General features: G+C 30.4%; 13 protein-coding genes and 1 long non-coding RNA gene across 18 annotated transcripts; 6 read left to right on the plus strand and 8 right to left on the minus strand.

Moving 5' to 3' along the window:
• Nucleotides 1–65,531: 65,531 nt before the first annotated feature.
• On the plus strand, nt 65,532–66,618 carry LOC118071232 (uncharacterized). Its single transcript, XR_004690865.1, has 4 exons — nt 65,532–65,623; nt 65,733–65,739; nt 66,066–66,107; nt 66,186–66,618. It is a non-coding gene; the product is annotated as an uncharacterized lncRNA (long non-coding RNA).
• A 10,002-nt stretch (nt 66,619–76,620) lies between these two features.
• LOC118071233 (uncharacterized) lies at nt 76,621–77,312 on the minus strand. The gene is made up of 4 exons (XM_035090280.1): nt 77,168–77,312; nt 76,955–77,066; nt 76,792–76,879; nt 76,621–76,719 (listed from the first exon to the last, which is right to left on the minus strand). The coding sequence occupies exons 1-4, from the start codon at nt 77,199–77,201 to the stop codon at nt 76,621–76,623; spliced, it is 333 nt and encodes a 110-aa protein (XP_034946171.1). The 5' UTR covers nt 77,202–77,312.
• Nucleotides 77,313–104,534: 27,222 nt separating this feature from the next.
• LOC118071215 (membralin) lies at nt 104,535–201,964 on the minus strand. 4 transcript variants are annotated; one of them, XM_035090259.1, is made up of 13 exons: nt 201,835–201,964; nt 200,376–200,931; nt 199,567–199,802; nt 199,217–199,427; nt 199,010–199,145; nt 198,480–198,723; nt 198,192–198,282; nt 193,233–193,290; nt 187,176–187,259; nt 175,812–175,944; nt 138,688–138,787; nt 134,608–134,956; nt 104,535–105,366 (listed from the first exon to the last, which is right to left on the minus strand). In XM_035090259.1, exons 2-13 carry the CDS (start codon nt 200,724–200,726, stop codon nt 105,335–105,337), a joined length of 2,025 nt encoding a protein of 674 aa, XP_034946150.1. In that variant the 5' UTR covers nt 200,727–200,931; nt 201,835–201,964; the 3' UTR covers nt 104,535–105,334. The 4 variants fall into 4 exon arrangements, with proteins under 4 accessions (XP_034946150.1, XP_034946149.1, XP_034946147.1 ...); XM_035090258.1 differs by lacking the exon at nt 104,535–105,366 and adding an exon at nt 132,816–133,528 and having other exon boundaries at nt 198,480–198,714; XM_035090256.1 differs by lacking the exon at nt 104,535–105,366 and adding an exon at nt 132,816–133,528.
• LOC118071216 (cytochrome P450 9e2-like) lies at nt 189,683–192,206 on the minus strand. Its single transcript, XM_035090260.1, has 2 exons — nt 192,080–192,206; nt 189,683–192,004 (listed from the first exon to the last, which is right to left on the minus strand). Exon 2 carries the CDS (start codon nt 191,981–191,983, stop codon nt 190,454–190,456), a length of 1,530 nt encoding a protein of 509 aa, XP_034946151.1. The 5' UTR covers nt 191,984–192,004; nt 192,080–192,206; the 3' UTR covers nt 189,683–190,453.
• A 1,183-nt stretch (nt 201,965–203,147) lies between the features above and the next one.
• On the minus strand, nt 203,148–204,543 carry RpL13 (ribosomal protein L13). The gene is made up of 4 exons (XM_035090404.1): nt 204,484–204,543; nt 204,003–204,152; nt 203,561–203,810; nt 203,148–203,483 (listed from the first exon to the last, which is right to left on the minus strand). Exons 2-4 carry the CDS (start codon nt 204,143–204,145, stop codon nt 203,211–203,213), a joined length of 666 nt encoding a protein of 221 aa, XP_034946295.1. The 5' UTR covers nt 204,146–204,152; nt 204,484–204,543; the 3' UTR covers nt 203,148–203,210.
• A 250-nt stretch (nt 204,544–204,793) lies between these two features.
• LeuRS-m (Leucyl-tRNA synthetase, mitochondrial) lies at nt 204,794–208,095 on the plus strand. The gene is made up of 4 exons (XM_035090400.1): nt 204,794–205,147; nt 205,217–207,062; nt 207,136–207,617; nt 207,682–208,095. Exons 1-4 carry the CDS (start codon nt 205,043–205,045, stop codon nt 207,910–207,912), a joined length of 2,664 nt encoding a protein of 887 aa, XP_034946291.1. The 5' UTR covers nt 204,794–205,042; the 3' UTR covers nt 207,913–208,095.
• Nucleotides 208,096–208,228: 133 nt separating this feature from the next.
• Nucleotides 208,229–211,413, minus strand: AspRS (aspartyl-tRNA synthetase). Its single transcript, XM_035090401.1, has 7 exons — nt 211,203–211,413; nt 210,748–210,785; nt 210,113–210,197; nt 209,758–210,044; nt 208,773–209,682; nt 208,593–208,704; nt 208,229–208,528 (listed from the first exon to the last, which is right to left on the minus strand). Exons 2-7 carry the CDS (start codon nt 210,783–210,785, stop codon nt 208,365–208,367), a joined length of 1,596 nt encoding a protein of 531 aa, XP_034946292.1. The 5' UTR covers nt 211,203–211,413; the 3' UTR covers nt 208,229–208,364.
• An 826-nt stretch (nt 211,414–212,239) lies between these two features.
• Nucleotides 212,240–214,045, minus strand: Phb2 (prohibitin 2). The gene is made up of 5 exons (XM_035090402.1): nt 213,663–214,045; nt 213,216–213,478; nt 212,833–213,150; nt 212,623–212,700; nt 212,240–212,550 (listed from the first exon to the last, which is right to left on the minus strand). Exons 1-5 carry the CDS (start codon nt 213,793–213,795, stop codon nt 212,443–212,445), a joined length of 900 nt encoding a protein of 299 aa, XP_034946293.1. The 5' UTR covers nt 213,796–214,045; the 3' UTR covers nt 212,240–212,442.
• Nucleotides 214,046–214,375: 330 nt separating this feature from the next.
• YME1L (ATP-dependent zinc metalloprotease YME1L) lies at nt 214,376–217,890 on the plus strand. Of its 2 annotated transcripts, none has more exons than XM_035090313.1 (6): nt 214,376–214,614; nt 214,911–215,039; nt 215,104–215,544; nt 215,762–216,002; nt 216,333–217,591; nt 217,666–217,890. In XM_035090313.1, the coding sequence occupies exons 1-6, from the start codon at nt 214,588–214,590 to the stop codon at nt 217,852–217,854; spliced, it is 2,286 nt and encodes a 761-aa protein (XP_034946204.1). In that variant the 5' UTR covers nt 214,376–214,587; the 3' UTR covers nt 217,855–217,890. The 2 variants fall into 2 exon arrangements, with proteins under 2 accessions (XP_034946204.1, XP_034946205.1); XM_035090314.1 differs by having other exon boundaries at nt 215,762–215,990.
• A 3,069-nt stretch (nt 217,891–220,959) lies between these two features.
• Nucleotides 220,960–226,352, minus strand: LOC118071256 (uncharacterized). The gene is made up of 5 exons (XM_035090308.1): nt 225,321–226,352; nt 224,973–225,227; nt 224,702–224,891; nt 224,369–224,582; nt 220,960–224,273 (listed from the first exon to the last, which is right to left on the minus strand). The coding sequence occupies exons 1-5, from the start codon at nt 225,665–225,667 to the stop codon at nt 221,674–221,676; spliced, it is 3,606 nt and encodes a 1,201-aa protein (XP_034946199.1). The 5' UTR covers nt 225,668–226,352; the 3' UTR covers nt 220,960–221,673.
• A 193-nt stretch (nt 226,353–226,545) lies between these two features.
• Nucleotides 226,546–230,358, plus strand: LOC118071222 (presequence protease, mitochondrial). Its single transcript, XM_035090268.1, has 2 exons — nt 226,546–226,692; nt 227,154–230,358. Exon 2 carries the CDS (start codon nt 227,179–227,181, stop codon nt 230,221–230,223), a length of 3,045 nt encoding a protein of 1,014 aa, XP_034946159.1. The 5' UTR covers nt 226,546–226,692; nt 227,154–227,178; the 3' UTR covers nt 230,224–230,358.
• Nucleotides 230,359–230,393: 35 nt separating this feature from the next.
• On the plus strand, nt 230,394–232,350 carry LOC118071223 (protein RRNAD1-like). The gene is made up of 4 exons (XM_035090270.1): nt 230,394–230,528; nt 230,710–231,154; nt 231,247–231,808; nt 231,886–232,350. Exons 2-4 carry the CDS (start codon nt 230,732–230,734, stop codon nt 232,242–232,244), a joined length of 1,344 nt encoding a protein of 447 aa, XP_034946161.1. The 5' UTR covers nt 230,394–230,528; nt 230,710–230,731; the 3' UTR covers nt 232,245–232,350.
• MED8 (mediator complex subunit 8) lies at nt 232,248–233,864 on the minus strand. The gene is made up of 5 exons (XM_035090271.1): nt 233,525–233,864; nt 233,199–233,444; nt 232,760–232,930; nt 232,594–232,690; nt 232,248–232,470 (listed from the first exon to the last, which is right to left on the minus strand). The coding sequence occupies exons 1-5, from the start codon at nt 233,687–233,689 to the stop codon at nt 232,391–232,393; spliced, it is 759 nt and encodes a 252-aa protein (XP_034946162.1). The 5' UTR covers nt 233,690–233,864; the 3' UTR covers nt 232,248–232,390.
• A 40,965-nt stretch (nt 233,865–274,829) lies between these two features.
• Nucleotides 274,830–275,801, plus strand: LOC118071234 (uncharacterized). Its single transcript, XM_035090281.1, has one exon. It carries the CDS (start codon nt 274,830–274,832, stop codon nt 275,799–275,801), a length of 972 nt encoding a protein of 323 aa, XP_034946172.1.
• Nucleotides 275,802–288,358: the final 12,557 nt, after the last annotated feature.

The following is a 288,358-nucleotide window of genomic DNA, read 5'->3' on the forward strand; positions in this document are numbered from 1 at the left end:
CTCAAAATACAACCAGAAAATATCCGTTTGAAGAACTGAACCACTGACTGAAGACCAAAAAAGCATCAATACATCATCGTATTTTATACGAACAAAATGTCGATACAACACCCGTTGTTCTGTATATTAAATAATACCCTGTAAACTATGACTTTCTCTTGAAGATGTATTATCGAAGATTTCACAAGTCTGACAAGTATCGAATACTCGAAAGATAATATAAATATACGTATATTACTCTAATGTAAAATATTTATCTCTAACTGTATTTGTGTAATAATCTTCATTAATGAAAGTTATGAACTAGGTTATAAATGATTTAATAATCCATAATTTTTACATTTGTTTTTGTATTTGGACATTTTTTCGTTGAATTCCGGCTGTTTCAGTTGATTCTGTAAATAGTAGTGTTTGGTATTTGTGTACTTTTTTTGGTTATTCAATATTTTGGTCATAATTATGTCAAATTCCTCCTTCCGCCCAACCCCGTCTACACAGTTCCGTACAGACACGCTTTTCGGGAAAAAAATGAATTTTTTCTTGTGACCAGGACTCGAATCTAGATTCCCCAATTTTGCGCGTTACGTTTTTTATCACTTAATCTATCGCAATACTTTAATTTCTATTTTCCTACACGTATTCATCGTAGTCCGACGAGAACTCCGCCGTCCCTCATACGACCTTAAATTCAAGTAAGTTTGATAAATCATAAACCACAAAAAAACGGTTTTATTACTTACATTCGTTCGATCCGTTTTTATGATTGCATTCTTCTTATATAAACACGGTTTTTGAAACGACAGTAAAAAGTTTTATACTCAACATTACATGAATTCAAGTAGTTGTCATTAACTTCCAACAGTTTTTGCTTAAAAAAATGACGTATAAATAATAAGAATGGAAGGTGAACTGAGAAGAAAAGTAATTCATTAAATAGTCTTTTACATCAAATGTATCAAAAAGAGTTCTTCTTTATCTTTCCTAAATGAGAAAGTATAGGAAATCCTCTCAAATAGTTATTGGTTTCCATAGCATACTTTGTGCACAGTCACTAAGACGATTGAAATGAAGAAAAAAAAAATAATAATAAGTAAAAAAATAAATTGAGAGCCTATGTTCTCGCTTTTTTAAGAAGTAAGTTTTTTTTCTTTGGGTATTTGACTCTTTGAAATTGCGTGAGAGTATGTTGAAAGTTACACAGAAATAGTAAAAATGTCCCGATGATTCAGAAAAGTAAGAAGATGCCAGAGGCGACACTAAAGTTTGTGAAAAAACCAAGACAAGGTTCAACGATTTTCTTACTTCTTTCTTTTTTTTACAATAAAAGTGAAGAAAATTTTTATCAGACAGATAAAACAAAACGAAAAAATTTCCCTGTTAAACTGACTGAGATGCTTTTACATTACATTTATTTTATTCCATTTATTAAAGTCTTTCGAAGCTTTACTAAGTCGGTCGGAAAGAATTTTGTAATTCTTTATACAGTTAAATTATATTGTTGTAAAGATACAGAAATTCTGCTTTAAAAGAGGTAGGTTAGAGGTTCAAAGGTGGTAAAGTTGAGATTGAAAAAAAGAATAAAGAAATAAAAGCGAGATAGCTGAAGGAAAAGTACAAGTATAAAATAATAAAGAGACGAAAAAATTGTCTTCTAGTACAGAAAAAGCTAATATTGCTATTACTCATTGATGCGGGTTTTACTTTAAGTATTTTTTTCTTTCAATTTTCTTCTCTAACAGAATGCTTTTCTCCTCTTTCTTCTTCACTTTTATTCTTGTTTTTTCTTATTTATATTCTCGAAGTCACATATATAAGTATAAAAAAATTGTTATGTTTTTTTCATTATGTGCAAATTTCTGGCTACTTCAATTATCTTTCGCATAGCTTAGTCTTTTTATTTTAAATATTAACTGATCATGACTCTTTCGCGAGAAAATTCCAAGACAAATAATGACAACTCAATTTAAAAAATACAGAAGCACCTTCTTAGATCTTAAATCTATATAAATAAAATGAGAGCGTCTGTCTGTGATTTTGAGGAAACTGCATCAAAGCTCAAAAAGTTATTCGTGTGTGGTTAAAGCGTTAATGACCATTTTTAGAATTTTTGTCTGTCTGTCTAAGGTAATTTCAGAAATAGCTGAACCGATTCCAATGAAACTTTTCAGCTATAAAAGAAGACGTCAGAAGTAATTTCGGCTACGTTTTGTTTATGTAAATTGTTTATAACAATTGAATTTTTTATAAACATTTAAAAACAGGATTAATGTAATACATACACTGCAAATTCTAGTTGTAGACACTTTTAACACACTAAGCCTCTCCAATATTAAATGCCATAAATAAACTATAGATTTCTCACACACTATGAAACGTATAAAAAGTGTTTACAAATCAGGTATACTTTGTGAATGGGCATTTGACATTAAGCACACTTTACGCGTGTTATTTTAACACGTGTGTAAAATCTTGAGATTCGCAGTGTACGAGTCCTACGAACACGATATTTTTTCTTTTACTGAAAGAAAGTTACTCACTATGTTATATAAATGAAAATTGACTTTTTTTGTTTATAACAATTGAAAACAGGATCTATGCTATGAATTCAAGTTCTTTTAATCGTTGTGAAGGAGAAAAAATCGAATCTTACGATAACATTCGAAGTTTTCTCGTCTATTATTAATACTTATGGATTTATTACTTTTCTTTTAATACCATCGCGAAGCAATACGTATACAGAATTGGCCCCTTCAGACTACACGGAGAAAAATGTAAAGGCCGAGTGACTGGAATTCTAGTAGTATAAAGAAAAAAAAGGCATTGTAACTTTTACGAGTACACCCGATTAAATTTTACAACATGATGTAACACGGTATCGTTTCGTTCATAAAACTGTAATAATTAAATCTTCAAAATATGCGACAATTATTCCAACGCGAGTTGATGAATGATTCAATATAAAAGAGTAAATAGTGCATAAAATGATGATAGTTTTACGATCCTAAAATTGCTCTCACTATCAATTATTCCATGGGTACAGTTTAATTTTTCAAGAAAACAGTAAAAACCATTACCATCATGTAATGTCATATTTGTAAATAATATGCATAATATCTACTCATATTTGATCAAACTTTTTCATGAATTCAATAGAATTCGTTTGGGGTTACGTAGCTGGAATCGTAATTGATAATTATAATTTTCTCATATTTATGTAAATGAATATATACAAATTTCAATGGTTATTAAATAATTATATTAATTCAATGCTATATAAAAATACATTTTATAGTTGTAACAAAAATTTTAGTTACATGTAATTTTAAAAACAGAAATATAAAAAAATTAAAACTAAACTTTAAAATAATGATTGATATTTAAACTTATATTTCGCAAATGAAAACTATAAATTTTTACGTGTAATCGCGTTATTGACACAATACTATCTACTTCCGAGAAATGAACACTACAATATTTTGATAAATAATCGTTTTCAATTACCTCATAAGCTCGATAATGATAACTGTAAAATGTTTTTTTCGTATGAAGAACATAAAAAGCACATTCCGCTTCTGTTGGGAATGTCTTGACTATTTTTTGAGCTTATTGAATATCCCGAGTAGAATTTATTTTAGGCATACTTGAATATCCATGGGGCCTTCATTGGGGATTGAATGGGTTAGCGTAAATTAGGCATTCCCAACTTATGCCTGATCAATCTGTTTTTAGGATATAATCGAATTTGCCCAATTTTGCGCTACTCAATAATTTCCCAATTGAAACCTTATGAACTTAACTAAAATGATGTATTACATCGTTACATTATCCTCATTAAAATGATTGAAGAACGAATCAAAAAGTTGTAAGGATGAATTCAAAATAAATTTTTTATCATGTAAAAGATTTACATGATATCAAATATTTTTTTTTAATCACAATAACGAAGTATTGCGATAACATAAATATTTTCCGATATCCTTTTTTTTAAATTAATAATTATTTGTTTTTATTAAACCTGAACTGGATTGTGTTGACTGAAAATATATTGTAGTTCAAAAACAATAAATAGTTTAAAGGTATAAAGATATTTAAACCATTAACATGATTTATTATTGAGATTTAAAGTAAATAATGATTCATATGAATTTTCTAAAAAATTATACATATGGATTCGTTCATATTAATATAATAGTAATAATTTTTTAATCGAATGAATAGCCGAGCGGGTGAAGGCACTGGTCTCAAATGCGAGCAAGCTAGCGGATCGTAGGTTCGAATCTCCCAAGAAACAAATTTCAGCCTATGTACTTTCGCGGAAATTTAATTTAAATACGTTTAATAATTAAGTATTTCAACAATATAAAATCATAAAAATTAGTTAATTAAACAAGTTAGTTTTTATATTCAACTTGCCGTAATTAGGCTCTCCTCACTTGGTCCCAGTAGGGACAAGCGTTACATTCCCAATGTGGGCCTAATGTAGTATCCCACTTGGTGTCTAACTTAAAATTAGAAAACTCGCATTAGGTGCGAACTCTTTCCCAAAAATGAATTCTAATCGGGACGCTTTCCACTATTATTCCATAGTCTCTCATAAAACAAGTCTGAAACTTTTGTACATTCTAACATCTGATAATTTAATATTAGTTTATGTTTCAGCGCAATTGTATGACAGATATTTAGACGGCTTGTCGTAGATCGTGAAATAATTTTGACCAACTTGATCGTCCTCAAAGAAGTTCAAGAAAATACTAAACTTAAATATACACCGACCTCAAGTGTATCCAAAGAGTGCATATTTTTAAGGCTGCACCTTAATTCCGGACGAGGCCCAAAAATAGTGCAATAAAACGTCTCAGTTGCGGACGGGGTCTTGACCATAGTAGTCTCAATTGCGGACGAGGTCAATTAGAAAATAGTCAGGTACCAAAACAGAGTAAGAAATTAGCCTCGCCTACAAAAAAATATGTCCCACCCTACAGATAAATATAACGCAAATTTGCATCCGAAAAAAAAAGATGGTTCTACAAAATTGTAGAAATTGGCAAGTTAATTCTGCTTTCAAACACTTTTTGGGGGGTATTACAGAAAGTGAGACGTTTCTACAAAATTGTAGAAATTTAGACATTTAAGAGAATGATCACAACCTGGATGGACCCTGTCCGCAACGGAGACGACGATAGTTAAGACCCTGTCCGCAACTGAGACGGTTTATTGCTTTTCGTCCGCAACTGTCAAAATTTTTCTCTTATTATGCTGCTGAATCTTATAAAATTCAGGAGGTTCAGTGGGATTTTTGAATTCAGAGGGCCCAGCAGAAAGTAGAGAAAAATCGGTGGTATTCCCAGCAGTCACCTATCCAAATCCTGACACAAGAAATGTTGCTTAACATCGTAGAATCGAGCCCGAGTCCATGCATCTACTACGCTGCATCGAATTTGTAATTTTTTTTTTTACCTATTTGAATCTACAAGAATTAATATGATAAATAAAATACTATCAATAGTAACTCAATCTAATGATGAAACATTAATTATAATATACAAAATAATAGAAAAATATTGAAAAGTTGCAATTAATAATCACTGATTATTACTAGTAACTTAATAATTTTTTTCAAATAAATATTAATTAAAAGGATTGAATTATATTGGAGATAATTTATAAAAACAATCTGCACTCAATAGTAATAAAATACCCATATTAAATATAATAATGTATCGTTTTAAACAATTAAATATTACACAAAACACTTCCTCGCCATTACTAACTATAAGACATTATTTTAAATTAATTAAGATAATTTTTAATCGTCAAATGTTGATAAAACTAATTAAAAATTAATATAAAATAATATAATCAATCGAATAATAATATTGATAATCCTTCAAAGACTATTACAATTCATAATATTTGAAGTAAAATCAACATTATCATTTTTACCCGCTAAGGACAGCGTTACGAGCCTTACTATTTTTCTCAGTGTATAGTCTTACTATTAAAAAATTTTCGATTAATCTATTGTTATGTAATGTAATTATGCACATTATGTGAACGAAGTCGCGGGAATCTGTTAGTATAGACATAAATCGACAAACTAGATTTATTAACATGATATATAATTTTTTATGGATATTAAATTTTTCATAATTGTCTCCAACGATGTTATGTTCATATGATCGTGGATTTGACACGTCATTTACAGACAAATATCTGTTTTGTATGAGATAGATCCATTACTGCACAACGGTTAGTGGCAATGCATTTGGAATGTAGTTTTCCTGAAGTCCATTCTATTCGAGCGTTTGAAATTCCAGAGAGAAATTGAGAGAAGACATTGAACTGGAAGACACGTAGGAATATTCTAAATCCTTCGGGAATAGGATGTGTAAAACGGTTAACCTAGAATGTCGCGTGTGAAATTGCTTGTACATGTACATTGTAATATCAATCAAATTATTTTCCACTTTTTCGATAAAAATTTTTTTTAATCATTTGTCTGATAAATTAATCATTAGACATCATTTACTTTGCTAGTAACTTTAAACATTTTCATGTAAAATTTCTATTGAATAATTATACTATTAGTATTTGCTAAATAGTTTAGTATGTTAACATTTGGAACATCATCCAAAGCGCACAGTAAACAATGAAGATATTGAGTATTCAGTGAATTCATTCAAATGGACATAATTATCACAATATTTTATACTAACAAGTCTGTTTTCGTTCACGCTACATATAATATCAAAGCAATTATTTCATTAAAATTAAACATCATGTAATCACTGAATAAATTTGTACTAAAGCAAAAATAGTGTACAGAAGTCATAGATCTACGTAAAGAACATTGGAACTTTAGTGAAAAGTTGACTACTTAGAAATAATTTTTAAAGTTAATGTCATTGCAAATTGAGGAATCTGAAAGCAAACAGTTTATTAAGTAAACTTTAAAGTTTATCATTCAATCAAAAAGAATCTATTCTTTCTCTTGAAATATTGAAAAAAAGCGGCGAATAATTAAGACATCTAAATGCTTTTTATAGACTAAAATTATCGTTATCTTGCAAATATAACTTTAATACCTTTCGAAAGTAATTTACTAATTGATTAACAATTTGATATTACGTTGTTAGAAAAGAATGAAAGTTTTTTTTATTGAACAAAAAAAAATCGTGTCTTGCATGAATACACAGAAAGAAGGAGAGTGAAAATTACCCTAATATTCAAAGTAACTCGGGCACCTCACACAGACAGAGTAAATGTCACTCTACAAATAAAAAAAAATTTTTCTTCTGTTTCAAAAAATTTTTGTTATATGACAAATATCACCATTTTGCATGATAATTTTTATCAAAGTAAAAATTTGATTAAACTCATTATTATTGGTAACTTGACCTGCTATTCCAGCACTGAGCCCTTGGAATCATTGTGAATCATAATATCATCCACTGTCGTCGTGAGTTAAACTTAATGCTGTGATGTCACTCTAGGCATTTATTATAAACTATCACATATTACATTGAACGTTTTCTAGCAAATTGTGAAATTAATTACTCTTGGGTGATAAAATTTAAGTGTCTTTGGATATGACAGAAGAAAAAATGGACTTGGAAATAATAAACACTGAGTTACTGCCAGAGTAGGTGGTTTCAAATATAATGCGTGAGAATTCGAATGAGGCTTTTATAAACGTTAATCATAAGAATAAGACAGGATATGTGTATTATATTAAAATTCTCAAATCTAGCTGAGACAAATATACGAATAGGAGAGAGGAAATACGAACGCTACAAAGAGTTCATGGAAGTCATGAGAAATGTCTATCACGATTTCAGAACGCATGTGATAACTCTTACCGCTTCTTGACAGATCTGTAAACAAAATCAGTCTGGCTGGAATTCTCAGCTCGTATGCAGAAAGCAGTCATTCTTGGGTCTTTCTGAATTCTAAGGCGGCTGACATGATTTCTTAACAGGAACAGCTCTGACGTATTCTCTAGTTCAAGGGATTCAAGTATCCCTAAGATAAAAAACCCTAAAATAATCAAGCTGGACACGTTGTAAGACACGACAAAAAAATCAAAAGAAGAAGAAAGGATCAGAATAATCTTGCTACAGAACTTAATGATATTCAATTCATTCTACTAACCAATATCCTGATGATAACTCTGGACCATGTCAGGTTAATATTAAGTCGACTGCCGATACAGCAGCTCGTTACATATCTATTTTTTATGTTCCCTCCTACTATTTTCTATTCAGAACTCATTATCGTGTCCTTATTCACGCTTCAGTCTTCTACAAGATCACTTGTCTTGCCAAGAGACTTCGTAAAATTGCTAATAGTTTCCTAGTAGGCTGATCCAGAAATTATGTATCTCAGAAGAATTTGATTTTTTTCATTACCTCTTGTGAAAAGTGTTCAATGGATAATAATAATTTATAATCGTTCACTTAAATTGTGCTCATAATTGCTAAACACTAAGTATTATACACTAGTTACTGTTTATTACTCGCCCTTGTTTATTATTCCAGATAATCTTGACACAATAATAGTATAGTGTCATAAGATGCGTACACTGAAACAGTTGATTCATGTTTCCCCTTGAGTGACATTACGAAACCGCAAAGACAGAAAGTACACTCCTCATCTTAAGCCTTTGAGCCAAAATCTTATTATTAAGGCATCAGGCGCATTGTCTGTATCAAACAGCACCATCTCGCCATCATCTGAATCAGCTGAATTACTCTCAGCATTGATTTTTTCCTTTGGTTGTTTGTTCATCGTTTTGTTAACTTCCTAGTAGGAAGTTATAGTAACGAATCCGATTTTATGAATCCCGAATTTGACATATCTTTACGTTTTAAGATTCCCCAAAATTGAATATAACAGTTTTCCAGTGGATGTCTGTGTGTGCATGTATGTATGTAGGGGAATACGGGGTAAGACGGCTTTTTCGATTTTTGGTAATTTAGTGAGCTAAAACGGATCCTCCGAAGCTAATAATACGAAAGTTAACATAGATTTGAACATATGCTTACCACTCAAATTACATTATTATATGTATAAGTCATTTTAAAATTCAAAAATTCGTCTTGTCCCGTATTTCCCTACATTCGTACATACGGGCGGTTTCCGTTTATAGCCGTCTAGTGACCTGAAGATTGGTAGATTTTCAAAAGAAGGGACAGGAGGTTGTAGTTACCAGGAAATTCACGGAGGGTTACAGCCTTCTGACCAAGAGTTGGTGCTTCTAGTTTTAGATATCAATCGAGAGTTGAAGCTCACGATTAAGTTCGTGAAGGAGTTGTAGCTCGTCGGCTAATAAAGCCAGGTTGTGGACTTCCCTCTGAGGGTTGTTAGCTCCTAGAGTACCCTGGGACGAGTTTCTAGCTTGTCCGAGTTAGGTAGGCCACTTAGTTTAAAGGGTGAAGAGTTGTAGCTCACACTGTACCCCTAGAAGAGTCGTAGCTCTTCATCGGCAAGTTGGAGCTCACCGATTTGCTAGGTAAGGTTGTAGCCTTCCCTCTGAGAGTTGTTAGATTGAGTATCCCAAGTTGAGTTGTAGCTCATCCATGTGGATCGTAGACTTGAGGGTACTAACTTTAGGTGGATTTTTATGATTATCAACTCTCTCTCGAATGCAGTAGTAGCATTATTGGGCTAATCAGTGTCTAAGAATAGATTATAGTATTACTACGATAATTTATGGTACCGTTTGATTGTAAAGTTAGACAATCGAAGATTTAAAATTAAATAAATATATGTTGTAAATAGTTCATATAATAGAGTTTGAATTGGATTTCAATTTGTGTTGAGAGAAATTACTTTGTGACACATCCGCCATAGGATCCTGGATCAAAAGCATTAGATTGTAAAGCTGGGTGGGAATTTTCTTGAGTATTTAGCTTTAAGAAAATTTGTTTGTTACAACTGTACGCATATTGATAATATCAAATTTTTCAAATAATACTTACTTGATACTTTTAATAATGGTACATCATATGACGTCATCTAATCGTTTTCATCAATCCATGGAAAATCACCAGTCCATCCAACTTTAATATATTCAGGTTTTAAAATTCTTTGGATATTAGACCACGCTACTACTGATATTTCATGAGTCTCGGGCCAATACACTAATAACCACGACTGTTCTTTTTCCTTTTAACAACGCTTCATTATTTAACATACATGCTAATAAAATATTGAAACTTCTGTGGTAAAATTATACAGTGCACAATTTAATCTTTCTATTGTCTTTCGGGCATTACTAGCAAAATCACTCAATGAATAAATAATTTTTGAGCACTTGGTATAAGCTTCGGACTGTTCGGCATCATTCGGGGTTACTCGGCTACAAAAAAAGTGCCCAGTAAATGTCATCCTTAGAGAATAACCGGACACCAATGAGCGTCGAAACAGGGTATTTCAATATCTTCGAGAAAGTAGTCATCAATTTACCAAAGTGATAAATACGAAATTACATACATAAATTAATGTAAATTAATATTATTCGCACAGTTTGGCAATCATAATTTAATGATACTATTTTGTGGAAGATGTCTTAGAATGTCCCGCCTTCCCCTGCACTTAGCCACAGGGCCTTTGTACAGGGTCTGTTTGCACAGTAAAGGCGGTCGTCTTATGTCTTAGGCCTGCAGGTTCCCTAGGTTCCCAAGTTGCCTTGGTTCCCTTCTGAGCCCCGAAACAGTCCCTGTCGATTTCCAATATATATATTATGGTGGTACGAAAGAACGTTATTTCTGCCTTTGGAGATTCCGCTAAGCCCCATGGGTCCCCCGGTTTCCTCAGCCTTAGGTAGGCAAGATCTATAGGCCTGGTGTCAACCTAAGAGGTCGTCCCAGTTCCACAAGAAATCGTCCTACCCTCGGAGATTCTACCGGTTACCTCAAGGGTCCTGGTTTCAGACTCAGCATCAGCAAGGCTGTACTACAATGGGGTGTCGCCTGGTTCCCCAAGGGCATCGTGGTGGCAATAGCACTTTTTGTACTATTCAGTCATCAGCACGATAGCTTACGCCCTTGACTGCCCTCTGAGAGGCCTCCCGCTCATCGTGGTCAGAGAAAAGACTATATTATAAATGGGTCTTGTCTCAGCCGGGAATCGAACCCGCTACCCATAGTGCGCTAGGCTGGCACCTTACCACTTAGGCCACGATGTCGGTTTAATGATACTGTTACTTTACATTATTATAAATCTTATATTATTTATCATTAACGTCAGGAAGAATAGACAATGATTCTGTCATAAAAGTAATAATGATGACAAAACTTTGTTTTTATTATACTTTATTCAACTAATAATGTTAATTATTAGAATACGTTGCACCATTGATCATATTCAGCATTATTACACGGCTTCTTGATGTATGCTTCATTTGCAACGTTCATTACGTAACACACATTCGCAATACATTTCATATTAACTAGTTTTACAGAATCATCTAAAGCTTCTACGTTATAAATGTATGGAATCGTCATTGACCATTCATAGTTATTGATGCTTGACAAATAGTTTCCGCTGTAACATTTAAAAAAAGTACATAATATTTTGGATTATTGGTCGAGTCCAGGATCCTCGTACTATTGTGAAGAGAAAACGGTTTCAACGATTAGAACAATGAAGATAATTTATAATTGCAAGGTTCTATTAGTAAACAAAAAGACAAAATTAGTTAGAATGAACAAGATAGACATAAACAAATTAAAGTAAATCTGAAAAATGGCGAAATCAGTCATCGGTTAACTAGTTTTTCTCATGACTTTAGTTAACAAGACTATTAGATGGACGGAGTATCCAAAGTGAGAGTCAGTAGCGACGGTATGTACGGTCGGCGGGGATTTTTGCGGGGTAACGGGTTTGGGGGACTTTTTTCTTTCCGGAGGTGCACGTCCTTTTTACTTTTATTCACACTAGAATGAGGTTATGATCCCAAATGACGCATGCAACGACAGTGTGAACAGGACGTGTGATTTTAGAGGGGAAGATACGACCTTTCTATTCAATACCCCAGGAGATCGGTCCCCAGTGTCGGCTGAGATAGTAAATGGCAACTGACCGGGTGAAAACCACAGTGACAGGGTGATGACTCCGTCTTGTTGAACCGGTACTGCGCTAAGTAATGATCTCGATGACGGGGTGATGATTACCGTCTTCTTGCCGCAACGCGAGTACTGAGTAACAACCTCGGTGGTGAGGTAAAACCACTTTCTCAGAAATACCGGTCAGCCTGGTGTTCTAACGGGCTGTTGGGTCACACCCCCAATTTCTCTACCTAGGGATACGCGCAGTACAAAGTCAGGTCACGTCCACAACGACGGAGATAAAGAAAACCTTGGGTTTTTAGAGAGTAAAGATCTTACTTTTCCTCGGCCAGGAGATACCTTAGCGTTTTTCGGGTAAAACTTCTTGGTGGGCAATGTTCCTCACTTGTAGTGCTCTGAGCGATGCTTCGGAACAGAGTGATTTTCCGACCTCATATCCCGGGCAATCCCTACTCAGCTACCGTCCCCACCATGCTGCTGGTGTCGCTTGGGAAAATTATTGGACGCACGGTAGTTCGGTACGGGAGCTTTTATTTTCACTTACCTCGGTTAATTTTTACAAAATATCTCTGCATAGTCAATTTCAGATCCATTTTGAGTATCTATTATCAAATTTAAATTTATTATTAATCAAACTCTTGATGCCATCAACCTAGCAAGTCAGGCAAGCAGTCAAGTGAGGGGCAAAAGTATTGTAAATTTGATAGTCAGTAATGGTAACGCACTGAGGTCAGTCGATTTTCGTCACACCTTGTTTGTACCTGAGCTAAGATCCAACTCGATGTCAGTTGCAAAAATCACTGACGAGGACCTTAAAGTCTTATTTCAAAAAATGTTAAATTGAAGGCTGAAAGACACGGCAATTTATACTATCCTTCTCAAAATCTCGATACATCGGGGGCAGCTGATTTTGTGGCAGAGACAATTAACATGGAGATCTTGAAGTGGCATTGTCACTTAGGTCACTTGCGAAATCATATCCTAGAGAATGGAAAAGATTCAGAGGTAGAGATGCCGACAGATTGAGATGTAAATGAGAAAAAAAGCGAACATTGACCCTGGGTCGAGTTCGATATAGGCACTGATGAAAGTGTAAAATCCACAGAAAAGACGCCAGGCGTGATGTGTTCGTGGGTGTAGTCGAGGTGACTCTACAAAAGGCAATGGCATCTCCAAAAAGCAGCGAGTGGAAGAAAGCCATTTTAACAGAGGTTATAAGTCTACTAAAAAATGATACCTGGGATGTTATTTCACGTCTCCCTGGTCAAAGCGTGGTTGGAAGTCGAATCGTTCGAACAAATAGGTATGGGCTTTGCGAATGCATTAAAAAAAGAAAGGCTATAGGCTATTGTTGCTCAAGGCTATAGTCAGAAATATGAAGTGGAATATAACCAGACATTTGCTCTCGTCGCTCGAATGGAGTCAGTGGAACTCTTGCTTGCTCTGTCGGCTGAATTTCACCTGCATGTTCGGCAGATTGACGTCGTCACCGCATATCTTATAATGTTAATGGAGGTACCCGACATGCTGCCACAGTCGCTGAAGACCATTTCATGCGATTCTCAAACTCCTGACGATATCAGAGCAAAAGCATTCGAAAGGTGCTTTCAAATTAGATCAAGTAAGCTGGGCGACAATGGCATGCAATATTATCATTCAAACTGAAAAGAATGGGTCTGATGCCTACCAAAGCAGAAAATTGCTTGTACCATGCTCGTAGAGGAGAGAAGTTACTGCTGTTATTGATCTATGTCAACGACTTGCTAGTGGCATTCTCAGATCTCAGTTGGGTGAAAGAAGTTAAAAATAAACTTTGAGTAAAAATTCGAAATTGAGAACTTAGGTCCGGCGAAACTGTGTTTAGGACTTGAAATCAATCAAACTGACCATTATATATCTATAAATCAGTCAAGATATGTCCTGAATCTACTCGACAAGTACAATATGAGAGGTTACGATTCTGTGGCTACGCTAGCCGAGCTTCCAAGTGAAATGACCCATGACCTTGAGCTCATCTATACAGAGCAGAACAAACCAACGCACGGGTACTGCAATGCTGATTGGGGAGGATGTATCAACAATAATAATAAACTTTTAAATATTTCAGAAAACATCTAACACTAACCATTTTCTTTCTTTCAGCTGTTGACAATATAACGGTGCTCCCCTCACACCATAAACAACTGGGGCCGCCGACCAAAGCGGATAAAACTGGTACTACGGGAGACTGAAATCCAAGCCCACATCCAGAGCTGCAAAGTCGAAAAACGATATGCAGGGAGCCGGGTGCTTTCGGTCAATTGAGGTTGCACTCGTAGTGGTATGTTGTAAGGCCTTGGGCTATCACGTCCCAAGTAACGCCGTCACTAGAAGTAGAATCGTCCCCAGAGTTATGCCCTATAAAGGGAGGTACTCAAACAAAATGTCCTTCTCAGGACAGGGAAACATGGTGGGGAGGATGTATCGGGCCCCCGTGTTTACATAGGTGTTTTTGTTCTTTAAGATATGTCGCATTACGCGGGGGCAGATTTTAGTTCGTTGCACCCCATTTCGTATTGCTCTATATAGTAGTCTGAATATGGACACTCCGAACACCCCGAGCGCAGGCATACGCGTTCCGAAAAACGCCATCGTGAAGAGAGTAGAGTTATAATTTGTCAGTGGTATGCCCTATTAGGCGAAGAACTTGATTTCCGTCCTTCGGACGCGGGAAGCATGGCTTGGGGAGGACGTATTAACGACAGACGTTCGTTCTCCGGATACATGTTCCTGCTAGCTGGGGCGGCAATCAGCTGGAAGTCGCAGAAACAACGCACCGCCGCTCTTTCTTGTACCGAAGTAGAATATGGGAGTCTGTCAGAGGCTGTGAAAGAAGCTATCTATTCAAGAGGGTTACTTCGAGAAATTGGAGTACAAGAATTCTCACAGCTGACATATAATTGATAATCGTGGAGCGGAACAGCTGGCAACAAATCCAGTGTTTCATTCATCATGTACCAACTGGAGAGATGATCGCAGGCATCCTAACTTAGGCTTTGCCTAAAGTGTTACATAATAAATATGTGGACGGACTGGAACTTACCAAGTGCAGTAAAAAGTGTATGTCTTGAGGGAGAGTGTTAAGACTGACAACACATACAGACAATATTAATAATTGTGTTTTCACACGTGATCTTTGCTTCGTCTAATTACCTATGAATTATTTCTGTTTAATGTTATTCATTCTAAGTTCACCTATTCGCCCATCAACTACTCACATATATATTACTGGGTCTTTCTAGCTGCTTGATTATTTACGAAAAACAATTAAAAATTCATCTTTTTCCGTAGATTCATATTTTTTCCAGAATTAATTAATTTTAGTTAGAACAAAATCGAAATTTTACTCGAAAACTTGTAGTTATTTACTATGATAAACATATGATGCTAATATTAATTTATAATTGAAAATATTCTCAATGTTGTATTAATTATTGGGAACACCACCGAATGGCTTGACTATTCAGTTAATACACAATGAAAAATTCCCGTATCTGTGTGAAAAAATGTAGTAGTTAAAATTTTTGTGTTCAATAAACAGCACAACCCTGTGTTGGTGTAATATTTATTGTTTGTGATAAATGAAAGTATCAACATAAATTTGAATTTAATAGAATAAAAATTTTAATAGGTTTTGAATAACACAAAAAGTAACACAATTTTTGTGTCACGGAAAATAAACGTACAAATTTTAACTTTATGATGCTTCAAAATCCTGTACTGAAAATGATGTAAAAATACTGTAAATCTCAGTTTTTCGAAATACATTATCTTAATACGGATAGGTGTGTTAAATATGACGTCACTGATTTGATTAACATTGTAGTCACTTTTAACGCATTTCTAAATGTGTAAAAACAAAAAATGATATCGACATGGGACCAATTGCATTCGACGCATAATGACGCAGCTTAGAACTGATCCGGTTTTCAGCAAAATCGGTCTAGCCATTTTTTATGCAGAATCAAAAAAAGCTAAATATTATCATGCTTTCCACGTGGAAGTTAATCGTGTGGACCTTTCAGGTCACACCCAGGCTACTGGTTTTATTTTTTAATCGAGAAGAATTTCACGATACTAATAAAAGTAATAACAATTACAATATGAGCGCACGTGATAGCCCTGGTAATTGACATCCGCGGAGAAATGAAGGAACCGTTTTCTGACAGAGCTGCGAATAGTACACGCAGAGTAATGTATAGCAAAACTACCTGAATTTTATGGTAATTTGTTGACACTTCAGTGTGAGGGTAAAAATTACTAAACTGCACAGTAATTTTTAGGGTGGAATTAGAGTGAAAATAACTATGCAGTTTAGTAAATTCAACAATGTGCACAGTAATTTTTACAATGTGTATAGTAATTTTTACCGTCACCCTGCAGTGTCACCAAATTACCATGAAATTTAGGGTAATTTTTACTATACATCTCTCTGCGTGTACCAGTCTGCCGAAGTCAGACTGCACGGAGGAAACACTCATGGCAATATTGCTATAATTTCAGAAAACTTTACTAGAAACTCTTTCACTTATATAGATGATCGTCGATACGATAAATTTTAGTAAAATTTATTTGACTTGAAAATAATTTTTACAAATATAGTAGCTAATTTAATCAAATTATTCAATAAAGTATTGAAAAAAATTAATAATTTGGTAAAATTAGCAATAATATACACTTCATTAAATCTACGTGTCATTCACAATAATTTCTAGGGAAAATTACATTCTTTAACTTTCCTACAGTAAAAATCGTAGCAGTTTGCGTAATAAAAACAAACTTTTAAAGCTTATTAAAAAAAAATAATTGAGAAAATTTTTTTTTTCATTCCATAAATGTTAAACACCAATTTTACGTGTACATATTTTTAAGACTGCGAAAAGTGCTGGTTGTGTGACCTAGTAATGAATATTTCTATCAGGAAGATTCGAACCTACGACTGCTTAACGCACGTAGGTAACTAAACTGACGCTTTAGCTCGCTTGACTATTATATATCCGAAACGACTGGTAACGATTCAAATATTTATGTATATAAAATTATCGCAGCTTGTTTATTTTACTACTGTTTATCGGAAATTATGAGAAACAGTGCCATATTACCAATACAATTTTACTTGAATTTTAGCAACGTTTTCTGGACTTGACCAGTCAAGTAATAAGGTTCTTATTGTTTTCGTCCATCCAATCATTTTTACTCGACAACATACGAAAGTGATTAAGAAATAAAGTAAAAAATCTTAAATGGACTCTGCTTGATTTTTCTAATACTATTTATCAGATAGCATGACGAACTGTTTCACACTGCAATTTTATAAGAATTCTAGTGACGATTTCTAGAATAAGTTCACTTGATTAGTCAAGTAATCAAGCTCTGATTATTTTTCTCCGTGTGAGATCCTCACGGCTTGTATGTAGAGAGCGGTCACCTTCGGGTCCTTCGGAATGCTGAGAGGACTGTAAAAATTGACCGAACTGCTGCAGCTCTAGCTCTGAGGGAGCTGGGTGTTTGCAGGATAATTCCGTCTCAACAGGTCCCAGGTGGGTTGAAACCCGAGCATCCATGACCAGAAATTTTTTGACGAATCGCAAGATGAAATAGTAATGACTATAATAAATAAATAAACAAAAAAATGATAAGATAAGAAAGTGTCAGATTTACCAATAAATATGTTAGTACGACAATTATTGAGTGTACACGTTTAACATACTTTACGAAGGTGAGTGGTTTTTTTAGTTCAAAAATTTAAATTACCATCCAATCTTTGCCGCGCACTTTGTGTGCTCAGTATATTATAATTTGTAAAATTAATTGATTTAGTATATTACATGGTATTACCAATAAAAATATGCCAACAAATTTATTGAATAAACTTCTACATTCTAAATTAGTCAACTGTAAATATTATTATGTTAAAAATGTGCACTAAATAATGATTATATTAACTGATAAAATTATAACTGATTGTGTCAAATTAACGCAAAATTTATGTCAATTTGATCCTCTTGTATATCGAATCGTTGACACAAATGTTACATAAAAATTTGACATATATATTTTATGTTAAAATGCATGAGAAATGTGTTAATTTTAACACAAATTTTTTGTCTGTTTTATTTCAGCTGACGGAATTGCGTTAAAATTAATTTTGTTATGTGTCGCTACAATTGATTATAAGCTGACAATAATCATCCTGACGTGGAGTGTAATAAAGATTATTATATCCAAATAATAATTGAGTATTAATAAATATTGTAAGATAAGAAGAAATAATAACTCAAAGAAGTATTATAAAAGAATTGAAACGTTTATTATATCAAATGGCTAGTCTCTTAACACAGGGAAAATGTCTGGTCAGCTCAAGTCTCAGTCAAAAACTGGAGATAAACAAACTCTCCCCTCGTTGCTATAAACTATAAATCCAATCGTCAAGCAAGCATCATAAATTAACAAAATGTCGTTAGTCAATTAAATCATAGATGAAGATATTCACATATTTTATAATATATTAATATTAGAGAGAAAAGTTAAACATTACAAAGTAAAGTATTATATAAGGAGGTAGGGTAAAGTGGAACACCAAGAAAAACCGTGAACTAACAAATAACCATTATATTAACAAAAATGTTAATAACCTTTAGTGCATTAATAAATTGAAAGATTGATCAACAAAAAGTGCAATAAACGTTTTCAAACTTATTTTAATAAATGAGTACATTTTCTCAAGCGTTTCACTTTGCCTCCGTGTTTCATTTTACCCTCCCTTCCCCTACTAAAACTTGAACAATACTGAAACTTTATTCAGTATATTAAAATTAGAAATAAAAATTTATAAACTAATCAAAAGAGAGTATTTTGAAACCTTGAGAATTTTCAATAGCCTAGAGGAAGTATATTAAATTGATAAAAGAAGAGACTTTATGGATTCTGGAAATACATAAATTAGCTAGTTTATTTTGGTTTTTCTTTTGTTGTATACGGATGTAGTGGTTTGTAATAATAATAGTTTAGTTCAAAAACGATAACCCATCATTCACAATATTACAACCCATTTGAAATTGCAGCTTCAAATTTCAGTCTGTACTCCAGTTACTTAACTATATAAAATATCTACATAAAATTTCTGCTAATATGAAAATGATGGGGAAAATATTTCAATGAAAAAATTCTTAGTTAAAAAAATTTTGAGCATAATAAACCAGAGTTTAAGTAACACAATATCAGTGATATTCGATTTGAAGAAATGTCTGTAACTGTAAACGAGCCAAAATGTTCTATGAGAAACTTTATGGCCTGTAGACAAAGTGCGGCGAACCAGAACGTCGTAATTTCAATCAGCAAACACAATTACTGGGCAATTATCGGTGAGTGCTGTCTATCCAATTAGACTAGAGCAACTGATTTTCCTGACAAACTACATTATATATTTTTATTTAAATTCAGTCATTATTCTCCCATCATATACTTTTTAATAATGTTAAGAACTTTTTACATTAATTGGAATTCTCATTACAGTTTGTAAATAAATAATATTTTTTCGTGAGTGGAATAAAATAATAAGTAAAATAAAAAAGTAGAATTATTAGAAGCATAAGAAATTGTTGAATCGGATACTTTTAAAAATTTTTGTAAAAAATATACATTCTAAAAGAATTCCAAGAAAGTCATGCACCCGGAATATTCCACTAATGAGATGAAACGAAATTACGAACACATTTTTAAGAGATTTTAAAAATACTTCCAAATAAGTTTTTCTATTTTTTTAGAATCTCAATAATATAATTGATTATTCTATCATGCCATTAAAGAATGAATTATTATAAAATATTATCTGATAATTTTGGAATTTAGTATCGATAAAACTATGTTTAATATCAACTTTTCATTTGAAAATTCTTTGAATGGATCGGAATTTTCGCATAAAAAAATTTAAAATTATCTCTATATTTTTAGGAATGTATAGAGGAATACGGAGAAAGACGGCTTTTTCAATTTTTGGTAACTTATTGTGGCAAAACAGATCCTCCAAAGCTGTTAATATGCAAGTTAACATTGATTTGAAAATATGTTTATCACTCAAATAATATTATTATGTGTATAAGTCATTTCAAAATTTAAGAAGCCGTCTTGCCTCATAGATCTGTCTTATCCCGTATTCCTCTACGTGTGTATGGAGCCGTTGATTTGTGAATAAAGAGCCAACAAGAAATGTAGTAGTAAAAATGCTTAAACAACGCATTTCGTATGGAATAAATTTTAAAAGAGAATACATTTTTTCCTCTTCTGAGCTAGCAACTTGGTCCGTCGATACCTTGAAATCAAAGACTGTTATGAGTATAACGGTAAAAATGTAAGCTGTGCGTGCTTCGTCCTCTTTTTACTTTATTATAACTAACTCTACTCATACTCTACCATCAATTTTTTTATCTTTATCAATTTACTCTTTCTATCTCTGCTTTCCCCTATATTTTTGCTGTGTCATATTTCAAATCAATAGATATTTGTATACTATTTCATCTTCTAGGCATAATTTATTCGTCTCTGTCTGATATCTGTTTTCTTTCTGATTTCAGTTTTTAGATCTGTGCAGTTCATTTTCTGGAAGTAAACTTGTACCTTTCTAATAATATATAAAGTTACATTATCCTTTGTTTCATTTTTTCCAGTGATGACCTTAATATTATTTTACATTGTAACTTTGAATAATCAAGCTCATGTGACAATCATTCTATCGTGATTTGAAAAAAAAAATATTCATTTTCTGACGATCAGGGATTCTTTCGATTCTTATACAATTTTTGTTATTTATTCCCCTACAAATTCGTCTCGATTATTTTTATAATAATTGTTTACTCGATTAATAATCTATAAAATATTATTTATACCATTTAAAGATACATAAATAAATATTTACTGTTTGGCTGTGGAGCTCAATAACTTGTACTAATTTATTTGTAGAAAATTATTATCTCATCCGTTGTCTCGTGATATAGTTTCAATTATGAAAAACAAAAAAAATTGTTTATCCTTTTTATGGATTTACATGAACATATGAAATTAGTCAATAATCAAAATATTTATTAAAAATTCAGTAACTTTTCTCTCATTAGTTGAAGAATTATCAACCAACCATCGGTGCACTTTGTGCGCTATATATACACGCAGAGAAATGTATAGTAAAAATTACCCTAAATTTCATGGTAATTTGGTGACACTGCAGGGTGACGGTAAAAATTACTATACACATTGTAAAAATTACTGTGCACATTGTTGAATTTACTAAACTGCACAGTAATTTTTAGGGTGGAATTAGAGTGAAAATAACTATGCAGTTTAGTAAATTCAACAATGTGCACAGTAATTTTTACAATGTGTATAGTAATTTTTACCGTCACCCTGCAGTGTCACCAAATTACCATAAAATTTAGGGTAATTTTTACTATACATTTCTCTGCGTGTATATATAGTTTTAATAACAATAAATTCTCTATTCATGATCAAATCCTTTTGATTTACTATTTTTATTTTATTAATGATACAAAAACTTTAATCAATACAATTGAATGATTTTATTTTTATTAGAAGCTATAGATAATAAAGGTCTGGATAAGTTCATTTAGCATAATTAAATTATCATGAATCAAATTAATACAAAATATTGAACATTATTGAGATATAGTTGGGACTGAAAGCTTTACACATTAATCCTAGAGCATAATTATAAACAATGTTTTTTAGCCAATACAGAGAAATATGCCATTTTTATACAATTGAGAGTTTGTGATAGTGTGTGTCACGTGTATTGTCATGCTCCCTTGTGGTAATAGGGAATTCACGCCCCGTAAATTTGCATTTCGGACCCACACTAATTGCTAGGATAATCGTCTAGTGCTCGCTTCATTTGACGGTCGCGAGCTCACTGTAAATTCGACGACTCGCGGCGCATAATTTATAACGGTACACCGCAGCTAGAGAGACAAATACCTATTTAATGAACACACCACGGAATTCAGAGTGTGCCGAATTGCAAGGACGACACGATACCAAAGAAAGGACGTGATGATAGCATATATCATTCCTCCATACAGTTCGTGATGCATTTCAATAGTGTTATTAACACTCGGACATATACGTAGAATCAACACTCTTCTTATTATAATTAATTAAATTTGCTTTGCACCAAACTCGCGTTGAATTAACAAATATTTAATGATTGGAATTCAGAACTCGCTTATGTTTATCAGATTGAATAGCAATACATTGAATAATTGGAATGAAAAGAGCACGAGAAAAAATGCTTTCAAACCAACAGAATTTACTTTGCTTAAAACAATTCAGAGGACATATTGGATTGACAGTGAATACACGTTCCAATTCTTGTATATGAAGTTTTTTGCTGCAATATGTACACACGTGTTATTTCATGAGAACTTTCATATTGAAAATAATATTTCTTTTTATCAACGGATCAATGAATTATTTTCATTACTATTCTTATAATTGACATTTTTACAATTCACACTGTTTTGCAGTTTTTTTCACTGATTCTTTTTTTGAATGTATTTTAGGTCTTTATTCAATAATTTATACAAAAAACAGTCATATCTTGAATCTGTTCAATTCAACCCTTTATTACTGGTGTACATTTAGTAATAAAGAATTGTTGAATAAATCAATAAAAGTTGTTGATGGTAGAAATGAAAAATAAAGATGAAAGCAAGCAGCACTTTATCCAAATCTGAGCTTACCCTATATTATGAACTCATTTTTATTTACTATTTTTCTGCGATTGTACTCAGAAAGGATTTTCTCACTAAATGCTTTGAAATTTATAAAAAAAATTTTCTGTTCAACAGTGAATTTTGGGTTGTCGTAAGTAATTTTTGAGTTATCTTAAGTAATTCTTTTACTATCACACCTTTTAAGTCTCAAGTTTACTCACAAGAACTCAAAATTTACTATTGAATAGAAATATTTTTACTTCTAAATTTGGAAGAGAATAAAATTTTCTTTGTGTATACTTACAGTAAATCTTCTTCAATAACTACATGCTAATATATGATGAATTTTTTTTCTATCCATAATAAGTTAAAGTAATCAAATATAATCCATATGAGTTAATTTTAATGAATACAAGTATCAACCGAGTCTATTAACATTAAGATGGCTCTACACAACAAAATGTTTTTGCTTAATATAATGAAAAAATATAGACAATTTTTTTACATTCACAAGTTTTTACATATAACTATTCATAACGGTTCTGTGCAATAATAATTATTATAAAGATTCTTAAACTTAAGCTATTTATGAAGATTTAATGTATCTCTTATTTCATCTGATTTAAAGGTACGTTCAGCTGTGGCGCTACCTGGAAAACGTTCGAACATCGTTCTAAGCTACCTAACCCCCTGGGTAAGCAGGTAGGCATATGCAGCAATAGTTTTCAGCTACCAGTAGTCATTTGTAACTTAAACGCCTGGGCTCTAAGGTTGACTTTATTGCTATAATAAAGATACCACCTTCATGCTGAAAACCCTTTCTGATATTAACTCAATCCTACAGATAAGATAGTTAGCAAAGTAGTTCTAGGTTTTGCTATCCCGTGGCCAACGATTTATGTAAATTAAAGAGTGGAAAAGACGATGTTGTAAAGAAAAAGTCGAGAAAAAAGTTATATATTTGTTCCATAGATAAACAGCTGAGAAATATTTTCATTTATTTCAGACATAAAAGTTAAGTTTTCTTTTCTTTCCAAGTTTTTGCAAACGCTAAATGAAAGATCGGTTAACAAATAGCAAACTATGGAAAAGTTGGTTAATTGATTGAAAAAATTAATGTATACTCTTTTAAATATGAGATCAGTTATAAATTAGTTATTGAAAAAAAAGTGTAATTGTTTCTTGTGATATCTATCTGTAGTTTAATGTACAGGAAAAGATTCCACATGGAGAAAAATAATAAGAGCTTTATTACTTGACTAATCAAGTAAACTTATTCTAGAAACCGTCACTAGAATTCTTGTAAAATTGCAGTGTGAAACAGTTTGTCATGCTATCTGATAAATAGTATTAGAAAAATCAAGCAGAGTCCATTTAAGATTTTTTACTTTATTTCTTAATCACTTTCTTATGTTGTCGAGTAAAAATGATTGGATGGACGAAAATAATGAGAGCCTTATTAGTTAGAGACTACTCGATTCAAGTCATTCTAAAAAATGTTGCTAAAATTCAAGTAAAATTGTATTGGTAATATGGCACTGTTTCTCATACTTTCTGATGAACAGTATTCGAAAAACGATGTTGCCACAATTTTATATAAATAAAAATTTTGATTCTTTCCAATAGTTTCGGATAGCCGAGCGGGCTAAAGAGTCGGTTTAGTTGCGTGCGTTATAAGCGATTGTAGTTTCGAATCTCCCCAATAGAATATTCCTTACTAGCTTAAAATCAGCGTTTTCCGCAATCTTTAAACTGTGAATACGTAAAATTGGTGTTCAGCATATACATATAACGTCTATCAAAAATAATTTTTTAATTATTTTTATTAATTGATTTTTCGCATTTTCTGCGTTAACCGCCACGATTTTTACGATAGAGAATTTAAAGAGTATAATATTTCTTAAGCATTATAGTAGATGATACGTTACATGATCGAAATATATTGTTGATAATTTTACCAAATAATTATTTTTTCAATATGTTGTTGAACAATTTGATTAAATTAGCTACAACATTTGTAAAAATTACTCTCTAGTCAAGTAAATTTATATGGATTCATCCATATAAGTGAAAGCGTTTCCAGTAAAGTTTTCTAGAATTCTAGAAACATGGTCATGACTATTTTTTCCGTGCAAACACTGGTGAATTTTTTTTGAAAAGTACCATAATGGCATCAGTGTAATAAGGAGAATTGTGTGCTATACCAAAACAAATATTATAGTAACAGAAACGATACCGTATCTCGTAGATTAATCATCTACACCGCAAATTCTATTATCAAACCCGTGTTGTTTTTATATATCTAAGTGTGATATAAATGACGTCACCCATTTGATTAACATTGTAGTCATTTCTAACACACTTAGAAACGTGAGAAAGATAACTACCATGTTGATCAAATTGCAGTGTACCCTTTAAATTATCATTTCCAAGATCTACTAGCTCAAGAAGGATGTTTTACTAGTTGAAGAAGTAGTAAAGTAAAAAATACTAAAAATGATTGACCATGGTTTAGGAGCATTGTTTACTAATATGTGGAGTAATATTTACTTGTCAAGTAGTAAATATTATTAAAAACGTCGACATACGAAGTACTAGAAAAATTTTACTTCCTTCGAAGAGTAAAAAGTATTCCTTCAGTCTTCTCCGTGTAGGATTTAAGGGCACAAATTTCCAACTATCAAGAAACATTGGTTGAAAAAATTTTCAGAAAGTGAACGTTGATTTTTCTAAGCAAATAATGCTTTATTTTATTTTTGCCTTTTTTTATACTACTTGTACTCTAGTGAGAGGTTAATATGAAAGATTATGAAAAAATTTATCTTCACTTTATACAACAATAAATTTCCTTTGTTGGATAAGAATCAATTCCTGTTTTTGGAAACGTACAAATAAAAAACAAATTGACATCATTAAATTCGTTTTATGTCGTTTATTTACTAACAGTTGAAGTATAAATACTAGTTCAATATTGCACGTAATAAAAATAATGTGCCATCTTGTCGAAATATCAACCGACAATGTGGCAAGATGTTTGATGACGTCGATCGATCACTCGGAACTGTCAGTATTCACTAGCCCCAACTGTTCGTTCGTTGCAGCCACGTCAAGCTTTATCGTTCGATACACCAACACCTCTGGGAACTTTTCAAGCATGGAGTTGGATTCTTTCTAATCGAGTGGAAACTAACGTATCGTATTCGACAAACAAAAAAGATCATTCATGTTGAACTTCAAGAAACTAATTTATATTAATCATCTTATCAACATGATCCACATAAAAATAGTATCAATTAAACTTATTAAATTTTTTAATACTACTTTATCGGTGAATTCGATAAATAAAAAAAATAATATTTTAATTTGATAAATAACAACAAGTGTAACAATCAAGTGATACGGTAGTGTCTCAAGCGCCAAGCATAAATCGCCGCCATTTAGCCCTTACGTCACGACGAGGCACTACCGTGTCTCTATACAAATTATAAGATGTTTTGTGAAGGTCATAATTTCTAAATTTACAATTTTTTTCTTATTATAACATAAACATAGGTTAAAATTAAGAATTTGCTCCGAAAGCGATCGTTGACTTTCGATTAAGCATACTATGAAGTATTATCATTGCTTCATTCATAATATACGAAATTGAAAAAATTTCGTTGCGCAAAAATTGAGTAAAATGAGAGTTTATTCATGGAGCAATCATACGTTTTTTTTATCAAGTTGGTGATCCGAGTTTTTAATTGCTATGAAGTTCTCTCACTAACAGATTATAAAGTTGGTAACAAGTTAATTTTGCTCGAGCGCGAATATACAAATAATTAAAATATTTACTGAACAGATTTATTGTTTTTTAATATTTCTTTTCAGTTGATATGTACAAAAAATGGTGAAATCTCATCAAAAACAGCCCCCTTCTTCTGGGCTGTACAAAAATGTGCGCCAAACATAAATAACGACAATGATGAAATTACAAAAAGTCTTAAAATCATTAAACGCCAATTATTTAAATCTACAAATCAACAATATTTAAAATGAATTATTTTCTTCGGGGTTTTTTTTTTTGAAAAAAAATTTAGTACGTTTAATGACACAATAAACATAACAACCAATAACTTGGCGTGACTGGTAAGATTTGATAAAAGCATGAAATTGTGAAAATATTGAAAATATTTAAGCCAATCAATAAATAACAGTCACGCCAAGTTATTGGTTGTTATGTTTATTGTGTCATTAAACGTACTAAATTTTTTTTCAAAAAAAAAAACCCGAAGAAAATAATTCATTTTAAATATTGTTGATTTGTAGATTTAAATAATTGGCGTTTAATGATTTTAAGACTTTTTGTAATTTCATCATTGTCGTTATTTATGTTTGGCGCACATTTTTGTACAGCCCAGAAGGAGGGGGCTGTTTTTGATGAGATATCTATTTAGAAGATGAAAAATAAAAACAAATGAAGGAGTGTTATCATCAGTCGCAGGTGTTCTAAAAGATTTCACTCCTCGAGTAAAGATCTTTAAGAGTCATGGTATATTTTTCACGAATAAAAGACTACATTATTTAAGCTCAAGTACTCCGTATGGCACTAGTAAAGTAAGCAATTCTGTCGCATAAAATTTAGCTATTTTTCAGTTTTGTTTATAAAGTTTACGATGTTTCAAAAACATATTTATATTTATTTCTTCGTAATAAATTTTTTTTATCATACTTTTTTATTTTTAATGATAAAAATAAAACATTTTAATATTTTTAATGTTAGCTTGCTACTCACAAAATATGAAGTAATGTAGTTATTTTGGACCTACTTCAAGGTGTGCTAAAATCGATCATTTGTCTATGACATTTAATATTGAACATATTTATGTAAATTTACTGTAACACATTTTAATTTGCAATCCTGAATCAAAAGATACTACCGATTTTCATCCTGTTTTTACACCAAGAATATCCTTTCTTAAGGTTTAACTTAAGATGAACAAATCCTAATTAAAGTCGGAATACACAACAAATCAGCGTTTCCGTGGAATCAAAATTTTTCAATTTTATCCTCAACTCATACTAATTTTATCCTATCTTCATCCTAATTCTATTTTTCTTTTACCTTAGCTTCATTCTACTTTTATTTCATACTCTTCCTAGTCTGAGAGTCAAGCAATTTATTTTAATAAAAACATTATTATTTATAATTATTTTAATTTTAATTGGGCTGTCCATCAGCATTGACAGTATGTATTACTAAAAACAGTATGACTGTAATTGGAGTTATTATAATATTGACCATGTTCATATTTGAAAGAACAGTTTTACTTAATTCATTATTAGGTTTTGACAAATAACTTAAAACAATTCAATTTTTGATAAATAAAATTTTTGGAAAATTAATCCATTATATGAGTCATGATTTTATTCCAATTACTTTCATAAGTACTACTAGACATAAGTAAATCAATTTATGAGGTTGAAATTGGACTTTATCACCTTAATTTTTGTTTACTCTAAAAATGAAAGAGAATAATATTAGGATAAAAAAATTGATTCTAGGATAAAAAGGATGAAAATAGTATAATAAGAATAAATTTGGGTGTTATATTTTAACTCAGGATGTAGTACTTATAATAACTAGCTGTGCTAAATATACTTAACTGTAATTATATATAACTGAATCATTATAACCATCCAGTTATTTGCAATAAATTTAGTTTTTAACTATTAAAAATAGTTATTCCACAATAATTCTAGCTATTAAATTTGATTTTTTTAGAGTAATAAATTTGTATGTAATAAATAATTCTAATTTCTAGTGCGCTTTACATATTTTTGTGTGTACTATCACAAATTTAAATATGGTAATAAGAGAAATTATCAATGTTTAGATAAAAAAAATCTATGATGCTCTTAAAATAAATATTTACATAGGTTATCGTAAAATTTGAATCTCTGTAACGTCTGCATCTTTGTATAGTGAAGATTCTCACCGAGTCACGCACCGTGGCATAAGTATGCATGAAGTTAGCTTGAGGCAGTCTGAAATATTAAACAGCAAGAAGTCATCGACTGCGGTCCTTCTGTAGAAATGTTTACATGAGAGGTTTTACCAGGTGCTGTTGGCTAGACTGTAAAGGCTGGTTGCTTGTATTTTCTTCAGTGTTATCATTCGTCTCAGCTTACCATCCGTTTGATAAATAATGCACGTAAATTTGCACGAGGTTTACTGAAACTTTTGAATCACACGTAAAATTATTTGCCGACTTGATTTACACATTCTCGAAAGCTTTGTACCTTCAATAAGATATATTAGAGTACGAAATTTTACTGCATTATAAACTGACAAGTTCAAGATCTGATACTACTAAATAAACATTTTTATTATTTTGTTCGTTTTTTTATTAGTTCATATGTTTTTTTTTATACTATTTTCAAACGATAGATATTTACTTTTTGTTACAATAAGAACGTGACAAAATGTTTTAGTTTTTTTAAGTTTCAGGGTGTTTGAATGACGATTCTATAAAACATAATTGCCTTCATAAAATCAAAGATTGGTCAGCTACTAACTTATCGAACGAAAAATAAATATTTTCAAAACGCATCAAGTTTGCCGAAAACATATCCACACATTATTTTTCTGTGAGGGTCATTTTAATTCAATATTGGATAAAAAATAAGTTCACTTTTTTCCAAACCGAGTATTAATATTGTTAAAATTATATTTTTATTGTAATACACATTAATTTTTAAGTAGAATTTCTTCTTGAGCAAAAGTTCCCATTCAATTCGGTTTTCCCAAATTGAAGTTTCGAAATTTAAAAATTGATAAACAAGAAATGTAATAAGTACTTTTGTGTTTATTTGATAAATTGGTGAATTTTATCTTACTTTTCTCAACATACATATTAACGGATACATTTGTACAATTTTTTTCAAAAGAGTGATATCGCTCATATATTCAATTAAAGTTTGAATAATAAATTATTTTAATGATTTAAATATTTTTATAAATTTTAATTACTTTTTTAAAATACGATATATTTTCAGCCAATATAATACGAAAAAGAAAATATCTAGAAATATTTTTGTTTTCGAACTGTAATTTTAGTAAGCCTGATTTGGGCTTCATAAATATTTACGGTAATTATTCAAAATTGTGGCTCCAGACCGAACACAAAATTTGACGATTTCATAACTTGTAAAGGACGACTTTTTCATACAAAATTCACTACTGGGACCGGAAATCAAACCCAGACCTTCCAGTTACGCGCTGGATGTTATATCAATTAAATTATCCCCAACTCGTGTAAATTCTATCAATCATGCCTGTACTCGTTTTTTCGTATCCCCTTCCCTCCGACTTCACCGTCTCTCTTACGACCTAATTTAAAGTATAGAATACTCGTATTCTTTCCCCCGAGTCATTTAGTCTGGAATACAAAATCTACACTTTTACCATATTTCCCTATCAATACCTATTTTTTATTGCATATAAAACATTCATTAGTTATAGGTTGGATATAACTAGTTGATGTTAATCTATCTTTCTAGACTTTAAAATGATTTTAAAATAAACCTGCGCATGAGCAAAAAAAATGACATTCGTTGTTTCTGTAAAATACATAGGTGATTTCGATTATTCCAGTTTATGATTTTATTCATTATATTATACTTGAACATAACGTATAATGGTGCATCATCATGAAAGAGTAACAAAACTTTTATCGCTTATATTTTTTTCAAACATTTCTTTCTATTCATTCTCAATTTGAACATAAATCTCAGAAGTCTTTCCAACTTTCAAGGTTTTGCCTGAAGGTTCGGGACGTGCATGTTAGACAAGATCATCTCTACTGAGTGAATCCACTAAAATATTAAAAGTACGCAGTTGCTTTGGTAGCCAGAGTAATTCTACGTCACAGTTGGAGATAGCAAAGTTTTACCATGGATTCCTTACAAAATCTGACTTATTTAACCCTTAGATTGCAAAGTGTGATGTCATAAGGGTAGGGTAGATGAGGTCAGGAGAAAATGGATTGCAGTAGAAAATGGAACGGCAAAATATGCTGAAAGGACGAAATGCTCTTTTGTTGGTCACCCCAACCTAACAGCAACTTCATTAATTGTACGTTTTGTTATGCAAATTACTAGAAAACCTATGCCAGCAACAGACCACCTTTAAAAGATCACCCTAAATTCATTGCTTGCAATTGCGAAACTTTAAAATACTTTATCTGGCTTTAAAGCTACTAAATAATGGTTATTATTTCAATTATTCTGCTTGAAATTATTGAATGAAAGATTGAAAAATAAATTATACTTTTTTAATATCTGATATTAACTTGTTTTTATTATTAATTTGTTACAAATATTGAAACGGACATGTTTTTTGATAATATAACTAAGATTTCATGATAAAAATATATTTTATTAATAAAATTATGTCAGATTTAATGATCTCCTAAACTGACATGAATTAAAACTTTCTTCCTATTAAATCCGAGATAATCAAGAATTTTACTAGAAGTAAGGTAAAAAGTTTTTTTCTCATTTTTCCAACTTTAAATATTCGATAAAAATTTTATCAATGAGAAATGTATTTTCGTGTACTGAACTATTATTATCACCAAAACTTGGAACAAAATTGACAAAAAGCCTAGAAATAATACTCGACTTATTCACTATTTTGTTTGAGATATACTACAATTACTGAAGAAAATGAATAAAAAATTTCCTCATTGCTTTCATTTATTTGTTGGCAATCAGCACAATAATCTACTACGAGCAGAGCTCATTTGTGAATCTGTACTTAAAAGTATATTAAGCTGTTTGATCTACTGAGATTTGAATAAACGACGGAAGTAATTGTAAAGCTAACGATAGGAACAATAGTTCGCATAACAAAACATAAAAATATTTCTAATACTGTAAATAGCACGATGAAACTTGTCTGAAAATTATTCAGTATTCCAATATTAATAAGACATCATCTAAAAGACAAAAAATATTGTGAAGATAATGAATGAAAACTAGTAGCAAATAGTGATGCTAATTTTAAAATTCAAAGGAACTATTTCTGAAGTTTAACTGTTTCTTAAGTTTTTTTTAAGTAAAACGTATTTTCTTCTTGTGAAAAAATTGATTTATCATTTATCATGATAATTGACCACAAAATTAGGTTTTTTATCATTCATTCAAAAATTAAATTGTTGTAGAAAAATTATAAAATGTGCATGTATGTGTAGTGAATACTTGGTCAGAGAAAAATCAAGTTTTGTTGTATTTTTGGTAAAAAAAAAAATAAATTATTACTAATAATTTTAACCTTAACTATCCTACAAAATGGACATTAACCTCTTTTTGAATATTTTTATATTTTTCGAAATAATTACAGACAAATTAAGTATTTAAAAAAAATTCATTTTATTTCACAAGGCCGTGGATCTTTTTTCGGTACCGCCCAGAGCGATGGAAATACCTTAAAGTAAGGATTTTTTTAAGAAAAGTAAATGGTAAAAAAAATATGCGCAAACATTTAGTGATGAATCGTTGTTTATAAAGGGCTCCTGGTCATTATAGTTATTCTGAATTATTTATTACTAATTAAGAGAAAATTTCTCTAGAAGCAAAATAATTTACAGAAAAATTTTCTCATAAAGTTAAATAAAAAGTTTGAGTATCATATTCGAAAATAAATATTAAATAATAAAAACCTATCGAAATCTTATTGAAAAAAATATGAGTAATACCTGATGCAATATAATTATGGTTATTTTTTTTTTATGTCCGTGATAAGTAAACGAAACATGGTAATATCATTAATGTTAAAAAAATTTGTCACGCAATGTAATTTTATGATGAAATCAAGATCAGATCTAATTACACAAAATAAGATATAATTCGACATAATAATAATATCTAGAACTTTCACAGAATATTACAGATATTATCATTTCATTTCATAATAATAAATTCACGAGAACATAATAAGTGTAGTAAGTATGCAAGTGTAATTCAATAAAAATGAAAAATTGAAACGAAAGGAAATACAAAAGTGAATCAAACTCACTAGCAGAGTCGTTCCACGTGAAAGAACCGCCCTCTAAAATGCAGTCCATTGTCAAGCTTTATCGAGTATCTGCCAATAGTCTCGAATTCAATTTGACTAGTGAACCATATACACGCCGTTTAATATACAGAGATCGTACTCCGTTTATACTCAATATAGGCAGACTCTACTTCCCCACGGACGCGCAAGACTGTACACATCTACCTCACCTAACTTTCTTTTCACTTTACCATCTCTTTTTTATCCATTTCTTCTATTTATTCATTCATGTTTTATTTCTTTTCTTTTACTTAAACTCCATCAATGTAATATAGAACATGAGTTGAACTTCTCAATACTATTTGAATCATGAATTATTTTTCAAAAGTTTATCATGTGTCTCTATTTATGGAAATTTCTAGTTTTTGCAGCATTCGTTTTATAGATTAAAGTAAAATATGCACAATTTCGCCATGACTAAACATGATTAGTGAAAATTAATTGAGTATCAAAAACAATTCACTGATAGCAGCGATCTAACTATACCACTAAAAATCAGTTAAATTTTATGATAACATTCAGCAGAATTCATTTTCACTGATGAAATACATAAAATTTTAACTGAATTGAACTAAATTTATTAGCATACCGCTATAGAAATATTTGCAGTTATTAGTTCTGAATGATAAGAAAAATAAAAGTAATTATATCTGCACGACTAAAAACACATTCATCATTTTCAAACAATGATTGCATTGTATTATGAACTCAAAGTTATTCGTATAGAATACAAAATGAGATTTAGTAGAGATGTATACAATAGAGAAAAAAATAATTGAGTGTGATGACTACGATATGAATCCTATTTTATTGATAAATCAGTACATGAAAGTAAGCATATGATTTATTCGGTAAAATTAAAATTTGGGAGAAGTAAATTACATTGAACTTTAATTGAAATGTTCTGAGAGAGTTGTTATTGAATATAACATGAGATGTATGTTATCCTATTGCTACAGAATGTACGTAAGTAATGTAATAATAATATTAGATCAACAAGTGAAAAAAATCCATGACTAATTTCGTTCGAGTGTGGAAACCAATGATGGTAATGTGTTCCATAGACCACGTGATTAAATGGAAATCAATAATCAGCCACAATGGCCGGGACTTGCACCCTGAGTATATAACAGCGTCGTTACCCGGAGACCACAGGATATTACAAACGATGGATTCAACAACACAGGAAACAATGCCGGAACACTGTTGATAAATTAGCGAACTCCAGGATAATGCCACTGCTGTTGTTCATCAAACAGATGAACAAGTGGATGGGATATTGTAATTATTTCTAATTCTCTCATAATCTATTTTAATTGACAAAAATATTTCATCAATATCGAATTAATTAATCCATTGTCATATTTTCCAAGTGAACACGGCAAAGCTTAGTGTGTTATTTCAGACATACGCGCATTTATTGGAAAATTTACCTTCATTAAGTTACATTATTTTTAATAGGCGTATTTATATATTAATATTATACGTATCATATTTAGAAATAATACACTCATGTGTGTTAAATATATAACACACTACTCAAACTCACACACATATAAAATGTAGTTTTTAGGGAAATGTGTTGAAGCAACACGTGTTATGATATTTAGCGCACTTACAACATTAAATGTTTTAGAAAATTATAAACTTTATAAAATAACACTTGTTAACTTTTGAAAATCATAATATCCTATACAAAGTAACGTTTATACACTGAAAATTTTAGTGTTTTATTTTAAAACATTAAAAGTTTTTTAATATGACGTGTGATAAAACACTAAAAAACGTTTTAAAATCGAGATAATATTAATCAAATGGATGACGTCATATTAAAACACTTTTAATGTTTTAAAATAAAACACTAAAATTTACAGTGTATTCATATAAAATAATTATTATATGCATGTAGTTATCATTTGATATATCAACGATTGATACAGGATATGTAATTATGAAATTTTAAAACTATGATCTTTTTTTTCATAAATTATGTAGTAACCGGTAATTATCTAGACTAGGTTATACCTCTCCGATTTTGTTAAAATTTTAGTATGTTATAGAAAAAATTACCATTCGTTCAGGTACATTTATGCGTTTGAAAAATCAAATAATTGTGATAATTTTTCAGTGATTATAATATTTGAATTAATTGTTGAAAGAAATAAAAGGGGAACAGAGTAAAATGTTGATCTAAAGTTTCAACCCCCCTCCCCTCGGCCACTTTCACTCCTCTCAACCATCAATGTTTGAGTAATCATTTAATCAAATTTAACGATTGTTGTCTATGGTTTCATAAAAATCGATTATTTGTACTAATTTTTTTACAAATTTTTTAATATATAATGTCATCATTAGGTAATAAAGACATGCGAAGCTAAACTATGATGTATAAAATATTTTCCGTTTTCTGAAACTTCAAAGTTGAAAAACTGTGTGAAGTTTTACTTTCCGCGCCCTATATATATATATATATATTAAATTTTTCAGCGTAATTTTCTCTACAACATTTTAAAATTTCAACAAAATCGGATGAGTATAGTCTAGATAATTACCAAAAACTTTTGACATATAATCTTGTTTAGATATAACTTAAGAGTTCCTAAACAAATAAACCAGGTTTTAAATTTACTTTGTAGAACTAAAGCTTCTCATGTTAGGTTTCTAAAATTTATTTTCCACATGATCTATTTACCCCTTTTCTATTCAAGTAATTAAGCGTAAAGATCAATCCGGAATGAAAATCAATAAATTATCTAGGATAATAAAACCAAAAGATATTTTTAATTATATTGAAATAAGTCTTAAAGTTTAACTTTCAACCAATCAGTAGAATTTCCAATTATGTACAGTACGTTACGTATGTCTTTAGATCTTACTTTCATATAATCTACCAGCGTGGAGGGATTCAAACCCGATGTCAAAGAGATTTTGTGTCTCATTCTAGCATTGAAGAGGATTGTCTTCATCAAACCGGAGAATGTCCATAATGTAGCAATCTAAAATAGCCTCTAAGCAATTCCCTTTTCTTCTCGTCTAATCTCTCTTCCTAATTAATTTATTCTTCTTTTTTTTTAGTATTTATCTTTTTTGGGGATCAGATTTTTTCGTAGGGAAAGGAAGGGTAAAATGAGACGCGGGGGCACACTGAAACGCTCGAGAAAGTTTACTAATTTATTGAAAAAACTTCAAAATACTTATTGCATTTTTTAATTAGTAGTTTATTAATGGGTCGAAAATCATTAAAATATGTGAATATATTGGTTAACTTCTGAATTTATACTTTTTCTTCATATTCCACCCCTCATTCCCCTACTCAAAAAATCTGCCAAACACTCTTCTCTTTATAAAGAGAATAGCTATAGTAACTCTTCATTGTTTGGTAACTTTGTATTGATAAAATATTTTTTTTTCGAAAATATAAAGAGAAAAAATTTCAATTCAGCATATCTTGATTCAAGTTCATAATCAATCCAAACATTTTATCGAACAATACAAAAAATAAAAAAGAATTCCGTTCTTTTAGTAAAATAGGAATTAATATTAGAACAAATGGATAAATAATAAAATAAAAATACATACCATTCAATAATTAAAAACAGTTAGAAAAAAAATCAATGTATCGAAAACCCGTAAATCCAAATGTAACAAGCATTGACATATGAGAAAGTATCCTGTTTCTAAGAGTGTTCTTTACTTATCCGCAACCTGAGTACGTAACACGTTCCGTTGGACCGAGAAAAATATCTGACAGACGACTCGATGAAACTATACCCCAAAGTAATTCACTCACTGATGTAGAACAGAAGGAAAAAATGCGTTCGTCGAAAAGATCTCAACGAAAGGACATCGAATATATGTAAACTTACCTATTTGGGACTTAATTATAATATTATAAAAACTTTTAATCTTCAAACAGCTTGATAAAAAAGTTTTTCAAAAGAAATGTAAGAAATATGATGTATTACTTATAATACTGGAGCCCCAAGTTGAAAAATTTTATCTTTTTTACGACTCTTTGATTAACACTAAATTTATCCTAAAAAAACTCCTGTTTTATTCTTGATACCATGTAAAATGTAATAAACTGATATGTATATGAATTTAATAAAAAAATTAATAAAATATTTCAAAAAATAAAACATCGTAAAAAATAGCAGTGCTTTTTCTTCCACTTACACTCATCAGAAAGACCATGTTCATGAACTCATGGAAAAGGATATGAAGAAAAGTAACACAAAGTTTTTTGTTTTATCCGGATTTGAACTTGCGATCCTTAGAATCTTCAGCCTAACACGTTCTTACTACGCTATTTAAATTTTAAGAATACTGAAGTTACATTTAACTTTTAGGTTATACATTCGATTATATATATCGATACATCGATATATATATATGATGAAAAGGAGAAAATGAGATCAAATTGAAACGAGCGGAGGAAAAAAAATGGAATTGAGGACAAAATCAGATGAATTAAAGTTTGCAGAAAAAAAACAGAAATAGCTCCATAATCAAGGAAAAAATCCGACTAATTTTGGAGTAAAACAAGTCAAATCATCAATTTTCGACATTGAGCAGACGAAATTTTTCGACTCGGGAACAGAATTTCATTAGTTTTAGGTGTGTGAAAGAATAATACGAAATTTTTGTCTTCATCGCTGTTAAACTTTTTACGGGTGTATTTATGTGTTCAGAACTTCATTTATTTTATAGTTGTTTTGTTATAATAAAATGGTTCGATCAGATTTGTTTAACCTTTCTTGTGGCACTATATTTTGAATAAAATTAATCTTAAGTCAATATCTTTATTCGTTCTGAAGATGTCAGAAACAGAAAGACATATATAGATCTAAATAGTGCATTAGCATGCTTCAAAATGTCTTAAGACGTAAAGATGTGTTTAGATAAGCAAATTTTAATGTAAAACATATTTAAAAGAGAAAAGAGAAACAAAATTAAGTGAATATGCACTAGAAGCTTTAGTGTTGGTGAAATTAGTTGACGTACTCTCGCGGTTGCTCATTAAAGCAGCATTCATGGGCTAATCATGATATGAGAGCGCTTGATTCGAAATGTTATATATAACTTGGTTTAATGATCTATCGAATGTGGATGCACGTGTTGAATACAACCACGTGAGAAAATGTCAACTGATGCATGCACATATACATAATATATAAAATACAGTAGTTCCATATTGAACCTATCCAATACATTACATCATGTGTTTTACTGTTTTAAAGTCAACAATAAGGTTCAACCAATGAAATGCTGAATTACATTTTTAAATTATTCAAATAGCAATATACGTTTTGTCGAATGAATAATTTTTTTTTAATTGACTGAAATTAATTATTGTTAAAAAAAATTTAATGCTTCTGATTAATTTTATTTTTCAGTTGCCAACTGAGAAAAAACTGTCAATTGAGAAAAAATAAAAAAATTATAAAGCGAATGAATAAAAAGCCCGTAATAAATTGATAAATTTAGAGTGTCATAGAAATAAAACATTAACGATGAAAGTGTATTGTCTTGAAACGCTGAGAAGCGAGAATGGCTTGTTTGTGCTGTACAACCAAGGGGTGGCTTTCCAACCTTCACCACCGTGATACCATTATTGGAAATGGAATCCCTCTCTCCATAGTGGTCTCACATCGCCGCTTATGCTTGGTTGTTCAATCATTTTATCTCTCTTACCCTCTCACTTTGTCTCCTTTTCTCTCTCATGTTCACTCTCTTCCTGCAAGTCCTAAAAGCAGTTCGTTAAATACGATTAAACCTCGCCTGCTACGTTACAAGCAAACACCACATGCGATTTCATCAGTTACGAACTCTAGACCACATTTTCTCGACCTATCAATGCATCTAAAACTAATGGGTTCAAAATAATTTTCAGTTTTGACAATCTTTTCAATAAATGAAATATTATTCGAAACATAATTTCGTTTAAAATTTAATAATTTACACAATAGAAGTGCAATAAGCATTGAATGTTATTAATATAATTAATAAATAAATACTAGTGCTAATCCGATCACTGAGTGAATTTGTAGTTGAATTTGCACTGGAAACCAGCTCGTAGTCACCGATTCACAGTGGTTTTCATTAATTCAGTTTAAAAAAGAACAATGGTACCGTGACTTATGCTGGTGAACTTTGACTAATTGTTTCTAACTAAGGTAGTACTTTCATTAAAGCTGCTTAAAAAATATTATCAAATGTAACAATGCTTATACTTACAATTAATAAATTTTTAATACTCAAAATTACTGACTCATTTGTTAAATCTGATTTCATTATTATTGAAAAATTATTGCATACGGACCATTTTTTTTCTTGATTAGTAGAACAATACCCGTAAAATAGAAAACGACCCTGCGGAATTTCAAAAGAGTTCTGCTCCGGAACGTTTTGCAAATAAATTTTGGTTAAGTGTTGTTTCCCAAAGTTGTATTGTTTAATTGGATACCAGTTGATAAGATTTGAAAAGATAATATTTGGCTTTTTATACTGTCATCAATTCTAATAGATATTATTATTATTAGAGACGAATTGCATAAAATAATTAAATTTTCAGTGAATCAAGTGCAATTCTTTTGTAAAAAGTATTCTTATAATTTATTGAAATGTTAACAGAAAAAAATTTTTGTGAGAATTTAGTAAACGAAAAATAATTATATTGTTATAGTTAAAAAGAGATGATGATTTTTTTTATTCAATTAAAAGTGATAAATAGTAAAAGAAAATAAACGATAAGGCACTCTTATTAATTTTTCATATTGTTTATTGAGTAACATTATGAATTATATTTATTTATAGTTTCTTATACCTTTCAAACAAAACTTTTTTACGGAAATTTTTGTGAAAAAAAATTCTTTATTAAATGATGGCAAAAAGAAATCATTAAAAATCATATTTTAATTTATGAAAGATTAAAGACAAATTAAAACAATTTTACATTTTATACAAAAAAAAAAAATTTCGGAAATTTTCATAGAATACATTTGGAATTTTTAGAAAAGTTTATGGGAATTCCTGCGGAATCCTGAAAATTTTGTTTCGTTTCATTTGCGGAACGTTTCAAAGCCGAACTCTTTTGGAATTCCGCAGATTGTTTTTTTCCATAGGTAAATTGTATTAATCAATATCTTTATAAAATTCTAATACAAAAATATGACATGTAAGTTCAGAAGAAACCGAAGTAAATTTGATGACGAAAAGTCTAAAGCAATAGATCAATTTATTCGTAACATTAATTCCATTTTAAGTGAAATATCTATAATCGTGGAATGATAATTGACTTTCAATCAACAAAAAGATATTAATTGTAAAACCATTTATTGTAATATAGTTTAAAGAGTTTTATTTACCGTGGAACCAAGGTAAATTGGACTTAAATCTGAGGTGAATCGAATTTGTGATACATCATTCGATATTTGCTTTTTAGAATGAGTAAATGTTTTCTGTAAGTTGATTCGCGATCATGATTGTAGAAAAACATAAAGCCAATTTCAATATACGGATTTCATGAGAGTTCTAAAAAAATTAAGAATTTAAAATATGAAAATTAAAGCTACACGGAGAAGAATGAGGAGTAAATTCTACTTCTAGCGTAAGTCAAGAATATTCTACTATTGGGGAGATTCGAACATATGACCGTTTAACACGCACGCAACTAAACCGACGCTTTAGCCCGATTAGCTATCCGAAACAATTGAATACGATAATTTTTATGTATATATAACAAGAACAAAGTTAGACAACCAGGTGGTGGAGTAAAAATTACTCCATCAAGAAGTGAAAATTATTATCTCCAAAATCTATTTGACTCAAGGAGTATATTTTACTACACGGAAAAAAAATTTTCAATAGAAAATATTGGAAACTCCAAGAAAAATTACCGTGCGGCACGGTAAACTGGACGCAAGATGTCACTCTTACATAATCTATCGGTCAGCTATAGAAATATTATTGTGCTGGCACGGTAAATTTTACTAACCTGATCTCTAATTTTTATTAAATTTGAATATAAAAATTTCTTTGCCAACAATAAATTTTATTAACATTATGTACAAATTTTCTTTTATATTTCAGCTGCAATTTTATAATAATAATAGTAATATTAATAATATTAAAAAAATAATAGTAAAGTATGACCACTTTTACGACGCACGTGTACAAACGTGGGCGAGCATGCGTTGAACCTTTGTCATCACAAAGCTGTATGATGATTTTAAAAAATTAAGTTTTCTGTAATTTATTTGTAAGTTAGCTGATGGTAAACTCAAAGTATTCGCAAGATAAGTGGATAGATCATGTAATGGACGAGACCATAATCCTTCTTTCTTTTTCATAAAATATAGTTCATAACAGTTCAATACGATTGGAGAGTATAACTATTTTTTTATTATTATGACTTGTTTATTCAAATATTTATTGGCAAAATTCGTAGAATTATTCGAAATCGTTGAGATGATATAAGCATTAAAACTAATTAAAGTTATTGAAGTTTATGATGTTTAGATATCCCGAGAGCCAAGTTGTGAAGTTTAGCAATAGTTAATTACATCAATTAATCTTACTAGAATAATCACAAAACACAGCAATACTTAGTGTAATTCTTTGAAATCGTGAATTTTCGAGTAATTACAAGTGCCTCAATTACTGACGCTTCTCGAACTGCTGGAAGCAGTTACTTTGTGTGATGAACGACTTGTAGGATTCATGCATCGTTGCGTCTTCGTGTATAGAAGAAGTAAGTTAGTTCTCAGTAGAAATGGTTGCAACGTGTCTCCTTAGAGACTTCTCAAGTTTACTACTACTTCGAAGGTTTCCGTTACACATTCTGTGAATTTTCAAAACTACTTACTCAGAAGATAGTTTGTAGCTTACTCAGTATTGAATTTTCCAAATCCATTTAAATTTCTCCAATGTTACGCCTTTTCGTTGAATCTGTTTTTGCTATGTGTCCAAGATACAAATAATCAATTATTACAAGCTACCCTGAAAAAGTTTTACTTTTGTTTCGTTTTTTATTTCAGTTCACTTAATAAAATATAAAGGAAAGAAGGATCTACTCCTCCTTTCTCTACCCTAATAGTGAATGTACATCAGTCAATAAATATTCAACAATAGTCGAAAAATGAATTCAAATTTGAATAAAAATGATTTTAAGATTACTTTCGAAAAAATTTATCTGAAATGCTCAAAATAAACTTAATAAACATTTAATAAAAATTAATGTGGAAACAGAAATGAATTTTTTTTAATAAGGAAAGAAATGAATTTTTAAATGTTTGTGATTGAATGACAAAAAAAAATGAAAAAAGTAAGAAGATAAAATAACTGAGTCGTGACATAAAGGAGAATAAGTTAGGATAAAATCAGACAGAGATATAGAAATAGGTCTCGTAAACTGAAGCAGTCAGACAGAGAGCTGAGACTGATAGACCCCAGCTGGAGTCTCCGCCCGACAAATGGATTAAGAGCAAATTGCTAAACTCTGTTTAATTTGACCAAATGAATTTTGTCCCATCACCCACGGCGTAGCGAGAGTAGCGTTAGCTTACAGGACCGTTGAAACTTTCAAATAAAATCTTGTTTTCTCTCGGATAGATCCCTGCGGCGATTCGTTTCTAGAGAACAACTTATAAGGATTCAGCAATGACTTTTGGCGTAGAAAAAAATCTTCACAGAATTTTTGACTAAGCGCACTGTAAATCTAAGAGTTTCAAAACTAATCACTTGAAGTGTTAATGGTGTTAAACATCATAAACAACCCGAATCAAAAAATAAGATCTAATTTCAACTTTAAAAAAAGGTCAAAAGCAGATCAAAACTAAAAGTTATATTGACCTGATTTAGAGCTATATACGCAATAATTAATATTTTTTTCGTGTTTTGTTGGCATATTCCGACATCAAAGAGATATAGTCCAAGTCAGGTCTCATTTTTTGATTCGGATAAACTATCGCAGTTTTTTAGACGAAATTCAAATTCTTTTTGCCGTTTACCAAAATTCTACAGTTTGTTTATGATATTCAACATTATAAACACTTAGGTGTTTTATTATTAAGTACTTTAAGCATTTTATTATTCGACACTTAAATTTTCTTAGATTTACAGCGCATCGGCGACCATTTTAAACATGAGAAGAATTTGATTATGTTTATTCTCTCTTCATAGTAACAATTTCTAGCGGAAAAATTACTATATTCATGTAAATAATTACTTATCAACACGTAGTTAAAGAAATAAATCAATAGTTTTCGTCATAACTATTACCACATTTAAGGTAACAGAAATAGTCTAATTGGTTGTAATAAAATTTGCCGACGAGCTATAGAAAAAATGAATACTTTAGTAGAAATTACAATATCATTTTATGAAAATAAAAAATTTTCAGACTTTTCATATTAAACTAAAAACCAACTTTACATTTTGGCTTGAGTAATATTTTACGAAAAAAATAACGTTATGATTATTTTATTTTTAAGTAATTAAATTGAATAGAAGTGAAAAAGTCACCCCGATAATACCAATATAGTTTAATCAAAAGATAAAGTCTTGTATTATTAGTTAATAGGCTATTTTAATTAACGATTAATTGATTTACGCAATAACAGAATAGGGAATAAGTGCAAATACGAAATCAATAGATTGTTTGTTAATTTTTTATTGTATGTAGGAAGCAGTAATGATTTTGGGTTAATAGCAAATTCCTAAAGCTCGTAAATCGAGGATCTCACGACATGGTGTGCATCAACGGCCATCGACACGTAAATCCCTGGTGTGAAGCATCCGACTAAGGTCACTCACTTATATCGCAGTAATGCAGTATCGTAATAAAAGTATTAAATCATGACATTATATGAAAATCATTTAAAATTATTTTCAAAGAAAGAACAATTGAATGAAATTCATTAAAATTTAACAAATACTTGATGTAGCTGTTTATTTAACTAAATTTGTGCTTAGTCAATAAATGGGTTGTTTGAACAGATCTTTTCAAAAGATGGAAAAATTTAACAACAATTCGATTACATCATGCTATTATCAACGTTTGTAATAAGGTAGATTGTTGCCAAACAATAATGCTTCCACTTCAAATCCAGAAAAATTTGAGTGTTTAGTAATAAAATTTTTAAAATGCTCAATAATTAAACGCTTAAGTGTTTACAATGATGAACCCCTAAAAAAACCATAGCATTTTGATAAACGGCGAAAAGTGTTTAAAAGCCGACTACAAAATTACCATAGTTCGTTTATGATCTTTAAAATTGCAAACACTTTAAGTGTTTAGTTTCTCTTATCAAACACTCAACTATGCATATGAGATCATTAATTTCATTATTAAGGAATTATTAGAAGTACCTAGTCAGCATTATTAAAAAGTGGTTAAGGTTAAAATTAAGTTTATTAATCACTTTTTCAGTAAATTAGTTTCAATTATTAATCAAAACTCGGAAACTCTCTAGTTTTGTTAAAGTAATTAAAATTTGTGTAGCGTAAAGTCAGGATATTAGTAATTATGATTACTACTTATTTATTTGGTTTTTAGTATTTTAACCAAAAACATTTTTCATATACTAATTTATGTTAAGGTTAACTTTAGTGGTTTAATTATATTCTAGTAAAATTAGATTCTATTAAACAATTGTAAGAAAAAATCCAAACAATAAGATCCTCAAAAATTTTTCCTTAAAGTAAATCTTCCCGTGTAAAAAAAATTTGTTCTGGAAGTATGTCGCCGGAGTTTCAAATTTCAATGTTATCGCTGAGACGAAGCGGTACAAAATTAAGAACTTTTTGGTAATATTTTTTTGTCATACTCTGAAACATAAAAATATTTTGTATAACAAACAATTGTAAAACAATTTATTATTAACACAACAATTTATTTGAAAAATATAAATTTTATTAATAATTTCCACAAAAAAATTTTCTTACAATATTTTTACAATATCAATTCTTATAAACTAGATGAAAAAATGAATGTATAAAATACAATAAAAGATTTTCAATCAATGATAATTTAAATTAGTTAACACTCGATCATTATGAACACACTTTTATTTTTTTTATGCTTTATTTTCACACATTATTAATTTTAAGTTGCACAAAATTGTTTTTTTTCTTTCACATCACTAGTTTCTTCAATCTAATGTTAATAAAAAAAATGCTTTCACGTCCAACTATACTTTACTCACCAAAAATTTTACCACGTTTTTTGAAAATTTTCTTTAGTTCAAATAATTCTTATTTTTTTCAATGACAGTTCAAAAGGCTAGATGAATGTTGTCCCTTTGAACTCAATCAAAGCGTAACCAAGGAAACAATACACAAGCGGCGAAATATTCTGCGTTTTAAATTTGAGAAAAATACTAATCATTTGAACCGAAGCAATTTTTCACAGATTTCTTTGCTCCTGAATTTATGCACAGATTTTTCCACAGAATTAGATGAAAAATATTGATAAACCCTTGACCTTATGTAATATTGTCCTAGACACTTTAACGAAAAAAAAAAAACAAAAAAGAAGGCTCCTCTAATTTCCGCAACTCGGAAGACATGATTTTCGAAATTGGAAATTGAGGGTCATAGTATCCCTGCACAGCATATATGCTAAGTAGCATATAGGGAATTAGAGGAGTTTGACCGTACACGGAGAGAATTTTTTCACTTAATGTAAGTGCAAAAAGTGACAAGTTCACGTTTCGAAGTTCAGAAGTAAAAATATATCTATTCGATAGTAAATTTTGAGTTATTGTCGCTTAACTTAATACTTAAAAGATGTCTTAGTGAAATAATTACTTGGAAAAACTCAAAAATTACTTACGATAACCCAAAATTCATTGTTGAATAAAATGATTTTTAACTTCCCAGTGGGAAGTTATAGTAATGGGTCCGATTTTGCGAATCCAGAATTTTGACATATCTCCACGTTTTAAGGTCCCCAGAGTCGAATACGATCGTTTTCCAGTGGACGTCTGTGTGTGTGTATGTACGTATGTGCGTTCGGAATTATTTTTTGCCTCGATTATCTCGAGAACAAAAAATGATATCGATGTGGGACCAATTGCATTCGACGCGTAATTATGTAACTTAGAACTGATCCAATTTTCAGTAAAATCAGTTCATCCATTTTTTTTGCAGAACCAAAAAACTAGCAAAAATGGAAAATGACCTGAATTTCTCAATTTATAAATTATACCATTTTTTAGACAAAATTTCAAAATCTTTTAAAAAATATGAATATCAAATGATTAGAATACTTGTATGAAAATATGACGACAATATTGCATCGAAAAAAAAAATTTTAAAAAACAAAATCAGCAATGAAAGAATTTTAAACTCGTGTCAGGATTGAGAAAACAGCATTAAAGACGCTATAATAGTCAATAATAATTGTCAATAATATGGAATTGTGTTCATAACAATTGAACATTGTTACTAACAAGTGATTATTGATCATAGTAATATTTAAATAATAAGTTTTAAATTGTTATAAACAATAAAAATAGGGACCCTTTCTATGTATATGAGTACCTTTAACGCATAATTTTTTTTTACCGTATTAGATAAATGAAGACATACTTTTTTCGTGTATTACAATGAAATTTGTTGTAAATAATGAAAAAAAGGATCTATAAGGTATATTCGAAGTCTTCTAACGTACAATTTTTTCTTTTACTGAAATGAAGTAACTAACGATATCAAAGGAATAAAAACACACTCATTTCGTTCATAACAATTCCATTTGTTATAAAGAATGGAAACGGGTTCTATTCGAATTGTTTTTTCGTTTTTTCCACTGGGAAGTTGGTCGTGTGGACCTTTCGGGTCGCACCCAGACCACTGCAGAGCACTGATATTTATTTCTAGACTTCAAAACGTGGACCTGTCACTTTTTACTTAAGTAATTACGGTTAGTACAAAAATTCTCTCCGTGTATGCGTAATTTATAGAATAGTGTTATTCCGATAGTTTTTGAACTAGTGTTTTCATAAAATGTATTGTTAAACTTATAATCAGACTATGTCGTAATATAATTAAAAAGAGCCTGCAGTTCTCTTACAAAAAAATTAATCAATATTATAACACCTTCAATGAATGTTGTTTTGCAAATGAGATGTGCTCCCAGAAATTTTAAATGATTGAAATTAATACATATATAATATTTTTGAATTACCACGGGAAACGAATTGTAACAGGGTCAACTTTTAAAATTCACAATTCTACTATATCTTAAGACATTATGAAGCATACAAAAGAATTTTTTGATGGATCTATGCATATATTGTGTATATATTGTAAAATAAATCCAAATAATAACTACGGAATGTCGTTAGTCTAATAGTCATTAGATGGCGACATACAAATATTTTACAATATTTACACACATACATAAATCCATCAAAAAATTCTTATATATATATATATATATATATGTCGGGTTTTCTCTTTTCTAGAATCTTCATAACGAATGAAGATATTGACTTCAGGCTGATGTCATTTAAAAGACAATACCACAAAAAAAGTCTGAAAAAACAAATCCAATGCAGTCATTTTATAATTATTTTGTTATGTTTTAACCTCGGTTAGACAATTTAGCCTGTTTTCAGTTTTATGCGAAAAAAACGATTTTGGTCGAAAATGAGCCTATTATAAATCTTCTCACCGAAAAAAACTCGGTTTGTTTTTGGTCACGAAATTCAACAATCAGACTAAAAAAAAAATTTTCCACTCATTCTTATCCTTAAAGCAGACAATACCAGACTCAATATTTTTATTTAGAAATAAAAAAACGAAAAAGTGACTAAAAGTGACAGAAAAAATTTAAAAAAATGAATTTTATTAATTCAAAATAATTCCGCAATGACTTTATCATGTTTTACGCTGTAATAAATTTTCTTTGTTCATCATTTGCTATTAAGATATTTTTATGTGTATGATCATCTATTTGTAAGTTCATATTTCATAAAACAATTTAATACATGTATCGAAAACAGTTGAGACTATCTTCAAATGACTAGGGACCATGGGATATTTTCTTTTTAATTAGATTAAACCATAAATCAATAATGGAATGTGTGTATCACGAAGAAGAAGAGTGTATTTTTTTTTGAATGATACTGACTTGGAAAATAATGAAAATCTAGAAGCATTGGAGATCATCGGTGTTTCTGAGGCCAGGTTGGCGACGCGTATTCTTGGGGAATTAACACATACTCGCGATGTTATTGCTTGAGAATACACGTATTTGCCTGGCCGATAACATCAATCTACTGGCTGCTATCATCTCAAATTTCATTGGGATTTTTCCGGAAGCAGTGAAATTGATCGTAAAATAAATCATTAACAATGTATTGTAACTAAATAATATATAATTTTTATCGTTTCCTTGTATAAAATAAGTATAAAATATTTTTGATTAATTCCATTATTTCGTCTTGATTTTTGTATTGTTTGACTTTTTAGCTTTTGGTTTATTTGATTATTTTTTCTTTTTAATAACTTTCCTTTTTTAGTTTCGATGTTTACATTTTGTGATTCCAAACTTTATTCTTGTATTTCTGGTATAATTATATTATTTTTTAGAGGTAGTGGTTGTGGTGATAATGGTGATGGTGAAGCTGATAGTAGTGGTTGTGATGATTATGGCGGTGGTGATAGTAACGGTAGTGGAGGTGGCGTATTCGTTTGTTTGCTGCTATTTTGTTTTTTTCAGTAACTTCTTTTCCTTTCTCTTCAATTAAATTTGTCGTAGACGTAGAAGCATGATCAGTGTTTCTTATTTATTGAAAAATATTTTCTTTATTTTTTCTAGAATGCTCAATATATCAATATATTATAGTAGTAAGAAAACGATTCTTAGTCCAAGAGCAGTGCGAAAAGCCCTGATGCTGATATGCATTGATTAAAAATTTTTTCATCCGTCTTAAAATTAATGCGAAGGTAATTCACACTGCTCTTGGACTATATGTTGTTACAATTTTATCTGAATTAGTATTTTTTTAGAAAAAAAATTTGACCTTCATTGCCAAATATATTGTAGAATATAAGATTGAAAGAACAAATATAAAGAAAGGAAAGTTTATTAAATTAATAGATTCAAATACAGAATCTTAATTAAGACGTCTAAAGTCAGGCAATGAATGACAATCTAATGCAGACGTGCATAAGTCTGACGAAAATTCTTGCAACAGGGCTGGCTACTAGGGTATCTACACTCATCGTTGTTTGACAGAATCGAAATGTAAAAAATCGCTATATTAACAAATGAGGCTGGGGAACATTTTTTAGATATTTACGAAAATTGATTATTAACATTTTGTTTATTTTTCGTATTGTCGAAATATTAACTATTAATAGTATATTTCGTATCAAGGGAGTAAAGTATAGTATTTCTTCCGCGAGAAAAATATTGCCCCGAGCCGGAGGCGAGGGATGAAATCTCGCGGATAGAAGTACTGTATGTTTATTCCTATGGAGTATCAGAAAAGAGTGGGAAGTGTGCCTTCTCCTCTTCTTTAAGAGAGGCAAAAATTAGAGAGGCTTCACTGTACTTAGTATCAACAAAACATACTATTCAATTGTTTGTCACGATTCTTACTCAACAAAACAAGAAGTTAAGTACAGTAATTTGGTCGCGATCAAATTTTAAAATAGCTCAGTTAATATTTACTTTTAGAAGTGATAATAATAAAACTCATACAGTCAGTGATGTTGTTATAACTGCAAATCAACCCGAGTAAAAATAAATAGGCCCAAAAGAAGCCCAAAACACGCTCAAAATGAAAAATAAGCCCAATACAGGCCCAATTGAAGTCTAATCTTGACTTAGAGAAATTTTCAGTGCCCAAAACAAGCCCATTACAGGCCTGAATTTTGAAGGAGCCCAATTGAAGCCCATTTTCTAAGATCATATTCGACAATGATGACAATAAATTATTACAAATTTAAATTTGTAGCACCGAAAGTTAATTTTATGATAAGTTTTTATGATAATTTTTTGTTCTTTTCTAGATTTTTAAAATATTGTTGGGCTTGGATTGGACGCGTTTTAGGTCTAGAAAATATTTTTAGGCTTGATTTGGGTGCGTTGTGGGCCTGAAAAATCATTTGGGCTCGAATTGGGTCTCCTTTAGGCGCGCCCAAAAACTGATTATTTTTACTCGAGAATGATCAATCAAAGAATATACACTGCTTTGCAGCGATGTTCACTGATTGATTTTTATAGAGTATTTATTATTTTCTCCGTAGAACTATTGTCACTCCACTTTCAACTTGATATGTTGCCTCAATGATACCTCAATTTCTGTAATTAAGCGTTTTGATGATAATCAGATCTGGTTTTTCATATAATATGTAGTAGAAAAAGAATCTCAGACTGTTGAAAGCTATTATGTACAATACATTAGATAATATTAGATATAGAGATCTAATGACCCTCGCTATTAGCGATCCAGCTTGAATCACATCAAGGAAGTATATGGCTTATAGCTAGATAGAGATTTATAGAAGCGCGCATGTGTTTGATCCACATGTTATGAGAGACCTTTGTACCTAAATCACCAAAGAGAAGTCTAATATATAGATTGTGCAACAGAAGGGTACTCACGATCTACTAAGTCGGATTCATATTGCAGGATGCTATTTGTGTTAATTTCACTACAAACTCAATAGGTAATATACTAAACTTACATATAATATACATGGACACTTAGATATTCATTATACATTGATCAAGTCAATGAGAAATATGTTCCTTTGTATGAAAGAAGTTTTAAAAACGAACTTAAAAGTTCCAATCTCCGAATGTTTCAAATTCAACTCGAGACGAAATTTTATTTTATTCGTCATCCTTAAACTTCTCAATAAGAACTTTGAGCCTTATAAACGATTTCAAACTAGGTGTAAACATCAAACTTACAACCAGATTTAGTCCTCATAGTTGAAATTACGTGCTGATGTGGGAACTTTGAGGGCCAAAAGTCCTGGACTAGAATTAATCCTTACGTGCTGCTTTCTTAATTCTTTTAAATCTTTTGTCAGAATCTACTCCGGTTCCGATTAAATTTTGATTCACAATAGTTTGCTTAGATTTACTGAATATAAATTCACTGATATGTAAGAGCATTGCTTTTTTGCTTAAACTATACAAGTCTCTGTAAACAAATGATTGATCTTTGATCTATAAAGTTGAACAGTGTGAAGACCCCTCCAATTAGGACACTTGATAAGTCGAGTCACTGAATGATGTCGAATTTGGTCAATTTACATAGGAATTTTCCTAATCTCTGCTGTCACCCGATAGCACCTAATCAATTTCAATTGAAGTTTGAGCATTTATAAAAGTGAAACGTAAGCTACACTACGCTACATACTATGTATAGTAAAATGCATATATATATTTTAGAATATTGAAATTTTGATCATCATTTGTTCAAGAGCTTTTAAAATCATCAATATAAATAAACATATGGAAATATTTTTAGTGTAACTCTCATGGGTAATTTGCTTTTACTAAACTATTATACCTATCTAGTGTCGTTACTTGGTAAATATGGGATACGTAGAAGGCGCCAGACGTTTAAGGGCAATGTGTCCCACGAGACCAAACCATACTGAAGGTTATAAATATTTATAGAGCGAGTCTGAGTACGTAAATATAAATAGTGTAAATTGGTTTATGCAAAATATTAAAAATATTAAGTTTTTAAATATTTCATAAGTTTTTTGAATTTAACCATTTTTAAACAGCTCCTATCTCCTTATTAACAGCCCAGTCAAGCTTACTCTTAAAGAGTTCGAACTAATTTCCAAAGTCATTTTTCCAATTCTATTTTGTAAAGAATTTTGAGGAAAAGGAACAGATCAAATTTGTGATTAAAAATAATTTATAGCTCAATTGTTCATTTAATAAACATTTCAACGTCAATTTTCAGACGGATAATAAATGTTTTATTAAAAACGATATACATATTTTTAAACCTCAGAGAAAAATGATTCGTATAGTACTATTTTGGAATATTTTACACTTTAAATATTTTTTATTCATTTGTTAATGTCAAATAATGTCGCTCAAGTCCCGCGCGTATTACAGACAGCAGAACTGCTCTGTTGACAACGCGACATTATTTCATAAATAAATTACAGTTCAAAATACCTTCTTAATTACTAACAACAATAGAAGATAAATGAATGAAGAATTCAAGTTACATAATATTCATAATTTTTTTAGAATTAAAATAAAAATTGTAGTTAGTACATTTACAAACTGTGATTGTACTTCCAACTTTTATTTGAGAAATAAAATTTTCTTTACATATTTGGTTCATATCCTGTCGAAGTTTTAACAATGTCATTACTGTAAGAATTAGAATTTCATCATTGGAGTAGTGTTAATATTTCTCTGAGTTTTTTCACATTTGTTATATGAATTATCATAATACTTAGATATCATGATCTAGACTCAGAGTTAGTAGTCATAAATGTTAAAAATTTATGCTACAAAATACCTTCCTGTAAAGTTACTCGAAAATTTTGTGTTTATTGGGGAGTTGTCTTTCTGTTGACTTGAAAGATTTATCAAATTTATCCTTGAATCTATTTGAAATTTTCAGGTGAATAAATTATTATTCATGTATAATTTCGTGTAAATTTTTCGATAAAAATTTTTTTTGTTACCAAATTTTAATAAACAAATAGTTTTTTAGGAAAAAAATTTGTAAATGCTATGGAAGTCAAAAAACAGCAAACAAATATACTCTCATAACATAAAGCATTCTATATCAATGAAATTAAATTTAGTAGTTACATTAGTATACTTTAATCTTAAAAAACGAAAAGATAATTCTATACTATATAAATAATAATTAGCGATTTAATAGACTATTAAAGCCTCAAAGCCTTCTACTGTCTACTGATCTCTATACACAATCATTAGATCTCGAACTATGTAGACTGTTCAGATCAAAGGACAGTTATGACTTTGACATCGATTAACTCATCATTATAGAGAAGAAAATGAAATAATCCAAAAGAAATAAAAAAAGCTTTGTCTACTCAATTTAAAGATAAAATACGATTTACTCTATTCAATGTATAGAATTTTGAATTTGATTTCTGAACAAATATCTACAAAAATTGCAGTTTTTGAGAAAGATAAGCTACAGACTAAAAAATTTCAGAATTTAAAGAATTTACCTCGTTAGCTCGTGAAGATACTTTGTCATAAAAGAAATATGTCAATACTTAAATTTCAAGTTTTAACATTTAAAATGAATTTATCTGTCTGCAAAGCATTAACACAACGATATAATGCTTTCAAATAATTTGTGGAACAGTGTATACGCTAATGAGATTTTGATTCATAATTATAATTTGTAAAATTACATACTAATGCTTCAACAATTTGTACTTGTTAGTCCATATGAACCGAAATCGACGGATTATCATAACGAGAATGAAGTTTATAATTTGAAATAGATTACAATCGTTGTTACAATAAAGAAATTAGCATTTAAATAAAACATTATCTATAATTACATATTAAAGAATAAAAAAAACTATGCGTTAGAAAAATTTAAAACATCTACAATTGTATAAGTATTTTATTACAGAATGACAATTATAATTAAACTGCCATTGTTGATGCTGACAAAAAATATAACATTTGAAAAAAAGTATTATATAATAGCGAATCAAATTATGATAAATTATTTCCATGCAAGCTGTTGAAAAATAACTGCCAGAGAAGAATAATTTCGAGGTTAATATTATTTTTAAGTAAATGAAGTGTTCACATTGCAAATTCAAAATCCCTTCACACATGTTTGAAATTCACACAGCTAATGTATAAAACCATGAATAAATTATAGTAATTTTGTAGACAATTTTTACACACATAATAGTGTGTGAAAAATTTACACACGTAGTATAATTTGTTAATGGCGTTTACATGTAACACACATCAAGTAAATGAATTTCACACATGTGTAAATCATCTCGGATTTGCAGTGCAAGCCTTGTATTCTGTACCTTCATGATAAATTTCACATTATAGAGTTCCTATCGAAATATGAGTTTCTTTCCAAGTCTTGAAAGTCCTCATTTCTTTGATGCAAGAATGAAAATTTTTATAATGATGAAGGGGGTTTTTGTTGGGTTTAATTAAAAAATTAGATTAAAAATTCTCAAAACAATTACAACTGAATAAATTAAATTTTAAAAAATTATTATAAGTATTTAATGACTATATAGGAGTTTCAATAATTACTTCAACTTAAATAGAAACCTTAAAATTCTAAATAAGGTTTCTGAAAGCAATATCTGAGAGTTGTACATAATTTGATCTATCAGAAGATACATGAATAACAATTGCTGCAAAAATTTTTTTCTTTCTTCATTTGTTAATTAATTTAATTTTTTTTAATTTATCCCTAAACATGATTTTTATTTTAATTTGTTGTTTCAGTCACACACAAAATATCAACTATGGTTTTTGCTAGTGCATCAATATTGTATTTTTCGTACGCAAAATAGAAAAAAAATAAAATTTTGAAACCCATTTACGAATTCTGTACTGTCAATAGTTACTATGAACAAGCTACTCGAACATAAAGTGTTAATATTGATTTTTTAATTTTTAATCATTAAAAAACCAGATAACCGTGAAAGTGTATGATTATCTCAGTTATAAGTACTATTTTTTCATCTCTGATTCTTATACTCAGAGGAACATATAATTTCATTGACTACTGTTGATTCGACAAGAACTCAATTATTTTCTGTCTAATGAAAAATTAACACAAATCATACATAAAAAGTATAAATGATATATGGAAAATTGTGTTTATCTGAATTCTATATAATCATTGCATGATTTCAATTGAATTAATTTCATTAATCTGCAACACTTTTTCAATATATTTCTGCGCTCATAAAAAAAAACACAAATTATAATGAAAATTTTATAACTTATACATAAATCATATCTGAAATTAGTTATATCATAGATGAATCTTGTATGTAGAATGGGAAAAAGTAGGGTTCAGCTTCAGAGAAATAATAATTTAATAAACTTTATTTAGCTACAATTGCGTAAATTACATTAGATTAAATTCGTCCTTAATATTTTTGACATTTAAATTGTAACTAATGTAATTGTAAACTCAACATCCATCTATTTATTTCCGAAAATTCCCGTATTTAATTCAATACCATCACTAATTAGTTTCTGAACATCGGTGTTGAATGAATTAATATCAGCACTTAATATAAAATCACATCAAATCTTAAAATTACATTCATAATGTTCAAATTTATTTTTATTAGTAGTTTATACCCGCGACTTTACGTAAAACTTGACCAAAAAATTTTGCATACTAATTACGATCCTTTGATAAAAATAATAATTTATTCATTAGTGTAGCCCACTCTCTAAAAATAAAAGAGACAAAAAAAAGGAATATACTGTAAAATCAGTGAATATTTGTTGATTTTGCAGTATAAATTGAACCACTGATTGAATCAGTTGTATTATGTAATATTTTTAGAAAGCACATCTATCTTACCCAAAATCAAAAATAATATTCTTAAAATTATTTAAAGTAAAATTTTCGATATGTTTGTAACGTGTTTCAGATTCCATCAAAAAATTAACTGTTGTAAACAATACATAATTTTTCAGATAAATGCATATTGGTTGATAATTATGTTCCGATAGTGTTGATTATATCCGATTTTATTTTTTTCATGCGATGCAAAAAGTTTTTTTTTTGTGTTTTAAGATAACAGTTGTCATAAACAATCAATAATTTAAAAAAAAACTATGCCACCCCTGATATTTTTTTTCTGATGTCTGCTAAGTTTTGTGAGGTACGATTAAGCCATTTGTAAAAGTAGCCCAGAAGGACAAAAAGGCAGACAAAAATGCTTGTAATTATTTCATTTATAACAAAAAAACAAATAATGAATAAATGAAAAAATAAAGTAATTATATATCTTCCAATTAACTAATGCGTATATCACATAGATTTGGATGTTTTTAACAGAATGATATCATTAAAGATAAGCTATGATTCTCAACAAGTACACATTGTTTATAACAATACGAATTTATTATAAAAAATTACTAATGGAAAGTTCTACAATTTTTTAAAATATATTTTGTTTCAAAAATACATTAAAATATAATTTTTTGCTAAATCTTGCATAATCGAATATAAAAAATTATGTAACTACTAGCAGATTTCCGTGACTTTGTTCACGTAGTGTGTATAATCACTTTGCATAATAGTGAATTGATCGAGAATTTTTTAAATAGTAATTTCATAGCATATATAAGCTTATTTTAATACCCATTACGGTATGATAGTATTAAAAAGAAAGCGAAAAATTCGTAGTCATTTGCTATAAAAAATGCAAACGCTTTCGTAAGATTAAATTTCTGCCCCTTATATTAACAACGACTAAGTTATTATAAACAGAAAAAGGTCACTTCTATTTATATTGTACGTGTAGTTAATTTTCTTTGGGTAGAAGAAAAAATTTCTCGTCGGAAGAACTGAAATATATTGAATATATCTCTTTTTTAATTATTTATAACAAATTCAATTGGTATAAACAATTTACATGCACAAAAAGTAGCCTATAATCTTTCTGACAAAACCCTCTATATGTGTGCAAAATTTGGTTGCAATCGGATAAGCCGTTTCAGAGATTAGCGTGGACAGACAGACACCAGAAATTTATATAGTAGTATAGATATAATTGACTACATAAATATGCTTAGTCGCGAGACTGGACGTTTTCCTGCATGTTTATAATTTCTAAAAACCCCGGGTCTACACTGACAGAATTCGAAACTATAATGTTCCAATTTAAAAACCAATGAAAATTCGGGGGGTCTAAGTACCTTCTTCTTTGTTGATAACGTCTTGACTTGAGACTCTTGTTACATACATACGCGTTTAAATTATCTAAGATTAGAATACATTTTATTTCTGAGGCCAACCGACAAAAGTGTGCAGAATGCAATTGAATTCGAAAGAGACAATTTTCTATGAATTAACAATAAATTAGCAACATTGACAATTTTAGTCTTAATTGTGATAGAATAATTTTTCTATGATGTTAATAAAATAAAGTAGTATATTTTAATTTCTGTGTGATTTTGTTTCTATCTTTTCTTGCCAAACTGGCATCCTGAGCTGTTCATTTTTTTATCGAGTCTTCACGTAACAAAATATATTTAATTATCTTTCTACATATTTAGTTACACAAAATTTGGTCGAAAATTATATTTTTACATCATTTAATATTTGTTTTAGCTAATGCTATCTGTTCGAGAGCATAATAACTCGCTTAAGTTCCAAGGTACATACGATTATTTGTATGCTACCAGTTAAATATAAGTGCTCCATATTATAGCCTTAAGGGGGAGCTTTAAAAGGCTGATGAGAGACACGGTCGAAAGAGCTTTTGACAGGTTTTTTTTGTTTATAATTTCATTTAAATTACAGTAATATCACCGGTCTATTGCCATGTTTCCCCGTCCTGAAAAAGACGTTTTCAGCGATTTCCTCGCCCTATAATGCACAACTCTGGGAATTTTTTTATTGTTTCTACTTTTGTAACGGCGTTAGTCGTAACGTAATATTCCCGCGCCTTAAAAAAACACGGGGACACAGGTAACTAGCCCGGCACCTGAACTATCACTACGAGTCCGATCTCAATTGGCCAATTGCATCTAGTACAGGGCTTGGAATTTGGCCTCCCATAGTATAGTACGAGTTGCTGCGAAAACGCAATTACAACGCGAGTTATCCAGTACCTTTTGTAACTTTCGTACAATAATTTGTTTGTTCTTTTCTAGATTTTTAAAATATTGTTGGGCTTGGATTGGACGCGTTTTAGGTCTAGAAAATATTTTTGGGCTTCAATTGGGCGTGTTTTAGGCCTGCAAAATATTTTTAGGCTTGATTTGGGCGCGTTGTGGGCCTGAAAAATCATTTGGGCTCGAATTGGGTCTCCTTTAGGCGCGCCTAAACACTGATCATTTTTACTCGGGAATCTATGCAAGATATTTGAGTTCTTCCAACAAGACATTTTTTTTTACTGAAAAAGAATTACTAACTATATAACATGCATATAAAACCACTTTTTTCGTTTATAACAATTAAATTTATTATAAACAATTGAAAACGAGATTTATGCAAAATATTCAAGTTTATTGAATGGGAATTTTTGTTTTTATCGAAGTGAAGGTACTTACTATGTGGCATAAATGAAAACGAACTTTTTTTATCATAATTTAATCGTTGTAAACGAGCCAAAATTAAAGCTCACGATTAAATTCATTTTTTCTTCCGTTCATGAATAATACTTATTAATTCATTAATTTTTTTTTAATCATATCACAAAGCAATACGTATTTGGAATTCGATTATTCAAGTTACGAAATCATTATTTGATACTTTTTTTGTTCAATCTATTCATATGTAATGTAATTATACACATTATGCGGACGAAGTCATGAGAATCAGTCAGTGCATACATACATATAAATGAAGTTAAAGAAGCATTACTTCAATCATATGGTGGATAACGATCTATTCTAGGTCTGTGAATAACTGAAGGATGCTGAATCAAACAGCATCCTGAATAAAATGAAGTTGTTATAGGCACCAGGTCACTACGGTACACGTGGTAACCGCAGAGATGAGGTATACGAGGGCACTTGTCAGAGGAACTTTGGTTCAGCAAAACTTAAGTTTGTGAAGACCTGATTGGACTAAGCAGAGAATGCGTACGAATAGCCGAAATACAGTCACACGATCATTAACGCATTAATTGGACACGTTTTTACTCAACAGTAAATTTTAAGTTCTCATTAGTGAACGCGATACTTTCAATAGCTCACAAATTACTGTTAAAGTGAATATTCGTACTTCTATTATTCAAAAAGTACATTTGTCATTTTTTACTTACGATTAGTGAAAAAATGTTTATTCGTGCGCTGATTGGCCAATTTTATTTTTAAATTTTTGAATAGATAGAATAATGATTTGCCAAATTCAGACATTTTTTATAACAATCGAACCTCGCAAATCATAATAAAATGGACAGAATATCAATTATTCATTATTAGAAACAATTAAAAATTGTTCACTTGTGTACATCACATCAAAAATTCACTTAAAGTGAAAGCAAAATTTCATTTAATTATTCACTAAAGTTTTTTTCCAATACCCTATTTTTCACTGCAAACTAATATAAATTGATATTTATAAAACACACACAATTCAAATAGTGAGCATATCGAATAATTATTATCCATATCAAAAAATAATTTCATTTTCAACTAATCAAAAAACTATCTACTCAATTGTGTTTTAAAACGCATTGACGATAAATATCAAATTGAGTTTTATCTATAATTTCGGCCATGTCAATATTTTCTATATTAAATATTACAATATAATACATTCGGAATATAATAATTTCTATTTATTATTCGTTTCACAATATTTATAATGTTACCGAAAAAATTTATAATAGCTAAAAAAAATGAAATTTAATGTACGGGCTTCCAAAAAATACTAAATATGTTATTAAATTACATTTTTTACGATATTGTTTTGTGACAGCGCGCTCGGAGAGCGCGCGATGAGCTTCTAGTTTCATTTATAAGTTCTATGTTGTTATTCATAAGATGTACTTGAATATATCCACGAAATAAATAATTTGTATTTCATGGATTTTCTAGACATATAATTTATTCTCATAAAGGTTATAACCATGGCATGACTTGTTTCGTTAAATTGATTCTTTTGGAATATTTAAAAATGGTATTACTTATTTTTTAATGTTTTTTAACAATTTATAATAATGTTCCTTTAACTCAATGAGTTAATAGCCAAAAGTTACGTTAATAGCTTTTTTTGGTAAAATAATTAAGGCATTCATTAATTAATCACAGAAGTTGGGTGAAAATCAATTATGCACTAATAAAAAGCATCCGTTCTCTTTTCGGTCATTGGGTTAAAGCTCAGAGATCTGTACAAAATCATTGGCCCCGAGAGGCCAAGCAATTGACGTGAATCGGCTTCCAAGATAAACTCTTGGCACATCTTCATTAGAGTTTCCCGGACTATTTGTGGCGCAGACGACTCATTCTTATTGTTGTCTAGAAACAACAACCCCTTCTCTAACCTCTCCATTCGTATCTCTTTTTACCACCCTAACCACTAACGCTACCAAACCCGGGCATAGTGAATTGTGTTTTCTTCTTCCTTCACCTCTCTATTCTTTGACCAAGGCGTCCTTAAAACGTCCCTTCATTTAATAGCTCTTTAACTTACTCTGTCCTCTAGTGGTCGATAAAGAAAAATCTTAAGGAACGAATGAAGACTAGAGCCAAATATACTTGGTCTGTTAGGTAATTGCTGTACCACACGTCGAAACATCATTAATCTCATTATGGAAAAAGTTTTATAAAAAAAGAAATTTGGATCGGATTCGAATAAGGCTGACTCAGATGACATTTTCCGAGTTGAAATTGTTATAATTTCTTTATATTAAGGATATTGAATTTTTCAATATATTCAATACAAATTAAATATTCAAAAAACATTAATATCATAAAAAAATCTTTACTGTATTTAATTATGTATTTAAATTTAAATAAATGTTTTACAGTTAGTCATAAAAATTCCTCCTGAACAATCAATTTTTACACTTATGTTCGGTTTATCGGTGACAGAACCGTAATTTTTATTAGAAATTTTTCTCTGTGTATATTTAAGAAAAAAAGACCATAACGTTGTTCTTAGTCCTTCTTTGAACCAACAAATTAAAATTAATCAATAGTTACACTTCAAAAATAACTATCACAAATTTCTTTCTAATAATCTTTAGTATTTATAATTTTAAATGAATTATTTATTAATTATAAATCATGATTTACGCTAGAAAGTAGAAATTATAATCACACTTGTCTTCACAACAAATGTCTATGACGAACATCGATTCTCCGTTGAAAAATCCATTTGGACAGTTTGATTGATCAGCAGTCACTATAGCAATCACTGGCTATATTTTCAATATAAAATATATTTTTGATTGCATATGTGTATTCATGCAAAGACAAAATACAAAAATGTGCGCCAAACATAAATAACGACAATGATGAAATAAAAAAAGTCCTAAAATCATTAAACGCCAATTATTTAAATCTACGAATCAACAATATTTAAAACAAATTATTTTCTTCGGTTCTTTTTTTTTTGAAAAAAAAACCGAAGAAAATAATTCATTTTAACAACCAAAAACTTGGCGTGACTGTTAAGATTTTATAGAAGCATGAAATTGTGAAAATATTGAAAATATTTAAGCCAATTAATAAATAACAAAAGTAACAAAAATTGAAATAATTTTACTTCAAAACGCGGAGGCAATAAAGATATATATGCATATTTATATATATGGTATGCTATTTTTGAAGGAATAATACTTATTTAGCCCTAAAATTTTAATGCAACGGATCGTTCTAACAAAGAATACAGACCTGTATTCTTTAGTTTGAGGATGTTTGGAAGGATTGGCTAACAGTTATCTCACTTTAAACACATAGTACTGTAAGAATATAGGGTGGTCACCTTGTGGTAAAGTTACCATTAATATTTAATAATTATCACTGAAAATTATTTACTCGGTGTATAAGACTTGCATATTATGTACGAAAAGGGTGCAATTTTTTTTATGAAACGTTGTGACATACGTATTTACAAGATTAATAGCTTCCTTATTTATTTAAATTGTCTGTTTCTGAACTGATATACCAGGTATGTATATCCATATCAGAATATTTATATTTTTAATATCTAGAAAATACTATATTTCAATTATTTCTATTAGAGTCAAATTATAAATAGTACTATCTTTTTTATCATTTAAACTAAATTTGTTATTTAACAGCATGTCATTCAGTCTTTTTGCTACGAAACTGAGTTCAATTTAGCCAATTACAATGACACGTGAATAATGGATCTAGGATAACTCATTGCAAACTTAGTATTTTCTTATGTAAAATGATAACGACGAACATGTAAAACAATAATCAAATTAAATGTAATTGGTTCTATGAATACTTTTTAATTTATTATTCATTGTTTTCCTTTCTTTTGTAATGAACTACTGTGAAAAATATTGCGAAAAGCTTAATATAAAACAGCAAATAACTATGACCAAGAGCGAGTTTGGATCAAAGTAAAAAAAAAAAATGAAAAATACAGCTCAAATAAAAAGGAAAAAGATTGAACAAGAAAAATACTTCCGTAGAGGAAAATTTCAATATCCTGCCGTTACTCTCGACCGTTCCTCTCCCACTGGTACTCGTGAGGCAACCCAGCTTTCTTCCCCTTTCATTCGTGACTCTGTGAGACACCGAGGGATCACTTCGTTCACCGCAACTCGTTCAGCTTCTTTTTTTTGTTCTTTCCACCCACTTCTGTGGCGTTCCTTTCATTCCGCTTTCTCCAAAACCATGACATTCGTGGGCCAACGACAGGAGACACCAAGGGTATCGGTTAATTTAATTCGTAAACCGAAAGAATATAAAAGTGAGAGAGATGGACTTTAAGTAAAGTGGCAACCGAGACCGAAGAAAAGGAAGTATAAAGCCATTGTCGTTGCGTAAAAAGGTGGGGTTACATTCAATACCCTCGGCACTTAAGTTTTTTTCTCCTCCTTTGCTTTTTTTGGCCATTCTTTTATCGAGCATAAAATTTCTTTCTTACATTTGATTTTTTAACTTACTTTAAATTTCATACTTTCATATGCTGAAGCAGTATAAAATAAATTAAAAGTACAATCTAAAATATTTTATCGATCATTTTTTATTCACTTGATAAAAAAATTTACAAACTCGCCATTTTTATGAAATTATTATGAATTTATTTCAAATTGGGTTTAAATGTAAAAACAGTCCAAAATACATGGACAGTCTGAAAAAATCGAATAAGTGTACTTGATGTATGTATGTATCAATAAGATGATAGTGTATAACATTCTTTGAAAAAATTTGTAAGCTCGAAACAGACTAAAAATATGAAGAAGCATTTTCATATACATTTAATTTTCCTTATTTTTATTGATCTGTTCCAATTTTATACTGATTTATTTAGCTTTATGATATATATATGTACATAAATTGATTGATTTTTCAGCTAAAAACCGAAAAAAGTCACGTATTAACCTATAGGTATAATATATTGACAGAGATACAACAATAATCTACTTAATTTTCTGTTTATAAATGCAAAAAAATAAACACATTAAACGAATTTCTGAAATGGATGAAGATAAATGTATTCAATTAAACTATATTCACAAATGAAATAAAATTCAATTGGTAATTAATAAATTGTAAGAAACTATAATATATTCTTGAAAATGTTTTCGCGAATCATCTTCATCAAGTACCTACCAAGCCAATGTATTTGTATGTATGATAGTTGTGTACAGGAAATAATACAAATTATAAAATTTATTGTCGGTAATTTTATACTTTTGCCATCTAGAGCCGAAAAACGAGGGGACCGCGATACCATAAAATTACCTTACTGCCGACAATAGTGTGCAACAGACAAAATTAATTTTTTCTTATTTCAAAAATTTTCAAAATAATAATTTATCCAAATATGCTTGTTAGTACACGCAGAAAAATGTATAGTAAAAATTACTCTAAATTTTATGGTAATTTGCCGACAGCGCAGGGTGAAGGTAAAAATTACTATACACATTGTAAAAATTACTGAGCACATGGTTAAAATTACTAAACCGCATAGTTATTTTTACTCCAAATTTACCCTAAAAATTACTATGCAGTTTAGTAATTTTAACCATGTGTTCAGTAATTTTTACAATGTGTATAGTAAATTTTCACTATCGAAGTCGAAGAATTTTTTTTTGGCTTAATGCGAAAAATAAATAAATCACATCAAATCTAACAAAGGTAACATAAATTACGCAAAGCAAAGTATAGTCATGACGCTATACTTTTCTGTTTCTTACTTCGTTCCTTAACTTGACAGCACCTTGGTTGGTTTCGTAAAATTGTTATGTTCTATGTATGTGGGCTTTATTACGGGTGACAAACGTTATTGATGCCCATGGAGTATACCGTTGTCTAAGATGGCACTCTTTTATTGTCATTTTATACGAAAACTCAAACCACTACCGATTTCTTGTTACAAATATCCTAGTATGTGGATATTTTTTTCATGTTATTAGATAACTACTGTAGAAATTTTTTCATAATAGACGACTCAGAGAAAAAAATTCAGAATTGAAGAAATAGGGAATTTTAGACGAGGTAATTTTATTTTTCATTTAAATATTAAAAATAGGTCTGAGCACAGTTTATCTGTATTAACACGACGAATTTTCCATCAGTAATTGTTTATAACAAATTCAAATCGTTCCTAAACAGTACGTAATAGTTAAAAGTCATATCTCATCATTAATAATATCATTTTGTTAAAAACATCCAAATCAATGTGATATACGCATTAGTTAATTGGAAAATACACTTTTCAATTGTTTATAATGAATTCATATTGTTATCAACAATGTGTAATTGGTGAAAGTCATATTTGGTTGTGAACAAAAATTTCTAGTCAATATTGACTTCATTTTCGAATAAAATTGTTATTCTATCGCTTAAATATATTTAAATTACTTAATTTTTTTTATTTATTCATTATTTGTTTTTTTGTTATAAATGAAATACGGCTTAATCGAATTCGTTCAAATTTCACTCAGATCTTTTTCATAATAATATCTTTCGAAGAAATTTCGAAACGAAAAAAATTCTGACATACGTACATACATACATACACACATCATTCTAAAAATTGGTCAGTATGCTTGCAAATATCTTAAAACATGCACGGAGAGAAAATTCATAGAAAAATTACTGTGCTCAGCACTACAATCGACGTGTGAAAGCCGAACATAGTCAATTTTGTACGGCAAAAATATAAAAATTATAATTAATCATAGAAAATTTAAAGGATAAAATATTCTTTCTTAAAATTCAGCTTTGTAAAATTTGTAAAACAGCACAGTAAAAAGTTCCATTCCCGACAGAAAAATATTTTTTAATTGTTTTTCTTACAAAAATTACTATTTAAGCTGCCATAGAGTCCTAGACGAACTAATATATTTTACCATGCTGTCTTATAATTTTTCAAATGCTATCTGCTAATAGTAGAAAGAAAGAAAGAGAAAGAAGGTATCAACGCTGTTGAGCATGAGAATTATTTTAAACAAAAAAAATGATATCTCATTAACTATTAATCGTAGAGAAGCCTATAAGGGGTCATTTTGTTCGTAAAGCGATTTTCTAAAAATTGTACGCATTATGTCTAGATCTCGGATTCATAGTTTTCGAGATATTCTACTATTAAGTTAAAACAACGTGCATTCTGCTATTAACATAAGAAAGAATCGAAGGTCGGAAAAGATCGGGCATCTTCGAAGTTTTTCGAAGCAGGTTTGAATACGTTTGAATACGAAGCAGGTTTGAATACGTTTATTGTTCCTCAGTGCGTAATTGACTGTGTTATCAATAGAGAGTGATACATTATACAGTGACACATAAAAGTGCGTCATTTTGTAACGACGTAAGTAATCTTTCACAAACTTTAATAGCAACTAATATTTAACATTCATAATATCTATTATTCATTTCTTAAATAATTAACTGATTTTGGTATTATTTTTTATTTACAGTAAAATGGTAAGTAGTTCACACTAAATAGTCTAACTCCCACAACACAACTTCTAAGCCTTTTCTTGTCGAAAAAATGACAACAATTAAAAATATCGAATCAGTTTTTGTTCAAACTCAACTTTTGTAAAGTGCAAAAGTGTTAACAGTGTTAGTGAAATAGTGGATTTATTTATTAAAATTGAAAAATTTTTCTTTCGTTAATTATAAGTGATCAAAAGATGATGGTTTTTGTAGTAAAGTAGTCATTTTCCAGTGTTTTTAACCGTTGTCATTTTTTTCAATTACTAGTCAATTGTGTTCTTTCTCAATTTTTAGATAGTTTTATCTTACAGGATTTACAAGGGCATTTTGAACGTCCAGAAATTATCAACAACGTGAGTGTCATTAACTTATGATCAATAACTATTTGAACAAAGGACAAATAATTTATATTTAAAATTTTTTTTTTACAGCCTATATACCAACTTTTATTAAATTCAGCTGATAGCAAAAGTGTTTTAAAATATTATCGAGATAATGGATGCTTGAAGAAAACCTTAAGAAATTTACTCAGCAGACTTATACTCAGCCCTGAAAAAGATAGACAATTAGAAACAGTTCTCCAAGTGCCATAAAGATGCTCCTATTTTTTACAAAGTAGATAATATTATAGTTTGTAGCAATATTAAAGTATGTCTTATTGTTAAAAAATTAATAAGTACATTCCTCTACGAAAAAACTGAATGTTATCGATTGTACAACGATCAGTATACGTGGGATGTACTAAATTTGGATGACCTATTTAGCTTTAAGATTACAAATCTTGTAAGAGCATCTAATGGTGCGAAATTTATTCTCAAAAATTGGTTTTAATTTAAATAAAGATATATTTAATAATTCATAAAAGTGTTTTATCATTATCAAATTCAACCGCGATTCCTTAATTTCCCTAAATCAAAAAAACATTATTAATTTTTTACGTTACAGCCTTTTTTTGAATCAAAAATAAATAATAAGCTGTAGAGAAATTAATACATTGATATATAAATATTGTTAAGCATACTTAGAAATTTTACTAAATCGATAAGGAAGTTTTCTAATACAGCACATTAAATTTTACCATGCCAGCACAACAATTTTTATGAAGCCATGACTAATACTCTTTATGTTTCAATTTGATAATATTTACGTTTCAATTTAATAATATTTACATGATCGTAAAATACTTTTTACTTTGGTCGTCGATCGCGCACGCATTATAAGAGAGCATGGTAATTTTTCTGAAATTTTCTCTACAAAAATTATATGATTTTTCTCTCCGTGTGGAGATATGATGAAAATTCAAATTCCACCAATCGTCCCAATTTTAATAACTTCCTGATGGAAAGTTAAAAATCATAAAGAATAAAATTTCATTTAAAATTCAAAAAAATTGTTAAATTAAAAATAAAAACCAATTTTTGATCCACTCTTATCGTTAGAAATTTTATGTACTTTTATAAAGTAATTAAAAAATTTTCGAATGGGTTTTCCATATTTGCATATAAATCGTTAAATGTAAAGTTACTCTGAGATCTTACCTTTGATGGAACAGGATGCTCGCAACGATCATCAAATCCTAAGAGAGAAAATCCCTGATTTCCCTCATAGGAGTTGGGAATTCGCTTCCGCCGGAAGTACTCTTCGGATACAAAATGAATAACTCACCGAAATAGGTTTCTACTGATGTGTAATGTAATCGACAAGTGTCGTCATAAAAAATGACTTTTCCTGCTTATATATATTAGCCGTTGTTTATTTTTTATTTTCGATTAAAATTTTATTGAATATTATTAGTGATGAAATATTTATCAGATTTCAAAAATTATTTAATGTAAAATCGTAATTCATGTTCATCGAACAATCGTATTGTTCAATTATAAAGTATTTCGAAGTGCATAAATTATTTAATATTATTACATATTTGGAAATTAAATTTCGAAGTTTATAAAAATTTGAATTCTATAACCACATATGGATTCTGTATGATTGAATATGATTATTAGCCGTTACTTTTTCAAAAAGTTACAGAAAAATTATAAGAATTTTTATTTTTCATAGTTACCCTAATTCTACTTTGCAGAAATTTTCAAATTACGTAAATTATTAATAGAAAATCTCTAAATCAAAAGAAAATTGTTATTAAATAATTATTCATTTTAAATATAAAAATATTACAGCGATGCTATAATGATAATCATTATAAGTATCAAATATTTAAGAATTGATAGGCCAAATAATAAGTAATTACACTGAAATGTAAAGTCATAATGATAGGAATAGAATTAACACGGAGTACACGTGGAAGCGATACAGACACTTAAACTACGATTTGATCATTTTTTCTAAGTGTAAGGCCAATTCGCGGATAAAAAATTTTCTTTATCCAAATAATAACTGCATGGTTGCACATAATTTTCAAGTAAAAGCGAATATTAAAAACTAAAAATTCGAATTATATGAAACATGAGCATGGTTCATCTATGTTTCATGGTGACCATAAATAATCGCTGCAATCGATCACGTTGATTTTCGCGAACAGAATGATTATGATTGAATTTCAGGATATAAAGCAGATCGAAAAATGATCTTTAAATGTGATTTGTTACTAAAACTGAATTTAGTAAAGTACTTATTTTGATCTAACAAATTTTTCATGATTGTATATACGTAGAAAATGAATCAAGCAAGATCAGGTCATTGTATTATTAGCATTTTGGGACTTTAAACAAATAAGACCTAGATCAGATTTTATTTGTTGACTCTAGCATTTTAAACTTTATAAACTTTAAAATAAAGGTCAATAATCATAATATATACACTGAGAAACAATTTACTTCATACAAAAAATAATTCGTTCGATTTTCAACATCAAAATTTCAAAAAGGCGCAATGAAATATTTCTTTGAAATTATGAATATTTTATTAAAATTATTTTATTGAATTAAACGAGTAGAATGTCATACTTTTCGTAACGTTGAAACAAATGACGAAATGTGTTTTTAATAAAAATATTATTGGATCGAATAAAATATTGAGAATACTCCAAGTTCCTGTTATTGATTAAATAAAAAATTCTTTCATTTAAGGGAATTTTTTCTCAGAATAGCAAATTAAATAACTGAATTATTCGTTGAAGAATTTCAATTATTATCCATTTATCGATGCACACTTTATATATGCTAGTAAATGTTAAATATACTATTAAAAAGAAACTTTTTTCTCACTATGTAATAAACAACAAAAATCTATTTTGTAAGTAGTTATACCCTTCATGAACTCAAAATCAAATTATTTAAATGTATTCTGTTTAATAGTTCCATTATAAAATAAGTGCGAAAATCTCAAATATTAACAGTTGGTATGTGACATAAGTAAAATGAATGTAAAGAAAAGGAAATCAAGAATTTTGATAGTCAACTCGCGTAGTAGCTTCGCGCTTTCTTGAAATCTAAAGGTGTCATGGACTAGCACTCAAGTCTCTGCACTAGAAAACTAAAACCAAGAAATGTTGAAAAAGCCAGCAAGTCTAAAAGAGGGATAAGGATAATCCGAAAATAAAAGAAACCAACGGATTTAAAACGAATGTAGTATAGAAGAGTGAGGAAAAGAACATTTGTAATGGTACCCGATAGTACTTATCCCAGTAAACACAATCCATAAGTCTTTTCTGGCTGGCCTCGTCCATGATTCTACGACTAAATGTGAACACATCTTACATTTGCAAAATAAATTTCTTTACTAAAAAGGATGCATCGAAAAAGAGTATTTCAATACCATAATTTTCTTTGAGGTTTATGTATCTAAATAAAATTAGACAAAATTTTTTCAAATTGCAAATATTGTATACTTTTCTATTCACTTTTTTCATTGAAACATCTCATATCAAGCTTAGATACATCATCGATAGTAATAAAACACATCTGCTAGTATGCGTAAAAAGAAGGGTTGAACATTATAAATAAACTGAGGTGTCATCTGGTAAACACTGATAAACTCAATAGAATCTATCATCCGTGAAATAAAGATTAACGCAAACTTGAACGAAAAGAAAAAACAGTTGAATGAAAAAATAACTGATGATATATCTAAAGATAGATAATCTATGCTTTTCCTCAATTCTGAATCAGTTGGATGATTATTTGATTTTGATAAATTGAAAATACAATTCATAGAATAATAAACTCTTCAGGTTCGTCACTTAATATCGAAGGGCTTAGTTTATCTAAAATGACGTTAATTTAATTTTTCAATGTCTCAGGATGCGAATGTTAAAATAGCAACCCGGGTAGAAAAAAATAGGTCTGAGCACAGTTTATCTGTATTAACACGACGAATTTTCCATCAGTAATTGTTTATAACAAATTCAAATCGTTCCTAAACAGTACGTAATAGTTAAAAGTCATATCTCATCATTAATAATATCATTTTGTTAAAAACATCCAAATCAATGTGATATACGCATTAGTTAATTGGAAAATACACTTTTCAATTGTTTATAATGAATTCATATTGTTATCAACAATGTGTAATTGGTGAAAGTCATATTTGGTTGTGAACAAAAATTTCTAGTCAATATTGACTTCATTTTCGAATAAAATTGTTATTCTATCGCTTAAATATATTTAAATTACTTAATTTTTTTTATTTATTCATTCTTTGTTTATTTATTGTTGAGAATTAATTCATTCTTCATTTGAACAATCAGCTGAGAGGAACTTCGGTGGCCATCTTGACACTAGGTCGATAACTAATTGACTAAACAATCGATAAATTCTCAAATCCTAGTCACTTAATTGACTAAAATCTAGAGTTAAGTTTGACCAGTGAAGTTTCTGTCGCGATTCTCTTTCCATTCTCGTTGTCATTCACATAGCGATTGTCAGTCATTTGATCAAATCTATTTTTCTTGAGTCAATCAGTGAAGTTGTGACATTCTAAGCATCGAAAACCAGTCAACTATTTATTCTAAAGATAAATCAAATAATTTTTTTAGACGATTTTTAGTAAATTCAATTAATTAACTTCAGATTCATTTTGCATTGCATGCTAGGATAATGCCACGTGCACAATCATAATCTTGCTTGACTTAAGAAGCGTGTTGAGCTGGTGTGGAAGGTCAATAATACTAAACACACCAAGTCAAGCCATTTTTTGGACATTTAATTATCATTCAGTGATTCTTGATTAACATTCTGTTATTGTTTAGTAATTTTAAGTGACATTCATTTAGCTTTAGTGACCACGACTTGAACAGTGTAATTATTGTTCGTTAATAGTGCTTCTAAATAAAGATCAAAATATTTGTGTACACCTGATTTCTCAATATCTCTGTTCCGGCACAATCATTTCTATCCTAACCGGCTAGGCACATTCAAAGTTGACATTTTGTTAACAATTATAAAAAAAAAACGCTTTGACCGCATTCATTCAAATTCTATTTAGATCTTTTATTATAATAATATCATTCGAATAAGTTTTGGTGAAAGCTGATATCCCAATCCGTTCTTAAGATATTGAAAACAAGATAAATGCTGACGTCCGTACATACATACATACGTACGTTCATACGTACATACACACATCATTCTAAAAATTGGTCAGTAAGCTGGCAAATATCATGATACGCGGAAATATGATGAAACTTCAAATTTTACCAATCGACCCAATTTCAATAACTTCCTAATGGAAGGTGAATAAATCAGGTTGGAATCCGGTCCGGATGCAGCATCCTAGCTTCCCTACTATGGGTCAAGAAGGTAAATCCGATCAGGTTTGGATGTCTAATGTAACGCCTTAAATAGTCCGGTGTAGCGGTTACTTCCTGATTAGGTGAATGAAATTTTTAAACATATGAAATTTAAACTTTTGGAAAATTCCCTTACAAGTCGACTGTAGTACTTAGTTGTGAGGGAATGTCCTCACAAGTCGTTAGAAGAAGTATTATCCGTTATAAAGTACAAAACCAGGTTTGAAAGCAAGCGGACCTATAAATAGATATAGTCCGTTTGTGAACAGTCGAGTTCTAGTGAAGGCGTTACTTGGGACGTGATATTCTCGCGCTTTTAGAAAAGCACAAGGATACACGCATCTAGCCCAAGACTTTTCGACATACCACGAGTCTAACCTCAATTGACGGGAAGCACCTTTCGACATATCTTTATTTTACTTTACTTTGTAACGGTTTTGTTCCTAATGTTTAACGGTGAAATTCAATAACAGATGAAATATTCAATTATCGGCCAATTTAACTACTAATTAAGTATTAATACTTATTGTAAGAGAAAGAGTTAAATTGCACTACACAGTACTCTTGTCCCCGTTTATGCTATTGAGCTCAGTTGTCCAGGATTCGTCATTAGGAAATAAGACAAGAGTTGAGTCGGAACATCGGTTTAAAAACAATAAAATCAGGTCAATTAGTCAGATAAGTAATTAGGATAGGTAATTAGCAAATAGTGAACAGTGAAGGGTACCAAGCGTATTAGATTGACAATAATAAATCTTTATTTTAACAACAAGCAATCACTCTATGTACAGGATTTAAATCTGCCGCCGAGACGGCTTTAATGTCGGTAGCAACGGAATCTTTTTATCAATAAAAACAGTATTCATTAACAGAATTTTACACATACTAATGATATATCTATAGGTTTTGAATTTGCCGCTAATTATGCAGACTTTGAACAGACGGTATAATAATAAATGACTTATCCGGTGAGTCGGTAATATAACAAGTTACTTTATCGAGACCTAACCTTGTATTAGTAAGGTTACACCACAAAAAAGTTGGCGCGGAATTTAATTTTTTATTATTTATTTCAAATCTAAACAATTGCTCCTGAAATGCTCTTTTAGTATTAATAATTGCTCCCATAAAAAAATCAATTATTTATTTAATATTTACAGTTTAAAAAAATTAACTTTGAATTAACAATATTATTGTAAATAATGAATTTTAAAAGAAAATATTAAAGCCATCACATTGCTCTCTGATTGCTCTATCTAAATCGACTATCAAATGTATAATTTATTTGATTATTTATTTATTATAGTTAAAAATAAAAGTTATCATTCATAAATAGCGGGCTGTGACATTAGCGTAGCCGTCTTCATAACGTTATACTATATTTTGTGCTTATAAGTATATTGTGTTCATTCAAAGTATATTCAGATACGTCACTTCCATGGAAAGTAACATTGAACATTGCCGCCTTTTCTATTCCAATATCGTTTTCGGAGTAAACAATTGATACGAAAATCAAATTTAACATTTATTACACAATATACGAATTCTGAATATTATCTCTTACTATTTTAATTGTGGTTGACCGATTTTATTTGTATTAACAGGTAAATCCAATTGATAATTTCTTTTATTGAACTTCAGCTGATTTAAGTTAATCTTGGAGAATTAAGTTTATCTACTCTTTCTCAAATTTTTTTTTTCAGCAAACTCTCTCCTATTTTGAGAGATTGAATATATCCATAGAATATGACCTCTTGGGCAGCCGTTTCGCACTTCGAAATCGTCGATGCTTTAAAAAACATCGAAATCTTCCAAAGTGATGGGAAATTAAAATCTAAAAAAGATCCAGTATGGAATGATATTTGTAATTCATGGAAATATCCATCTGGTAAATTTAAAATGAAACCCATAAATTTGTATTTTTATATCTCACAAAATAGAAATGCTATTCTAACAACGTATTCCGAAATCAACAATATTAAATCAAAAAATAATAAAATCAACTATAATTCGGATAGTGGAACTGAAGATCTTCCGTCAGATGATAATTCAAATGATAAAGATTTTTAATTATCCAAGATGCATTTTGACCCAAAAAATTCAGAAGAAAAAATCCTTGAATTTGATATTACACTAAATCAAGAACAATGGTTATCAATAAAACCAATTCAAAAAATGGACAAAAATAAAAACTGTTATTTCACATTAAAAAAAAATTGGAGTAATTGACTATGTGATTTAATTTATATAGAACAAAAATTACCATGTGCATTCAGCTTTAAAGGCCAAAAAATTTATGAAATGGATGACAATAATTATATAATAAAAATAAATGGACAGTGTTCAGATAAGACATGTTGCGCTGCAATCTATTGTGAGTGTCAATTTCAGTTTTCTAACGATAAAAATATCAAGTTCTCTATCTGGACTCTCAATATGATAAAACATCTACATAGCAAACGAAGGCATGTTTCTGGTCAACGACGTGAAGAAATGAAAAAAGCTTTAGTACACATGAAAACCCAGGGGTTTAGAGAAAACTTAATTCAAAAGTTCAACAATTTTGGAGAACAAATAGCACCCATCATACCTTCTAAAGCTGTTTTAAACCAAATTCGTCAAGAAGCAAAGAATGAAGATCTAGGTATAAGTGGGAATTTATGGGAATCAATAGAAAACTTAAAGTGTGATGTTGAATTTTGTTCTATCATCCAACAAATTGGATACTCAAAATTTTTTGTATTTTATTGGTCCATTGACAATGATGATGATAATAGTGATAAAGATGATGGTGATGAAGATCGTGGAGATAAAGATTGTGATGATTTAAATAAAAAAAATAATTGTATTCAATCTAATGATTCAGAATTATCTTTTTATATTGAAATGCTTTGTGTGGAAACAAAATTAGATTTAAAATCTAATTTATCAATAAATTACGATGATAAAAATCCTTTTTATTTTCCGAAAATTACTGATGATCTTCAACGAATTTTCAAAAACTTTCCGGCTTGGACAAATGTAATGTTGAATTATTATAATTCTTCCAATGATGTTGCTACATCAGCAAGATCCGAAAATTATTTTAGGAATATTAAAAAAAATATTTTAGAAGATCATCAACCGTGTAGGCCTGATAAGTTTTTAATTAAGCATATACGATCAATTCAATCCATAGTAAAAGAAGCAAGAGCTGTTTACAATAATCATCATGTAAAAAATATACCTTTGAGGAAATCTGTTAACCAAAAGATCATTGGACAAAATTTATATCACCATGAAATATTGAATTTGAAAGAAAATTGGCGAAACAAAGTCAAACATGAATCTGAATTAGATTCTGACAGAGATGAAGAACCACTAAACTATACAAATGTAACTGATGATATGCTCTCAAATCCATTAGCAGAGTCGACACCAAAAGACACTGCAAAAAAATTCTTAAATTTTCCATGGAACTATGCTGGCACAGATATTTCGGTTGAAAAAACAATTGATGGAAATTTTTATATAAAAACAGAGAAAAGAGATAGTTTTAAATTAAAGTGTAAAAGAAACGCTATCACACAAGAGGAACAATTAAATGACTATCTGGATATGAAAAAATGTAGAGGGAAATATGTGGCACCATTTCCAGAATTAAGAACACGCGTTTGAAAAAAAAAAAATATAATCAAAAACGGATCTTTGTTTCTTCATCCAACCCTTGTCGATGGCACTAAAATTTTTATTTATAATACCTGTGCTTACGATAGTATCACTGAAATACTAGCATTTACATACCTCAATAATAAAGATTTCAAAGGTTTCATTGAATCACAAACTCAAAACAATTGTTATTTTCAATCTATGATTATTTATGCAAAATTTGGTGCAACGTTAGAGTTTTACAAACAAAGAATACGATTATTACGTCAATTTTACACAGTTGAAGATAATAATATCAATTGTAAAGACGAAGTCTGCAATTTATTTAAAAAATTAATGGATCAACATGACTCAAACACGGTGACAGAGTATTGCACCAATAAAATGTGCAAAGAATATAATATAAAAGTACTTCAGAATTTATCGATATTTTCTGTATCAGCAAAAGGAATATGGAAGCATGGATTGAACTCTCTAGAACATCATATTTTAGACGAGTTAAAGCCAACACGTTTTTTTTTTGCAAATCATGTTCTAATAATTCCATTCAGAGAACAATTGACATAGACAAATTTTTATGCTTAGATATCGATCATTTTTATACCGGGTTCGGATTTTTACGAAAAAATAATATAAAACAGTATTCAAGTACTAATTTAAGTGAAATTCCGACCTCATTAAAAATTTGTAATAAAACTTATATTCTATGTGGCATAATCGAGTTTCGACCACCAATAGATAAAAAAGGTATAGGTCATTATGTAGCATATACAAGAAGTATAAATAATCGATGGACGCAGATAAATGATTTGTCAAAAACTATCAATGTTTTGCATAAAAAACTACCAAGTATTAAAATTTCTTTGTTATTCTATGTTTTAGGATCTTAATAATATAATCTTGTACTTTGTTTTGTGTGTATAATAATTGTTTATGTAAATTTAATACAATTACATGTAAGAACACACTTTGCTCAGAAATATATTTTCATTGTTTATTCATTTTTCAATTTATGTGTCATTTTTTTTGTAATAAACATATTTAAAATTTTTATTATAATAGGGTAAAACCTTATGGAAGCTTTAAAATTATAATGGAGGATAGGTAAATAAATATTAACCACAGAATTATCAAATTCACAAAACGATCTTTTCAAGAAGCTTAGATGCATGTCCCCAACTTCTTCAAAATAATAGGAAATTAAATTATTTAAACTTTGATAGTTAAATCTATAAATATTTGTTGGTGTTGAGGTAATAATTTCAATAATAACCAATAAGATAAAGTAATGTTATATATTTTATAAGTTAGAATTTTAGGTATAAAAGAATTTCCTTTATTAAATGATTTAGTCTTTATTACTATTAATTATTATACGATTACTTTCATTGAATCATAATTGAACTACGTGATAGATTATGATAAATCTTGCAAAAAATTTGAAATTATTTAAGAAACATTTTTGTAGAATATTAATTATTTCCTTCAATTTCTTTCTTGTAATTTTCGAACATTCTATACTGATTAAAGTGATGCATTTTCCGAGTGTTCGCTGGCTGGCTACTAATCCACTGAAAAATTTAAGTTACTATATAATTTAAATTTATTTTTTCTGTTCGATAGACAAAAAATTGGATACATACATTGAATCTTTTGACCGATTTTTTGAAAATGTATAAGCATTTTTTTGCCTTATACAACCCTCTCAACCTTGTATCTTTAGATATTTCTCTAAAAAAAAATCCCGTAAAATTAAAGAGAAAAAGAAATTGAATAATACTAATCTAAACAAAGTAAATTACTTACGACCATGAATTGAGTTGCCCTTTTGCTACATCATCCCATTTTTCAGTGTTGAATAAATGAGCATAATCTATAATTCGTATGTATGCGATCATTTTTGCATCTTCCAAACGACCTATAATAAAGTTTCGGAAATGTTATATGACTAAATAATAGAAATTTTCAAAATGCGAAGATTATTAAAATGTATAAATGAACAATAAAACAATAGCTTACTGCTTAAATAATAATTTTTATTTTGATAAGACATGATTACATATGTTACTCAATTTTGCGTCGTAAAATAGAACAGGAAGGGGTTAAACCTGAGAAAGGGTCAATTTGTATTGAGTGGTGGGAGACACGTGTTGTAACAGAAAATCTATGTGGTGGGACAACGACTCTTTGGTTACTCTGCTGAAACGGAAGCCATATTTAATTTTTTTGAAAATATCTATAAATAAACTGGATAATTATGGAATTACTAGATTTATTATGGAATCTATTTGTTATTCAATAACACGTTATCATTAATAAGGTTGATTTTGCAGAACATTCTTCATAATAAACAATTAAAAAGCGGTCTGAGGGCGAGCTTTAAGATTTGCGCACCTAACTTGCCAGTAAAAAAAATTAAAAGACAGTTTTTCATAAATTTTTCTCATTTTTATTATAATCATAAGTATTGATAACAATTATAATATTTTTTATATGTTAATGATGTTTATATGACGTCAGGAATTGATTGTTAATTTGCTTATTTAAATTGTTTTTGTTTGAACTGCGAAAATATCTTTTAAAAAAGCCATTTTCGATAGTTTATAATGAAATTAATGATTATAAACAACGTCTAGTTGTCTTTTGTCAATAATAAATTTTTTTAAACCTTTCGCACTGATCCGATCCGAATAGAAAAGGCGGCAATGTTCAATGTTACTTTCCATGGAAGTGACGTATCTGAATATACTTTGAATGAACACAATATACTTATAAGCACAAAATATAGTATAACGTTATGAAGACGGCTACGCTAATGTCACAGCCCGCTATTTATGAATGATAACTTTTATTTTTAACTATAATAAATAAATAATCAAATAAATTATACATTTGATAGTCGATTTAGATAGAGCAATCAGAGAGCAATGTGATGGCTTTAATATTTTCTTTTAAAATTCATTATTTACAATAATATTGTTAATTCAAAGTTAATTTTTTTAAACTGTAAATATTAAATAAATAATTGATTTTTTTATGGGAGCAATTATTAATACTAAAAGAGCATTTCAGGAGCAATTGTTTAGATTTGAAATAAATAATAAGAAATTAAATTCCGCGCCAACTTTTTTGTGGTTAAGGTTACCAGTTTTGGAAAACCTGCACTGAAATGGCGGAGCAGAAAATAATAACAATTATTATTAATAACCGGTCTTTTAAATACGGTCAAACTAGTATTTTAACGTAATGATTTCAATACAAGCAATTCGCAGTTTTAATTTGATGACTAATTAACAATAGTAACAATAATAATACGTCGCGTATTCACACCCACACAGACCCTAGTAAGACGACGAAGAAGTGAAATGCTCACACCCTTCGTTGTCCTTTTCAGAACGCAAAAATGGTTGACTTAAGGTGGTGAAATGCTCACACAGGCTTGACTGATAGACATTGATACAAAGTGAGCAAAAGCTTATTTGCCTATGCCCACAGATTCCAATTTATTGGCTTTTCCCCACGCACAAAGTGCGCGAAACGGTTTCCGACTCTCACAACTTTAATCAAACTAACATTAATGGTAACGATTATTTCGTGATGACTGAAGAGGTAAGTTTAAATTATAATTATTATTATTTGAATTTATTGTTATTTTTTATTATTTAAATTGAATTTTTGAACCTTAAATGAAATAAATGATGAGTTTAAATAATAATAATTCTATTGAATCATTTCTTTAGGTCCGTGCTTAAGTAACATCATACGATTGAATTAGTGTTGGTTACAATATAAGATCATTAATTTCATTGATAATCTTGAAAAGTAAACTCTCCCCATAAAATATTTTTATGAAACTACTATTTACAAATTACCATTTCTAATCATCCAAAACATAATAAAAATTTTCGAGTTTATCTTTTGTTCTGATTTTGAGTCGGCTGAGTGAGAAGTCGGGACTTTGTGGACTGTATATTTTTAGGATGTTTGAATGCTAGAACGGTCGGGACTTCTGAACGGTGTAAATGAGTTGGCTGACACTATTTAACAGTAACAATTAACGATTTATTGACCACAAAAGTAACAGTAACAGAAAAATAACGAGACGAGAGTCTGCTTGATAATTATATAAGATGAGTTCACTGAAAAATAAAGTCTTCAAATTGTCTGTACAGTATTGAGTTCACTGAAATTTCACATAGAGAGGTTACTGATGAGTTGACTGATGAGTAGAATATCACAGAAAAGTTGTAAGTTTTCCTGTACTGGTCTCTGCACCAGGAGTTGTCTGATTTTCAATGTGTTGGCGTCAGTCACACAGACACAAGCGAGTTGTTCGTGTATGGATCTTGTGTGTGTATCTGTCCATGAGGCCGTGAGGCGTCTAAGCCGACATCATTCGCGCCGTTTGTAAGAAGGTGCTGATGCGGACCAACATGAGCTTCCTGAGGATGTCTTCTAAGAGGTAGACTGCCTGATGAGTTCATAATCATCACTATAGATGATTAACTGGTGAGTTAGTCCATGTCTGAGGAGTTGTCTGGGTTTTCACTAGAGAGTTCGACTGCGTGAGCTCTCTGCTAGTACACACGTACCGAGTTGACTGTTACAACGAGTTGTCTGTGGGTTGGCATCGTCCGATGATGCCCAAGAGTCGTCCAAGTACGAGCTACGTACGAATACTCGCAGTAACCGGCGAATACTGACTAATACATACCGTTTTTCCCGAAACCTCTGCGTTCTCGAAGCTTCTAGGCCCTTAAAGAAGGGATATATACGCCTAGGAATTACTTAGAGTTGTCTAATTGGCGAAAATGAGTTGGCAGGAGAGACCTTGAGTCATCTAATTAGTCGGTGGGGAGAAAAATATTAGGCCGTCGGTAGAGTACCTCAGACCAAGTCAGAACATCTTTCTAATTTGAATTTACCTCTCCAGCAATCACGAAATAATCGTCACCATTAATGTTCGTTTGATTATAATAATTATAAACTTAAGTTTATAATTAAATTAAATTATTCAAATTATCTCAAATTAAAAATTTCAATTAAATTCGTGGCTAATTGGAATTCTTATTATTTACATTTATTATTATTCATTATTTATTTAAATTAAGGTTCAAAAATTTTTAAGTGAGGATAGTCTATTGTTATAGGGACTGTCTAAAAGAGTATTTAATCATAAACTTTCTAAATTAGTTTAGATGTGGAATATCTTTTTAAAAAAAATATTACTCCATCAATCATTGCTCAGATGGTTAAAATTTTTGATAGACCAGGCATTAATCACGCCGATTGTACGTTCTCTTTGAGTTAATAATTGTTCCGATTAATAAATGCTATTGATTGTTGGCTATAAACAAGTTTGGGAATTACTTTAACGTTTTCTGTCACCAACCTATGATGGGGGGTAATTAACCGCGAATAATTGGCTTCTCCAATTATTTGATTTTTTCGGTACCGTGTGGGAGGAAGTAAATTTCCTAGAGAAGAATCCTGGACAGCTGAGCTTAGTGCTTTCCTTTATGCTTTCTTCGAAGCTATCAGTGAATGTACATATCTCTCTATTGCTATTCAATAACTATTAGAGATAATAATTACTAGTCAATTTAACTAATTCTTGTCAATAATTAAGAAACTTAATTAAATGTTAAATTCATATTTCTTGTAAATTTTTTGAACTTGCTGTGTCCCAAGAATAACCGTTACACATTATTATTATCTTATTATAACCAGTCCGTTCTTAGTTGAAAATTTGAATACAGCACTTTCATTGCGAATGTTTTTTAGTTGGTACTTTTTGGGTGAGGAATGGAAAAGTTGACTACGGTGAGAGCATTTAGTTAAATACAGTGAGACGTTGTTTACAGCGGATTTCTGCTGTAAATGCAAGTCAAACTGTTGATTTTAAAAATAAAAGAAATTTATTTATACCGAATATTGTCTAAATGAAATATATCATTTGTTAAAAATATTTTCAGAATGTATGTATGAGAAATGTATTCTGCATGCATTTGTGATATCAGCGACAAATACGAATGCAAGGCTCTGTGTATCCACACGCACCACAGCACCTATTAAATTCAAAGATTTTTAAAATTCACAAGTTTCTTTTCGGTTAGTCTATTCACACTAACTAAGCAATACATTGTCAAACGCGCCTGAAATATCGAAAACTAGTGCAACCACAATACGATCTGTGGACTCTTCTCGAACTGTGAGTATTGCTTCTACTGTTAACCGATTTTCCATTAATCCGTGATCAGAAATACTTTAAGATTTTACCGAATACTGAAAGAAGACCAATTGGTCGCTTTTCCTTCTAAGCCTAGAAAAAGACACCACGTGCCAAGCACTAATGAAAGAGTGCTTTAATAGGTGCTAGAAATTTTTTGGAGAACCATGCAATTGCACGCTTGACGACATCTACTTCTAATAAGTTTAAACCTGGAGCTTTTCCGTTCTTAAGCATCCTCACGACTCATTTGAATTCTTCTTTACTGAATGGGTCTGCATTTTCGGTATTGGGTAGATTGAGAGCGTTCATCTTGATCGTGCTTTGTTTATTAATGTCTATCTCAGGTTTATCATCCACTACGTGCCCCGCCAGTAACTGCTCGACTGTTTGTCTGAAGTCGAGAATTCTATCACCTTCTTCAGTGCAAATGGCATTTATAAGCTTTCTGGTTCTCATCTTGTCCCCTGCTAACTTGTAAACCGTGTCTGGCCAGGGATCCCAGTATGTTTGTTTTTTTTTTGCTAAAATTGGGTTACAAACTATATGAAATGTATGAAAGCATATTTACTTTATTTATAACAATTAAAATTATTATAATTAATAAAGAATAGGATCTATTCAACTTATTTGTGCTCTTTCAATGGGAATTTTTTGTTTTATCAAAAGAAAATATACTACACGTACAATATAAATGGAAGCAACCTTTTTCTGTATACAACCACTAATTCGTTGTAAAAAGGTAGAAATCTTCCACATTGTGAGGCATATTGAAATCAGCTTATATATATTGTAAAATATAGTGAAATAATAATTTCAAGAAAATTATAAAAAAATTAAAACGTTCATTAAATCGAATTAATAGAACTCAAAGACAAGGAAACCGTCCGGTTAGCTCAAGTCCCAGTCAGAAATTGGAGATAAACAAACTCTCCCCTTGTTACTATAAACAACCTAATCGTCAAGTGATCATCGTTAACTAACGAACTGTCGTTAGTTAAATAATTCATAGATGGCAATATTCACATATTTTACACTTTTCCCGATTTTCAAAAAATTGCGAATTGGCAATTCCTGATAGTCGAGTAAAATATTGAATCAAGCTGAAATGAAAGAAACATTCTGAATCTACAATTAAAATAGGACAATCATTCATTATTAACTAAAAACATCTAATTATAATTCAGCCTAGCTTCCAATATTACCGCTTTTCAACTCTACCTATTAAAAATAAAATGAAACAAAGTTTTCAGGACGGAAAAATCCTGCGGTGTGTAAAAACCTACTCAACAGGTTAAGAAAATCTAAGCTAAACTTATATCGTGACTCCATACAATTCAAAATTATTCTTAAAACTAGAAGTCCGTCAGTCAAATTAAATAAATGATTTTTTTTTATGAATCTTTCTTTCCTTCCTTCCTTCCCAATAAAATGGAATGAAACCAATGTAAAGAATCTTTCAAAAATTCCAAGAAGTTGGAAATGCCGAAAAATCAGGGACAGGTCGATGTGCTAAGCAAATAATTTCAGAAAGATTAAAGTATCTAGTTTTAAAAATAAAAGCAAAATTTCATTATAATTAATCCTTAAATAAAATGGTCTCATTTCCTGGAGTATTTTCTCCAAATTAATTACCGCCTCCTCATTCTTATCATACCATAACTCGACTCTTAATAATCACAATAATCATAAATAATCATACTTTGCACAAAGAGTTTGAAAACCAGTTCAATAGCCTTTCCATACTATATGAATTAAACAGGATATCATGGACATCAAGTAACTTACTAAATTTCACTATGGCCATTAGTGAAAAACAGCTAAATTGTATACTTGATTCCAATAAAATATCCTTAGTAACTCCACGGGAACGTTCCAGGACAAACATTGTGACTTGAATTCCACAATCAAATGATCAATGAAAGACCAACGTCCTCAGACTGGCAGTTATCAACCCAGAATTCTACAGAAATCAGGAATTCTGAACAAGAATTAAAAATCTATTTATCATCTTCACAAGGAGTGAGTATATTCATATGCACAACTTTCAAACGACCATTCGGAATTTTTTTGTCATCAACATCAAAAGAAGAAACATTCGATTTGAAATCATAAGTAGACTTCAGCTTTTTGACCTAATTTCCAAATTATTTTTCACCGTGTCATGAACAACTTTTAACTTTTTACGGACATTAAAAGCATAATCATTGAAGGAATTCTCTTCTTCAATATCATCAGAAGGAGGAATTCCACGAAGAAGATCTAAAATAACCTCAATTCACGACCTAACATCAATAATGCTGGAAAAAATTCTATAGTTTCATGTCTTGAAGAACGATGAGCTAACAAAAATCAGTTAATCTATTTGCCCCAATCTTTTTGATTTGTACTAATATATTTAGATAAATATTGAAGAATGCAACCTTTCAACTAAACCAATTGATTGAGGTTGGAGAACTGTAGTTCTAGTCTTTTTAATACCAAAAAGATTCATTACCTTTTTGAAAATTTCTGATTCAAATTCTTGACCTTGATCAGAACGAATTTCTAATGGAATACCATATTTACAAAATACTAACTAAAGCATCAGCAATAGTAGAAGCTTGATGATTAGAAAGAGGAATAGCTTCAGGCTATCTAGTAGATTAATCAGTAATTACAAGGAGAAATCTATTTCCAGAAGATGCTTTAGTAAGAGGACCAAGAATATCAATAGCAACCCTTTCAAATAGAGAATCAACATTATAAGTTTGAAGAAGACCAAAAGATTTCTTATGAGGACTCTCTTCATTTTGACACTAACAATGAACAATATAAACTGTACAACTTGTTACATCACTGAATAAATGGATGAATGTCTCTAGAATGAACTGAATGTCAAATGTAATCACTGAATTTTCACTAGAATGTCTAAAAAACACTCAACTTGGTGAGTTCGGTATTATTGACCTCCCACACGAGCTCAGCACGCTTCTCAAGTTGAGAAAGGATATGATTGTGCACGTGGCGTAAACCCAACAATGCAATGCAAAATGAATTTAACTTAATTACGTGAATTTTGTAACAAGGTAGAATTTTCGCCATATAATAATCCCTCACTATACATACAAATAAAAGACTATTTAAAATTCGAGCCTTTGCCCTTTGGCTACTCTCACGCCACGAGCGGAGAAAAATCATACTAGAATGCTGTCGATAGGCCAATCAATGAAAACTACGATTCCTATTGGCTATCGATTTTCTCGAAAACGAAGTCGAAGACGCTACCGGCGTCCGGCAGTCAGCCATAACGTGGAACGTTGACAGGTTGTCAGCTGATTCATAGCCGTTTAGGCAAATCATTTGTGCATATTATACCTCACCGACGTGTGTCCTGTGGGAAATAGTTCAAGTTGAAATTTGAGTGTTCCTGAACCTTGTGGAGGAGTCCAGTGGATCCGACCCAGTGTTCCAGCACTTATATTGGAGGCTATAGCCCTCAGAAATTGCTTGGCCGCGTAGCAGCCATCTTGGAAGCCGGCAACGGAGATATTTCATCAGTCGACCCGACGAGGGACCAAGTAAGAAATTCTTTATTGCTCTGATTTTATTGCATGAGATAAAATCTCCTAGTTGAAAATTAATGAATTGTATGTGTGAGCCGCGACTTATGTCACGCGTGTGGGTTATGCTCGTGTGAGTGCTTCGCGCCTTTTTCTACTTGAAGCTCGACCTTCTGTCCGCTTCAACGTATTATCACAGTCATTTCATTGCCGTGTATGCCTGAGTGACCATGAATTAAACCGAAGACCACCTCAGCCTCCAAGTCCACCAGCTTCTTGTAGAAACGGAGTATATAGAAAAGAAAGGAAGAGCGTTGGCATAAATCTATGTTGTGCAGAGCTTCGAGAGTGCTTTTGGAGTCAGTTAGAACTAGAACCTTTTTTAGGTTAAAGTGGATGGCCGACAGAAGGGCCTGATGGATCGCCGCCGCTTCAGCCGTAAAGATAGAGGCGTAAGAAGAAAGCCTGAACTTCAACGAAAGTTCAAGCTCAGGACTATAAACCGCCAATCCCACATATTGCCCAGGACCCACCCTGGAACCGTCTGTGTAGAAAACTGTAAATGACGGAAATCCCTCACTAACAAATTCAACGAACTTTCTAGCCACCAGGTGACGTGGTTGACTTTGAAACCTCTTACCTATAGATAGGTCAATTCTAACATTTAAAGAGAAAAGCTCATAAGGAAATTGAAAACACACTGGAGAGAGGTCGTTGTAGACCCAACTCTTGTAGACGCGACTCTGTCTATAAGCACTTGGAAGAACGTAACATCTGAACATATTTCTGACCATTTCTACATTTTCATGAGCTAGCAAGAAAGTATAGAGATCAAATGACGACTCGATAGCAAGGTGATTAGACAAAGAGGCGGCCCGGAGAAAGTACCTGCAAGCCAGCTCATGAACCCGAAACCTAATGGGGACCTCCTTAGCCTCTGCCAGTAAAACGTTAGTAGGGCAGGAGTTCCTGCAGCCGATCGCCAGGCGAATGGCTTGATACTGAATTCTGTCTAATTTTGGTTACTAGCAAAAATGACATGAGAACGGTACTCCCACTGACTCCTAATGAGGGATCTATGAATGTTAAGGAAGATCGGGGGTTGAAGCCCCACCAGATAGACCTGAGTAACTTGATGATGGGAATGAAGTTCCTAGCTTTGGTTGTAACGTTATCCGAATAAGGTTTAAATGAGAGTTTAGGATCAAAAATCACTTCCAGAAATTTAGCAGACCGCTGGGATAACACCCCAACTCCCATTATTATTAACTGAGGGTTATCCAGGACTCTTCTACGGGCAAATATCATGAACTGTGTCTTATGCGAAGAAATGAGTAGATTTCTACGCTCTAGGTACGGTATCAGTTTATTTAATGAGAACTGAATACAATTAAGAGCTTTGGTAATTAAGGAATTCGTAGAGATTATAAGCATTTTGGGGGACGGCTAGAGAGCCTAGCCGACGATTTTTGAAAGCTTTAATCCTCCGCCAAATGACCCTTAAAGGAGTGGTCGGGTTAATGGAGTGACAGAACTCCTGCCAACCTTCTCTTTTACGTCTCCTAAGTATCCTCCGAGTTAACACGCCTCTTGTCGTTTCGAAGACTCGTAATTCTCCCATGATGGATTTCTCCTGAAGATTCTTTATGCTCTCTTCCAAAAACGGACCGCCTCCGAGCACTCTTCGTTCCACTAAGGGGCTGGAAGAGATCTCCTAGAGCCAGGCGCCCCCGAAGAATCAACTTTCTTATGGGAATTCCTAGATGAGGCTGAGATAGCTGTTTTAATAGACTTTACAATGTTCTCATAGAGTGAAAGCCCTGAAAAATCAGCATTATCACACGGGATATGAGCTGACATAGCCAGACCAAGCTCTGCTTGGAACTTATCCCAGTCCACCAAAGAAAGGTTAAGTTTATGACTAAACTTGAAAGATTCTGCAACAATACCCAGAGAAAAAGAAAGGGAAAACTAAAGAGACATCCACCATGGAAAGATTCTGAGACGGTCTATTTCTTCTAGCGGGCGAACCATCATTAAGGACATGCAAATCGTGGTCGATAGCAAGACTGAAGATTAACTCACCATTTTTACACGAATCAGGTAAACCCCAGTAGGGGTGTTTGGCGTTGAAATCACCACCAATAAAAGCCAACTGATGATCAGAAAGAGACTTGAATAACTCACTCCACTGTTCGGAACCGAGTGATGCCCCAGGAGGCCTATACACCGAGACCACAAGCAGGTTCCCCAACGCTGTTGGTAAAGTGATGGCAATCATTTCCAGTTGACCTGAAAAAGAAACAAAGTTTGGCAGAGGCTCGAAAACACGGGTCTTACTGACGGTGATAAGAACGCCCCCACCGGTGTTTTCTGTTCTATCGTTACGGACTATGTTAAAACCAGGAAGGCGAAAAGATGACCCTGGCCGTAGCCAGGTTTCGGAGAGAAGGATTACATCATAATTAGAGCTCGCTTGAATGAGATCTTCTTTTTTTTCTCTTACACTCCTGCTGTTCCATTGAAGGATTTTCAAAGGATTGATAGAAGGAGCCATGATTACTACTAGAGATGGTTAGACAACGAAACTGATTGTCTGACACAGGTCATGAGCTGATCGCAGGTTTTAAGAAGAGAGTTGAATTAAAAATTAGAATCAGGGTTGTTAAGCTGAGGGATCTTAGCTAGATTCCGAAGAAGAAGTGAAACTCCAGAGAGGAAGCTACTGAAGATATTCATGTTTACTTGGCCAAGGACCAAGTGAGACTCAGAACTAGAAAGAGAACTACCAGATGCAAGATAACCGCAAAAAATAACACCAGTAACAAAACGCACTATAACGACACCAATGGCCGCCCGACAATCATTCTCGTACACGTGAATGAGAACAGAAAAAGAATGGTGACAGGAACTTCATTAGTCCAAATGGACACTGAAAATTAGTCAAATGAGTGACTAGATTGAGAATTATTGATTATTTGGTCGATTGGTTAAATTTTTGTTTGTTATAATTTGTCTATAGTGTTGGGTCGAGTCGTGAACTTGTGTGTATATGTATATGTGTAACAGTCAAGAAGCGTTCAAGATATTCAGAACGCATGAACTTTCGATAAGTCCGGTCATTGTCTCAAGTCAGATCGGGATTCATTCGTAGTGTGATTGAGAGTAGTGGGGATCGCCCAACATGATTAAATCTTATATTAGTAGTCGAAAGCGCAAAGTAAAGTATTAAGCTGTGGTATAGTAATTTAATGCGTGATTATTAGAGACGGTTAATTATTTCTGTCATTAGTTTTTTATCAACTCTAAATTCCGCACTTCTCGACTCACAGCCCTGGCGGCTTTCTCTCTCTTACTTTTGTATCACTCAATCCACGAGTTCATCTCACCAGGAGGTGGCTGAAACTCTTCACACACACACTCATACACATTTTTTCCGGTTGCCACCAGCAGTCAAGGATCTACATCTTTCCAAAGATACGTCTTTTAAAAACATTTTTAGTATTTTATTTATTTACTTATCCGAGTTTTCTTCGAACTTAAACAAGATTTTCGTTAAATGTCCATTGATTCATTATCGTTATTGAACCGATAATTTAGTAGGCAATAGCGGCTGGTGTCCCTTACCATTAATAAGAGTAGAGTTACCAAGTATACCTGTGAGGAGGAGTCCACCATATATACCCCTCTTATGGGATAGACAAGACCCGAGTGTTTTGCCCCATGTGCCCGGTAAAATTTTGTCAGCTTTGAAAACGAATAGCAGAAATTCTTCAGAATTTTTTGCTCTCTACTCCTCAGCATATCGAACGCAATAAACCGAATATTACTCTTTTCGACCATAACTCCAAGTACGTGTATTATATTAAATTCTCAGCCCCGGTTAAGACAAATATACGTGCGAAAAAAGAAAGTAAACCCGAACGCTACAGAGAGCTCATTAAGATCATGAAAAATATCTATCATGACTGCACAGCACACGTAATAGTTCTGAAAATAATACTAGTTTGCCGTAGTCAGCCTGAGATTCTCGTTGCTCGTATGCAGAAAGCAGTCATCCTTAGGTCCCTCCAAATCCTGAGACGCTCGAAATAATGACTGAACGGCTTCAGCCCTGGCTTACCCTCAAACCTCCAAGCCGGGTGTCTCTAAGATAATCTCGTCTGGTCAGACCTCAGGCGGGTCGGAAACCTGGGATCCTTGGCCAGACACTTCTCACGATCCGAAAGGGAAATAATGGAAATAATAGCAAAAAATCTTTAATCGTTGAATGTCACTCAAAATAATAAATCAAAAAAAAAAGTAACATGATAAGGTAATAACCTAGCAGTGTTAGACACGGTTACATCATCACTAACATCGTTAACAAATAAATTTGAAGAATACTATTTTTCTCTTCAATTTTATCTTAACAGTCAAATAATGCTGCATTTTAAAAATTTGATTTTAATGAAATCATATGACACTATCAATTTTCATGAAATTAAACATTACAAATTGTTATTTGATAATTTTACCCCAAAAGTAATAAAAATCAATAAGCGATACGTAAACCTATCAAAGCTGACACTTTATGGTTGTACAAGATAGAAAAACAAGAACTATAGTAGTTTTGTTAAAATCGAAAAAAAAAAAATTATTGAAAAATCCTAAATAAAATTTCTAGGAAGTTTGTCGTGTGGACCTTCAGGGTCGCACCTTGACCGCTTTTTATATTATATTTATATTTATAGATTTATTAGCCAAAGTTAAACTGTATGTTGCAAATTTTTCGGCATTGTAACTCTATTCAGTAGGATTTCTTTAGCTGCGGAGTATTTTCCTTGTTACATTTAAAAATGTATGCAAAAGAATTCGTAAAATATATTATTACTCATCAACCTAAACAGTTGAGTTATAATTCATTTTACAAAATTGTGACATTATATTGGAGTCTTCAACTTCAAACAAAGTTACAAGTAGTATGTTTTCTAGAAAAAATTACTACTGCAAAATTATCTTATTGAGAAACAACTCGCACACTTCATCTAGTTTCATAGCTGTAGCCCTTTCATAAAGATTTAAACGATAGACATAATCTTTATTTACTCCTTTTTATACATTTCGTGATATTCTATCTTGCATTATGTATTTTATACGTATTTTAATATCGGAAGTTGAATCTTGTAATTTATTTACAAATTCAGAAGCAGAGTTTTGTATTCATCAATTTCTTGCAGCATATAACTAAATTTATAATTGTACCATCGTCTTATTGCATCCTTCGAACTTTTGTATATTTTTTCCTCGTTGAATTATTACTAATTTTTCTTCTCCAATTATTTTTTTTGTATGAATCTCTTCTGGACTATTGTCATTTAAATTACTTTACCCTGAAATATTATTTTCTCTACATTCGCTGACAATGTCATTGCTGTCTTCTAAAATATCTTGTGTCTCGTGAATTTTTAATGTTCTCGGCTGATTCAAATCGCGAGTTCTTTCATACTCTGTACCTTTTTTGGTTCTCGCATATTACCTCGAGTATCAGTGAACAGAGTTGCTGATGTTATGCGAAATACGTAACCAGTATACATTTGTATATATTTTCTTCTGGTAGATCTAAGTATTTCACGACACTTGTCGGCATTTCTTTGTATGTATTTGTACTAATAGCTTGTTGGGTGCATTTTTTATTTCTAAACCCAGAAAAAATCTTTGAGTCGTAATTTTTCTAGGTCGTAAATTAGAATATTTTTCATAGGTTTATAAAATTAATCAGTTATTACGAATATTCTTTGTTTATCATTCTTTGTATGCCAAAGATTCGCCTTTGTGATATCGCAAAATTCTTGTCGTCTGCAGGCTTCCGAAAAAGTGAATATAAGAACAACCTGTCAACAAATTAATACCGAAAGCATTATTAATTTCTCAGTGGAAACTTATTGTAATGGGTCCGGTTTTGCGAATGCCGCATTTTGAGCATTCTCTACGTTTTAAGGTCCTGAGAGTCGAATGTAATAGTCTTTGAGTGTGCGTTCGAATTTTTTTTTGTCTCAATTATCTCGAGAACGAAAAAAGATATAGATAATTTTTCCGTTTCATCTGAATTATAAATTTTAGATTTTCTAGTTGTGAATCCTTTCTTTCATTTTTTAATAATGTTGTTGTCCTGACTTTGAGTCGGCCAAGACGAGAAAAATCGCAACTGGTGGACTGTAATGAATGATAATGAGGTTAAATGTGAGAAGTCGATAAGACAATGCACAAACACCATTTTGTATGAGTTTTCTTACTTTTATAAACTAAATAAAATACTTAATCGATCCATATATACACTTAACCACTAATAACTTTTGAGTTGTCTGTTAATTATCTCTATTTTTCACTAATAGACTTGTCCAAAGTATTAGAATCACAAAAAACATGAGTTAACACAGTGTGTAGCGACAGGCACACAATTACAGCTGAGTTTTTCTGTAGTGTGCTGTATGTGTAACTATCCGTGAGGCACTGTGGCGTCGTCGCCAGCACAGCTTCGTGCTCAAAAACACACAACTATTTTTCCTGGACCACTGACACGGTGTTGAACAATAATCTTCGGTCACATTTGTTCGTAAGACTGCACTTGAGACGACTGAACTATCTTCTTTCATTAAGCAATTCTTGAATATTTGTAGACTACCTGACTTAGGACTCTCCAAGTCAGAACAGTTGTAAAATTCGGATAGTCACGTGTACTGACTTCGTGTCTGCTGTGAATCATGCTTCTCAACATTGAATATGTTGTACATTGTGTTGATGAGGTATAATTTCTTGACAATGAGTCAAAATATAACAAAAATATCGGTTCCGGAAAGAATTTTTTCCCCGGGATTTTCATGTGATGAAATGTCTAGTATCAAACATCATACTAATGTTGTGCTCACATCTAACTTTATTTTAGCAACATTTATATACATAATATAGAAGTGCTCTTATCTAGAATGTGTCTGTGTAAATCATCTAATTGAAAGATATAATTCTTTTTTTTTAAAAGTCTTCTGAGCAGATGTAAAACTTCACTTTTCTAGAAATCAAGCATCAAGTCAGTTTTCTTTATGATGTAAACTTCATGAATGAAAATTTACGAATCTTTTTCACATCTAATTTGTCGATTATTTTACACAATTTTTCTTATTTCCGATATTAATAGCGATTGTAACAGACGGAACAAATCGTTAATCACTCTTCAGAATACTTTTTTATTTTTTTGCTCATTAATCATTTTAAATAAAGACCGCTAGCAGGCTAAATAAATGTTAATCGCATGTGCGTTTCGTCATGTAGTTAATAAAGTTTTAAAAATATTAATTATAGATTAATACCTGATGTATATAATCAGGTTACTGATTATATCAGAAAACTTACTAAAGTGTCGCAGTGGTTTGAAACATAAATTTTATGACAGCATGTTAATATCTTTTTGAGCTAGTTTCTTGAAATTGAAAAAAGAGTTCCTTGCCACCTGGTGGCAATGTTTGGAGGGACTTACTTCAGGAATAAATGATTCAAAAGAATTGATCGTTATGGAATGCAGCAAAACGGTAATTGTTTGGAATTAAACTTTTTTCCATTATTTCACACATTACATGGTACAACTTATATATGATAAATCAGCGAATCCCCTAAAATCGTTGATCGTACATTCCAGAACGTAACAAAAAGAGGCAAGGGGGTGGGAAGTGCATATAATTTAGTCAACACTTACTCGTCTTTCCCTCCTCTTATTATATTTTAACTTTGATGTAAATAAATACGTTAATTATTTTATTTCAGTTCTTCCTTGATATAAGCGACGAATTTTTTCGTTTATGCTTAACTGACAATTACTGAGAATAGTATTTTTCCTATATTATATCATGATTTTCACTTCTAGAAATTCACACTTTTTTTGCTTTTGTTCTTTTTTATGAGTAAGTTTAGCATATATCTGTTTTGTTCATTTTTACTTTTAATTAGTTTGATAGAAATCATGACGTGTGAAGGATGTTCCATGCCTATTCGGCATGCGTCAATTAATTCTGAATCACGTGAACATAGTCCAAAATTTTTGAAAGACTATGGAATAATAGTGGAAAGCGTCCCGATTAGAATTCATTTTTGGGAAAGAGTTCGCACCTAATGCGAGTTTTCTAATTTTAAGTTAGACACCAAGTGGGATACTACATTAGGCCCACATTGGGAATGTAACGCTTGTCCCTACTGGGACCAAGTGAGGAAAGCCTAATTACGGCAAGTTGAATATAAAAACTAACTTGTTTAATTAACTAATTTTTATGATTTTATATTGTTGAAATACTTAATTATTAAACGTATTTAAATTAAATTTCCGCGAAAGTACATAGGCTGAAATTTGTTTCTTGGGAGATTCGAACCTACGATCCGCTAGCTTGCTCGCATTTGAGACCAGTGCCTTCACCCGCTCGGCTATTCATTCGATTAAAAAATTATTACTATTATATTAATATGAACGAATCCATATGTATAATTTTTTAGAAAATTCATATGAATCATTATTTACTTTAAATCTCAATAATAAATCATGTTAATGGTTTAAATATCTTTATACCTTTAAATTATTCATTGTTTCTGAACTACAATATATTTTCAGTCAACACAATCCAGTTTAGGTTTAATAAAAACAAATAACTATTAATTAAAAAAAAAGGATATCTGAAAATATTTATGTTATCGCAATACTTCATTATTGTGATTAAAAAAAAATACTTGATATGATGTAAATCTTTTATATTGTAACAAATTTATTTTGAATTCATCCTTACAACTTTTTGATTCGTTCTTCTATTCATTTATATACTTTCACGCTGTAAGCATCTGACGGTAAATCACACCTACAATTTCGTTGACCCGGATACAGGTGCATGTACGCAAAATGTGGAGTGTTTTTGGCGTAATGCACGTGGAGGCATGCCTAAATATGACCGGAAATATGATGGATGCCATTGAGCGAATCGTGTAGACCCTTTAAAGTTAGCTCTATCACTAAGCTGTCTCTAAAAATTTCATCGAGCTGAGTTAAGATAAAGAGCCTTTCATTCTCGTTCCGAGAGGTAAGTAGGTTCCAAGCAATGGCGTAGTTACCGTTGGTTGATCGGAGATTCTGTAAGTCAACTCGTTCACACTAAGCACATTAAGTTTGTATGCTGATTAATTAAATTTTTTTTTTCATTTTCAGATTTTATTATTGTTGGACTAAGCTGAGCGATAGCTAACGACGAAGGATGTCATCGGGAAGGTACACGAACAATCACAAGACACTTGTGGAACTTCATTTTATTTTATTATAGAAATGAACTTTTTTAGAAAGCTCAGCAGAACGATATTGTTTAAATTAGAGCTATTATTAAACTATTGTAATTGTATTATATTGTCATTAATTATCAATATTTCGTAACGTATTTTCGAACTTTCCACTTCATACGTGAAGTCACCTAAAAAAAGTGTCTAATTGAGTCGAATTTTTGTCAAGTCCGTCCCTGATATTAGTGTTAATGTAAATGTGTGAGCTTTTGGATATACAGCAACTATCTAAACAACTACTGAAAAAGCTTGTATAGCTAAACAAATATGCTATCGTCTAGATTCGGTTTACAGAAAAAAAAGAAGGTTTAACTAAAAAGATGAAACTGTAAATAATTAGCAAGCAGAATTGGCAAGCGAAATAGCTAATATGACTTAATTGGAACATATAAGATTAACGACTATAACCAAATGAATTGGGGCATCTGGATTCCCCAAGTGATATTATCCTCCTGAAACTAGGGAAAGGTGTAATATCTTCCCTCAGAATAAAAAGACTAAATTCATGTTATTTTAATTTATTCTCTAATAGGAAAATAACTTTACTTAGATAGTTAACCAATGCTTGATTTACATTAATATATGACAATAGATATTATCATAGACGTCGTCTATGGGTGACTCGATATAAAACAATAATTCAGTACATGAGATTTTAATGACTTTCCATATAGGATTATTTCTTTATCTTTATGAGAACTCAATGATTGAGACTATACCCGGGGCAACAGAAAGACAACAAGTAGCAAATTCTTATTAGACTATAAGGACTTGATCAGCAAGATTGATTCAAAGAACAGACTCTAGCAGTATAACAGTCATACTCATCACCCGTACGAAATAACTGGCTGGACTTACTCGCTCATGTTGTTTCGCTGCACTTCTCAGGATTCTATTCTTTCCGTCCTTTTGGAACTCTCCAGGCTTCCTTCAAAATCGTAGACTGAATTCTGGGTCGTTGTCTCTCTGGAATCGGACTCCTCTCATCAGCTACACAGCAAACTCGGAAAAACCCCTTCGTTCTCTTCTTGGACTGGACTATTTGAGCTTGACGAAGTTGACTGGATAACGTTGGCTTTCAGTCGCCAAATTATTCTATGTTTAACGATCGAGCAGTATTGACTAATTCTGTGGCTATCTGTCTGACTTTGAATCAAGACCTTAGACTATATTGACTAATTGTGACTTAACTAGGAAGTCTTATAATTAGAAAAAGACGGCAACTTGTTGTGTCCCTTTGGACTATATTTTTGTGCGTGATGTTCTTCGGCGCAGCCACAAGCTAAGTGGCGAGCGATCTTCAAGAGTGCCCTATCGTCATCCCTTCTCCCTCCTCGTTCTCTTCCTTCCTTCCGTTCTGCTAATTTAGCGCCACTAGGGCTTATATGCTGAAACTCGGACTAGGTGGCGGGGGGAGGGGGGGGGGTATTAGTATGGAAAGTCCAAGGCGCAACTAAGTGCTCAGAATCTGTTGGTTGAGCCGAACACTTCACAAGTGAAAGCAAGAGATAGAAGACTACTCTAGTAAGTTCTTAGTTAGTATTAAAGATCTAAAAAGCACAATTGCTTAATGCCTGGCTATAAACGAAAAAAGTTTTTCTCTATTCTGATTGGTTGTCAGTGTAAACTCCCAAGCCAGGCACCCGTCACTTGATGTCGATTTCAATGCTGGCGAGATTAAGAGTGCAATAATTCGGGCTAAATCAAACAACAGTCCTGGACTGAACAGTTGGAATGTGAATTTTTATACAGCTCTTCTAAATCGTTATATTAATGAACTTAAAGCACTATTGAATGAAGTATTCAGCTTTGGAACCGTTCCTAATGAATATTTGAGGGCAGAGATTTTTCTAAGGGCAATGTATTTCACGAAGAGGGTGACATACAAGATTCTTCCAACTACCGGCATATCACACTCACGAACGCCATTGTCAACCACTCATACCTGTTCTAGCAAATCAGCTATCTTCATGATAAGGAAACTGCTGGAAGATCAAGCAGGCTTTCCACCATATCGATTTTGTGAATATAGAATCTTCGTTTTAAATACTAGAATAACTACAGCGCTATGTACAGAGAAAGTCAAATTATATCATAAATTTGTGGGCTTTTGTTGAGCATTCAACTCTGTTGTACACTCGATCTTGTAGCCCAAACTATATTAGGCTGGAGTAAGTGCGAAAATGATCAGAGTATTTCAGGGTCTATATAATACAACAGCTGTGGAGATGAGGATGAATAAGGCGCATCGAACAGAAGAAATCTATTCATTCAAAAAAGTCTCACAAGGGAACCCATTGAACCCACTTTTTTAATGATTTTTTTTACATGTTTTCATCGATTTTTGTGTAAAGAGGCCATTAAAATGTGACAAGAGATATAGATACAGCGATTGGAACCGTACAATAATTATCATACGGTAATTTCATGTCTACGTACGACGTACGGTACCATATTATTATCCTACGCAGATTGCACGATAGTTTTCATTACGATGCATAGGAAATTTTTTTTATTCCTAGCTTCTTCGATAATATCACGAATATTTTCTTTCATTTCCAAATAGTTTTTTTTTGTTTTCCACTTTACTTACTTCACATTTCATTGAATGTAAACAAGATTCTATACTATAACGTGAGAAACATTTAACTTTAACTAAATCTTTTATAAAACATTTTCTTATGGCACTAAATCTTTAGCATTGCCAGAAAATTTGGTTTACATTATCTTCAAACTCTCTACATTCACAGATACGACATGAGACATTATTAAATGTATTCAAACTAGTGGCAAGCGAAGTGTGATCACTTTTTAGCTTATTTATAGATACCATAGATTTCCTCCTGAAGCTGCAACCGTGAAACCAAGGACGCTTTCTTTATAATAATGGCTGAAATAATTAATCTCTGTAACTCTACCAGTCACATTACACCAATTATGAAATTTTGATCTAATTTTTTCTTTTCACCAGGCCTTCAAGTCCGAACTCGGAATGCTCAGCACACAATCTTTACCATTAATTACACTATTCTTAGCCAATTCATCTTCTATTTCGTTATTGACAATACTTTTATAGGCTGGTATACAATAAAAGCTTTTTTTTATTAGAAGGAGCGAGCTCTGACAGTAAACTTTTAATGCTAAGAATTACCGTGGATTTTTTCTATGGTTCAATTTTTTACTCCAAAGCCTTCAACTCATTGAATCCAAAAAAATTGCACAGTACTTATTAAAGCTATCCCTACACTGAATAGTACCTACTAAATTGCCATTACTTTGGCTGTAAAAATGGACGCAAATTTACTAGTTCTGAATCTTACCTCAATTTCATTCTTTAGTCTCTAAGGGGCTAAACCTAAAAATGGTTCACCTTTGCGTTTAGAACCATCAGTAAACCAGTTTTTTGCTTGCTTAAGCACTTCCTTAAAAAAAGCTCCAAAAATGTCTTCATCTTATTGGATGAATTTTTAATTTTCAAACCTTCAACTTCGATATCCATAAGATTTCTTTTTTTTCTTGTCACCGTTTTTTGTACCTCTTTATTTTCAGTTTCAAGAACTTAGTTTTTTTTAAATGTACAATGAATGGGCCATTATCTGATCCAGTGAAATAAACTGGTCTAGCTACAGAACTAGCCACTTGTGCAGCATAATTACTGTAACTTTTCTTCATATTACTAAAAACATTATCTACACCATTATTACTATTTATCTCTATCTTTCCTTTCTTAGAAGCTACAAATTCCATTCCATTTTGACTGCTCTTACCTACGTTAGCACTATCCCTCGTTCGTATGACACTTTTGCTTCTATTTCTACTTCTTTGAGGAGCATTACTGCAGTCCTTAGTATTTTTTTTATTTTTTATTGCCTTCACTTCCTTTATTACTATTAATACCTTTACTATCTTTATTATTAGTTTTATTGTCTTTTTTATTATCATTCATGCCTATTTCTTTGTCTTAACTATTCAAAAACCTAACCTCTTCCGAGACTAGTTACTCGTCTATTCTGATATTCGTATTATCCGCCATCTACCAACTTTAATACTAAATGAACAATGAAAAAAAAACAAACTAAAAGAAAATATAATGAGATAGTGTAAAAAATAATAATATTAATAAAGAATAATATTTTTAATTCAAATAAAAAAGCGCTTTCTAGTCCACACATCTCTCCCCTCTCTTGCTTCCTGAATAGTCTTTGTTTTTTTTGCTCACAGCGCCACTGTTGGTTTGTTCAGCTGAGATTATCACACCAAAAACAGCCCTAACGGACTTCACAAAAATACGCGCCAAGTATGAATAACGAAGACGATAATCATCGTTCATCAAGTGCGATCTTTATAAAACTTCTTTATGTGAACAACTACAAAAATGCATGAAATCATTGCAGCCAAGTATTTGAACATAAAGATTAATTATATTTAATAAAATAAAATAGAAATGTTTTTTAATTTTCGTTAAATTATTATGTAATTTTTTACATAAATCAAAGACAAACTCTTTATAATGAGATAAAAAAAAATTCAATACATGAAGAAAGTTGACAGCCTTATTACGTTTTAAAATTTTAAAAATAGAAAAAAAAATTGAATTAAAAACAAAATTTCTCTTTTTTTATAAAAATTTATTTAAACACAATTAACTTGGCGTGGCTCTTACAGCTGTAGATAAAACTATAATTGATAAGATGGTTCATATAATCGATAGCCACGCCAAGTTAATTGTGTTTAAATAAATTTTTATAAAAAAAGAGAAATTTTGTTTTTAATTCAATTTTTTTTTCTATTTTTAAAATTTTAAAACGTAATAAGGCTGTCAACTTTCTTCATGTATTGAATTTTTTTTTATCTCATTATAAAGAGTTTGTCTTTGATTTATGTAAAAAATTACATAATAATTTAACGAAAATTAAAAAACATTTCTATTTTATTTTATTAAATATAATTAATCTTTATGTTCAAATACTTGGCTGCAATGATTTCATGCATTTTTGTAGTTGTTCACATAAAGAAGTTTTATAAAGATCGCACTTGATGAACGATGATTATCGTCTTCGTTATTCATACTTGGCGCGTATTTTTGTGAAGTCCGTTAGGGCTGTTTTTGGTGTGATTTCATGATTTTTTGTACAACAAATGAAATATATATTATTCGACTCCGTTACTACGACATGGAATTTTAGAACAGACATCACTATCTGTGTATAGATTGTACAGTACCAGACATAAATGCTGTTCAATTTTTTAAGGGTTCTACAGGCGATTTTCCTATACCGTCCTATAGAAAATCACACAGCATTTATGTCCGGTACTGTATAATAGTCTTCAGTCTGGTAGTATTTAACTATCAACTCAATAAAAAAAAATTGTTATCTCTTACCGATCTTGAGATATAAACAAAATTATTGATTGAAGGACATGAATTAGTTTTCAAAAAACGTAAAACGATTTTTTTTAAAACGTAAAACCATCGGTAATACATTCTATGTATTACCTATCAACTTAAAATGTACATAAATATTTGTCGTTTTCGATACCGAAAAACTCGGTCGGCATAATACGGACACGGCATAATGACAGCGCTGAATGTACGATCGATCGTCGCGCATAACATCCACGCAGGTTCAGAATTAGAAGCGGCACCTTAAATTTTCCGGCATATTAGATTTTTGCGCCTTTTCTGATTTTAACTTATAAAATCTAAAAAGTAATAAGTGAGGAGATGTAAGTAAAATAATTAGTGCAATAATTCATATGAGCACATAAATTTTAGTTCTATTCTTTAAATTTTTCCTCCTCTCTTTTTTTTCAATTTAGTAGGATACAATTTCTCTTCTATTGCATTCCCACCATCAACTTTTTTCATGAGAATTTCCTACAAATAAAAGAAAAGAAATACTTATTATGTTCAATTTTTAATTATTGTGATTAAATGTAAAAAATAGATTAGCTACCTTACTTATCATTTATGAGTCACTTAATTTTTCGTTAAACATTATAAAATAAATAACAATCTCTGGACTTTGTACACTTTGGTTTTCTTTAGGGGGAAATTGACCGTTCAGAATGAAGTCGTAAGTAGACAGAAGATTCATGCTGCATTCACATGAGAGTGAATCAAAAGTCAACAGAATAACTATTTGAATTCTTCTGTAAATCTATATTTAGAATTTTCCCAAAAACTTAATTCAAATAAAAAGTAATTTTGAAAAAAATTATTAATAATTTTAACACAATTTTAACTGTTGCGTCTTTAATGCCTTATACTATTGTACTGGAGCGACATTTGTACCAGAATTATACTGTCCTGAACATTTTGGTCATATAACATTTGTGCCCCTTTCGAAATGTGCCAGCAGTAAATTTACAATGTTGGTAGAGTAGAAACAGTTTCAACCGTTCATTGTGTTTATTTATTCAATGATCCTCTAGTACATGTATTTATTGGATATAAAGTATATTCATTATGATTAGTAGAATATTCATTGATTATTTTTTTTATATTTTTTTATTTATTTACCAAAAAAAGTATATTTTTAAATTTATCTGTACCTCAAAATTATAAAAAATTCAAAAACACATGAAAACATGATTTTAAATCTACTTAATTTTCTCCTAATATTTTTAATAATTTGTCAAACCCTTTTCTTTTCTTTTCCAACTTCTCTTCTTCTTCTTTCTTTCTTTTTGATGTGTAATATCTGGAAAAGACATTGAACTATAAAATGACAATGTTCATTTGGTTGTACTTTACTTCATTGTTATTGCAATAAAATAACCTTTACATTTTGTTTCGCAGCTTGAGATTTTTCCCTCACCAGCGCTAAAAGAACATTTATTGAAAGATGGTTGTTTTATTTAAGTAATAGGTACACGGTATATCAATTGATACACTCCCCAAAACTTTATTACTTTTTATTAATTTTTTATACCAAAAAAAATTTACATTCATAATTTGGCGCCTCAGTAATTCTTTCGTTTTTTACCAACATAATATTTTCCATAGTCATGCAGCAACTTCATGGTAGTACCAACTTTATAAAAAAAAATCGTACTTTTAAGGAAAAAGATTCTTTTTACTTAAAATGCGGTCCAAGGGGCGCGGCCAATTTTTTTTTTGCAAATAAATGATTTTCAGGACACAATAGTAATTGCAATTTATTGTCGTAGCTAATCAATGGGGTTTTCAAAGATTTTTTAATAAAGTTTATGTCATCATTGCAGAGAAATTAGAAATTTAAAGGAGCGTAACCTCAAAAGTGCTAATTTGAGCGGAATAGAGACACGGTAGTGCCTTCGTCACCGCTATTCATACTTGGCGCTCGAGACACTACTAAAATAAACGTGTCTCTTGATACACGCATTGTATATTTTGTATTTGAACGTTGGCAGTCATTTTCCTTATCGTATTGAGCTAATAGATTAACGTTCAAGATTCTAAATAGAGTTTCAAATAATACAGTGACTGAAAATTCAAGGTTATTAGGCTTCCATGTTAAAAAATCACGTTTTTTTATAAACGAGTATATATGCCGATCACATACTTTAATTGATTAGCTTTTTACCCAGTCATTTTTAATGAGTAGGTGTCAAGTGAAAAATAATTTCTTTATATAAAGAAATAAGTGATACTGAACTAAATAAACTAAGTACAAAAAATTTTAATCGTAACCGAACAGAAGAATAATCGACCCGAATATTCTAATAAATAGAAAAAAAAAACATAACGTAAGTCAAATTGAAATTAACTATCTAAATCCAGCTTGTAATTTCATTTTTCTATTACAAATATTGTAAAATAAGACCAAATAACGACTTCGGAACATAAATTAATAAAGGAAAAGTTTATTTAAGAATGACAGCAATTCATTAAAATCAAAGTATCCGTGCGGTCAACGCAAGTCTCAGTCAAAAACTGGAGATAAACAAACTCTCCCTTCGTTGCTATAAACAATCTAATCTTCAAGCAATCGTCGTTAACTAACAAACTGTCGTTAGTCTAATAGTCATTAGATGGCGACATACAAATATTTTACAATATCATCAAAAAAGAATCACACTATATAATCAGTATTAAATAATCGACGATAAGTGGCGTCAATTATCATATTTCAATATTCCAGGTAATATCAATATTAAAAACCTAATTGATATTATTTCAACAAAGTTTATAGACTGTGAAGAAGGTGATAAGCATATAATTTTCAAAAAGGTCTCTAAATTTGTGTTTAATGCAATTTTACTTTCATACTTGAATGCTTACAGTGAACGTATATTTAGTCACATCAATTTAATTGAAACGAAGACTCGTAATACAATAGTTGTTTCAACTGTCAATGGCATTCTTTTAGCGGAACAAAGAATAAAACATAACAACATTGACTGTACAGCATATGAATGATCTCAAAGTAAGTACAGTCCAATAGATAAATCGTTAATGTACAAAAAAAAATTACATTAGAATCTACAAATAAAAAATTTATGATTTGTATTATGATACGGATGTGGATAAATTTGATAATATCCCAATGCCAAATGAGTAGTTTTTAATGGGAATAAAGAGTGAATATACTACTAATAATAAATTTACGATTTTAAGATTTCTTTATTTTACAACTCAAAGATATCATGCGATATATATTTTTTTTTACATATATATATATCTATATAGTGTTTAAGAGTTTGGTGTCCTTTAGAAGCTTGAAAACTTTGTTTATCAAGTCTGCGTCGCTGAACAAAGCTGAGGTATTACTCAGGGGGTTTTTTCTGTGTGTTTCTGGGCTATTGCATTTGATAAGTAGGTGACGTACTATTATTGGTTAACAACATTGTGTGCATGGATTATCTGGTAGTTTGGAGAATAAATTACTCTGCGTTAGCCGTGTGTGGCCAATTCTTAAACTGGTCAAGATACATTGCAACCTTCTGTCGTTAACTACAGGTGTCTCACTTCAGACATTCTGTCTAATTCGGAGAAGTTTGGAGCGATTGTTGGTCCATCCGACGTTCCGTTTACACCAGATATATTTATCTATAACTTTCTTGAAATCTTCTCTGGTTGTGCACTCTGTCTTTTCGCATGATCGTCCTTGTGCGGTTTTCGCACACATCATAGTAACAACATAGTAAGTAGTAAATTTTAAGTCTACGTTGAAGCGGTAACTCTTTCCGTACGATTACTGTACCTATATTGGAAGATTTGAATAATCGTATAAATTGTATGCACCACTCAGGATGGCAGCCCTTTAATTTTTAAGAATACAATAGTGAGTACTTCACAACCAAAAATGTTTTATGCGGTAACATTCGAACAGAAAATGACTGAACTAGTTTTGACGAAAACTTAATCAATTTCATGTTGCACAATTATACATCAAATGCAATTGATTCCACGTCGTGCATACAGTACCGGATATAAATGCTGTGTAATTTTGTATAGGGAAATCCCATATATAACTTTCAAAAAATTACACAGAATCTATGTCCGGCACTGTACACGCAAATAGACGTCCACTTAAAAACTATTGTATTAGACTCTAGGGATCTTGGAACGTGGAGATTTCAAAATTCGGGATTTTGTAGAATCGGACCCATAATAGTAATTTCTCAATGGGAAGTTAAAAATTTGGAAGGAAGGAATACCAAAAAAAATATTATTTTCTCCAAACATTATTCAAATTGTCTCAGTAACGTAATTTTTTCATTTTTCGAAAGTACTGCTTATTGCTTGAAAAACGGAATTTTTAATACATATTAAGACCAATAGATAATGTTTATAAAATGGATAATATGCATTAGTTTATTTCTAATTTACGTAATAACAAAAACTCAAATAATGCTAAATTAGAAATAAAGAATAAAATATTGAAATATCGTAGGAAATAGTATTTTTTCAGTTCAAAGACTCACAAAATAATTGCCTTGAGTGAAGAAAGTAAGGGGTAAAGCAAAGGACAAGTCGAGGAAACGAGAGTAATAAAAAAAGAAGTTGTTAGAAGTGTATCTCAGTCACTGAAAAGGATAAAAGGAAATGTTGCGCGTGAATCCTTAAAAAAAAATACGTTTGATGTTGTGACTTCATATAAATATATCTGAGATTTGTGTCGTTCGATTGAGACGAAATGAAAAAAAACTTTTTTTGTTGATATTTTTAATAATGTAGTTTATAATTAAACCCGTGTCTACATGAACTATATACATATTTATTAATACTTAATTTATTTTATTACTTATCAAATTTTCCTTAGAAGTCGAGAAGCATCATAGTTTTATGACGTGGTGTCATTTTATTAAATCATGATCGGAATAGACGAAGCATGTGACAAGAAATTGTCATTGGTAATAAATTTCCTTTCAAAGAAAAATAACTAATTTACGACTTCTATCCTTCAATAATTAACTTCTACTCATTTTGCTAATTATCTGCTCATAGTTTATCCTGTACACTAATAAATATATTTGAATCTAAAATTGATTTATATGTTATTGACTTCAGTTTGATTCCAAATAAAAGTTTCAATAATCATATATACGGAAAAATCTTCAATGAACTCAATCGGAAATCCGACTGGTCAGAAAATCACATATTGACAAATCAATTACTTTGAATACAACCTTTGTATGTTTCCTACTCAATTCTTTATAACCTTATATTTTTCTCTCATTTGTAAACAAATCGAATGACATTTTTTTCTTACAAGAAAGGTAGAAAAATCTCTTATATTTTTTTACTACATTTTCTGTAAAAAATTTATGTATATTTCTTTTTGCTATTCAGTACGGACGGAATTATAATAAACTAATGTAAAATAATATTTTAAACAGTTTCAAAAAAATAATAATAAAATACATGAAAATTAACTGCCAGTAATATACATTGTAGAGGTCATTCGTACGAGTAATCTGAAAATTCCATACATACATGCGTAATAAAGTAAAATACGTAGAATAGTTTTCCATCCAAAATTGTTTCTCTGAATATACAATGAAGATAATTTTATTCACTGCAGTCATTAAAGAAAAAATTTCATCCTCAAAATATAATGACTTAATTATGATTAAATGTTGTCATTAATTTACTTTATGTTGTAAACGTTTGTAATCTGAAAAAGAAACGAATCTTTAGTAACAAGTATGTTTATTTGCACCAAAAATGTAAATGATATTAAATTTATGAAATAAATCATATATAATAATAACCAAAAAAATATTAATATTAAAATTAATATTATCTTTCGAAAAAAGTTCTATTTTTTAAATTCTCGGTGGTATATTATATCCATTACCACTCATAAAATATCCTATGATAAAAACTAAAAGAAAATAGTTATAAATCATTTTTAAGAGTACTTCATTCATTATTAAAATCACCCTATTTGCCGACGAACACGATGACCACTTAAAATTTATTTTACATCTTTCATAAGTTTCTAAGGTAAATGTTAAAAGTCGAGCTTCTTGATTATTATTTATTAATTATTATAATTTTTAATACTTTTTTCCAAATTTAGAAAATTTCTTCCATGATCATTATCATATAATGAAAAATATTTACACGCAAGGATAAAATCAAGATAAATCAATTAATAAATAGCCTATAAAATATAAGATATTTTTTTTAAAAAAAAGGCATTTTCAAGTACTTGTTGGTTCCCATCTTTACAGGTTCTCTCAGTTAGATTATTCGCTTATCGGTTCATTGTGGATTCCTCTTGTCTTTTATGAGTTTTACGTGTTATGAATACTGAACACCCATGGCAAATTTTTTTTATTTTACCTTACACTCGATTTTAATAGAAAAAATTATTGAATTTAAAATTAAACAAAACGTTGAGCATACAATTCACTAAAAATAAATCATGAATTTTTAGAAAACTTCTGTACAACCTGAAACTAACACTGTAAAAAGTAAATGTGAAATTCAATGATTTTAACTCACAGTTGTACATGAAATTTTCGAAACACTGTCAATGACTTTTTAGTTCATGAACAACTGTACACGGAGAAAAAATTCCAGTAAAAATTACCGTGCTCAGCACAACAATCCACGCGCAAATGTCAATTCCCTAAAAAATTAAGACAACCTTCAAAGAAAAATTAGTAATCCTTTTAAAATTTTTATTATAGATTCAATATTTATTAAGAAGAGTAAAAGTAAAAATTCTTATGCAGCACGGTAATATTCGATAAATATTAATTTTTATTCAAACTTTAAACAAAAATTAGTAAGTGACTAGAAAAAAATAAGAATCTGTATATAATTTATTATGATCCGTGTGGTAGGAAAAATTCGGGTGCTCTCCTATAATTTTTTCTATTCTCGAGAGTTTCCGTGCTGGGTCGGGAATCTTCGAATTATCGGTCCAACACAATCTTTCTTTGTATTGTAAGACCGTTCACACAATCAAAAACATAAGCCGTAAAACGTACAATTTAAGACGTACGCGTGCATACTAACATCATAATAAGTTAAAAATTGGTTTGTACGCATGCGTACATCTTACGGCTTTTGTTTTTGATTGTGTGAACACCCTCAGTGCTATAGTTACTTTTTCCATATTGTAAACAAAGATGACATTCATATTTTTCGTTACGATTCAATATTGGCGGCAACACGTTATATCTTAACAATTTATGATAAGCTTAAACGGATTGACGCGGTGGACTCATGGGTAAGCGTCAGCTTGACACACGATGGGTCGCGGGTTCGAGTCCCGGCCGAGACAAAAGTCATTTATATGATTTTTCTCGGGCCACCGTGAGCGGGAGAAGAAGATCTCTTCGGAGAGCCGGGTGGTTGTATCGACGACACAGGTTTTCTGCGTAAGATCCCGATCGTAGGGATAGGGGGGGGGGCAGTATTGTAAAACGTGTGCCGTATTTCATTCCAACGAATTAATTAGTTAAGAAAGTTAATTATCAATGAACCTAATTTATTTATTTATTTGTTTATATAACCAAAAAAATTATCACTAAACTTAAATAAAATTGTTTGTCGGTTACGTAGTTATCACAGCTAACGTTACTAAATTTTCAGGTGCTGTGGAACACTAAATTTTCTGGTGCTGCCAAAGTAATTTTCAAAAAACTGAATGATACATTTTCTTATGTAACTTATAATTTTTGTATGTTGATCATTACTTTTTACTTTTCAGTAAGTTTGAACTCACATTCTTGAGCAGCACGGTAATTTTTGTATGGATTTTTAAATAAAAATTAACGGAATTTTTTCTCCGTGTAGGATACTTATATGTCCTGTACGGATATTCAATGATGTAGAGTAAAATTCGATATTTTAGCTGAACTTTAATGAATTTTATTGAAATTCACTCATAACATGGAAAATTCATATGTACTGATTGAAAATTACAACACATGTGCTAAGTATTTTTCAATGTGCACATTAAAACACGCTTGGCGCTGGTGAGTTGATAACCTTAGAAGTTTTTCGTCGATATCTCTACACGATCTTAAGTAAAAAATAAAATATTAATATGTTAACAATTAACACAACAATATATGTAATTCTATTCTTTGAATCTCAACAATGAGTTATTTTAATCACCAAAAAATGTTCTGATGTTTTGTACTTATTGAGCGATAATTTACGTTTTGCGTCTAGCTGTAATTTTCTTGTACTGAATAAAAACATTCCTTTCAAAAAAGAAAATCAAAATTTTTAGAAATATTTTGATCAATGAATTGGTTCACTATCGAGAAATCATTATGGATATGATTATATATATCTTATTAAAATAATTTTCCTCATAAGTCGATAACCGAGTGGGTTAAGTCACCAGATTTAGATCCACACGAGTTGGTGATCATAGGTTCGAATTTCGCCCAGAACAAGCTTTCACGACAATATGGATTTCTCGTAGTATTTTCACAAACCATTACATGTACATTCAAATTATCACAGAAATTTTTTACAGTATAATCTTATGAATGTCTAATTATGACAACCTCTTATAATGAACATATTGCTTTACAATATTTGCTTAGTACATTTGTATTGGCTGATTGATCTAGTGAGGTATCCCTCATTTTCGAGTCACCATTATGATCTCTAGCTACCTCACTTTCTTTCTTTAAAGTTTATAAGTTATTAATTACCAATGATACTATGAGGCTATATTTAATTTGAAATAATAAGACATACAGCTACTCAGTTTATCCCCTTTTCTTTTTTTCTTCTTTTTCTTTGTTCAAAAATTTTATAACATAGTGTCTGTATTGATCACATCTTTTCATTACTGTAAGATTGTTAAGACACTGCATATATAAGGACATATCCTTATGATAGATTGTACGAGCCTAAAAAATATCAATCAATAATAATGAATATCTTATCATAAAAATTGATATTTTTTTTTAATCACTAACTATTACAAATTAGTGAAAATTAAAAGATAAAATAATTCAATCTTATAATTACTTAATAATTATGATAATATTTATTAAAATTCGATATCACTTGTCCTTTTGTAGCGCGTGGCGCTGTGTATAGCGATGTCTCGCTTTGATACATGGGAACAGAAAAGTATGCGAAAAAATAGAAAAAAAGCGCAATTTCGCTTTTGGGCACGTTTTTTCTACGCACTATGACGAATATTTTCCCATCTTAAAATTAAAAATTGCCCGTACCACTAAAATTGTCTCACAAATGGAGTAAAATGACACGCGTTGACTGAACTGTAATAATAAGTGGCGTTCAGAGCGGCAGTACGTGTGTTGCTAGTTCAGTGTTTCAGTATAAGTATTTATCTACTGTTCTGCTATACCATGGGTAAATTATGTGTATTTTGTAAACTAAGCTATATATTGCTTTTCTTTCAACACATGTGATTGGTAGACGATGTTCTTTCTTTGGGGGGCACGCTGTAACCTCAGAAGGACTTGCTCAACTTCATTTGTACCAAAAATGAAATATAAATATTGTCATTTTTTTCTTCTGTGGGACTTATATCCAAATATCAATAAGAGATTCAGTGTCACAGGAGTCGATCTAAAAAGCAGCAGATACAGTTATCAATGATAGCAAGAAAATAAAAACTGTTGCCAAAGAATTATATTTTTGCCAAATGACACTATACAGATTTGTTAAGAAGCTAAGATCTAGAATAGACGATATCACGATTGGCTCCAAAGAAGTAGGATTGCTCTTTACTGATGAACATAAATAGTATTTTACGTGCCAAGGCCAGAAAGTTGAATTTCCCGGCGTGCGTGATATGATAGCCGAGGCGAAGCCGAGGCCCTTGTATCACACACACTGGGGCATTTAACGTTTTTGGCCGTGTGTCGTATACTATTTTTCTTGATCCTGCCGAAAGTAAGTTCGATCATCACTTGATAAGCTAAACGGTTGCACAAATGTAAAGAGCGTTGGCAGGAAGGTTATAGGCTACTTTTTGTTCATAGAAATTGTTTATAACAATTAAATTCGTTATAAACATTGGAAAACGGTATCGACTCAATATATTTGAGTTTTTTTAACGCGTTCTCTTTTCGTTTGCTGAAAAAATGGTACCAATCGTGTTACATAAATTGAACACATACTCCTTTTGTTTATAACAATTGAATTTGTCGTAAAGGAACAAAAATTGAGTATTGCGATAAAATTTAAATTATGTTTCTTTTTCCATATTTATGTATACATTATCTATTAATTAACTCAATCACGTAGGAATTGGTTTTTGGAATTGACAAAGTCGCAGAAATCTGTTAGTTTTAGGTTTAAACATTTATCCCAAATATCCTAAACTACTCGTTTTTTATAGGATTGCTAATTCTCTTTTACAGTCATCATAATCCTATTTAGTTGTGTTCAGAGGAATATTCTAAATTCTGTAGGTTTTACGATCGTTATTTATATACCTATTCAAATTTGTACATTCCTATTCGACTTTTTCCGGGTAGCAGAAATTTCTCAACTTTTCCACTTCAAATATGATGACTCCCATTTAAATTCGAAAAAAACCTATAGGATTTTTCGTTTTTCTGTAAGAATGTTTAAGCCGGGTAATAATACTTGTATACTGTCATAAATAGTAAAATTTTACTCTCTTAAAATAAATTAGTAAAAATTGCTAGAGAATCTAATAACTAAATGTTCGTAACGTCAAATAACTCGATACTATAAAATCAATTTGTTAAAAAATGATGTCAAATTAAACGACATAAAAATGCGTCAAAGCTATCTTACCAAAAACAAGCAATATTTGTGGTTTGATATCAGTCAAATTTTCTAGTATTCTGTGTACAGAGTAGCTTGGCGTTGCATTGAAAAGTTGGACAACTTTTGGATGTCCACCGCAGATGTTAGTTGTACCTGAAAACCATTGGAGCAAGTTCACAGTTGAATTCCGTGTAGGTTGAGTCCTCCCTCGAGACGTCTGGCTCTTGATTACCTTCGATCGTCCGAGTTTTTCTTGAAATCCGGTATAACCAATCCACAGACGTCGAGAGTATGTCCTCAGGGACAAACTCGCTAGCCAGGAAGCTAAAGATGCCTTATACGGTTCTACTGATGCGCATTTTAAGCTTTTGTAACTTTTACAGTTGCTCATCGATGAATCGTGAAGAGAATTTCAACAATCGGAAGTAAGGATAATAGATTTCAAATTTATTTTTTTATGTGGCATATAAATTTTTGTATTGAATATTTAAAAAGAAGAAGAAAATCAAAGAGGATCTATCAATCCTCAACTTTATGCTTTTAATTATAGAATTAGTTTTTTAAATATTGTATTTTTAAATGAGCACTCATTCTCCGAAAGAAGAATAGTGAAAAAAAGAAGTTAAAATGATCGGTATATCTAGTTTAAAGAACTGTTTGATTCTTAAAAATATATTCCAGCTATGCTACCTTAATTTTGCAATTAACGCAAAACTTTCACACTTAATCCCTTAATAATAGTTATAGTCAATATAATTATAATAACAATAAATATAGCTTTAATAATTATGATAATAATAAAAATAATTGCCAAGCGTCTTTTCTTGGTCTAGATCTTGAAATTAGGAAGTATAATCGGACCCTGACTAATTTTTAGTTTTGATTTTCACACGAATGCACTAAAAAATTAGTTTCAATAAGGCTGGTAAACTTTATGTTATAATAACAAAACTTGTTTTCAATTATTCAAAAAATCATTATTTTAGTTGGGCTAATCATTGAACTACTGAACCGATTTTAATGCAACTTTACATACATGAAAAAAGGCTGTCAGTAATTACTTAAAATATTTTTCAATTATTCAATGTTTATACTGAATGCAATTGTTGTAAACAATAGATAATTATTTCTACATTGAGAAAAAAATTAACTATGAACAATTAATATTTTTTTAATGATCTAATGTCATTTGTTGTATTCAAACTTATTGTAATCTCGAACCGAATATCGAAATACACATTCGAAGCGAAATTTCATTAAATTTAATAAAATATTTCAATGTGAATATTTAAAACTCTTTTTATCGATTAAATGAACCTTTTTTTATAGCGAAAATTTGATTTTCAGTGTATTTACCTCATGAGAAAAATAAGGACTAAATGTGGGTAACATTACTAGAAATAAATGATAAACGAATAGCAAGCCTTAATAAATACTTAGTTTGTAGCCATACAATCAAAGTTGTTCGTATAAATATTGTACAAGCTAACTCGTGCGTTAAGGAATGTTTATTATGTCGTTCTTTATTGGTTTTACCTTATTATTGTGTCACTTCAGCATTAAGTCTCGAGGCGACTAGAAACTCCGGGGAAATCATTCGCTTGATTTCCACGTGCCATGCGTCCATGCTCCTTCATCGGAGGTCTTCGAATATAATATCATGATGAAATCAATATTCATTCATTCACTTTTCCAATGAAATTATATTTTGAAACAACTTAATATATAATTTTTGTTTTTTTTTTAAACTCAAATTAAAATTGATCATATTAGTAAAATAAATTTTAATTTTAAAATTATTTTTTTCTTTTATCAAAATGTAAAATGTGAAGGCCAAGTGCATAAATTCAAGAATTGAGTTAAAGTATCGTTTATACTCATAGTGTTGAAAAAAACAATAACTTTTAAAAAATATTCATGCATAATGAAGCATTAAATTCATAATTTGTAGTATATGGTAAAGGTTTATTTATAAAAAAATTCAGTAACGTTAATTGTGCTCTTTTTCTTTCAAATAACAAAAACTTGACGTGTCTATGACATACGTATACAGTCGATATAGGTACAGGTTCAGACAGTCGAACAGACCACTCATTTCAGTGACGTCAGACCTGGAATAGTGGAGTCTCTTTGCCTGTTAATCCCAGTGTGCCAAATAGGCTTTAATTTTGCGTTTACACTACGCGAAGTAAATGCTGTTCTAATTTAGTATAGAAGGGTATAGAGAATCGCATGTATAACTTCAAAAAAAATTACAAAAATCGAACACCATTTATGTGACATAATGTCAGAGAAAACAAACATACAAGTTCAATGCTGTGTTCTGTTTAGAGATTACCCTGTTAGGATTAATGTGGAAGGCAACGGAATAGTTGAATAAGGCATTTAATAAACTTTAGAGTACACGCGTAACAAGTGGAATAAATTGATTAATAGAAAAATAAAAATTACAGTGACTTAATAGGACGATAGTTGGCCGACAGCTTTCTCGTTTAAAACTTAGATATCAACACACTTCAGGTTACCCTAATCGTGTTAAACTTCTACCTGGCTTCATAAAAATACATACTAAATTTTCGAAATAGATTGCCCTATTTGAAAATGAGTTCGGAAGAAGTTCTTTTCTAGGTGTGTGCCTCCACTTTAGCCAATTAAACACATATAGACTACTCAACGACTAGCTCAGGACGATTTTCAGAGAAAAATATATTCTTTTAAGGCCAGGACTCGAACCTAGACCATCCAGTTACGCGCTGACTGCTCTACCAGTTAAACTATCTTGTCAGTCGATATAATTCGCTTTAAATCGCGCCTGAATTCGTCATATGTGGCTCCCCCCTTGGTATGTGCCATCCCGCATACGACCTAAATAAATTTATTCACTATTTACGTGTATCCCAGCACAAAGAATTTATTTTTGAAGGTGTTCCTAGAACGGAAGTCTACCCTGAAGTTCTATTCACGTCACTTTTCTCTGGTAATATATATTAACTTAAAATTGGGGATAGAAGATATCTGTCGATACATCGAAATACTGATAAATTTTTCCTAATATCGAATATTTTTATTCGATATTTTTTATAGACGATATATCAATGTCCGATATTTTTTCACGCACTATCAGCCATGTAGAGATCTTTTGTGGTGTTCCAAATAACTAAACTAAAGCTGTTGGCAGCCACATGTTAGATACGTTGAGGCTTCGTTCGCGTAATGTTTATAATTACTTATATAAGAATAAATCGATCATGATTTGTAAGTGTAGTACGGTTAAATTGTTATGAATAGAAAAGTCCATTCTATCCATAAAACATAGCCAGTAACGTTGCCTTGTAAAATAAAATATTCTGTTGGTAGATCTCTGATTTATTGCGGGGCTCCTGTTTTCAACTGTACATTACAAAATCAATTGTTATAACCCAAAAGAGATCGTTCCTATTTTTGTTAGTTGTTAGTAACTCTTATTCAGTAAAAGGAAAAACTTCCCATTAAAAGAAGTTAAAGGCGTTGCATAGATCCCGTTTTTAATTGTTTAGAATGGATTAAATTGTTGTAAACATATAAAGCGCATTCATATTTATATTATCTAGATAGTAACATTTTTTTTAGTAAAACAATAATCTCTCATTGGAAAAATTCGAATAGATTGGATAGTATCCATTTTTTATTGTTTATAACAAATCCAATTGTTATGAGCAATTTACATAAACAAGTAGTAGCCTATGTTACTTCTGACGTCAAAGCCGTTTCCGAGATTACCCCAGACAGACAGACAAAAATTCTAAAAATGGTCATTTACGTTTCAATAACACGCGAATAACTATCTGAGCTCAGTTTGAAACAGTTTTCTCGAAATCACAAACAGGCACTTTAGTTTTATTTATATATTTAATAAAGGGTTAGAAGACCTGCTTGAAAAATATCCACATATATACAAACGAAATAAAATGTCCAATTTTTTCATTAATAAATATGTGCAATAATGTCATTATTCACTTATTGACGATTTTTAATGACTATTAAGGTAGTTCTAGCACATAGGAGCGGGCTTTATGGAGGCTTCGAGAGGGGCCCATTGAATTTCTAGAAACAAATAATTATTTATTGAATTAATGATTAAAGTATTCACTGGGTATATTACAAAAATTTTTCATTAATTATTACTATAAATTTGATAGTAAATTTTAAAGGTGACTTCCATATTGGCCATATTGTAAATGTGAAATGCATGTTTTTATAGTTTTCAATTAATAAGTTTTTTTTTAAATATTCTACAGCTGCAATATTTTTTTGTGAAATATCTATTCAAAAACGTTCCCGAATTAATAATCGCATTTTTGGTAAGTATTTGCAGTACGGAAGATTGGAAAATTGAACGATAAAGTTAAAAGTACTATTTTTCTCTCTCTCACTTTCATTTACGTCAACAAAAAGATGATTCAACTAATTCCACATAACTTTCGCTTTAAATTTGAAAATAGTTAGATATTTTCTCAGAACTTCACCAGAAGTCATTACAATTTGAAATTCAAATTTTTCACTTATGACTTTAATATCGGTACATCATTAACCATTGATGAGGAATATCGATTCGTTGGATATCAATATTTCTGTAATATCGCCCATTTCTGCTTAAAATGAATTCACGAATTCGGTCATCCAAATAGTGATGCGTCGCCTGAAAACAGTTGCAAAACTAATATTCCAACGGTGAGAACGTAAAAAATAAAGATAAAAATAAAACTGTTCGTTTCGGACTATTGTTCAAATATAAGTTATTTAATAAATTTACTAAAATGTTCACAAAAATTTTATTGTTGAAAGTTTTTTCGTGGTGAATTCGTATCAAAAACTATGGACTCATGCTTTTCTAACCAGCGCTGCTATTTACTCGATAAATTACCCACGACAACAATAATAAAATAGTTGATAGATAAAAAAAATTTATTATTAATGTTGTTGTGTATTATTGGAATACAGAGAAAAGATTTATATTTCATATGACCCTTTATTAAAAAAATATTGGCGTTATGACCTACTAAGAGTTTATTTTATAATTAGTCTGGATTTTAATCAGTTAACTCGAAATAAACTAACCAGAAGTATTTTTAGTAAGGCCCAGTTTAGGCTAAGCCTGATTAAAAATACGAAAACACGTTCAACCGGGGCTCCGACTAGGCAAGCCTAATCAGATTTTCTTCTGTTAACTCCGGCCTGGTCAATTTCTACAAGGGTACATATTAATTAAAATTGACTTACGTGGTATAGAAATTTTCCCTTCATTCATGTAGTTTGAAGTACAAATAACTCCTTTTATGCTCAAATTTTTATGACCAATTACATTTCTATTCGATTCGTAAAATTATTATCGAATAAATATTCATCATGAAAATAAGATAAACATATTTGTATTAACTCGCCAAAATGTTCTTGTTAGTAAATATTAGATTTTTTCGTATGAATTTCCTGTGAAAACATGGATCGCATCCCATTAATCGGATCAAAGGTGTCTAGTAGAAAATCCCGGCGGCAAAATTTATGATTTTCTCTTACATTCATATTCGTTTGATCTTCAATGAAAGGAAAGGTCTATTTAAATATGCTCACATGTATTCATCGTCTGATGTTTGTTTTGGAGCCACTGATAAAATTTCACTTTATGTTAATTTTATTGAATCAATTCACTAAAAACCGATCAAGAGAAATTTCTATTTAACATTCAAGCAAAATTATGTTGAATAAAAAAACGTTGTAACTCACTATAGTGTAACTCACCATCATAACAATATCAGATTTGAAAAAGAGTCATATTGTAGTACTTAATTTATATTTCTGATCGAAAACTACATGAAAGCCCGTGAAAGATGAGTTCAAATCTGATCAGATCTGAATTTTTTTTTAATTTTCAGATATGAACAGTCTCATGATACTGATTTGATCAGACCTGAACTTTGAATTCATTTTTCTGATTATTTAAACTATTTCAGATCTACTCAGATATAAATTTAGAAGAGAATGTTGATTAAAATAACAATTTTATCAAATTTAAATCTTATTAGTGCATAAATATTTTAATGTCATCATTACGATTTAGTCTCTGTACTAAAAATAATTTTTGAGGTAAAGTAATGAAACTTAGGTAGACTCAATCCTAGAACTCTCGTAACCGTAGACTTGCATAGTTACCACTACGCTAACCCAGAAAACTTAAGATGCTATTTTTAAATCATCTATTTGTATAAAATCATGTATTTTTCTTCAAATCTGTTCAGATGATAAAATTTTTTCAGATTTGAGGTTATATATGACATCTGATCATATCTGATTTTTTACTCAGCAAAAATAAAAAACTTTTTTTCAAACATGATCATATCTAATGAGATCTGATTGTTCTGTCTATAGCAAATTATCAACTTTTTTTAGTTCCGTTCAGATTCAAACAGATCTGAATGCCGTTCGTCTGTTAGCATCTAAATAGATATGTCATGTCTATTCGGATCGTTTCAGATCTGAAATTTTAATCTGATTATATCTTTACCATCTGATTAGATCTGTATAGTCTCATAATACTGATCTGATCAGATATGGCCATATCTAACTCGTTTTTCACGGGAGGGCTTTATTGAAATGAACTACATTTAGTCAAATTTTATCCGGAAACAAATGATTTTTTAAAATCATTTGTATGAAATTATAACTTATAAGTTGAAATATTCTATTCGTAATAGAGATCCTTGAAAATCGCTGATATTTATGGCATAACTTATAGGTATACTTTTAAATCTTAAAAACGTTTTACTTAAGATGTTTTTAGCTGTTGGAATAAGTAAATTCGATAGTTTACTTTTCCTGAAGCAATAACAAATTGTGATTCATGTTATATATTAAATGAAGTCTACAATAGACATGTTTCGATATAAATGAAATATTTTTGTAATGATACTATTTCATAAGGAACTGAATGAACTTATATTTTTTCCCTTTTACGAATCAGTTGCACTGTATTCTGAAGTAGAATAATGCTAAGTAAATAAAAAAAATTAAAAAATAAACAAACACATTTCAAATACATTAAATTAGCTTAAGTGGAAGATAAGAAGATAAATTAATTTATTCAATTAGTACTATCAAACCTCGCAAGAAATTTACCTGCAGTTATGTAGAAATCACTTGAATAAGTTCACGGAGCTAAGTTGTCACCGATTAAGATGCTTAAATGTTCGATGTTCAACAGAGCGTATTAACGATGAAATTCTGTGTGAGAAGTAGATAATAAAAGCTTACTTCAGTTAGAGAGCAATTCCTGCTTATTCGTTCCTCGCTGCCTTACGGTCCATGGACACAATTTTCACAAGCAATAATTAACAACAGCAAAGACAATTTCTTGTTTAAAATAACCTTGTTTTTGGAATATTTTTCCAGTAATTAATAGAAATGGAATAATAATCTTCATTTATTTCTATTCATTATTTCTAGTTTTCTACAAGAGATTCATGAAAATAAATCTTTAAACTTCCATGATATACAAATTTAATGCATAAATAGATAATTTAAAAATTTTCTTTCATAAAATTGTATATTTAGTACGAGATAAAGTTTATTGTTAGCCATTAGCTAATTACTCGAATACCCCATGGGTAAAAGTGCCATTACGATGCAAAAGTCTGTAGCAATATGGATTCTCTACACGCAAGCATTAATTTCGACAATTTTTTCCAACTTAATCAGTGAAAAAAATTTATTTCTCTGAAATTTCTTGATCGAAATGAAGTTTTATTCTTTAATTACAATGCTTTCAATAGTACTTAAGTATTTATTAAATTTTCAAATAACCTCACGGTAAAGAGTAAAAAGTCAGGAAAAAAGAATGCTGCAACGTTGCAAAGAATGATGTAGGGCAGAGCGAGACCTCTTCATTAAAATTTTGTACGAATCAATGTAGGATCCATTCAAAGAAAAAATTCTTAAACCACTTCTCTATTTATTTAATTGTATATGAGGAACAAAAAACTTGTCAACCAACTAAAAATCGATTAAAAATAGTCTGCAGTCGAAACTTAAGCTATTAAATATAATAATAAAATCATCATATATCATAAATCTTAATGTTTACGCATAAATTTGTACTATCTGGGGAAAGCTGAGCAGGCATGAGATTTCTCCCTGAGTTGACTGGGTTACTAGATAGGAATTAGTAATTGATAAACCAAGTTAACAGTTGATTTTTATCTTGAGTTTATTAAACAATTGCCGGCCAGGTGAATTTTAACAATGAAATTCCCAGTAGAGACTTTCAATAATTGAAATTACTTCATCTGATAAACTGTATATCAAGATTGTCAAACCCTACCAGATCTCAATCTGGCCGACACTCTACTCTTTTACCGAGAAGCTGATAGTGGAATAATTCTAATGAATTCTCTAGTCAACACGTAAATTTATTTATAATAACTATCAGATACTCGTGACTTCGTCTGCGTAATGTGTATAATCACGTTGGAAAAACTTAAATTTATCAAATAGATCCCGCTTTTTGTTTTGTTGCAAAATTTTGTCGAAATCAAATAAGCCGTTCCAGAGATTAGTACGGACAGACAGACGGATACCAGAAATTTATATAGTAGTACAGATAAAATAGCTGTAAGTTAGCTAATATAATTTATATTAATGTATTTGATTTGAAATATTTAGAAGTACATAATGACGTTCCATATGGAAATAGGTTCTAATAGAAATTTGGCATTTAGGTACTTCTTAAAAAGTCGCAAAAAAATTTCAAAGTTCAATAAAATAATTTTTAAGTAGTATATTAATTTATAACAATGAAAAAATTTCAATTATTAACCGTTAAAATCATATTATTATTGAATTGTAAACCGATTGTATTATTGGCATCTAGGAGTAATAGTATTTGGATATTTGTCTGTTTCTTTTCAAAGTGAATGACCTGGGCTATCTTTCAAACATTCGTTAACTTATACTTTGGATTATCTGAAATCTATTTAGTTAAGAAAAACAATGCTATTATCATCATTTTGTTGAATAATAATCATCCAAACTTACAGTACTTCGAATTTATCACTTGAAGATCGTGGTCACCGTTTGAGGACTCAACGTTTAGCAAGGTTACATTTTGAAAATGCCACATTCCGAATCGATATTTGAGTCGCACTCTCAGCTATTAAACCGGCTATTCTTTTAATTCTTCATTTGCCGCTTTTAACTTAATTTTAAAGGTAATCGTCTTATGTCTTAAAAGTCTGCTGGTTCCCAGGTTCTCAAGTTACCTTGGTTTCCTTTTAATCCTAAACAGTCTGTCATTCGTTATTGTAATTGTTTTTCTGTTTCCATACACGCGTTTTCTTCTGCCTGCCCAAAACAACATCTCCTATCTAACGATGGATAAGGTAGTGTCTTGTTGTGATACTAAATGGCTCCCTATAGCCGTTCCTCAATTTTTTTTTTTTTTCGAATATGTTGTCCTGGTGTCAACCTTACAGATCTTCCTGGTTCCACTGTTGGAAGTTATGTTTACCTTTGGGAGATTTCGCCAACTACTCACACTGTAGCTCCCGGTTTCTCAGCTTCATCTATGACAAAATCTGTTAGTGAACCCGGTGTCAACATTAAAGTTCATCCCAGTTCCAAATGACATTGCCACACCAAAGATTTCACTGGTTCTTCAGGGATCCCGGGTTTCCTCAGCATCAGCTATGATAACGAAAAAGTGATGAAATTGAAGTCCATCTGCACAGAACCGCTTGCACAGGTAAAGCTGTATACAATAGGGTGTCACCAAATTCCTCTAGGGGTATCATAGCGGCAATAGTACTTTGTACTATTTAGTCATCAGCACGATAGCTTACACCTTTGACTGTCCTCTGAAAAAGCCTCCCGCTCACCGTAATCAGTGAAGAGACTATAGATAAAGTATTGTCTCGGCTGGGAAATTCTATTATTGTTCATTAACTATTCGATTTCTTTGAGAAACATTATTGAAGTAGCAGAAACTTATTAGTTGCCTGCATTAACTCCTGTTCACATTTAATATCGTTATCTGATTATTATGACCCATTGATGAATTCATGAAGGGGTAATAATTTAGTTCAGGTTGCATACGCCCGATTTCCTTAAAATTTTGGTAACTTATACAGTTTTTTATACTGAACAAAAATACATGTATATTGTAAAATATTCGATAAAGACAAATGTAATTAAAGTTTAGTACTTTGCAAATATTTGATGTTGGACTGGATTGAGAGTAAGGCGGGGTGGGGGGAATTGTTGAAATCTGGTCAGAATTTCGAACCACCCCTCCTACCCCAACTTTAATCTACTCCAACATCAAATACAATTAGTTACAACAAAGATACCCAGTAAACGTCATTATGACATCACAATGATACCGCACAAAGTCAGGTTTGACGTAAGTTGTAAGTCACAGATGACTCACATGTGAGTCATTATTTGATACTTTCTGACGTCGGACTCTGACGTAAAATATATGACGCAAATATGACCTCCAAGTAACGTCACTGTGACTTACCTGATGTCAAGCTGATATAACCATTATATCATTGTGATGTCAAATGAATTCAAAATTATTTTAGGTTTAAAAATGTAGGGTAGAGTTCATAAATGTTGCTTGACTTTGAAGATATTGGGTGCTGACTTCCATACCCCCGTACGATGTTAGACTTAAATCTTTCTTCGTACTTTAGGTTAATGAAGTGTTGAATTATTAATTTAGTTTAAAGAATGTATGATCGAAAACTTTAAAAACAAAAAAAATCTATTTCAGTTGGTAATTGTTCTTATAGTATAGGGAAGGCATTAATGAAGCCGAGTGTATGTAACATAAAGCTCGTGGTAAACACATTTACATTTTGTGTTTACTAGGTAGTGTCTAACCAGAGATCCCATGGCTCTGACTCACCTGGGGTCTGATCAGACGAGATCACCCTGCTTACACCTAGCTCCCTCAGGGTAAGGAAGCCACTAAAAAGTAGCTTTACTTTCCCCTAGAGTCCTTTAAGATAGAGTCAGACAGGACTGTAGTCCCTTAAGTTCTTGTGGGACTTTAGGCAGGAATCGAGTAATGTGGCATCGTCTTGCGAACTCTGTCTTGAGGGACTCTACCTTCCCCAAAATGCTAGCGCTGAAGTAGTCCAACTTCATGTCGAGAGGGTGGTCTGCAGTCATTGTGGACAATGCCATAAAATTCTTCAACAACCTGACTGAACCATCCCCAGTTTCCGAATGGGGATCCGTCTGACCCCCTTCCGGATGTCTCACGCTATCCAGCTCAGATAACTCTGGAATGAGTCCACGAATAGTCTTCGGCTCTCACTTAACTTCAATAGTAACCACTCCAAGATACTAGATCCAGGTCCGCAGCTTTGCCTGGTCCACAAACCTTAGACTGCATACCAAGACCACCTTCTGACTCAACTGATAGATGAGAAAGACCGGGGCAAGGTCCTCTTTCGCAGAATAGTACTTCATACATAGAGCCCAGTTAGTTCATACGTTTTGCCGCTCAATAGTGCTCTTAGATAGAAGGAAGGTGACAAGAGGTGCAGGAGATGTGGTTACTCCAACGAAGCCTTCCCACACATTATAAATCACTGTAAAGTTCACTTAGCAACCGTGCAACTTTGTCATAACGCCGTGCTAAGTCGACTTACCAAGGCTATCAGGTCAGACGGCTCAATCCAGCTGAAACAACGGATGAAAGGAGTGTCGGAAAATTTAGCGGTTTTAAGATCAGACCTAGTATTGAGATATAAGGCCGACAAGAGGATCACCATTGTCGATGTTACTATCCTGTTTCAAATCAGTGGTACTTCCCTCGCTGATGCCTGTCATCACAAAATAATCAAATATTCTTCATTGGTTGCAGATCTAACCAGTTCAGAAAACTCTGTCTCAAAACACGGTTTTGTCATCGGTTTTCTGGATTCACGGGATGCTAAGAACGAGGAAGTTCTAGCTAGCACGGACAGCAGTAATCATCATAGCAACCTTATAAGAAAACTCATAATCACCGTCGCCACAAGATGGTCCGGGGGTGTATACGTGGAACATGTCTCCGGAGTTAGGTAGTACACATCTCCAGCCAATTAATCAGCTGGTATTATTCATCTATTGTGATTTGCTCCTCTCACCTTGCAACTACATTTAACTTACTAATGCTACCATCTTTCTTCCATTTGCTTGCCCACGGTATCTTTAACTTACCTGCAATCCCAACTGCCCGCCAGGGCTGCTATCTGTTCTTCCATGTTGTCGCTTCTTTACCTGTTGCTTATTAAAGAAAAATATGAGCTCGGTCTGCGTCCACTCTCCCCTCTACAGTACAAAATTGATTTTACAAAACTCCACCATTTTTCCACTCATTTTTAACTGAAATACTTTTTCTTTAATGTGCATGATTAAATGTGAACACTAGTTTAACTTTGGTCTCATATTAATAGCCTGTACAACACTTCGAGCATCAGAAAAAATTGCAAACTTTGACCCTTCCGACTTTGATACTAACATTAACGTCTCTATTATAGCTAGAGCTTCTGCTGAGTAGATTAACGCAAACGTCATTGTTCGCCATTTAAATACTATGCTATCGTTTCCTCTTACTGCTGCGAAACCTACAAATGGCTTATCTTCCATTTTTGACCCATTAGTGAAATACCACTCCATTTCGTTCAACCGATTATTAAACAGTCTACCAATCTTCCTATTCTCATGTCTAGCTTCTTTTATACTCTGCCCTTCCTCGAATGACACTTGGTACGTGTCAGACTGCTTGATACTCGTAATTAGAACACAAAGGAACCTTTGAGGCTTCTAATAAGTGTCCAACTTTCTCAACTTCCTGAAAACATTCTACAATTAGTGACATATTGCCTCGACGCACAATAGTAACATCCTCCCAAGAGGTCAACAACTCGTTAAGGATAGGAATAAGCTGTTGGTTACTGTCGGTAAAAACTTTGGAGACATAATTTCTACTTAAATACTTGAACTTATCCACCAACCTTGGTTCACGAGCTTCTGCCAACATGACAGTAACAGGAGCAGAGATTCTATACACCAACGCTAACCTTATAGCTTTATACTGGATCCTATTCAGCTTGTTGGCATATTTACTCGGCAGTCTTACCTGTTTTTTTTTTCTTTTTCCAGAAAAAGAAAAATAATGGCTTGAACAGAAGCTCAGTTGAACATAAATTTCAATGAGCAGCTCATTCAGCCTACAACTATACTGGTTGTTATACAAACATATACTTTCTTAATATTGTAAAATATTTGTATGTCGCTATCTAATGACTATTAGACTAACGACAATTTGATAATTAACGACGATTGCTTGACGATTAGATTGTTTATAGCAACGAGTTTTTGACTGAGACTTGAGTTGACCGCACGGATACTTTGATTTTAATTCATTGCTGTCATTCTTTAATAAACTTTTTCTTTTATTAATTTATTTTCCGAAGTTGTTATTTAGTCTTATTTTACAATATTATTAAGTTACAAAAATATAAAAGATACATTACTCTTCTAATTTGTGATACCCTATACTAAGAACACTAAAGTTATGCAGTATTTAGGCAAAGCACTCTCAGCGCTCTTACAAAATTGACGCTAGTTGTAAATGCTCTTGTTTTTCAACATTTTAATTCTATAAGGTAGACTTATACTTTAGCAACTAATAAACCAAACATCTTTGGAGTAACATTGTTAAACTTTACAGAGATCAAATCACTTATCCTTAAACTAATCTATTTAATGATATAATATGATATTATATTATGTGATACTATTTTTTTTGTTCACAACAAAGAACACCTACATCTACTTTTGAACATAATATGGTCTCATCAAATACTTATCTTTATCGAATTAACCCATTAGAAGTCACTGTACTCGATCGAGTACAGCTGTATTTTTAAGTATCAATTACAGATCTCGAAAAGTTTACTTGAGTTACCTAATTAGTTGAGTTTATTATAACACTTTTCAAGTATATTTAACATAATTACGAGGGAATTTTTTTTCTGAATTATGCCTTTTATGTTCTAATTACAATATGAAAATAAGGTATGTTTAGTATAAATATCGGTACTTTTTATTTGACCTCTAATGGGTTAATAAATCTTGTAATAGATACTATACTTTTAACATGCATCTCACTTAAGAAGAAATCTTATCAGGAGATAAGATAATCTAACTGGAATCACGACTTGAGAGTCCCTCTCCAATCGAACACTTTTCTTTGCTGCTTCATCCACTTCCTCATTATATTTTATTCCTTTATGTTCAGGAATCTAATACAACCTAACAATTTTACTATGCATTTCTAGACTTAACAATTTGTCTCTTACTCTATGAATCACAGCTGCCTGTTTCTCTGGATTCGACCCATTCGACAGAGCCATCAATACACTCTTAGAATCACTGAAAATGCAGAAGTCTTTACCTCTTTGTTTACTAATACTGTCCAAAGCACAATCAATCGCCATAACTTCAGCCGTGAATATGGAAGCATACTGAACTGTTCTAGATAATTCAACTATGTCTGAAAACGCCAGTAAATGTGCAAATCCAACAAACTCATCATTTTCAGTCTTAGACGAATCTGTAAACCAACAACTGCTTTCCCTTAGATGATGACGGAAGATCTCTCTGAATCTTTCATTACACTTAAGATTTTTGTTGATGATAACCCCTTCCTCAAAGGAAATTTTAGGTCTAAAATATAATGCTTTGTATGAATACTGATAACACGTTGGCTTATCTCCATTAGCTATAAGATGCTGAACAGGAAATATCTGCTCAAAACACCTTACTAGCATTGGGCACTCTATACGATGAACTTTTACTGGATTTCCTCTATTTGCAATCAGCTCTTCTACAATTGAAGTTGCTGGATGTTCAGCATTGGAACACATACGAGACACAAAATTCATACACAGATACCGAATCCTCATAAAGAAGGGAGGTTCATTCGCTTCAGCCAGCATAACCTTAATAGGCGTAGAATTTCTGTATCCCATAGCTATTCGAATTCCTCGATTCTGGATTCTATACAACTAATCAATTTGTTTCTGAGACAAAGATTGTAACAGAAAGGCTCCATACTCCATACGAGACCTAACAAGTGCTCTGAATAACCTCAACAATACTACTGGATCTGCCTCTGTCCATGTTGTTCTTAAATACGACAAGATCGATAACGGCTTCATAAATTTTTCTCTAATTGATTGAATTTGATGATCCCAAGCTAAAGAAGACTCCATCTTCAAGCCCAAAAACTTGACCACTTCTCTGTTATCCACTTTCTTATCCTCTATATACATAGACCATCTTCTGCTCCGAACCCTTGAGTCTTGGCTGAATATACACAATTGGCACTTTTCTGGGGCTATCTCCCAATCACGTAGATCTTAGAACTTTTTAACATCTTGCCCCGTGTTCTCAATTTGACGAATGGCTTCACTAGGATTGTCAGATGTCTTGAAAAAGACAACATCATCTGCAAACTGGACTAACTGACATCTGTCAAAAACAATATCATCTAGAGAACTCATATATAAAGCATACAGGATGACCTCATAGCTATGTGATTATAAATAAAGGTTAACACAAGTTTTGGAACACCAATCAACTTCAAACCCTCAATCAATTTATCTCCAAGTACATTGTCGTATGCACTTTTAACGTCAACAAAAAACGCCGTCACGCTTTCATTTGAATCAAAAGACTTTTACACCGTAGAGTATAGAAACATCAGGTTATCCATACAAGACTTCGATCGTCTGAACCCAAACTGAGACCTCGGTAGTAATTTGTAGAACTCTAACCACTAACATAACCTAATATTCAGCATTCTTTCGAAGATTTTTAGCAAACACGATGCCAGAGAGATAAGACGAACCCTTTTTCCATCACCTTTAGGAATAAATAACACAGCATATTTGGTCCATTCAACCGGAAAGGCACCAGTAAGAAGCATCTCATTATACAAATCCAGTAAAACCATTCTCATTCCGACCGGCAAGAGCTTAATTATTTGGTAATTAATACCATCGACTCTTGGACTACTATCCTTTCTCGCTCTATCAATTGCTATGGTTAGCTCTTCAATTGAAAAAGGCAATTCTCAAAAGGGATCACCCAACTCATTCTCAAATGATGGAGGAGCTACAGGCACCCAGGCTAGGTCTAGTTGATCAATTGCTATCTCAACATTCTTTACTAGTTCTTCACTGTACTCGTTAGGATTCTCTTGAGACAGATTCTTACTCTTAAACCGTTTCAGCGTTTTCCATATGTAAAACTGATTAGTATATCTCGTTAAAGAATTACAAAATTTCTCAAAGTTCTTCTTTTTAATTTGCTTAAAACCAACTTTAGCATTATGTTCAGCAATACCCAGTTTACGCCGATTCTCTCGTACACCAACCTCTTTGTATCGCAGTAAAGCACATCTTCTAAATCTGACCAACTTCTCACACTCTCCATTCCACCAGGGTGCAGCTTTTTTCCTCTTTACAATTCCACCACGTCCACTATTCCTTCTTCCACCTCTTGGATACTTTAATGGACCTGCTTCCAACACACAATTAACAATAACTGCCGTAAAAGTAGTATACTTCGTCTGCAAATCGATACTAACATTCTGAACTAAATCTATACATGTTTCACACGGCCTGTTAGGGTTTGAACCACTTGAGTCCAATCTGTCTTATGATTATACAGCTTATTCGATGAATATAACCTATTTTTCATTTCTAATTTCTCATTAAGACTATAAATAAGCGGAAAGCGATCACTTCCTACTTGCCAGTTAAAGGACATAAGAGACGAGCTGTCAACAAAGGTAAGATCAATTGCAGCACTAGTATTATAATGTCTCGAACAGAAGGTCGAAGAACCTCCATTCAAGATTTCAACATCCAATTCATCCGGGATCCTGGGGTTACATAGATGTTTCTGTCCTTAAGATATGTCGCGTAACACGGGGGCAGATTATAGTTCGTCGTGCCTCATTTCGTACTGCTCTATATAGTAGTCTGAATATGGGTACTCCGAACACGCCGAGCGCGAGACGCGTTAGCGACTGCCGACCACGTGTGTGGTGATGACACACTTTTCTGGACTGCTTTTCTATTGAGTCGAACTTGATATTGATTTTTGTTAAAATCCGGCTAACTTCTAATATCCTATATGGGCCTTCGTTACCTTCTATTCTTCGGACTGCATAAATAATGAATGGGCCTCTATCACCACGTTCATATTTCAGTTTAGTTCTTGAGTTACCGCTAAAGCCAGTTTTAAGATGAGCTTGAGTTCCTTGTCGCTGTTCAATCGGTACATCTTCACTCATTTCAACTACATCATTTTCTACTTGTTGTCTCATATTGTTGCATTCTGCTTTACGCTTTACTTCCAGCTTCCTTGTCTACATCCGGAAACTCACTCCTGTTTTTATTTTTTTTCCCATGCTTAAGTCACAAAGATTATTTGCCTAAGGTTGTAAATTTTTGCGCATAAATTTCGTCAATTTATTACTTTTTATATCGTTCAAATAGCATCTACACGGACGAAGTCACGGAAATTTACAAGTACTGAATAGTTGTTAATAATAAGTATTTATTGTGAACAGTATTGTAATATTAATAACATTCCAGCGCCATGAGTCGCGGGTTCGAACCCCGGTCGGGACAAAGTCATTTATGACTTTTCTTGGGCTGCCGTGAGCTGGAGGCCTCTCCGGAGAGGCCGATTGTATTGACACAGGTTTTCTGCAGTTTCCCTATGTCCTCGTGCAAATGCGATACAATGGTTAGGGCGTAAGTCGGCTGCAGACGCAACCCGGCATACTATGTGTGTAATAGTATGTCGAGCAGGCAAGGAAGTGAAGGGGAAGAGGATAAGAAATATGGGGAACGGATGAGAGGGGGAGTATCGATGTGGGCGAGATGAGGTGGTGAAATAGTGAAGGGAGAAATGGAATGAGATATGGGTAATGTGGGAGAGAGAAAGGTGAAAATGTATTGTAAATGAGATATGTAACAGATAAATGTAAGGGAGATGCAATAAGAATATTGTAATGGGTGTATTGTAAAACGCCGGGAGACAACTAGCATACAATTAAAATAAATGAATATTATTATTATTATTAACATTCCAGTATAACCATCTTATGATATCGATAAAAAATTTTTAATAGTAATGATAAATTAACTCAATTCAATAATTAATTTTGCTATCATCTAATTGTAAAAAAAGTTTTTTAAGAGCCATCAATAATTATCCATTATTAAAATAATTAAAATTATCATAAATATAATTGAACTATTTATAAATACAGAGTGCAGGAAAAAAACGAAACATTTTATATTTTTATTGGGCGATAAGAAAAGAAGTACGATCCTGATCTTATGTAATATTTGAAAACACCAAAATAAAAAAAAAACAGAAAGAATAGAATTTAATTAAAAAATATTGATTCTGAGATTAAAGACAAGATTTTGTCTAATAACAGACTTTCGAAGATCTTATTTAGAAATTATTTTTCTGCATGGAATAAGTAATATTTAGGTCTTTTAAAACTTAGATCTGAGAATTTTTAAGTTCTGAAAAGTACCAAAACTTGGATTCGGAATGATTTATAGCTGAAAAACGTTTTATGTACTAAAGTGTTTTCATTGCTATTTAGTATTCAAATAAAAGAAATATCAAGAATATTAAGCGTAACGAAATGAGGAGATTCATATTTAAAATACGAAAGAAAAATAAAAATTTATTTAAGAAAAAAAACACAAAATAGACAAAAGCAGAACAAAATCTGTGTATGATATCTCAGTCAGGCAAAGCTGTGCTGCAGACGACAGTCTATTGTTTCCTAGGATAAGCCGTTTTTATTAAACTGGATGATTATTCGACATCAAGGATCACTAGTAAACCACGGATAATCGATCGACTTTTGTCATTAAATTGTCCGTCTTGTTTAACGTCAAATTATATACCCTCAGTTTGATGAAAGCTTCTAGGGTTGATTGCAAGGTTATTGAAAATTAAACCTAATGAAAGTAATGAGTGATAAATACTGATATATACAGAAAATTATTTTCAAGTTCAATAAAAGGATATTTTTTAAAATATACATATATATGTATAGATAAATATATATGAGAAAGAGAAATAGATAAAAGAAATTAATTCACGGAAATGAATGGATTTGAAAAATAAAAAAGTTCGTATACCAACAAGCATGCAGACTTGAAAACATAAATGGAATGATGCCCTTGGGCAGCTAATCAAATGAAGTAGACCGAGATAGTTGCTTTGCAGATGTAAATTCACTCTCTTTTCCATTGCGGTATTTTTGCTATCCCTCACTTATATTCACTTTACAATCTCCTGGCATTCTCTACTTCACCATTTTTTTTAGTATTTATTTTCCGCTTTTCTGTTGATTTCAATCTGATATACAAATATAGAAATTTTTTATGTACCAAGTTCAGATAAAAAAATTTTGGTAGAGAGTAATTCACAATTATAGAAAATTTTCTTTCAAAAATTAAAACCGTTTAAATTTTACAATAAATATATGAGACTGTGTTTACACTCCTGCATATTGAAGTTATTTGAAATATATAAAAAATTAATAATAACAAACATCAAACGATCCAATTTTTTAGGATTAAATTTATTTCAGAGGATTTTTATTAATAAAAATTTGATATTTCAACTTTTCAATTGTGTTATACTCAATTTTCAAATCAAATTTACTATTAGAATAAGTTTTATTTTAGTTTTAAAACTATTTTTCAACGGCAGTTATTTTTTCATTACAATTCTATATTATTAGATACCTGTATAAAAAATTTTTTAGATCCATCAGAGTTTTATATAAATACGGTGTTTTACTTTAGAGAATTACGACCTTTGTTGCCAAAATAAACCCTATTCAAAATCAAATTGATCGGCTGTATTATAACGTGTGTGGTAGTTGTATTGTTAAACCTTTACAACTCTCATTTACAAGTTTATTTTACAAAAATTAAGGTAATAAGAGAAGATGATGAAGTGCAAAAAATGAATGAAAAATTTTAAGACTCTAAAAATTCTAATGGGTTAGCAAATTAATTTTTTTCGGGTCCTCCAGTAAATTTCACTTATGCCACATGACAATAAAAATAAGCAGCCTAAATGTTGCCTGAACATAAATACAACTTGATGACACCCACACAAATTAGTTAAAGTTTTTTTTTATAAAATAACATTTTACACGAAAAGACCGGTCGCGTTGATATTTTTTAAGATTTTAAATTCATAATCGAAATGGTGGTAGCAATTACTTTATCTAAGTATAGAACAAAAATATTACCCTTATTAGACATGTTAAATTTGTTAATAACGTTGAAAATACTGATTGAAACTTCGACAATATGTCTATTCTAAAAAATTTAGAATAACAATGATATAACTCACATTTAAAATGAGTCAAAGTTAAGAAAAGTGAATTGAAGAAAAATCAGGAGTATGAAAAAAAAAAGAAAATAAAAAAGAACTAAAGTAACGCTGATGAAAGACATACCTCAAGTTGACAGTCACCATCGAGTTCCGACAATTTAGTTCTAATTATTCTGTAATGGATACAAATTGTTGAATTTGTATTGATTTCGTGTCTTCCATCTCCTATGACTATTACTCTTGCGTTTCTCTCTGAATTAAACCTAAGGGATTTCCTTCAAATTCCCTTACACCACCTGTTTGATTCTCGATATCAGCACACGCCATTTGTCTATTGTATCTACTCGATACTTTACACTATTTCAACTATTGTATAAAATGTACACAAAAATTGTTTTCATACGATTCGAATTTTTAATCAATATTATTTATTGAATAGTTCAATTTCATGTTCATAATGCAATAGATTAATTCGAAATAATTTAATGTTTTTATGATAAGTATAAAAATATTTTCGTAACTATAAATAATCAAACTAAACAGATAAAAATATAAAGAGCAGTCATTAAAGAGCATCTGATTGTTCATTATAAATATTCAATATTTTAGTCAAGTAACAAATAGTTCTAGGGTTTTAATTTTGGAAACTTTATGCCAATAGTTCAATCTAGATCATTTTAGGCGTTCATGATTTCTCGATAGAAATTACCAAAATTTTGACGTACACAAAGAAAGTTTTTTCACTAAATATCAGTGCAAAAAGTGACAAGTCCACATCTCGAAATTTAGATATTATTATTATTTTGTTTTTTTATTTAGAAATAAAACTATTTTTGTTCAATAGTGAATTTTGGTTTGTCATAAGTAAACTTGATACTTAATAGGTGTCTTAGTAAAATAGTTACTTAGAATAACTGAAAAATCACTTACGATAACCCAAAATTTACTTCTGAACAGAAATATTTTTATTTCTGAATTTCGAAACGTGGAGTTGTCACTTTTTGCACTTACATTTAGTGAAAAAATTCCCTCCATCTAACATTAACAATTATTGGTTAAATACAAGCTATGAATTTCAATCTTTTTCATTTCATAGTTTTTGAAAAATTATTTTTCCAAACGATTCAATTTATATAAATTTATGTAAAAATCACATTTCAAAACACTAAAACTGTATTATCATAATATAAACATCCTTGATTTCTATTAAGAGATCATAAACACTGAGAAAAACTGCTCTGCGAAACAAGAAATAATAATATTTTGTATTTTATTAGAATGTAATTGTTTTAAATTTGTTGTTCTTGCGACAAAATAAGTACTGTTATTACTTTAGAATAATTTTGCCTTTGCTATAGATGTTTTTATCACAGGACTCATTTTATTATAGTGACAGGACAATGTCTTGTTTGTAAGATAGTATAGTCTAATCACTGGTACAACACAACTCGGTTGTAAGCACAACTTTTTACTTCTATGTATAACATTATCCCTTAATAACAGTAATAAATTGAAGAAAATATAAAAAATGATGCTAATCGTAAAAGGTAGTCAAATGAAAGGTACAAATGGAAAGGATATTTACAGTAAGAGATTTGCGTTTATTATTCATATAATATAATATAATGCATTAATATATATGTATTATTAAGATCATCAATATGTACAACCAAATAAGACATTTGAAAAACATAAATAATGAGAAAATTATGTTACAAATTCGATAGTCTCATTCGAATCGAAAATAAGAAAACTTACATAAAAAATAAACATGATTTTATTCTTTTTCTCTCATGTTCTCGCTGCGTCATTCACACTCGATCATGTTATCTTTTTCCCCCTTTCATCCCTTTCTTTTATTAAAAAAACTTTCTCGCATCGATATTTTTTTCTATTTCTTAATAAACTGCCTTATTTTTAACACTGATGTACAATAAAAAATTCAGTCACCCATATAACAGCATTCCTGGCAGAAACAGAGGTTAAGCCATCTTTTGTCCAACACTGGGCCAACGAAGGTCCAGGTGAATGTTGATCTTTCTTTGTTTCTACCGGGAATATCATCGTTTGATTTTAGATTACTAAAAAAATTTAAAGCAGTAGTTTTAAATTGTCATCTTGGTGGTTGATTATCTAATATACTGTGTAAATAAATTACATTTTTATTCGTTATTGATAATTTCTGTATCACGTCTCAATGGTTTAATTCAATTCAAAATTTGAATGTTAGTTTCAGCAACAAACTCTCAACTACTGCTTCACAATTGTCTTTTAAACAATAATAAAGTCGGGCGTTAAACTATGAATTATTTCTAAAACATTTCTAACTTCTCTTTTAATTAATTTTTATCAAAATAAAGATGACTGTTCCTTCTAAGAATCTGGAGCGCTTTCGGTTTGAGGACTATTTTCTTTCGAAGAAGAACTTAAAACATCAATAACTTCGAACTCCTCGCATGTCGAGTGTTCTGGTGAATTTGAATTTATAATTTGGGAATTATTAACCATATCATCTGTTGATGAAGTAGTAGATGCCACAAAGTCAGATTCTTGAAGATTTCCGACAGATGACAAAGCGTCCGTTATTGGTTCAATCGCTATGTATATCAAAATTAATTAATTAATTATTCAAAAATACATTGTCAATCTCTTTTAATGTTACAAAAAAAATATATTAAAATAATTTTCTTTATTTTTCATTTAGAAGGTATTGTAATGGGATCGATTTCTATTTCTTATAAATAAAAAAATAAAAAAAGTAGTATGAAAAGATTACGAATTTCAATAAATTTATACAATATAGATAAATAAGATTCTAATCAAATTCTGAGGATGAGAAGTTCGTCGTATGGGCACACAATATTAAATCACAATAGAAAAAAAATTTTTCCTCTATGCGAAAAAAAAATTTAGAAAAAATTATCTAAAATCTCGATATTATTATAATTTTCTAAAATAAAATCTAGTACACTTTAAAAGCTAAAAATAGAAAATTAATAACTTGAACAATGAAAACAATTTTTATAAAATTTAACGTCAGAAAATATTATTACTCATACTATAAAATTAATTATTAAAATAAAGCACTTTAATTTATTGTGTTGTTTATTATGAAAAGGAATTTTTATTAAATTTTATCTAATTGTACTATTCCATATCAAAGAGCTGTATTTCTCTGACGAATATTGTACGTATAGACAAAGAAATACGACACAACGAAAATGCGGTTGAATAGAATGTATATTAGAATTTACATTATGAATTCGTTTCTGTGAATTAACTTGAATTTACCAGATTATATAACTGAAATCAAATTCCCAACACTATAAACTGTATTCGCATATTACTTCGTATATACTAGCACCCCCAGTTTATTGTTGATTACATGCTAGAGCTGGTAACCTTATCATTATCTCAATATGTACATTAGTGTATAATTCATGTATTGACATTCACGAATTAGTTTGAAACCATCTGTTATATCTATTAACAATCACACATTATTATCTGATGATAAAGTAATTTACAAATATAAATGTTTACACAGTAATGAAAACCGACCGACTACCAGAAATTTTTATCAATAAATAGATCATGTAGATTTAGATTGTTTTTATTAAACAAAACTATTGAACTTAACAAAAATACTAAACTGAACAGACAAAGACCTACTTACCTTCAGCAATAGTAGTTGAAGCAGTAGAGAGTTGTGTTGTCATTGATGATTCATTCGTAGGATTACTAGTTTCAAGCTGAACATTTTGTTGAGAGTCGTTTGAATCAGAGTCCAACTGAGAGAGTTCACTAATGTAATTTTGCTGAGTTTGATCCGTGGCAGGAGTTAAAGGACCTGGACTATCTGGAGGAGTAGATGTAGCTGATGGACCAGGAGTTGTAGCAACTGTACTCGGCGTTGGTGATTGAGCAGCTGTGGGAGCGTGATTTCGTAACAGAATTTGCTGCAAATGGGCTTGCTGGAGTATAGCCGGTAGTTCATAGTGATGGAAAAAATAAAGCATTGAATGCTGAAACAGAAAATTTATCATTTTAACAAACATTCAACTGTCCTTGGTTACAAAAGTTACATAAGTTACATGTACTATTTACAGACCCTTTTTTGGAAATAAATAAAAATAATAATTTATCATTTTCACAACTTAAAAACGAATAACTGTTCAATTAACTATTAACAAGTTATTAGTTGATTTTTATTTTAAATAACGAACAGAGTTTTTACTTTTTATCGATAATTATTATCAGCTCCATTTGCATCAGTTTTTCTAAAATAACCGGGTTTCTTCATTTTTTTTTTCAATTCTTTATTGGTCGTTTAAAAATAGTTGAGTCGTTTTTATCACGTAAAAAGTTTGTTGAAACACCATTTTTATATATAACTTGAAAATCATTATTTTCCATGAAGATTAAAATGCGGTAATTTGAGTCATATTATCACATAATCATAAATGACATAATAATAATAATAATATTTATTACAAAAATTGTTTTTTTATTATTAAACTTTAATTTATTAATTGTGTGGTCCATTTTTTAGACCAATTATTATTTAGATAAAGAAATTCACTGTTATTTGCTTTTAAATTATAATTGAATTAGATTTTTTTAGAATTTTATGGATAAATTATAAAATGTTTACATCTACTTTTTCATTTACTGGAGAACTTAAGGAAAAATTTTGATCATATTTTTTTAGAAAGTTAAACAAGCATTTGACTTTCAAGTGAAGCAGCTATATGCATGTTCAAAATGAATACATTTGAAACATACATTTTTCATGTTGGCCACTAAAATTGTTAGACTTTGAGCCTAAAAGAAACGGAAGAAGTTGGCAGTAACAGGCTCATTCGACAAATATCAAGTCTCTACTGAGGTGAACGATAGCAGGCGATTCTATGTTGCATTTACCCCAAGAGAGAGAGAGAGAAAGAAGATGAGCTAGTATAGAACGAATTTGCCAAATTTCCATATAAATTTACCAGGGACGAGGTACACGTAAACCACTGGAGAGAGTCATCTCTCTTGTACTGCTTTTCACCAACCTCGGCTTCTATCGGCTGAATATGACACTCGGTTACTATTACTACATGTATACACACACATTTTCATTGGCCTCGGTGTTATGTACTCCCTTCAATGCGTCGTCAAACTAGTCGACACACACACTTCACAAACTTGCAATCAACCCCGACCTCGTGTCTTCCCCTATCGTTCATACTTTCCACTTTCCCTATTGCAACCGATGGCCTGCGATCGAACTTCTGCTTCTCTCTCTTGGATGCTTTCTTCCCTAGAGGTTTAAACTATCTGTGTACATATTTGATAAGGAAAATTCAAATAACATAAAAATGAACAAAATATTCTATCATTTTATTCCAATAATATACAATTAGTTTTATTCTTTTTCTGTTTTGAAAAATTTTTTATACCACATATCATTTACTTCATTACTACACGGAGAGAAAGGAATTATAAAGTTTACTTCAAAAAATAGTAGTCTGTCGCTTCGAGTACAAAAATGGCAATAAGCAATTGTTTGATTAGTATACATTACAACTTTTTCTTGTAAAAATTTTATTATAAATCAAAATTTTTAATTATAAAAAAATAAAGATAAAATTTTACAATTTGAATGTGTAATGAAAGTTTTACAAGAAAAAGTTGTAATGTATACTAATCAACCAATTGTTTATTGCCATTTTTGTAACCGAAGCGACAGACTACTATTTTTTGGAGTAAACTTTATAATTCCTTTCTCTCCGTGTATGAACTATTTAAATTGCTTATAGAAATTATTTAAATATTTTTTAAAATTCACATTAAAGTTACTAAAAGTTATCACATCAATTTGGTTACTAAATAAATAATCTTCAATTGGAACCAATGTTTAATATTCTGAAAATATATTATAAATAAACTTGTAAAATACTAAACTAATTGGAGATCAAATAGATATCTTACTTCAGCAATCATTAATCAATTATTCGATTATTATTCAATCATGTAAAATATTAAAGTAATTTTAACAAAAAGTTATTTTGAAGAGAAGTGATACTCTGAGTTGTTATTTACACTAAAAAAAATAACTCAAGTAAATAATGACAGCATGAATGATATTTTCAAATTAGAGTTTCATCTTCAGTTGAGCATCAAGAAAAAAAGTGAATATTGTGAATAGGTAGTTATGACACCTTCTGCATCTGTTAGTGACAAGGAATAAATCGCTTCTATAATTCCTAGCAGCATTTGCGTACAATGAAAATTTGAGTTTCTTGTAGAAAGAAGTCTTTGACACTGGCTCTATTTCAGTTGATGTCGAAATTTTTTTACCCACCAGTTGATATAATTTTTTGAATTTAACGATTGTAATTATTATAATTATTATTTTCCAAACAAAATAATTATACTTGTAATTTTTAACGAAAATAGACTATTCAATAATAAGCGTTTTAATTTTTTATGACAGAAATTGTAGTTTAGTAACATTCAAAATTTTTTCGTGAACTTATTTCAAAATAATGAATCACTGACAAAAAAAATTTACTTTACAGAAAATAATCCAATAATCCATGAAATACAAAATCCACTTGATATTGCGAGTAATTTAATTTATTCAATTCTATGAAAAGAATTTATCACAAACACATTGTTAACTCAACCCAATCATGTGATGGAAATCATTGAAATTTAAAGATTTATTTATGGGTCGTATAAGTTACAATATTGTTCACTTAGAATATTTCGATCCTACCGAAGAGTGTATATAGACATGAAATATTAACCATAAACCTCAGCTGTTACGTAAATGATTCACAAAATTTGGTAAAAACCGTGTGAACACACACATACATATGAGATTTGTGAATAAAGACGATCGTGTATTGAGCATATGCAATACATAGATATGTGTATAGATATATATATAGTGGTTTGAAGCCTGCCCGTGCGATTGACAGGAATAAGGCTGCGAAAGCACCCTCGAATGACAACAAAATAGCAGGAGACCATTGGACTGGCAGGCTTTACGTTTGAAACATAGAAGTTACATAAAAGCATTGGAGATGTTAGGCTTTTGACAACCTAATCAATTAAAATAATTGTGAATAAGGGGATTATATATTGGATTGCTATAAATCCAAAACAAACTATATAATTTAATTATTATTATTAAATTATATATCATTTTGTTAGATTTTAATACTACTAATTAAACCGAATTACATCATTTAAATGTTTTTATTATTTTTTTCTGATAACTCAAACTGTGAAAGTATAATCATATATGCTTTTAAATTCAACTAAAAAAAGAAATTTGATTAGCAGCGTTAAAAATAATATTAAATTTGATAATATGACTCACATTCGCTTAGGAAATGTTTTTACTTTAACATGTTTTCCAAGTTATTGAAGATATCATAGTTTTTACGTTTTAATAGTCTCAATTATTACATGTATTGATTTTAGTTGCATCTATTAACTTTATAATTTTGATAGTACTTAATTGAAAACATTAAGAAAACAAATTCGAAGTTGGATCACAACTATTATATGTTGATAAAAAGGATATAAAGTAAAATAACACAGTAAAGTTATAAACAATACAGTATTTGAGGAAATTCTATACGCTTGAGTGAATTCAGAGCTTTGATCTTTCAAGAAGAAGGTAGACAAGATAGTATAAGGAAACGTCACTTGCAGCTGACAACCAAAATGTAATCTGAGAGTAGAGAGACCAACTCACCTGAATAAAGAGCCACGATGTGACGAGTGCAAGACTGCTATACTGTCCATTAAACCGATAATGATAAGCATAGAAAGAAAAATGATACAAATAGAAGAATCTGCAACAGACAATAAAGAAAATTCTTACATCATTGATATGTTCAAAGTTCTAAATAAAAAGTAAGAAATTGAAAAAATAAGTACACTAATCAATCGTATCAAATACATTTAAACTTTAATATTATATTGTCTTTGAGAATATTAAGATTCAAATGGAATTCAATAAAAGTAAAACATTATTGTGATCACTGTTTCTTATGTAATATATTTCTACCAAATCCGTATAGTTTAAATATATATCATTAAATATATCACTGTAATTTTACACAAAGAGAAAGTTAAAGTAAATTTCATTACGGAATTCAAATAATTTTTATTATGTTCTGTAGTGATTCTGGAAGAGACTAAAACTCAAGTAAAATTTACTATGTGCATGGTAAATTTTATCATGGCTGGTAAAGTAAAAGTCATATTTTGAGAAACTGTAAACTTTCAATATCTCAACATAAAAATTACAATGTTACGTTGTTTCATTTTAATATAATACAGTAAAAACTAAAATGTTATATGATAAAATTTTACTGTCTTTAGTAAAAATTATCGAATTTTGTAATGAAACTAATAAATATATATATACTTATGTTTATCAGTCTCATGTATTATATGGATATATATTTGTAGTCATGGGTGATTTAAATCTAAATCTAATTAGTTGAAAGAATAAAAACAACAAAAAATTATTTAAATGTGAAACTTTGGACCCGAGTTGAAAAATAAGATTTTATTTCGACTTTCAAAAAAGGACAAAAGTAGATCAAAACTAAAAATTGTCTTGACCAAATTTGGAGCTACATTCGCAACAACTGATCCAAAATTAAGTCTTGTTTCCCAAGTCCAAACCAGGTCTAAAAGTTTTCAAAAGCTGATTTCGACTTAAGCATAAATATGTCTTTCTTCCTACAAAAATGTTGTTTGAGCCAAATAACATTTAATTTACAGTCGAATCTCTCTAAATGTAACAAGGTCATCTCTCCAAATAAAACTTCCCCTATCCCCACCGGCTGAATGCTACTAACCAATCAGATTTGAGACGTATGGCGCGACATATTATTTGATAAGATTTAAATATTTATATGGAAAGGTTCAATTTCAGGATTGAGTTTTTTAATTGTTGTCACTGTAATATAAAATAATTATGTATATTAACGGTTGTATTTTTAATGGGATGTAAACAGTTATGTTTGGGGATGAAGGTTATGTTCACTTTTTTACTTCTGTGCATTTCTTTGCGCCGACGAAGATAGATACTAATGAGAAAGATAGACTATATAATCGAGAAGTAGGGATGGATAGGGCTTTAGGGGAATGTTACATTTAGAAAGAGAGTCTGGTCCCGAAGTGTTTCATTTTGAGAGATTCGACTGTAAATTTAAAACACAAATAGAAAAAATTTAATGGTAAATTATTGTATTCATGTTGTATTTCAATCGTTCAGAAAAACTATCAAATTAACTGGAGATTCTAAGAAAAGTACTAATTTCTTCACCTTCTTCCAATGGAATTTGAGCCTGCAACCGCTCAATTTGAGAAAGCAGTGCCTTAACACGCCTAGCTACTCGGTTATCTTAAATTTTAATTTAAAATACATGTATTCCCCATGAATTTTTATTTGCTATTAACATTAGGCCTAAAGCAGATCTTGTATTCCTCTTAAGAATTAAAACCTGTTTTCAACTTAGTACACTGAGAAAATTTTTTTTTACATATCTTATGTGTGTTAGAAAATTATTTGAACTTTACAAGTATGTAATGAAATAAATGGGTATTATTTTGACTAGATAAATATTTAAGTAGATTTTAATGGCTTTATTATTTAGAGATTTACATAAAGTATAATAATTTGTTAAACATAATACATAAGCTTATCTATTTACAATATATTTACAACTATTTGAAGCGCATACAATGTAGCTTATAATGCAACCGTGCAAATCTTTACTATTTTTACAAATCCATGAAAATGATGGCAATAAAATTTCATATAACTGTAGATGCAAATTAAAACGGACATCGTTCAACATCTTTCCTCTCAAAAAAATTGTGTTTATCAATTATTATTAAATGAACAATGTACAATTCAGGCCCATCTTCTAAATGTAATATTATGATGTCACCTATTTTAATATCATTACTTTTAAACTGTACTGTTTTTACTGTTAATAAATGAAACATTTATTTGTAAAGCTAGAGATTTTTTTTGTTGGAGAAATTTTACTAAACGTGCTTGGTAAAATTAACCCAGATGGTTTTGTAATAATTTATACGTGTAGTTCATAAAATCTCTAAGATTCTGGAGGTATCACGCGGTCAACCCAAAGTTAAGGGTAATTTTTCACGGAAAATTTTCTCAGTGTATACACTATAGCTTTAGTAGAAAAAATATTATTCTATCAAAGTACACCAAAACGAAGTTTAAATCGTCTAAATCAGGTCACTTATAGCTAAGATCTGGCTTTGACTTAAAAATTAAAATAATAGTAATTTTATTTTGAAAAGCTATGTCCAAACCGAGTTCAAATTTTTCTAAATCTCACGGAGAAAACAGTTAGGCAATATCGCTAGAATTCTAGAAAACTTTACTAGAAACTCCTTCACTTACATGGATGATCGTCGAGTCAAGCAAAATTTACTAGAAATTTCTCGTCAATAGATATATCAACTAGTATACTTGAAATTTACGATAAATTTTAGTAAAATTTACTTGACTCGAAAGTAATTTTTACAAATATAATTAAATTATTCAACAATGTATTGAAAAAAATTAATAATTTGGTAAAATTAGAAATAATATATATTTTTTTAATTTAACATATCATTTGCGATAATGTTCAGAAAATATTGTATTCTTTAACTTCTCTATAGTAAAGTAACTAATTAAATTGATGCTTTAGCCTGCTTAGCAATCCGAAACGACTGGAAATGATTCAAATATTTATGTATATAAAATTGTCGCAGCTTGGTTATGGTAATACTGTTTATCAGAAAATATGAGAAACAGTGTCATACTACCAATACAATTTTACTAAAATTCTAGCAACATTTTCTAGAATGAGTTTACTTGATTAGTCAAGTAATAAAGCTCTGATTATTTTTCTCCGTGCTGATCTTGTTCTGTCGTGATATTCCGACATCAAAGAAAAATAGTCCAAATCAGGTCTTATTTTTTGACTCGAATGAATATATTCATTTTTAGCAACAATTATTTTCCATGATAGAAATGGATTATTTATATCAATATTGTCTAACGTTAAATACTATGATGCTTTATTGTTTTATTAAGCATTTCGCAAGCTTGAAAATATTCATTAAAAAAAAAGTTACTTAACTTATTAACAATTAAATAAACTTGATCATTATTACATATTATTATTTTAACAACTTCAAAGAATATTGGACCATCTTCGGATGGTTTAGCAATTACAGTATCTTTCTTAATAATTGTATTATACTGACTTACAGATTTAAAAACACTTACACAATGTATTTGAACAGGCGCTGCTAGTTCAAAGTGAGATAAAGATTCTACAGTTATGTTTTTTAATTTTTCCAAAAGGAATTGTGGTGCTGATGTTTTTTTGTAGAGAAATCGATAATTTTGTTTCAACTGATGTCTTTTTGCAATAGATTTACATACATTGATCTTACTAATAGATGCACATGCTGCAATTTTACCTCCTTGATGTTTTTGCTCAAACGACATAGACGAAATATTCCATAAGGGGCCCACAGATTCCATAACGCGAGGATAATGGATGAGGTAATGATGTGAGTGTTGATGTAGGGAAAAAATTAAAATATTCTTCAAATATAACTTGTAATTGTCGATAAGTATTAACATGAACCATTTTATTGGTACATGTTTCAACAATTTTTTTTTAATTTGAGACATAAATCCCAGTATTGATTTTTTTCATCAATCAAATGCCCAATCATAAATGGTAAACATTTGATGAAACATAACATTTCAGCAGCACTCTTTATAGAATATTTTTTTCTTAAATGTCCTTTTGATATATCAGTTGGTCGATTTTTTTCATGTTGATCATATTTAAACCAGTTAGAATAGTCTTTAATTCTATTAATGAAAACATATGTACTGGAATAAAATGATCGAGAATGAGAGCAACATCATACCTTTTTAATATACATTCGATAAAAAATTACTGTGGGTTATGGTGAAAATTACTACATATAATGTATAAATTAATACATTCTATAAGAGTTTTCCAAGAAAATTCAGTTTGTTCTTTGTTTACTATACACCCATAGTAATTTCTCCGTGTAAATTTGTCATTTTAATACATCTAAGCATGTTAAAAGTGGAAACAATGTTTATCAAATAGGTATGACATCATAGTAACGTATATAAACTATATTTAAAGAAACCAAAGTCGAAGTTTCAAATTAATCATTAGAATTTCAATGGTCTTCAAAGAGAATAAATTTTTTATGCAAGTAGAAATTTTTGTTAGAAAGAAAGCTCATAGTCTCAATTAGTCTACAATTTTGATAATAATAAAAATTTTATTGAACATGTTAGGTACTAAATCAAATTATAGAAGCATTTATTACAAAATTGAAAGCCAAAAAAATTATCAAATTTGAAGTATTTTTTCAAATCACACCAATAGTTTATTTGAAATTCGAAATAGAAAATTTTTTTCAGAATTTAAAAAAAAATAGCCAATTCTATAAGATATTAACCTCCAAAAGTAATCATCTCTTGAGTAGAAATTATAATTTCTCAAAAAGTATATATACTAATTCTTTATTAGGTAATTATTAGAATGAAAATTATTATTGTAATCTCATTGGTTTTTAGGTAGATAGGACTAAAAGATCGAGTTAGGTTTTTTTTAACTCTTAAAATTTTCTCTTAAGAAAGTTCAAATTTAATCTTATCTATAACAACTATGAAATTATTTAAAAAATTAAAGGTTTTAGCGAAATAAATGTTCTTGACTAAAGGAAGTATCAAATATCAGATCTAGAATTATTTTTGTCTAGAAATCCAACAAATTTAAAGAACTTGTATTGTTTTAGATCAAGTTCTTCACCAATTACAGTATAATAGACTCAGAAATATGATATTTGATGTTCTCTCAAGAAATTAAATATCTAAAAAAAATACAACAATATCATATATAACTAATACCAACTTCACCACAACTTATTGTTTAACATATAATCGAGTTTTTATTAAAGAAAAAATAATCTAAGATCCATGCATTGATCAAAATAATGTTAATTAAATGAACGAAATATTTTTGAAGTAAAATTGCCTGACTAAACTTGTACAATTTCACTTAAAAGTTTATGAATCGTTAAAAATTATAGTTGCTTCATGATTTATATTCATGTTTGCTATCATAAAACAATTATAAATGCTTAAAAGAATGGTTTTTGTTTATATTAATTCTTAAATAAAAATCAAATATAACTTGAGAAAAGAGTTTTAAAGCTGAAATAGAATAAAAATGTTATCTTTCAACAACGATAATCGCGTTATTATCTCGTCAAATAAATTATTTATATGCATATAATTTTAATTTTAACGAACAATAACAATGAATTCATATCATATTCAATGAATATCCAGATTTTCTCAATAGCTTTACTTCTTTTTCTTTCTACTTTTAAGTATCCATAAAATTCATATAAATCTTTGAATTGAAAAAATTCCTATGATATAACGTTAACTTATGTGTGGCGAATATATATTGATTTTTATATGCTGAACGATACTCATCATTGTTAGTCACGTGTACTTGTAAATATCTAGTGATTAAGTAAAGAGTATCATTGAAAACAATTTGTGAGATCACTATCTAAGGGAATGATCGCTTATTATAGTTAATTAGTAAGTTAAAATTAAAGAAATTTATGAAAAAAATAAAATAAATAATCTAAACTATTATTATGTTTATTTGTAATGTTTTGTCTTTTTATATGTTAAAAATTCAAACAAATATATATTGACATGAAATACTTGTATTTATTTTTAATACTTGAATAATTATTGAAGAGAAATAAAAAAAGTATTACTAAAAGTGGAAGATCGAAATAAGTGAAAATTAAATTGATTACATCATTACCATGCAAATTTCATCCCTTATTAACATCAGATGTATTGAAGAAGTTTCAAACCACAAAATGTTCTTAATAGCAGGTTTTTGTTTGAAAGAAAAAACTTTTTAAGCGTAATTACGAAAGCCATTTACCCCGAGTTGTTTTACCGATTGTAATGTTTAACTGAGTAAGCTAACAATGTAAAAAGTACAGACTAATAAAAGTAAGTAAAAAATTGTAAATTTTTTAAGTTTTTTTTTTGAATCAAAGCTGACATCTAAAAAGTTTTAAAAAAATAGAATGTACAGAGGATTGAGTTCTATTCATTGATTTATTTTCAAAGTGAGCTTTGAAGGCAGACTCTGACACTGCAAGTGAAATTCCCGTCCTATGAGTCTGAAAATTACTATGGAATTTCGTAAAGTTTCGTCCAGCAAGAGTATAGTGCCAAGTGACATTCCTTTCGTCGACTCCCAGTGTTCAGATAATTCACATTCCACGAGTTTAGTGCCTTCTTGCTGCGTTTTAAAGTATTTTCACTCTCGTCTTGTCATTCTATTCTTCTTTCGAAAGACTTCTCAGTTTCTATTTGATATATCCGACTATTTTTGAACTACGATAAATAGAAATCAATCATTATTGGTTTTACCTAAACAGAATATGAGGTAATATGTGCCAAACATATTTTAAAAAGTTAATCATCATGGAAGACTTCAATAACATTACGATTCAATTGATGAAATTTATAAGTTTTTATTTTTTGTAGTAATATAGTAGTTTCAATTCAGTACTTTATTTGTGATATTTTAACCAAGATCAATATCGATCAATTTGTAAGTTCATATTTAACTTTATTTGTAAAAAATCTTTGCATAGTCTCATAAAAATTCTTTAAATAAATGGAAATTTATCAGACTTTTCCACATTTTATTGAATTTTATTTACAAAAATATAGAAAAAAATTTTTTGATCTTGTCTATAGAGAAGAAAATGAGAGAAGAGAATATACAATTGAAAACAAATAACTTATATTGGAAATTCATTTGTTTTATTACAGTTTGCATGAAAGAATTCTTATTCTCGTTAAAAATATAATTTTTTATGTCAGAATAGGTATAGTATACGTGTTATGAGTGAAATTTTAAAGTTTAATGTATATAGCAATCACTAAATAAAAAGACGTTATTTATAGCCAAAACGTTCTCCCGAAATTTTGAAATGTTTCCAAGAAAAATACGCATATCTAACCAAAAACAATAAACTCACCAGTGTTGCATAAGCCAACGTATTTTATACGTTATCGCATATAAGGATCGAAAAAAAATAGAATACGTTGACAAAAGCAGATAAAACCAACGAAAGAGGATGTTCCTAAGAATCCAGAGTTACGTATTCCCTTAACATCTTCTCTAAAGCCGCAGAAGAGAGTTTGGAATATAACAGAAGTAGAGCTACAAACGTACGGTGACGATTCATAAGTCTTTTTACCATTGTATAGAAAGATGACCACAGAGGTCGTAGAAATTCGTGTCATTCACAAGGCTTGTAGAATGTTAGTATTCAGATCACAAGACGTAGCCATAAGAGTATCAAAGATTTCTTCAACTCAATATAAAATATGTGAATTTCTTTTTTACTTTTGGATTGTCAAGTAGTTAAAAGTGGTATTACATCTAAATCAAAACTGCTAAATTTCCGAACGCCGATGAACTGATAATTTGAAAAGAAAAACCAAAAAATATAAATTAAAAAAAAAATAATAATTAATTATGAAATTTCATCAAATATGTCGAGTTTTTAAAACTTACTTTCAGTTTAAAAAAATTAAATACATTAAAGTTAAAATCAAATAAGCTTTTTTTTACTGCAAATTCAAATATTAAAATATCAAAGCTCTCCAGTAGTCTGGGTGCGACCCAAAAGGTCCACACAACTAACTTCCCAGTGGAGAGAATGATAAGATTTGGCTTTTTTTCAGTTTTTTGATTCTGCATAAAAAATGGCTAAACCAATTCTGCTGAAAACTTAATCAGTTTTAAATTGTGTGATTATGCCTCGAATACAATTAGTCCTATGTCGATATCATTTATTGTTATCGAGATAATCGAGTAGAAAAATAATTACGAACGCACATACGAACATAAGTACATATACACTCAGACATCCATTCGAAAACTATTGTATTCAACTCTGGGGACCTTAAAACGTGGAGATATGTCACAATTCGGGATTCGAAAAATCGGACCCATTACTATAACTTCCCACTGCAAAGTTAATAAGTATTCAAAAACATATAATCTAGTAGTCGGAAGTTTAAACCATTTGATATCGTGCATTAATTATAGAATGGAAATAAAAATTTGTTATGGCAAATTCTTATAAGGGTGATGAGAAAAACATTTGTGCAAGTTTTTATTGCTCGGAAACTATAATTATTGTTTTTAGTCCAGTGTCGAAATTTGACAAATTGCGTTTTTGCCTTTCACCGCTTACACATCGAGAACAGTGCATGATATACATGAAAAAAAATCAACATCTTTTTGTAGAGAATCGAATTTCGAAAATCAAAAAGTGGTCCGACAGTATATGCCATTAGGCGCCTTTTTAATTAACATTTAAAAATATTTGTAAGGTCGTAAAAAATCGAAAAAATTCTGGAATTTTCAGATTCGTTTTCTGCACATTTTCCAAATAAAATTTCAGAAAATTATTAATTTTTAGATTTTTTTGAATTTTCTGGAGCGTCATTTTTACTTCCCATTAGGTAGCTATTGGAATTGGGTCGATTGGTGATATTTGAATTTTTATCATATCTCCACGCTTCAAGATATTTGCAAGGATACTGACCAATTTTTAGAATGATGTGCTCATGTCCGTATGTATCTGAAGAAATTATAATTTTTTTTCAAACAATTTTTATATTATCAACAATTTTTTATCTTCTCATACTTTTTCTACTCACTGCATAACTATTAGAAACCAGCTGTCACTCATTCATGTTTCCTAAAAATTTTTTATCATTACTTAATGGTAATTGTAAAATATTTTTTTATGTTTCTCTAATTTTTTCAAATTTCCAGACAATTGTTCACATATTTATATAAAAAACCGCATTCTAAGCACTTTTCTCGTGTGATTTCGTCTTTTTGGTGTGCTTTTTCATCATTTTTGACTCATTATAGAGTCTTTGGAAATTTTTCTACTATTTGATTCGGCACGTTATGACTGTAGGGATGTGCTATCTAGAGTGGAAGGCCACGTGGACAATGAGAAGAATTAATATTTTCTGTGTATCTTAATAATAATTTTGAATTTAAATTCACAGTAAATTTATGATTAATGTTAATCTTTTCAGAAAATTGTACAAGATTATACAAAAATATGTATGGAATTGTCATACTTTCTTCGATGAGTAATCAGCCGAACGGGTTCAGATTCCACACTGATAGAAGATATTTGTAATAATAAAGGAGGCTACTTGACTGTAGGACCAATTGTATTCGAGGCATAATCACACAATTTAAAACTGATTAAGTTTTCAGCAGAATTGGTTTAGCCATTTTTTATGCAGAATCAAAAAACTGAAAAAGGCCAAATCTTATCATTCTCTCTACTGGGAAGTTAGTTGTGTGGACCTTTTGGGTCGCACCCAGACTACTGGAGAGCTCTGATATTTAACATTTATGAATCTCTTCTATCAGTGTTGATGAGTGCGAGTTCACAGTCCAAGGTTCGAATCTTTCACGGAATCATCCTTGACCATACGATTTTTCGTAAAACTTGGGTGATCCTGGAGTGATTTATTTATTTTAGTTGTTCGAGAATACTTAAAAATAATACGAATTGATTTTGGTGCAACACTTCCAATCAAAAATAAAAATATACATTTGCATAACATTTCCTGAATGATAAACAAATTTGTTCGATCCTAAACAACTTTTGACACTATTTTAATTTGTTAAGCGTTATGATTACGTACAATCACACCAAAAACAGCCCCACGGACTGTACAAAACTGTGCGCTAAATGACGAGGACGATAATCTCTGTTCTAAAAATGCTATTATCGTAAATGTATATCATTTAAAAAATTGCAAAAAAGTGTGAAATCATTAAACGCCAAGTATTGCATTTCGTATTTATTAAATTTGAAGAGATTAATTTTATTTGAAATAGTTTTTAATTAGTTACAAAATTTAAAAATCATTTTAGATATTTAAAAAAAAAATTAACTTTAAAAAAATGTGAAAAAACTTGGCGTGGCTATTACGACGCGTTAATAACAGTAAGGCTACAGGAATAATTAAACAATTAATTGATATTTATAAGGATATACTATTATTTATCATTGTCAGTATTATCACATAATGATATTTAATTTATTTCATAATTAGCGCCTCAATAATCTGTACATTTTGTTTACCAACTAATTTTTTCAACTATACTCTAGCAACCTCACAATGGTACCAACTTCATAAAAAAAATCTGTATTTTCTTAAATCTTGTATATGGGGGCGTGGCCAATTATGTATTATTCAAAATAATTAATTTTGAAGAACAATAGCATACTTAATCTATTTCTAAAGTAAATTAATGAGGTTTTCTGAAGTTTTTATGGCATGTTTAAGTCATTATAATAAAGATATTGCAATTTTAAAATGTATAACCTCAACAGACTGTGATTCAAGCAGAATAGAGACACGGTAGTGCCTTCGTCACCGCCATTTAAACTTGGCGCACGAGACATTATTAAAGTAAACGTGTCTCCTGATAAGTTCTTATAACTTCGAAGATATGCTTTAAAATAACTCGCAACATACTAAAAATAAATATATTGTCTGTCAGTATGGTATAAAAGCAATCTAAGATCAGGTTGACGGACGAGAAAGAAAATAAACCAAGTAACCCTGCAGGGTATTGAATGGCCAGAAAAAAGTAGAAGGTGAACTTATGTATATACAACGGAAATGGTAAAGGAACATGAAAGACAAAAGAAAGTACAAACAACCTGCCTTTCACTCCAATACCTTCTCTTCCATCCCTAGTTTTCAATAGTCTCCTATCCTGTTGAGTACCGTGTGTTTTGGTCTTTGGAGAAAATACTGCTAACAATATATTTTGTAAAGACAAAATATACTCGGATAGAATACTTATGTAACTGACTTCACCCAAGTTAGAATATATTTTGATGCTAAGTGTCATAGAATGATATAAAAAAATTAAAATTTGGCATGAATAATTTTTCTTTGTCTTTCTCTATTATCGAAAGTTGAATTGTCGTTTCAAAGATGCATCCTTGAAACACATGTGGATAAGGCCGAATCGTGTAATACATCTAACTAATTTTTAGACTTTTTAATATGTAGGAAAGAAATTCTACACAGTGAAATTTTTTATTCACTATAATTAGTTCTTATAGCAAATTTTTTTAAAACTATTCAATAATTTGAAATCACAAAAAAATGTTTAACACTTTTTTGACTAATGATTATGTAGTCAGAAGTAAATCTGGCAACATTTCCAACCCCGCAGCATCTGAATGTTCCGAAATTTGTATATTTAAATTTAAAACGCTGAAAATTTGACAATCATAAATACTACTGGTGGTGTCCATAGAAGTGTTAATTTATCTTTTTGTAGAAATGAAAAAGGTCAATTTATATCTAAAATATCAGTGCTTTCCAGTGGCCTGAAGGGTCCACACTACTAACTTCCCCGTGGAAAGAATGATAAAATTTAGCTAGTTCACCACTTCTTTCAGTTTTCTGATTCTGGATGAAAAATGGCTGGACCGATTTTGCTGAAAATCTAATCAGTTTCAAATTTCGTCATTATACGTCAAATGCATTTGATCCCACGTCGATATCATTTTTTGTTCTCGAGATAATTGAGGCAAAAAATAATTCCTAACTCACATACGAACATTCTAATACATATATATACATTCACACACAGACGTCCACTCAAAAACTATTGTATTCGACTCTGGGGACCTTGAAACGTAGAGATTTGTCAAAATTCGGGATTCGCAAAATGGAACCCATTACAATAACTTCCCACTGGAAAGTTCATAAAAAAGGCGATGGCTTTATATCAAGTATAATTTATATATTTAAAAATGTATGTATGTACGTATCGTTCATTTTAATTGTATGCCGGGCTTGAACCCGGCGTTTTACAGTATTGCCTATTCTTACAGTCAGGATCCTCCGCGCACTCCCTCTCCCCCTCTGAGAACACCCATTTTCCTACCTGCTCTATTACTGTTACTATTATGCTAAACTATTACGCACATACTCTATCGGGTTATGTCTGCATCCAATCTACATCCTAGCCATTGTATCGTATTTGCACAAGGAAACTGCAGAAAATTCGTGTCGATATAACCGGCTCGCCGAAGAGATCCTCCCATTCATGGTGGCCCAAGAAAAAACATTTAAATTATTTTGTCCCGGCCGGGAATCGAACCCGCTACCCATGGTACGTCAAGCTGACGCTGTACCCGTTAGACCACCGTGCCGGTTATATTTGAAAATATATAAATTATATTTCATTTTTTGATATCTCTAATAGATGAGTAGTAAATCGCATTTGATTTAATGGATACCAGGTGTTGACGTGAATACTAGAAATAACTTTCATATAGCTTTGATGTGAACTATGAGATACTCATAGTAAGTTGTGCAAATCAATCAACGCAAAAGTAGTAGACACACAACTAGAACTAGGAAAGCTGAAAGACGCGAGTTAACTCAAGAAGATCCAACAGCGAACAAGAATCAGTCCCAGTTTTAAAATCAACAAGGGAAATCATCCGGCGCGGATCTACTCTATAGAATTTCTGATGACGTGGTTATGCTAGGCCCTTGCTTGATTATCGTCATCAGACATTCTATAGAATTTGCAGTTAATTTATAATGAATTAATGTATCGAATCTGATTTGAGACTAGTAAGAATTTAATTTAAAATAGAAACATTAATTAGTCAAAGAACATGGTTCTAGATAGCCAACTACCACGTCCGAGAATATTCTAGTACTGGCTTATGAAACTAAATTATTAAACTAAATAATTTTTTTTACTGACTAAAAACATTTAAAAAAAAAATCACACCTTTCAGAAATATTTTGCAGCAGGCTCTCGCTCTATCAAGTTCACTTAAAAGAACTGCATAGTTGTATACATACGTAAATATATGTAAATAAAATAAAAAATTCTGACAGTAAATTGATATTATAAATATGAATGAGATCACTATTTTTCACTGAACTGAAATATTATTATACTATTTATTATTATTACGCCCAACACATACTGGTATGATAATTAGAATATCATTTATCGCTATTATTTATTACTGATTTATTCGGTGATTGTATTAGCATAGAAATCGCATAAATAGTCACCGATTCATAGTGGTCTTCACTATTTCAGTTTGGAAAGGTACTTAAGTTGCTTATTATTAAAACTGTAGAGAGCCATCAAAGTTAAATAGGTGTTCAAGCTGCTGTACCAATAATTTTTAAATAAAACTTACTTCAAACTATAATACACCTGTTAAATGATTAAAAAAAAAGAAATCTCAAGTATCGATGAGTAGTAAAGTATAAAGATGAAGAATAAGAAAGCGAATGCAATCCTCTAAAGCTGATGTCCCATCGATGAACAGACTGAAGTGCTGTGAAAATATCGGGTGCCGAGATTTCCTCAAGAGGCTTCACTACCAATCGGATTGAAGACCAGTTATCAAAGGAAAAAAGGTCGTCATAGGTAGCTATCTAATCTCTTATTTCCTCAGAAAATTTTTTTCTCAATCTCCCTGGTGGAATCGGACAATTGCCAATTAATTTCCTAGATGATCTGATATTATTGGGTCTAATGATGATATTTTAAAATTCTGTCAACTAATATTTATTTAATCTTATTCCAATCAACTCAATAGTATCAATTATCATTAACATTTTATTCAATTTATCTTAATTATTTATTGAAAATTTTTTTTGTATATATTTGGAAATCTACAAGTGTGTAGAATAAATTAATATTATGAGTTATTCTTGAAGACATTGATATTTAAAAACTATCATAATATATTAAATAAGTTTATTACTATTGAATCCTGCAATTTAAGGACAAGAAACCCCGATTTCCCGAGCGGAATCGTTTTATCTTAGTTCATTTAATGATTGAAAATAACCAACAGAGAAATATTTTATAAATCCTAGTCATAAGTAAAGCACATCAGAGGTTATGACAAAAGCTACTGGAACTCATGACAGCTGCCGGATTCTTTCTGTACCAGTAAATAAACTTATGTAACCATTGTTACCCATGGGATGTGATCCCTATTTCTTGACTCGGACCAGCGGAAAATGAAATATCGCTCAAACACACATTGAAACTTTGTGTAAGAAAAGGTGAGTGGAAAATAAATAAATATATATATATATATATATATATATATATATATATATATATATATATATATATGAAAATTTCAATGTTAGAAGCAAAGATTCAAGAAAATATTATATGAGATTGTAACACGTATTTGTACACAATATTTTTAAATAACTGCAAATTAATATATCATCTTATGAAACTTTAAATGCCAGTAAAAATGACTGTCACTTTGTCAATAAGTGATGAAAATAAATTTACTGACTGATGTAGTTCTTCTGAAAGAAGTAATTCTTATTACTAAAGAGACTGATCTTTACAATCGTTAAAAGTAATTTTTCTAATATTATTCAACTAGCTTAAATAGTAAGTTTCACTAATTAAATACATATTTTATACTTCTAACGAACAGTACGAAGCTCCCTTCCATATTCTATGTAACAGAGTGACTAGAGTCCTCTTGCAAAATTTACTGATTGAATCGCTATTATAACAAAAATAATTTTTTGATTATCTGTTTTAATAAGTTTTTTGTTTTTATTATGTGAACCGCTACGATTTTTTACTATAGAGAAGTTGAAGAATACAATATTTTCTAAACATTATTGCACATGATATGTTAAATTAATGAAATATATATCTACACTACTATATAAATTTCTGGTGGCTGTCTGTCTGTCTGTCCGCGCTAATCTCCGAAACGGCTTATCCGATTGCAACCAAATTTTGCACACATGTAGAGAGCATTGTCAGAAAGGTTATAGGCTACTTTTTGTTCATGTAAATTGTTTTTAACAATTTAATTTGTTATAAACAATTAAAAACGGGTTCTATGCAACATATTTGAGTTCTTCCAACACGTATTGTTTTCTCACTAAAATAAAGTTACAAACAGTAGAATATGAATAGAAACCTACTCCTTTTGTTTATATCAATAAAATCTGTCATAAACAATAAAAAACGGGATCAATTTGATAAATTTGAATTTTTCCAACCTGATTATACACATTAAGCGGACGAAATCGCGGGTATCTGCTAGTTATCACTAATTTTACCAAATCATTAATTTTTTTTCAATACATTGTTGAATAATTTGATTAAACTAGCTACTATATTTGTATATCACGGAGAAAAATGGTCGGTCGATTTTACATCATATAAAATGATTTTTACTGATTCGCCAGCTGATATATGGACAACTTCTTTAAGAAGTAAAAGTTACTAAAACAGTAAGCTGTGCATTCAAATCCGTAATTTTCATACAAAAATACAGTCAATATTACCACTGAAGTCTATCACATTTATTTTTTAAGTATACAATCAGAATTTACTCATTTTTACATATTGATGATTATATAAATAAATTTAAATTTTTAAATGAGATGGATACGGTTTAGTAGGTTTGCCGATGGGTACACGACAAAAACAGTAATGGCTAAAAACTAATTAATAAATGTAATTAAAAAATTATTCGTATCAGATTTTATGCATATCAAACACCAGTTGTTCGTATACATTAGTTTAAAGATTGCGGGAAACGTTGATTTAGCCTTGGTAAACAATATTCTACGAGAGGGAGATTCGAACCTACGACCGCTTAACGCACGCAAATAAACCGATGCTTTAGCCCACTCGGCTATCCGAAACAATTGATAATGATTCAAATTTTTATGTATATATGAGTTTACTTGATTAGTCAATTTGTCTAATAAATCAGTAAATTTTACTAGAGGATTCTAGTAACTCTGCTATATAGAATACGGGAGGGAGCTTCGTACTGTTCGAGTATTTTACAGCTTACTTATATATATATATATATATATATATATATATATATATATACACATACATACATTAAAATGATCAAACTAAATGCTTTTCTAGTACATAAAACCGAAAATATTGATGAATAGGAAACGTCAAAGAAATGTTTAATCGACAGGAGGTCAATGAGTCAACACAAGAGGTGCATTATTGGACACGGTTGGAAATCTGCAAAACTTTTCTCCCCCTACAGTTTCGCATTCGCCCTTTTGGACATTTATGTGTAAATCGATATAAACCAATTCACATAAAAGACTCTCTTTGTCCTCGTTAAAGTGCTGTTCACTCTTCAGCCATTGGCATTTTGCCAACTTGAAATCCTTTGAATATTAAAAAGTGGACAAAATAAAAAATTCACACATTTTTATACTATAAATTTCTTTTACCCCAGCTTTTTATTTTATAAACTGGGAATATCATTTACAAACAATATAACGAAATCAAAGGATAAGTTATTTTATTTAATCATTAATTTTCTTTTAACGACAGTTACGTAAGAATAACTTTTACATTTAAATCATTACATGAACAAATTCTTGCAGATTCATTGTTGATTTAGGAAAAACTGAGGTAAAATGAGCTTCGGAGTAAATTATATCTTTTTAATCATTTTATGTAACTACTTGTAAGAACATAAAAATGAAAATAATATTTTTATGTCATAAAAATGATAAAGAAGTTGATATAAACTTAAGTTTGTTCTAGAATCACTCATCTATGAATCATTAAAATCAACTGTGTTGGAGTTGGAATACTTTTTTTCATGAAAAGCTTTGTCTTCGTTTTCTTTGACTTTTTTGATACTTGATTAACTAAAAGTTGTACTAGATTTCTAACTGATTCGAATATTTTACGACCATGATACATTGAGCTACGTACAAGCAATCTTTATACATAATTAATAGAAAATATCTCATGATTGTGACACAATTACAATTTGCCAATCCCAAACCGGAGTAGATTGAACTTTTTTACCACTTTCCAATAAATGTTTCGATTAAAAATATCCATCTTAGTCCAGTCAATATGCTTCAAAAAACAGCCTAATTGAAAAGTCCGTTGAATATTAACCGATTTTGTTTATTAGGCTGTTTTTAGTGACTCAGATACCAGTATGAATTTGTGACTAAAAACGCACTAGAAATCGAGACATGCCAATAATTTTTTGAGATTTTTACATATAACTTTTTGGAGTTTTTTTTTAATCGGAAGTTACGTTTATGCCAAATATGTAAACCAACCTTGCATTGATTCATTGTCATTACTGTTTAAGATTAAAAACAACATGCATTATAGCAAACTCTATCAATTTGGCATGTTCTTTTTTTTTTAACATGCCTATTTTTAAACTCAGTAAATAAAATGAGCAGAACAATCTCCAAGTTTTGACTGAAACGCGACAATTTGAATGTTATTTTTAAGAAATATCTTTTGAGTTTTTATGGTAAAATTATTATTATTCAAGTTACACTTTTTTCTATGAATATTATTTCTATTTATTTTGCTGAAATTATGCAGTTTCAATACCAATCATTTTGGTATTTTTGCCACTACTCAACTCCTTGGTATCTATCTTTTTCGCTGTATTCGATAGAAATCTAACTCATATTCAAGAGAATTTATTTTTATAAATTTTCACAAATTAAAATTTTCATGACTAAATTCCGACATTTCTGATGCAATGCAATACCACTCTACTAATTAGACATTAGCACAACAAACAAGCCTGAGGTGTGCTCTCTCCCGAGTAAACCCTGCCCATCCCAACTATTCTAGCAAGCTTGTTCTCTTTACTATGCCCACCCATCTCGTACGATCCGCTGTTACCTTCCTTTCTCCTACTAAAAGTTACCATATCCGCCTATGTCCTACCTCGCATTACCTACTCTACTTCATACTGCCGACAAAATACTCGAGTTACAAATTAACTTGTAGAAATGACAATTTTCACTTCGACATATAAATATATTAAATGCTTCTCGAACAATATTTTTAACAAATAAATCAAGGCAATGATTATCTAATTCATTATTGAAGTATGTTTTACAATAATTTTCTAATCATAAATTGTTTGATAAAATATTTTGTTTTCGTCTGAAAGAAAAAAAAAATATACAGAGAAAAACGAATTCTGTAATTTTTACTTTATAAGAGTAGTTTGAATATTCAAGTGATCAACACTCAACTTAAAGCACAAATAAACATCCGTATCAAGTATTTGTTTGCTCTGTAAAGTAATTTTTACATTTAAAATGTAGTAAAATAATAAAGTAATCAATATTACAGATGGCATACAACTTTTTATAAATAAAGTAAATTATCCTTTTAGCTACGAAACAGTATAAAAATTTTTACTTTACAATTAAAATAAAAATATTTTGCTGTTTTGTCTTAGCTTCTGAACTAAGTAACTTGGTCTATAAGTCAACTTCACCTTATTGTAAAGTAAAATATTTCTTTTGAGCAAATGAAATCAAACGGTACCTTGCAGTAAGGAAAAACTATAAAATTCTAAGAATATCTAAATGACAAAATACTCCAAGTTGATGTACTCATGCTCTCCTGCCCAATAAGATAAACATCACTAAGGCTGAAGTATTCAATACTTATCATTGAAACATATTCATTGAGATCTTATTTATTTAGTTATATTACCTGAAAGGTCTAAAGCGTTGGTTTAAGATGCGTGCGTTCGAACGATCGTAGGTTCGAATCCTCTTTACTTTAAAAACTAGAGCTTTATCATTACAATAACGTTAATATATCTCAGAGGTCTTCCGCATATGTATTTTACAAATTTTCATACTACTTAGATATCATCATCTAAAATTTATCGTATAGATGGCCATAAATTCATACTAAAAAATACGTTACTATAAGGTTGCGCGACAAGTTTAAGTTTAATAAAAAAATAAGGTAAATTTCATTTTACTGTGTAATTGTCTCTATATTTATTACAAATATTAATTAAATTTACCAGAAACAAAGTTGCATGCATGCTATTTTTTCTCCATGTAGTATTCTTTCGTAATTTGAAAATAAGTAATTGAATCGAAATAATTTAAATCAGTCGACCTAAACAGTCATTTTAGTAAAAATGACAAAATATCAAGTCCACGTTTGGATAAATAAAAGTAAAAATATTTCCGTCCAGAAGTAAATTTTAACCTCTCACAAGTAAAGTGATTGTTCAAGTGTTATTTTCTGTCGAATGAAAAATTAACACAGGATTGTAAATCCAACTGTGGAACTTAATAATCAATTTCTTAGAGTATACTTCTGGTAATTCAAAGTTTATTTTTGGATAAGTACATTGTTATTTCCGTAAATGAAACTGAAAAATTATCAACACGTATTAAAAAATGACTACATGTAAATAATTTTTTCATTAACCATAAGTGCATACATTTCTAAATTCACAAAAAAAATATTTGTTAGTTAAATTCTAGAATTTAAAAAGTGTGGAGGAAAGTAAACAAATATGGAATTTCTGTATATTTTTATGATAATATTCTGTATTAAGTATACTACTAGAAATACAACGCGCGCTCTCCGAGCGCGTTGTCGCAAATTAACAACGTAAATAATTATATCATTTTTATTTTTATTCATTTCGAAAATTTAAAAATAAAATTGACCAATCAACGCACGAATAAAATGGTTACACTTTTCTGATTGGTCGATTCAATTTTGTATTCTTTAATTATTGTTTTTTGGTATTTGTTACGGTAATTTAAAAGTTTTTTTTTTGTTATTATCATTATTGAATTGTACTCTCTATGATTTTATAAAAAAAAATATTATAAACATTTAATTATATTCACACAAACGGTTTTTGTAATTGTATCTCTTTGTCTGGCAGTAAGTCTCATGAGTTTTAATAGATAGGAGGAGAGGAGATATCATATTTGGGCACTTTCCTTTATCTCTCATTTTTACTTGTGGTTAACAAAAAAATTTTCTCTATGTATACTGCACAGTAATTTTCTGATCACACTGCAGTGTCATAAAATGATCATCAAATTAATGGTCATTTGTACAATACTTTTATCTCCGTGTGTGTCTGGTTGCGTTTAAATAACTATTAACGTTTTCACGACGTTCTTCGTTCGCAATGGGCTCTGATGTCACATGGTAATGATCAAGTGACAACCCTACGTATCAGTAATTAGATCGATCATGTTGGTAAATTTATCAGTGATTTTTGAACTTATTTACCGACAGTCTCATTTTTCCAGATATTTAGAGAAATTGTAGTTAGTGAGATGTCATATATTCTGAATTTTTTATTTAAAAATTTTCACAAATTGTATTCAAACATACGATTAATCGATTTACAATAATTATTGATAAAAAAAAGTTACAACTGCTTATTTGTTAATTTACATTCTTTTATTTTCCAAATTAATAAATAGCATCGATTAGAATAATAAAAAAATGTGTATTATCTGAAATAAACATCGTTGTAACCTTAAACTACTCAATAAATACTTTTTACGTCACATAAGCATAAGGTAGAAAAGAAAAGACACCTAAATTACAGAGCATGTGCGAGATTCCCCGTGTTCTTATAATTGGAACAACCTCGTTTCTCAGGCTTCGAGGTGTGACAACACCAGGAATTGTAGCTTGAAAAGCATGAAAGACTTTCATTTCAGGAATGAATGAGAGAGAAAGCTAGAAATATAAAAATAAAAGTTTCATTTTATTTAATTTCTTTTTTTCAATTTTTTTTCTTTTATTATCATATAACACTCCCAGCTTTTCTTGTCTTTGCCATGGGCTTTAGTAATTAACCTCTATTATGGTTGCTGTCAGCAACGCCCTTCGATTCTTTTTCTATCTGTCTTTGTTTTACTGCAAGTGTACCCTTTGTTTTTTCTTTCTCCCACTTTTTTCAACATCACTACAAGATTACTAGAGCATAAGAATTTACTTTTCATTATTATCTAGAGTTCCAATCTTAAGAAACTTAATTCGATTTATTGAACAACAGAACTTGATCAATTACTTTTTCGAGAGAATAATGACAATGACAAAAAATGTAGAAAATGTTTTTAAATGAAAGAAAATAGCTGGTTAATATAACGCTCTTAGAAATAGCAGTCAGTACTCTCATTATTAAATTCACCTATCCTATTTTGTCTCTCCTACAACACTTTAACTCCTCACATTGAGGCAGAAAATTTTTTTTACTTTCTTTCAAAAAACTTCAAATATATTGATAGAAGAAATTGTGATTATTTAAAAACGATTTTTTCATTTACTTTAATTACAGTTTTTATTGGAGAAGGTGAGATAAAGTGGAACACCAAGAACAAACGAAAATCAACAAATTAACCAGTACATCAAAAAATGTTAATAATTTTAATAATTAATAAGAAAAAAAACACAATAAGTGTTTCTAAACTTATTTTAATTAATTAGGAAATTTCTTTTACAATATCAACTTCATAAGTCTAATATTCTAATATATAAATTTAACTGAAAATTAAAACATTTAAAATTTGCTTTTTTAACATAAACCATGTAAATTTTTTGAATATCTGTAAAATAAACTTTAATACCCTCATTAAAATATGTCTCAGAAATACAGAGTTTGCTAACAAGGAATCAAGTGAGTAGCTCGAAGTGTTTGGCTTCTGGTACATTGATGAATACCACGAAATGTCAGAATACCAATTTAATTAGCAATGCTAATCAGAATCATAGTTTACCCAAAGTGCAATGAAGTGGGTGGCAATACCTATACCAATAATAATCTTCGAATCTAAATGGGTGCACTGATAGCTGGCAACTCTACCAGCTTTGTTCCGAGGATTACTCACAGAACTAGATTATTATATTAATTCTATATGAACGCTTTGCATAACTAAATTGAACCTCCTCTCCATCCACTCGCGTTTTGCTTCATACTGATTTCCGTATCTTCTGTTACTCGTATCTGACTCTCTAACAACTACACGAACCTATGCCGCCGGCTCGCAATGCTCTAACTTCGTAGATCAGGGGATTTTAATTGGAATCCATAGGGGGAGGATACTGGTACAGATTTGACGAGTCAAGGAGAACACCAAATGCCTTAAGGCAAACCAACATCAGTCACGTGTAGGTTATTAACGAAGAAAAATCATGGAAACAGATAGTAACAAATTAGCAGTGAATATCTGGTTTGGTTCACGTTTTTGACCTCCTATTATATCAATAATTACACTAAAAATTATTTGATAATTCTTGATAGTTAATAAAATATACATTCATTACAAGCTAAAAAATTTACTCAATCTATCAATAAGTGTTTTTTCAAATAAACAATTATATGATTTATTATCAATAATGTTCTTGTGTTATATACTGTTTTTCAACAAATTTATTGATTAATTCATTTTCACTATATAATTCGTTAATAAATATGGGTAGAATTTAAAAATTTATTCTAAAATTAATTATTTCATTAAAAAATTGTAATCTTTCGTTATTACAAATTTCGTGAGACCCTTTCGGAGCGTCTATAAAATACACCTCCAGCTAACTAATGGTAGCGGTAACTATCTTAAATCCAAAAATCAAATACAAACTTATGCGTAAAACATGTTGTTTCAACACTTTTAAACAGCTAATAAGTAGATGAACTACTAAAAAAGACATGTCGACAGAATTAGAATCAGGTATTTCATCATGAAAATGTTAAGTGTATTATCAAATAAGTGAACAAGTATTTTATTTTTACATAGATAAATATGTGTATTAAATAATTGTAAAAAAACATGTTTGTGTGTTACGATAATACGCGTAATATTCAATTAGGGAATTTCTATATGTGATGAACGAATAACACATTTCTTAGTATATGTTTAAAAAATCTGTTAAGGTATACACTGAATATCATTTAAAATATTTTACAGTACATGTACTTGATAGTCTTTTAAAAAAATGCCTACATCAAAGAAACATGTTTGCAGTGTATGCGTTTTGATTTGAAAGAATTTTTAAACCGGAATCTTGTGAAAGTTAAATTTTAGTTACTCCTGAAGAAGAAAAAAAATAGTGGAAGCGGGTTGCACACCATCACCTAAAGCGTCGAAGCGTGCCACTATTTATAAATGGAAGCGACGTTGCTATTACTATGCAAATAGATTCACAGTGAGATGAGGTGAATGGCTATACCCTGACCGGCTTGACGCCGGGACACCGTTTAATAGAGTGTCGTTTCGTTGTACGCCACACCCGATCCCAAGTAATGAAATTGTCCAAGCGTTAACACTGAACCGTTTGTTTTACGATCGAATGAATCCGCTATACTCCTACATAGCTGGATCACAGGTTACTTTGGTACATTGGTCATGATTCGTCGACAATTCCAATGTCACGTTCAATATTTCCAACCGATTTGTCAACCAGTTTATTCATATAATGCAAAATTATGTTCTGGAACTAAAGTTTTCTGTACATCTATTGCTACTTTGAAAACTAAATTTACGGCAAGTTAAAAAGCTTGAAGCTTTTCGCACATCTAAGCTTTACATTGTATATACATAAGTACATATCTAGTTGTAGAAAAGATATTTCCTGTGAAAAATAACTCCCTAGTAGCTTCTTTCATACTTCTGAGACCAACTAAGAGGACGTTCATACTAATTCGACTAGAAGTCGTTAAAAGGTAGAAAAGTAAAATATAATGAAGATGTAGAAAGAAATGATGTCACTGTAAAAGATTCTAACATGTCATCATCTTCAATTCTCATTGCTTCTAACGACATTCGCGTACATTACGCGCCAAGTAACGTATCCTAATAGGGTTTTATTATCCTTTTATTCTTTTTATAAATCAGTATAGAATAAAGTATAAATTGTTTTATTTCTTACGCTTTTTCATTAAATTAATTAATTTAATTAAGACATTTCCTTTATTTATGAAGGAAAATTCAATTTTATAATATTTTCAGAAAAATATACAATAATATACTTGTGACTAAGTTTTTTCAGGTTAAAATATTTTGAAACTTACTCTTTATTGCCATAAATAGTCTTAATAACCATTGCCATGAGTTAAAAATTATTAAGATTACATTTAAAAATTCTTTTAGTGGGACCGATTTAAAAAATAACCATAATTAAGACATATTTCTCATTTTGAGTATTTATAGAGTTATATTTTCCTTTTATTAAATTAGGACATTTTACACCTAGGAAGGGAAAGTAGTCTAGCTCGAAACACATGGTTTAAGCTAGTCTAATTGTCTACTTTAGGGCGGAATATGATTTTTCATCATACCTGCGCAGAAAGTTCACTTTTCCATTAGAGAATAGTTGTATACAGTCAGACTTCTCTAATTTCCTAACCCTCAATTTTCAATTTTTAAAATCATGTCTCCCGAGTTGCGGAAATTAGAGAAGTCTGACTGTAAATGAAAAAAAGAGAAGAAAAAATGACATATTATCTATCTCATTATGTAGTTTCCAACATTTCAATGCTTCTTAATAAAAACGACTGCAGTGATTTTTCATAAATTATATCATGGAAAGCTGATAGTATAGACTTTTAGGGTTGCACCTTCATTGTGGCATGTTTACTTTTTGTTTAGAAGTGATGGCTAGAAAATGCATTTTAGGACAACATTTTATTGACTCTCGTAAAACGTTAGCGAACTGTTCACAAGCGAAAACCAGGAATAATGGCTTCTATGCCAAGTGCAGAATGTCAACTTTCGTGTCGACATTTTATGTAAAAATATATATGTATAAAATGAAAAGAAGAGTAAGAATAGAAAAAATTGAAAGATCGTTGAAAAAGCATATTTTTCAATGGGTTCACATAACATAAAAGCTAACTCGTTTGGTATTCACACGAGATCACTTGCTGTCCGGAACGATCAATGGTTCTGCCTAATTATCCTTCGGAGACTAATTTTCTCACTGGCGCACCCTCGTATATGTTCTGCCATCGATTTCTCTTTCTTTATGGTGTGTCAATAAAAGTAAAATACGCAGTCAAGGTGTTCGTCTAAAAAGTTGAATTATTTTTCAATTTAAATAAATTACTAATATTTGTACCCTACTTTTATTTTTGAATATTTGCTATTGATGTATTTCAAACATTTTACATGAATTCATAAAAATGAAATAACTATAGGGACACTACTTCTAATTTATTACAATTCAACTTTAACTTTATAATCAATTTTATAATTGTGTAATAAGGCCAAGTTATTTCATGAAATAAAATGGATTATTACTGCTAATGAAGTCGTGTGATGTTTTCATTACCTTGCTGGTATAATATCTATGTTGTAAATATCATTACCACTTATGCACAGTTAAATTAAATTTTCTGTACTGCATTACACTTTGGATATAGTATTCAAAACATTATTAAATTCTGATGGTAAAGATTAGTTGACTTTACATAGAATGTACTTTTAATTTTTTTTCATCCTATAAAATTAGTTTTAATTAATATTTGAGTAATAAAATTTCAATTCAAAATGAATTATATAAACATTTCCATTTCTTTTTGACATTATTATATAATGAATATTATTATGTTAAAAGGATTATAATAATACAATGAAGTAGAGATCAAGTAAAGTGAGAAATTCCCTAAAATGGATTTCCTCTCAATGTCTGATAGTATTCTTGAATGAATACCATGTTGCTCAAGTACAATTTATTTTAGGTACATTCATTCTATACCTGATGAATTTTTTTTTTAATTTCCTGAGTTAGTTATGAATCGAGTTATGAAGAACGCAGAAGGGATAAAGTGAGAATAATTTGTTTAGAATATAAAAGTTTATATCAGAATAAATATTTCCTCTAAATCAAAATGACAAGTTATTTAAATTATAAAAATATCTTTTTCTTTTAAACAGTAAATTTTTTTAAAATTTTCATTTCATCATACTAACTGTAAATATATTGTTTGTATTGTATAAAAGAAAATTTTCATTCATGCGAATATTTAAATAATTAAAATGATCTCTTATAGAGATTGAAAGGAAGTATACACTATACATGAGTGACTAATACTTATCTTTTCCCATAAGTTCACATACATATCCATTGATATGCAATAGCCGAACGAGTTAAAGCACTATTATACACGGAGAGAATTTTTTCACTAAATATAAGTGCAAAAATGACAAGCCCACGTTTCCAAATTTATGAGTAAAAATATTTCTGCTCAACAGTTAATTCTGGGTTGTCGTAAGTAATTCTTTTGCTAAGACAACTTTTAAGTCACAAGTTTACTTATAAGAACTCAAAATTTCGAAATTTATAATATAAATAAAAATATTTCTGTTCGATTTTGAGAAACGACGTTGCCACGTTATCATTAACTTTTCATTTAAAAAAAAAATTATTAAAAATAACCAAATCAGTTCATTATTCTTGCCTACATGGACTTACATATGTGTAAAAAGTCATAAAATTTGAAAATTCAAGAAGCTTCGACATCGAATAATGTAATACGTATTCAATTGTTACGTTAAACATTATATTACATATACGTTTGTATATAAAATAATATTAATAAGAATAAACAACTACTATGCATTTAATTACATTTATATTTACGGAATAGAAATTTTCAGAATAACAATATCATTGAAATTACATTATTAAGCTGTTTTAGATTGAAAACAATGTCAAACCTCATTTTTGGATTATTTACTCACTTTTTTAAAATTCTTTCATGCATCACAGTCTTTAGATGTCGTTGTAAATATAGGTAAAAGCATGCTGCGAGTCTGGATGTCAGTATTTGTATATGAAGAAATGCGAAATAATGGACCCATGGAAAATGAAGCCGAGCACGTCTATCAGCGTCGACTCCAGCTCTTGAGTTGGCGCCTGCCTGACGGACGCTATCCCAGATATCACCCTCTACTTTTTCCTCCTTCTCCAACTCTTTCTCTCTCTTCCTCTCCCTCGAGATCTAGGCGAAGGTAGACGGACACAGACGCTGTGATTAAAACGCCACGAGTATTGGAACCCCCGTCTAGAATCCATTTCTGTGTACACCTCTTACTTTTCTTTCTTTCTTTCTTTCTCACTCTTTCTTTATCCTTTCTTCTTCGCTCTTCTTACCAATAAGTCAGAAGAAAAGAAATCGATAGCTCTATGAAACACATTTTCCGATTGCTTTTTTACCATCTTTAAATTGGCTAATAATATAAGAAAGAAATAAGTGAAATACTAGGAATTTTTTTATTGCATCTATGAAGTAACAGTGAATGAATTAGAAAAAAAAAATCAAAAAGATGCCTTCATGAAATTTTGTGAAGATTATAATAAATCTAATAAGAATAAAGACAAAATTGATCAACTATTAAATTCATGATGAATCAATTTATCGTCATTTTCATAAAAGTAAAAAATCAATTTTTAAAGATATTGCACACTCTTTTAAGATTATCGTGTAAAATGTGTGTGGACAAAATTTGTTAAAATTTACAGTGCACAAAAATAATGATGATATTTGTTCAGTCTTACAATTTGAATAACTCCGTTCGATTAGTTCTTGAAACATTAATTTTCGGAGTTTATAACTTTTGTGAGACCTTTTCGAAGCTTCCATAACATCGTATAAAATCAGTTTCTTACTATGGAAACTATCTTAAAATAGGAATTGGGGGAAGACCACCCTACAACTCAAAGAAATAATTAATAACATATTTGATGTCACTAAGTATATGCTGTTAATGTACTTTGTCAATAATAATGTATAAAAAGTATAATAAATATGTTTTCAACATTTGTTATGACCTATAAATTAACATGTATTATAAAGATAATTGAACTAAGTTTGAGATAAAAGACAAGAATAAGAATCAAAAGCTGTTGTATCCCAACTGAAAATTTGTGTTCGTTTTTGATAATGTCCTAATTAGGACAATCATGTTAAAAACTTGCAAATTCTTCACTTGGTTTTATTTTTAGTGAGGCCACTCGAACTTTACTCAGACTAAATCAGAAATAAGATTTTTTTATGAAACAAAAAAATACAATTATTGATGTTTCATTTTATCTTATATTTTAGAAATATTAGTTTCTAAATATATTTGATTGAAATTCATGAATATTTATGGTCTAGGGGATATTTTAATTATTTGACCCCAAACTATACGGAAGATATGCTTATATACATATTTACAATTTTCTGAACGAACTAAAATTGATCATATATTTCTTACATACTACGAATCCAAGTATGTTAGTTCTGTAGGCACTTTTCACATGTTAAATTCATAGATAATATAAATTAATTTTATTAACTTCCCAGTGGGAAGTTATAGTAATGGGTCCGATTTTGCGAATCGCTAATTTTGACATATCTCCACGTTTTAAGGTCCCCAGAGTTGAATACGATAGTTTTTACGTGGACGTCTGTGTGTGTGTATGTACGTATGTACGTATGTCCGTATGTTCGTATGTTCGTACGTGCGTTCGGAATTATTTTTCGCCTCGATTATCTCGAGAACAAAAAATGATATCGACGTGGAACCAACTGCATTCGACGCGTAATTACGTAACTTAGAACTGATTAGATTTTCAGCAAAATCGGTCCAGCCGATCAAATGTTTGGAATAATTGTACAGAAATATGATGACAGTATTTCATAGAAAAAAAAATTTTTAAAAAACGAAATCAGCAATAATAAAATTTAAAACTTATGTTGGGATGGAGAAAATAGCGTTGAGGATAATAAAATAGTCAATGATTATTGTTAATAATAAGAAATTGTGTTCATAACGATTGAACATTGTTAATAACAAATGATTATCGATCATAATAATATTTGAATAAAAAATTTTTTAATTGTTATAAACAATAAAAACAGAGATCTATGCAATATATTTGAATTCTTTTAACGCGTAATTTTTTCTTTTGCTAAAAAAAAGTTACCAACCGTACGACATGAATGGAAACTCTTTCTTTTTGTTTATAACAATTAAATCTGTACAAAACAATATCAGCAATGAAAGAATTTTAAACTCGTGTCAGGATTGAGAAAACAGCATTAAAGACGCTATTATAGTCAATAATAATTGTCAATAATATGGAATTGTGTTCATAACAATTGAACATTGTTACTAACAAGTGATTATTGATCATAGTAATATTTAAATAATAAGTTTCAAATTGTTATAAACAATAAAAATAGGGACCCTTTCTATATATATGAGTACTTTTAACGCATAATTTTTTCGTGTACTAAAAAAATGTTACCAACCGTATGCCATAAATGAAAACATACTTTTTTCGTGTATAACAATGAAATTCGTTGTAAATAATGAAAAAAGGATCTATGAGGTACATTCGAATTCTTCTAACGCACAATTTTTTCTTTTACTGAAATAAAGTAACTAACCATATCAAATGAATATAAACAGACTCATTTCGTTTATAACAATTCCATTTGTTATAAAAAATGGAAACGGGTTCTATTCAAATTGTTTTTTTATTTTTTCCACTGGGAAGTTGGTCGTGTGGACCTTTCGGGTCGCACCCAGACCACTGCAGAGCACTGATATTTTTAATTTCAATTGGACTATCTATCAGCATTACTATTACAAGCATTAACATTATATATATTGTAAAATATGACATACATAGATGGGGATATATATTTATTTTATTACATTATTAAAAAAAACTAAAAACTTTTATATGATTATTTAGATATAAAAGAAAATATTTTCAAATTTAAAAAAATATTTTTAACAATGAAAAAATATTTATGTTATCGTATAAAGTTGTAATAATTTATGTTGAGGTGAAAATAAATCAATGTATAAAATATTTTAAATGTTGTTACTCAAAATACTAATAATTATAAAATCATACTTTTTTTGAAAGAAACAAAAAGACATTAAAAAATTTTGTCTTCAACAAAAAACTATTTTTTTGCAGTAACTAAACAAAATTTATATTTTAAAAATTAAAAGAATAAATTAAATTGATGAAATAATAAATAAAATATCAGTAGATCGAGTAGAACGAAAAAAATGTTATTAATGAAATAGCAAATTGGTTAGTGTAATAATAATATGACAACAAGGAAGTGAACTGGAACAACAGACCAAGAGGATCCATATCAGCAGAATGACAACTCACCACATCCGGCAATTTGTAAACCGCATGCTACGACCGCATTCATGTAGAGCAATAACAATGATTATTTATCATTCTACGCATCCGCGAGTTCTGGTGATAATGAAATTTCACGAGCAGCGCAGGATTTTGTATGCAGCAATTGGAGATCATCACTAGCTTTCTGTCTCTATTGACTAAATGACGTTGCCTCTTGTATAGCATGGACGATGTTTGCTTTGTAATTTTGCCTGGAGCCCAGTTCAAGGGGTGAATAGTGACGACAGTAGAGACGCGGCATAGAGAAAATCTCAAGTCTCCACCCTACTTTCAATCTAATTTCCTTTTTCAATTCACATCCTCCGACATCTAAACCTCTTTCCTGCAGCGCTAAAATAATACCCCTTACCGCGATCTTGTATGTTATTCATATAATTGCTCAACAGCCCCAATTATGGATCTTATTCAATTATCAGTTATTCGCAAACAAGTCATGCTGATTGTATCACAGGACCGACAACCCCAATGAGATACTATTCATTCATTCCCATGCTATTTCAAAGATTTTAAATTATACAAAACCGAATTTACTTGAGTTATGGGGTTCTCAAAAGCGTTGATTGCCCTCAAAGATTGATCACGAATTAATTACAAAGGAACCTCTTATTAATAACCACCCTATTAAATGACGATTAACCATTAATGAAATAATAAATCCAACCATTTTTTTTGGTTGAAAATTGAAATCAAAATTTAATTAATTGTACAAATAATATAAATCTTTCAGTCATTAAGACAAAAAAGAATAAGTTATAAAAATCATTTAATAAATGAGTATGAATTAATTTAATCATTTAAAGATACTTTCTATATTAATATAGGAACAAATAATAATAAGGGAATAACAAATAATTAATCTACCTTGAATTTCCTTCATAGAAAGCAATGATGGACTAATCATAACTACACTGAACCAACCTAAACTCACTGTGTTGTAACAACAACATCACATTTACATTGAATAACAATCAGGTACATATCATCTATGAATAATTACTAAAAATTATTACACTAAGAAAATTTTTTATTTTTGAATACGCGATATTTTTATTTTCAGTTTTTTTTATACAATACAACTCATATAAATATCTTCGATAATAAATTTAATATATACACATATTATAAGCACTATGCTAACAAAAAATTCAGTATAAAATATGAAAACTTTATCAATTATTTCAAAAAATACCCAACTAAAGTTTCAAACTAAAAGCGTTTCAATTACGAGTCGAAAACAACAATTATGAGAATAGGAATCACTTGATTCAGTTATGTAAGTTTTTTTTGTTAATAATCATTTATTAACGTACATTTATCGATAACCATACAGATTTTTGACCGTAAATTGGTAAAAAACAAAATCTGCAGCAACTTGGTGAACCTTCAGATAAACGATGCGTTCTAGGTGATTGTGTTTAGTCATAAGTGAATTCTGTCAAACATGTGCGTGTTCCACCCGATAACTGGCCACTAGATAGAGGCACTCGCGTCGATCCGATAACAATTCACTTGTAGAGTTGGTAATGCGAGACGGTCTACGCCCCTAAATCCATCATATGTGCCAGCAAAGCTATCTCTCTTACTCTTTCCATTGAACCCTATCGTGGGTTAGTAGCATTTATCCCTTTACCAAGCCCTCAACGCTTCGTTACTTTACAAATAACTTACTTCCTCAGCTAAACCTGCAGTGGTATGAGGATAAAAATGACCAAAGTTTCTATTTTACAAAGTTCCTTCGCGATAGTCTATCAGAAAACTGAGATATCACTGTTCCGAGACATCGACCAACCCCAAAAGCAAACAAAGTGTCATTGACTAGTGTTTGCCAAAAGGCCTAAGATGACTTTATATACGTATTGTAACTATCGTCTCAACGATTATACACTACTATCCCGTGTCATTTTATGCCTCGTTGCTTTGACTTCATTAATGTTCAGTTCAAATAATAGGAAGGTTAAAGAATTTTCCACTCAAATAATTTAAATGAATAAAGGAATGATTCAAGAGAATTTAACCTTTTGTTCTTAAAGAAAACTGATTCATAAAGGTAAAAAAGCGGAATAGTTGAAGTTAATAAAGTATTAACATTGTATCTTGTACTTTATTGTTGGATTGAAGATTCTTTGGTAATTTCAACTTCAAATGATTCATAAATTTATTTATTGAACACTCCGAAATCGAGGAATAAAATTATTGTTTATTTCTTGAAAATATAGAAAAATAATTAAAAAATTTTTATCAGTAACTATGAAAATATATCTCAGCTTGCAAGTGTGTTACATTATTCAGATATACTAGGATGTTGTCCGTAGAAAGTGTCCGCTGACGAATGGATAATAATTTTAATGCTTTGAAAAATCAAGTCAGTTACTCAATTTTCAATATCTTACGATTATTGACTAATTTCATATGTTCATATAAATTCATGATAGAAAATTATTTAGTAGAGAATTACTACTGCAAAAATAGATCTGGGTGTGACTTAGCTTACGCACACTAAAAATTTTCCGTTCAGGATCGTTACATTTTTAAAAGATGCATTTTTAAGGAATAAGTTAAATTTGATAAAAATTTCAGTCATTTCCCTCAAAATATACAAGACGCCAACAAGTTTACAAATTAACGTATATACATACGAAAGTATCCTCTCAAAAACTATGTAATTTGTGGCTCTAGAAGACTCAAAACGGAAAGATACGTTTAAATTCCCTATTTAAACAGTTATAACTATCATTTTAATGTAACTTTCAAATAAAAATATTGAATTGAACACATTTATAAAATTACATTTGTATACATACTAATACTTTCAAACATTTCATATTCATATTAACCAAAAACAAATGTAGGAAATCATAATAATGAATGATAATCAAATAGCAAAAGTAATTATTTGTTTCTTGATTATTGTGAAAGCTTGAATGCAGAAACAGTAAAATGCACTCGAATAACTACAAAGTTAAATGAACATTTGATCAATTTCAAACGAATTAACAACAGTTCCGTCGATGGAAGATTGAGCATCATTAAAAAGGTATAGATGCGAAATCAATGAATTCTTTGTAATTTACACCGATACTTCATTTTAATTACAAACTGTTAAGGAAAAATTTAAATAATAACTCTCTTTTAACAAGAATTCTCAATAATAAAAGGGATATATAATATATTAACAATATCTACGTTCTCAGAATTGAGCATGAAATTGTTTAATATTTCTTTTGGCTAAAAAATATTTTTACATCACGTCAAAGTGCAAAATATATCAAATGGTCTCATCTTTCTCCACATTAAGAAAAAAAGACACTATCACTAAATATTTGTTTTTTAAGTAAACATCGTTCATTAATTTCGGAAATAACAATAGAAAAATTTATTTAATAATATTTGATATGTAAATCATTACTTATAATTGAAAAAGAAATCGGAGACAATAATTGATTATTATAACAGTAAGTTTTCGCGACTATAGTTACTACGAATATGCTTTATATATTACGAATATACTTACGTTACGAATATATATATTACGAATATACTGTATATATAAAGTATATTTGAGTATATAAAAAGTTAATCAAATCAGTATTTGAAGTTATTCCGAATAATTTTTTTTTCTTCTATATGACTATAATTTACATAATAATTTTTACTTTGCTTATATTCTATATAAAGTTTCTTTATAACTTAGGTTTATTGTAAATGATTGGTTCGTAACTCTGGTGCTCAATATTTTTTATTCTATATTGCTACAAATCTTTTATCTGGATTAATTCTCATGACCTTCGAATAATTCTTATAAAAAATAATTATTATAAATGAAAAAAAAATTTCTGAATGTTGAAATATAGTCGTAGTTGTTATGTCACAAAAATACCTTTTCTTCAAAATAACTTATATGTTATTTTGATAGTTTTTCAATTCTCATAGATTCTTAATACAAAAAATTGATTTCGATGCAATTGGTTGGCATCTGAATTGCATCTTTTGTGGTCACTACTTTAACAGAATAAATATAATATTGTTTAAAATAAGTACTTCACATACAGGAGGATAAAAACTTCAATTTATTGTTTTGTTAGCTTAGTTGTCAAAATTGACTATTAATATTTTTGATTTAGTTTAATGTAAAAAAATTTTTAAAAAATACATATAAGCCTATTATGAAGTAAAGTATTTATACATTGGTCGAATGTTTAGCTAACAAGTATAATTCATGGGACAATACTTGATTTAAGTAACCGCTCAAGCCATTCGCTTTTCATTGAAACAACTACCATCAGTACTTCAGTTAATTCCTCTAATTGTAAGCTTTTACTCAGTTTCATATGTTCTAGACGATAATGAGTAATAATTATCAATTAGTTCAATTGTTAAGGAATAAACTGGAAATTCAAGTTTAATCATTTATATTGTATGCTAACTAGTATTTAAAAATACTATTTTGATAAAACAATCTTAATATTAAAATATTTAAACTTTTTAATTCGAAAATTCACTTATTCTCCTTAGTATTTTAAAAAAAGTGTAAATAAAATACTGTATATTTGAAAGCATAACTTCGAATATGTTTTAAATTACTGTATTGAAAAATCAAAGATTTTAAAAATCTAAAGTTTTTACACAAAAAAAGATTTTTTATTGTTTGTAGCCAACACTATTAGATGTAGACTAGCCAATGTTTAGCGTGTGACTAGCATAAATACATTTGTGCAAGTTACGTACTTGATATAATTATAATAAAAAATATACAATGCAAAAAATATGATATAGTAAAAAATAAAAAAGAATGCTTACAAATACATGTACACATGATATTAGTACATGACAAGAATACATATTAACCTCAAACGAATGAATAAAATTGATTAATAATTGTTTCAATTTTTAAGAAAAGTCTTAATTTTGATTTTTCTTCAGTTTACTCCAGATATTTAAAAAAAAATTTTTGTCACAATAAACTATTCTTGATATATTTCACCTATCAATTTTGATTCTCTGAAACTTTGCTTCTTCATTATTTTACTTTTGACTAAATACATGTACCGATTGAATTTTAGTTGAAGACTGACTTTAGACTAAAAAGAATTGAAGATATTCTCTCCTCAATACTTTTTTGCCGTTTATCCATTCCTTAATACGTTTTAAGTTAAAAAAATTTACTAATTGTTTTTTAATTTCAAACAAGATTACTATTAGATCATGAAAAATGTTAATAATCATAGACCAATTTTATGATTAATAATAAATGAATATCTTTTGTTTATTGATTAACAAGTTTAATGTTATGATTTAAATTTTTCCATGAATGATTGATAAAATAAACTTAAAAAACAAACATCTTTATTAAATATATATTAAATAATGGTATTCTATAATCAGACGAAGTAATAAAGAAAAAATGGTTTTATTAATTATCCAGTTTAAACACAATTAATAACGAGATGACTAACTTTTCTCTTTATAATATTTGATAATGCTTAAAATCAGAACATACGAGAATAAAAAAATACGTACGAGTATAATAATTACTTTTAATATTATTAAATAAATAATTAACTATAAATTTATTTCAATCGTGACAATTTACCCTAGTTAAAAAATAAAATTTTCTTTCGACTTTAAAAAAAGGACAAAAGCAGATCAAAACTAAAAATTGTCTTGACCAAATTTGGAGCTACATTCGTAACAACTGATCCAAAATTAAGTCTTGTTTCCCAAGTCCAAACCAGGTCTAAAAAGCTGATTTCGACTTAAATATACATATGTCTTTCTTTCTACAAAAATGTATTAGTATATGTTTGAGTAAATATCTCAACCAAATAACATTTGATTTAAATTTAAAACACAAATAGAAAAAATTTAATGGTAAATTATTTTATTTATGTTGTATTTCAATCGTTCAGAAAAACTATCAAATTAACTGGAGATTCTAAGAAAAGTACTAATTTCTTCACCTTCTTCCAATGGAATTTGAGCCTGCAACCGCTCAATTTGAGAAAGCAGTGCCTTAACCCGCCTAGCTACTCGGTTATCTTAAATTTTAATTTAAAATACATGTATTCCCCATAAGCTTTTATTTGCTATTGACATTAGGCCTAAAGCAGATCTTGTATTCCTCTTAAGAATTAAAACCTGTTTTCGATTTAATAGCTTTGAAAGAATAATGTTTATTTTATTAAAGTACACCAAAACCAAGTTTAAATCGTCTAAATTAAATCACTTATAGTGACTTATAGTAATAAGATCTGGCTTCAACTTAAAAATTAAAATAATAATAATTTTATTGTGAAGAGCTATGTCCGAACCAAGGGCAAATTTTTCTAAATCAGGTCTTATTTTTTAACTCGGGAATTTTTATCGAATATTCAAATTACTTGCGTACAAACATACCTCTTATCTTATTTAGATACCTAACTATAGTAAATATGCAATATTTAAAAAATCCACATTATTTAATAATTAAAATTTTCGTTAATAACATCATAGAAAAACATTATGTACACTAAATACAAATAGTAAAAAACTATTTATAGTATTTAAGCTAAATATTTATCCATCTTATTGTACTCACCTCAGCCAATGTTTTTTAGTTATTGAAGTATGACAACAAATAACATCATATTGATCAGCAATCCATACAATGAGTATAATATAAAACGCAGTCGTGGTATCATTGAAAAACTCAGACATTATAGTTTCCATTCCTAAAACATAAAAATAAAGGCATGAATTAAAATTAGCATAAAGATTAGAAAGTTTATGTAGATATAATTGTAGATTGACACAACTTCAGTTAAAACTTGTTTTATGTACTCGAAAGAAATTAAACTGAAGTGTTTGATCGAATCTGTACTAAACTCAAAAGTTTTTTCAATATGAAAAAAAGAAGAAAAAGGAAAAGATGAAGAAGGTAGAGAGACAAGAGAAAGAGAAATAAAGATGGCGATAAAGATTCGCTTTACTCTTCTTCAAGTCTCCTTCGGGAACATTGAGAGGACGTTGGGATGAGATAGAAGTGACTAATGGTTCAACGCTGTTAAGTTCATTTGATGGAAATTTCTCCTACTATGCAGCTAGATCGGAGTTGTACGTTGAATTGCTCGAGAATCCCAACATCCTTCGCAACCTCAACACTAATCGGAAATTTATACAGCTAGCTTCGTCTTTCTACTATATATGTACCCAACTCGATTTCATCTTTTCATACCAATTTCTTAATAGCAAACGTAGTATTAAAAAAATATTTATCAATTCGTTGTATTTTGAAAAATTTTATTCAAAATAATCGAATAATTAATGTGATTTTATGTAGTAAGATCATTCACTGTTGGATTCTCTGAACAAAAATGAATCTTATTTAGTTAATATTTTGTTTATTTTATTTCATAGCTTTTTAAATATTAAACTTATGGTTAAACTCAACACTTAGTTATAAACATATTTTTCAAGAAAAGAACCAAGGCCCAACCCTGTTTTATGACTTCAGACACTTGGTTCATACAAAGGACTCTTTCTTTATTAAGTTTTTGGTACTCTATCTTCAGAGTATTGCATGTGTTTTATTTATTATAACCATCTGTAATGTTTAAACAAATAGAGAAGAGGCTTAGATCTCTTTGCCTAAATAATACTTGAGTTTAAGGTCTTTAGTCAGTTCTGTACGACTATCTGTAATATAATGTAAGGACGTTTTCTCTAAATGCAATCCGTGAAAAGAATAAAGAACTAAGTTATATATTTTTTTAAATAGAAATTCAACTTGTACTTGATTTCACAAATACCCATCCTAACTTCCAATATTCACGTTATCATGATTTATTTTTGTAAAAATAACACTGATTAAAATAATCATTAATTTTTATTCATTTGTTAATAATGAAATAAGCGACTGAATTAATATTTAAGCAATCAAAATAAAATGGACTAATTTTTGAACTTGTAAAACATTCAAAGCTATTTTTGTTTTTTTTATAACTCACATTTTTCATTCAAATTGATGTCATCCTAAAAAAATGACTGACAGAAAAAGTAATGAATAAAATTTCAGGCAACTATCAGCTGATCAATGATATCCTTGTGAAAGTGACACGACAAATTGTCCACCAGTTCTGAACGATCAATCATTAAAATAATTTATTCTCCAACTCTTGATATAAAGAGACAAATGTCATTGATACTATATTAGAACGAAGACTTTTTTCTCTGTTAATGCACTTTTATAATTAATATTATGGAGTTTATTCTTTAAGGCATCATTTCATGTAGAGAAAAAAATGACATCGTAGTTGCTTTGAACAAGCCGTATAATTTTCACAGAGATATCAATGGATAGCGAAATTCTATATAATTAGTTATATTCTGTTTTATTCATAATTATGCTCTTTTAACACTCCCCATACTAACATAAATTTATTCGCATTATGGACTTTATCCATGCTATTTTTTTCTTAATTTTATTTTAAAGTTGTTAATTAAAAATGTATACTTTTAAGAAATTGACATGCTTAAGATACAACCCTTACATTGAATTAATTGTAGCTACCAATACGATAGTATTTTTCGAACAATTCGATAAATTTGATTTAAAATAATAGTTGGATTAAAAATAATGGAATCTTCCAAAACATCGAGCTGAGTATTATCAACGTTTTTCACCTTGTGTGATATGTAACCCAGTCTATTAGCCGAATAACTTTCCCCAAGCAATTAAATCGATGAACTGTACGATAGATTTAACCCCTGTGAATTTAATATCAACATACACCATTATTTTCATTTATTTTGTTGTGATATACTCTGAATTTTCTCATTGAAAAATTATATTAACATGAAATTTTTTCATTATTTACTTACATTACTTTTACAAACTTTTTCAGAATAATCGAAATCATACATATATCTACTCTTTATTTGTACTTCTCGATTTATTCCAAGTTTCAGCAAAAAAAATTTCTATAAATTGAATACTCCAATAACGTTTTTATAAAAAAAAAATTTTTTATGCATATTATAATCGCTCATGTTTAGATCAAAAAATAATTTACTCAATAATTAGCATTTGATTCCACTTCATCTCTTCGAAAAAATGTTAATAACATTTACCACTAATATAATAACTATACAAAAATTATCATAATTCATTTTTTCGTAACAAAAAACAATTTATCACAAAGTCACAAAAGACAATAAAAAATACAATATTGTCAAAAAGTAATGAGTGTTAATGACTACTAGATTGTGTGACATTTAGTCGGAATGAATACCTAGATTAAATTACAAATACTAAGAAACACTATTTTATTCAATAGTCACGAAAGAGTAAATACTTTTATGTACAAAAGATAATTGTAATGAATGATACTGCTAATGTTTTTATTACTGACAAGTGACAATTTATGTGGTGACTTAACCTATGCAATATCTTACTACTAATTTAAATATTTTAAAGAAAAGAGCAAAAGATAAATTTGAAAACATAAAAAAAAATTAAATAATATTTAAGAAAAATAATAATAATAATAATAATAATAATAATAATAATAATAATAATAATAATGTCTGGCCGAGGGGTGCTCCTCTCGCTACGGTAATGGAATAAGTCCGTACAGCCAGTTTTTCCCTCCTCACTGGTGATGGCCTTCTGGGCGTGAGGAACGAAACTATCCATCTCGGTTTCGTTAAACATCACCACCTTTGCAGTGGGCTGACCACCCCTGCAAGGGATCTTAACAGGTTACTAATGATAGACCTGCACCGGCCCCCCACAACCGGCCCTCTTCGGATGAGGGCCACGGAACAGTTGGGAGGGGCCTTACGATACGTTCCAACAGCTATACTGACCACGGACCACCCCTACAGCGCCTCAGGTGGACGGAGGAGCTGAGACGGGATTTGATGCAGTGTTGGGAGAGATGCGAGCCACAGACCTCAGGCTATGCCAGGCGCCTGCATACTCTGTGGTGCGAAAGGCACCCAGAGTTACAACATCTAACGCAGGCGGCGCTCGCATCGCAGGTGCGGTATACTCAGTCTCGACGGCGGATAGAAGAGGAGTCAGACTCTGACTCTTCAGTATCAAACGCTTCAGAGACTGAGGGCGAAGTCTCACTAACACCCGAGACAGCCGCACCGAGGTGGAGCATACTCCCGTTCCACCCTTCTCTCACTGCAGAACCCCCATCTCCTCCCCCTGAGGGCACCAATCACCAGGACTTCACCAGCAGAGAGGGTAATTTTCTCCGGAAAATTACGCTCTCTGCAGAACACCTAGCTAGCGCTAACCAAGATCTCGACCATCGGGTACCAGATAGTGTAGATCTTTTTGCACTCAACAATGCAGTCTATGATGTGGCTCGAGGGTTTACTCAGGTCAGACGAACACCTGTCAATCCTGAGTTAAGCCTGAAAAGACGCATCGAACAGATTGCAATTAAGATCAAGAAGGCTCGACAGGGTGCATCTCGTATTCAGAGTGTGATGGATCACTTAAATACTCACAGGCCTTATACGCCAAGAATTCGGCGTATCGTGGCGAGTATCAGACGTGAACATCACACTGTGAATACGGCCGTGTTACTGATCCTAAAGGAAAGGTACACAGGCAAAATAAGATCGCTAATGGCCGTTAAAAAGTCATTAGCAATGCGGTACAAGCGACGAAGGGACAACAGATTGTTCCAATCTGACCCTTCGCGCTTTCTTAAGCCGCAAGCCCCTGTCACTTATGAGCCCCCGAGTGCAGAAAGAGTTGAAACCTACTGGACCGAAATATATGGTCGCGCTAGTGCGCTAGATGTAGACACTCCAGCCCTTCAACTGTTCAGAGAATTCTGTGACGAACATCTATCACGAATTCCTGAAGAGTTTTAACGAGTCAGCATGGATGAAATCAGGAATGCTCTAAGGGGCACAAAGAACTGGGCTGCCCCTGGGCCAGATGCAATCCCCACCTTCTGGTGGAAGAAATTGACCTCATCCCACCAGCATCTGGCTCGTATCTTCTCAGAATATCTAGGAGGAGATACACCCATTCCTGGATGGCTCGTTGAAGGGCGTACTGTGCTGATCCCCAAAAGTGGTGATCTGTCCAACCCCAAAAACTACAGGCCTATTGCATGTCTAAATACTCTCTACAAATTGTTTACAAAGATTTTGAACGAGAGGATTTTGACTGCAATAGAACCTGTATGGAGACAGATAAACGAACAACGTGGCAGCAAGCGTGGCCTGACAGGTTGCAAGGAGAACTTGCTAGTAGACCGATGCGTCACAATGGACGCATACTACTACAAGCGCAACTCGTCAATGGCCTGGGTGGATTACAGAAAGGCATTTGATACAACATCACACGAGCTTCTCCTCTACTTGCTCGAATGCCTTTCAGTACCCCCACAAATAGTGAGATGCATCGAACATCTGATGCCGCTCTGGAGGACACGTTTCACCGTAACATCTGGTGAAACAAAAGTGTCTACCAGAGCAGTGCCATTTAGGAGAGGCGTATACCCTGAGTCCTCTTCTATTTTGCATCTCACTGCTGCCATTATCTGTCACTCTACGCCGAACGCCTGGATATAAAGCCGGACGAGTCTCCAACCGCGTACACAAAGTCACACATCTATTTTATATGGATGACTTGAAAGTGTACGCGGCAAGTCCTGAGAGACTCCGAACAGCCCTAGAGGTTGTTTCCGAGTATACCAGTGCAATCGGCATGGAGTTTGGGTTGGACAAGTGCGCAGTTGCCCACTTAGTAAAAGGAAGATCGCCGAACTGGAGTGATAATGTCGAGCTTATAGACGGGAGCATCATAAAACATCTGGATGCTGGAGAGTCATACCGATATCTTGGACAGGCACAATCTCCTTTGCAGGACGTGTCTGTCATCAAAGATACTCTCCGCAGTGAGTACAAGTGGCGACTTAAGAGAATATGGGGCTCTGAATTATCAGGCCCTAACAAAGTCAAAGCCACGAATATGCTCGCTGTCCCAGTCTTGCTATACTCATTCGGAGTTCTTAAATGGCTCCGAAAAGAGCTTAAAGATCTGGACATTATCACGAGGAAAGTGATGACACTATATCGAAGTCATCACCCGCGATCTTCTGTCCAACGCCTATACTTTCCCCGTGATCTGGGAGGGCGTGGACTACTAAGTTTGGAGTGTCTACATGACAGGTTAGTGATAGGCCTGGCTTATGACATCTATGAGAGCTCTGATCCTCTTCTCAAGTTCGTGAACAGCTTTGAACTATTGGGAAGGGATGCGTTCCTATATAGAGCAGCATATCAGGCAGCGCAGAACCTCGGCTCAGTTTTCGACCCTAGCAGCCCAGACGGTCTAAGGCTTTTGCAATTGACCAGAGGGCAGCGAAAGGTCGATATAAAAACAACCGAGCAGTTAAAACTGCTCGACGAACATGTGGCAAAGTCCTTACATGGTGTGTTTTATCGTCATCTCGAAACACAGGACTTGTCACACCAGCTGACTTTCCAATACCTTAAGTCAGCTGGCTTGTTCTCTGAGACCGAAGGATTCATTATGGCCTGCCAAGATGGTGTATTTTCCACCCTCGCCTATCGGCGTGATGTTATGCACGAGCAACTCGAGGACACAAGATGCCGAGTTTGCCACGGTGATGTAGATGAGACGCTATTTCATGTTTTATCGGCTTGTCCGATATTAGCGCGCTCAGCCTACATTCACCGGCATAACGCCGCCCTAAGAGTGCTGTATTACCACTTTCGGCACTCTTATGGAATAGACGAGACACCAGTGCTGCCCTATGTGCCCGGTGAAATTGAGTCAGTCGTTGAGAACGGGAGAGCAAAAATTCTTTGGAATTACCCGCTCTCTACGCCCCAACGTATTGAACACAATAAGCCGGATATTACTCTTTTCGACCATACCACCAAGCACGTATATTACATTGAGTTCTCAGCCCCGGCTGAGACAAATATACGTGCAAAAGAAGAGAGTAAACAGGAACGCTACAGAGAGCTCATGGAGGTCATGAGAAATGTCTATCACGAATACACAGCGCACGTGATAGTCCTGGTGATTGGCGCCCTCGGAGGGATGAGGGACCGCTTTCTGACAGAGCTTCGAACAATACCAGTCTGCCGTAGTCAGGCTGAGATTCTCGCGGCTCGTATGCAGAAAGCGGTCATCCTTGGTTCTCTCCGAATCCTGAGACGACTGTAACAAATGACTGAACGGCTGCAGCCCCGGCTCACCCTCAAACCTGAGGGAGTCAGGTGCCTGCAGGATAATTCCGTCTGGTCAGGCCCCAGGTGGGTCGGAGCCCTGGGATCCCTGGCCAGACACCTCTGACGAATCGCAAGATGAAAATAATAATAATAATAATAATAATAAATGAAACAAAAATTCAGGATGTACTAAAGGATAATTAGTTTTTTGATCAGACGTCATCCAAGTTTTTTTTGCTTCTTTTTGCGTTCTTTTTGCGTTTACTCAAATCTAGCGAAATTCTCAATAACTCAACCAAGGTCGCTCAAATCATTCTTTTCTACTAAATCTGTTTAATATTTAAACTAAACCTTTTAATAAAATTCAATATTTGATACTTTTAGAAATTCAGATTTGATTTGTAAATATTTATCTAAATTTGTTTTTAATTCAAAGGTTCTGAACACAAAAAAATAGATAGAAATAATAATTGAAATATTTTAAAAGGTAGTGACAGCTACCAATGGCTATTCAGATGGGCACTTCTAGACACATGAATCACAACCATGGCGTCCAAGATGTTCTCATAACACCCGGATAAGAGGAAAGTTAATACACCCGTTTAAATGCATACTAGTCGAGCATTTCTTCACTAAGTTAAGCTAAGGATCCTACAAACTTTCTACCACACTCGACCACTCTACTTTTATATAAAAGCGAGACTCGATAATCATTTTCGATCAATAAAATCAATCATGTAAATATTTTAACTTACAATATTAATATCTTTTGAATAGTTTATTATAAATCATTAATAAATAAATAATGTATCTATCTTGAAATAATAGATTGTACATTTTTGATATTAATTATTTTAATTATTAAATTAAATATTTCAATTATAAAGATAAATTAAATCATCATTTCCATACTGTAATATTGAAATACAAATCAAAAAAATAAAATGAAAATGCCATAAGATAAAAATCAAAATGAGGATTTTTTTCAAAATTGAAGACAACCGACATGAATAAGATGACAATTAGATGAGATATGAAATAGAGATAAGAACCAAGAGAGTCAGTCGAAAACCAAGATTTGTTGGAGAATGAGATGACGGATGAAGAGTAGGAAGCGACACAGGAACCGGAACCCATTACTTCAGATAACAACTTCCCTAAGACGTCCCGCCCTCTTATATTCTCTGTAACCCGCTCTTCTTCTGCAAATGCCGTATAGAATAGACCAGCCCTACTTGAATACCCGACAATTCGTTCGACCTAGAAACTTACCGCCTTTCTTGTTATGATAGTTACATCCGAAAGCAACTAGTGGCTATATATTTCACTGAAAATTACGCATCTTTGAAAGCATATTTTTTCAATTGTTTTACTATATACTTCCATAATATTTATTTATTATAATGTAAACTACATAACATTTTTATTTATTGTCAACTTATTGTAAACAATATCGTAAAAATATCAAAGTTTGAATTAATAAATAATACACGGAGAGAATTTTTTCACTAAATGTAAGTGCAAAAATGACAAGCCCACGTTTCCAAATTTATAAGTAAAAATATTTCTATTCAACAGTGAATTTTGGGTTGTCGTAAGTAATTTTTGAGTTATCTTAAGTAATTCTTTTACTAAGACAACTTTTAAGTCACAAGTTTACTTACAAAAACTTAAAATTTACTATCGAATAGAAATATTTTTACTCATAAATTTCGAAACGTGGACTTATCATTTTTGCACTTACATTTAGTGAAAAAATTCTCTCCGTATAGAGTAAACTATTACCATTAATTCTGAAAAAATGAAATTAACTACTGACAATCAATTAACAATTAGTATTAAAAATCTGTAAAATATAATCTATTACAGCATACTACAATTTTATTGAGAGTAAATTATATATCATCATAATATATAATAATTACACTAACTGATATTATAAAAAATCGCAATAAAAATAATATTAAAAAAAAATATATACATTAATGTTTTACGGTACAAAAAAGTTATATATTTTAAAATAAAAATAAATTGAAACATTAAGAATAATTATCAATATACTATAAGCTTTAATTTATGAGAATGAGATGAAAACATACAAATTTGGTGCTCACTTATTTAATTAAAATTGTAAGCACTATTTTTACACTTTTAGAAACATTAAAATTCTTTGAGAATGATTGAACGTAAAAAAAAGAACATCACAAATGTTACAATTTTTATTTTGATTTACAAATTTACCCCAAATATGATACAAACATTTACAATTTCGTCTAAATAAATTTAATAAAAAAATTAATTACTAAAATTTCATTGAATAAATAAAAATGATAAAAAATAATTTAAAAACCACCATCGATTTCCGATTAATGCTCGGAAAATAAACTGATAGTTGAAACTTGTTTCCTTCAAACGGATGGGGTGCAGACTTGTATCCCATATTACATCACCACACATAACCCGATTCGATTTCCAGTGAACTTACGAAATTCACTTTAACCAACAAAACAACACTTAGAAGATTGATTTTTCTACAAGATTTCTAAACCTAAAAACATACATTTTAATTCAAAAGAATTTCATCACATTTTAAATAGTTACTTCGATAAATGAAAGTTAACAACAAATAATTTTTTGAAATTACTAACTAATGTGAAAAAAAGTTTTTTTCGTAAAGGAACTCGCTTTCAATAGATTTAAACATCAAATGAATTGATTTCAAAGAATTTGAAGCAAGTAAAAATGGTACTATGGGTATTCATCGCTTTTACTACGTTGCTATCGTATATGTATATTTTAAAACGTCGTATAAAATTGACAATCAATTTAAAAATCCAAATACAAGTAGGAAAATTCAAAGTAAAATCAATTAAAACTGACTACACGAAAAAATAATTTTATGACACGAACTAAACATAGAATTTAAGTGATTGGATATTAAAATACTATTTAAACATTAAAATAAAAAAAGTTCTATAATTAAAATACTTGACATATTTTATTTTTAAAAAAATCATCTATTGTTCGATAAAATATGTTTCAAGAACACTTTTTGAAGAATAAATCGCATTAAAAATTAATACAAATGAATGCATGTTATCTAAAATATATCATTACTTATGCATGGAAATGAAAAAAGATGAATAATAATAATTACGATGATGCACAAAAAAAGGTTGATAGGATTTTGAAGTAGAAATGAAACAGAATAACCCAACTGTTGCGCCTTCATGAGAAATTTATGCAAAATCCCGGGGTTAACCGTCCTGACCAATGAGCTTTGTAAGTGAGCCAAAGTCATGCCGGCGCCGCTGATTTAGTAAAAAGCTCTTTAATATTTCACGATTCGCTGGCTACGTCGAGACGCGTTAAAGAGGGTGAGTTTGCACTCGAGTATTTGCGCCGCTTGAGAAACGAGAACACTAGGGGTGACAAGCATATTCTCTCGCATGTTAGGCAGTAAGTGTGCATACTACATTTCGAATGTTTACTTTTAATTTATTACAAGAAAAACATCATAATTAATTATTGAAATATTTTTTAATTATTCACTTTGAAAAATTACCCATTTTCAATTCAATAAGTCAACTTACTTATATTAAAATTAAACAAACTGCCGTATTAAAATAAGTGACAAAAATGTTTATTCAGTAAGTAACATTACATTTAAACACTTTTATTGCAATTCATAGTATACATATTAATTATACACGGAAATGATTTTCTCACTAAATGTAAGTGCAAAAACGACAAGCCCACGTTTCCAAATTTATAAGTAAAAATATTTCTATTCAACAGTGAATTTTGGGTTGTCGTAAGTAATTTTTGAGTTATCTTAAGTAATTCTTTTACTAAGACAACTTTTAAGTCACAAGTTTACTTACAAAAACTTAAAATTTACTATCGAATAGAAATATTTTTACTCATAAATTTCGAAACGTGGACTTATCATTTTTGCACTTACATTTAATAAGAAAATTATCTCCGTGTAATTCAAACAAAAATATTTATATTCGTACATCTTGAAAATTATTTTCTTTTCTGAGATTTCTTTGATTCTAAAACACTTGAAAACGTTTTAAAATCAAAACAATGTTAATCAAATGGGTAACATCATATTAAAACACTTTTAATGTTTTAAAATAAAATACTAAAATTTACAGTGTTTCATCATTAAAAAAACAAAAGTGAAAGAAAAATAATCTATTCAAATTTAAACATTCTTTAGTTTAACTAAAATTGTTATGGTGAATCACATATTAATTTCCAATAATCAAGATTTGCAGTGTAATTAAAATTATATGTCAACTAATAAAAGAAAATCATAAAGTATATTTTGTTAAAAACAACAATGATTGATCCAGAAATATAGTGTTAAATTGTCTGATAAAAATGCAAGTACTTCTTAATCAATCTCTTTTTATTCGTTTAACTCAAAGTACTTGAAAGTTGGAAAACATTCAACTACTTATTATTACATAATTGCTTTTTAGATTCATCAACTTCTAATCTGCTTTTCTCAAAGTTTTTCAAGCATTAACATCTATGTTGTTATATTGTTGTAAAAAAAGGAAAATGAAAACTTTTCAACAAATAATACTTTTTCTTTTCCATTTTGCTTTTATTCTTGGTCAATAATTTCTTTGTCTTTTACGATAAAAAACTGATGTTTCAAATTATCGATAAGTTACTACTAATTTAACTTGAATGTTGAAAAATTACTTACCAACAAGAGCCAAAATTACTACCAATAACGATGCTGCTGGGAAAGAAGCTGTCACATTGAATTCAAGCATTTGAAACAGATCAACTGTAAAAGAAAAATTTTTAAGATTAATAGAAGAAAACCTTTATTTAAAAATAATAAAAAAGATTAAATTTTTTCTTTTAAGATGAATAAATATAATGTATTCATGAATTCCCAATCAAAACTACCATGATAAAATTCAAAAAATTAAATGAAATAAAGTAACTCTATCAAAGTCTTAAAGAATTTCGTAATAAAATAATTAAAAAGAACTTGGTAATAAAACTTAGTAACGGCGTCGATCGTGATTCAAATTTCTTTAGTCACTTTTTCACCAACTTTGCCGTACATATTTTCTTATACACATTTAATATACACTTCAAGTCTCAAGGGTTCTTATTAGTCCAACATAGCCCAGCTAGTCCCAGTGGTTTCTTTATCTAAAGAAAGTGCTATCACTTTTTTCTACTGCATCTCATCTTGACGATGCTTTAATGAATTTTAAATTCTGACCTAATGTTTACTAACTTCTGAAGTTGATTACAATATTGAGTAATATATCCAATTATAATCTAAATTAAATTTCAAATATTTAATCCAAAATAAGTTATTTGTTATAGAAAAACTATATTAACCATAACTGTAAAAACTTTATACTGTGTATATCATCATTTATTAAAAATATAATATATCAAATACTTCGTTATTTTCCAATTTTAAGTATACTTTACTTATTTTTGATATAATTTAATTACTGACTTAATTTTTTTAATTTCTTAATAATAACTGACAACTTTCAATCTCATCTATTACAAAACCTACTGAATTTTTCATTAAAGTTTCAAATAAAAATTATTCTATTAAAAATTATTATTACATTATTATCGTACAATTATTATATTATTTTTCTTTATGCACAAAAATTTTGTATACATGATTAATAAAAAAAATTATCTAACGATATTTTTAAGTAAAAACAAAAATTACTGGAGAGATTAATGACTTAACAAAGACGAGAAAAGGAAAAAGTATTTATTTACCTTACGCTAAGGGAATATGAAACGACCCTAGAGTCAGTGTTACGTTTTAAAAACCAATTTTTCATAATTCCCTAGGTAGAGGGCAAAAGACGGTATGTATATATATATGAATGTTTTTTCTTGACTTTTTTTTCAAAATAACACATCAGCCAACCAAGCTGGAATGTCACTGGCTAGCCCATGTTTACTAGAGAGAAATAGACGCTAACAAAATTAGTCGAGGCAGCTATTCTATCTCTTCTCTGTTCATTTTTCCGTCGCAATTTTGTCTTGTACAGAAAATTCAACTCAGTAGTTACTTCAGGCCTCTCTTAGATTAGTTCTTATTTTAATTCAAACACATGGTCCACATTAATATACTAAATTGTGTGTCAATTATTCCAAGCTATCTTTTAAGATATTATCATAACAGTCAAGGAATAAAAAATTGAATTATGAACACCAATATATTTTTAAAAATATATTTTTTTATAATATTTTTTTAAAAAATTTTTAGTTTTTGTATTCAAGAAACAGAGCTTATCATCTTGTATTAAAAAAGATTTAATTAATATTTTATCTTCTATTCTAATTCTATCAAGAAGAGATTACTTATTTAGTTCAGATTATTTTACTTAACAAAATCTTTAAAGGATTACATTAAAATTTTATAATAAGCAAAAATATATACATTAACTCTATCATTGATGTCATTTTAGTGTTTCTATTTTCCATTTGACAATCTTTGGTAATCGATTGTACATAATGTATATACATATAATAAGATACATACACTTTGAAGTATATTTTTGCAATCTTCGATTATCTTTGAACGATGACTGCAGATAATTTATTACATAAACGTTGTTTACTTAAAAATACGTATTATGATTTATTTGTATAACATTTACTTTATTCTTCACTTTTAACAAAATAACTTTATTAGTCATTCATTAAATAATCACTATTAATTATATGCTAACTGTAAAAAATAGGATGTAATGATTCAATATGCGTAGAAAAATATAGGTAGATTTGAAAAAAATTTTTTTTATTATTATAGAAATTTGAAAACATGTGGATGATCAAAGGTGAATTATTCTTGTAATTATTCAATAAAGCATATATAATTTGACTTCAAATCAAGCCAATTTCACAAGCAACGAATATAATCGAACTAATAATTATTATATAAATGTAATAAAAACACTTTTCTTTAGATTTTTCTAATCAAACAATTATCGTTATTTCCATTTAAATTATGTATATGGCATTGAATTTTTAAATAAATCAATATCTAACTCTGAGTAGTTTATTTTTTTGTATTATTACAATGAATACTTTTTTTTAATGATATATTTATTAATTATAATATTAAATTTCATTTATTTTAAATAGCATAAACTAAATATTCATTTAGAATAATTTTGCGTTATAGATATAAAAATTACATTATTTATTTGCTATAAACAAATAGAGCTAAAATTCTAAGTTTATTATTTACTATTTGGTATTGTTGAAAAAAAAACAAAAAATATGTCACCATAGAAACTATACAATATGGTAAATTAATAAAAATTATATGTACTAATTTTTCCCTCGATAGTAGTACTTATTGGATATTGTATCTTTTTATAATTCAAAATTTTAATAAAAATATATCAAAAAAAAATTTCTTTTAATTATATCTTATGTGTTAACGACACTCATGGCCTTATTATTTCTGAGTTCATCCCGTTTCAATCTTCAGCTTAACAGCCGTTTCAATCACATAAAACGAATCAAGTTAGACTTGGTGTTCATTGACCTTCCACATTTCTTTACGCAGTACCCAACATAAAGTCCAATAAAAAAAAACTACAATCTTATCTTATCAATATACAGTTAGAAATTTTGTAAAAATTATTTTTTTAAAAATAAGATTGATCGTATCTTTACGTAATATAAATAATATATAATGCAGTTATAAAAAAATATAATAAAAGATAGTTTATCAGTTGAGCTTATCGGTTATTATTACGAAATACAGTTTTTACAATTATTTCAAAAGATAATACTAAGAGCTATTAACTGATGAAAGCTAAAACAGTAAATTTTAGATAGTAACTAATTACAATAATTATGATGAAAAAATACTAGAAATGAATAACATAAAAAAAGAAACGAATTTAACAAAGAAAAATTTGTATAATTAGGTCTTAATCAATCAGAATTAATCCATTAAAAAAGGCAAAATCTTTATCCACTTAAATCTTCTTTTCTCTGTTGTAAATTCAACCAAGTGCCCCCTTTGCACTGAATATTAAAGTTCTTCTTGTCAAACTCAATTTTCTCTTTAGTCTTATCGGTCGGCTTGATGGTGAACTTTTGCAATAAATGAGCAAGGATTATCTTCGTCTCCATGAGAGCAAATCTTTCACCTATACACTTTCTAGGACCAAGACCAAATGGAATAAAAGTGGAAGAATTAATATTTAATTTGTTTTCATCACTAAATCGCTCAGGATCGAATTTTTCTGGATCTGGAAAGTATTTTTCATCATGATGAAGCCCAAAAATTGGAATCCACATTATCATACCGGGCTCAACTGTTAATTCTTCATAACCTTTCATTGGAGGAGGTAATTTAAATTTTTTAATACAAACACGATCAATCAATGTTGCAGGTGGGTAAAGTCTCAATGCTTCATTCATTACCATATCCATATACTTGATTTCCGAAAGAATATCATAGCTTATTTTACCATCATTTTTTAAAATAGCTAAATTTATTTCTATTCTTAATCTTTCTTGAATATCCTGGTGACAAGCCAATAAATGAAAAAGAAAACACATGTAAGTGGATGATGTTTCAAATCCAGCCAAAAAAAAGATAAAAGCTTGGGCAATAATATCATCAATGCTTATGTCAACTCCAGCTTCATTATTTTTAGCTTGCATTAATAAGTGAATCATATCTGGCCTTACAATACCTTTTTCATTTCTCATCTGGACAGTTTCTGTCATCAAGTCACTGAAGAATTTATTTGTCTCCGGTGATAAAAATTTGTAACCTAGTAATCTCATAATACGAGGACATATCCTTCCGAAAATAAATTTTAATGATCTGGCAAGTCCTTTAAAATTAGTAGCATCTTTTCCACGAAGGTAAAACTCATTATTCCGATCCGTTAATGAATTAACGTTTATTCCAAACGCAGCAGTCGCTATTACATCATTAGTATAACGTGTAAATGCATCCTTCATATCCATTGATTTAGTTAATTCTGGATTATCAACTAAATACTTTACAAAGTCTTCAGAACATTTTGATACTAATTGGAACATAAATTTCATTTTACTCGCAGTAAATGATGGACTAAGAGTACTTCTAACTTCTCTCCAACGTTCTCCACGTAAAGAAAATACATTTTTTGACATAATAGGATCTAATCGTTCATCAATGAAACTTTTATGATTTGGATTGTAATCAAAATTCTTTACACAAATGTCTTTGATCAATTCCGGATCTTTAATTAATATTGTTGGTGTATTGAAATCCATTAATCCATAATATTTAAAATCTTCAAACTTATAATAAATTTCATTAACTAAATCTGGTAATGATTGTCGTTGAAAAAGTACTGGCGCAAGACAGCCAAATATTGGAATTGGTGGCACGTAAGGTATTCCTTTATTTTTCCAAAATGTGATTTGTCGGTAAAGTAGAAATATAGCTCCAAAAGCACCAATAATAATTGAAAAAATCACTAATGTTATCAATTCCATTTCGGTAAATTTATAAATTTTCTAAAATATTAAGTTTTGAAAATAATCACTACAAAGTAAAAACTTTGATCTTTTACTATTATAAAAAACACCTACGTATCAATTTATCGTGAGGTTCACTATCGACTGTTAAGTTGATCATTCTCTGAATAGTTAATATACGTATCTAGCTCAAAGATGATATGAAAAACATCGAGTCAAAGACAACTTAATCGAACAAACTTGAGAGCTCGTAACCTATTAAGTGGGGATATTCGTTTAGAAATTATAAATATATAAAATAGAAATTGCAATCGTGATTTCGATTTAACATGTTATTTATTATCAATATACTTATACTTTTACTATTTTCCGATGAACCCATCTAATTTAACTAAAAGGAATTAGAGTATAAGGTCAATTACTTAAAAATACGTAATAAATTGAAAATAACAAAAAGTAAAAGTTTATCAAGATTTAATACACAAAATTAAGCTAACGCATGCTGGATGATATTAAAATGCAGAATATATACGAGATTAATTATGTTGACATTTTTTTCTGTACTTATTATCAATTATTGCAGGTAATGAGTTGAACAATTTTTTTTTCTCTATCCTTATTTTACAAGGCAATCAGTAAATTTGATTCTTTAAACTAATTTATTGTTATCATTCAAGTACTTCATTTATTAACTTCCTAGTAAGAAGTCATTGTAGTGGGTCCGATTTTGTGAATTCCACACTTTGACATATCTCCATGTTTCCAGGTCCCTAGAGTCGAGTACAAGAGTTTTTAGGTGGGCGCCTGTATGTGTGTGAGTACGCACATATGTGCCTAAGTTAGTATGTGCCTTCGGAGTTATGTATTTTTCGTCTCGATTATCTCGAAATCAAAAAATTATATCAACAAAGAACCCATTGCATTCGACGCATAATCACACAACTTAAAACTGATTAAGTTTTCAACAGAATCGATCCAGTCACTTTTATGCTAAATTACAAAACGAAAAAAAAAATAATCTCGCTGAATTTTGCAATTTATAAATTATACTATTTATTTTTATGATGATGAATAGAACATATAGTATCTACATTTTTTTCTACTAGAAAGTTAGTCTTTAGTTACACCCAGGCCAATGTTTTATATGAATAAAGTTAAAGAAAATATACCCTTTTATTTTTATATAAAAAAAAAAACACATTTCTAGTTATTTTCCATAAATTTACATGTTTGTCATATTGACAGATAGCTTGAACATATTACTTACCAATAAAAACGAAAATCTGATGATGAGAATACCGAAGCAACATTGAAATGGATACCGTCTGAAACAAATTTATTAATTATGATTAAAATGAAAAATTTCCTACGTGTAATATATTAATAAATTCATTTGAAAACTAACGAAAAATTTTGTTATATCATCTTAACATTAATATACTTTCAAAACCTTAGGACTAAAGTTAAATTTATAAAACTGATTTTAATGAATTTTTAATATCTTGAAACAAAAAACTACAGTTAAATTTTAAATTATTATTCTCAAATAAATTACAATCACTGTTCTGTCAATCCAAAAATAATTTTGAAACAATTTCAAGTGCAAAATTACATTCACAAAAATTCGTTAAAATATAATTATTAGACATAACTTGCATTAGACAATCGTCAATAACATAATATTAATTATTAAAATTTGCTTAATTTATCCTGTGATAAATTAAACTAAGAAAACGTTCAACTCTCTTCAATGGTTATACTTGATACATAAAGGAAATTAATGATGAAATATATATTTAATTGAATTCTGGGAATTTTACGTAGAGCAATCTCAGTGAGATTTTCAAATGGAGAACAATTTCATTTCGTTAACTTCACCCAGGCATTGCTTGTGACAAATTGCAAGCTGCTCTCGTCGGTGCTATCGGTTTCCGGGAGAAACGAATAATACAATTGAATTGCAAGCAGCGTGAATTTAACAGGCACCTGTCGCCCTGCATTAGATAATCTGTTATTCTCAACTAACAAACTCTTTGCAAAGCGACTTGCTTAAGTATCCATCTACTCAATCTATATAAATATTTTTAACATCATATTTTTCTCTAGTTTTCCTTGTAAAATATTCACAAATAATCGTTAATCACTTAACCGCAAATTTAATGCAAGCCATTTTACAATAAGTATTTTTTTTTATTTTTTTATGCAAAATTAAAATATTCAATAGAAAATATTCATCAACAACGATAGACATATTAATTTTTTTCTTTTTAAGTGAATCATATGTTCATTATAATGTATAAATTATTTTTAATTGTACAACCTGGGCAGTAGGGTTTTTTACAATACTTCCGCTTACATTTTATCTTAAGTTTAAAGCCTAATATCTAATTTTACTTATATTTTGTATATTCTTAATGCGTACGATTTCATCACCTTAGCTCTAATTCACTGCACCTCTTTTTCTCATCCCCCTGTCTCAATCTATTCCTGATTGCCTTTTCAATTTCTCTAGAATATGAACAAAGTTTCTTAAGTATTTACTGGCTTTTTAGCTTTTTGACTATTTTTTATCTTCCACTGTTCTCCAATCCTTTATGTAACCCGCGTTGTCTTTCCCCCCATGTTCTCCTGCATGTTCACAGCATACAAAGTACGCTACTATTTCCATTTTTTCATCTCAAAATCTGCACTTCCAATTTTTGTGCCCTTTTTTAAATGCTCTTTCTACATTTTCACATCTTAACCTTACCCCCCCCCTCCGTGTACTCCAACGATTTCGAGTAATGAGGGAATTCTTTTCCATTTAACATGATTCGCCCATATAACGTTTTGAAGGTGGAATGATTTTTCGTTTCTCACTTCATATGTTCATTATTTTATTAATAAAAATTAATCGTTTGAAAAATTGTTATTAATATCTAAAAATGTAAATTATTTACTAAATTATTTGTAGCTGAGTTTAATTCATTAAAATATATTATATATTGGTTAAAAATTCAAGTAGTGATACAGTCACTAGTACTCAATATTCGAGTTGTTCATTTTAAAATACTTTCATAATAATATTGTTATTACTAATAAAATATGTTTTTTTTGTGTACTTCATCATCAATCATACTTATCACTATTGTAATAAAAATCTCTAAATGTTCAAAACTTTCGTAAAAACAAACACTGAAACATTTAAAAAGTGTAAAAAGTGCAAAAAAAGCTTTTGAAATCAAAATACTACATGATTCGTTCTCTCTTTAGTGATGCTGTCAAGTATTGCTCCATAGCGCAAAGTTAATCGATAGTATTGATTCAAAATAAAAAAAAGAGTAGTTACATTACAAAAGTGTCAAACAGTATTTCGGTAAAAAAAATAACGAGTATCACATCTATATGTATATAATACGACAAAAAGATCTGTACAATGAATCAAAAAAAAAAAGAAAAAAAAACTTTTAATTGTAAGACAAGATAGCGTATCCTTCGACAACAGTCCCGGCCACGTGACCAGTGACAATAAATGAACTACCATATCGTGTTGGCAGTTGCAAATTCACGTGTACTAACACGTGACAACTCATATAAGAGAAACATTTCCCCTGGGATTTCCTCAACTGGGATTATAGAAATTTTTAGATTTCCATATTAAAATATGTCATGTCCAAGCAATTTTAAATTATTGTTATTTAAAATAAAATATAATACTTTTTTGTTATTAATATTCAATATGCATACTTATATCATAAATTATATAACTATGTAAACTAAAAAAAAACTTTTATGAATAAAACTTCTAAATGTAGATTTACTAACTTAATTAGATAGAATTAAGTAATTATAAAATTTTCTTAATTAAGCTATTGTTTCAACTATAAACCAGCCTTCTGATTATTTAGTAATATATTCACTTGTTATTTGGAGAAAAAATCATTTGTGATATAATTTAGCCAATATTGGAAAGAGTGAACAATTGTTTTGATTTTAATTTATAAGGGGATAAGTACTAATTTTCTTATATTATTTTATAACAGGACGAAAAAATTTTACGTTTACAAATATTTTATTGACTGTTCAAATTTAATGTCTTATCTAATACACATGTTTGTTTTTATCTATTATATTTGTATATTTATATAAAAAGCACATAATAATAATTGAATGTTATTACGAATTTTTTTTTATAAAGATAAATTTATTTTTTTTAAATTTATTTTCAAATGAAAACAATTTCTTTATCGAACAATTATTTATTGTACAAGTTTACAAACAAGAGATTTTTTCTTTCAAGAAATAGAATGCAGTTTAACTGTTTAGTTGGTGGAATTCTTTTTTAGTATTAATACTAATATTATATTGATTTGGATATTTATTTATCACCATTGTTATTTTTATATTGAATAAAGATTTTATATTAAAATATTTGAAAATTTTTATGTTCTTTACAGTAATCAATAAAATTTATCTATTAAAAGCATGGTAGATTTAAATTCTAAGTACCATGGTGTTTTTATAAAAGCAATAATTTAGCAAAATAGTTTATTCAGTCATAAGAGACATTTTTTCAAATCAAAATTAAAATAATCAAAAAATAAATTACTTTGTCAATATTAATCAAATAATAAATTATACATTTTATCATTTAATTAATTTATTGTGCATAATAAAAATTAATAACAAAAAAATTTACCGTTTTACATCCAAACATAAAATTAGTCAGAAATAAAAATGATAAATATTCCTATAAATTCAATCGGTAATATAAAATTGAAAAAATATAGTTAATAGCTTAAAGCTGATATGTACTTTGAATTCAGATATTAAAAAAACAGGAATTTTAACAAAGTGATAAAATAATTGAAATACTGCAATTGAGATAACTAACTGATATTTGTGATACCATAATTTTTATAAATTAATTGCTATTTAAAATTAATCGTTTTCTCATTAGTTTCATAAATAAATAAAAAACGCTAAATGCATGTGAAAGAAAAGTGTATAAGAAAAGTGAAATAAATTTTTCCAGAGTTATATATACAATAAATAACCATATCAAACACCCAAATATTTTTTTTTTCATCTCACAAGCTCGTTGGCGTCAAGCTTACGCATATTTCACGATAATTTGATACAAAATGACCAGCTTGGGGCTTGCAACGACGAATATGATGCCCCCTAATAACGTTGATTTATACACGAGCGGTTCAACTGTCAGCAGAGGGTCACAAGCGCGGGGTCGAGAGAGTACCAAGCTCGAGGTTTTACCTCACTCTCTATCTTTCACTCGCTATGACCAACCTCCTGGGCAACGGGCGGTAGGTGGTTAGTTTGAATTGATTGCCATATCCTCTTACGCTTTCCAACGTTGTTGCGTGAATTCATGGCAGAAAAAGCCGTTTGATTAAAACCCCTGCGTATCAATCGTCCACGATGATGTCTAATAATTTGCAACTCACCCTCACTTTTCATTTCTACTGTATTTTTATCACTACTTCTCTAACAACCCTCTTTTATTAAAAAGTTATTGTGTTTCTCCTACTTATGTATGTTCTCATCTATTGACATTTATTAAGCTACTTTTAGATTCCATTAATTAATTATTTTTAATTAAATAACAATTATCGATTAAATTATGTGACTAATATGAAATAGTTTTTCCTTAGTTATACATCGATAATTGTGATCATTTTTTCATATTTATATATTATGTTTCAATTATAATCATAATTAATTATTATTTTCTATTAATAAATAATGATTATAATGTTATAAATTTATTTATATTTATTAGAATTCAAATCGAATATTATAAACTTTATTATGATGATTATTATTATTATTAAACTTTGAAAATGCACTTATCATGTTACTTAATTTTAATTTTTTATAATGTTAATTATATTTAAAAATCAAATATTTATAAATTTTCTCTATTGTTAAAATTCTAATAGTAATCACTAAATGTTCTTTCTGTAGCGTAAATCTAGAAGAAGTTTTTTATTGTTTAAAAAAAAAATTATAATATGAAATTTTTCAATTATTCAACTTTCTTGTTACATATTATAAGCCCTATTTGATGAATTTAACTATTTAATTTGTTTCAGTATTACATTCTAACGAATTTTTACCTGATTTATGCATTATTATTCCGAGTTCATAAAATGTTATACCCAGCTCTTAATAATATTATGATTTGTTACTATTATTACACATATATATATAATTGAAATTTACTTACAAATACAAGCATGATAAAGAATGCAGCCAAATACGAAGTTCGGGCCATCCACATGCTCACAAAACGGTAATGTTCACCGGTAACGACATTACTACAAGAAAAAATATTGTATCATAGTAACGAACAATTCGCAATAATATATTTTAATTTTATCTCATTACAATTTGCATGATTTATTATTTTGTTAATATTGAATGTTTATGACAATTAATTTTCATATTAACTTCTTTCTAATATAAAATACACAAATAGACAAGTTACAAGTTTAAATATTTTTTATAATATTACCGTAGAAATCCTTTATTGTCTTCATGTTCAGCTAAAGTCTTTATGCTTGCCATAAGAAGATCATCGTAGCCAAGCAATTCATCAAGTATGAGTCTTGAAAATGCATCACCGAAACATTTGTCATTGAGCGGATCCAACGTAACAATTTTCACAGGAATATTCAGTCGTTGACGAACTGCTGGAGACAATCGTAGAAAGCCGTACTCCAGTGAATACTCGACAATGTATTCATCTTCTGAAAATACTAACTCATGTTTAAGAGAAGTTACTGAGAAAATTATGATAATATATGCTTTGACTGCTCTTTTATTTATGATTCCATTTATTTAAGTTTGCTTAATTTACTATTCAACTTTTTTTATGATTATTAATGATGTAATGACATTAAATCAGTTTCAGTTAAACATATTATTTAATTGATAAGCTTAAAAAATTCAGTTCAACATTTTATGACAAAAAATTAATGACAAAAAGAATTCAATAAAATAAATTTTAAATATTAAATAAAACATCAAATATATTCTTTTTACCTGGCCTCACTTGTTTTTCTACTTCAGAATCCTGATCTTCAAGAGATTCAACAACACTTTTATCTGTATTTAAGTCAAAGTTTGTTGTCTGATTAACAATATTTTCCGATCCGGTTTCAATAAAACGAACTGATTCCTTTAAATAATAACATATTCGATATTATTCGTTGATTTATTTGAATTTTTTTAACATTTAGTAAATCTTACTTTTTGTGAATCGGTTATAAATCCATCCCATATATTAGTCGATAATGACGGACTTACGCTAACATTTGCGATTTCTAAATTTTGACTTAAAGTTTCAGAAATTGTCGATACTTGAATTTTTTCATCGACATTTTTTATATTTTGTCGATCATGATCAGTATCACCAACAATTCTTCCTTCATCAACTGCTGATGGTTCAATATTAATAAACCTAATGGGATACGAAATAATTTAATGTGCAAAAAAATTCATTATTGTAATAATACTAATTAAAACTAAGAAAATATGTAAAAAAAAAAATAAACAAAATTCATTGTCATAATATTATTAACTATAATACTAAATCTTACCCATCTCTACCAAATATTTCAAGAACACTACTTAAATCATCGACTTTTTCCTGTCTCAGTTTTTCCTCCTTAGCGTAACTCTTTTCTATGCTATAATCTTCTGCTCCATTTCTTAGGATTTCTACCCTTAAAATACCGTCTCGAGGCCAATCATTTCTTATGTGTTCTAAACAATTGGTAGGAGCTCGTGAAAATACTATGTGTATATACGCCATCACAAAAAATGCCATTATTGCCTGCAATAAAAAAAAATCATTCAGTAAAAAGATAATCAATAAATCAGTAATACTCATTATAATAATATTATTTACAACTAATAATGAGAATATAAAATTGTTGCAAATAAAATGACTTACTTCACTAACTTTAGTTTATTAAGTAAAGTAGTCTAAAATAATCCAAGATTGAATATGATAATCTCAAACCTTAATTATTATTTTACGTAATACAGTGAAAAATGTAATGTATAGATATTATACAATCATTTAAATTTTAATATAATAAAATATGTTTTATAATATAAAAGCGAAGTAGAATTTTATAATTTATAAGAAAGAGATTTTTAATTCTATTCTATTCCAAAAAACTAAAAATTCGAATTTGGTTTTAAAAAAGATTGAAATAAACATGTATGATTATATTAATATAATTATAATAAACATTTCTTATTCGTAACGTTATATTGATTTTTCTAATTTAAAACATAAGTTTAATATAATGGCTAACAAGAATACAACATCGAACTATATTTAAACTGCTAAAAAATCAAACCTGCATAAAAAATAAATTTCTAAATGATTAAAATTTACCTTCAATAAAACTATGAATTCTATAAATCTTCTTACAGGCTTAGGAAATGTCCTTGCATAAGCCAAAGCAGCTTTAATAAACAAAGCATGAAAAAGTCTGTCCCTCATGTGATACAATGCATTTTGATTGTTGTTATTATTATTGTTTCTTGCTCGATTAATCAAGCTAGGAGCTATTGCCCCTACTATGCTATGGTTTTCTGTCACTGCACTATTCTGACTATTATTATTGCTATTATTACTATTCATAATATTATTGGTCGTCGTATTATTATTATTGATAATATTATTATTTATAATATTATTGTTATTATTATTTATTGGTGCAGTTGTAACATTTTCTGTCGACATTTTGGGTGTTTCCAAATATGTGTCTCCTATTAACACTTTTTAATTAATATATTAAATAAATCGCTATCAACACAATAAATTTTTTTTACAATCCAATGTGCGTTCTATGTAGCAACTAATATATAAAATTATATGATTTTCAATTATTAGATTCTTGATCAACTCGGTTTCGAATTCATTATTTGACATCTCCAATTGATTCTTTCTGTAAGAAAAATAAAAAAAATTTTATTTAATTTCTATAGTGAAAAACAAAGAAAATAAAAATATGATTTTTTAGAAACAGCTCAACATTGAATTACAAAAACATCTATATTATCATAATTAGTTCTCAACAATAATTCATGACTCATAACAATTAAATATTCATCAGAGTGAATCTTCACCCTATTATTACAAAAACTGTTAATGATTTTTGTTTCATTTTATAAAAAAATAAAAATATGAATAATTTTTGTCACTTGAGTCTAGATAATGAGCAGATATTATTTGTATCAAAGTTGTAGAGCATCGATGTTTGTTTTAGTAAGCCACAAAAGATTGATTTTGTAAGAAATTGTTTAAAGAATCAAAATATGTAATAGTGAATTTCATTAAAATGTTTTCAAAAAAATTTAATTCAATAATGCAGTTTGAATGTGAAAAGATAAAACTGTAAAACTGATTCTTTAGTTACATTATCTACAATAAATATACAAAAATAATGTGTTTACTTTATCCCACATGCAACATGTAAAATAAATTGTTTTGAAAGTAATAATTAGAAAAAAGAACTCGGAACTAATGTGAAAGTGAAAATGTAAAGGTTACGTAATAAAAACATAAAGGAATACTTGAATACGTGAATAAATAATCGGAATTTCAATGTCCTTTTTAATGGCTAAGCAAAGTTTGTCATTAATTATAAAAAAGTTTGATGATATTATTATGTGCTGCCTTACTACCTTTTCGTGTATTTATATTTTAACAATAATAACGATATCATTACGTTAACAAGTCAAATACATTGTGACGTTATTTACTTACGATACACATTTATGATTTTATGCTGATGTTGTTTTTTATAATACTTAGTTTATATAGATTATTATAAAAAATATTCAATTACCTACGTAAATTTTTATTTGGATTAAACGTAGAAGTTTCACTTCATTGTTCTATGTTTTGACACACTCGTGTCTCACTCTAATGCAAGTTCCAGCGCGACATATCAACCATATTGTCAATCGTTTTTCGAACCAAAGAATACTGTCTTACCTAGAAACCCAGAAGTGGCTTTTTCGTAACGCCAGGAATTTTTAATTGGTACTCTGACCACAAGATGTCTGTAGTAAAGAATACTGTTTTATCGGTAAAGCAGTGTTCTATGGTGATTTGCATGCTTGCAGATAAATTACCTATTACAGACTTAATTAGTAAACCTTTTCCAAAATTAATAAGTTTATTTACAAAAAGAAACTCATTAATAAAATTTTTTAACAATTATCCAAATACATTTTATAGTATTAACTTCCATTTCTATTTCAACATGTATATTTCTTACTATTTTTACAAACTGTTTTAAAGTTTTTAAACAATTTAGAATATAATTGTTAACATTTATGAATCCAATTCGATCATAAATACATATACAGCCTAATTTATCTATCATTGAATGGAGGTATTTCGATTGAGTTTAACTTTTCTTAAAAATTTTTTTACTGCTTTGGAATTAAAGATTACTAGAAAATAAAAAGTTTGTTTTAAAGAAAAAAAATCAATTTACCGTTGAGAACTCGAGTTATTCGAAATCAAAGTTCACTTTTCTCTTCATTCAAACCAATAATAATTAACTACAAGACTAAGTTTTTTAACATTTATTTGAATATGTTTCTTCAAAGTTTCGTAAAAAAATTATGTAGTGTAATAAATACCTTGTAATAAAAATATTGTTATGTAATAAAACTATTATTAATTATTGTAGTCTAAACTATTCTATAAAAAAGGCATTAATCTTCTTTTTTAAATCTATTAAAGTTTTTCGAAGTAACAGAAAACAAAGTTAGTGGTATTTGAAATTAAAGCTCCATCACAATTTTCTTTTATAGGAAATCAAATTAATAATACAATGAACACAGCCTATTAAAGTGGAAATACAAGTTCTGCTACAAAAAATTAATATTTTAACGCCCAAAAATATTAAAATTTGAAGTATGAAGTTAACTGGCACTTATTTATAGCATATTCAAGTTTATTGATATTTCTTCGTCGTTGCATAATTGATTAAAACTTTTAATAAAATTGTAATCTCTTCAAATTAGTTAATCATTTTGAAATTATTTCTATTGAAAAAAATTTGCATCAACCTTTATTGTACAAAATTAACTGTAACGCTGAAAATAGAATAATAACTAATTATCAGTATTAAAAAAATTGACAAAATTTTTGTGTAAACGAAATACCGTTTTATTTATTTATATAATAAATGTTAAAATTGAATTTTGTTTACTTCTTAGTTTTCTTTTCTTTAGCTGCAGGTACTTTAGTGACATCATCGGGGTTTTCTGCAGCATCTTTAACACGTTTAGCCCGAATTCCAACTAATCTTGCATCAGCTCTTGCTTTACGAAGAGTAATATAAGCAGAAAATTTCTTTTCTTCTTCAGTAATAACACGAGCTTTAGATTTAAGTGAAGCTTTCTGGCGAATCGGCATAATGTCACCTTTAAACTGCGTAGCAACTTTGCGTTCTTCTTCGGTAGCATCACCTTTTCTTAGCTGTAAATAGTATAAAAAATTTAGTAGTAAAAAGGTAATTTTTTAATTTAATTTATTGATTGAAACATTAAACAAACCTTCTTTTCATTAATTGGAAAGAGGATTAGTTTTGCTCGATATTCCTTCAATCTTTGTGCATTTACTTGAAGAGACTCCACTGATTTATTACGTCTTCTAGGATCTACAGGAATACCGATAGTTCTGGCATAATTTTTATTAAATCCGGCAGCTTTTAATTCTTCTAAAGTAAAACCACGACCTGCACGAACTTTTGTATGATACCGGAATGTTGGACAGTGTACTACTGGCCTAATACGGTTTACAGGCCTGGAAAATATACATTTAAAGTGATACCAAAAATGTCATTTTCATAATTTTAAGAATATTAATTAACAGTTGTATTCTTAGTAAAGAATCACACTAAAAAACACAAAAAACATTCTTGTCATTTATCTATTTTTGACATTTTTATATACTGTTACAAAACTTTAATAAACACTTAGTAAACAAACCACTCACCTAGGAGCCAGAGCCCGAGCTTTCATAACACGTTTTTGCTTTCTTCTGAGTTTTCGAGCAGGTTGATTGAACCAAGTTTTAACAAATCTTTGCCAATCCTTGTGGAAGTGTCCATTTGGGATCATATTATTTCGCTTACCCATCTTGAAGCTGAAGAGAAATAAAATTTTATTCTATTACATGTTTGTCAGTTAATGATGATGAACTGCTTTAAAATATGAAGTCAGTAAACATTGAAAATTTTCTTATTTAACTCAAATAAATAATTTAATTTTTGTTTAATCAACAAGATGAAGTACCTAACCTCTGTCAAGTGTCACTAAGGTTATAATAAAATTCTTACTTAAAACATTATATTTTAATATGTGAGTTCACATATTATAATGGATTTACATATAAGCATAAAAGCAATATTTTTATTCATAAATGTTTTAGATTGTTCTTATAAAAGAGGATTAATTTTTAACAATTGAACTCTTACCAGCTTGTTTATACAGCGCACAGCGGAAAAGGACAGAAATTTTTTCAAAACGGAATTAATACTGAATAATCAAAAAAAGTTTAAACTTGTTATACATATATTTTTACTCTGATGGAAAATTTATTTATACATTAAATAATAATATTCATTTTTGAATATATCCAATCAATTCATAATCATTATTTAATCAAATTTTATGGATTTGTACAAAACGAACGGAAAAGTTTTTGACTCAAGTATTTTGGCGGGGTAATTTAAATATATCTATATAATAAAAACTTTCGATACAGAATGAAACAGCTGGGATTAATCTTTTATGGTTACATAAATAGTATTATTAAAAATGATACTTTCTCAGAAATTATTTTGAGATAAATTTTAATATTCAGATTATATACAAGCTCCTCACTACTAATAAGTATGATTCTATAATAATGAATGTAATTCAAAGAGGTAAGATAGAAAACAAAGTATATTGGCGCATTGAGCTCAATATCGCCACAAAATGTTGTGTCTTTGAACGTATTTGAAATAAATCTGAACAATTTACTCAAATAATATGAAGTATATTACATTTAATTATTCCAAATCGACATTACTTATTTGGAACTGTCGTATTTTTCAACATATCATTCGTCATGCTTCCAGTGGTTTAGGATTATGGGTATATAATTTTTTAGGTTATAATTATTTTAATTGATCAATAAATTCATTTTATTTAATAATTTTTTAGGATTTAAATATTGATAATGATATTAGACTTAAAATTGAAGATTATTGGAAAGACAAAATATTTATGAAAAGAGTTGAAGATAATTCAACAAACAATGAAAATAAATATTATGTTCTATCAATGTTTCCATATCCATCAGGATCTCTACACATGGGTCACGTAAGGGTGTATGCAATAAGTGATGCTGTATCAAGATTCCATAGAATGCATGGAAAAAATGTTATCCACCCTATGGGTTGGGATGCTTTTGGTTTACCAGCTGAAAATGCTGCTCTAGAACGAAATATTGATCCACACGAGTGGACAGCTAAGAATATCTCCAACATGAAAAATCAATTGCATTTAATGGGTTGTGATTTCGATTGGGATCGAGAATTAACAACTTGTGATCCAAGCTATTATCGGTGGACTCAAGAATTATTCCTAAAACTTTATGATCGTAGATTAGCATATCAAAAAGAAGCTTTCGTAAATTGGGATCCAATCGACAAAACAGTTTTGGCTGATGAACAGGTCGATCAAAATGGAAAATCTTGGAGATCACATGCTAAAGTAGAAAAAAAATTATTTAAACAATGGTTTATTAAAACTACTGCTTTTGCAAAATCTCTTCTAGATGGTCTCAATGACCCTCTTCTTCAAGAATGGCGAGATGTAATTAAAATTCAAAAACACTGGATTGGTGAATGTAATGGAATATCAATTGAATTTCAACTAATTAGTGATCTTCCTGAAAAACCGCAAACTCTTAATCTCTGGACTGATAGACCGGAATTGATAGAACATGCAAAATTCGTAGCTGTTTCAAAATCTAACTTTCTAGCTACATCAAAAATAAAAGATTTTAATGAAATTTCCAGTCAGTATTTAAATGCTCAAGTTATCAATCCATTTAATAATAAAAAATTACCCATCTATTATATAAATTCTATTGAATTTTCAAGACTTCGTGATAATTATTTAGGGATTCCTTGCATTTCTGAAAGTGATGCTGAATTTTGTAAATCGAACAATATTCATTTTGATTATGTAGATTATATTAATGATGAAAAAAAAATGAATAAAAAACGTTTCCAAGTGATGAAAGAAGCTCAAATGAAAGGTATTGGTGGATTTCCTGTCAGTTCAACATTAAAAGATTGGTTAATTTCTCGCCAAAGATATTGGGGAACTCCTATTCCTATAATACATTGTGAAAACTGTGGTACAATTCCAGTTCCAAGAGATCAATTACCTGTACTATTACCTAAACAAATTAATTGCAATTCTAAAATTCCTAATCTTCGAGAAGCACTTGAATGGTTAAAAACTTCATGTCCTAAATGTAATAGTGAAGCAGTTAGAGAGGCTGATACAATGGATACATTTGTTGACAGTTCATGGTATTTCATGAGATATATTGATTCAAATAATACCAAAGAAATGTTCTCTAAAAAAAAAGCTGCAAAGTATTTACCTGTAGATTTATATATAGGTGGAAAAGAGCACGCAGCTCTTCATTTATATTATGCACGATTTATTAATCACTTTCTTCACTCTGAAGGTCTTTTGCCAACACGAGAACCATTTATTCAGCTGTTAGTCCAAGGAATGGTAATGGGAAAAAGTTTTCGTGTGAAAAGTAGTGGAAAATATTTAAAACTCAATGAAATCGAACAATGTGGAACAAATTTTGTTGAAAAAAAAACAAACAATCCAGTTGTAGTTGCCTGGGAAAAAATGTCAAAATCTAAATATAACGGAACTGATCCAATAAATATGTTTAATGAATATGGTTCAGATACTACCAGACTCATTATGCTTGCAGACTTTGCACCTACGTCGCCTAGAAATTGGACAGATGAAAGTAAAAATTATAAGTTACTAACAAATAATTTGAATGAAATTTTATTAATTAAATATATTTAAAAAAATTTTAGCTTTTCAGGGAATTTTCAATTGGCAACAACGTTTATGGTTATCAATTCGTCATTTTATAAAAAATCGACAAAAAGTGTTAGAAAATGAACCAGAAAAAATCAACGATTTAGAATCAATAAAGAAAGATGACTTATACCTATATGATTCTAGAAATTATTATATAAAAGGTGTAACATTTAACATGATTGGATCACAACAATTGAGTGTCGCTATCTCTAAAATGCAAGGATTAACGAATAGTTTGAGAAAAATATCTTTACGATGTTTAATATCGAGTCCAGAGTTTGAACGTACTTTAGCAACACAAATTATCATGCTTGCTCCTATAGCTCCACGTTTTGCTTCAGAATTATGGAGTGGATTTTGCTCAGCTCCATACTTTTTAATAGATAATGATCCATTCATGAATAGAGAAAAAGATGTTCTTGAACAAAGATGGCCAGAAGTTGATATGAATTACAAGCTTAATTTGCATATTCGTGTAGGTATCTGATAAATTTCATCAACTATCACAATAATTCATTTAATAATTTTTTTTGTTGTAGATTGGTACACAAGAAGTGGATAAAATTAAAGTCTCACGATACATTTTAGAGCAAATTTCTGTTAAAGAAGCTACAGATTTTGCTCATAAGTCGGATAAATTTCGAAATATTATAAAAAAACATAAAATAATTGATGTTCAATTTTTATCTAAACCAGGTGGTGATGCAATTATACAATTTAAATCTGAAAAACTACCCAGTCCAAATTTAAAAAATGAAGAAAGTATATAAATATATAAATCATCCTTTTTATTGTAAATAAAAAGTACGTTTTTATAATGTATCTGCAAATAATTTATTTATGTAAAAAAACATACATATATACGATAAATCAATCAGCTGTAAAACCTACTAAAAACATTTTTTAAGTAAAATTAAAAAAAAAAACTATATCGTATTCACCAATTAATTATATTAATTATTATCAATAATTTTTCTACAATTATCTCATAAGTTTTATTTATTTTACACCAAACTGTTTGACTTTTCAAACCAATCACAATAACTTACCTGAATGAATCAGAATAAAATTCAAACTCTATGTAACTCAATGACATTTTTTACTTTTTTTATTAAGATTTTGTCTAACAGACATAAAAAAAAAATATTCATAATGTTTTAAATAGGAAATTGTAGTTGTTAAGTAACTCTTACAGCTTAAATAGTTTTCTCATGTGTATTTCTTAAGGTGTAATACGTTTTGGATCACGTGGAAACATTGACACTTTTCTAATGTTATCAAGTCCAAGATATAACATTACAACACGTTCCAATCCAATACCACCACCAGCATGAGGTGGACATCCATACCTAAATGCATCAATATATGATTTTATCTTAGCAATATCTGAAAAATAAATAATGTAATATTATTTATTAACCTGTTATTCTACACTTATTTTGTTGTTTACCTATTCCATGATGTTTAGCACGTTCAGTTAAAAATTCTGGATCGTGGATTCTTTGTGCGCCTGAAATAATCTCTTCTCCTCTCATAAACATATCATATGAGTTTGAAGCTTTCTATGACAATAAATATTATTAAGTAATTGTGAAAAATATTAATTAAACTATCCATAAATTCATCTTACAGGATTATTTGGATCTGGCATTGTGTAAAAAGGCCGAACAGCTAAAGGATATTTATCAAGAATATAAAAATCAGTATCATATTTTGCTTTGACTATTTTCCCTAATAATTTTTCATCTGGAGTCGATAAGTCATCTTCTTCTCCCAATGTAACACCCGCTTCCGCAAGTAACTTGATTGCTTGTGAAAATTCTAACTTTAGTGGAGGATCTAAAAATTTAAATGGTTCAACCTTATATTGCTGATTGACAGCTGCAATTTCATCTGCATAATTATCACGAAGTCCACAGAATAATTCGGTAAACATTTGACCAATAGTATCAACTACTTCGTGATAATGGTATTTAAAGGCCATTTCAAGATCGAGACCAACAAATTCCGTCAAATGTCGGTGAGTATTAGAGTCTTCAGCTCTGAATACTGCTCCTACTGTAAATACTTTATCAAAATCAGCTGCGATGGCCATTTGCTTATATAATTGTGGTGATTGTGCAAGATATGCAGATCCTTTAAAGTAAGAAACGGTAAAAACATTAGCACCACCTTCACTAGCAGCAGGAATAATTTTTGGAGTATGTATCTCAACGAATCCTTTATTAGTGAGGATATCACGAAACAATCTAGTAACACCTGCTTCAATGCGAAATATTGCTTGATTTGCTGGTGTACGAAGATCTAAAATACGATTATCCAAACGTGTATCTTGATTAACTCTAATATTAAGAGCTGTATCATCATTAGTTTCTGGTCTGGCTGCATCTTCAATTTGTAATGGCAACATTGATTTTGCAGCACTTACTACAAAAATTTGTTGAATATGACACTCTACATCTTTTTGTGTACAAGATTCAATTTGATTAGGAACAGCTTTGATCAAAACTTGTACATCAATGATTGATTCCTTTGTGATACTAAATTGAACATTAAACAAATTGATTTATAAATTTGTAATTAATTATTTTTTTTATAAAGGTAATTAAACATACTTGGAAATGAATTTGATCATTTGTTTGCTTGTTTTTTCATTGACAGATGCTAAGCCTTGGATAGTGTAAGAGTGTTGCCGAATAACTATAAAACACTGTTTTCCTTTTGCTCGACTAGTATGTAAGCGACCACGAATCCACGCTGATTGATTAGCTAATGTAGTATTTAAATACTTTACATCAATAAATTTTCTATTTTCATGAATATATGCACTTTGAATGAGACCAGTTTGACCATATAACCCAATAGACACATCCTCTGTTTCATTCATGACATCCTGAGATTCCTAAAAAATATTCAATTATTTATTATTTTAAAATAATTAATAATTCTATGTATTGTTTAATGGCTTACATTTTTTTGTTTACGTTCAGATTTTTTAGCTGCTTTTTCAGCTTCTTTTTGTTGTTTTTTTAATGCTTTTTTTGAAAGTTCATTCCTGTAAGAAAAATTAATTTTTAATTAATCTTTTGTTTTTATTTATTGTTAAACTATTTTCATCTTACTCTTGTCGAACAAATAAATAATCATTTAAAAAACCACTGTGATATTCAGATTTAACTGTGTCCATTTTGATACAAAAGAAATAAATATTTTAATTATTACTACAAAAAAGTTAACAATTAAACCAAAATCATAACTTGGTTCTGATAGTATACGGAATATACCTGAGTTTCAAAGTATAACTAGTGAAAATAAATGACTCAATTGGTGTATATCTATACGCTCTTTTTTATTGAAAAGGTCATGTATTATATGTATACAAGAGAATGAAAATATTATGTTATACAATATGACTCGATATGATATTAGATTACTTTTCACGTTCATTACATAAAAGAAGTCTATGTTAGATTGAACAAAAAATTTAAAAAAATAAAATACACGTGAAATTTAAAAAATTCATTAAATAATTAATTATTATTATCAAGCGTTCATTTATATCTATATAAAATAAGGTTTATTTTAAAATTTATCTATTAACATACCCTTCAGAAACGTTTTCTACTGTCTTTTTATCAACCATCTGTAATGAAGATATAAATTACATCATCAATTAATTTTGTTGTTTAAAATAATTTGAATAAATTTTTAAAAACTACTTAAAATTATAATTATTTTTATTTATAATATAAGTATTTATATATATATATATATATATATATATATAAAAATTAATAATAAAAATTACAACCGGAAGAACTTTTTTTTTCTTTTTCTATAAAAATAATAATCATTATTGTTATAAAAATTTTTATATTTATTTATTTGCAGTTTTTTTTTATCAATTCCTTTTTTATGAGTTTAAAAAATCTTCTAACATTACAATACTATTTAATTTTATATTTAAGAGTAATAATTATAGGTTAGAAATAAGAATAAATGATTTAAAGATCAAATAATATAAAAAATATTGCTGAAATAATTTTTTAAAAATAGTTACCTTAAAACAATATAGAATAAAATTTATTTCACTATACCGTAAATTAATAAACAATAAAATTTGGGAACAAGTAAAAACAAACGCGTGTCGTACTCACGTTTCGAAGATAGATACAGTACATATATCTATATATAACGATCGATGTTGAATTTTTACAGTTGAACACAAAGTATGAGGAGATATAAAATGAAATAAGACGGACCTCTCTGATATCAAATTACTAGATTATTAATAATCCGATTATTATCTATTTGTTTAATAAAATATTTTCATAATCTATAACATCCCAAATAGGTATTAAATATTTCACTAGAAATTTGCATATATTTTATAAATTTTTTGTCATGTAAATAGAGCGATCAGGATCTTGTTATTTGCTTAACAAAATAAAATTTTATAAAAATTTTCAGTTAAATGTTTCTTTTATATAATAAAAGATAAAAAGATAGAATAAACAAACTAAAGATTATTAGTTAATGAACAACTTTAAATCCTGTCGAAGTTTACTATTCATCATTGAAACCAACAATCTTCACATCTTGTTTTATTATATCGGAAAATTATGACACTAATATTTAACTAGATTTTTTGTAATTTCAACTATTTAATTATTCATGATTATTATGCCAAGTTTTGCCTCATATATATTTGTAATTTAACAAATAAATAAAATAAACTGTATGTTCTAGTGTTTTGTAAAAAATATTAAGATAATATTAATTTGACACCTTTTAAGGCTGTATTTAATACAGAAAATGATGAACCATCATCAGTTCCAGTGTTCGCAAAATATTTGCCACTTTCCTGTTCAGACTGCGACGTAATTTTGATTGACTTTATAGTTTTTTTAGTAGTTTTAGTCCAATTATTCCAAGATGTTGACTCATTACCTAAAAAATTAATTTTACTCGAGAATTAAACAGTTGCCTCGTTATTCTTAATTCAAAATTATTATGACTTTATTGCAATTGTTATTTATAGTCATTTAAGTCATTGTAGATATATAAGTGAGAAAGGAACAATAAATTACACATAGATTTATCGCTATCTAATAACAAAATTTTTGTTTTAGTAATATTGATGCTGAAATCTACAATCATTAACAAATAAAATGCCAACTTTTAAAGATTCCTGACATTAACAGATTGTACAAGCTACTTTTATCAAAATTTAATGTCAGAAAGCTATAGAAATTTTTATAGTGCACCCAACTTAAACTTTATCCACGTAAGTTCGCCTGTTACTTCTTACTTTTCAACTTTTCTGTCGACTCATCGAATGATGGATCCTGAATGTTCAACATTAGGCTATTTCCATTAAGATAAACACGGTTTTGAGAATTAGCAATCTGCAAAATATATGAAATTTATTAATATAAATTATTAAAACTATTTGTTAACCACAATTTGTAAATAATTACCGTTCGTGCAATACTTTGTGCTGCTCGTAACTTTCGTAATTTTAAATATCCGGGATTTTGACCAACAGCTAACCCCAAGTGCAACGAAATTAAGGTTAACATAGACATTATTGAATTTTCAAAACCACCAAATCGATTAATTGTTAAAAGTGATTGAAAATTACTAAAAATTATTTCTCAATAATAATGAAATATTTTAAAAAAGGATATCATTTTAGCAGCTTCAGCTTCTCCCTCAGCCTGAACAATCTTCTGTTGTTTTTCTTGAACAGCTCGTTCAACAACAAAAGCTGCTCGTTGTGCTTCTTGTTGTGCAACTTGTTTAGCTTCTACAGCAGCTGTATATTCTTTTCCAAAACTTAATTCAGTAATAGAAACATCATCTAGGACAATATTGAAATCTTTAGCTCGTTCCGTCAATTCTTTTCGTACTAACATTGAAACTTGTTGTCGCATTGTTATTAATTGTGAAGCATTAAATTTTGCAACAACTGATTTCAGAACTTCATTACAAATGCTAGGAAGAACCTGGAAACCATCGTATAGTTAGTTTTATTGTTGAAAAAATTTTCATTGTGTTATGTTATTTTTACTTTTTCATCATAATCGAGTCCAAGTTGTCGATACATTGTAGGAAGTTGAAATGCATCTGGTCTTGAAAGAACTCTGAGAGAGATATTGACCATTTGAAGATCCTTTGATCCTGTGGGTGATGAAATCTTTCTGGGACGACTTCTAATGTCATAAATTATAGGATATTGAAACCAAGGAATTCGGAAATGTAGTCCTTCCGTAAAAATATCTTTTTGAATTCCACCGAGTCGTGAAAATATTATGGCTCTGTGTCCTCCTTCAACTACAAAGTTTAACATTAGCATGCATAAAGAATAATATATTGATATGAAAAACGTTAATATTTTCAGTCATCTTTGGTATAGATGAAAAATATTGATTGAATTAAAAATAGTAACAATAATATTAGATCTTGTAATAAATGAACAATCAAATTAATCCATAATAAATATAATTATGATAATAACCTGTGAACATAGATTGAGAAAGCCCATAGGCCGCAGCGCCGGCCACAGCTAAGAGTTTAATCCCTGTTCCTAAACCTCCTGGTCCATTCTTACTAAATTTTCCTGCCAAATCGTTCAACTTACTTTGAGCCATGTTAATAAAAATTTTTTAATAATTAAACAAATGAACACTTATGAATAACGATTAATTATTGAAAAAATATGAAATTAACCACGAAATTGTGTAAACCGGCACACACGTTGGGAGATATATCTACAGACTGAAGTTAAATGATAATCGATTAATTTAGTATTTTTAGTTTTTAAATAAAATCAAACAATAGATACATAATATTTTATATTCAAAAAATGTAATTATTTTTTTGAAAATAAAAAATTTATTTTTTGTATTCAAAATTTTCTTTGTGTATATACATATGTATTTTATTTTTTTTTTTTATTAATCATACGATAGATCGAATTAACTATCGATTTGGTAAAACTGCGGGAAATCTAAAAGAACAAATAATTTCAAACCGTTTGAGCAAGAAATTTTTCTGATTTATAAATTGTTTGAAATATCTATCAGTTTACTTTTCTACCAAAAATTATTGTATGCAGTTTGTAGTGTTTATGATGATTATATTAATCAAAAAATAATTTCTTCTATTTGTTTATTTTATTGAATACTTTTTTTTTTAAATCGATAGTCTCTTTCCATTTCCGCTAGGATATAAAGAGCAATCAGTACCACGAAACATGTTGATGTGTAATCATCATTTCAGACCAATCATATTATAAGAATTTTACAAGTTTTGTTTGCACTTTTCAAGAAATTTAATTAAATTCTTTTAAATAATTCTATTTAATTACTTCTCTTAAATTTGACGATTGCTGGTAAAGTAAAAGCAAACCTACTACAAGTGACAAGTAATTTCTTCTGCAAATGATTTCTATACAATCTCATAATCAAGTAAGTGATGCAAGAAGCACCAATCTATTTTTACTATTAATAGATTTTTATTCTCTTATAATTTATAACTTTTTTCGAATTTCGTAATGTGATACAAGATTTGATTTTTTCGCTTTGTATTTAACTCTCAAATGTTTTTTATAATACATTATTAATCCATTCATTTGCATTTTAAAAGACATAACCCCAAAATTACGTTTTATTATCAATATTCATTCATAATCGCTACATATGAAAATCTATTGTGGTATGTTTATAAGTAAAGTTTATTTATAATGAAAATAACTTTTTCATAGGTGTTGTATCACTTGACTCAGTTGCTGTCAGCATGCACTCCAAAAACTCCAAATTATACTCGATTGAAAAAAAGACAAATAACGACAAAAAAAAATTGTCAAATTTTATGTCAAGAAAGTTTTAATGAGGTAAATCAATTTCTATTTTTCATCAATAAAACTATATATTTACTTAATTTTGTCCATTTTTCAGACAGTAAAAAATTTATCTGAATTATCATGGCCAAATTTAACCACGAACGAATTATGTATATTGGAGCAAAAATTAACAAAAAGGAATATTCGTTCGATTGTAAATAAATTAAACATACTTGATAAAAATTTAAATAGATTAACTTATGATGATAATAACTGGAGAGTGTCTTACGTATCTAAATCAAATTTTTTCGAGAATCAAAGAGCTTTTAGTTGCTCGCCTTACTCATCATCATCATCAATGTACACAATTTTAAACACATCAAATAATGATATTATGTATTCATCTACCCGTCCAGGCCGACTTATTGCACCAATTTCTTCAAGTGATATTTCAATGCGAGCATTTAAAACCAATCGGAATGTCAAAGCAGAAAATGAAAGAAACCCACCACTTAGTGGTCGATTTAAATCTTGGCTTGGACTTTCAAAATTTAGCGTAAGATTACTTAGCTAATTGAATAAAATATTAACCATTTCAATTAAATCCATTTAATTAAAACATTCTTTATTTAATATATGATTGATTTTTACAACTTATTAAAGAATATTTTCCATTAATTGATATTGATAAAAGTTATCAGTGAATTAAATCGAAAGATTAAATATATTTTTACATATTTACTTATTAATTAGTTCATTAATTTTATTGACAGGAAGAAAAACCGAAAATACTTCTCGACCGAATGGACGTAGGATCCTTGAAAAATCTTTTTAATGATACTGAACTTTCAGAAACGGATAAGCAACGAGTCAAAGTAGCTTTTGCGGAAGGTTACATTGCAGGTCATGATCGCAAAACATCTCGTGTTTATAAATGGTTTCGTTCTTTAATACAATTAGCACTTACTCTTGGTACAATCTCAGTCATCATTATAATTCTGGGTGTGTATAGATGTTAGTATCGCATTATTAACTATGCTCATTTTAATTGAATTAATCTTCTAATCAATTCTTATTGTATTATAATGCAGGGAGTCATTATTTCTGATAAACTATGAGTAATTTTTCTTGCTTTTCACTTACAAAATTCTGATGATTTAGATCACTTTTTTTAATGAGTCATTTTAAAAATAATGTTACAATGAGTAGTAATGTTAAATTTTTTTGAAAATAGTTTGATTTATTGTTAACAAGTAACGCAATGAAATCATAATTGACATTGTCTATTCACTATTAATATATGATAAATATCTTATTAATAATTATAAATTTTTTGCAATTTAGCTAATTTAAATGGAGGTATGTTCAGAATTCCATTGGCAAATCATTCAGCAATAGATCCTGAAGATATTCATGTGACCTTTGATGATGTAAAAGGAGTTGATGAAGCTAAACAAGAACTAAAAGATGTTGTAGAATTTTTAAAAAATCCCGATAAATTTTGTGCTCTCGGTGGAAAATTACCAAAAGGAGTTTTACTAGTGGGTCCTCCTGGAACTGGAAAAACCCTTTTAGCTCGTGCGGTAGCAGGAGAAGCTCGAGTACCATTTTTCCATGCTGCTGGACCAGAATTTGATGAAGTTCTTGTGGGTCAAGGAGCTCGAAGAGTTCGTGATTTATTCAAAGCGGCAAAAGAACGTGCTCCTTGCGTAGTTTTTATTGATGAAATTGATTCGGTTGGAAGTAAGCGTACAACATCACTTATTCATCCTTATGCTAATCAAACGGTTAATCAGTTATTGTCGGAAATGGATGGATTTCATTCAAATGAAGGTGTAATTGTTTTGGGTGCGACAAATCGTCGTGATGATTTAGATCAAGCATTAAGACGTCCGGGGCGTTTTGATGTTGAAGTTTTTGTTCATAAACCAGACCTAAAAGGACGAAAAGAAATTTTACAACTTTATTTATCTAAAATATTAGCCAAAAATTTAGATATAGAAAGTTTAGCACGAAAAACAGCAGGTTTTACCGGGGCAGACATTGAAGCAATGGTAAATCAAGCAGCTCTTCGTGCAGCAATTAATGGAGCTGAATATGTTAACATGGAATGCTTGGATGCTGCACGAGAAAAAATTATAATGGGACCAGAACTTAGAGGTCGAATACCAGACAGTGAAGAAAATCGCATTACTGCTTATCATGAAGCAGGACACGCATTAGTAACTTATTTTTCTAAAGAAACTTCTATGCATCTGTCTAAAGTCACAATTATTCCACGAGCTGGAAGTTTTGGACACACTACTTATTTGCCGAAAAAAGATCACCATCATCAAACAAAAGCACAGCTTCTAGCCTTATTAGATTCTCTGCTTGGAGGTCGAGCTGCTGAAGAAATAATTTTCGGACCTGATAAAGTCACTGTTGGAGCTGCTAATGATTTTCAAAAAGCTACTGAAATCGCCGAAGCAATGGTTAAAACTTACGGTATGTCAGAAAAAGTCGGATTCAGATCAGATACAAGATCAAGTAGAGAAGAAAGCTTACAATATAGTCCTTCTACTACAGAACTTATCGATGCCGAAATTAAACGTCTTCTTCAAGTAATGAAAATTTTTGTTTAATATGTAGTGATTCAATTATTTGTTTATTATTCTAATAACAATTTAAATTTCAGGAAGCATTTGAACGAGCAAAAACAATTTTAAAAACTCATTCTAAAGAACACAAGCTTCTTGCCGAAGCATTATTAAAATATGAAACCCTGGACGTAGATGAAGTAAAAACCATTTTAAGTGATAAAAAAGTTGAATCTATTAGTGATAAAAGATCGCCTATTATAGATATACCAACGAATGTTATGTAAGATTGTTTCTAAATAATAAAGACTGAAGTGCTTAAATAATGACTTACATTGTGGTATAAAATATAAAACATCATGAAATGCAAAAAACAAATTATATAGCAAAATAACTTTTAACAAAAAGAAATGAGTTTTCAGCAACAGTTAAAAGAATTAGTAAAAAGTAATAAATATAAAATCATTTCCACGTTATCATAATCATTTTTTGTGAGCTGTGACTTAAGGTATTTCTTGTTTCTCTGATTTTGATGAAAATATTTGTAATTTTTATTATATGTGTTAATTTACCGAACAATCCAAATATTCAAAAAAATCTTTTTTTTTAATAATAAAAACAAAGTTCAGAATAATTTTTTTTTTCAAAATTTAAAAAAAAATTCAATTTTTGTAGTTATTCTCAAAGATTTTCTGTACTATTCAAGACAAATAATATTAATAGATTCCCCTAAATAGCTAACAATGACTTCAGTAAAATCTCGCTTCTTCAAAAATGATCGTTTAACAGTGATTATAATGAATATAGTTTAAAATTTGTAATATATTTCTTTATGCTGATAAATTTCATTGTCAATATGAATGAATAAAATAAATGATTTTATCTTCCAACTTAACAATTTTACTCGTTGGTATTTTTTTAATACTGTAAACTTGTCCATTAGAACATTATTCAATACTCATGTATAATACCTTAAGGGTGTCAGGTATTTTTTCAACAATCAATGACATAAATAAAAAAATAGTAAATGGGAAAAATTAATTTTGTAGCCCATACATTGTTAACATTTTATTTTATCATTATACAGTGATTATAAATTATACAAAATTATATGTATATATTTTATTATTTATGTCTTATACTTTATATATTCCCTACTTATAATTATTAAATTAATTTTTTTCAGCGACGATTATATATGAAAATATCAAAAGTAACATTTTATAATTAAAAGTATATGAAATCGATGATAATTGCAAACTATTTATAATTTTTAAAACATTTCATTTTTTTTGTCAAAATTAGTTTACACTATAATAATTTCAAAAAAAAACTATGAACTCGGCTCAACAAAATAATGACAAAATAAATGATGACCAAAATAACTTAAAGACGAGTAAAAATTTTAGCCGAAGAATTTTTTATTAACATCCAAATATTTTCGAAATGGAAAGTGGATCAGGTAAGAAAGTACATGCACATATGCAATACGTATTACATAAGCACTCGCACAAATATCACAGTTTACTAAATAATAATATAATTATAAATAATAATGCAATTGGGAAATGGATCTTAATTGAAGCAATATTTTTTTCTTTTAATATCCAGTAATAAATGTTTCAAAAAGTGTAACACTTTTTTTGCACATGAAATATCTTTAAAAGTTAAATAACAAAAAAACATTTCACATATAAAATCTACAAATATACAATTATCGGGATTCGGAGATACATGAAAAATTCAATAGAAAAATTAAATTAGACTAAAAATTTATTCGTTAGTCTTCAAATTAAAAAATGTTTTTATCTCTATCCTTGGCTGTATATTTTCTTATTCAATTAATATTCATTTAAGTATTCAGTAAAACTCTTTATTTGGAATAAGAGAAAAACTGATTTTCTCATTTTATTAACTACTCTGTTAAAATTTGTTTTATATCGTCCGATATTCATCTTATATATCTGTTGCGTTCTAATGTTGATTAACAAACAAAACCATTTCTATTGATTTTTTTCTATATCATACAACACAATTACTACGGAGATTAATAAGTTTCAACTTGATTTTATTGAAGGATTATTGTTGTTAACCGTCGATCAAATCGCAATATTGTCAATTATTTATTATTTAAATTATTATTTGGCGAGGTATTAATAAAAATATCAGTAGTTTCATTATTAAGAATATTAATTAACACGTAATAAATAAAAAAATCTCTGGAAACAATTTAAAATGTTCTGATTAATTATTTTTTATCCATATTTAATTGATAAATGACTTTATGCAATGTTCTTACTATACTTTATAAATGTAATATAGTTATCTACTTAGATAAGCTCGATTAATGAATTGGTATTACTTTTAAGTATTGATGTACAAAGGTATTAATTAATATGATAATGATATTAACAAAATTTTGCGATTTAATTTTAGGTAGCATTTATGATTATTTTATCTACTGACACATTTCATTTTTTTAATTTCTTTTCTTTGTTCGTTTATACATAATACGCTATTTTATACGACGAATCCCGATTATATGATTAAGTTATGTTCGTAATTATATTTATCAGTTAATAGTTAAATATTTGTGCGTGGTTTTGGATTTTTTTACGCATCAATTTTTCTCTTTCCTATATTAAATTATTGTTTGCTGTGTTTTTAATTTAAGAATTAGAATATTAATAAATAAAAAATAAATAAAAGAAACACAATGAGTGTTTATTATTTGTCATAATATTTTTTGAGATGTTTTCACCCAAAATGAATGACTAATATATAATAAAATTCTGAAAAAAATGCTTTTGTATTAATTAAATAATAAAAACGAATTTTATTTCTAATACTATTTCGGTTGTTTATTGAAATATTTCAAATTCAATGTTAATATCATGCACATTTAAAAAATATAAATTTAACGTATTTAACATAAATAGAAAATATTATACATCAAAAATTTGATTTAGAAAAAATACATGATAAAATTTTTTAATAGTAACAATAGTCCGAATTCATGCTTTAATTAAAATTACAACAACTCAATTAAAATGTTTTTTATAATTTTATTTTTTTTCTTATAGAAAAGATATTTTAATATAATTTTGACCGTAATAAAATCAATAATAAAATTTAATTAAATTTTTACAAATTAAAAATTTATATTACTACATATTTTATTTATTCGTTTACTTTTTAAAAACTATCGCGAAAAAAGTAATTATAAGGAAAGATAAAAATAGAGAGAAAAAAGTTTTATCAAATAATTTGTACAAACAATATTACTTAATTATTTAATTACTTACGATAAATGCCCTATTCATTTCAATCAATCATCATAATGTTATAATTTTTAACATTTCATTTTTTATATATTTTCTTTCATAATTTTTTTCATAAAATCTTGCCATTGGTAATTTATTTTATTTTTATCGTATTTCAATATAATTAATCCATGACTAATATCTCAATTTATTCATCTTAAATTTAATTAAATAAATGTTATTTAAATCAGATCTTAATTAAAACCTAATTTTCGTGGAAAAAAAAATTTTTAAGAATTTCGAATCATCACATCTACATATCGATTTATCGTTTTTTATCGTGCCTTTGTTGTATTTAGTTATTTGTTTTTTTTAGCATGAAAAAGAGTTTTATTAATAAAATCACGAAATGATCGTGACCGAAATACTTAGTTCTTAAATTATTTCTACACGATGCATGTGTAAACTGGATAATTTAATAATTATTTTTGTATCACGTTGAATTATTTTATTTACGTTTCATAAAAATAATCCGGGCCGAGGAAACTGCCTTTGGCCACATTAAAAAAAAAAAGAAAAATTTATGTGGCAGTGCTGTCATTTTTATAAAACAACCTGTACTACTTGTGTACAGTCTTTAATGAGAAATTATCACATTTTTTGTTGTCTATATTTTTTTCTTTTTTTATTTATATTCACCATTTTGTTCATTTTATTTATTTACTAATAAATAGAATGAAGCAAAAGGATCAACTATCGCCACAGCCTAACAAGAAAGTGGATGTACCACTAATTTATTATTCACTGAATTGATCATTCCATTAACTGAGCACTTAAATTCGATTATTGATTGGTCTCAGATACTTCGTTAAATAAAGGAGTTAATGAATCGACATCTTGTAACCCGTCGAAATTACTCAAAGAATTTAAATTATCTTCGACTTCGACATCTTCAAGAAAATTAGACTCTAACAAATTCGAAACATTTCTACAAACAGTATCAGTTGAATCAGCATTAGCTGGTTCTCCTTGTAAATTCAATGAATTTAAAGTTGGGCTAGATAACATGGGTTCATTAGTTTCTTGATAAACTTCTTGAGGTTGAATGGTATGCAATGGAGTGGAAGGATAAGATCTAGATCCATTACTGTCTTCCGTAAAAGCTGATGGATAAGACATTGCTGGAGGCAGTGGAGTATTTGGATACGACCTTGATTGAATTATTTTTTGAAAAGCATCGACAGTTGGATTTAATGTTGATGGATCCAACATTGTTTCTTGTACATTCAAGTTTGAGTTTGGAATTGAATCGAGAATCAAATCAGTATCATTTATAATTTCATCAGATTGCTCAGGTAATATATTTGAAACTTTTCCATCTTCTCCGCCTAAAAAATTCAAGATTTTGGTAATATTTTCTGATGATATCTCTTTTTCTTCCATGAGAAACTGTTGATCGTTATTCATAAAATTAGTATCATCTAAAAGATAATTATCGGGTTGACCAATAGATCCAAAATCATCGAATTCACTTGGTACTGGAGTATGAACAAGTGAACTACTTGTAGATGGATTGACACTATGATAACTTTGAAATGTTCCAGTTGATATTGGTGACATAAGTGCTGGGTTTACCATTCGATGAAGTGGAACTGATTGCGACCGATATAATTCATTACTTAATGGTTTTACACTATTTAGTAATTCACTTATTTCTTGATCTGCAGGTTTACTTCGTCTATGAACATTTTTTATTTCCAGAAGATTTTCTTGACTTGGATAATTAATCAACAATTGTTTCTGTGGATTTATATCATTAAGAAGTGAAGTTAATTTATCTGGTCCCATACTAAGTGTTCCAATATTATTATTAACTTGAACTTCAACATTTTTAGGGCATCCAAATGATGATGGTGATGATTTCAGTGTTTCATTGTTACTTGAAGGTACAACAAAAATATCAGTTTTACCAGTATAAGGTGCAATACATGATGTGGAACGGGATAATGATTTTTGACTGGTTCTTGATCTACATACGCCAGCTACATTACTTCGTGATCGTGGAACAGGAGTGTTTCGAGGTGAAACAAAAGGACTAGCATTGGCAGAATTTGGTTTGGAAGCGCGCCCATTACTGGGCGAATGAGGACTCGGCGAAATAGGTGTGAAATTGAATGTACGACGACGTGTATTTGGACTTTGTGGAATAGTCTGAACAGGAGTACTAGATTCCTGTACGTGTTCTACGACACTGGTCTCAAAGCTTACACGTCTGCGTGAGCTAGTTTGATTTTGATGATTCAATAAAATTGGCAATGTAATATCTTCTTTTTGTACCTCACTTTTTTCCAATTGGTTTGTTTTTGCTGAAGTTTCAACTCTTACTGTTCCCTTGAGATTCTGCTGTAAAATTAATCGTAACTGAGAAACTTGATCAGATCGTGATGTTTGATCTGTATCTGTACTAATGACATGCTGAATTGATTCATTATCCGAACTAGATGAATTCGATTGTTGAAAATATTGAAGAAGCTCTTCTTCAGGTTCTTGTGAATTATTGCCACCATTTAAATAATCATCTAAAGCATCTGTATCAATAGTACATAATTTATCATTTTTATCCAAAAAAGTAGGATCTTCTTGAAGAATACGTAATGGGTCTTTTGTTAAACCACTACAATCATCTACTGAAACAGCCACATTTGTTTCAGCCGTTGAACGGCCGTTCATATTTTTTTGAGTTTCTATAGCACTTTCATAGTATTTAGAATTTTTTACAGTTGAATTATCAACTACTTCTAGTTTAGTAGTTTTTACATTACTTGGAGATATAACTAAAATTTTACCCGGTCGTTGAATAGTTGATACTTTTGGCAGAGATATTTTAAGATCTTCAGTTTTAATAGATTCTTGTTCACCAGATAGTTTAGCTTGTTTTTCTGGGCTTGTTTCCGTACTAATTCGTGTTTGATCTAGGCTTATTCGTTTTCGGGAAGTTTTTGTTGGAGCTTTAATTTCTCTTGGAGAACTAGAATTATTAGGGGTACATGATCTAAGACATGAACCATTTAGCGGCTCTTCTAGTGCTCGTATTGATGTATTATCACAGTTTAATTGTGGTGATACCGTACAAGCCTGACTTGCAGACCGCGACAGTTTTTTAGACCGATTTACAGTTGATGTTGATTTTATTATTAAATTTGGCGTCGAATTTGTTGGCGGATATTGATTTGATTTAGTTTTCTTACATATTTTTCCTATTGAATTTCGTGTTTCTATACTTTTATCCTTATTGTGATTTTGAATTGAGTCAGTCTGTCGATGTTTTTGATCACGACTATTTTCTCGTTGTTGGAGTTTTTTTTGTAATTGCAATTGCACTTCTCTTGATTTTCCTGATTTTCCCCCAATTGGCGTTGATGATTTTGGGGGTGTCTCTAAAACTAATTTATAACATAATTACTCACATTAAAATATAATATAATTGAAAAACAAAGAAAATCCTGTAAAAGAAAAACTAATGCTTTATAATACTAACTTTTATTAGACGAGGTTGACGAATCTTCTGAAGCGCTAAGAATACACACAGCGGCTAACGATCGAGTGTTGACGCAAAGATTCTGAACTAAATGACGAGCTAATGCACTTAATGATTGAAATTTATGTCCTAATGTACTTTCAGCCCATTCTCTAATCAACGTTGATGCTGCTCCAAGCATTTCTTCAGTAACTGATTTTTCAAAGTCTTCATCCTAATAAAAATGAAAAAAATAATTACACTCAATGAAATAATTCATAAATATGAAATCTAATCTAAAAGTGTTCATTATTCAAATTAATTTCCACTCAAAAATTTAACAAAAATGTTTACCTCTGTTCCTAAAATTGCAGGCAATGTTGGAGTATCAAGTTTTACACGTTTCCTCATTCCTGCATAACAGTAACGAGAATTCCCACGAGTTCCGAGTCTTCGTGGTCGTACTCGTGGGTAAACTTGCTTCATAACTTTACCAAAATCTGCAGTAGATAATGGTTTCATTAAATTGCTCATACAGAAAAAGCTGAAAAAATACATTTTATTTATTCATTAATATTTTTTAAAGAATCAATCATTATCCATTCTTGTTCAAAAAATGACTAACTTATATTCATCGTAAACTTCTTGTTTAGGTAATGATACATCAGGATCTTCTTCCAAATGTGTTTTAATCCACATAATTGTTTGATGGATTTCATAACGATTACCAAGAGGATTTAATGGTTGCCTCAGCGGATCTACACTACTACTTGGATTAAGTAGTGATGTAGGCAGTTTCAGGTACAACAATAATTTCTCTTCTACTGTAAGTTGCTCCACGCTAAGATAAATTTCTTGAACTCGAGATTTTGACTCGTCACTGATTGAAATTAAAGCAGGAAATTAATTAAAAATAGGACTTAATCTTCATTACATTATTATAGCAAAAAAAAAAACGATAAATTTATCCAACCTGATACTCTCTTCAATCATATGTCGAATCTTTTCATTTTTAGCTGCAGATCCAGGACCATGAGCATTTGATGTTAATTTAGCTGAAATGATATCTTGAAGAATATCAATGTTATGAATACCATTTGACAGCCTCGAACCGGCACCTGCTCGTTCTCTTAATGTTTGTTCATTCCCTGAGTCATTAATTAAAACATTAAATCCATCGATAGCATTAGTATGAGATCCATTTTCTCCACAAATTTCATTCCTTTCTTTTTTAATTTTCCTTGTATCAAAAGTACATTCTTCACTAGCCCTCTGGCTCTTGTGAGCAATTCTTGATCTATCATGATTATCTGAGCTCATCGTACTCCGCCTCCACCACCTCCTCGGGGTTTCTTAATTGCTCCAGCTCAAAAGTTAGTTAGAATTCTCTAATATACTTATTTTAAAATTTTTTACATTAGAATTACGTGAAAATCCTAACAAAACAAACAACAACGATGGGCTTATACCCAACCATTTTATCACTATCAGCTGGTGGACTACTTGTTAGCATTGCGAATTCACCCTCTTGGTGATGCTGCTGGTGGTAGTAGTTAATTCTGGACCAGAAACACTGCTTAATTCTTTGATTGATTAAGACACTTTACTTATCAGTTTCTGAATCTTAGTATATAGTTCTTTTTATGATTTTTTTGGTACTAAAATAAACATTATCTCTTTCCAGGAATTAAATACGAACATTTTCAGAAAGTAACTCACTATTATTTTTCACCGAATTCTCCATTCCAATGGGCCACCCGGAGGCCGCCTTTCAACCGCGCGGTGGAGCCTCTTGTTACCACACGAACAAACTAATCACTTTGTGTCACTTTTTAAGATCACGAATATAAACACAAATCGTGTGATTTACACAAATGGTTAACTGTAAGCTCAATCAATGGCATATTTGATTTTCTTCTTTCTTATCTTTATCATAAAAATACCTTTTTTTTCTCTTTTTCTCACAAAATTCTACTCTCTCTTCTGTATTGGTTTCAACGGTTGTTTCTTGAGAAATTATACTGTAGATGGTGTACTAAGCAATTTTTCAAAAATGTAAAAAGAGAATATGGCGACTGCACATGCGCAAAAAGTATTAGAATAACTGAAGTCAACTGTATATAAATAATTGTCTCTAGACTTATTAATCTTATAGGAAATTATATTTTTTTTCCAAATTCATTCATTTTGAATAAAAATATAAAATGCTTTTGATATGATCAAACATTTATTTAAAATGTCAGTGTTTCAATTTTAATTAATTATTTAATTCCAAATTTATTAAATTGAATAATAAACTAGTTATAAATTTTAACACCACACAATTATAGTACAATTCTAGACTTGTAAGTAAAAAAAATTAATAATTACATTTTAAACTTAACCTCTATATTATTTACTAAACATACTGTGTTCATCATGTTATTGATTCGCTTTTGAAAGTTCATATTTTGTGATCATTTATGAACATATTATTTGAAAAATTTATCAAAAATATGAAATTATCTTCATATGAAATATTTTATATAATATAAAAATAAATATTGTTTAATGGACACTATTCTACATTTTTATCATTTAAAATCATTGACAATTATTTATTTAATCGTCTTTTATTTTACGAAATATTAATTAACTCAATAAATGTTAATTAAAACATAATTTATACTATAATTTTACTTAAATTTTAACTACGACAACCTTAATTTCTTATAAAATTAATTTTTAATTCATTCAAATTTTACACGAGGATTGATAAGAACGTTAGCTTGTGTTGGTTAAATTAAGTGTTCTTTTTTTGTTTCAGGTTAAATATAACAAAAAAAGATAAAATGTTGCGACAATTTAACAAGACCAAGTGTGCGCTTCTTGTCTTTCCACGTAGGCATTCTCATGCCACTCAAATATCTCCAAAAAATAATGAATCAGAAAAATATAGAAAAGGCGATCTTATTCATGGATTTGTTCTCGATGAAATTGCACGAGTTGATGAAATGTTTTTAGATGCTATTCGTTTAACACATTTATCGACTGGTGCCCAATATCTTCATTTAAATCGTGATGATAGTAATAATGTATTTTCTATAAATTTTCGCACAACTCCGATGGATTCTACAGGTTTACCTCACATTCTCGAACACATGACTTTATGTGGAAGTAATCGCTATCCAGTACGAGATCCTTTTATGAAAATGTTGCGTCGATCACTTGCAACATTTTTAAATGCTATGACTGGTCCTGATTATACAATATATCCATTTTCTACTCAGAACATCAAAGACTTTTACAATCTTCAATCAGTCTATGCTGATGCAGTCTTTAAGCCACTCCTAAGAGAAATGGATTTTCGTCAGGAAGGCTGGAGACTGGAACATGCAGATTTAAATGACAAAAAAAGTTCAATAATATTCAAAGGAGTGGTATTTAACGAAATGAAAGGAGTTTTTAATGAAAATCAATGGGTTTTTACGGAAAAATTTTTAAATTTGATTCTACCAAGTCATACTTATTCAGTATGTTCTGGTGGATATCCTTTAGATATTCCTAAATTAACTCACAAGGCTCTTACTGATTTTCATGCAAAATATTATCATCCATCGAATTCACGAATTTTTTCATATGGAAATTTTCCTTTTGAAAATCATTTAAAATTTTTAAATGATAATTACTTTACATGTGATAAAATTGATCCTAAAATGTCATCCGTTCCATCTGAATCTCGATGGAAAGTACCAAGAAGAGAACATATAACGTGTAAAATTGATCCTTTAGCTTCTGATCCTGATAAACAGAGTGTTATAGGTATTGGATTCCTATGTAATGACATCACTGATATTCAAACAACTTTAGAACTTAAAATTCTGTCGGAGTTACTTTTGAAAGGTCCAAATTCTGCATTTTATAAAAGTCTAGTTGAATCTGGTCTCTCTGATGGTTTTGGTGGATTTACTGGCTATGATCCCCAATGTAGAGACTCAATATTTATTGTCAGTCTTCAAGGAGTCAAACCTGAAAATTTTCAGAAGATTGAACAAGTTTTCGATGAAACTGTTAATAGAGTAATTGATCAAGGTTTTGGAAAAGATCACGTACAAGCTGTTCTCCATGGTATAGAGATTAGAGTTAAGCATCAAGTATCAAACTTTGGCATGAACCTTCTGTTCAATCTTACTTCTTTGTGGAACCATGATGGAAATTTGATTGAGTCAATGAGAATAAATAAAGCTATCGAAAATTTTAGAATGCAGTTGCAACAAGATTCCACGTATCTTAATAAACTCGTTGAAAAATATCTGAAAAATAACCAGCATCAATTAGTTTTAACAATGTCACCTGATGATGAGTATGAATCGAAGCTAAAAACAGCTGAAGAAAAGTTGTTACAAAGTAAATTGAAAGAATTTTCCAGTAAAGAATTAGATCAAATTTATAATAATGGATTGATTTTGAGGAAGGATCAAGAGAAAGAAGAAAATTTAAATATTTTACCCACATTAAAAATGGAAGATTTGAAAAAAGATGTTAATCGGTATGCTACAGAAAATATTAAAGTCTGTGAAGTTCCAATTCAAATATCAATTCAACCAACTAATGGAGTCTCGTATTATCGTGGGATTCTCAATACTTGTGATCTTTCTGATGATCTTAAACTTTTAGTTCCCATTTTTAACAATGTCATTTCTAAAATGGGAACTAATAGTCATGATTATCGAAGCTTTGACAGATTATGCCAACTGAAAACTGGTGGACTTCATTTTTCAAGTCATATAGCCGAAAAAATCGACAGTTTAACAAGTTATGAAGAAGGTATTTTAATAAGTTCATATTGTCTAGATAAAAACACTGATGACATGTGGAAATTGTGGATTGAATTATTTAACGAAGTTAATTTGGAAGATGCTACACGTTTTGAAACTTTAATAAAAATTCTTGCTGCTGACTTATCACAGGGAATAGCTGATTCGGGGCATATTTATGTAATGAATAGTGCAGCAAGTCTAATATCTCCGATTGCTAAATATAAAGAGAGTATTTCAGGTCTAGAATTTGTTGGAAGGATGAAAAGAATGGTACAAAACAAAGAATTTGTAACAGTATTGGAAAAAATTAAAGCCATAAGTCAACATGTACTAAACAAAGAACATTTTCGTACTGCAATTAATACATCAAATGAAAAAAACATTATTTTAAAAGGATTACATGAATTTTATCAATCTATTGATGGGATACCAAATGTTGAGACAGTTAAGTTGACGCAAAATAATCAAAAGAGTAATGTTGAAAAAGGAGTTCATCATGTTATGCCTTATAATACAAATTACACTTCAAAAACAATATTAACTGTTCCTTACAGCCATCCCGATCATGCTTGCTTGCGAATCTTAGCTAAATTAATAAGTTCAGTTTATTTGTTGAAAGAAGTTCGTGAGAAAGAAGGTGCATATGGATCTGGTGCGACTATTTCAACTGAAGGAGTTTTTACATTTTTTTCATTTCGAGATCCTAACAGTACTAAGACATTTGACACCTTTGATAAAACTTACGATTTTTTAAAGAGCTTTCACTTCAAACATACAGACTTAGATGAATCTAAATTAGGGGTTTTCCAAAACATTGATGCACCCATTGCACCTGGAGATCGAGGAATGACTAAGTTCATTACAGGATTAACAGATGATGATATTCAAATGCAGAGAATTAGGTTGAAAAATGTGACGAAAGAAGATGTATTGAGAGTCGCAGAAAAGTATTTGAGGCCTGGAATTGATGGAGTTAAAGTTGGTCGAGCAATAATTGGCCCAGCAAACTCAGAATTATTAGAAAGGAAATCAGAAAATTGGGAAGTTTGGACAAATGAAAGCGAAGATAGTCAATGAAAATAACATTTCGTACTTTTTTCAGATTGACATTATAAAATTTATAAAATAATTCTTAATAATTTGCAAAATCCAAACTAATGACAGTGTTGTAGTAGTTGAAGTTAATTTCTCTATTAAAATGAATTTTTTATATTAATAATTATTATTAAACAATATAAAAATTCGATCTTAAATCTAATTCGATCATTTTTCATTTAATTTATTACAAATATTTACAGTGCTCTCTAAACGTTAGTTAAAATATTAAAGGAAAAATTCTCAGCTATTCTCTCTATCTTACTTATACGGTATTCTAGAGCAACGTGAGTTTAAATAAAAACTATTGTTTATGTCGAATCGAGAAATACTATTAATAACAGTCTTTTCTAAAATGAATCATAGTTTATATCAACTAACTTTTGGAGTACATTGTAACTTAAATAAATTGAGAATAATTTACATAGAAATTTGTGGTCAAATAATTTCTAATTCATGTAATTTCAGATTAAATTTAGAATTCACAAACATGAAATGTACTTTGGAAGAAGCCAACGTATATTTTCAAGAATCAATCCACTTATTTCATGAATTTCAATGGCTTTTTCAACACCCAGTAATAGAAATTCTAATACATAATTATTTCAAATCATTCCCTCAAGATTGGTTAGAAGCATTAAAAAATTTATCTACTGAGGAATTAAATGATTTTGCCAATGGAAAATTAATGAAAGATAATTGGCCAAAAACACTTGAATTATTTATAAAAAAATGTAAAAAATTAAATAAACTACCACCAGCCCCACAATTATCCAATCCTCAACTTCCAAAGTCTTTTCTTAGTGGATTAAGTCTAAAAAAACAACATGAGATCTTTTACCTCTCTCAAGTTGTTCACCAGAAATGTGTCACAAATGGTATTCGAATCATCGTTGATTTTGGAGCTGGTTTAGTAAGTTTTTCGTCAGAATAAATTTTATCATTAAAACGAAATTCATGCAAATAGTAATTGATGTTTTTTACAATTATTCAACTATTTTTTAGGGCTATATTTGTCAATTATTAAATTATTTATATGATTATACAGTGATTGGTTTAGAATCAAATGAAAATAATGTAAAGATAGCTAAAAAACGACAAACTGAATTATATTCTCAATCAATTGGCTCTGTGAAATTCATTCACATAAAAGTTAATAAAGACTGTGAAGATGAAATTCGAAGCTTCATAAGAATATGTAAATACTCTCAATGTAATTATAATTTTTGTTTAATAGGCTTACATGCTTGTGCAGATTTGAGTGTTAATGCATGTAAATTATTTTCTAAAATGGATGAAGCCAAAGTGTTAATAATCGTATCATGTTGTTATCACAAACTTCAAATTGATGAAAAAAATAAATTTATCAATTTTCCCCTATCAAAAATGTTGAAAAATATTTTAGACAATCATGAATCTCACATTCAAAAGGTTTTTGGCAAAACTTTTTTAAGACTTGCCTGTCAAGAACCGGCAAGTAGATGGGAAAATATGTCAAAAATAACCCATGAACACCATGCTTTTCATGTTCTTGCTAGAGCAGTAATTGAATTATTTATTTATGAGAGTAAGTTGATTTCTTTTATTTAACATATTGTTCAGTTGAAGTTATATTACTTATATTAAAATAAAGATTATTTTCAGATAATATATCATTGACGAAATGTGTTCAAAAAGCTACAAGAAAAACTCAATGCTCAAGTTTTCATCAGTATTTATTAGATACATTGAACAGATACAAATTTAATAATATAAAGGTATTTGATAATGAGCAATTAAAAGAAAAACTACTAAGACTCTGGGAATTGCATAAAGATAAAATGGAAGATGTTGAAATTTATACTGCACTACAATGTTTACTTCAAATGTCAGCAGAATCACTAGTTTTATATGATAGATGTTGCTGGTTATTAGAAAATAACTATTCTACTGAAATAGTTACTATTCTAAACAATAAAATATCTCCTAGATGTTATGCAATTATTAGTAACAAGATAAATTGATGATACTGTATTTAAATTTATTTTTTATTCTTCATAAATTAGGATAAATTAAAATTATTTTGTATACATACATAAAATAAATAATATAAAACATCAGTATGATAATACACATGGTATTTAATATAACTTAATTTTCAATTAGTGAACTATCGACTATATGGATGAATTTGTGATGCTGCTTTGATATTTGTTTTAATGGTGCTTGGAGCTTTACCCATTGTTGATACTGAAAATATAATTTAATTCAATTATTTTTTAACCTAGCCTTGATATATTTGTATACAATGTAATTTATTCATTTATTTGATAATTTATTAATTAGTTTTAACAACTGTACAAATATATTTACCTTGACTGCCAGATCCAGATTGATTGTTGGGACGCCCAACCATCATACCCGAAGATACAGAATTCACACCGGATTGTACCAATGGAACTGAATCCGACTAAAAAAAAACCGAGATTATTAATTAATATAAATGTTATTTTTAACAAGTAATACAATATATACTTACTTTTAGACCTTTTCCCATTCCTACAGCTGCAACCAATGCGTGAGTATCCGCAGCACTACTAGTTTGTGCTTGTTGTGCTCTTGATCCTGCTTCACTTTCCCATTCTTCACGAGCTTTATTGGCAATATCCCAAATGTGATTAATAACTTTAGTATATTGAGCCACTTGTTTCTGAAATAATAGGATAAATGATAGCTATCAGTAAAAAAAAAAGAGTAATGGATTAAATAGTATAGTAATCTTGGGTAATTTACACTAAGAATCAGGCAATAGCAATTAATATTAGCTTTTGGCAGCTTACATTCGAGTCCTAGACACCATAGTTAGCAGAACAACAGAAAATATTACAAAATTGTAGAAAATTTAATAATTTTTGTGGTGAATAAAATTATTCATTACTAATATTTATGAATAGTTTAATATAAAAGTAAGATCTTACATGAGAAGCATCATAACTTAAGTTAGCAGCTTTTATTTCTAATTGGACCATTTTCTGTTCTGCTTGAGGTTCAGGTTTTGTTCTTAGATAATCAGGTACTAAATCATGAGCAAATGTTGTAATTCTTCCCTCGGTCATTCTTACTAATTCTTCATCTTTTTCCGGACTTAACAAAAGTGGTAGAACGGTAAGATTTCGAAGATTGGGTGCTTTATCGTGAGCAAGGATTTTAGATAAACTCGTCAACTGAAACATATAATTATTCATTAAATTGAAATAGTTTTTTTTAAAATACTGATAATATTGTAGAACAATGTACAACTTACATGCCCAGCGATCAAAGCAAAATTATCTAAGAAACTTGGCCAATTCAATGTTTCATATTCATGTTCCAGTTTGAATATCATTGAAGCAATTGAATTTTTTAAATCATTAACACGCATTATTATTGCATCTAGAGCTGCTTCTAATTGTTTTTCTTCTCGTTGCATTTTTTACAATTATTTTCCACTAAACGAACTGTAATTTCCTATTTTTAACAATTTTGTAAAAATGACACAAAACTATAGAACTTTTTTTTTATTGTAAAATTATAATCTTAAGGCTGGGCTGAAGTCAGAAAGTTTAGAAACATACGATCCAGTGTATTTAGATGGGCAGAATCAGTTATAGCGTTTTCGGCTGCTCACACGGCTTGCACGGTGCAGAGACGAGTAACTCCGAACTAACCCGAAAAGTTCCGAAGTATAAAAACTTGAAAGCGGGTCATACAAACGTTCATTATTCAAAACGAATGTTTGACAAGACAATTTATTTTGTAGGTTTTGTTATAAATAACATGAATAAAAAACTATTTAACTATTACATTGGTCTTTTATTGTTAATATTATTATTAGAGTTAATTGTTTATACAAAATTGAAAATACATTAAAACTTAGAATTAATTTTAAATTTAAAACTACCATTATATCGATTATTTAATAATATTTGAATCTTTTAATTGTAAATAGTAAATTATAGTAAAGGAAAAATTAAATATAGAATGTAGCATAACTTAATACTACTTCATACATATACAATAAAGCTGCAACATTATTACGCTTTATCTGACCTCGAATTCTTCGCAATCTTAATAGATTATTATGTATATTAAGATTATTATTATTATTGCCGTAATTATTTATATTACTTCGAAGTTCAATATTTCTCACAATATTACTATCGTCATCTTCTAACGCCAAATTATGTAGGACACAACAGCACAGTATAAAATTTGCAGTTTTTTCAACTTTCTTTAAATCACATCTAACGAAATGTCTATATCGACTTTTTAATAATCCGAAACTATTTTCTATTTTACTCGAGCTTTGCTTAATTCATTATTATGAACTATTTGTTGCCTAGTAAGATTTCCTTAATTTTTATATGGTGTCGTACATTGTTTGTTATTCCATAGGCAGAATCCCTAATATATGATAATTATGACCGAGATTATGTACTACTGGATAAATAAATGATAATTTAAAAATCTTTGAGTCGTGGCATCGACTTGGTGGACCTGTGAGACAATCTATAAACCGCCTTTTAGCATCACAGATAGCCTGAAGTGTAAGCGACGTCTGGTCATGACGATTTGTATTAATTTTACGATGTACATGCTGGTACTGCCTGCTGGAGTACGGATCGGTACATATGTTTCGTCGATGCATCCTACAACTCCAGAAATCCTTGTTAACTATAAATAAAAATTTTAATAAATATACTTTCTAGATAATAAATTTCATAACTCTATAGTTTTTGTAAGTATTAATTTTGGCGATAAAAAATTTTACCCTTCGAAAACCAGCTGCATTCACATTTTTCTCTGCTAGATTTCGTGGGGATCGTAAGCTCAAGTTATTAAATATTAAAATTATGTACTATTACACAAAAAAAGTGAAAATAATACTTACACGTGTTATGTAATTTTGCTCTTTAAAGGTGTCAATATGTAAACCATATGCTTAACCTTAGAGACTTTAAGTTCCTCTTTTTAGTCCTAGCCTTTCGACCAATAGACAGGGATGAGGGGATCTTCGATAGAGAAAGTAAAAATGTGTAATTTTTATAAAAACAATAACAAAATTTTATTGAATGAAAATTATTGAAAAATTATAACAACAATTTAAACGTTACCAACAGATGATTTCTTTTACTCTGGTCGAGATGAATTACAATTAATTGGTCCTCAGTCGATGTTCCAGTCAGCGCAATTATTCACTTTTTCTCGCGAATTAATTTAAATATCAATTTAAAAATAATTTGACGATCAAATAAACTTCATGCAAAAATTTACAAACTTTGAAGTATTATCAATACAATACTCAAGACTTATGATTTCAAGAGATGTTCCACGACGATCTGATCTCGATCTTACTTTTTCGACAACTGACTGATGCATCAAACCTTACGTATTTATTTAGTCGAATGTGACATAATTAGAAGTCCCTTGCTTCAGGCGCGCACAAGTCCCTTCGCATGGTCTTTTCCCTTTTTGGAAAAGCTTAACGCTCTTCTTATGTCACGTACTCTTTTTTTAGAGTTTTATTGCTTTTCGCCACGTGGGTTTTCCAAAAGCAATAAAATATCTAAAAAATGACTTCCTCAACTATTCTTCGAAATCCTTTCTATTTTAACGAAATCTTAGGAAAACTCAAAAAAAAAATAACTTGAGTAATAATCGTTAACCTCAATCCTTAAGTTTATCGCTATTCATTTTTAGCTTTTCTTAAAATATATTTTAAATAATTATATGAAATAATTAAAAATACATTTAGACATTACACACGGAAAAAATTTCCTACTGATATTTAATTTGTTTTTACAAATATTTTTTTGCAGTTAAATACGCGAGATTTATTTTCATTATTTAACCAATATTTAACCGGTTTTTAACCAATATTCAACCGTTATATGCGTCCGGATGTGTAAAAAATATTTTAGTTATTTAACCAGTTTTCAACCAGTTTTTAACTCATATTTAATTATTTTTTTTTAAGTTAAATACCTAATATTTAACCGGGATTTAACCGAGATTTGACCGTGAATATCCAGTTAAATACGCGAGTTATTTATCTGCTTTTTAACCGAGATTGAAAGATTTAAAAGATTGTTATAAAATTAGGCAAATAGATGTGTTTCAGCGTAATAAAGTAAAAACATCTGAAAGTATAAAATAATCCTTTGATGTAGGCATAATTATATTTAATTGATATATTCAATAGAAAGTAAATTTCTGAATTTATAAATTTTTTTCTGGAAATTTTTACCAGCCAAACTAGTACTTTTTCTTAGTTTTTTTAGCTATTTTTACTAAAAAAAAATTACTAACTTTTAACTTTTTTGGGTAGTAAAATTTACTCTAAATTAACTAGTAAAAATTCCTAGAAAATTTTTGCCGTGTATCACATAACACACAAATGCTAAAATATGAACTTCTGCGGATTTCGTAGGATCACCACCCTGATTCCGTAAATAGAATTGGCTTTTCTTGAATAGTTTGATCACTTAACAAATAGATCTTCTTAGTCGAAAGTTTTCTTGAAACCGAAATGATAATCGATTTAATTCTTTAATTATTACATCATTATTACAGTCATAATATTTTGTTCATTATTGCTATTATTTATTTACCCTTTCATCACTATATGACCGAACTACTCTGATATAATCCTCAATTTTTCTTCTTTCTTCTTTTATATTTAAAAGGAAGAAGAAATCTGCTTCAAAGTCATCGTCTGATGATGATGATGACGAAAATAAGAAGTCCATCGTTTCTGCGTTGGACATTATAAGATTTTCAATTATACCCCTTCAAAAAACGATCTCTATCACTAGTTACTCGCGTCATTTTATTTCAAAACGTTTTACTCCAAATATTTCATTACAGATTAAGAAATCCACACTAGCGTCCTTTAGATTCAGGTAACTTGGAACTTACCAGAAAGTCCAGACACGAAAACAAAACGCTTATGACGCGGCAATCTGCCATTGCATGAGTCAATTCGTCAAAATTTCATATATTTTTAGAATACTATTACTAATTTATTTTAGGGATATAGTGCCCTCGCGGTTTCTATGAACTGAAAAGAACCAGTTAAAGTCCGGTTAAATAATCGAACCGAAATTCAACCGTTTTTTCTCGGTTGAAAAGCAGATAAATAACTTGCGTATTTAACTGGATATTCACGGTCAAATCTCGGTTAAATCCCGGTTAAATATTAGGTATTTAACTTAAAAAAAAAATAATTAAATATGAGTTAAAAACTGGTTGAAAACTGGTTAAATAACTAAAATATTTTTTACACATCCGGACGCATATAACGGTTGAATATTGGTTAAAAACCGGTTAAATATTGGTTAAATAATGAAAATAAATCTCGCGTATTTAACTGCAAAAAAATATTTGTAAAAACAAATTAAATATCAGTTGAATTTTTTCAGTAAATAATTAATTTTATATCTGTTCTCGCCACTAAAATTTGTTTATAACAGCCTGTAATTGTTATAAATAATTGAAAAACGTCAATAATTATTGGATTTGAGTTTTTCCAGCGGAATATGTTTAATATCGACTAGATAAGGTCTCTGATGACTCTATATGTACTTTCGCGGAGTTGATTTGTTTATAACAGCCTGTAATTGTTATAAACAATTAAAAAACGTCAATAATTGTTGGAAGAATTGGACTGTATGAGAAAGTTATCTAAAGTTTACTATTGCATCAATTTTTATTCTTTCAATATTTATATAAGCGTAGAAATTAATTAAACTAACAAGAATTTATTTCCATTCAAATCAGGGTTCGGCATTAATATTTTTTTTTGTAGTATTATAGGGCAAAATTATCAATTACTTCTGTAATGGATAATTTAGAAAAAAAAAATATCAATTATTGAATAATCATTAATATCGAAAATAAAATTATCAATTACAGTATTAATTGATAATTTTATTTTTAAAATTATCAATTGATAATGTAATTTGTAATTTAATGGATCCAATTACAAATTAATAAAGTAATTTGTAATTTCGTAGATCCAATTACAAATTAACGGAGTAATTTGTAATTTTATAGATCAAATTACAAATTACTTTTGTAATTGATAATATTTTTGGTGAAATTACAAATTACAGGAGTAATTTGGAATTTTTTTTGCCAAATTACTAAATACAAAAGTAATTTGTAATTTAATAATTTAAATTTCTAAATTAATAATTAGTAATTTTACTAAGAATTAATTAAAATTTTTATTTATTTTGTGATGAAAGCATCACGTTCTCATAATAAGACAAAAAAAATGTTTTAATATGTATATCAACGATGCAACTTATGGTTCAATAATAAATTATGTGCTTTAAAGTTCACACATATATTTTGACCATAACACATGTGTTTATAACAACTTATTTATGTTTTAATGTTCGTCAAGATGTTTTAACGTTGAATCATACAATTAAACGTTCTAACTTATGTTTTAATGATTAAATATATGTTCTAACGAACTTATTTATGTTCGAATAGTCGAATATGTATTCTAATGTTCCGGTTTATGTTCTAATAATGGAGAATGCATTCTCAGAATTTTTTTTAATGTTCTAATCGTCCAATATTCGTTCAAATGTTCTAAATTATGTTCTAATGAACAAGAATATGTTTCAACGTTACATTATGTCTTCTAACGTTTCCACATATGTTCTTATGATGAAATATGTGTTCTTATGAACTTATTTATGTTCAAATGGACGAATATGGGTTCTAATGTTCCAGATTATATTCCAATAAACTGGAATATGTTCCAACGTTATATTATGTGTTCTAACGTTTCCACATATGTTCTTATGATGAAATATGTGTTCTTATGAACTTATTTATGTTCAAATGGACGAATATGGGTTCTAATGTTCCAGATTATATTCCAATAAACTGGAATATGTTCCAACGTTATATTATGTATTCTAACGTTTCCACTTATGTTCTTATGATGGAATATGTGTTCTAACGATCTTTTTTAAGTTCCAATGAACAAAAATATGTTCCAACGTTATATTATGTGTTCTTATGTTCCCATTGATGTTCCGACAATAGGGAATTCGTTCTAATGATCTTTTTTAAGTTCCAATGAACAAAAATATGTTCCAACGTTATATTATGTGTTCTAACGTTTCGACTTACGTTCTAATGATTGAATATGCGTTCTCACGAACTTATTCATGTTCAAATGGACGAATATGGGTTTTAATGTTCCGGATCATATTTTTAATAAACTCGAATATGTTCCAACGTTATATTATGTGTTCTAACGTTTCGACTTACGTTCAAATGATTAAATATGTGTTCTAACGAACTTATTCATGTTTAAATGGACGAATATGGGTTCTAATGTTCCAGATCATATTATTAATAAACTAGAATATGTTCCAACGTTATATTATGTGTTCTAACGTTTCGACTTACGTTCTAATGATTAAATATGTGTTCTAACGATCTTTTTTAAGTTCCAATGAACAAAAATATGTTCCAACGTTATATTATGTGTTCTAACGTTTCCACATATGTTCTTATGATGAAATATGTGTTCTAATGAACTTATTTATGTTCAAATGGACGAATATGGGTTCTAATGTTCCAGATCATATTCCAATAAACTAGAATATGTTCCAACGTTATATTATGTATTTTAACGTTTCCACTTATGTTCTTATGATGGAATATGTGTTCTAACGATTTTTTTTAAGTTCCAATGGACGAATATGGGTTTTAATGTTCCAGATCCTATTATTAATAAACTAGAATATGTTTCAACGTTATATTATGTATTCTAACGTTTCGACTTACGTTCTAATGATTAAATATGTGTTCTTACTCTCTCGTGTACGTTGTGATAATCAGAGATATTCGCTCATGCTGTATAAAAAAGTGAGCTATGCTCGAACTCGAACGCAACTATTCTTTTCTATAGAATTTTTAGATGGATTATTGTAGTAAGTCAAACAGCTCTCCTTGTAGTCGTGAATGGTTAATAAACTTTTAATTAAAGTAGAATAAATGTCATTAAATAGCTTATACTCATGTATGCTTATTGGAAGAGTAGAATTTTACTGAGAAGAACAGAAGTAGAATAGTTTTATCGATTTAGCTATCACTCAAGTCGCTGCTGAACTAGAGTGACTTTTTGAAACGTTACGGTTTTTTTCTTGAGTACAAAACAAAACGTTGACTTCTCAGGCCACCAGATGATTACCTGAGTAGCGTTGTTGGCTATTGCAATCATCTGTAGCGAACCTTACTAGTAGAAGTCAACCTCAGACCATGAAAGTAATGTGAGCTCATGGTAAAGTTATAGGGTGACTATCTAAGTTGCTCGTTAAACTACTGTGGTGTCTATAGTGGAACTTTCTTTTTACTATAAGCTTTAAGAAAAGCAAAAATGAATTAGATCATCTTACCAAAAGTGGATTGTTTAAAATTGCTTGAGTTTTGAGCAAATGTTGGCAGTTGGTCAGCCAATATTCACTAGGAATGCCTTGGTTGTATCTTTGCAGACGATGAATAACTCTCTAGGATGAAATGTTCGTTCCAGGATTACCAAATGTAGACTCCTGATGGTTAAGTTGGAGGGTGATAATACCGAATGCACAAAATCAACACCAAATATTATCAATTGTTGTGACAAAGTACTTTTTCAATTCAATCCATCTACAAACCAATGAATAGCTTGAACGATCAACGAAGACTAACTGCTCAGCGAATAAAAATTTCACTCAACTAGTTTGACAAGGAACTATTCAGATTATTTCTTCTAAATAAAACAGATTGATAAGTTCCACCATGAACGAAAGAACGTCTAATATTTGGAAGAAATTTGACCCGATTATTTATGACTTTCGTCAAGTAGAATTTTAAGTGCCTTTTGGCCTGAGTCACTCATTTTGTTCAAATTATGATGTAGAATATGCAATGGCATATATTGCGAGTTACTTATCGTTGATAAACATATTTTCTGGAATGAAGATTGCTATTTGAGAGAGAGTGACTTCAAATTTATGGATGAATACATACGATGTAATCAGCCAATAGCCGATGCAATTGATATATTGCAAGGAGAAAAAAAAGCATATTATGGATATTTATTACCTACATTAATTTCAATAGAGAGAAAATTAGTAGTATTGCAGAAAAATAACACTCAATGGCGTAGGCCTTTGATAACGTCCATGCTGAATGGGCTAAAAACTAGATTTAGTAAAGTCTTTAATGTAGAAGAAGAAGGAAAAATCAGTGCAGTTGCTGCAGCAACGCATCCAGCATTTAAATTGAAATGGATTCAGTGTTTGACAAGCTCAGCTCAAAATAATGTCATGATGGCAATAAAAGAAGCACTTCAGAGCACTACAGACAAAACAGTGCAAGACGAAAACCGCGGTGCTGGATTAGACAGCTTCTTTGATTTTTCTTGTGATGATGAAGTACCAAGTGTAGAACCCCTTGGAACGAATGACCAAGAAGCCGATTTTCAAAAATTTTTATCGGAAAGACGAACCGATTTGGAATTATTAAATAAATATCCAAAAATTCGAGAAGTATTTATTAAATTCAATACTCCGTTACCATCTTCTGCTGCGGTTGAAAGATTATTCAGTTATGCAACAATGTATAATTTACCAAAATACAATAAACTGACGGATAATAATTTTGGAATACGAGTACTTATTAAATGCAATTCGTCATCGAATTCAAAGTAAATATTTATTGTCTGCATAGCGACAAAAAAAAATTATTGTCTGCATAGCGACACTAAAAAACTTATTGTCTGCATAGCGACACTAAAAAACTTATTGTCTGCATAGCGACACTAAAAAAAAAAAATTCGAATTCTTCGTTAGATGTAATAACTTTTAAATTATCCATAGGTACACAAGCAGTACGTGTCTTTCCAATCAAGGAAAGTTTACGTGGAACAGGTAGGTAAACATTTTTTTGGCTGTAAAAGTGGCGTCCTCCTCGTGGGTACAGCTGGAAATCTCTTCAATCAATTGTTTAGATTGTGGAGAGCTAACAGCCACTATTTTTTTAATATTGCAGACAAATTTTTTTGTCAAGATAACGAACTTTTTAAATCGCATGCAACCACTTTGATTCTTGCGTATTTATCGGAGTAATCATAGACTACAAACAAAATAGCCCTAGTCTTCGGCCGGGCTGCTCCCTATTTTCATTACTATTCAAGAATTTATGTGTTTATTCATCTTTTAGTAATAAATCACTCCAGTTTATTTGCCGTCTTTCTTGCAAACTTTTGCCATCAAAAATGTGTGTTGAAAAAAACAATAATTATCATTAACAATGTAAAAAAAAAGACATTACTCGAATAATAAGAGCGAGATATAAATGGTCATAATTATATGCAGTATAGACTAGAACTAATGATCATCGACAATCGTATAATAGATGAATATTCGCATAAGATAATCATTAATAAAATTCAAAGTTGCGTTCGAGTTCAAGCATAGCTCACTTTTTTATACAGCATGAGCGAATATCTCTGATTATCACAACGTACACGAGAGAGTAAGAACACATATTTAATCATTAGAACGTAAGTCGAAACGTTAGAATACATAATATAACGTTGAAACATATTCTAGTTTATTAATAATAGGATCTGGAACATTAAAACCCATATTCGTCCATTGGAACTTAAAAAAAATCGTTAGAACACATATTCCATCATAAGAACATAAGTGGAAACGTTAAAATACATAATATAACGTTGGAACATATTCTAGTTTATTGGAATATGATCTGGAACATTAGAACCCATATTCGTCCATTTGAACATAAATAAGTTCATTAGAACACATATTTCATCATAAGAACATATGTGGAAACGTTAGAACACATAATATAACGTTGGAACATATTTTTGTTCATTGGAACTTAAAAAAGATCGTTAGAACACATATTTCATCATAAGAACATATGTGGAAACGTTAGAAGACATAATGTAACGTTGAAACATATTCTTGTTCATTAGAACATAATTTAGAACATTTGAACGAATATTGGACGATTAGAACATTAAAAAAAATTCTGAGAATGCATTCTCCATTATTAGAACATAAACCGGAACATTAGAATACATATTCGACTATTCGAACATAAATAAGTTCGTTAGAACATATATTTAATCATTAAAACATAAGTTAGAACGTTTAATTGTATGATTCAACGTTAAAACATCTTGACGAACATTAAAACATAAATAAGTTGTTATAAACACATGTGTTATGGTCAAAATATATGTGTGAACTTTAAAGCACATAATTTATTATTGAACCATAAGTTGCATCGTTGATATACATATTAAAACATTTTTTTTGTCTTATTATGAGAACGTGATGCTTTCATCACAAAATAAATAAAAATTTTAATTAATTCTTAGTAAAATTACTAATTATTAATTTAGAAATTTAAATTATTAAATTACAAATTACTTTTGTATTTAGTAATTTGGCAAAAAAAATTTCAAATTACTCCTGTAATTTGTAATTTCACCAAAAATATTATCAATTACAAAAGTAATTTGTAATTTGATCTATAAAATTACAAATTACTCCGTTAATTTGTAATTGGATCTACGAAATTACAAATTACTTTATTAATTTGTAATTGGATCCATTAAATTACAAATTACATTATCAATTGATAATTTTAAAAATAAAATTATCAATTAATACTGTAATTGATAATTTTATTTTCGATATTATCCATTACAGAAGTAATTGATAATTTCTTTTTTCTGATTAACAATTTCCCAGTAATTGAGTAATGTGTAATTGAAAATACTCTTTTTGACGATCCCTGATTCAAATTTATTGTAGGGTCGAAGGAGGCACCTCAGCACAGAGGCAGATTTAAACATGTTGATTTTGCAACTCCATTTTAATATTGACATGTTCAAATCTGCCTATGTGCTAAGATGCCTCCTTCGAGCCTATATTTTATTAGATCCCAGTAAATACTGAATATAACAGCAGTATAACACAAAGGTAACAATATGTAACAAGTTATATAACGAAAAGTTACATATATGTTATATAACTATAATATATTGTCAAAGTAACAAGTTTATACTGCAGATGTCACACCCATGTGACGTTGTAGCTATATAACGTAGTTATCTAATCGCAATATAATTAGCGTTACATGCATGTTGTATCCATGTCATATAACACTGTTATACTACTAGTATATATTTTTTGTTATTTAATGTTATGTTTCTATGATATAACACTGTAATCTCTATGTTACATTACATTTGTTATGCAACTGTTATTCAAATGTTACATAACATATTGTTTCTAATTTAAGGTGACATTTGTTGCATACGCGCAATGTTCTTGTAATGTAACATCGCCACATCGATGTTACATACGTTCTTTGTATTTACGGCATATTCTACAGATGTAACATTACAAAATTCTGGTTATAGTTGCTTTTCTTTTCAATGTGTAGATAAACTGAGATTGATAGCAGATCAGGGTAATTGTTTCTAAGCTATAAGGATATTTTACAGTTCAAGAACTATTTGTGTACCTAAATTGTTAGAGCATTTCTCGTTCACTTTATTATTGGCTATGTGTATTTAATACTTAGAAAATATGGATTTTTTTATCAATTTGTTTAACCTAAAACATTTACAAAATGTTTTGTAATCTCAAAAATGAATAAATCTTAATTAAAAATAAAAAGAAGAGATTATATATAATAATCATTACATAATAACTAAAATGAACTATAATTCACACAATTATTCTCATTTTTCTATATATTTGTACATGTAACTAAAATATATGTTCATATGGGCCTATTTTCAATTTGGGAGTTAAGTATCAGAATAGCCTAGTGGGTAAAAACGTAGGTTTAAGCTGCGTGCGAGCGGGCGGTTGTAGGTTCGAATCCCCTCCAAATAGGAAAAATTCATTTCACTAAAGAAATCAAATTATACTTAAAAAATAATAGAAATAGTAAACAAAAGCAATGAAATCCGATAAAAATACATTGCTGACAATTTTTTTTTCAATTTAAACAATATCAATGTTGATAAAAATGTTATGTAACCATGATATTTGAGTAAACCATAAAGTTTTTGAGTAAAATTTTTAAATGAACTGAGGACATTTTTATTTCGCTAAACTAAACAATTCACAAAAACATTGCATCATAACATCAAATCATTAATAATGTAATACATGCAACCGTGCAATGCCCTGGAACTGCTGTTGCACCAGTATCCAGAGGAAGCCGGGCAAATATGAGATTACTCTCTAGAACTGACTTAGATTATGTGAGTAAATTAGTGATTGAAGAATCAATTGAATTAGACTTCACTTGGATTTATTAACACTTTGCTGGCTAGCTGATCTACAATAAACTTTTGTATTTGGTTTAAAATGAAACTTTACAATGATTATAGTCTGGCTCACTCTACTCTCATAATGAGACGCCAATAGAAAAATTAATTTATAAATCATCTGAATTATCCGTAAGTTCGATTTTAATAAAACAATGACTATCTCAGTCTAGTACAAGGCTCAGCTTTTCCTAGTCGGCGTATTTACTACCAAATTCGTCGACTGTATTAAGCTTATGGGACAATTATGGATCTTATTCTCCAATAGTTTATTTACTAAACCGCGTAAACTAACTGCGTCTCTTGCACATTCATACGTGTAGAACAAATTGTCTCACACTCACTCATTCATGCATACCAACAGATATCTCGCTTACTGATGAAGATCCCGACAACTGACGCCTTCGATGAAGTCTCCTTGACTTTTATAACTCCCTGCTGACATCGAACCCCAGCTTCTGTCTTCAAGAGTCCAGACTCCCTGGCACTGCTTCTCTGAGTAGCGTGGCCCAACTTCTTCCACTTTTCCACTGGTTATGATATAGAAATCATAAGATTATGAGGACTTCTCACAAGTGTCCACTTTGTTATTAACACGTTTTGATCAAAGTAAGAGGCAACCAGCCTACTTAGCAAACGGCCATAAGCCCCAACGGCTACGATCGGCCCACTCGGCAACAAAAGGCAAGTTAGACATTACTATCACCGTATATATATCTTCCCAATCGATTTGTGGGGGAAAAGAGATCGATATTGACCTCTGACACCATCGATAGATGTCGTGAGGGGTTGAGAGACAGCCGATAAATACTCGGTACTTCAGCCGAAATCTAGAGAGTCAGCTGACGTGCAGATAAGTCTGTAAATTTTCTAAATTAAATAAGTATTATTATTGAATTATTTGTTTGCTGATACTAAATTAATTGCGTCTTCCTCTTCTGGGCCAGGAGGGAGGTCTCTTGAGGCGTTTAATTTTGAATTGAAAGGCTTAATCTGGTTTTACTAAATATAACCTCCAAATCAGAGTGTGGTGTTAATGAGTGGGAGCGAAAGCTCGTGGTCAAGTGATTTAGAATTCCCAAATGACAATGAGTTAATGAAATCAAGTCTTTATGCAAGTTTGGAAAATGAGATGAACCCAAATTGTGAGTCTACAATGGAAAATGAAAATAAAGACACAAGTAAGGGCAAAGAGGTGGAGAATAAAAATAAAAAGTCAATTGATAGGAGCAAATCACCTTCTTCAGGCAGTGATAGAGCAAATAAAAAGCGTAAATCAGAGAATGCCTCTACAAGCCAGAAGAGAAATATTGATATGAATGATCATGAAGCTATGATAGGAGAATCGGAAAGGGGTGCTCCTAAGGTATTGGGCTATCAGAAGAAAATAAATGAGTCTAATGATGCAAGTGGTGCTCGAAGGGCGAAGCTAAAGTTTGAAAGAGGTGATAAAGGTCCTTTTATTGTGTACGCAGTTCAAAAAATGGAAGAGAATCAAAATCTAATGAGAATACTAGAGGTAGGCCGGATACTAACGAAAATAAATATCATGTATGATTTAATAGAGCAACAGTCAAGAAAGGTCTGGAAGTTGACATTTAAAGATAAAAGTAATGCCAATAATGCTCTCGATAACGCGTACGCAGAAAAACATAAGCTATTGTTATTCATACCGAGGGAAACCTTATTTAGAAAGTTTGTTATGCGGGATGTGCCTCTTGAAATATCAAAAGAGGAATTTCTGGCGGAAGTCAATGATCAGAACCCTAATGTAAGAGCTGTTGATATGTATAGGTTCAAGCATAAATCTGCAGAAACGGAGTCAGTATGTATTACCATGCGAACTCAAGAGACAATAAGTCATATCTATTATTTCAAGGCCAAGGTGAATGTTAATGTTTATGTACCAGCTATAAGACAATGTTGGAAATGTGGAAAGGTTAAACATACTGCAGGCTTTTGCAAGGTCATCGAAAGGTGTCTAAACTGTGGTGAAGCCAGACATGGGGAAGCAGGATGCTGTAACTTAACCCCCAAATGCGTCAACTGTGGAAAAGCTCATAGGTCCCTGAGCAGTGACTGCGAGGAAGTAAGTAAATCAAAAGAAATAAGCAGAATAATGGCATATGAGAATGTCTCCTTTATTGTGGCCCGGAATAAATACGAAAAAGAGTTTAGACAAAGTAATGGAGTCAAAGAGAGCCTGGTACCGAATCCTTTAAACTTTCCTAGACTGCCTCAAGTTAGGTCATGGAATTAGGTCATGCTAAGTCAAGGCAATCAAGGTAACAAATCGATTCATAAAGCACCTGACCATTCTTCTGCAACTCCCAAGGAACTGCAAGATTTTTTGAGACTGTTTTATGAGGCTGTGGCCAAGGTTCCTGATCTTGATAAGCTGTGGCCAAGAATTTTGAAGTGTGTTTCATTGCATCTGGATCAAAATGGCAGGGAGCAGCACCATCGAGAACATCCGGTTTCTTCAGTGAAATTACAACAGTCTTAGGCGTAAGATCTACGAGTTGCAGCATCGAGCAGAAGATTTTGATGTAATCCTACTATCAGAGACTTGGTTAAGCGCTAATGATAGAGCTAATATAAGAGGATTTGATGTGGTAAGGAGAGATAGGTCAACATCTAAAGGTGGGGGAGTTGCTATCTTTATCAATGAGAACATTAAGTATAAAGTAGTTGATAATTTTTATAATTGTAATGACAATATTGAAATGTGTGTCATTGAACTATTTCTTAGACATGAAAAACTGATTGTTGCTTCGTGTTACAGGCCTCCTGACAAGGTTATCGAACGAGGGAGTTGGGTGCGCTTTTTATCTCAGTTTAGAGGAAAGTTCATCATTAGTGGAGATTTTAATGCACACCACCCAGTGTGGGGTGACAGAAAAAGATGTAGAGAAGGGATTAAGATTTTTGAGGCGCTAGAGGAGTCAGATGTCGGGCTTTTAAATGATAATTCTTTCACGTTTTGCTCGCGACAATACAATACAGTAGCTGCGATAGACCTTACGTTTGTCGACAATGCTTCGCTTATGTCCTTTAACTGGAAGGTGGGTGATGATTCGTGGGGAAGTGATCTACCTCTTGTTTTTGTTCTTAATGAAAAAGCCGAAAAGAGAACTATTATCGGCGTAAAAAGTATAGGCCCCTCACTTTCAAAAGCGATATAAAAAAAAATAATAATCTCATTAAGTTGCGTGAGGAATCAATGGAAAGAGAATCCGATTCTACAACTTCTCTGAAAATTTCAATGCAATGAATTAAAAACTTCGCGAGTTACAGAATTTTTTAGAGTAAAAAACCATGTTTTTAGAGGTCAATTTTTCATGAGGGAAGTTTACACGATCGTAGCAATGCGAAAAATATAGGGATCGAATTGAAAATTTTATCGTAGTTAGGGAAGACGTTTAGAAATAAAATTAAGTTGGAAAAAAAAATTTTTTTTAATAAACAAAAAAGTTACAACAAATAATATCAGAGGACAATATCTCGGCACCAAATGATGATAGAAAAATGAGACAACATCGACATGAAAGAAAAAAAATTATAGAGAATGTATCGCGAATAATAGATAGAGAAAAAAAAGAAACCGCGAAAATACATAACATTCAAAAAATCATGCAGGTGTTTATGACAGTCATTAACGGCAAGGATAATCCATCGTAAAACTTTTCTTCTCATATAGAAGCTTAAACATATAAAAGTAAGAAAAAAACTATATTTTTCAACAAACATCATAAAAGAATGACACACAGAAGGGCGTAAAATAGGTAAAATATTTGAGGGGCAAAAGAAGATAGACACAACTTGCACGGAAGCATCCAGTACAGAAAATAAAGAAAAGAAAACATGATTTCCTCACCTTCAAAAATCTGTAACTCTTTCCAATATTAATATTAAGGAATAAAAATTTGCAGACTAATAGAGAATAGTCTGATCTATAATTCCATCTAATTAGAATGATAAAAAAACCGCGAATTAGCTCGTGGGCAATTATGAGAGCATCAATTTAAGAGCAGAAGGTACAGAAAACATGATTTTCTCACCTTTGAAAATCTGTAACTCTTTTAAATATTAATATTAAGGAAAAAAAATTTGCAGACTAATAGAGAATAGTCTGATCTATAATTCCATCTACTTGAAATAATAAAAAACCGCGAATTAGCTCGCGGGCAATTATGAGAGCATCAATTTAAGAGCAGAAGGTACAGAAAACATGATTTTCTCACCTTCAAAAATCTGTAACTCTTTCCAATATTAATATTAAGGAAAAAAAATTTGCAGACTAATAGAGAATAGTCTGATCTATAATTCCATCTACTTAAAATAATTAAAAACCGCGAATTAGCTCGCGGGCAATTATGAGAGCATCATTTTTAGAGCAGAAGGTACAGAAAACATGATTTTCTCACCTTTGAAAATCTATAACTCTTTTAAATATTAATATTAAGGAAAAAAAATTTGCAGACTAATAGAGAATAGTCTGATCTATAATTCCATCTACTTGAAATAATAAAAAACCGCGAATTAGCTCGCGGGCAATTATGAGAGCATCAATTTAAGAGCCGAAGGTACAGAAAACATGATTTTCTCACCTTTGAAAATCTGTAACTCTTTTAAATATTAATATTAAGGAAAAAAAATTTGCAGACTAATAGAGAATAGTCTGATCTATAATTCCATCTACTTAAAATAATTAAAAACCGCGAATTGGTTCGCGGACAATTATGAGAGCATCAATTTAAGAGCAGAAGGTACAGAATACATGATTTTCTCACCTTCAAAAATCTGTAACTCTTTCCAATATTAATATTAAGGAAAATAAATTGGCAGACTAATAGAGAATAGTCTGATCTATAATTCCATCTAATTAGAATGATAAAAAAAACCGCGAATTAGCTCGCGGGCAATTATGAGAGCATCAATTTAAGAGCAGAAGGTACAGAAAACATGATTTTCTCACCTTTGAAAATCTATAACTCTTTTAAATATTAATATTAAGGAAAAAAAATTTGCAGACTAATAGAGAATAGTCTGATCTATAATTCCATCTAATTAGAATGATAAAAAAACCGCGAATTAGCTCGCGGGCAATTATGAGAGCATCAATTTAAGAGCAGAAGGTACAGAAAACATGATTTTCTCACCTTCAAAAATCTGTAACTCTTTCCAATATTAATATTAAGGAATAAAAATTGGCAGACTAATAAAGAATAGTCTGATCTATAATTACATCTACTTAAAATAATTATTAACCGCGAATTAGCTCGCGGGCAATTATGAGAGCATCAATTTTAGAGCAGAAGGTACAGAATACATGATTTTCTCACCTTCAAAAATCTGTAACTCTTTCCAATATTAATATTAAGGAATAAAAATTTGCAGACTAATAGAGAATAGTCTGATCTATAATTCCATCTACTTAAAATAATTAAAAACCGCGAATTGGTTCGCGGACAATTATGAGAGCATCAATTTAAGAGCAGAAGGTACAGAAAACATGATTTTCTCACCTTCAAAAATCTGTAACTCTTTCCAATATTGATATTAAGGAAAATAAATTGGCAGACTTATAGAGAATAGTCTGATCTATAATTCCATCTACTTAATATGATTAAAAACCGCGAATTAGCTCGCGGGCAATTATGAGAACATCAATTTAAGAGCAGAGGGTACAGAAAACATGATTTTCTCACCTTCAAAAATCTGTAACTCTTTCCAATATTAATATTAAGGAAAAAAAATTTGCAGACTAATAGAGAATAGTCTGATCTATAATTCCATGTAATTAGAATGATAAAAAAACCGCGAATTAGCTCGCGGGCAATTATGAGAGCATCAATTTAAGAGCAGAAGGTACAGAAAACATGATTTTCTCACCTTTGAAAATCTATAACTCTTTTAAATATTAATATTAAGGAATGAAAATTGGCAGACTAATAGAGAATAGTCTGACCTATAATTCCATCTACTTAAAATAATTAAAAACCGCGAATTGGTTTGCGGACAATTATGAGAGAATAAGGGTCAATAATCCTCACAGACCTGACTTCGGTTTTCCGACTTGTACGCCGGGCCTTCTCCGCCCAGGTATATTCCCTCGTCGTTAAGATTGTCCCTTTCCGACTCAATTGCCCCTTGAAACTTTGGGAATATTTGGCATCTAATAATTGTCTATTTTCCATTGTTCTGCACCTTAGGCTTTTGTACTTTTTCCCACGCTGCATCCATAGTTTTCCTTTTAATGTCTCTCTTCGTTGTTTTTCGGTTTAAATATTTGACTTTCCGTGTCTTGCAGTCATTTAAATCGTATTCTCATCTTACCCGATATTTTCTTTTGGTCTTTCTTTCTGCTAACGTCAATAGCTGCCTGGATGCATATTTTGTCTTGATGTTCCTTTCGACCTTGTCTTCTAATTTATTTGTCTCCTAGCAATCCTGCCCCCCCCCCACTACATTTGCAAAAATTACTTATTCCAGTAATTTTCACTGAAAATTTTCCCTTTTCATGTTTGACAGCCAGTCGTGAACTTTTGCTCGTTCGGTGAAATACTCTTCGTATATTTATCGTTTGAATGTTCATTCTTGACTTCTTAACTGCCGATAATTCGTGCATTTATTTCCATTAGCAACTGTTTTTGCATTGTTTAACGCTGTGATTTTAGATATTGTTTTCTGGTGAGCATTTTTTTTTTTTGGTATTATACATTATCAGTGGAATTCTGTCTGTGTATGTGTATGAATTTTTATTCTGTTTTCACTGTACTACGTCATCTCGGTGGTTCTGCTGATAAAAGGTAATAATTTTTTAATAGCGATTTTCGATCCGTTTATTCTTTTTTCGTATCATTATGGATAGTATGGTTTCGGTAAACGATATGATGTTCCATATCATTGATGCTGGTGGCAATGGAGATTGTTTCTTCAATTGCCTCAGTAAATTATTAAATATTCGTGGATCATTTAAAGTACGTCAAAAGATAGTATCTCATGTCGTGGAAAATTGGGCAGATTATTGTGAAGATGCTCATTGTTATTTTAATATAGCAAGTTCTTCGCAATACCAATCTATGATGGGAAATCAAGGAATTTTTGCGTCACTCTTAGAATGTCGAGCCGCAGCACAACACTTTGCTGTCAATTTAATTATTATCCGTCAGAACGCTGATAATTCTTATTTCAATTTAGAATTCCGTAATTTGCATGCAACGGAAGATTTATATTTGTTATTTACTGGGCAACATTCTGAAAGTGACCGAGATGGACATTTTCGAATCCTCAAAAAAAATTACAGTGAAGAGGATATTAATGACGTCATGGAGGTTGGTCCCATTGAATTTGAAGAAAGTTCTTCAAAGAGGACTGCAAGTTCTCCTTTACATGTCAGTGACGATGATTCGTCGTCTACAGATTTAAATAAATCACATGTAGAAGACTGTAAAGTTATAAAAAAAAATCCGAAGGTGGATGATACGCAATCTTCGCGCCGAAATTTGACTGAGAGTGAGAAGCAAATGGTCGTGAACGCTCGGAATTATTTCGACAATGAAAAAAACAATGGAGCGAACGATATCACGCAGGTCATCAGGAGGACGGCAGAATGTCTGCAAATTTCAGAGAGAACGGTGAAGCGGATCACGAGCGAGTGGCGAAAAAACGGCGAAGTTATAACTTCAGAAAGAAGTGGAAGGCCGTCTATTCCTTGCGACGAAAACTTGCAAGGTTTAATAAGAAAAAGAATCCACAATTTTTATGCAAGAAAGGAATTTCCCACAACATCAGCATTATATGAAGATTTGAAGAACGAAGTACTGGATCTTCCTGAATTCAAAGTTTCCACACTGAAAAAATGGATGAAGAAATTGCATTTTTCTTATAGAAAACTGGCAAAAAAACCCGTATGGATGGAAAGTATAAAAATCGCAGGGCAACGCGATAATTACTTGAGAGAAATCCAAGAATATCGTGACAAAGGATACAAGATCTTTTACACAGACGAGTCATGGTGTGGAGCCAATCATAGCAGGAAATATGGATGGACCGAACAAATTGACACAAGTCAATTTGACAGCTGTGAATTATATCGCGAAAAAGTACAAGAAGTGTACGGAGAAAGAGGTGGTTTTATCACACCTTCTGGAGCAGGGAAAAGAGTCATCATGTTGCACATTGGAGGAGATGACGGATTTGTACCTGGAGCGATGAAATGCTTTGTAGGAATAAAAGGATCCAACGATTATCATGACGAAATGAACGCTCAGCATTACCAAGAATGGATTGCAGACGTACTACGCGTACTACCGAAGAAATCGGTGATCGTACTAGATCAAGCGCCATACCACACGATGCTGGATCCAGAATTTCGCAATCCTACAACGCAATGGAGAAAGCTCCAGATAATTGAATGGCTGATAAAGCGTGAGGTAGAAGTCCCGTCGTATGTTGAGCATTTCGAAGACCTCAACAGGAATGAACTGCTCAACTTAGCGAGACCTCACCACTACTCAAGACATTATGTGTTGAACAAAGTTACAAGAGAAATAAGAAATGACGAAGTCAAAATTCTCTGGCTCCCTGTAGCTCATTGCGAATATAACCCCATCGAATTAGTATGGGCATACGTGAAAAATTACGTCGCAAAACGTAATAAGACTTTTAAAGTCCATGATGTTCATCAGCTATGCGTCGAAGCGATGGATTCTGTTCCGCCAACGCTATGGCCACGATGCATTGAGCACGCAAAGAAAGAGGAAGATAAGTCTCGTGAGCTCGCGAAGAAAATTTCAGATAGGATCGAATCGATTGTAGAAGCTGAAAATACTGACAGCGATGGGAACGACACTTCCGAAGAAAGTGAAAGTGACGATGAAGAATAAGGCGAAGATTGCGTGAAAAAAATGACAGAATGATAAACTATTGAAATAAGAAAAACCGTCACATCGAAAATAAAGTGGAAAAGGAACAGGATGAAAGGAAAACTATGTGTAAAGAACCACGAAAATGACGACAGGTCGAAAAAGTGAACAAAGAATAAAAACAAAAAAGAAAAAAAAGCGGTCAAACTGCAATACAAAATACCACACAACTAATTTCCCAGTGCAGATACGTCAAAATTTTCGATTTGCAAAATCGAACCTATTAGAAACGCATATCACTGAGAAGTTAGAATAAAACCAACCCTTTACCCATCCTATATCCTATCCCTCCTGACGAAAGATGCCTACCACCTTCACGTGGTTTTCGTTGAGCAACAATTTATTGTTGGCCAAGAGTAGGCAAAATATATTAATATTAAAAAAAGTTACAGATGTTGAGAAGTACGGAAAATGCAGGGTTTTTGTAGGTGAGAAAACCATGTTTTCCGTACCATCTGCTCTGAAATTGATGCTCTCATAATTGCCCGCAAGCTAATTCGCGATTAATAATTATTTTAAGTAGATGGAATTATAGATCAGACTATTCTCTATTAGTCTGCAAATTTTTATTCCTTAATATTAATATTTAAAAGAGTTACAGATTTTTGAAGGTGAGAAAATCATGTTTTCTGTACCTTCTGCTCTAAAAATGATGCTCTCATAATTGCCCGCGAGCTAATTCGCGGTTTTTTTATCATTCTAATTAGATGGAATTACAGATCAGACTATTCTCTATTAGTCTGCAAATTTTTATTCCTTAATATTAATATTTAAAAGAGTTACAGATTTTTGAAGGTGAGAAAATCATGTTTTCTGTACCTTCTGCTCTAAAAATGATGCTCTCATAATTGCCCGCGAGCTAATTCGCGGTTTTTAATTATTTTAAGTAGATGGAATTATAGATCAGACTATTCTCTATTAGTCTGCAAATTTGTATTCCTTAATATTAATATTGGAAAGAGTTACAGATTTTTGAAGGTGAGAAAATCATGTTTTCTGTACCTTCTGCTCTTAAATTGATGCTCTCATAATTGCCCGCGAGCTAATTCGCGGTTTTTTATTATTTCAAGTAGATGGAATTATAGATCAGACTATTCTCTATTAGTCTGCAAATTTTTATTCCTTAATATTAATATTTAAAAGAGTTATAGATTTTCAAAGGTGAGAAAATCATGTTTTCTGTACCTTCTGCTCTAAAAATGATGCTCTCATAATTGCCCGCGAGCTAATTCGCGGTTTTTAATTATTTTAAGTAGATGGAATTATAGATCAGACTATTCTCTATTAGTCTGCAAATTTGTATTCCTTAATATTAATATTGGAAAGAGTTACAGATTTTTGAAGGTGAGAAAATCATGTTTTCTGTACCTTCTGCTCTTAAATTGATGCTCTCATAATTGCCCGCGAGCTAATTCGCGGTTTTTTATTATTTCAAGTAGATGGAATTATAGATCAGACTATTCTCTATTAGTCTGCAAATTTTTTTTCCTTAATATTAATATTTAAAAGAGTTACAGATTTTCAAAGGTGAGAAAATCATGTTTTCTGTACCTTCTGCTCTAAAAATGATGCTCTCATAATTGCCCGCGAGCTAATTCGCGGTTTTTTATTATTTCAAGTAGATGGAATTATAGATCAGACTATTCTCTATTAGTCTGCAAATTTTTTTTCCTTAATATTAATATTTAAAAGAGTTACAGATTTTCAAAGGTGAGAAAATCATGTTTTCTGTACCTTCTGCTCTAAAAATGATGCTCTCATAATTGCCCGCGAGCTAATTCGCGGTTTTTAATTATTTTAAGTAGATGGAATTATAGATCAGACTATTCTCTATTAGTCTGCAAATTTTTATTCCTTAATATTAATATTTAAAAGAGTTACAGATTTTCAAAGGTGAGAAAATCATGTTTTCTGTACCTTCTGCTCTAAAAATGATGCTCTCATAATTGCCCGCGAGCTAATTCGCGGTTTTTAATTATTTTAAGTAGATGGAATTATAGATCAGACTATTCTCTATTAGTCTGCAAATTTTTATTCCTTAATATTAATATTTAAAAGAGTTATAGATTTTCAAAGGTGAGAAAATCATGTTTTCTGTACCTTCTGCCCTTAAATTGATGCTCTCATAATTGCCCGCGAGCTAATTCGCGGTTTTTAATTATTTTAAGTAGATGGAATTATAGATCAGACTATTCTCTATTAGTCTGCAAATTTGTATTCCTTAATATTAATATTGGAAAGAGTTACAGATTTTTGAAGGTGAGAAAATCATGTTTTCTGTACCTTCTGCTCTTAAATTGATGCTCTCATAATTGCCCGCGAGCTAATTCGCGGTTTTTTTATCATTCTAATTAGATGGAATTACAGATCAGACTATTCTCTATTAGTCTGCAAATTTTTATTCCTTAATATTAATATTTAAAAGAGTTACAGATTTTTGAAGGTGAGAAAATCATGTTTTCTGTACCTTCTGCTCTAAAAATGATGCTCTCATAATTGCCCGCGAGCTAATTCGCGGTTTTTAATTATTTTAAGTAGATGGAATTATAGATCAGACTATTCTCTATTAGTCTGCAAATTTTTTTTCCTTAATATTAATATTTAAAAGAGTTATAGATTTTCAAAGGTGAGAAAATCATGTTTTCTGTACCTTCTGCTCTAAAAATGATGCTCTCATAATTGCCCGCGAGCTAATTCGCGGTTTTTAATTATTTTAAGTAGATGGAATTATAGATCAGACTATTCTCTATTAGTCTGCAAATTTTTATTCCTTAATATTAATATTTAAAAGAGTTATAGATTTTCAAAGGTGAGAAAATCATGTTTTCTGTACCTTCTGCTCTAAAAATGATGCTCTCATAATTGCCCGCGAGCTAATTCGCGGTTTTTAATTATTTTAAGTAGATGGAATTATAGATCAGACTATTCTCTATTAGTCTGCAAATTTGTATTCCTTAATATTAATATTGGAAAGAGTTACAGATTTTTGAAGGTGAGAAAATCATGTTTTCTGTACCTTCTGCTCTTAAATTGATGCTCTCATAATTGCCCGCGAGCTAATTCGCGGTTTTTTATTATTTCAAGTAGATGGAATTATAGATCAGACTATTCTCTATTAGTCTGCAAATTTTTTTTCCTTAATATTAATATTTAAAAGAGTTACAGATTTTCAAAGGTGAGAAAATTATGTTTTCTGTACCTTCTGCTCTAAAAATGATGCTCTCATAATTGCCCGCGAGCTAATTCGCGGTTTTTTATTATTTCAAGTAGATGGAATTATAGATCAGACTATTCTCTATTAGTCTGCAAATTTTTTTTCCTTAATATTAATATTTAAAAGAGTTACAGATTTTCAAAGGTGAGAAAATCATGTTTTCTGTACCTTCTGCTCTAAAAATGATGCTCTCATAATTGCCCGCGAGCTAATTCGCGGTTTTTAATTATTTTAAGTAGATGGAATTATAGATCAGACTATTCTCTATTAGTCTGCAAATTTTTATTCCTTAATATTAATATTTAAAAGAGTTACAGATTTTCAAAGGTGAGAAAATCATGTTTTCTGTACCTTCTGCTCTAAAAATGATGCTCTCATAATTGCCCGCGAGCTAATTCGCGGTTTTTAATTATTTTAAGTAGATGGAATTATAGATCAGACTATTCTCTATTAGTCTGCAAATTTTTTTTCCTTAATATTAATATTTAAAAGAGTTACAGATTTTCAAAGGTGAGAAAATCATGTTTTCTGTACCTTCTGCTCTAAAAATGATGCTCTCATAATTGCCCGCGAGCTAATTCGCGGTTTTTAATTATTTTAAGTAGATGGAATTATAGATCAGACTATTCTCTATTAGTCTGCAAATTTTTATTCCTTAATATTAATATTTAAAAGAGTTATAGATTTTCAAAGGTGAGAAAATCATGTTTTCTGTACCTTCTGCTCTTAAATTGATGCTCTCATAATTGCCCGCGAGCTAATTCGCGGTTTTTAATTATTTTAAGTAGATGGAATTATAGATCAGACTATTCTCTATTAGTCTGCAAATTTTTTTTCCTTAATATTAATATTTAAAAGAGTTACAGATTTTCAAAGGTGAGAAAATCATGTTTTCTGTACCTTCTGCTCTAAAAATGATGCTCTCATAATTGCCCGCGAGCTAATTCGCGGTTTTTAATTATTTTAAGTAGATGGAATTATAGATCAGACTATTCTCTATTAGTCTGCAAATTTTTATTCCTTAATATTAATATTTAAAAGAGTTATAGATTTTCAAAGGTGAGAAAATCATGTTTTCTGTACCTTCTGCTCTTAAATTGATGCTCTCATAATTGCCCGCGAGCTAATTCGCGGTTTTTAATTATTTTAAGTAGATGGAATTATAGATCAGACTATTCTCTATTAGTCTGCAAATTTGTATTCCTTAATATTAATATTGGAAAGAGTTACAGATTTTTGAAGGTGAGAAAATCATGTTTTCTGTACCTTCTGCTCTTAAATTGATGCTCTCATAATTGCCCGCGAGCTAATTCGCGGTTTTTTATTATTTCAAGTAGATGGAATTATAGATCAGACTATTCTCTATTAGTCTGCAAATTTTTTTTCCTTAATATTAATATTTAAAAGAGTTACAGATTTTCAAAGGTGAGAAAATCATGTTTTCTGTACCTTCTGCTCTAAAAATGATGCTCTCATAATTGCCCGCGAGCTAATTCGCGGTTTTTAATTATTTTAAGTAGATGGAATTATAGATCAGACTATTCTCTATTAGTCTGCAAATTTTTATTCCTTAATATTAATATTTAAAAGAGTTATAGATTTTCAAAGGTGAGAAAATCATGTTTTCTGTACCTTCTGCTCTAAAAATGATGCTCTCATAATTGCCCGCGAGCTAATTCGCGGTTTTTAATTATTTTAAGTAGATGGAATTATAGATCAGACTATTCTCTATTAGTCTGCAAATTTTTTTTCCTTAATATTAATATTTAAAAGAGTTACAGATTTTCAAAGGTGAGAAAATCATGTTTTCTGTACCTTCTGCTCTAAAAATGATGCTCTCATAATTGCCCGCGAGCTAATTCGCGGTTTTTAATTATTTTAAGTAGATGGAATTATAGATCAGACTATTCTCTATTAGTCTGCATCATGTTTTCTTTTCTTTATTTTCTGTACTGGATGCTTCCGTGCAAGTTGTGTCTATCTTCTTTTGCCCCTCAAATATTTTACCTATTTTACGCCCTTCTGTGTGTCATTCTTTTATGATGTTTGTTGAAAAATATAGTTTTTTTCTTACTTTTATATGTTTAAGCTTCTATATGAGAAGAAAAGGTTTACGATGGATTATCCTTGCCGTTAATGACTGTCATAAACACCTGCATGATTTTTTGAATGTTATGTATTTTCGCGGTTTCTTTTTTTTCTCTATCTATTATTCGCGATACATTCTCTATAATTTTTTTTCTTTCATGTCGATGTTGTCTCATTTTTCTATCATCATTTGGTGCCGAGATATTGTCCTCTGATATTATTTGTTGTAACTTTTTTGTTTATTAAAAAAAATTTTTTTTTCCAACTTAATTTTATTTCTAAACGTCTTCCCTAACTACGATAAAATTTTCAATTCGATCCCTATATTTTTCGCATTGCTACGATCGTGTAAACTTCCCTCATGAAAAATTGACCTCTAAAAACATGGTTTTTTACTCTAAAAAATTCTGTAACTCGCGAAGTTTTTAATTCATTGCATTGAAATTTTCAGAGAAGTTGTAGAATCGGATTCTCTTTCCATTGATTCCTCACGCAACTTAATGAGATTATTATTTTTTTTTATATCGCTTTTGAAAGTGAGGGGCCTATACTTTTTACGCCGATAATAGGTTGTATTCATCATATAGAATTCATAATCATAAAACGGATTGGATACTAGTAGGAAAGAATCTGCTATCTCGTGTAGAGCAGTGTAAAGATCTTGTTAATAATGATTGTATAGATCTTCAAACCAAGTACTCCACTTTTGCGTCGTCGATTGCTGATTGTGTGACAGAGGCTGGTCCTTCTAAACATTCGAGAATAAGGTCTGATTTTGGTAGGTGTGGCAGGATTATTAAGAGAAAGAAAGCTGCACCTTGGTGGGATAATGCATGTGAGAAGCTGGTGAGAGTAAGGAAAGCTACCAGACTACAATTTAAGGCCCGAGGAACAAGAGAAAATCTTCGAAGTGTAGGTGTTGCTGAACATAAGGCTAAGATTGGGTTGGCTAGTATCAAGAAGAAGAAGTTCGAGAGCTTTTGTAGTTCATTATCTAGATTCACGAACCAGTCATATATTTGGAACACAATGAAGAGATTTAAAAATAAAAATCTAGGTAATGGAACTTCGCATGAATATAGTGAGGAGCGAGTCAAGAATGTTGAATTAGCTATCGATCAGCTTTGTCCAGCATGGGTTCCAGTTGCTTCTCCGTTGCTGAATAATGAGTTAGGCGATCCCTTTTTGGAACTGCCTTTTACAATCAAGGAGTTGAATTTGGCTATAGACAAAGCAAAGAAAAATAGTAGCCTAGGAATTGATGGAATTGACTATCTAATAATTAAATTTTTACCAGTGCAATTAAGGGAGTGTCTGCTTGTTATCTGTAATGAGATGTTTCAGTCTGGTATCTTTCCAGTTGAGTGGACTAAGTATGGGGTAATGTTTATCACCAAGAGTGACGGTAAAAAGGTGCGTCCAATTTCGCTGACTTCTTGCCTATTAAAAATATTTGAGAGAATGTTAAATATCAGGTTATGCTGGTGGTTGGAGTTTTATAAGAAACTGCCAAGATCTCAATTCGGCTTTAGGCGAGGTAAATCCTGCATGGACAATTTGGTGATTCTATATTCTAACGTTCTTAAGTCCTTTGATTCTAAGGAGTGTCTGACAGCTTTGTTTGTAGACGTTAAGGGTGCTTATGATAATGTGCTGGTTGATAAACTAATAGAGGGTCTAAAGAATGTGGGTATTCCGAGGTTGGTGTTAACCTTCATCTATAATTTGGTATCTATGAGGGCATTGTACATTAGGTTTGGTGAAATTGATGAATATGGAAATGTATTTAAAGGGTTAACACAAGGAGGGTACTAAGCCCCATTTTATACACTATGTATATGAGCTTTTTGGAGGAAATTAGTCGTGATCGGTGCCAGGTGATTCAATTTGCAGATGATATCGCGTACTTTAGCTCTTCAGTGAATTCCAATGTAGCTATTGATCGGATTGAAAGTATTATGAGAGATACCGGGTCCTTCTTAGATCAGTGTGGGTTGGAAATAGCTCCTGAAAAGTGCCAGCTATGCATATTCAGTCAAAAAGCTTCAATACGGCAAATAAAGTGGTCTATTTTTATTAATAATAGAAGGGTAGATTGTAAAGAAGTGGTCAAGTTTCTTGGTTTAAAATGGGAGTCATCGTTATCTTGGGAACACCAGGTTCGTGTTATTAGGGAGAGATGTTTGAAGCCGTTGTCTATGTTGTCTTATTTAAGAACAACTTGGACAGGGGCTGACCCAGCTATATTGTTGAGAATGTTTAGAGCACTAGTGAGATCATGTATGGAATATGGTGCATTTCTGTTTCACCCTCTTAAGGATAAACTACTGAACACTATGTGCAAAATCCAAAATCGAGGCATTCGGTTGGCAATGGGGTATAGGAGTTCGACTCCTATTAAGATTATTCTTGCTGAAGCTAATGAGCCTCCCTTTTTTAGTAGAGTCAGGTACTTGGCTATGAACTTTCTAACCCGGATGGTGTCGTATAATGAACACCCAGCTCTTTTAGTCCTGGAAGAACTAATTGAAAGGAGAGAAAATCCAACTAGAATATATACCAATGAGTATCCGATGCTCTTGAGAGAGTTTGAACAGGTTATTCCTATACGGCATTATATTGCCAACAGTGATAGACCATTGTGCTATCAGTTGACATATGATGCTCTGTATTTTAGTCCCGGAATCTCTTTCTATAAAGGTATGAGTATATTAGAAAGCTCCGATTGTGATGCAGAATTCAATAAAATTTTTGATAAGGACCTAAAAGAGAGTAGCTGTTGGTTTACAGATGCTTCTAAAGTAGAGAGTGGTGAATTTGTAGGATTTGCACATTTAAGGGCTGGCTCTGACGAGGTGGAATTATCCAGGACTGCTAAATATGCTACCATTTTTTCTGCTGAGGCCATGGCCATAGAATGTTCATTAAATAGTATTCTAAATCGTAATATTACTAAGGCGTGCATTTTCAATGACTCTAAAAGTGTGTTAATGGCTCTGACTAACTCTTCGAGTCCGGAGAAGCAGGCATCTGTGATCCTCAATATCAGAGAAAAACTATGGAAATTAGAGGAGTTGGGTAGTAGCGTTAAATTGTTTTGGATCCCTGCGCACAAAGGAATTGAGGGGAATGAAAGAGTTGATGACGCTGCTAAACGAAGTATTCGGGTTGGACGTGATTCACAGATTTTGCTACCGGCATCTGACTTTAAAAGCCTCTGGAAGCTTAACCTTCGGAAAGACTTTGAGCTTTGGTGCACTGAAGTTGATAAAGAAAAGGGAAAGAAATACTTTCAACTTTATTATAAGGAGGGCGCGGCTCCCTGGTTCGTTAACTTTAAATTTAGGAGAAAAAGTATAGTTTCAATAAATAGACTACGAAGTTCGCATACGTCATTAAATGAAAGTTTATATCGTTTCAATATTGTCCAGTCCAATTTGTGTGAGTGTGGATAAGCTCCAGATGAGCCAAACCATGTGTTCTGGCAGTGTGAGAAGTGGGAAAAGAAAAGAAGGCTCATGATTAGAGATTTAATACGTAATAAGCAGTATCCTCCTTACCACATCGACTGTATGTTGAGTGTCATGAATGTTAATGTTATTATAAGTATAGCAAGATTTATTAACTCCATTGATGTAAAGATTTGAGTAGTTTATCATAAGATCAAAGTTAATATGTTAAAAAGAGAAAAAGATAAGTTAAGGCAATAAATTAATTGAAAGTTTAATTTTCTGTTGGGTGGAGTGTAATCCAAAGAATTCATTATATTATGTTTGACCAGTTTGTTATGATCTCGTTTGTAATATTCATGAGTGTAGTACAATTTAAAGCTAAAGTCTTATTTGAATTTGAATTTAAATGTCAGATATTGTGCAATTGCACCTTCTATGGAGGGGCGCTAGTTGTGCCTTATGAAAGTTCTATAGCTTAAGATATATAGTTTCTATTTCACAAGTTCAATAATAATTGTAAGAAAAGTTTATATTTTTGTACTCTAGGAATAAGCTTGTTTGTACTTTACATATCAATCTGTGTATTCAGGCTGAATGAACTGTTCTTTTGGAACTTCTGTTCTAGCCATTTCTCTTTTTTTCAAATTACGATAAATACTCTGTTACATACAGTATATTATTATTTAGTGAGAAAGTTCCTGCGTATCCTAATTCAAAAAAAGGTTTTGGTGTAGCTATTTTTCATTGTAATTATTTACTCCATCATATTAATCTTATCCAATTTTAATTTTTTTTGTATGTAATTATGAATGGATTCATTTTTTATTATTAATTGTTTTTTATTTTTCAATGATTAATTTATAAAAATTTGTTTCTTCTTAATTCAATAAATAAAATCATGAAACTTGAAAAGAACTGCATGTAAGTCAAACACAACAAGAGAAGCTCAAATGACTAGCCTCATCACTGGATATCATAGATCCTAAGAACTATAATTCTTAATTTATATGAGAATTTACCGTATATATTTTGATCTGAAATGTATTCTAGTATATTTAAATAAAATTGAATATATGAGAATATATTCGCGAATATAATTGATCAGCCAATTCTTACATACACAAAATTGAATTGCAATGCAAACTTAAAAACATATTCCAAGATATTAAACAGTTTGTGAATAATAAATAAGAAAAAAATTAATAAAATAAATAGATATATAATTATTTACTATGTACATTAAAATTTATTAGGCATAAACTGCAGAAAAAAATTGACATTTTTCAATATGGCTATGTTTGTATTTCACAATATGTTTTTTATTGATCAATTAATTAATAGCAAACAATAATAATTAAAATAACAATAAAGAGAAAAAAAATGTTGTATTTTATGAAATAATAATGTAATAAATTTTTAGAATATTGATAAACAACGTTACAAATAATATATATATTAACATAAACGAGTATTTTACAATATTGATCAATCAACTGAATTTTAACAGTTTAATACACTTCATATGACTGTGTGGGTATTTAATTAAACAAATTTTGCGAATGATAAATCATCTTACTTTATCTATGCCTCTTATTGAGAAGATTGAATATTTAATAAATTTTGAATAAACATAATCTTTTTTCTATATGAATCTATTCCTCATATGAAAAAAAATGTCCAATTGGTCAAGATTTGAAGAAATATTTGTTATCATATTAATGGATTAGGAAAAAAATTTCACTAAGTCTTTTGGTCACCGCACAAAGGACATTAGTTTATTACCCAGGTCATAATCTTGGGTACGTATTTATTTTTCGGTTTACGAATACATTCACGTGGTGGCATGCTAAAGATTTTTTTTATCAAGTTTTCATATAGTTCATTAGTCCATGGGCCGGCCATAAGGACTGTATTCGGAAAATTGAAAATATTGGTCGATAAAATAACTTTAACGATTTTTATAGATTTTTGCATGAGGAATCCGAATCCGTTGGTTATTTTTTCCAAAAGCTATAAGTTCATTATTTATTAACATTTTTATTGTTTAAACGCAAATATTAGCTAGAGTATTCAACGTACAGGAAAAATGTTAATTCTGTCTGGATGAAGACAAAAATTTTTATTTTAAATAAAGTATAGTAAGCAGGTTCAGTGGCAACAATAAATTTTTCCAGGAGGTTCAGCAACAAAATAAGATTAAAATTCTGACTCGGGTATGCGCACTCGGAGCTGATCACTTTTTCTAAGTTTTTTACGCTCAAATATATGGCCAAAGTGGTGAAAATTGTTAGATAAGAAATGCTCCATCCATCTCTAATGTGCTTGTTGGGATAGGCTGCAGAATTTTTTAATATAACAATTTTTGAAGTAATAATTTTTTATTTTATTAATAACAAAAAAAAAAACAAAAAATAAAGCAAATTTGGATTATTGAATTAATCAATAAATTCCCTACTGATGAAGACCTATAACGCAAGTGTCAACGTTTTTTTTTTCAAAGGCCTTTCAAATGGTTCGACTTTGCTCTCTTTGTAGTTGGACTAAATATGTAAATGTTGAAAATTCCTGTGCTTCTATATAATTACAGAATACATAATTTTGTTTTAAAGAGAAGTTAGTAGGGATGCAAATTTTCGTAAGAATTTCCAGGTACATGTTACTTTTCCTTCCACACTGTTTAGTTTATTTACTGATAGAGTGACGAACAGTTCTACAATTTTTTCGGAAGTGAGCTTTGTAGAATCAAATATGGAAAATTTTTGCGTGCTATGTAGTGAAAAATATGATTTGGTGAGTACAGATCGAGGACGCGAGCGGATCTTAATGGCTGCAACACAACGAGGAGATATAGAAGTTTTGGCGAAAATTAATGATTCCAATGATAATAAATTCTTTTATCACATGAATAATTCATGTTACCGCAGCTATACTCAACGTGCAAATATTGAACGGGCTAAACGTAATGGAAGCAAAAAAAATCAGCTAACTCAACCATCAACATTTAATACAGAGTCCTGTAGTTCTAAGAAAAATTTGTGTGATTTCTGATAACGATTCTCATAAACAATCGAATGAAAAATGTAAATTGACTCAAGAGTCATGTGCTCCTCGGTTATTTTACGCTTCACGCATTTTTTGGATGATGTTTATCAGCGAATAAGTGGATTGCGAACAATTGAAGATATGTGTAAGGAGAATATTTATTATCATAATATCTGTCTTCGTCGTTATCGAAAACGATATGAAAAATATTCGAGTGACAATCAAAATCCCAACAGTGATGGACAATGTAATTCAAGTTCATCAATTAATAGCGTAAATGATAATAAAACAAGCAGTGATGAATTCCATAGTTCTACATTCAATAATAACGATTATGTCGAAACAAGTTCTAATAATAATAAAATAGACAAGCAAACTGCAATATATCTTACTATTGAGTCAATCAAGTATGGTTTAAACTTGAGAAAAGTATACTCCGTTTCAGACATTCGTGAGCCCGTCGAATTATTGAATTCTTGCTCTGATGTGCAAAGCAGAGACATAATAAATAATATTAAAAGCCAATACTCCAACGAAATCACATGCATGGAGCCGAAATGTGGAAACAAGCCAACATAAATAATGAGCAAATTGATGAATTTATATGATGTTTTGGATGTAGCTCGAAGTACATCTCATTTATTAAAGGAAAGTGCTAAAAGAATCAAAAATTTATTAAAATTATTTATCAAATAATAATGATGATAACGCGGAAGAAGAAAATAAATGCCATAGCGGTCATCAAAACACACAATCAAATTTTGCTTTAAAAGTCATGAGATTACGAGTGAAATGTCTTTTTCAAATGATGTTTTGCACCATGACAAAAAAAAAACTGCTCTACATGCAATGGTAAGATTGGCTGTTCATTCTACTTGCAAAAGCGTTTCACTCGTAGGAAGCTTAAATCGATTAGGACTCAGTGTATTGTGACGTGTTGGGCTCGACCAACAGGAACAGCATCGACCATCGATAAGTCTTGGGCTCATCTCCACCTTATCCACTGGAACTTACACTCGATTACGAGTTTCAGCGCATCAACACCAGGAGAGCTGACTGTTGGAATAGACGGGAGAATCGAGCAATGGAAGGGGGCATGGCTACCACGAGGCAAGCAGCCGGCGTTCCTGACGCCACTCAGCTCAAAGGCGCCAAAGTGACAAGAGCAGTCCACTGGTTGCAGCAGAGATATTGCCAAAAAAAGGCTTCCTACATAGTACACGATACTCGTATACTTAAGTGTCTATGTTTAGAGTCATAGTCGTTAATATAATCAGACAGATAGTCATAGATAATAAAGTCAGTATAAGTAAATACTCAAAAAAGTCGTAGAAGATAACTAAGACTGGCAGAAGATAGAGCATCCCTATATTGGCAGTAAGCACTCATTCAGTCATCCAGATCTCCAGTACGTTCCAGAGACAACGCACGAGATTATCCTGAAAAGCAGCTTTCATAGTCCTGACGGGAACAGTCATATAAATCCAGCATTTATTCTATCGCACTTGAGAGATTGACTGACTAGTGTGACTATCGACATAATTGCAATATTCTCTTTTTGGGTAGGAGTCGACGTAGTACCTTAAATGGCATAATAAACTCATTAATTAGTCGAGTAGAGACAATTATAAAGTTTATAGTTTCTTTTATTAATTTATCGCGTAGTCGATTGCTTTAAGGTGACCTGTAAGAGTCATGTCTTTCTATAAAGACGCGGTTGTTATCTCAATTAATCATTAGTATTATATCGAGTCAATCGTAGTCATAGTAATTATTATTGTAAAATCATTTGCAAGTCAAGAGTGCATCAAGACTTTCTATTCGTATCTGTATTGCTTGAAATCGTTTAAATAAAAGTACATATTGGTATAAATAGTGCCACATTGGGAGGAACCTTACCGTTATCCCATAGTTGTTTTTCGATTTGCTTGCCGCAAATCACCCGAGTAATTTTAAAGTCAATAATTCAATTAATTATCGGTTGCCAAACTTGCATGCTCTCACAACTTGACTAAATTGCTTATATCTGTTAGGATAGTTGGTGATCTATAGAATCACCCATCCAACAAAAACTATTATTCGGGAAAGTCTCCCTCATTAAAAAAAAGACCTCCCCATAAGTTATAACAGTATCATATGAAGAAATAGAGTGTCAGCGAACTCGATTGGCAAATTTTGTTGTAGAAAATTCTTTGGATAATGTGCCAATCCCAACTTATTTTGATAAAAATACATTTACAGTAGCTAGTTTTGATCACAATGAAGCTACTATGTTCGGCTTAAACAGCACTCATGATACATTGGCTGTCCTTTTTCAGGAATCATCTAAACATAATTTATGTAAACCAAAAATAAATGAAACCGATGTGCCTACACGTGACAAAACTTTTGACAAAGTGCTCGATTGTCAAGGACTACAAGAATTCGCCAAACCCACGGATCCAATACAATTACTGGAAAACTTCAAAATGGATTCAAATGGCACAGATCTTAAATTTGAAATATATAATAAGATAAGAAGAGAAGATTTTGCCTGGCTATTTTGCAGATTGGATTTATCTGAATCATCAGAATGTATATTTATACGAAATTCAACACAAAATGTACCAACTTGGCACCGTTTAATTCTGTTTTAATCAACGATGAACGGCCTATCCATACAGTTGGATTTCTGCCTATTTTACCATATTCTGTGACAGAATATAACACAGTTTTTACAGCTCTGTGCAATTTCCAGAATGTAAATTCACAACTTCTTCAACAATCCTTACCAATTTTTTGTGATGATGGTGTGTATAGGATCGCCCATGATATTACTCTTCGTCATGCAGAAAAATTCAAAAATGTTATAATATTACTGGGCAATTTCCATCTAATTAAAACATACCTTGGTGCCGTAGGGAAATACTTGAAAGATAGCGGAATAGAAAATATATCCGTCGAAACCGAAGTATTTGGATCAGCAACTGTCGATCAAGTATTGGGTGGAAATAATTATAAAAAGTCGATATACGGCTTTTTCCTTCTTGGAGAGTCATTGCGGAGATTGCAACTCCAAGCATTTTTCGAGGATCGAGATATCGATGATTTTGACGTAGACATAGATCAATACAAAATTCTCTAGGAGTCATTCGACGTAGAACCAGAAATTGGAAGAGGAATTTTCGAATCATTGCAAAAAACAAGTACACAACGATGAGATGTAATGAATCACTGTTATTTAAATATTGGAACAATGTTCTTATAATGATCCAATTGATGAAGGATTTAATCCGTGCTGATAGGATAGGAGATTGGCCACTACATGTGGCTACTGTGGAGAAAATTCAACCTTTGTTTTACTTCATAAATTGCACGAATTATCCTAGATGGTGTTCATTGTATGTTCAAGGCTTGAGAAATACTCATCCTGATGTATTTGTAGAATTTTGCAAAGGGTCATTTACAATAAAACTATCTAATTCATCATTTTTATCTACTGCGGTCGATCAAGCATTAGAAAAAACTATTAACCGATCAATGAAAAGTGTTTCTGGAATCATCGGATCAACAAGAAAGAAGGAGTTCGTGACTCAGTGAAAACTTGTTTACCATGAAGAATTAGCAGTTACAAACTTATTCAAAAAATTAACATTTATTGAAGATGACAATGATAAATAATTGATCTAGCTAGAGAGCGTAATTATAGTTTAGAAAAACTGTTTACATATGACTTAACACCATATAATAGTCTTTTTACTGAAACAGGAAGTATAAACTTCGACACGAATGCAAAAAAATTAAGTGGAAAGGCTTAAAGAAGTTCAGAGATTTAGCAGGAGCGTTTATAAAGCAAATGGCAATCTGTATTGCGCCGAACTTAATTAGAATTGATGTCATTCAAGTGTTATTAGCATCCACAATTCTATGATCTACTCAATTCGTCTCCAGGTATGTATTTAATTCAAACAATATTCAACTAAAGGTCCAATAATATTTTAATAAAATCATTTTTTTACTGTTCTAATAGTAATAAACAAACAATCACTTTGAGTAATATAGATGACAATGTCCCGCTACCGAAATTACCACAATGTTTTTGGTCGAATATTGAAAATAACTTAAAACTGCAAAGTTATCTGAGCAAATATCTTCTTGAACGTAGTTAAGTCTTGTGGCCTGACATTTAGAACAACTATGGGTTGAGTATGACTTAGGTTTAGGGCCAAAAGTTATTCCCATTTATACGATAGCTGCATCATACGGAGAAAAAACTCTTCTTTTACCAGCGATTCATAACTTAACTGAGTCCTCTTGTACCAGCAAGATTGGAACAAAAAATAATGCATTGAAAATCGATGCCACGAAATATTTGTCACTGTTCACGACAGGTATGTTTTTTTTGTGTGTATCACAGTAACTGTTACTATATAGATTTTGAACATTTATTTACAGCTTGTTCTAATTATTGTGATAGATCCGCGCAACTCTTCAGAAGCAGTTTCTGCAGCAAAAGAATACTTAGTTCAAGTGATCAGGACCGGAAATCCATCAGAAACGTTCGATCAACTTTAATATTGGCAATATCATTATGGATCAAATTTTGCCGCATCGGAGTTGCCACCAACCAGTGCTGCTATTAAACAACACATTTTACGTGCAATGTACCTGACTTGAAAACAGACCAACATACTGAATTACGAAAATCGCGAGGAAATAAATCAAATAGACTATGGCTATGCGGAAGAAGATAGAATCCTTATACCAAAGAAGATCGTCATGATATTACCGCCGATGGAGGATTTAATACCGAACTGAAATTGTACAAGATGTGAAAAATCGACGTGCCCTTGTGATTCTGTTGGTTTTACATGTTCTGCGTTGTGTAAATGTCGAATAAATGATAGCTGTATAAATATGGACTAAAAGTCATAATTGTATAAAGAACATTACTCGAATAATAACCAAATGTATAAAAAAAAAAATACGTTGACACTTGCGTTATAGGTCTTCATCAGTAGGGAATTTATTGATTAATTCAATAATCCAAATTTGCTTTATTTTTTGTTTTGTTTTTGTTATTAATAAAATAAAAAATTATTACTTCAAAAATTGTTATATTAAAAAATTCTGCAGCCTATCCCAACAAGCACACTATTATCGGCGTAAAAAGTATAGGCCCCTCACTTTCAAAAGCGATATAAAAAAAAATAATAATCTCATTAAGTTGCGTGAGGAATCAATGGAAAGAGAATCCGATTCTACAACTTCTCTGAAAATTTCAATGCAATGAATTAAAAACTTCGCGAGTTACAGAATTTTTTAGAGTAAAAAACCATGTTTTTAGAGGTCAATTTTTCATGAGGGAAGTTTACACGATCGTAGCAATGCGAAAAATATAGGGATCGAATTGAAAATTTTATCGTAGTTAGGGAAGACGTTTAGAAATAAAATTAAGTTGGAAAAAAAAATTTTTTTTAATAAACAAAAAAGTTACAACAAATAATATCAGAGGACAATATCTCGGCACCAAATGATGATAGAAAAATGAGACAACATCGACATGAAAGAAAAAAAATTATAGAGAATGTATCGCGAATAATAGATAGAGAAAAAAAAGAAACCGCGAAAATACATAACATTCAAAAAATCATGCAGGTGTTTATGACAGTCATTAACGGCAAGGATAATCCATCGTAAAACTTTTCTTCTCATATAGAAGCTTAAACATATAAAAGTAAGAAAAAAACTATATTTTTCAACAAACATCATAAAAGAATGACACACAGAAGGGCGTAAAATAGGTAAAATATTTGAGGGGCAAAAGAAGATAGACACAACTTGCACGGAAGCATCCAGTACAGAAAATAAAGAAAAGAAAACATGATTTCCTCACCTTCAAAAATCTGTAACTCTTTCCAATATTAATATTAAGGAATAAAAATTTGCAGACTAATAGAGAATAGTCTGATCTATAATTCCATCTAATTAGAATGATAAAAAAACCGCGAATTAGCTCGTGGGCAATTATGAGAGCATCAATTTAAGAGCAGAAGGTACAGAAAACATGATTTTCTCACCTTTGAAAATCTATAACTCTTTTAAATATTAATATTAAGGAAAAAAAATTTGCAGACTAATAGAGAATAGTCTGATCTATAATTCCATCTAATTAGAATGATAAAAAAACCGCGAATTAGCTCGCGGGCAATTATGAGAGCATCAATTTAAGAGCAGAAGGTACAGAAAACATGATTTTCTCACCTTCAAAAATCTGTAACTCTTTCCAATATTAATATTAAGGAAAAAAAATTTGCAGACTAATAGAGAATAGTCTGATCTATAATTCCATCTACTTGAAATAATAAAAAACCGCGAATTAGCTCGCGGGCAATTATGAGAGCATCAATTTAAGAGCAGAAGGTTCAGAAAACATGATTTTCTCACCTTTCGAAAATCTGTAACTCTTTCCAAATATTAATATTAAGGAATAAAAAATTTGGCAGACTAATAGAGAATAGTCTGACCTATAATTCCATCTACTTAAAATAATTAAAAACCGCGAATTGGTTTGCGGACAATTATGAGAGAATAAGGGTCAATAATCCTCACAGACCTGACTTCGGTTTTCCGACTTGTACGCCGGGCCTTCTCCGCCCAGGTATATTCCCTCGTCGTTAAGATTGTCCCTTTCCGACTCAATTGCCCCTTGAAACTTTGGGAATATTTGGCATCCAATAATTGTCTATTTTCCATTGTTCTGAACCTTAGGCTTTTGTACTTTTTCCCACGCTGCATCCATAGTTTTCCTTTTAATGTCTCTCTTCGTTGTTTCTCGGTTTAAATATTTGACTTTCCGTGTCTTGCAGTCATTTAAATCGTATTCTCATCTTACCCGATATTTTCTTTTGGTCTTTCTTTCTGCTAACGTCAATAGCTGCCTGGATGCATATTTTGTCTTGATGTTCCTTTCGACCTTGTCTTCTAATTTATTTGTCTCCTAGCAATCCTGCCCCCCCCACTACATTTGCAAAAATTACTTATTCCAGTAATTTTCACTGAAAATTTTCCCTTTTCATGTTTGACAGCCAGTCGTGAACTTTTGCTCGTTCGGTGAAATACTCTTCGTATATTTATCGTTTGAATGTTCATTCTTGACTTCTTAACTGCCGATAATTCGTGCATTTATTTCCATTAGCAACTGTTTTTGCATTGTTTAACGCTGTGATTTTAGATATTGTTTTCTGGTGAGCATTTTTTTTTTTTGGTATTATACATTATCAGTGGAATTCTGTCTGTGTATGTGTGTGAATTTTATTCTGTTTTCACTGTACTACGTCATCTCGGTGGTTCTGCTGATAAAAGGTAATAATTTTTTAATAGCGATTTTCGATCCGTTTATTCTTTTTTCGTATCATTATGGATAGTATGGTTTCGGTAAACGATATGATGTTCCATATCATTGATGCTGGTGGCAATGGAGATTGTTTCTTCAATTGCCTCAGTAAATTATTAAATATTCGTGGATCATTTAAAGTACGTCAAAAGATAGTATCTCATGTCGTGGAAAATTGGGCAGATTATTGTGAAGATGCTCATTGTTATTTTAATATAGCAAGTTCTTCGCAATACCAATCTATGATGGGAAATCAAGGAATTTTTGCGTCACTCTTAGATGTCGAGCCGCAGCACAACACTTTGCTGTCAATTTAATTATTATCCGTCAGAACGCTGATAATTCTTATTTCAATTTAGAATTCCGTAATTTGCATGCAACGGAAGATTTATATTTGTTATTTACTGGGGCAACATTCTGAAAGTGACCGAGATGGACATTTTCGAATCCTCAAAAAAAATTACAGTGAAGAGGATATTAATGACGTCATGGAGGTTGGTCCCATTGAATTTGAAGAAAGTTCTTCAAAGAGGACTGCAAGTTCTCCTTTACATGTCAGTGACGATGATTCGTCGTCTACAGATTTAAATAAATCACATGTAGAAGACTGTAAAGTTATAAAAAAAAATCCGAAGGTGGATGATACGCAATCTTCGCGCCGAAATTTGACTGAGAGTGAGAAGCAAATGGTCGTGAACGCTCGGAATTATTTCGACAATGAAAAAAACAATGGAGCGAACGATATCACGCAGGTCATCAGGAGGACGGCAGAATGTCTGCAAATTTCAGAGAGAACGGTGAAGCGGATCACGAGCGAGTGGCGAAAAAACGGCGAAGTTATAACTTCAGAAAGAAGTGGAAGGCCGTCTATTCCTTGCGACGAAAACTTGCAAGGTTTAATAAGAAAAAGAATCCACAATTTTTATGCAAGAAAGGAATTTCCCACAACATCAGCATTATATGAAGATTTGAAGAACGAAGTACTGGATCTTCCTGAATTCAAAGTTTCCACACTGAAAAATGGATGAAGAAATTGCATTTTTCTTATAGAAAACTGGCAAAAAAACCCGTATGGATGGAAAGTATAAAAATCGCAGGGCAACGCGATAATTACTTGAGAGAAATCCAAGAATATCGTGACAAAGGATACAAGATCTTTTACACAGACGAGTCATGGTGTGGAGCCAATCATAGCAGGAAATATGGATGGACCGAACAAATTGACACAAGTCAATTTGACAGCTGTGAATTATATCGCGAAAAAGTACAAGAAGTGTACGGAGAAAGAGGTGGTTTTATCACACCTTCTGGAGCAGGGAAAAGAGTCATCATGTTGCACATTGGAGGAGATGACGGATTTGTACCTGGAGCGATGAAATGCTTTGTAGGAATAAAAGGATCCAACGATTATCATGACGAAATGAACGCTCAGCATTACCAAGAATGGATTGCAGACGTACTACGCGTACTACCGAAGAAATCGGTGATCGTACTAGATCAAGCGCCATACCACACGATGCTGGATCCAGAATTTCGCAATCCTACAACGCAATGGAGAAAGCTCCAGATAATTGAATGGCTGATAAAGCGTGAGGTAGAAGTCCCGTCGTATGTTGAGCATTTCGAAGACCTCAACAGGAATGAACTGCTCAACTTAGCGAGACCTCACCACTACTCAAGACATTATGTGTTGAACAAAGTTACAAGAGAAATAAGAAATGACGAAGTCAAAATTCTCTGGCTCCCTGTAGCTCATTGCGAATATAACCCCATCGAATTAGTATGGGCATACGTGAAAAATTACGTCGCAAAACGTAATAAGACTTTTAAAGTCCATGATGTTCATCAGCTATGCGTCGAAGCGATGGATTCTGTTCCGCCAACGCTATGGCCACGATGCATTGAGCACGCAAAGAAAGAGGAAGATAAGTCTCGTGAGCTCGCGAAGAAAATTTCAGATAGGATCGAATCGATTGTAGAAGCTGAAAATACTGACAGCGATGGGAACGACACTTCCGAAGAAAGTGAAAGTGACGATGAAGAATAGGCGAAGATTGCGTGAAAAAAATGACAGAATGATAAACTATTGAAATAAGAAAAACCGTCACATCGAAAATAAAGTGGAAAAGGAACAGGATGAAAGGAAAACTATGTGTAAAGAACCACGAAAATGACGACAGGTCGAAAAAGTGAACAAAGAATAAAAACAAAAAAGAAAAAAAAGCGGTCAAACTGCAATACAAAATACCACACAACTAATTTCCCAGTGCAGATACGTCAAAATTTTCGATTTGCAAAATCGAACCTATTAGAAACGCATATCACTGAGAAGTTAGAATAAAACCAACCCTTTACCCATCCTATATCCTATCCCTCCTGACGAAAGATGCCTACCACCTTCACGTGGTTTTCGTTGAGCAACAATTTATTGTTGGCCAGAGTAGGCAAAATATATTAATATTAAAAAAAGTTACAGATGTTGAGAAGTACGGAAAATGCAGGGTTTTTGTAGGTGAGAAAACCATGTTTTCCGTACCATCTGCTCTGAAATTGATGCTCTCATAATTGCCCGCAAGCTAATTCGCGATTAATAATTATTTTAAGTAGATGGAATTATAGATCAGACTATTCTCTATTAGTCTGCAAATTTTTATTCCTTAATATTAATATTTAAAAGAGTTACAGATTTTGAAGGTGAGAAAATCATGTTTTCTGTACCTTCTGCTCTAAAAATGATGCTCTCATAATTGCCCGCGAGCTAATTCGCGGTTTTTTATCATTCTAATTAGATGGAATTACAGATCAGACTATTCTCTATTAGTCTGCAAATTTTTATTCCTTAATATTAATATTAAAAGAGTTACAGATTTTTGAAGGTGAGAAAATCATGTTTTCTGTACCTTCTGCTCTAAAAATGATGCTCTCATAATTGCCCGCGAGCTAATTCGCGGTTTTTAATTATTTTAAGTAGATGGAATTATAGATCAGACTATTCTCTATTAGTCTGCAAATTTTTTTTCCTTAATATTAATATTTAAAAGAGTTACAGATTTTCAAAGGTGAGAAAATCATGTTTTCTGTACCTTCTGCTCTAAAAATGATGCTCTCATAATTGCCCGCGAGCTAATTCGCGGTTTTTAATTATTTTAAGTAGATGGAATTATAGATCAGACTATTCTCTATTAGTCTGCAAATTTTTATTCCTTAATATTAATATTTAAAAGAGTTATAGATTTTCAAAGGTGAGAAAATCATGTTTTCTGTACCTTCTGCTCTAAAAATGATGCTCTCATAATTGCCCGCGAGCTAATTCGCGGTTTTTAATTATTTTAAGTAGATGGAATTATAGATCAGACTATTCTCTATTAGTCTGCAAATTTTTATTCCTTAATATTAATATTTAAAGAGTTATAGATTTTCAAGGTGAGAAAATCATGTTTTCTGTACCTTCTGCTCTAAAAATGATGCTCTCATAATTGCCCGCGAGCTAATTCGCGGTTTTTAATTATTTTAAGTAGATGGAATTATAGATCAGACTATTCTCTATTAGTCTGCAAATTTGTATTCCTTAATATTAATATTGGAAAGAGTTACAGATTTTTGAGGTGAGAAAATCATGTTTTCTGTACCTTCTGCTCTTAAATTGATGCTCTCATAATTGCCCGCGAGCTAATTCGCGGTTTTTTATTATTTCAAGTAGATGGAATTATAGATCAGACTATTCTCTATTAGTCTGCAATTTTTTTTCCTTAATATTAATATTTAAAAGAGTTACAGATTTTCAAAGGTGAGAAAATCATGTTTTCTGTACCTTCTGCTCTAAAAATGATGCTCTCATAATTGCCCGCGAGCTAATTCGCGGTTTTTTATTATTTTAAGTAGATGGAATTATAGATCAGACTATTCTCTATTAGTCTGCAAATTTTTATTCCTTAATATTAATATTTAAAAGAGTTATAGATTTTCAAAGGTGAGAAAATCATGTTTTCTGTACCTTCTGCTCTAAAAATGATGCTCTCATAATTGCCCGCGAGCTAATTCGCGGGTTTTTAATTATTTAAGTAGATGGAATTATAGATCAGACTATTCTCTATTAGTCTGCAAATTTTTATTCCTTAATATTAATATTTAAAAGAGTTACAGATTTTCAAAGGTGAGAAAATCATGTTTTCTGTACCTTCTGCTCTAAAAATGATGCTCTCATATTGCCCGCGAGCTAATTCGCGGTTTTTATTATTTTAAGTAGATGGAATTATAGATCAGACTATTCTCTATTAGTCTGCAAATTTTTATTCCTTAATATTAATATTTAAAAGAGTTACAGATTTTCAAAGGTGAGAAAACATGATTTTCTGTACCTTCTGCTTTTAAATTGATGATCTTATAATTGCCCGCGAGCTAATTCGCGGTTTTTTTATCATTCTAATTAGATGGAATTATAGATCAGACTATTCTCTATTAGTCTGCAATTTTTATTCCTTAATATTAATATTTAAAAGAGTTATAGATTTTCAAAGGTGAGGAAAATCATGTTTTCTGTACCTTCTGCTCTAAAAATGATGCTCTCATAATTGCCCGCGAGCTAATTCGCGGTTTTAATTATTTTAAGTAGATGGAATTATAGATCAGACTATTCTCTATTAGTCTGCAAATTTTTTTCCTTAAATTATATTTAAAAGAGTTACAGATTTTCAAGGTGAGAAAATCATGTTTTCTGTACCTTCTGCTCTAAAAATGATGCTCTCATAATTGCCCGCGAGCTAATTCGCGGTTTTTAATTATTTTAAGTAGATGGAATTATAGATCAGACTATTCTCTATTAGTCTGCAAATTTTTATTCCTTAATATTAATATTTAAAAGAGTTATAGATTTTCAAAGGTGAGAAAATCATGTTTTCTGTACCTTCTGCTCTAAAATGATGCTCTCATAATTGCCCGCGAGCTAATTCGCGGTTTTTAATTATTTTAAGTAGATGGAATTATAGATCAGACTATTCTCTATTAGTCTGCAAATTTTTATTCCTTAATATTAATATTTAAAAGAGTTATAGATTTTCAAAGGTGAGAAAATCATGTTTTCTGTACCTTCTGCTCTTAAAATTGATGCTCTCATAATTGCCCGCGAGCTAATTCGCGGTTTTTATTATTTTAAGTAGATGGAATTATAGATCAGACTATTCTCTATTAGTCTGCAAATTTTTATTCCTTAATATTAATATTTAAAAGAGTTATAGATTTTCAAAGGTGAGAAAATCATGTTTTCTGTACCTTCTGCTCTAAAATGATGCTCTCATAATTGCCCGCGAGCTAATTCGCGGTTTTTAATTATTTTAAGTAGATGGAATTATAGATCAGACTATTCTCTATTAGTCTGCAAATTTTATTCCTTAATATTAATATTTAAAAGAGTTATAGATTTTCAAAGGTGAGAAAATCATGTTTTCTGTACCTTCTGCTCTAAAAATGATGCTCTCATAATTGCCCCGCGAGCTAATTCGCGGTTTTTAATTATTTTAAGTAGATGGAATTATAGATCAGACTATTCTCTATTAGTCTGCAAATTTGTATTCCTTAATATTAATATTGGAAAGAGTTACAGATTTTTGAAGGTGAGAAAATCATGTTTTCTGTACCTTCTGCTCTTAAATTGATGCTCTCATAATTGCCCGCGAGCTAATTCGCGGTTTTTTATTATTTCAAGTAGATGGAATTATAGATCAGACTATTCTCTATTAGTCTGCAAATTTTTTTTCCTTAATATTAATATTTAAAAGAGTTACAGATTTTCAAAGGTGAGAAAATCATGTTTTCTGTACCTTCTGCTCTAAAAATGATGCTCTCATAATTGCCCGCGAGCTAATTCGCGGTTTTTATTATTTTAAGTAGATGGAATTATAGATCAGACTATTCTCTATTAGTCTGCAAATTTTTATTCCTTAATATTAATATTTAAAAGAGTTACAGATTTTCAAAGGTGAGAAAATCATGTTTTCTGTACCTTCTGCTCTAAAATGATGCTCTCATAATTGCCCGCGAGCTAATTCGCGGTTTTTAATTATTTTAAGTAGATGGAATTATAGATCAGACTATTCTCTATTAGTCTGCAAATTTTTATTCCTTAATATTAATATTTAAAAGAGTTACAGATTTTCAAAGGTGAGAAAATCATGTTTTCTGTACCTTCTGCTCTAAAAATGATGCTCTCATAATTGCCCGCGAGCTAATTCGCGGTTTTTAATTATTTTAAGTAGATGGAATTATAGATCAGACTATTCTCTATTAGTCTGCAAATTTTTATTCCTTAATATTAATATTTAAAAGAGTTATAGATTTTCAAAGGTGAGAAAATCATGTTTTCTGTACCTTCTGCTCTTAAAATGATGATCTCATAATTGCCCGCGAGCTAATTCGCGGTTTTTTTATCATTCTAATTAGATGGAATTATAGATCAGACTATTCTCTATTAGTCTGCAAATTTGTATTCCTTAATATTAATATTTAAAAGAGTTACAGATTTTCAAAGGTGAGAAAATCATGTTTTCTGTACCTTCTGCTCTAAAAATGATGCTCTCATAATTGCCCGCGAGCTAATTCGCGGTTTTTAATTATTTTAAGTAGATGGAATTATAGATCAGACTATTCTCTATTAGTCTGCAAATTTTTTTCCTTAATATTAATATTTAAAAGAGTTATAGATTTTCAAAGGTGAGAAAATCATGTTTTCTGTACCTTCTGCTCTAAAAATGATGCTCTCATAATTGCCCGCGAGCTAATTCGCGGTTTTTAATTATTTTAAGTAGATGGAATTATAGATCAGACTATTCTCTATTAGTCTGCAAATTTTTATTCCTTAATATTAATATTTAAAAGAGTTATAGATTTTCAAAGGTGAGAAAATCATGTTTTCTGTACCTTCTGCTCTAAAAATGATGCTCTCATAATTGCCCGCGAGCTAATTCGCGGTTTTTAATTATTTTAAGTAGATGGAATTATAGATCAGACTATTCTCTATTAGTCTGCAAATTTTTATTCCTTAATATTAATATTTAAAAGAGTTATAGATTTTCAAAGGTGAGAAAATCATGTTTTCTGTACCTTCTGCTCTAAAAATGATGCTCTCATAATTGCCCGCGAGCTAATTCGCGGTTTTTAATTATTTTAAGTAGATGGAATTATAGATCAGACTATTCTCTATTAGTCTGCAAATTTTTTTCCTTAATATTAATATTTAAAAGAGTTACAGATTTTCAAAGGTGAGAAAATCATGTTTTCTGTACCTTCTGCTCTAAAAATGATGCTCTCATAATTGCCCGCGAGCTAATTCGCGGTTTTTAATTATTTTAAGTAGATGGAATTATAGATCAGACTATTCTCTATTAGTCTGCATCATGTTTTCTTTTCTTTATTTTCTGTACTGGATGCTTCCGTGCAAGTTGTGTCTATCTTCTTTTGCCCCTCAAATATTTTACCTATTTTACGCCCTTCTGTGTGTCATTCTTTTATGATGTTTGTTGAAAAATATAGTTTTTTTCTTACTTTTATATGTTTAAGCTTCTATATGAGAAGAAAAGGTTTACGATGGATTATCCTTGCCGTTAATGACTGTCATAAACACCTGCATGATTTTTTGAATGTTATGTATTTTCGCGGTTTCTTTTTTTTCTCTATCTATTATTCGCGATACATTCTCTATAATTTTTTTTCTTTCATGTCGATGTTGTCTCATTTTTCTATCATCATTTGGTGCTGAGATATTGTCCTCTGATATTATTTGTTGTAACTTTTTTGTTTATTAAAAAAAATTTTTTTTTCCAACTTAATTTTATTTCTAAACGTCTTCCCTAACTACGATAAAATTTTCAATTCGATCCCTATATTTTTCGCATTGCTACGATCGTGTAAACTTCCCTCATGAAAAATTGACCTCTAAAAACATGGTTTTTTACTCTAAAAAATTCTGTAACTCGCGAAGTTTTTAATTCATTGCATTGAAATTTTCAGAGAAGTTGTAGAATCGGATTCTCTTTCCATTGATTCCTCACGCAACTTAATGAGATTATTATTTTTTTTTATATCGCTTTTGAAAGTGAGGGGCCTATACTTTTTACGCCGATAATAGAGATGGATGGAGCATTTCTTATCTAACAATTTTCACCACTTTGGCCATATATTTGAGCGTAAAAAACTTAGAAAAAGTGATCAGCTCCGAGTGCGCATACCCGAGTCAGAATTTTAATCTTATTTTGTTGCTGAACCTCCTGGAAAAATTTATTGTTGCCACTGAACCTGCTTACTATACTTTATTTAAAATAAAAATTTTTGTCTTCATCCAGACAGAATTAACATTTTTCCTGTACGTTGAATACTCTAGCTAATATTTGCGTTTAAACAATAAAAATGTTAATAAATAATGAACTTATAGCTTTTAGAAAAAATAACCAACGGATTCGGATTCCTCATGCAAAAATCTATAAAAATCGTTAAAGTTATTTTATCGACCAATATTTTCAATTTTCCGAATACAGTCCTTATGGCCGGCCCATGGGACTTTTCTCATCCTTAAGTGGTTGAAGATTTCAAGTTTTAAATCGCTACAGCAAAGATATTTTCCGTTCATTTTTCATTGCGATTATTGAACGTTGATCTCGCGAATCAGAAATTTTTTATTATAGAAAATATTATTTTCTATTTTAAATGTTGTTTGTGATAAAGGTGGTACTCCGGTAACAGATGAAAATGGATCGGTACTACATGATATCATAACAAAACCGAAAAAAATCATTCATGTCAAATATTGTTGATTCTTAGATGTAGATACTTGGCGTTTAATGATTTTAGGCTTTTTTGTGTGCCGTCAGTGTCATTATTTATGCTTGGTGCACATTTTTATACAGCTCAGAACGAGGGGGCTGTTTTTGATGAGATTCCATCTTGACTGTAAAACATACCTTTGTTACAGTACAAAAAATATTTTTTAACAGTTAATCAATCTATGTAATTATCAAGAAATATAGTGGAACCAATTCAATCCATATTTTACTGTGGATTATATGATTTTCTTAATATAAAATGATATAACTTTTAACAGTAATAAATATCTTCGATCAGTGTAGCCGAGCGGGTTGAGGTATAGGTTTAAGTCGCATGCGTTCGAGTTGTCATAGGTAAATTCGTATTAAGGTAGTTCTGTACACATAAAAGAGTCCTTAAGAGTGCTTAATTATTCATTCTATTGTTCATCTTTTGTAACTCATCGTACATTCTAAAATTACAGACTTTTTAAAGTGAAATACTTGCAGAATGCAATCGACGTCCTTACTTAGATAGCACGTATTTCCGGCCAATTTTAAATAAATCTTCCTTAAACGGAACGATTAAAGCATTCTGCCAATTGTGTAGGCAAGAAAAAAATAAAGATCATACGATCTCTGGTATAATTAGTACATAATCGAATTTCGTCTCGCACATTTAGGTAAAAGACTTTGATAGTTTGATATTAGAGAACGTAATGCGTTTGAAGTCTTTAGAATTCACAAGTTGGATTATCGTGAATCAGTTTTTTTGTACAGAAAGCTCACAAGCGAAAGATAGAAGAATATCATCAATATGCCGTTGATAAAGTTAAAAAAAGGAAACTTGCTGGCGATGATCATAAAACTTATTCCAGTTTTTTACAAGCGTAATTTGGAGAAAATGTCATCAACTATGTGTTAGAGTCATTGGCACCCTTTAACACCGTAGATTCGCCAGCTTTTAGAAAAATTTTTGATGATAAGTGCATTTAGATGATTTCTCATTACTTTAATTTTGGAAGAAGTCACAAAACCATTTGTTATATTTCCTATTTCTTTATTCAACAGACATGAAAATAAAAAAAACGTGGTCAGACACTTCAACACCTTTCATTACGGACACTTCGTCGACGAATAGGAGATGCTCATCTAGAGAGCATGTCGACCATAAAAAGTGAACTAGCTAAGGTGTCGTATGTCTGTACAACAGCTGATACATGGTCGAGCTCGAATCGTAGATTTTTAGGAATGGCAGCTCATTAGGTAAGTTGTTTCTGCATGCCGTATGCGTTATAATATGTAGCGAGGATAATTTTGTCCCCTATTTATTAATATCGATTTTTTTAAATTTTTTCACAGATTGATGACTTAAGTTTTGAACGTAAATCCTATGCATTGGGGTGTCGACGATTCGAGGGCGATCATACATTTGACAAGATCGCACTAAAGATAGATAGTATTCACAAATCATTCGAAATTACAAACGAAAAAGTGATAGTGACAATAACGGACAATGGATCTAAGTTTGTCAAAGCTTTCAGAGAATATGGAGTAAAGTCGGTTGATTCATTTTTTCAAACAGAAAACATAGAATCACCGCAGGACATGATTGTAGAGGACGATGAGGAGTCCGCGTTTACCGTACTCGATACATGTAATGCAAATAAAGAAATAAGTCCAATTCTTCCATTGAATTTCAGATGTGCTATTCACACTTTAAATCTCATCGTCACAACAAATGCACTAAGAGGCATTAAATCATGTTTAAAATGATAAATCCGCCGAAGAAACGTGAAAGTATGATGAAAATTCTTGGAGAAGTATTGAAAAAGCCAGTCATAACACGCTGAAATTCAATGTTTGATTCACTGAAACAAATTTTTCGGCTAAAAACGAAAATATTGTCGACGAATATAGATGTCGATGATAAATGAAGAGAAATCGACTTTCAATTAATTTATGAATACTTGTGTAACCAGCCTGTAGCACATAGAATTGACCTCTTGCAAGGAGAAGAAAAATGTCATTTTAGATATTGACTCCCTACAATAATATCCATAAAAAATAAATTAAACAATAAGCAAAAGGATAATATTCGATAGTGTAAACTATTAATAGAAGCAATGCTTGATGGGCTGGACAATTGATTCAAAAAATTTTTCGATGTCGAAGTCGAAAGACGTATCAGCGCAGTTGCAGCAGCTACGCATCCAACCTTTAAATTAAGGTAGATCAGTTGTTTAACGCAAGCCGCGCAAAATAATGTCATGATGGCTATAAAAGAAACACTCGAGAACATGCAAAAAACGAATGCTGAAGGCAATATGAATATAGAAGAGGATAGCTTTTTCGATTTCTCTTCTGAAGGTAACTCAAACGCCAGTCCAATTCTTAGAACCAATAGCGAAGAGGCGGAATAACAACAGTTTCTTGCAGATTAACAGCGCGATTTGAAATTATTAAATGCGTATCCGACGGTAAAGAAAATATTTCTAAAGTTTAGTACGCTTTTGCCTTTATCTGCAGCCGTTGCGAGGTTGTTCAGTTATGCCACGATGTACAATTTACCAAAGTACAATCGATTAACAGATGGAAACTTTGAACATCGAGTTCTAATGAAATGTAACTCTTTATTAGACAAGAAACAGAAAAACACGTAATAAGTCCATCACGGGTAATTTCTGTCATTCAGCTCGAATGATAAGGAATATGCTTTCAGAAAGCCTTACTGTCACCTCACACAGGTGACACGAATGATCCTACCGAAAGTAGGTCACAAAATTGAATAAAAAAAATTATTTTTCCAGAAAATCTCTGTCATCTTTAACGGATGAGAGAAAAAATTAAACATTTCAAGTATACATACATCTATAAGAGTAGCAATCGTACTTTGGAAATTATAGTAAAACATGGAATAAGCCTATAAGGGTAACCATGAAAAAAAACGCCCTGAGCATTCTACCGAACGGGTAGTGCGGAAACAAATGCATTGTACAATACAATTAACAGTTATTGCATTATAAAATCATATTCGATAAGTAATTAAATGTACCAGAAAAAATAATTGTTAACTTAAAGAAAAATGATTAAGAGTGATCAGCTATGAGTCATTGTTGATCACATATTTAATTGTTCATCACAATTTTTAAATTCTTTCAGCTTTATTTATCGTTAATAATAATATTCGATTATTATTATTATTATTATTATTATTATTTTCATCTTGCGATTCGTCAGAGGTGTCTGGCCAGGGATCCCAGGGCTCCGACCCACCTGGGGCCTGACCAGACGGAATTATCCTGCAGGCACCTGACTCCCTCAGGTTTGAGGGTGAGCCGGGGCTGCAGCCGTTCAGTCATTTGTTACAGTCGTCTCAGGATTCGGAGAGAACCAAGGATGACCGCTTTCTGCATACGAGCCGCGAGAATCTCAGCCTGACTACGGCAGACTGGTATTGTTCGAAGCTCTGTCAGAAAGCGGTCCCTCATCCCTCCGAGGGCGCCAATCACCAGGACTATCACGTGCGCTGTGTATTCGTGATAGACATTTCTCATGACCTCCATGAGCTCTCTGTAGCGTTCCTGTTTACTCTCTTCTTTTGCACGTATATTTGTCTCAGCCGGGGCTGAGAACTCAATGTAATATACGTGCTTGGTGGTATGGTCGAAAAGAGTAATATCCGGCTTATTGTGTTCAATACGTTGGGGCGTAGAGAGCGGGTAATTCCAAAGAATTTTTGCTCTCCCGTTCTCAACGACTGACTCAATTTCACCGGGCACATAGGGCAGCACTGGTGTCTCGTCTATTCCATAAGAGTGCCGAAGGTGGTAATACAGCACTCTTAGGGCGGCGTTATGCCGGTGAATGTAGGCTGAGCGCGCTAATATCGGACAAGCCGATAAAACATGAAATAGCGTCTCATCTACATCACCGTGACAAACTCGGCATCTTGTGTCCTCGAGTTGCTCGTGCATAACATCACGCCGATAGGCGAGGGTGGAAAATACACCATCTTGGCAGGCCATAATGAATCCTTCGGTCTCAGAGAACAAGCCAGCTGACTTAAGGTATTGGAAAGTCAGCTGGTGTGACAAGTCCTGTGTTTCGAGATGACGATAAAACACACCATGTAAGGACTTTGCCACATGTTCGTCGAGCAGTTTTGACTGCTCGGTTGTTTTTATATCGACCTTTCGCTGCCCTCTGGTCAATTGCAAAAGCCTTAGACCGTCTGGACTGCTAGGGTCGAAAACTGAGCCGAGGTTCTGCGCTGCCTGATATGCTGCTCTATATAGGAACGCATCCCTTCCCAATAGTTCAAAGCTGTTCACGAACTTGAGAAGAGGATCAGAGCTCTCATAGATGTCATAAGCCAGGCCTATCACTAACCTGTCATGTAGACACTCCAAACTTAGTAGTCCACGCCCTCCCAGATCACGGGGAAAGTATAGGCGTTGGACAGAAGATCGCGGGTGATGACTTCGATATAATGTCATCACTTTCCTCGTGATAATGTCAAGATTTTTAAGCTCTTTTCGGAGCCACTTAAGAACTCCGAATGAGTATAGCAAGACTGGGACAGCGAGCATATTCGTGGCTTTTACTTTGTTAGGGCCTGATAATTCAGAGCCCCATATTCTCTTAAGTCGCCACTTGTACTCACTGCGGAGAGTATCTTTGATGACAGACACGTCCTGCAAAGGAGATTGTGCCTGTCCAAGATATCGGTATGAGTCTCCAGCATCCAGATGTTTTATGATGCTCCCGTCTATAAGCTCGACATTATCACTCCAGTTCGGCGATCTTCCTTTTACTAAGTGGGCAACTGCGCACTTGTCCAGCCCAAACTCCATGCCGATTGCACTGGTATACTCGGAAACAACCTCTAGGGCTGTTCGGAGTCTCTCAGGACTTGCCGCGTACACTTTCAAGTCATCCATATAAAATAGATGTGTGACTTTGTGTACGCGGTTGGAGACTCGTCCGGCTTTATATCCAGGCGTTCGGCGTAGAGTGACAGATAATGGCAGCAGTGAGATGCAAAATAGAAGAGGACTCAGGGTATCTCCCTGGTATACGCCTCTCCTAAATGGCACTGCTCTGGTAGACACTTTTGTTCCACCAGATGTTACGGTGAAACGTGTCCTCCAGAGCGGCATCAGATGTTCGATGCATCTCACTATTTGTGGGGATACTGAAAGGCATTTGAGCAAGTAGAGGAGAAGCTCGTGTGATGTTGTATCAAATGCCTTTCTGTAATCCACCCAGGCCATTGACAAGTTGCGCTTGTAGTAGTATGCGTCCATTGTGACGCATCGGTCTACTAGCAAGTTCTCCTTGCAACCTGTCAAGCCACGCTTGCTGCCACGTTGTTCGTTTATCTGTCTCCATACAGGTTCTATTGCAGTCAAAATCCTCTCGTTCAAAATCTTTGTAAACAATTTGTAGAGAGTATTTAGACATGCAATAGGCCTGTAGTTTTTGGGGTTGGACAGATCACCACTTTTGGGGATCAGCACAGTACACCCTTCAACGAGCCATCCAGGAATGGGTGTATCTCCTCCAAGATATTCTGAGAAGATACGAGCCAGATGCTGGTGGGATGAGGTCAATTTTTTCCACCAGAAGGTGGGGATTGCATCTGGCCCAGGGGCAGCCCAGTTCTTTGTGCCCCTTAGAGCATTCCTGATTTCATCCATGCTGACTCGTTGGAACTCTTCAGGAATTCGTGATAGATGTTCATCACAGAATTCTCTGAACAGTTGAAGGGCTGGAGTGTCTACATCTAGCGCACTAGCGCGACCATATATTT

This window comes from Chelonus insularis, unplaced genomic scaffold (genome assembly GCF_013357705.1).
Source record: "Chelonus insularis isolate UGA/USDA-ARS -01 unplaced genomic scaffold, ASM1335770v1 contig_76_pilon, whole genome shotgun sequence".
NCBI lineage: Eukaryota > Metazoa > Arthropoda > Insecta > Hymenoptera > Braconidae > Chelonus > Chelonus insularis.

Coding starts and splice junctions, on each gene's coding strand:
- LOC118071233 (XM_035090280.1), bottom strand. CDS start 77,201: ATGTCTTATCAAAATAAAAATTATTATTTAAGCA. Junction 77,067..77,167: donor TAAAAATTATTATTTAAGCA/GTAAGCTATTGT, acceptor ACTTTATTATAG/GTCGTTTGGAAGATGCAAAA. Junction 76,720..76,791: donor AATCGGTCAAAAGATTCAAT/GTATGTATCCAA, acceptor TAAATTTTTCAG/TGGATTAGTAGCCAGCCAGC.
- LOC118071216 (XM_035090260.1), bottom strand. CDS start 191,983: ATGGAATTGATAACATTAGTGATTTTTTCAATTATTATTGGTGCTTTT.
- LOC118071215 (XM_035090256.1), bottom strand. CDS start 200,726: ATGTCGACAGAAAATGTTACAACTGCACCAATAAATAATAATAACAAT. Junction 198,283..198,479: donor GACAATAAAGGATTTCTACG/GTAATATTATAA, acceptor TTTTTCTTGTAG/TAATGTCGTTACCGGTGAAC. Junction 133,529..134,607: donor TTCAACTACTATTGCTGAAG/GTAAGTAGGTCT, acceptor TGATATACATAG/CGATTGAACCAATAACGGAC.
- RpL13 (XM_035090404.1), bottom strand. CDS start 204,145: ATGGGTAAGCGAAATAATATGATCCCAAATGGACACTTCCACAAGGAT. Junction 203,811..204,002: donor GCTCGGGCTCTGGCTCCTAG/GTGAGTGGTTTG, acceptor TATATTTTCCAG/GCCTGTAAACCGTATTAGGC. Junction 203,484..203,560: donor TTCCAATTAATGAAAAGAAG/GTTTGTTTAATG, acceptor TACTATTTACAG/CTAAGAAAAGGTGATGCTAC.
- LeuRS-m (XM_035090400.1), top strand. CDS start 205,043: ATGAAGTATATTACATTTAATTATTCCAAATCGACATTACTTATTTGG. Junction 207,063..207,135: donor TAGAAATTGGACAGATGAAA/GTAAAAATTATA, acceptor AAAAAATTTTAG/CTTTTCAGGGAATTTTCAAT. Junction 207,618..207,681: donor AGCTTAATTTGCATATTCGT/GTAGGTATCTGA, acceptor TTTTTGTTGTAG/ATTGGTACACAAGAAGTGGA.
- AspRS (XM_035090401.1), bottom strand. CDS start 210,785: ATGGTTGATAAAAAGACAGTAGAAAACGTTTCTGAAGG. Junction 210,198..210,747: donor GTAGAAAACGTTTCTGAAGG/GTATGTTAATAG, acceptor TTTTTCTTACAG/GAATGAACTTTCAAAAAAAG. Junction 209,683..209,757: donor ATGATCAAATTCATTTCCAA/GTATGTTTAATT, acceptor TGTTCAATTTAG/TATCACAAAGGAATCAATCA.
- Phb2 (XM_035090402.1), bottom strand. CDS start 213,795: ATGGCTCAAAGTAAGTTGAACGATTTGGCAGGAAAATTTAGTAAGAAT. Junction 213,479..213,662: donor TTCTCAATCTATGTTCACAG/GTTATTATCATA, acceptor TAAACTTTGTAG/TTGAAGGAGGACACAGAGCC. Junction 212,551..212,622: donor CACAAAGTATTGCACGAACG/GTAATTATTTAC, acceptor TATATTTTGCAG/ATTGCTAATTCTCAAAACCG.
- YME1L (XM_035090313.1), top strand. CDS start 214,588: ATGATTTCTATACAATCTCATAATCAA. Junction 216,003..216,332: donor AATTCTGGGTGTGTATAGAT/GTTAGTATCGCA, acceptor TTTGCAATTTAG/CTAATTTAAATGGAGGTATG. Junction 217,592..217,665: donor AAATTAAACGTCTTCTTCAA/GTAATGAAAATT, acceptor TTTAAATTTCAG/GAAGCATTTGAACGAGCAAA.
- LOC118071256 (XM_035090308.1), bottom strand. CDS start 225,667: ATGAGCTCAGATAATCATGATAGATCAAGAATTGCTCACAAGAGCCAG. Junction 225,228..225,320: donor ATGATTGAAGAGAGTATCAG/GTTGGATAAATT, acceptor AATTTCAATCAG/TGACGAGTCAAAATCTCGAG. Junction 224,892..224,972: donor GAAGTTTACGATGAATATAA/GTTAGTCATTTT, acceptor GTATTTTTTCAG/CTTTTTCTGTATGAGCAATT.
- LOC118071222 (XM_035090268.1), top strand. CDS start 227,179: ATGTTGCGACAATTTAACAAGACCAAGTGTGCGCTTCTTGTCTTTCCA.
- LOC118071223 (XM_035090270.1), top strand. CDS start 230,732: ATGAAATGTACTTTGGAAGAAGCCAACGTATATTTTCAAGAATCAATC. Junction 231,155..231,246: donor TTGATTTTGGAGCTGGTTTA/GTAAGTTTTTCG, acceptor ACTATTTTTTAG/GGCTATATTTGTCAATTATT. Junction 231,809..231,885: donor TGAATTATTTATTTATGAGA/GTAAGTTGATTT, acceptor GATTATTTTCAG/ATAATATATCATTGACGAAA.
- MED8 (XM_035090271.1), bottom strand. CDS start 233,689: ATGCAACGAGAAGAAAAACAATTAGAAGCAGCTCTAGATGCAATAATA. Junction 233,445..233,524: donor TTGCTTTGATCGCTGGGCAT/GTAAGTTGTACA, acceptor TATATGTTTCAG/TTGACGAGTTTATCTAAAAT. Junction 232,931..233,198: donor TAAGTTATGATGCTTCTCAT/GTAAGATCTTAC, acceptor CTATTATTTCAG/AAACAAGTGGCTCAATATAC.
- LOC118071234 (XM_035090281.1), top strand. CDS start 274,830: ATGGAAAGTATAAAAATCGCAGGGCAACGCGATAATTACTTGAGAGAA.